Source organism: Streptopelia decaocto (genome assembly GCF_964273445.1).
Source record: "Streptopelia decaocto genome assembly, chromosome: 11".
NCBI lineage: Eukaryota > Metazoa > Chordata > Aves > Columbiformes > Columbidae > Streptopelia > Streptopelia decaocto.
The window spans coordinates 6,049,130-6,330,126 of NC_138666.1; the positions used below are offsets into that span (position 1 = coordinate 6,049,130).

The following is a 280,997-nucleotide window of genomic DNA, read 5'->3' on the forward strand; positions in this document are numbered from 1 at the left end:
AGGCACCCCCACCCACAGCCCTCACCCCAGCCCTGCGGTGCTGTCAGCTCAGCTTTATGAAAGATGATGTAATTAGCCCATCTTTGGAGGGATTAAAATGCAGATAGGGCTAATGAGCGTGAGGGCACTGCAATGCCCTGGGCTTTGGGAGCTAATCCCCAGCCTGTGCCGCAGAAATAGGCCACCCTCCTGCCCATGTGCGGGGCTGCAGGAGCAGGAAGGATCCACGGGGGGACACAGGGTCTGGCAGTTGGTTTGGGCAGCAGGGACAAGTGGGCAGCCCCACATCAGCAGCGCTTCCCACTCTGAGCATCCCCAGGTTCATCCAGCTGTGCCACGGCCAGAGCTTCGTTGCATCTGAGCCCCAAGTTTCTGTCACCCACCTGCTAATGAATACAAACGACGCAATTATCCCAGAACTGGTGATTCGCAGCAGGGCTGGGCTGCAGAACGGCCCCAGAACTGATGAGCCAGCGAAGGGGCTCAGCCGAGCGCTCCCCAGAGTGGGACAGAGCTGCCAGCACTGCCCAGTCACCCATTGCACCCGGTGCCACAGCAGCCCCTGCCCTGGGGCAGGCAGAGCCCCCCCAGCAGCCATGAGCATGGGCCAGAGCCCCCACACCTTTCCCCAGGTCAGGGTTGGGCTCCTCTCTGAGGCCACCAAGTTATTTCTCTGTAGAAAGGTCCAAAAAACAGCAGCAGGGACTAAACCGAAGCCAGGTGACCCCAAGGGCAGCTCTTGGGGACAGGGTGGGACTCTGCTCCACAGGGCAGGTGCTGGGGACACCCCTCACTCCCCTCCAAACCCCCACACCTGAGCTGGAACCCCAGCCAGGGAGAGCAGGTCACTTCCCCACTGGAGACCCAAACCACACCGAGCACCCATGGGTGACACCCACCAACACTCCACCTTCGGCAGCACGGCCACCTGCTCTGCCTCGCACAGAACCGCAGGCAAACGGGTGGAAATCATCACATCTCAAAGACTGGCCCAGAAGAACAGGGTGGGAAGCAGACAAAGCTCATCAGGGAGGGGCAGCACAAAACCACCTGGACCAGCAGCTCTGGCCGCCCCTCCCACAGTGGGATGGGGCGCAGGAGCCCGGGCTGCATGAGGCCCCCGAGGGAGCTGCGCCAGGCTGACGTCTCATTTCACTTGCTTTCAGGGAATTTTGCAGTCCTTAACCACGGCAAATGAGGTTTCCCACGTCCGAGCAGCAGCTCCCCTGGACCACATCCCTCCACGCACGGCAGCCCACGATCCGCACCAGCACCTGCCCTAAAAAGACGGCACACTCTTATTTCTACATATTTTTATTGACAGTTCTAGGGAGAAGAGCTCATTTCTTCTTCTCCACGTCCTGCTCTGCTGCTTCTTTGGCACGTTTCGCACGAATCCCAAAGAGCCGGGCGTTGGCCCGGGCCATGCGCAGGCTGACAAAGGCCTTGAACTTCTTCTCATCTTCTGAAATAACCCGAGCCTTCTCGCGTTTGAAAACCTGGTGGGAGAGAGCGCCAGACAGTCAGACTGCACATCAGAGGCTCCCGGAGAAGGCTGCATTGAAGGCTTAACACAATTAATCTCGTTACATTTCTCCCAGCAGCTCGGGGATGCTGAGGGATGGAGCATTTGTGCCATCTGCAGGGCCATGCCCTTATCACCGCTCACCAGGCACCTCGGTGCAGCCGGTTCCTCATTTGCTGGCGCATCAGCGCAAAACCAGAATGTACCAGGGAAAAAAACAAGCGCAAGATGAAAGCCGTCAGGTTTGTGGTGTGCTGCCAGCAATGCCGTTTGGAAATAGGGAAGGTTTTGGGATAAACGGTAACCACATAATGTGGCTGGGCTGTGGTGTTGCCAGTGCACTCCGTGCACCCCAACCAGCACCTTCGGTGACCCGAATTTCACAGGGGGGCAAGCTCCCTCAGTGGAACAAGTGAACGAACACGCTCAACTCCAACCCCCAGAGCTCTCCTCTGGAGCCAGGAACACAGCCCGTGGTGTAAGAACTTCCTCAGCTGATAAAAAGTTTAGCGGAGCTGCAAGTAATTAGTTCTTTGCTCTGCGACACTGAGGAACCAGTCAGATCATGGTGCTCTTGGCAAAAGGACAAGCTTGACCCGTTCCTGCTTTTCTCTGAACCCTCTCTGTGAAGTTTAAGTCTCAAGTACGTCACACAGAGAACACGGTTTAGTCACACTTACGTTCTTGATCGGCATAACTGGTCCTGTCAGCTGAGTCGCCATCTTCAGTTCCTCAGCCTGCGAGACAAGAGAACAGAAAATAGATTAAAAAAACCCCACAGTATTTAGAACTTCTGAGGCTAGTACCTCGGTTAAAAACACGCCCTGTATGCAGGTAGCCAGATTAAACACAGTGGTAAGAATTCTGACTGGAGTTTTAACATGAATTCAGCATTTCAGCCCTGCGGCTGAGGATTATTTGGCACGGCCGTGCTGCATCGACACCCCGCGTTCTGCCCATCGATCAGCCCGGATGCGGCCACAGGAGCAGCGGCCGGTCAGGAGTTCTGCCAGCTGGAAATGCGTTGACATCTACTGCACCATTTTTAGTTTGATACCCAGTGCATTCCTCAGCAATTCCTTCTAGGGCTAATTCCAGTTTCTTGTAAGAGTACAGCATTAAACAAAAGTGATGCAGTTTTATTTTAGATAGCTGATTTCAAGTAAACAAATACGACACGCTTGAGTATCTGCACCCCCTGGAACAGAAGCTCGAGACCTCCCTGCCCTGTCCTGAAAAGCAGCCCCCAGGTGGCAGCTTCACAAGAGCTCGGAGCAAACAGACTCTCCAGGAGAGCGAGCACAGCTGAGCACACGCCTCGCCACCCGCACACCTCGCTACTGCCACAGGCAGAGTCAGGGAGAGCCAACAACACTCAGGATCTCCGTGAGATTTCAATTAAAAGCATTTTTTAATGTCAACAGCAACAACCTTCTCGAGACTGCTTGAGGCATGGCTTTCACTTTGCGCCTGCCTCACCCCTTCCACGAACAACAGACACTCCAGACGGATGTTTCAGTCTCTTTGACAATTCAGCTTCGCAAACTAAAATTCAGCTGCTTAGGTAGCGATCGAAGCTCCGGTAAACAGACCACCGAGAGTCCAACCCTGGTCCGAGCAGCACTGCTGCAGCAGCACAGCAGGCCCGAGCCCAAAGTCTGTCCCACACACGACTGTGACCCAGGAGACCTCCCACAAAAGTCACCCCTGGGCTCAGCCACCCCCTGTGTGTGCGCGGGAGCCGGGCTGTGCCCCCAGAGCTGCCTGCTCCCCCTGGGGAGTTACGTCACGAAAAGCACGCAGGAGCACTGCCTGCCCATGCACCGCAGCACCAAACCTCTGAGAACATCAGCCAAAACAGACCCTGTGGAACGTTTCTAGCAGCCAAGCACTTACCGAGCTGTCTCCCTTCTTGGGCATTGCCGGCTTCCTAGGGAAGAGGATGAGCTTGGAGCGGTACTCCTTCAGCCGCTGCACATTGGCCTGCAGAGACTCCGTGGACTTGTTGCGGCGCCGGGGATCCACAGAGATGCCAATAGTTCGGGCAAACTTCTTGTTAATGCCGGCGAGCTGAGGAGAGAGTACACAGCTTCAGCATCCATGTGGCATGTGCACATTCCCCCTGAGATCTAGAGCCTACGATGGGCAGTTAATGGCTCTTTTAGCACCTTGATGGGACCCTGAGTCAGCTGACAGGGTCGTTAGCAGACCAGGTGCCCAGAGTAGCTGAGAAGCTTCTGGACTATGTTGTAATGCCCACAGCCAGATCTGACCAGACTATAAACAGGGCTCCCGCCAAGGGCCTCCTTTGAAGTGGTCTTCTTGGAGCAGTGGGTCTGTGAACTGGAGCCCTCCCCTTAGACTGGGATGCTGTCTAAGAAGACTTCCCGGGATTGAGAGCGCCTCACCTCCTCGTTTGGGTGAGTGGTAATTTACTGGATATATCCTTGAATAAGTCCTTGCCCAACCCAGGTGAGTGATCATTTCTTGTGAGTACCCTGGAGTCAGAGGGCTCTGGTTTGTTTCTTGTGAGTGTGTGCATGCATGCTGTGGATCCTCATTATTCTTATTTTGCTGCATCCCAATAATCTCCTCAACTGACATCCAAACCTGTATTTTATGTTGTCAGAGTGCTAATTGTATAAACCCTGTTCTGGTCAGTTTATTGGCTGCACTTTTCTGGCCAGAATAAAGTCTGGTTTGGAACTTGTTGTCTGCCTGAAACTGACTTTGGGGTGCCTCTGTGACAACCCCGCAGCGCCTGACACCATCGCACCGCGGCTGGGAGCTGGCAAGAGAGAACCAGCTCTGCCGCAAAGCAAGGGCTGCTGTCTGTTTTAACACTCAAAACGTTCCAAAGACTGTACAGTGCATAATTTTCACAGATGGATTTCTTCAGGAGAGGAAAGTGCTATCCCTGAGTAATTCTGAAGGGTACATTTAAACTCCGATCAGAGGAGATAGAAGTTTACGAAGTCAGCACACCGATAACTCTGGTTCACAGAATACTGGAAGCTCTGATCAAGAAGCATTTTTTGCAATTATTGTACAAAAAGAAATAATCTCATTTTCTGTTTAAAGACAAACATCTGCATATGATTTTGTACTCCAACATTATCAAGAATTAAAGAAAAACAGAAGTAATGAAGCATTTGGCATCCAGAAGAACAATTTTACTGCTTCAATGCTCTAATTTCACTGTTATAGATGTTTTAATTAATACTAAACAACGCGCAAGAGGCGGCTGCGAACGCCGGCTGCCAGCAAGCACGGATGTTTGTTCCCTCCCACTGTGGAGGTTTCTGCAGAGCCTCAGACCCAGCTCAGCATGCCTGGGGAGGTCACCGAGCGGGTTCCCAAAGCGGGACGAGGGCACGGAACACCGAACACTTTCCACAGACCCTGAGTGTCCCTAAACCAGCTCAGGAACAGCCACAGCTGCTCCTTGAGGCTGAACAGTTTCCTTTCCTGGCACAACAGCCCCGCTGCTAGAAATAACTGAGCTTGGTTTACTCAGTCCACATTGGCTAAAACTTTTAAGGTTAGCAGAAATGTGGTTCGCTAAGAATCGCAGAAGCATTTTAGTTGGAAAAGACCCTCAAGATCACGAAGTCCAACCATAATCCACGTCCCTGAGAACCTCATCTCTGCATCTGTTCAACCCCTCCAGGGATGGTGCCTCTACCACTGCCCTGGGCAGCCTGTTCCAGTGCCCATCAGCCCTTTGGGAAAGAAATTGTTCCCAAGATCCAACCTCAACCTCCCCTGGTGCAACTTGAGGTAGTTTCCTCTGGTCCTGGCGCTTGTTCCTGGGGAGCAGAGCCCAACCACCCCCCCCTCCCTCCCCGCTCCTTTCAGGCAGTTGTAGAGGGTGATAAAGAAACAAAAGAACTGAATGGAGAAGCTATCAGTCTTTTTCCACAAAAGATTATGAAGAAACTCAATTAAGACTCTTCCAGAATCTGATTTTAATAGAACTCTGTTTTTCCGCCAGTCTGACCAAACAGATATTTACTTTTCAACACCACCTTTCCCTCTGATGCACACTATTCCATCACATCCCATCGTTACACAGAAAAGGCAAAACTGTTTTTTCTACACTCCCAGCAACACCAGACAACGTCTCCCTGGCTCAGCCAGTACCAGCATATACCAGCACCTTAGTGAGTCGCTAGCATGTTTTCTATGTGCAGAACAGCACAAGACAAGAGATCCAAGACTCAGTTTTATCAGGCTGGGATTAGCGCTCTGTACTTACCTTAAGCTCTTCTAGGCTAAAGCCTCTGCCAGCACGGACTTTTTTGTGGTATCGGATGGTTGGACACCTCACGATCGGCCGGATGGGCCCAGCTACGGGCCGGGGAGCGATGCGGCGAGCCTTGGCCTGGCGGGCCTTCCTCCTGAACAGCCAAGGGGACAGTCATCAGAACACAGTACTTCTGCCAAACATGCCACTCAGGCGCTGGCCGGTGACCTCCCCTGCATGGGAGCATCTGCCGCATGGACATCTTTCAGGAACAAACCCAGCATCCGCCTGGCAGCTCAGGCTGAGGTGTGATCCTACACAACAGCCGCAGTCATCAGAGATACAAGGGTTCAAGGGAATCATCAAGGTGGTACAGCGATTCCGGAGAATTCTCATCATTTGACTGCAGCTCGGACACCCTGAGCAGAGTCCCCGAGCCCCCACCCCAAACCAGCACCCTCAGCAGAGTCTCTGAGCCCCCACCCTAAACCAGCACTCTGAGCAGAACCCCCACCCCAAACCAGCACCCTGAACAGAGCCCCTGCACCAAATCAGCACCTGCTGCAACCCCAGAGCCTGCTGCAGCGTTCAGCAGGCTTGAAATACAGCCGTGGTGCTTCAGCTCCCCAAGCAGCCCGATGCCAGACACAACCTCCCCCGGGGACAGGGGGTAAAGCAGGAGCGGCCCCGGGCACTCACCTGCGGATCTTGCGGGCGGGCTGGTTGAACCATGTGGCTACTCGCCGCTGCCAGTCCTTGTGGAAATGGGGCTTCAGGATCATGCCATTGCGGCTGGGCGCCATGGCTGCTGCGGCCTGCGGACACGGACAGGGCTACAGGCACCCTCCGCGGCACCGGGGCATTCGCCAACGGCCTGAACACCCGGTGCCCGCGACACCCAGGCCAGGTCCTGACCGCCCCCGGGCCCACTGCTCCCAGCCCCGCACAGGCCGGGCCCCGTCAGCGCCCCCTCGGTGCCCGGGCCCCGCCATCCGCGCAGCCCGCAGCCCCCGCGCAGGGCTCCGAGCGGCCCCGGGGCCCGACCCGGATGGCGGCACGTCCCCGGCGGGCGGATGGCGACGGATGGAGCCCCCGGCCACGGCAGCGCCCCAACTCACCTCCCGCCAAGGCTAATGGCCGACCGGAAAAGGAAGCAGAGGCTCCGAGCACGCCGGAAGTACGGCGGCGCCAGCCAATGGGCAGCACCGCGAGAACGGCCCAATGGGAAGGACGACGCCGGAAGCGCCCGGCGGCAGCTTCACATCGCCCGTAGTAAAGATGGCGCCAGCTTAAAGGGCCCGCATACGCCACACGCGCGAGGCCCCGGCAGGGATGCGAGGGGCCAGCGGAGCCCCGAGCCCGCACCCAGGCTCGGCCGCGCTGCCGGGCACGCTGGCAGAGCTACAGCCGCTGCAGTGGCCTCTCCTGCACCCGGCGCCACCAGCCCGGGCTGGACTCACCCCCGGGACAGGGGTCACACTGTCCCCAGGGGGCCCTGCGAGGCTGTGGGGGACCCTGCTCCCCTCCACATCACACCCCACAGCCGTCCCTGAATCCCCCTGCCAAAGGGTTATTCGGGCAGCCTAGAACACAGCTACAACTTTAAAAAAAATGAGAAAATGCTTGAAAATTTCACCTGCTGCTGAAAAAATGAATTCAGAGAACAAACGTGAAGAAACAAACAGGCACAGTAGCATCCCACATGTACAAAACCACTCCAGCCCCTAAAAAAGACAAGGAAATCACCCCCACGCCGGGGATGACAAAGGCCAGGGACACCACAGGGGACACAAGAGGCTCTTGGCTCCCGCCTGACCAAGCAGGAGCATGGGCTGGGTCTTTCAGGTCACATACAGTCCTATGGAATAACTCAAGACAATAATTGTTCCTACAAGATGGACCCAACCAGAGCACATGCAGCACCAGGGATCCTTTTAATTCTTTCCCCAATGACTGGCAGACAACTACACCATCACAGCTTGCTCTGCAAGACCCAAGACAGAGATAGAGGAGCCACCAGCTTTGTTATGAGGTTTCCCCATGGACACACCTGCTTCTGCTTGAGCTCCTGGGAGCAGCTCCCTCTGAAGCAGCAGCAATGCTGATCTGCCAGCGTGTAACTGGGAGCCACTCTCCGCAGCACTGGTATCTGACATTGCACTGTGGGGTGACACTGGGCCCTGCACACAGGTTTTCCTCAACCTCAGCTGGCAAGACACTTGCTATAAAACCCAAATATAAGTTATTGGCCAAGGAGAAGAAAGCACTTGTCCTGTATGACTCCATAGCTCTAATAAGCTTTATACATGCCAAAACACAGATCCGCATCTTGACATACTCTACAAACACAGCAGCATGTTATGGACAGTTTATTCTAGTAAAGTCTGGTTTTCAGTTTTTATTTTATGTTCAGCAGCAGAGATGATCAAAGGCTACAGCAGAGTCACACAAGAACTGCAGCACCTCAGCCAGCTCGGAGCCTCCCAGGGGTTTTACTGCACGGACCATTCGGGCAGAGGGGACAGCCCTGCGCTCCTGCCACGTCACACACCACGGTGAGAGGCGGCTCGTGAGGACTCTGTGGGGTATCTCACCCTTAAGAACACGTACACTGCTCCTGTGTGCAAGAAATCTTTCCAGTGGATCAGACTTACCCAGCTCCTAATCATTATCACCCTGCCGAGAAACAATTTAAAAATCCTAAGGAGCTCTCCTTCCTGCAGGGAAAAGATTGTTAAAAGACCCAACGTAGCCATCCCTTAATTTTTGGCTAACAGCAGCACAAGATTCCCTGCCCAGTATCTTCGATTCTTGGAGCTGTAAAGAGTTGGTGTCCAGAAGAAGCCTCTGGAGTCGCCCCATTCCACATCAGGAGTGGGCTTCACACTGGTCTCAGGCGTGGTTCCTCCTCCTCCTCATGGTTTGGTGGCTGCTGGGGCATTTCTTCATCTCTTGTGTCTTGCTTGTCCCTCTCTGCTTGAAGCCAGCTCTGAGGAGCTATCATTTTCTTTGGCCCGTAGGGCGGAGGCCCAATCAAAGCTTCAATGTCATCGTAATTTATCACTTCTTTCTCCAGGAGGGCATGAGACAGCTAGAAAGAGTAAAACAAGGCATGATGAGGCAGAGGGGTTTGAAAACAGCCTCTCTGAGCTGATCTGATCCCTGCCTGCAGCTCAGCTCAACATGTGGCCACAGCCCATGCTGAGGAGCAGACCCAGGGCTGTCACACCACGGCGGGGTGATCCCAAGGCCTGCTGGAGACAGGACAAAGCTCTCAGGGCTACTGGTGCCTTTTCACAAGAGTGTTTTTGGCTGGGAATATGCAGGAGCAACTAGAGCACTGCCCTTTCTGCCACTGCCACCGCACCTGCGGCCCTGCCCGTCTCAGGTGTCAGAGCAACAGCAAACCAGAGCAGAGCCAGAGCCCTCCCTGCACAGTGAGAGGCGGCAGCACTGGCTGCTCCTGCGCACAGGGGCTGAAGCTCAGCAGAAGCTCCTCTCCACAAAAGCCAAATTCTCTGGCCCCTCTACCAGCAGAAGGACCACGCTTGAGCAGCAGATGGGTGTCAACCACAGAACAGCCCAGTTCTGCTGACAAGATGTGACATGCTGGCCTGGAAACCGAAACATTGATTCTGGAGATACTTTGGCTTCACTTAAAAGTTTCTTTGTGCTGAGCCTCTAGCAAACATCTGACTGGTGTTAAATGACAGCATGAAAACAGAAGAGGCCTGCAGAGAGGAGAGCCCCCGGCAACGCCGGCCTTCGGAGCATCCCAGGGCACCGTCCCGGGGACAGGCTGTGACATGGCCAACAGCAGCGTGTCCCAGCAAGAGAGCTCTAGCCACCTTACCGTGCACAGGAGGCCTGCGGTTGTGTAGCTGAAGGGGGTCTTGTTGTTGCCCTTATTGGTTTAAAAATAAGATTTAAGGAAAGAGGATTGTTTTCTTTGCAAAACATGCAACACTAAGTTGACTCCTGGTTATTTTGGACATTACGGACCGACTTCTGAAGGAAAGCTCAAGCAGATACAGAGGGTGCTGCAACTCCAGTGTGGCTCAGCCCAGAGTGATGGGCACAGAGCTCCTGGCAGAAGTGGGGACACACTAGGGGACTGGCTGGGGACTGCCAGGACACAAAGAGGAGGAGGCAAAGCTCAACCGTGCAACAAGGACTCCTTGGTATATCAGGTATCAAGGAGCTGGCAGGTGAAAACTGCCTGGAGTGTCCAGAAGATATGAACCAGCAGCAGGCAGCCAAGGTGACAGGTCCCATATGCCCTCACCAAAGCCAGAACTGTCCTGGACGTCTACAGGACCCCGAAAGCTGAGCTGTTCCTGCCTCTGCAGGTGTCACAAAAACAGTCACTCTCTGCTTTCTGGGAAATTATGCTGCCAAGAGGCTGGCAGAGAAGTGCAGGTGAGGGACACAAATCCCAGCGCTATCGCTTCCACAGAGCACTCCTGCTCCTCCGCCCTGCAAACACCAGCTGGTGTCAGGAGGCAGACTAGTCCCTGTTGGAAAAGAACACACACTCCTCCTGTGCCTGCCCCTGACCTGATGGATAAGCAGTCAACAGTCACTTGCTCACAACATGAGCCCCAGCACTCCCACTACAAAACTTTCTAGAGACACTGCAATGGCCGAGCTACAGAGCACACAAAGCAGCAAGGCAAAAACACTGGTTAAAATAAGACAAAACCAAAACCAATGAATAAAAAAACCCCTCACAACTCCAACTTACTGTTTGCAGCTTGTCCCGGTTCTCCAACAGGAGTTTTTCTGTGCGCCTGTAAGCCTGAGCCACCAGGACTTTTGCTTCCTAGAAGACAGGAACAAGAAGAGAGATTTGGAGCACAGGTGGCAACACAACGTGGATAAACAAGGAGAGCACCAAGGGAGGGAAGCTGCAAACTGAGCCAGGCAGAAAGTGGTTCCCATCAAGAGAAAATACAGATAAATCATTTGGAAAAAAGCCAAAGGAGTACTCGTGATAAGGAACAGTAAACGCCTGCACAAGCACAACTCTTCAGCAGATCCCAGCTGATGCAGCCTAATTACAGAGGCTGTCCAGCAGCAAAAGATGCATCTCAGCACAAATCCCAGGGAAACACTGAACCAGAGCCTTTTAGTTTCTAGCTATTTGACTTTTCAACTCGGGCAATGCTTTTTGCAGCCATGAAGCCAAATTTCCTGTTAAAACAGGCTAACGTTTCTCAGTCAGCCTGAATCATTGTAAGTAACGTAAGTGCTCAGTTGTTGAAATTCATTACTTAATGGCTGACAGAAAAATGCAAATTGTTTGGGTGCAAGTTACTTGCATTTTTTCACTGAACTGCAGAAAGCAAAGAATAAATGAGAAGGCGTAACTAAGGGAGGTCTTACGTGGTCCATCATCTGCTGGAGTCCCTGGCTGAAAGGGCGCCGACCTACACCAGCTGCGCTCTCCAGCTCCGGGAAGGAGACCTGCCCGATGCTGGGCACCATCCCATACTGCTTCACCATGGAGTAGGCGATCTTGGTCACCTTCTTCAGGTCATCCTGGGCTCCTGCGCAAGAGAGACAGATGCAAAGCTTGCCAGAGGCATGAGAGGAGCACATCCTGCACAAACACACGTTCCACCAGCCGAGAGAGCAGAGGAACCACAGGAGGCCACGGAGGTGTACACTCCACCTGCTGATGGACCTTTCTGCAGGACACACACACGACAGCGAGTGCATCTGCTGGCAGCTAGACCTCGTGGAGTGCTTACCTGCCACCCCATTTGGATGTAACTGGTTGGAAACACAGCACAGAAAGCTCTAGGCCCTCCCACAAGTCAAGAGTCTCTCTGGGTAACTGCATCTGTGGCCTCAGGCTTTGGGACATGTTTAAGACAATGAAGTGATGACCAACAGTAAGAGACCTCCACGCTCAAAAGTGCAAGCCCAAGATCAAAACATGCAATTTGACATTTCTTCTTCCTTTGTTGCTCAGATCACCCTCAGACAGAGCAAGTGCAGAAATTGAGGGTCTCTTGGCACAATCTCCACCTGGCTGTGCCGGGGTCTGGCTCCTCACCTGTGGTGACTTTGTTAAAGGTGATGGACTCGGCCACTCTGCCCCCCAGCGCCATGCACATCCTCTCCAGCAGCTGCTCCTTGGTGAAGAGGTGCTGCTCCCTTGGGAGGATCTGCGCGAATCCAAGAGCTGCATTTGTTCGAGGGGCTATGGAAACCTGCAACACAGAGCAGCTCCCTCAGCTCAGAGAACAAAAGAGCTCCCAGCAGCAGGGGAAGGACAGGGAGAGGCTTTGCGTTCCCTGTAAAATCTGTTGAACGCCATGGGGCAGGCTGACCTACAGAGACTCTGGCCACAGCCAGTGTCACCATTCCTGTACTGAAGGCTCTGCCTTCACAGCTACAGACATACACTTTCTCCCACTTTCTGCTCAAGAAATGAAAAGGAAATTGTCCTTAACAGCAAGTCAGTGAAATCCTGAGATTTCGGAGTTGCTTTGGAGGGTATAATGCAAACAGAGTTCACTTTACTGTGTTCCAGAATCACTGAGAGTACCTGGAGAAAGACAGGATGCCTTCAGAAAAATAAGAGCTACTTCCCTCACCCTCTAAATGAGAGTAATTAACAAGACAGCAGCTCATACAATAGGTCATTCAGAGTGAATTTGCTGCTGGTGACCAGCCAAGGAGCTGTCACCCTTGTCATTTTCCCTCCCCACCTCCCCCCAGGGTTAAGGCTTTTTGGGGAGGTGTGTATGGAAGAGAACACACCCCATGGTGCAGAGAGGGGCATTTCCCTACCCAAAAGGGCTTCAGACAGATGAACTCCCAAGCAATCTGAAAAACACATCTCCTTCCATCAGTGCCAGGGCAGTTCCTGCAATGTAGCTTTGCTGGCTGCCGCACGCAGGCAGTGTGGCAGAGAAAGAGATCATATCTGCACACATGAAGCAGTGCTCTGCACAGGAACCGAGCATCAGGAGACTCAGTTGCTGCTAACAGCTTTACAGTCAGCTTTTAACTGCACAGCTTCTCCTAGAGCTGGTTAATCAGCTTTACACCATCACCCTCATCAATGGGGCCTAATAATGGATTTCTCCATGTTTTAGGGACGTGGTTTAGTGGTGGACTTGGCAATGTTTGGTTTACAGTTGGACTTGTAAAGGTCCCTTCCAACCAAAATGATTCTATGATTCTCTACTTGCCATTTATCTTGCAGCAGTATTCACAGTCCCCAGCTCCCGGAGTCCAGGGTAACGCAGCAGAACTCAACACTAGTACCGCAAACCCAACAGTGCACCCTGGATGGGGGACCCCAAGGGACTCCCCCCGCCCAGCACTGGGCTGCATTACCTTCATCACGGCCTCGGTGTGCTCCAACAGCCAGCCCACCAACGCGTGACCCGACTCGTGGAATGCCACAACCTTCCTCTCTTCTGGTGACAAGATCTGACTTCTTTTGGCAGTGCCTGTAGGAACAGAGACAAGGATTCGGTAAGGTGGATGGCAACCAGTGTAACGAGGAGGACAATCTTGTACGGCAAAGCGCACAAGCGAGCAGAGCCTGTGGCTGAACAGCCAGCGAGCTCCATCCTGCACTGTCTAGGGAAAGGCAGTAAAAAGCATTTCAATTACACGCTGCGGAAGAGATGCTCCCGGTCCCTGTAGCAGAAAGCAATCCATGCTCAGATTGCTTGGAAACACTGGTAGAAACTTCTCCCGCTCTCCTCCTTACAACAGACTTAATAATTACACAAATAATTAAACACTTGATTAGATCAAAGCTCTAGAACACAAAGCTCTGTTCTGTTCACAGCGCCACCAAAGGCACGTTATGCTGTATTTCTGCCCAGGGACAAGTCAGGCTACCATTTGAGGAAAAAAAAAAAAAACAGAAAAAACACAAAATCCAAAGCAGGGTCTAGCTAGAATATTACACTGATTTTGCTGTATGGCCTTTCAGTCCCTTAGGCAGGAGAGAAGATGCTGCATTATATATGAGAGGTCCCAGTTGAGATTCTTGTGCATTAGGAGGGTTCAAATCAGCAAAACACCAAGAGCATACACAAAAATGTTTCTCCAGACCCTGCAAATGTCTCTGATTACACATGGCACGCTCTGTATGAGCTTATTCCCAGGCTCATGAGAACTAGCAAATTAAGCCATAGCTCACTCTTAAGACTTCTTCCAAAAAGGTGATTTTTGAAAGCGTCTATTTTCCAACTCAGTAGTCTGTAACACACAGTAAGTCCAATTAAGATTAAAATAAAAAAATATGCTGAATGGGAGTAAAACTTCAAGGACACAGAAAATAAGTTAACTACAGAATACACGGCATATCAGGCACTCATTATAGCTCTGCATGCCGAATGCAAAAAGGTAGCAGTACATTAAAGCGATGTCTCCACAGTGCCAGGACAGCAGGGGGGAGAGCGGGCAGGAGCAGCGTTACACAAAGCTTGCTTCGTGTCTCGGAAAACAACATTCTATTAACATTAATTTTTAAATAAAGTCAAGAGCTTTATTGAACAAGGAAACAGCAAAATTAGTGTGGCAGATCTTGTAAAATTACAGCTCAGGGACGCTGGAAACCACTGTGCCCTGCAAGGCATGATGGTGATGGAATAGCAGATTAATTGCAACAGCCTGGATTTTCATCAGTCAGTCCCTCACGCTGCCTTCAGCAGTGCGTGCACACGAGCCTGTATGTCTCTTTCTGTAGAAAGATGCGTGTGTGTGTGTGTATATATATACACACACTATATATATATATATATATATATATATATACACGCACATATACACTTAAATTCTGGAAGCATTTCTTTGTCAGCCCACCAAGGAGGGAGGGACCACACTCTTCCCAACAGCACACACTGTGCCTACAGAGATTCTTTTCCTACATAATCTCCAGGCAGAAAAGTTCCTTCGAGGCCTGTACTTATCCCATTTACAAGAAAAACAACGCAGTAAACAGCTCAGGTGCATCTTTGCTGGCTTTACACGGCATACACAAACCCCACCAAGAAAACGGGCTCTGCTGCATCTTCTACAGATGACCCCAAAATGCCTCTGTGTGCTCAGCAGGTTTCCTCCCTCGCTCCCTGGAGACCTGACTTACTGACTGCTTTCTGTTCCCAAACTCCAAACACAATGGGGACACCACACAGTTCTTACTCCTCCCTTGCAGCAACACAAAGCTTTAAGGCTGACAGGGCCTCTGGACTTACAAAGTTCTCTTTTGATTCCAACACCATTCTTATTAAAACCAGAAGCTTATAATGGAAAGCACAGTAATATCTTCTTTCTTTCAATAAAAGCTTTTATAGCAACTGAAATGCACTCTGGATTGCGAAACCCAGAAGTGTTCCTGTTACATGGCAAGGGTACATTTAATAGATGGGTCTGGAGGGTTGTTTGGGGCCTTTTAGACTTAATCTAAAAGAAAAATAGCCAGGTCCTGCTAACATGAAAGAACCTGATCATGCAACAGAAAGGCTTTATGGCCTCCTACCCGCCACAGAGCCCCAGTGAAGCCAGTCAGCTTGTCAGCAGCAAAGTTCTGAAGTCCATGCCCCGCGACGCCCCACCGCATTAATCCCAGATTTCCCTCTGGTTACACACCCTGTGTGGCCTCACTTGCTTTCTGCCTCGTCTGCCAAGTCTGGGGAACTAAGGCGAGGGTGGAATTCAGGAAGAAAAGCCAAGCGAATCCCTACAAGTTTGGTGCTTTCTCTCCTGCAGATGGGAAAGTAAAGCACATGTTTGCTCTGGATGATGAGGACTTCAGTGTTACAACCAGAGTCACCTCCCTGTCCACTCCTGGGAGCTGCAAGTGCAGCTTGTCTGAGCTTTGTGCAAGTGTGGCCACAATCACCCAAAACACTCCAAGGGTTTTGTTTTTAAGAGGCAGGTGAAATGGTCAGGAACTGTTGCAAATATCTTCTCTTAAATGAGGAATTGTTAAGGCATTTTCTGACAAAGCAAACACTCCAGACTGAATTCCAGGCTCAGGAAACAACTGACCCAGTACAAACATCCTGTTCCACACGCTCTAGTGAGAAAAGCGCAGCGTGCCAGCCCATTTGCCCAGGCTCACCCTCGGGAACAGCACCACAGCCTGGAAGCAGTTCAGTGTCTGATTACCACAACCAAGGCTTGGCTACAGGGCAGTTCAGACCAAAACCCACCACATTCAAATCCCTCAGTGAAGTAAAGAGTTCTGTGAACTCTTCTACCCCCTCCCTACGATATACAGCTACAGGGTAATCTCCAGAGGTTCCTCTGCTGGCAATCGCAGGAGGGACAGGGAAAGGCCGACAGGATGTTCTCAGAGGGAGAACAGTACTCTACTGTCTTCCAGTTTGCTCTGCCAACTCAAAGCCTGGGCTTTGAGACCAAAAAGAAAAATCTCCAATTTCTTGCTGTTGAGGATGTGTAGCCTATTTCATGTTTATGTAGCAGGTGTCCAGAGCAGCAAGAAAAACCCAGAGACACTTCCAATATTTTTTTTTTTCTTAAACTAAAAAAGCCGTACAGATTTGAATCACCCTCTTTACTGCTTTGCAACTGGCCAGTTTCCCTGAACTATGGGTTCAGGCTGCCTGCAGATTCAGGAAGATAGATCCGTTCGGGGCTTGCTCAGAGAACTTTCTGTGCCTATGGCATGTAAGACCTTCAGGTCAGCACTACAGAAGGGAGCAGTCAGGACCTGTCTGTCTTCCTTGAGTGGAACCTGCTCACTTGCACATTCTCACAAGCAGCGTGGTACAGATTGGTCAGACAGCCACAGAAACGGACGGGTCACTCACCTGCAATGACTCTTTCCACAGCATACTCGAAGTTGGAAGTATCGATGGATTTGTGACCTTCCCTAGCAGCATGAAGAGCAGCTTCATTACATATATTTGCTATGTCAGCTCCTGTAGACAAGAGTTTACAAGAATTACATTGGATTTGTTGCGTGACAAAGACATTCTTTATAAGAAAAAGTCTGGAGAAGGACCTAAGGAAGTCAAACAGCCTGCACTTTTTCATTCCTTGGGAACAGGGAGCAAGCCCAGTTCGTGGTGTTTGCGTTGGATATGAACAATACAACTGCCTTGGCAACAAACGCTGCGTTGCCACACAGAGGACAGAGTTCAGCGATCAATTCGCAGGCCAAAGCCAGGCTGGCTCTCGGCAGCCGGGGAGCGGTGTGAGCAGCCTGGGTTGGCACGGGCCACCGTGCTCCTCACACAGCGACCGCACAACCTCTGCGCGTAAGAGAAACAACATCTGTTCCGAGTTTGCGTGTGGGGGTGATGGTGGCGGGGGGCTGCTGAGAGAAGTCACGAAGAGGCAGTGCGCTGGGGCCTGTTAGAGGGGAAACCCAGAAAGGATATTCCAGGAACTCCACATAAACAGGAACTCTGGAGCCCCTTGCTCAGCACTGTTTTGAACTCCCAGGGACCCACCCTGGAAACAGGCTCAATGCAGGAGCCAGAGTTGTCCAATTTCTACTCTGACAGACAAAGTAATTGCTATTCATTCCTCCTTTTGCTTTCCTGGTAACATTTATCAACGTAAGAGTCTCAGCGTAAAGTCAACTAAAGTGCAACAGCCCATCCAGAACAACAGCTTGGACAGGAGTATGAGCAGAGGTTCCTTCCCTTAGGAATTAGAAACCCAGGGATTACAAAAGTGTATTTTCCCCACACTCTGCTAGTCTCAGAAGTTTCCAAAGATACAAAACAGCCATGAACAATTGCTCATCACAGCTCCATCCACCAGGGAGCTGGTTGGTTCCCACTACTTCCACAGAGATGGAAAAGGCTTGAAGAAAAAAAGCCCTTTAGACCAAAATACCCTGTTAAAACTAAAGAACCAAGAAGCTGCGGGTTGAAGGGCAGCACTGGTGCAGCAGTGGGCAGAGCAGCCCCCGAGGACGCAGCAGTCGTACCACTGAAGCCCGGAGTCAGTTCAGCGAGGCGCTGTGAGTAGAAGCTGGCATCTTGGATGAGTTTGAGCCCCTTCAGGTGCTGTTCAAAGATCTCTCTTCTCTCCTGGAAAGAAGACAGAACAGCTGAGCCTGGCAGCGCTCACAGCTGTGTGGACACAGGGCAGGAAGCACAGGGGGAGCAGATGGGTGGCAGTGGGGACAGTGACATTGCCACCAGAGGGCAGGGCTGTCCTTACAGCCTCTCGGTGCTACAGGAGCCCTGACAAACACTCAGCGCTCAAACTCAGAACAGATGCACAGAGGCTCACCGTGAGTCACCGCTTTCTCTCGCAGGGCTACTCTCCCCTCCTAAACTTTCACTCTGATCTGTCTTAACTTTCCTTTTACCATAAAAGCACTCGCAGGAAGGAGCTCCGGCTGCTTCTACCTGCTCCCTCACACAAATCCCCTACCTGCCAGCTACTGTGCCTACGACCTGACGGCTTCCCAGACGGAGGTGGGGGTGAGACCAGCGCTGGCAAGGAACCAAGGAGTAACTCATTCCACCAGTCCAGGAGATCCTGATTAAAACAATGCGCTCCCTTGCCAGGGTTTTCCCCCTTCCTCTGTCAGGGCAGCTGCACAGTTCGTGCTTCCGGTGCCAGATTGTATCAGGCATTTAAGGTATTTTAACTGAAAACTCTGTGCACGCCAGCAAAGCACAGATGGGAGGAGAAGAGCTTGTGCTGGCAGAGCAGACAGATCTTTACTGCAGCTGAGCCTATTCCCAGAACTCTGCTACAAATGTCAACACAGCAGACATGTAAGACTCCTAGTAAATGGCTTTAAAAAGCATTCAGAAGGAGAAAGTTACTTAACAGGCTGCCTAAAGGAAAATGAGGACCCTTACAAGGATAGTGAGGACAATAAACCTAAAGAACAAATGGTGCTTAAGGCACATGGCAATTTAAGCTCCCACACAAGGCAGCTTGACAATGAGGTGATTCCCAATTTCCTGGAGAGAAGACACAAACAGTTCTGAATCTGCATGGCAAAGAGAACCTCACAGAATAACTCGCTGCCAAAGCTCATACCAGAGCAGAGACACTTAAAAACAGCCAGTTGTCATTTCAGAGAAACAAGCAACTGCATTAGCATGTCAAATCCTTGATTTAGGGCACATAAATAAGAATAAAGGCAAACAGAAGCTTACCAGCTCTATCTGCTCCAAGCTCAGCCTTTCCCAGACCAGTGAATCACCAGCAGGGACCAAGACACCTTGGCCATTAGCATTAGGTAAGGACGGGGCAGTAGGTGGAATATACCTGGAGTGTTGGAAGATCAATAAAGATGTGCCTGTCGAGCCTCCCAGGTCTCATCAAGGCATTATCCAAGACATCGGCACGGTTGGTGGAAGCCAGCACTATGACATGATCGGTGGTTCCCATTCCTGTAGAAAAACAAAGAAAACCAAAGATGAAGGTTTTCACCATCACATGCTGCTCTGCAGGGCAGGACACAGAGCGTCTCACACAGCTGTTTCCCAAAGCCAGAGGGTGTTTGTTCACCACATCCCCTGGGGCAGCTGAGGCTGAGCAAGTGTCCTCTGCAGCTGGGAGCACAGGACAGCAAAGAGCCTCCCAAGTCACTCAGGCCAGTCTCTGCTCACCACAGATACTCCAAAATTCCCTTTTCATTTACTTAACAAGCCTTCACTTAACAGTTTTGTTGTTGTTTTTTTTTTTTTACCCTTCCTTTTGCTACATTTGGAAATTGCTGAACCAGAAACCAGAAAAGAATCTCCCTGCTCTGATCAGTTAGGAGATGCCTTCTCACCCCCAGGCTGAAGTCAGTTCCTTCTCCTTTAGCTCCAGTTGTACAACATTTGCTAGCTCAAACAGCCTTCCCCTCCCAAATATTTCTGTGGATAGCCTTTTAAGGTTTCATTTCTTTTAGCATTCAGTCACAGGATCACCAGGGAAGGGACAGGCTTTCTTCTGACCGGCTCAGCTTAATGCAGAAAGATGTAGCTTTGCCAACCAGCAAGGGGCATGTTACAGCACGATTTGAGCTTTGCCTTCACTCATCCTGTAGCACTCAGAAGGCATCCAGGCATGTTGCAGAGCAGTGCAAAGACCAACCCTGCAGAACTTACACCGCAGACACGTAGGCAGATGCAAAATGCAACCAAACAGCTCTGCAGTGATGATTAGCACAGACCAGCTCAAACCAGACTCAGAGAACGTTTTGTCTCTGGGTCTCACAGAAGAAGGGAGCTCAGGTTTTACAGGCCTCGCCAGAGCAGCAAAGGCAGACGGGGCTTCCAGGGGATGCAGAGCACTGGCAGCTGGAGGGCAGTGAGGGGCAGCGCCTGTGGGAGCAGGGATCATGTTGAATCACCGAACCACACTGCTTATTTATCGCGTTCCGCCAGGTGCCCGCAGGCCCCCGGGGATGAGTCACCTGCTTACAGCAGATTCAGCAGCCCTGGCACGCCGGAGCCTTCCCAGGGAACGGACGCGCTGGTCCCATGTGCTGCCTCCACTGCCAAGTCACACGCTGTGGAGAGGCAGCTTTCCGCACGTCAGCCGGGCCAGTTTCAGCTCCCTCCAGCAGAGCTGCCAAATGTGTCAGTGGTCAGGAGCTCAGCAGAGGGATCACAGTTACAGGTAAGTTGGAGGCCTGGCTCTGTCAGCGTGGGGTCCAGCAAACCTCGGCTCTCCCTGCTCGCAGGACGCTGCCTGAAGCTCCTGGAGAGGATGGAGCTCGCCATTCTTCAGGCAGCTGTTACACTGCACTCTGGGGTGGGATAAACCGGCAGAGACTGGCAGGCACTTGGGGATAGCAAGCTTAACTTGCACGGCAGGATTAGATGGGACAGTATGTTATCTGCTTTGCAGCTGGGAAGACTCTCTCAAAATAGGTCTGACTATTAGAACAAATATAAAAAAAAACACCACTGAGAGCATCCTCCTCACATCAGCTTCTGCCCCACTTGCTCTCAAGCCTGTATCCCAGCAGTACAAAACACTGCTCCAAGAAATCTGCAACTGCAGCCTCAGATTCACATCACTGTTCCCCATGCAACATCACCTGGAATGTCACACAGGTTTGGCTTCCACAGGCAAAGATCAGCCAAAGGAATAATCTACAAAACAACCACCTCAGTCACATCAACAAATGAAAAGCAGCTCTGAAAATTCAGTCCAGAGAGAGCCTTCATATCTATGATGTTTACAACTGAAGCCACTTCAGAAAGGAAAGGAAAAAAAGGGTCCAATTGAACCAGCAAGTGCTCTGCTCCCCATGGGCATCTCATCTGCATTATTACACTGTGTAATTCTCTGGCCACTTGTTCAAAAGCTGTTTGGACATCACGTGTGAACAGCATCACTGAAACCGTGCCACCTTCGTAAGGGAAGCCTTGGGGTCAGAACCTCGTACACAGCTCAGATCAGGGGAGAGGTCGCGTCTGAGGACTCTGGGGCAGAGCTGCCCCTGAAGCCGTCCTGCGTTTTCATTCACAAAACACACATCAGCGCGGGACTGCCAAGCTCCTCTCAAACGCACTCAGAACAGAGGAGATATTTGGGTCACATTCCTCTTCTGCCTGTTTGCAGTTTGTGAGGGAAGATTCACTATTCAAACCAGGCACCTGTTTTGACAAAGACTGCAGTAACACGTGTCACTCTGCTTTTAAAAACAGCTTTTGTACATAACAGGCTCCCCCCAGTCCCTCCTCTGCTCCCACCAGGCTCCTAGTGCTTCCAGAACACAAAGAAAGCTGTTGGTGGAGGAAACCAAACGCTGCTTGCAGGAAGAGCACCACAATTACTCTAAAATCTGCCTACCAGAATTACCTCGCATCAAACTGCGCATTTATCCCATACATCTTCACATAATGGCTTTTTTCTTGGTGTCCTCATCCTTCCTCCAGCCCGCAGAGTGGGTTCCATACAGCTCCGACCATCCTTTTCTTCCTCTTCCTCACCCCTGAGTAATCTCATTCAAACACACAAATTCAACAATCACTGCTAAGCTGATGACTCACAGATCTACTTTTGCACATGATTTTTTTTTTCCAAATTAATAGCTAACTCAGTTCTATGGCGTTGCCTTGCAGAACTTCAACCATCAATTTAAGCTGAAGAGAGCTGAAACCGAGCTCTCGACCTTCTGTTCCAAGGCCTCCTTGTTACAGACACAAACTGCTCCTCCGCTTGTGCTTGGGCAGAACTGTCAAACTCCTAAAAACCTTCTTCACTACCATCCTGAAAACTATTTTGCCATGATGCACATCACACTTCGGTGTTTGTTTCGTAACACACTCAGTTAGATAACGTTTCAGTAACATGCACAAGATCACTGCTCCTGAGTCCAAGCCAACAGCAAGTCCATGTTTCCTGGACCCGCCTGCCCGTCCTTGCCACCTGTCTCCCATCTGACATTGTAAACTCCCTGGGCTATTTTTTTTAGTGTGTGCTTGATGAAGTACATAGGAAAATGAAGGACCAAGTGCGTGATCTGCATGAGACGCGAATAAATAATTATACTATATAGATTTAAAAATAAACTAGGCAGCACACAGTAAACAAAGGACTATTAACGTACATATTGAGGATAATATTTACCTTTTAAACTCACTTTTTGATAGAGTTGTACCCTATTTTCTGAATTGATACCAAGAATATACTCTAAAAACAATGTCTAATTTCTACAGACTGGAAGAAACAGACATTTTCATTTTTAGTATAGAGATGTGGATTGTACTGACTGCACACTCCTGTACAGACAGATGGATCTCCATTTAATTCAGTGTTAACTTGTTGCCAGCTCATCCTACAACTGTCAGGGGGAAAAAAAACCCAACCAAGCCAGGATCCCTGCTCTGTGTGTTACTACTGGCCTTTTCTGTCAAGACCATCTACAATACTATACAGATACAGCTGTAAATAGTTATATTCACTCCAAGTGTATTCATGTGCTTGGCCAAGTTGCCTGAGTTAGTGCATGTGCAAACTCCCAGGGAACTGCACGCATGTATTTCAGGTGATTTCTGGTATCACGCAGCGTTGTGTGTTTCAAGCAGATTTTTGTCTGGTTGTTTAGGATCCAGAGCTCATTAGGCCCCTGCACTGAAGCAGAGGGATATTTGGAGGGTCCCTGTATCGCAGGACCACTCCACCCTGTGTGTGCCGTGCTGTCGTTCTGCTTACAACATCTCCTCCTTCTGCAATGAGGGCAGAGATCCAGAATCACAGATCATCTTGCATGCAGCATGGAAGAACACCTACCCGCTGCTGAAAACATTTTTACAAGTCCCAGCTTCTCTCCCAGCAAAGGCAGGGCTGACCCCAGGCAATGTGCGGAAGGCAGCCTTGCTGCTGCGCTGCAGGCCGTGCTCTGCTTCCGCGGGGCTGCGCCCTCGCTTCACTGCAAACATGCCGTAAAAAAAACGAGCAGGAGAAAGGGAGATGCTTTTAGCGCGTGATAGCTTTTAACTTTTCATATGAAGAGTGTGATGAGACAACAAGTGTCACAGTTACAGCTAAGGGGAAAGGCAGCTCTGTCCCATGGAACAGCAGACGGATACAGACACTCCCTGGCAGGCAGGTTGTTAGTTTTCCCTTCCCCTGCTCTGCAATAAGATTTAGCAACAGAAACATTGCAAGTTGAGTCAGTGCTGCAGGCTCCGACAGAGTTATGACTAAGAATAGCCAAAGGATGATTCTTTTTGGCACTTGGGTGAAAGTGTCTGAGAAACAGGCTGATTCCAGGTATAGCACAGCCAGAAACCATCCAGAACGCGGTATCAAACAACAGCCTGTTTGCAAAGCTCCTCTCTCTCAGTTTAGATAGGGATCCTGTGCTCAGGCAGAGTGTGAGAGTAAGTCAAAGGATGGGAGCATTGATATAGCACATTGCTTATGTCCCTCTGGGACAACTAAACTTTAAACTTTAACAGGCTTTAAAACCACTACCTGTCTTAGATGTAATACAGCAAATATCCAACAACATTTAACAGCCAGCTAGATCTGAAGGTTACCCTCTACCGACAGCAGTGCCCTCGTCACCAATTCATTTTCTTTTGTTTCCTTAGTACAGTAAATAATTCTTCTCCAACTGCCAGTGGGAAAACACACTCCTGCACTGAAGCCATTTACTACGCTAAGAGTCTTTGGGGTTGCTGCCCTCTGCCAGCCACGATCTCTAATGCACATTTTCTGTTTATTTGATTAGCAGGTGGATGCTCACATGCCTGTTGGTGCAAATTCACTCTCTTCTGACTCAGGGTCTTCAGTAGTAACAACACCAGTTGGCTCCAGGGTTTTAAAATGTACTAGATTTAGCCCCAAACCCTTAAAAGCCTATTTAAATATCTAAATTTCAATGCAATGGTAATTACTTCAGCAAGAATAGAACACTAAAGAGGCACAGGGAGTTCAAGCAGGAAAAAGATGTATAACAGCTTGGATCTCAAAGACAACAAGGGCCCAGCTGCTGAAAGGCAGAGAAATACTGACCATCCATTTCTACCAGCAGCTGGTTTAAGGTCTGCTCCTCCTCAGCATTGGCAAAACCAGATATATTGGTTGAGCGCTTCTTGCCCACAGCATCGATTTCGTCGATGTACACGATGCAGGGAGCGCGAGCCTGGGCTTCTCTGAAGAGGCTCCGCACTCGGGCAGCTCCAAGACCTGTAGGGAAGAGAAGATTAAATAAGCCTCATAGCTAAAATTGTCAGTACAGTGTAGAACAGCCCCCAGCATGACACCGGACACCAAGGCAAACCCTCAGTTTGTGACAGTCCCTCTCTCAAAGGGGCACAAAGAAATTGCCAGAGAACTCCTAATTTAGTCCCTAGGTGTGCTGGCTTTGCACTGGGTTCCCAAAACTGCAGGGACTTCTCCAGCTGCTGAAAGAGGAGCTCGGCTCCCGGCTTCTAACACTAACTCTTGCTCCTTCCACAGGTCGAAAGCCGAAATACTCAGCATTTTCCTGCACAATGACCCTTGTTGGGTCTCAAGAGATCTAGGAGAAAGGAAGAAAGGGAGGAAGATGGAAATCCCAAGGCACAAAGGAGCCATACTTTCCCCATCAGCAGGGATTCGTAGAAAATCCAGCAGCATTCTCATGTAAGGAAGGAATCCTCAGGCAGTGGCTTTCACAAGAGGCACAGGGAAGTCAGAGACAGTGGTTTGAGGTGAAACACCATGGCTGCATGCTGTCAGAAAGAAACTATCAACTTGGAGGGCATGCATTTTAGGTACCACGGAATTAAGTACTCTCCACCCCTGAAAACCTTCTATATTTTTGTTAGAAAGAACCAACTCATCCTTCCCACACAGAGACAGGCTTAAACTCTATGCTTTGCAAGGGGCCTGGCCAGCACCCTCCAGCTCCACAGCACACCAGGTAACCCCCACACTCCTCCTGCGCTTACCTCCTATCACCTCCACAAACTCTGAGCCTGCCATGGCCAAGAACGGCACTTGTGCTTCTGTAGCCACGGCTTTCGCCAACAACGTCTTTCCGCAGCCCGGCGGTCCCAGTAACAAGGCACCCTTGGGCACTTTAGCCCCGAGCTGAAGGTAGCGATCAGGGCTCTGCAAGAACACCATGCTCTGTCAGATCCCCAGCTCACATGAAGCATCTGCACAAGAATACGACCTCCCAGAGCTTCCCAATACTGTTTGTAGCCTGAGCAACTCGGAGCTGCTAATGGCAGCAGCTACACCTGCATTCCAGTTAAGGAACTGGAAATACAGAGATTGAGTCACACTGATCACTGTCAGCTTATCTAAACAGAGGCTGCTCAGTATCATGAAGGATGAAGAACAGAACATACCCTCCTCCCCAGAACAGCCACCTATCCCAGAAAATGGATAGCAAGCACTTATTTTGTTCGACTTCTAAATACCTTCAAATAGTCCACAAATTCTTTGACTTCCATTTTCGCCTCATGCATTCCTGCTACGTCCTTGAAGCTGATCCCTTTGCCAGATTTCCCATCCACGATGGTGAAACGAGCCATTTTCAGCTGGTTCTGTGGAAGACAGCACAAGTACTGAAGACATGCTCTGACTCCAGACAAGGCGACAGGCTGGAAAGGCTGTTTGCTCTACTTTGGGAGATAGCACAGCACAGGTATAAGCTGCCCCTAACGAAAACCACTGGAATGCCCACTGATGCATTGGTGTTTTACTAACTTTTGCTTTGGAAACACTTCACAGCTGGATCGTTGACTCAAAACTTTATCCACATGTTGCTGGGAAGAGATGGAATAAACCTGCAGCAACAGTCTCAACACAATCCAGCTCACACTCCATGTGGACCAGGCAGGGATATTTATTAAAAATGTGTAGAATGGCCCAAACCTTATTTGGGATCTTCTCCCCAATTTTTAAATGCTCTGATTCTTAAAACACATGGAATAAGTATAATTTTGAGGAATATGTATGGATGGTAAATAATTGTCCGTGGTAAATAATTACCAATATTGTCTTGTAAACGCACATAAACACACACTTTGCACCACTGTCTGATGCTGCCACTGGTTTCTACTGCAACACAACCCAGGACAGAAATACAGGTTCCCAAATTTAACAGCCACCACATTTCGGTCTCCTGGTGTGTGTTAAGCCACAGTGACAGTGCAAACAAGAATTTATTTAAATGCCTTACTTGTAACTCCTCATTACGTTCTGCTGCAAAAAGCTACTTGGGATTTTTTTTGTCCTTTGAGAAGAAAATTTGTAACTTAGGCCTCAGAAACATCAGCTTATCCAACTGAAGAGTTAAACATGCAGGGCCTGGCTGTCCTCACTTACGCAAGGACAGAATTGAGTCCTCAAGGCCCTCATTACTCAACACTTTAAAATATTTTTCTCCTCTGAGCAGCTGCATCCCTTTGTGTAAAGAGAATCCCAAGGCCAGAAGAGAATCACAGAGGAGACTGAATGGGAAATCTGACAAGGGACCGAATTCACCGTATTTTCATCCCCAAATCCCTGCGGTCAATGGCAGCGCACCCCGGGCTGATTTCTGCAGAGTTCCATCAGCTGATCCACGCAAGGGTGGAATTGGGGAGGCGGAGATTTGACTGATGTTGCAAGTGAGGCATGTGGCATGAGCAGAACAGGCCAACACATAATGAAATCCAGAATCTGAACATATTTTATAAATTGAGAACTCATTTTGCAGAAAGCAGCAATTCCTACTTCTGGCTGTATGGGAGGCATAGTGGCAGGAGCCAGTGAAAAACACCATCTGCAGCTGCAACTCATTAGCAAGCTTTGAAAATAGCAGAGCAAACAGGACTGCAAATTCACCCAGCTCAGCCCTTCCTGCCACCGGGGAGAGCAGGAGCCTCCGCCACGGCCGGGTACTGCACAATCCACAGATGCAAGATGTGTCAAGACTGAAGAGTCCTTGGCACCAATTAGTTCTCATTCTGCATTGATTTTGCTGGGGAAAAGGGAGGAGATGAGGCCAGCAGAACACAGGACTACCCACAGGCTGCAAAACAACCTCAAGATCCAGGATACTCACAAAGGCGTTGAATCCTCCCACCCGGCTCGCAACCCTGATGAGGCGGAAGATGCTCCACAACATGGACACAGCCACAAGCGTCACTATCAGGGAAATGATGTCACTGAAAGGACAAAAGCAAGACAGGTACAAATTGAAATGCTTGGCCATAACTTGGCAAATACAACTCAAGATAACTTATTCAGTATTTTAAAGATCCCAACATTTGTACTGTGGAGCCCATAAATCCTGTTTTGCAGAAACAAGCTGCTGGTCTTAACAAAAGGGCAAATAAGCCACCTCAGCAGCAAATGACCACAGAACACTCGTACATCACATGAAAGCACAGAATAAAGCCCAGCCAGTGATCTGCAGTCTTTTGGCAGATCTTCCCTCTTCTCATTCATAATAACTCATTTCGGAATTAAAAGCTCTGAGCTTTTTTTTTTTTTTTAAGCAAACGATCTTGGTTTCAGGTAACAGAACAGGGCTGGAAGTCTGACACAAGCACTCCTCTCACGGGGATTTTGTACACGAGCATCAAAGCGGCTCGGGTCGGTATGTGGCGCAGTGGGAGCACGCGGGCTGCCCTCTGATCCGCAGCGGCTGGAGACACGGCCAGGACGAGGTGTTTATTTCTACAGACTGAACCAGCACCACAGACCTTCCTCAGAGCGTTTTGACGGGTGAGGCTCACGCAGCACCCGGCTGGAGCAGCACTTGTTGAGTCAGGGTTTCTACCCCACTCTGCACTTGAATAATTGATTATAAGGACAAAAAGTGCTCAGTTCTGCAAGAACGCAGATTTTCCTCAGACTTGCTGACACTGACCCAAAACACTTCAGTCTGCTGCATGCTGCAGTTCCACATACCTTCTTGGGACCCTCACTTTTCAAACATTAAGGCACATCTAGAGCATGTCTATTTCTGAAAAATAGGGTAAGTGCTCCAAAACCGAGACCACTTTTTTGTTCTATATTTATAATAACATCTAGTTGAAATGGACTTTCCAAGTGAGGGATGTTGTCACCGATATAAGATCAACAATCAGCATAAATTTCTATCATACTTTCCATAAAAGCCAGGATGTTTGTAGGAAACAGGGATTCTCTCTCTCTCATCAATATTCAGCTCATCCTCCACAGCTCTCAGCTTCTCTTCAAATTTGTCAATGTTTGCCACCCGCATTGTGTACAACAGGGTAACGTTCTGGGGACATGAAATCAAAAGCAGCATTTAAGTACCGTAGTGTGAGAATACAGCAACAAGTGCACAGCATGGACACATCAGATAAAAATTAGCTTTACGTTACACCCCTTGATGCTGCACCCATGAACTCAGGAACAGGGAACTGGTACTAGGGCTCCAAAGGAACCTGGGGACACCCCCAGGCTTTTCAGCATCTTACAAAAGCAGAAAAGCCAAAAACTATGTCTCAGCTCTTTAGAGAAAAGGAGATGCAACATACAAGACTGAGCTGGCAGGAAAAACTACTGAGTTTTTCCAGCTTTTTAGACATACATATGATTTTCTTCCAGGCCATTATTAATTACTGTTACAACTTAAAGTAAAGGTCTTAGTTTACAGACTGATACAAGTAACAGAAGTCCCCAGAACTTCAAATACAAGAAAGAGAAAAATTAATGAAGAGCAAATTTACCAGCTATAGTTTTACCAAACATATATATTCGTTAATTCAGTTCCTCTCAACAGTATAATCTAAGATCATCTGCTGCAATCGTAGAAAGTCACTCACAACTTGTCCATGTGGAGATCCCCCCGGGTGCAGATAAATTTCCACAATGTCGCTCTCCGGCACCACTTCGATCCTCTGCACCTCCCCCTTGGCCAGCATCTCGTTCACAAAGTAGTTCCAGGAAATGTTGGTCCCTTCTCTGTTCTCACCGACCATGAAGCGAAACATGAGCACGATGAAGGTGATGATGAGGAGAGCCCGTAAGCGCTCAAGATGCATTTGATTTTCCCTTTTCCTGCGCTTCTCTTCCTCTTTAAAAAAATAGAGGGGGGAAAAAAAAAAGATACGAACATGTAATTGCAGAGCTTTCTGACCCAAAGAAGGGACAATTTAATGACAAACAGACACATAACAGAATTGTTAAAGTTTGTGGGGGTTTGTTTGTTGCATGTTTGGTACTCTCGAAGGTGCAGGCGTGGTGCCCAACCTGTGCTGCATGGGCAATTTTCTGGTGTGGCTCACAAAGGAGGTTGTGGGACTTGCCCAAGGTTACACAAGCGAGTCAGTTTTTTTACATCGCATGAGATTCCCAGACCTTTCCAGGCTGTCAGACCACAGGCCCTGAGCTGTACAGGCAAACAGGCCCAAAGTCCAGCTATGGAAGTACAAGCGCTCAGATCTACCCTTAAATTTGCCTTCTTTCAGGCAACTGTTTGCATCCTGCTGGCCAACAGAAAACCGGCGTGCATCACACAGCTGCGGCTCTTTGCAGCTGCTCCCCAGTGCCCCAAAGCCAGGCGGTGAGGCACTGAGCACACAGAAGACGATGCAGGATCGTCACCTCTTTCGCTCTAATTGCTGCACCAGTAAAAAAGAAGAATTGAAGCACCAGCGGGCCCAAGAAAGCCCCTCGCTTCCACGAGTTACTGATTGCATACAAAGGCAGACAGCGATCTCAGACGTATTTCGAAAAGCCCTGATCGGTAGTTCCTGTTTTAAGGCAGTTTAATCCTGGTCCAGGAGACTTCAGATGTGCACAGTCCACTAGACCCACCACAATCCCACCAAATGTCACTCTGTGCTAAAACAAGAGAATCTCACTTGCCTAATATGGATACAGACCAAATAAAGCCATCGGACCCTTGTTGTTAAAAATCGGATTCAAGACTGACTATAGCCCATTTGTGTATAACATGCTTCTACGCTGCTGAGTCCTCAGGCTGTTGCTGACACACCCACTGGAAAATATGAGTAAAACTAGTCCGAGCGTCACTGGCAAATCGCACAGCACAGTGTTATGAGAGAGAATTGCTTCCTGGGGAGCTCCCGACCCGCTGGCACCCTGGGATCACAAGGCCAACAACGTTTCTGCTGCCTCAGAAAACATCTGCATTTGCAGTGAATCCGAAACAGCACAGGAGACAAGATCTGCAACTCACCTATGCGTATGAATACACTGCAAATCAATCCCACTGTCTCAACAAAATTGCACAGATTTTCTGCCATGCTACACAACCAACCTCCCGTTTGCAAAGGTTTGCTAAGTTGTCCACATTAAGGATGTGCCTCAAAGAGGGATTCCATGCCAGATGTGCCTTCCCCGCCTTTGCTGACATACTGGAATGATGACATGAGAAGAAGGGATGGTTTACTTCAAGTATTTGGTACCAAACCTTTTTTGTCTTTCCAGACTCCCAACATTTTTGCACTGCACAGGCAAATTTAAAATTCTGTGGTCTGCAAAGGGCTGTCACAGCACAGTTCAACGGCAACCGCTAGAGTTTTGGTTGTTACGATGACAACAAATGTCTCCTTCTCTTTCCAGTCATATGTGGATGTTCTTGATATATAATTTAGCATTTGTTCCTGATATACAATTTAACATCAATGGCGGCATGGCATACATAAATACTATTCTACACCCAGAAATAAATTAATTCTGTGCCCCTGGACTGCTGGCGCATCTGCTTCCTGCAGCCCAGATTAGATTTATTTGCAAATTCCTAACAAATGTTCTGACACCAGCATTTATCACCGGCCATCAATTAGACTCTACGCACACTGCCACAAAACCAGGGGACAAACATATGACCCAGTCAGATGCTAAAAAAAGTGCTCTGTCCTTCAGCTACACAGCATCATTTGTCACTCCTTTCCTCACTCTGCTCCACATTTAACAGGAAAGGCTTGTTCCTAAATAGAAACAATGCAGCTTTTCAGATAAGATCATAATTCCAAAGGACAGTGACAAGCTCAGACGCTGCGTCCAGCCCATTGATGCCATCGCCTCACTTCTGTTATCTGCTAGATCCAGCTTCATTAGAACAAAGCAATTCATCAAAGTTGCAGGATGACACCCACTATAGTCTTAGTAAAGAAAATTAGAATATAGTATGATAGAGGCTTTAGTCTGGGCAATATCCTGAAAAGCTGAACAAGTTGTAAAAGAAAGATGCTGTGGGGAAAATAAACTACTCTGGCAAAGCAAATACTGACAGAAAGTCCATCTATCGCTACACAAGTTCCTTGGAGACATCAGAGTCAACTCTTGCTAAAGCACTTTCCTGTGTTCAATTTCAGACAAAGTGAGGATGCATATAATATGTTCTACAGCACACAACTGAGGATATGGTCACAACAAGATCACTGCAGGGTAAGCACTGGCCATTAGATATCCAGGCACAACCAGCCTCTCCAGTTTCCAGGAATTAGATTTGCCTAGGACCTTTAACCTACAGCTGAATAATTTCAGCAAAAATAGAAAAATTCTAGAAGGCAACACAAAACTTTACTCTGCATTTAATTAAGGAAAAAATCAATCTATTTCTAAGCTTATGTAAAGTATGACTGTCTTTACAGTGTAACATTCACATTGCACCAGAAGCTACCCCACAATATTTGGTAAATTAGAACCAGTAACTGGATGCGACACTCACAGGCAACAGCTGTGGGAACATTTCCAGCTTTTTCGTCTCAAAAAGCCTCCGTGAAGCAATGATTTGCCATTAACCCCACGTCTGAACTCTCTGATTAAAACCTTGCAAGGGCTGCAGTGACAGTTTGAAGAGTTCTTTTTAATAATTACTGCAGAGACAAGGATTCCCCTGGAGATGGGGGGTAGCGTTCCACCTCCCAAAGCCAAGCTGCCCATTAATCACGGGAGAGCAGCGGCCGCCGCACACGGCGCGTTGCTGCTGGCTGGTTTAACAGCTGCACCGCTGCTCCGCGGCGCTGCCTCGTCACCCCGCGCGGCCTCGCGGACGCCGACAGCCCAACCTCTCTGCTCCCACCTCCTCAGCAAGGACCCCACGATACCTGCACTCGCATCCCATTTAACAAGGGGACATTCAACGACGACTTCAACCCATTTAAATGGATCAAACCGGCCAAGCTCTTCCCTCAAATAACTGCAATGACTTGAGCCAGGCTAAAAGTCAGTGGCAGCTGACAGCTTTTACTTCCAAAGTCAGTCAGTCCAAGACGATTCAACCACTGTGTTTAAGCGCAGCAAAGGAAAAGCCAAGCTATTGTATCACTTGATGATACCTAGGTAGAAGTTTAACATGCAATTTATAAAATTATATCATAACCTGTGTGACTTAAGCATGATGTTAAGTGCTTCCCAAGGCCTGGAGCCCTTCATCCCCAGGTTTATTCCTGACTCAAAGGGCCAGGAAACGAGCAGCAGAGCAGACAGACACAAACTCGCTCAAGGCATCACCAGTCCCTGCAAGCACCAACTAATGTCACAAAATGAAGAAAACGCTCCGGTCTGCTACGCTTCTGCAAGCACTACTGCCAAGACACAAGAATGAGACCCTCACCTGGGCCATTTCTGACACCCTTTCTTAATTCGCTCCACCAGGCCAGCAGATCCAGGCCAAGCCATCAACTCTGGGACCTCACAGCTCAAAATCCACACCGGAGTCTGAAAACTGCCTTATCCAGAGCCCAGATCTTTGCACGCACTTCAGTTCTTGGGAGGCATGTACTCACAAACAAGCACGGGATTTTCTTCACAGAAGAGTCAAGTTACAATTTTTAAATGGAATGCAGCTGTTGTCAATCTACAAACAGCAGAAAGCTGATGACAATACCAAGGACCGACTACAAATCTGCTCGTATTTGAAAGATGTTTGGTGAAAAATCTACCAGTAGAAGATAATGGTGCCTCCCACAGGGACCAGAACACTGCCTGGCAGAAGTTGCACAAGGGTTTTGTCTAATACACTGAAGTTATTCCCCTGCAGCCCCCTCCATTAGTTTCATTAAATTTCCAACCCAGTTAAGCTTAAGGTACTTCTCAACATCACGTGGCACACCACGCATATCCCTGGTTCCAGAACACATTTAGTGAGAGAAAACTCATTTTCAGAATGTCCTGTACAGCAGGATGCCTGGGGCTTAGGTGGTACAAGACACGTAAAAAACAGAAGCTAGAGAGACTGACTTAAAAACAGAAAAATTCTGAGCAAGTGCCATTAGTAAGACAGCTAAGAACTCTATTTTTAACTTTAAGTTCTGAAAATCTCTAGGAGTAGAGAGACATCCAGAGTGAAGGTAAATGAAATATAAGGAAAAAACAGAATCCATCTTAAGCTGAATTTATTTAATACAAGTTTACTGAGTCAAAACAGTCTGCAACAAAACGTCCACAGCAAAACTCAATTAATACTTTTCCCCTTTGTAAGGCTGCAAAACTAAGGCAAACACCAACAAAATTATTTGCACAGGATGAAAAGTGGCACAGAAAGAGAATCAGCTTCATGATCTGTCTTAAACCTTAATATTCCATCATCTAAACCAAAACTAACCCTTTCAACTTGTTCTCAGCCACAGGCTCGCAGAGGTGGGAAGGTGCATGGACAAGTTTGCAACACCCACCATAGACAGAAGCATTAAGGTGGCTCTTCCAGGCTGAACACCCTCACCCCCCACAGACAGTTTCATTAAACACCTTTTTGGCTCGTACATACCCTCGTCCTCTTGCGGAGATTTTCTTTTGGATCGTCCATTCTTCTGGTTACTCCTCCAAGAACCTGAAGTACTAAACCAGTAAGTGCTACCTGCAGGTAAGCGGAGTTCAAGAGTTATTACCAGCAGACGATGGTAAGGATGGCAAAAACACACAGGAGCTCCAAATCACAGAATGTCAGGGATTGGAGGGGACCTTGAAAGATCATCCAGTCCAATCCCCCTGTCAGAGCAGGAGCACCTAGATGAGGTTACACAGCAGAGCAAGCGAAGCTCCACAGGCACCTGAGCACAGCGTCGTTCTGTGCCAGGGAACGGGACAGCACCGGGGGAGCAGTGGTGGGACAGGCTCCTTCCAGAATATTTTTTTGACAATCCAATCAAAATATGGCTTTTTTTCAGAGATTATTTTAATGGAGCAAATAAAATAATTTGGAGAAGTTTCTTCAGTGCTGAAACATACATGTTTCCCAAGGCATAACCATAGCTAACACTGGTGTGGTCAGGTAAGAGCAGCCTCCCAACAGGAACTGTAAATGCTTATTAAAAGCAATATATGTACTGAGTTAAATGCTGATTTCTCAGTAAATGCTGTTAGGATACTCTAATAAGAACCAAGAAAGTAAGGCTACAACCAGCAAGACTCATAGCTGCTGCTACAAAACAATAAGCAAAGGCTTTTTCCACCAGGAAAATGCAGAAAGCTCAGAAAACAAGTGACCTGACAGCAGCAGCTTCCATCTCCCATGGTCTTTCATGGGGCTCCAGAAAGAGGAGTGAGCCCAGAAACTGGGCTGCTTGTCCACTGCGAGTTCTACTAGAGCGTTTGCTGCCTTTTGAAAGATTATGCATATATTTTTAACTTAAAAAAGAAACTTCTTAAAAGTAAAGCAGCCCAAGCTCCCCAGGCCCACACTGGCCAGAACAGCCATGACCAGTTTTGTTCAAACCTCAAAGACATTGGCAAATTCATCTTCCCAATCTGAAGGCAGCAGCAACAAGAATAATTGCCTTTGTTTTACCCTTCTGTGCTTCTGCTCTAATTCAGAATAGATTCTCTAACACACGCGTTTAACTTTCTCCAACGCAAAGCTTTCAGCAAGGTCAGATGGTGTGATTTCTCACGAAGGTGCACAACATTTTCATCTCAGGGTTTGGTAATGAGGCAGAGAAAGATTCTCCACTTTCAAATTGCAGTTTTTCAATTAGCTTGCAGGTCTAATGACTTGCTAATGTGCTTACTTAATCATGCTGAGCTCCTTGTGGAAAGGTGCCATTGTTCACCCCTGTCACCAAACCAAAACTTAGAACCCCTGCAAAATGCACACAGCTTCCAAAGCCAAGAACAGAACAGCTTGATTTCAGTTAGAGGAACGCAGGCAGTGAGGGTAGGGAAGAATCAGTACTCTTCATAAGACCTTTTCCTTTCCTCTGCGTGTTTCAGGACTCACCTAAGAGATTCCAAAGCCGGAGTGGATCTCGAATTACATGTTGTTTCACCAGGACTCCACTGAGACCCTGACGTGTGGGGGAAAGTGTTTGTGACAGAAGGCTCTGAGGAAGAAAATAAAGAAAAAAAAATGACAACTATGGGAAAAATACTGTGACTATTTAACCTTTCTGTAGGCCAAAAAACTCACATTTCTAAATGTGAAAACATTATGGGTAAGTTGAAGGACCAGCAGTTGGGAAACCTGAATATTACGCCTTGATGTGCTGTGGACTTGCCATGTGACTTTGAAGATGTTGTTTATAACCCAGTTTAAAGAAAACACATGCATAAATAGAAACATATTCTCAAAACACTTGAAAATGGTATCTTTTTTTTTTCCCTCCCTGTTCTTCATTATAAAGATATGTTACAAATCTGCTTAAAATGTACAGATACCCTCCCACAAAAGGAAATCTTCAGGACTTCTGCTCTGTAACAGCTGCAGGGCAGTAAGGACAACAGGGCTCTTTCCCCAGGGAGTCATCCTGCAGCTGATATTCCCATTTAAAGGCAACTTCACAACACGTGAACCAACATTTACTTACTAATTCATATTCTCACTGAATGCAAGTCTTGCCCATTCTCCAACACGTGGTTCTGACTCGCCAACCCTCTACAAATCCCTGTGCCGCAAACCAGACGGGCACTGTCAGGGCTGAAATCCCTCACCCTTCCTTCTGGGTTTGCAGAGCAGCAACACAACTGCTGGGGCTGGCTCAGGGTCACCCCTTGGGATCAAGACTTGCTAGAACAGAACAGCTCAGACTGGTTTAAATGGATCACAGAAAAACCTGGCACAATTCACAGATGAGCCTCATAATTGTTCTTCCTCCTCCACCTACTTGGATGGCCAGTGCTTTTACACTGCACTGAAGAGAAATACAAAAAAAAGTCTTAAACCATATTGGAGGCCTTGTTTAAACAAAGCGTTGCCTGGACTTGATGATCTTGAGGGTCTTTTCCAACCACAATGATTCTATGACTCTGCAAAAGGGGCATGTTGGCGAGCCCTGCGACACCATCAGCACAGCAAGATGAGAACATCTTGGCGCACACCTCCATGGTGGGTGCATGTAACACAGGCAAGGCAGAAAAAAACCCAGCCTTTAATCAATGTTTTCTGGCTTATGCCAGCCTAGTTATTCTCTTCATATATTTCTCTTCATATATATTTCATTCTCTTCATATTCTCTTCAGTGCTGTCACACAGCACTGAAGTGACCAACCTGCGGGCTGGTCTCACCTGAGCCACCTTAGAACCACAGGGCAGTTTGTGTTGAAGGGACGTTCCCAGCTCCCCCAGTGCCCCCCCTGCCATGAGCAGGGACATCTTCACCAGCTCAGGTTGCTCAGAGCCCGTCCAGCCTGGCCTGGGATGTCTCCAGGGATGGTTCATCCACCACCTCTCTGGGAACCTGGGCCAGGCTCTCACCACCCTCAGGGGCAACAATTTCTTCCTTCCCATGTCCAGCCTGAATGTCCCCTCTTCTAGTTTAAAACCGTCACTAGTTGGCCTGTTATAACACACCCTGCTAAAATTACGCTGTGTCAGGGAATTTAATCGCTGTTTTCTATGTGTTTCTCTCCCCTTCTCGAAGCAAGAGCCCAGGCGATCGCGATGCTCTGAGCGCTGACCCGCCCCCCCGCCCTCCGTCTCCTGCGGGCGCTCCCGGGGCCCGCTGCCCGCTCGGGGACGCTGCAGAGGGGCCGGGGAGAGGCCCCGGCAGCCGTTACCTGCAGGCCGCGTCCTGCGCCGAGGGAACCGCCGCCGGGCCACGGGCGGGCCCAGGCCGGGACTGGCCGCAGGCCGGGCCTCCGCCAGCAGCTGCAGCGTCCCCGGAGCAGCAGCAGCTGCTGCAGCGCCATGACCCGCTCCGCCTGGAGGCCTCTGAGGGGCGGCGACAGCTACCGACCGCCGAGGGGCCGCGGAGGGGCCCGCGCCAACGGGCCGCCGCGTTCGCCGCCGCGCCGGGAGCTGGAGGCCTCAGCGAGGACGGAAGTGTCCGGTGAAGAGCGAGCGGCCATCTTGGAAAGGGGCCGGCAGCCGCGGGACTGCCATGCCTCAAGATGGCGGGCGCAACCGTCGGGGGCGGGGCGGGGCCAACGGCCGCGCGGGGGCTGCTGGGCCGGCCGCGCGGTTACCGTGGCAACGGGGAATCCCGGCACCCGCGGCCCCGAGACCCGGCCCAGCCAGGGGCCACAGCCCGGCCAGGCCCTGCCAGCACCGCACAGCCCAGGCCCGGCCCGGCCCGGCCCTGCACCGCGCCGCCAGCACCGCACAGCCCGGGCCCGGCCCGGCCCTGCACCGCGCCGCCAACACCGCACAGCCCGGGCCCGGCCCGGCCCTGCACCGCGCCGCCAACACCGCACAGCCCGGGCCCGGCCAGGCACGTCCCACGGCTCTGCCTTGGCCCAGGCCCAGGATCCTGCGGCCTGGCCTTGGCAGGGGCCCCCACAGCCCAGCCCGGCCGCCCCCACAAGGCCGCCTGTCCTCCACAGAGGAGCCTCAGGCCAAGCTCTGCCTGGCTGAATTCCCTGGAGCAGGCGGTTCCCACAGCCCAGCCAGGCCTAGTGCAGGCAGGTCCTGCAGCCCGGTCTTGGCCGGGCCTCTCCCAGGAGATTTAGGCAGGAGAAGAGCAAACAGCTGGGAGGAGCAATCAGGTTCCTGCAGGTGCGGGAGAGAGGCCGCGGCCACCCACGACCACCCACCTTCAGGGTGACAGCTCAGCTGGCAGGGAGAGCAGTCCCAAGCACACAAAAAGCCTGGCTTTATCACTTTTAGTGTGACCCACATGATTGTAACAGCTGGGAGAAGAAAGAAAACACCTCTGCAATCTCAGATTCAACAGAGACCAGCTCCTTCCCTTTGCAGCCAGTGCTGAGGAAGACTCCTGTTCTGATAGCTTAAGGTATGAATTAGCTCTGATAGAAAACAGAATTTAGTGTCGGCAGCTGAGCATGATGGATTAACAAGTATGCTTGGAAGTAAAACGAGTCAACAAATAAAAATATGTTTACATGTTTGCTCTTGGGTGGGCAGGTTAGCTGGCTCCCATGATCTATCTTATGTGGAGAGCCGTTACATTGTGTTTGACAACTCCCAGTAGCGAAGGAACAATGCGACTGACGCCGTGGGCATTTACAAGCGTTCTGGTTGTGCAGGGGCGCAGTTGTAGCAGTGGTGGAACCCCCCAGCGTTGCAGCAGAGCGTGGCAAGGTTAGGCGTGGTGTTAAGTTCCCTACGTACAGATATCACAAAGGTCATTGTATTTTAAGTCTCTGATCCTAAATCTTGTGTAATCTCTTTCTGTTTTGCACTAGCTGTGCACAGCAGAGTGGGTGGGCTCTGTGTCCTCTGCTGAATGTTTCTTTGGGGCAGGAAGGCATTTCAGAGCCAACGTCACCCCCTCCTGCCACAGTTACAGCCTTCTTGCTCTTCTGAAATGAACATTCTATTCACCAGGCCTGCAAGGCCGATCTTTCCTGCCCAATTCCTTCAATGTGCCTTCAAAAATTCATGTTTCTTTTTCTTCTCCTGTCTTGCTGCCCCAGATGGTTTGTGCAGATTTTTCTCCCTCCTTCCTGCCCACGTGTCTCCTCTCAGGTGGCTCCAGGGCAACCTTTAGGTACCATCACTGTTGGTACTTCTCCCAGCTCACCTGTCCTGAAGTATCTTGGGCATTCTTGAATGGGAGGTTGCAGGGCTACATAAAATAATAATAAATAATTATCTCCCTTCCCAGCAGGTCTGAATTAGCATCCTCTTTCTAGAAGAGTCTCTTAGGATGTTAATTGTCATCTGCCCCCTGGGATGTGTCTCAGTAAACCTTCTCCCAGCAAGGTCTATTAGCATGTTAATGTCCTCCTCACTCCTGGAAGTCTCTTTGTATCACTGGCTTAATCGTCAAACAGCTTAATTTACAGACACAAAATTAAACTGGTTGCAATTAATCCACACTGGCTGGCCGTAGCTGGCAGTGTCGCGGTGGGGAGGTGACAGTGGCTGTGCAGACACCAGTGGCTCATCTGCCCCGCAGATCCCGCCTGGTGCGGCCGAGCTGCCCAGGAGATGCTGTGTGGCCGCATTGCCACTCGTCTCTGCCCCACGGTGGCTCTCCTGCCACGAGGCTGGAGGCTGCGAAACCCACGTTTGTCCCCTTGGAGGATGTGAGGAGCCTGGTCTGACCCGGGCACACACAAAAGCAGAGGTGAGACAGGTGCTGCAGAGCTGTGGTGGGGACTGACAGCAGAAAAAGCTCTGGCTCGGCACTAGCAAGGGCAGAGCACAAGCCTCTGTTCTGTGCCAGCCCTGTTCAGGCAGGTGGCTGTCACAGAGCGTCACATCTTCATCCACCCTGAGGAGGGATCCATGGTGGGGGGTTATTGACACTCCAGCTGTTTGGAGGAGGAAACAGCTCCTTTGGAAATACCGACTGATGGGGAGGCTCCCTCCAGCATTGGCAGAGCTGAGACGCATGGGATCTCCAGTGCGGAACCATGGGATGGAGCAACCGCGGCACAGTGCGTTGGGAACCAAGGGGCTGTGGGACCCCCAGAGCCCCCAGCTGCTGCAGGACACCAACGCCACATGCATCCCACCTCCCCTTCGCTCAAGGCACGTCACACATCCATCGATTTTGTGATTAGACCTGTTGCTAATTAGGCGTGATCTATTTTTAAAGAGTTGCATCATTGAAATGGAATTACAGGCCGATGAGAAGTGAAGCATGCAGTGCAGACAGGACTTCACTGACTCCAGCCAGCCAGTCGGGTTTAACCATGCCTGCCTTTCAGCTTCACTACAGCTTCAGTGAAGACAAATCTGCACCCATTTAATGATGGAGGGCAACAAAAGCTGAACAGGTCCCAACTCCAGCACAGACCACCCAGCTGAGTCCGGGTGGGCTCACTGACTGCAAAAGCAGCGTTTCAGGTCTGTAGGGCAGCTGGGCTTTTGCTGTGACACTCCCAGCCAGCAGATGCAACCCTTGATGTGACAAAACCATCCTGAACTGGGAGGACTGGTTATCTACAGACACACTGGAGCTGATTCCTCCTCTCACACGGGCCTCAGAGGCAACCAGGTGGTGGAACACCAGGCAGGAGAGCTGGGGGGTCCTCGCTGGTGCCAGCACAAAGTGACACCAGGAATCAAGAGGTTTTGCCCTGTGTGCAGCCAGTGACTGCCACAGCCATGCTGCAACTTCAGCGTGGGCAGCTTGGGCTGCGCTGCGTATGCGGAAGTGAGCGCTGTCCCCTCTGCGTGAGCGAGAGGTGACCTTGGGAAAGGTGGCTTCGGTGGCTGCCCTCAGCCTGGCAACGTGCTCCTCTGGGAGTCAGCCAGCACGCTGAGAAAACAGATAGAACCTGATCCAGGCTTGGCCTCGCTGGGCTGTGCTCCAGCCATGACATCACTCAGTAATGCCACGTGTATTTACTACAGGGGAAAGGTGCGGGATTGGAGGCTGAAATCTCTGGTTTATCGCTGAGCAGGTCAGGAGCAGACAGCAGCATTAGCAGCCCCAGCCCTGGAATTTTCAGGCCAAGAGAAATCAGTTTCTACAGCCAACTCCTATATCCTGCTTTCGTGCTCCCTGTAAGACAATCTTGCCCCTGTTGCTCTTGCCCCCTGAGTCACAGGAAGCTCCTTGCAGATGCCACCAGCCCCTCAGCTGAGCTCAGGCTCATTCCAACCCAGCACTGTGCAAACTGAGCGAATGGATACCTGGAATCAGGTGGCCACTGCACTATCCACAGACTTCACATCAATAATGAATCAAAGGATTAAATGTAGAGCTGAAGCTGCTAGGAGGTAAAGTCAGACTTTTATTTAACAGATGAAGGCTCGCTGTGTTACCCACCAGGCCAGGACTCCTCTGGGCAGGACAAAACCGCACAGCTCGGCGCTGGACAGGAGGCCCCTGCGTGTTCCAGCAGCCCTCAGCAGTATGCATCTCTGTCACGTACCAGATGGGTTTTTTAGATTACTTCTTTGCAGATGACAAGTCAAGGTTAAGGGAAAGATGCTCCCCTTCAGCACAGCAAGGCCAAGTATCCAGGAAAGCCTTAGGCTCAGCAACAAAGGACACGCTTAAAAGACCACAGGCCTGTCCCTCCAGCACAGCAAAACTCCTCAGCAGGGCGAGCTCTGCTCAGCAGAGAGCCTTTTTGTACCAGCCAGCCCCAAACCATCACACTGTTCCTCCAGGAACAGCTTGGGATTGCTGCAAGATCCAGAGCTTCCCACTGCTGTGGCCAGAGCCACTTCCCTCCCTGCTCCTTGGCGCACACAGGGCAGCGCAGCAACCAAACGGCTCCTCCCGAGGGGCAGGGAGGGCCCCCAGCCCCACGGTGAGGCAAACTAAGGGGCACTGCGCCGGCGTACAAACTCTTATCTTTGAGTCATCTCTGAAGACCAGAGAGTTTCAGACAGGTAGGTGACAGATGGCGATAGGTAGGGGATCCCAGGGACTCAGCCAGTGCCTGAACTGCCTGCCAGTCACGGCTTATGTGTCACTAGAAAAGCAAAGGAAATGCAGGCATGAAGGAGCAACGCTCGACACGGGCACTGCCTGGCTCAGCTTGCAGGGACAGAGCAGGAGGAGGGAAACTCAAAGGCCACGAATGAGCAGATTTTTCCGCGGGAGTGCACTCCCCAGAGAGCTGCTGACGTGCGTGGAGCTCGGGAGAAGCCCTGGAACCCATCTGTGTGCGGGAGGAGGCTGAAGTCATCTCCAAACCCTGCAGACTGGAGGAGACCAGTAAGCTCCGAGCAACTGTCGCTCCACACCCCTGAAATCCAGAAGCAGGCTAGAAACCTAAAGCCTGTCATTAGGAATCATAAAAACAGTAATTAGAGCAGGACAGTCACGAGTTCACGCCTAGAACATCAATACAAGGCATTTACCCAGCAGCAGGGGCCCACTGCCCTCGGAAAGCATCCTCCTCCAGGGATGCAGAAGGCCTAAACCTCCACAGACTTACTGTCCGCACAGGCGTAACATCCTTTGGGAACCACATAAATAGATTTACTATCTACAGGAGCAGCTCAGAGCTTTGAGAGGCCCAAAAATGCTGCTGCTGTGCAGGCCAAGCGTGTGGTGTAGCATGGGAGTTAAATCAGGCCTTGGTGCTTCCCTGGGCTGGTACTGGACTCAGCTGATGACACTGCAAGCTGCACTGAGGAGTTAAACCTTCAGAAGAATGCTGATTTTGATACGAGTGAGCTGTTGCATTAGTTCAGCCTTATTATTTAATCACATCTCCTAGATCTGTGAGCAACCACCTCATTATCAAGCAGGGGAAAGCCCTGTCTTCTGTTTCTTAATGGCATCACAGGCAGGAGGGCTTGTCTTAAGTTGCAGTTGTCCTTTAACAACAAGAAAAAAATACAAGGATGGCTTAAGAGTAGTTTTATTTAAGAAAAATGAGATAGTGTGCAGAGTTAGGGAGGTTTCTGCTGCAGTATGCAGAGCACCAGCTCTGCTCCTTGCTGGCTTTCCAAATGGCTGATTTGTTTGCCAAAACCATCTCTCTTCATAATGTTCATAATGACATTACCTAAAACATAAGCCAAGCTTCAAGTAAAGGTTCTTCTCATAAAGATCTTCTAAAGTTTTATTCTCCTGGCCTCTCTGATGTTGGCACTGAGTGGTCACACAGGATTTACCCTGACATCTGACCGCAGCTGTCGTAAATCACACATTGTCTAATCTATTAAAAATAGTTTCCCATCTTCACGTTCTGATAGGAGCCGAAGCGGCAGAGAACGGCCCCCACAGTAACACACGGCGTATTTTTGCCCATATAATTGAAATGACGGGAGCTCAGCTGAAGTGGTGAGATATGAACATGGTTACCCATGGGCTGCAAAAGCCGATGAGCACCTGACACAGGTGCCAGTGCCAGAGATAGACAAGGAAAAGAGTAACAGAACAAGGACCAAAGCTCACAGAGCTCTGTGCCCAACATTAGTGTCCTTCTAGTTTGCTGTGACAGACAGAAATAGGCCTGAAAGCACATTCCCCAAGTGGCCTAATTTCTCTGCCCTCACACAATGTTCTCTTTCCTCCTCAGCACCAGAATATTTGTTTTATTTTAGGATTTGAGAGCTCACAACCTTTAGTGAAGGATAAAGGTGCTCAACAAACAACTCTAAGGTTGTTTGTTTTTTTTTTTTTTTTCTTTTCCCCTCTTAAGTATTACAATGAAGTTGCAAGGAGCAAAAGCCATCCCAGGATAACAAAACCAAGCAGGTTAAACATTCTCATCACAGAATTCTCACCTAGAAAAAACACGGAACAGCCCAAATTGAAATCATCCCCCCCTACTCCCACTGTTCACTTTCTTTCACCAAGTACTTTTAATGTCCCTCCCTGAAATAGGTTGATAATCCACGCTGTTGCATTCAAACAAAAAAAAGGTCAGGATGACAAAGCAAGCATCTAACTTCCACCTCAGCTCTGGATCTTTGACCTGGATGACATTCATGGTTGTCAATGAAGCCGTTACAGCTAACTATATTTAGGAAATGAAAAAACGTGTTTCCCCTCTCATCTACTAGCTCAGAGGCACCAGAGAGGCAAACACTTATTTTCAGCGAAGTATGACAAGAAGGCTAATGAAAGGAAGGACAAAACCACCCCAACAACCTTACTTTTGACTGGTTTAGTAGGTCTTATGGAGGAGGAAGATGAGTAGAGATAAAGACTAAGCCTAAGTAGAACACAGGACCAGCTTAACAGGCTCAGAATAAAACTCTCTCATGCTGTTATTTAACAGCAAAGTCGGACACGTGCTCCTGAGCTGCTCCTGCATCGCTGCCCAGCCCAGCAGAGAGATTTTTCTTCCCAGGGGACTCTTGGCATCCTCAGCACATGAGAACAATCCTTAAGGCTGCCAAATGTGCAACTGGACGTGGAATTGCAAATGCAGTTATGGGCCACACTCTTGGAAGAAGGGGAGTTAAAAACCCAGAATGATTACTGATGAGGTCACTGGCAGAAATAGTTTGAGAGCTGCTGCCCCAAGGGTTCCCCATCCCCAGCAACCAAAACAAACCCCAGTGACGCAGCTGCACAGGCAGCTGCCACCCACACCAGGGCACCTCAGCCACCCGCTCCGGGTGTGGAGCCGCGCACGTGTCCCCATTTGGTACCCGCTGTGACAATCCGCTCTGTAAACAGGATTCGACCCTGGGGATTGCACAGAACGTGCTTTACCCTGAGGAAATAAAGGGGCTCTGGCACTAGGTGTTTGGTATGAAACGCAGATACACAATGAACATTCCAGTCCTGCAGAAGGGTCACCCTGAGCTCAGGGCAGCTGCGTTTGAGTATCAGGATCTCCCAGCACTTCTGGAGTTACCGTAGTGCTGGAGACCACAAACGTAACCTGCAGGAACAGCGTGGCTGTCCGGAGACACGATGGCCTCGCTGTGGCTCGAGGCCCAGCGGCAGCCGGACAGGACAGGCACCGGCAGCATTTGCTCCGGTGCAGGAACTGCGGCGTCATGTGTCTGCTGGTCTGCATGGCACTGGCAAGCATGACCACGCTTACTTCTGCCACTTCCACGAGCCCAGTTGGACAAAGGCAGGCACCTAATCCAGCAAAAGCAACTATCCTTGTCTGCAGAGCCACGAGTTTTGTGGTTTAGAAGAGACCCTGTAAATAAAAACAGCACAAAGGACTCTTGGTGTTATGCAATCAGTGTTTGGAACCACAGGAAAAGGATCAGAGAAAAAAAAACAGGCACAACAAACACTGTCTGGTCAGAAATAAGTGACCTGTCCCAGGGCGAGAATGAGCAGAGCTGCTGTGACGCACCCGCGGTGTTCGGCGGACACCACCCGGGGGGCTGGCGGAGAGACCAGCGTGGCAGCTGGTGCCAAGGGACGGCATGAGGGCTGCACCCTGCGCTGCTGCACCACCCCTGCGCTGCTGCAGCGACACAGAAACGACGGTTTGTATCAGTAACTTCCAAGGAGTTTCACCTCAATATGGCCCCTTTTAAAAGCCAAAGCAAACATTTGGCATCAAGAACATTTGATGACCGAGGACCGGAGCCCCTAGCCCGCGACCCGCAGCGCGGTGTCCGTGGCAGCAGGCGGGCCCGAGATGCCGGTCGTTGCCGGTGCCGCCAGCCCCGCCGCACCGGAACGTGTGATCGACCGGCCCCCGCGCCCACCGGCGGCCTCTCCCCGCCCAGCCTGGCACCCGCCGTTCCAGGGCACGTCGGTGGCAAACGCGGCAACCGCGGGACCGGCCACGTAAAAACGGGGAGTGCCCGTTCGCGGTGCCTGGCACAAACAAGGGGCAGCGCCCGGTGCCGCGGCGGGGACACCCGTGAGGCGACGGGACTTCTCGGCTACGCGGGGGCCGCGGGCACAAGGGTGGGTTTGAACAACCGGCGGGGGTCCCGGAGCTCTAGGGAGAGCCCGGTCGAGACGGACGCGGGCCTGACCCTGCACCGCCCGCCGCCGCCGTCCCGTGCGGAGCCTCTGCTGGGCGCGCGGGCGCCGCGCAGCCGGGGCGGGTCGGACCCATCACGCCCCGCACGTACTGCGGGGCCGCGCAGCGGCGAGACCGACCCGCGCCCCGCCCCGGAAACGCCGTCACGCTCATGACCTCTGCAGAACCGCCAATGGGCGGCCGCGCCGTTAAGACACGTCAGCCAATGGCGGCCCGTCCCTCTCCGCCTTGCCCCGCCTCCCCGCTCCCGTCGGCCCCCGCGCGCGGCGCGGTGTTGGGGGGGGCTGCGCCGCCGCGTTTCACCTGCCTCCGTTCCCTCCACCCTGCACTGACGTCACGGCGGCGCTATCCATCCTTCCACCAATGGGGCGCGCCGACGCGGCGGGCCAATCAGCGGTGGCGTCTCAGCGGTGTCCGATCGGGCGGCAGCGCTGCGAGCCGAGGCCGAGCGCGGCGGGGCCATGGAGCGCGCGGCAGGCACGCGCCGCCGCCACTGCCCGCGCGCCCGCCGCTAGTCCCGCGCGCCCGCCGCGCAGCGTCGCCACTCACCCCCCCGCCGCCCCTCTATGCGGCGGGGCCGGCGGAGCCGCAGGCCGCGCTCCCCCGCCACGCTGCCCTCGGCCTACTAAGCGCCCAGCGCCGGTAAGGGGCGGCGGGGGGGTGAGGCCCAGGCGGGGGAGGAGGCTGCGGCGGCCTGGTGGGGGAGGGAGCGCGGCCTTGGTGGGGCCGGGGGTGCCGAGGGGGTGAGAGCAGCGAGGCCGGGGGGGCCACACGGGGCGGGGGGCGGACACCGGGGCCGGGCCGCGGGAGAGCGACGCGTTGAAGGGTGGAAGAGGACGGAGCGTTTTGGGGGTGGCGGAGGAGATTCGGGGCTGTTGAAGGCGAGAAAGGGCTGGGGGGGGGGGACTGTGCCGTGGGGAGGGTTTGGGGGGCTCACAGCTCAGGGGCTGGTAAATATCTGGGGTGCGGGTGTCTGTGGGAGCCGTGGGGTGTGTTGGGGGTGGAGGGACCACGGGGCTCTGGGGGTGCCCGTCCTCCTCCCCGCCGGTGTTTCTGGGGGGACATGGCAGCGCGGGGGGGGGCGTGGGGGAAAGCGCATTTTGGGGTGAGCGCTGTGCGGGGAGGAACAATACCAAAAGTTGTCTGAAATGGTAATTTCCGTTTCCCATTTCATCATCCCTGGGTAGGCGTTAGCTCTGCTGGGAGTGCGCAGAGGATGGAGCTGAACCCAGCTGCCCCAGCCGCGCTTATTTATTTATTTTCCAGTTTAATCTTTAAATTGCTCGGTATTTTTCTCCTCGGAGAAGCCTTTGTGTGTGGGGAGGGGCCGCTGGACACCTTTGCCCCTTAGCAAAGAGACAAAAAAAAAAAGATTGAACCCAAAACAGCTGCACTTCTGCAGTCCAGAATGAACCTCCCCCAGGCCAGTGGATTGATGGCGTGTTTAGAAAGGCAAATCGCCGCTCTCCCCCAAAGGAGCCCTCCGTGCCCTCTGCCCTTTCCCAGAGAGAGCAGCTGTCCGGCGAGGGGCTGTGCGTGCGGTGGAAAATCGGCCCCTTCATTGAGGCACAAGAGCCGGTGTGTTTACGGGTTGGCTTCTACTCCAAGCTTAGGGATGTGTTTTGATATCCAGTTGCAGGAAAGGGTTCCTCCCCCCTCCTGGTTTTGTACACAAAGTGCTCTCTTACCGCTGGGGACATGGCCCTATAGGCAGAGAACAAATTCCAGGCAGCTCTTGAAGCAAAATTCCCTCCTGAGATGGCTTCTGAAATTGGGTATAGACTGCCTGTGTGTTTTTTTTTTTCTTTCTTTCCTGTGTAGGCAAAGACATTTAGCTGAAAACATCATGCGGATGTAATGCTTTGTAGTGGCTGTATGCTTTCTTGAAATGCAGGAATTTGTATAAATGTAAGGAACTTGGAGTTGAATGAATTTTTCCCTTTTTTCTGGTTTGTTCATAAAATGGAACATTTTTATATAATCACTCTAATTATTTCCTTTTTTCTGGGAGAAAAAAAACTCTTCATGGAGTCACGGAGAGGGAAAAGGAGATTAACTGTCGTGTGTTTTCAAATGGCATTGGTACGTTCTTTTGTGTTTGCGCTACGAGGAACTAAATATTTGACTTGATTAACTTAAAAAGTTGGCGTTTATACAAAATGGATTTACTGACAGATTGAAGGCGCGTATTGGAGCGCTTTGAGATGGTTGTGGTGGGAGGGTTTGAAGTGCTGCGTGGGGCCAGAGCTGCACTGGCCCCTCGGGTCTCCACAGGGAAACTCGGCCCCTTGTGCCCGTCAGGCGTCTCCCTGCAGCTGCCTGACCTGTTTTCTCGCCCTGGGAAGCGCTGAGGCCGTGGAAGATCTTGCTGCAAGGAAGGAGGGTGGGTCTGTGCACGGTCCTGCCACCTTCTCACGTCCGTCCCCAAATCAAAGCCTTGCCTGCGCTCCTGTGTCCGTCTTGGCGTCTGCTCTCGGTGCCTGCGCCTTGCAGAGCTCAGCTTTTCTTTGTGCTGAGCCGCTCCAGGTGTCTGTGGCTCCGGGAGGTGGTGCGGGAAGGTGTGAGACGTGCTGGGGCACATCTGTGTGTCCTCCCTGGCTCGGGGAGTCTGGGGCTGTGTGGCGGGCGAGCTGGGACTCGCGGCCCCTCCGGACTCCGAGTAAGAGCCGAGGGTTTGCTTGCAAACCCCACAGCAGACAGAGCTGCCCATGCAGTGAGTAGTATGGTGGAGTCAGGAGCACGTACGAGTTTCTGCCCCCCAACTTGAGCAGTTCCCAGCTATTTTCATTGCTTATTTCTGCTCTAAACAGCCGTTCCAGGAGCCCTGGTCATGTAGGCGTTAGCGGCTTTGACAGGCTGGAAACTGGAGATGTTACGTTTAGTGTTTCACAATTGTTTTTACCGTTCAGTTCTGCTTCTGCTTTTAAAAATGAACTCTTGTCCGTATCTCCATTTCATCAAAAACATTGCGCAGGGTGAATTGATTATTAGTGTTATTCTTTTTTTACATGCTGCTTTTTGTTGTAATGTTGTAATACCGTTTTCTCAGACTGAAAACGTAGAGGTGAATGTTGTTTTAGAATGGGGGAAGAAAACTCAAAAAAAAAACCAAAACCAAAACCCAACAAAGCACAACAGCCCCAACAAAACAAAAAAACCTCCAGTGAAGCCCTGGGCTCCATTTCTTCCTTCGTGTGTGGCAGCCAACCTGTTAAGATTATTTTATTTTCTACTTATATTTAGATTGACTAAGTCTCCAAAAATGCTCCAAAGCAAAGCGGAGCGCATGGCGGTGTCGTGCCGCGTTCTGTGCTGCTCAGCAGAGCAGACAAATGTATTTCTCTGGGGTCAGCGAAGACTCGTCGTGTTAATCAATACTGAACCAGCAGCGTTCCCTTTGCAGTAACCCAGATGCAGAACCTACAACTGGTGGTGATTATTTTAACTGTGTAATTGTAACATGGCTGCGTGATGACAGTGTTTCCTGCAGATACTTCAAAGGAGGGTTCCTGACAAGTATATCTTTACAGCGTTTAATCTGTACTCTTTGTCTTTATGTTGTGGCTTTTGGACATGTGTTTGAAGTACTAAGTTTTTTATTTTTTTTTTCCACTCCTGTTTTTCTGTACATTAGAAGGTGGCAATACTCTGTAATAATGAAGTGTCTCAAGTGTGGGAATAGACCCAGGATTTAGGGGACTCCCACGGTGGCTTGTTGCTTTTGGTTAGTTCTGGATCCATGCAGTGACTAAGGTAAAAACTAGGAAGAGCTTCAAGTTACTGTGAGGAAATGCCAGTATGTTGTTTTTTTTTTTTTTTTTTTTAAAAAAGTGCTTGAATCTTCTCTAAGCCTGTGTGTGGCTTTGTTTGGGGAAAAATAGGTTCTGTGGTGACCTGAGTCTTAACTGGGACAGTCTAATTACTCAGTGAAGAAATCCTTCTCGGAGGAAAGGAAATGCCCAGGACCAGCGCTGGTTAATTACATTTGGTAAAATTACCCGGTGATGACTTAGTGAGGAGGTTGGCCCCTCTCCCTCCCTCTGTGCCGAGTACCTGAATTTCAGGCTCAACAGTCTGCCTGCTGGATTGAAATTCTTCCTCGGTATTAAGATTTAATGGTGGTAGATACCTAGCAAGTAGTGGCAGGTATGGCTGCTTTTCAGTACAGCAAAGCAAATAATACTTGGAAATATTTACATGGTGGTTGTTATTCTAATCGTATTTCCTTGATGAGGCTCTAGTAAAGGTGGTTTGTCTGCTGCCTCCATCGCGAGTGCGAACTGTGTGTATTGTGGTTGTAAAAGGCTGTGGAGAGAAACTGGTGTCTCCATAGCAAAGATTTTAGTATTTCGTGATAAACTCATATATATTTTTACCCCATCTAATTTAAAACTGTCTGCACGATGCTTTACAGGAATGATTTGTATGCAGCTTTTAAATATTTTCTCTTTCCTGCAGGAGAGATGAGAGGCACAGAGCTGCTGTTGGAGGGTGCAGAGCGCTGGGATTCTCAGCAAAGTGTCGGGTCATTTGTATGCCACTGGCGCACGGTCATAAAACATCCTCGCATAAATGTTAAAGGGAAGCTTGTGTAGTCAATTATTGGAAATCACCAGCATCCTAAACAGTGCGGATTTGTGCAGCCAGAGCCTTGTGGGATGTGGGTGGGCAAACACTGTGGAGGGACAGGGACCATCAGCCTGGCTTGGAGTGGGTTCCACTGTACCTGGGATTTTCAAGCTTTCCTGTGTGAGAACTGGTGTTTTCTGGTGTATTTTCTCATGCAGCTGTTGGGTATTTAAAGATCTTAATGGGAGTCTGGGTGGCGGTGCCAGCTTCATCTGTGGCCGGTCACAGGTGATGCCAATTTGTAATCCTTTACAAGAATATAAAAATAAAAAAAATAAGAAGCAGCTTAAATGCTAATAGTGAAAAATCTGTTCAGCATGCAGTGTGTGTGTGTAGAAAGCGGGCGCGGCGTTGGGCTGGGGAGTCTGTCAGCTGAGGGCTTTTAAAAATCAGTTCTAATTTTTATGCTGTATATGGAATGGCTAATCCCATAAAAGCCTCGCACCTTTTGACAGATGAAACGCTGTTGCTCTTAACTTATTTGAGCAAAATATTTTTATAGACGGTATTAGCTCTGTGGCTCCGAGGGTAATGCGGTCCTTACACGAGAAAGATCTTGCTTTGATCTGACAGCTTTCAAGATCCATTTCCAATCACTGAGTTCCATTAACTCTGTTTATAATGGTGCCCTCAGACTTTTTTTTTTTCCGTTTATGTGACTCTTTAGGGTGTTAACATTTCTGCATATATGAGTTCTGTTTAATAAACCGAAAGAGTAATTGGGGTCAGAAAAAGAAATAATCCTGTTAGAAGGTGCGGTTAATTCTGTCAGGTGTTTTGGGCTCCAAAATTCCTCCCCTTGATTCTTCAGTGTTTTCCCCCAAATTGTAGGATGTAGAAAAATGATCAAATCGCCACCAAAAGAGGCCAGTGGGGCAGGGTGGTCCCGTCTCTCTCAGCACCGCTGGCTCTGCCAGACTGCGCTGTGAGGACCCATCCTGGCCCTTCCTGCCGCTCGCACTTTTTGGTAGTGAAAGGACACGAGCTCCCCAAAAGGACTTGCGAAACCCGTGTCTCTTCCACTTAATTTTCATTTTCTTCCGTGCGTGGTGTGAATAAGTTGTTCTGCTTGTTGTGAACAGAGGCTGGAATTGTGTTTTGTGAAGGCCAGGGAGTTGGGGATGCTGCCCCAAATCATCGCGAAGCCTGGGCAGTCCTGGTGGAGCGGGGTGAAGCAGCTGCTGTAGCAGCAGAAAGTGCTGCTTTTTCTAGGTCAGGGTTGAAGGGCTGTCAGGGCGGTGATGTGGAGCATATATTACTGTCTGCATTGTCCCTGCCATATGGATGTGTGCAGCGCTGCCCTTGGCATTCATGCATTGAATTATTTATCCTCTAAAAATCCATAGGCAGCCTTGCTTCTCCTGCCTCAAAGAAAACCAAACTTATCCCATTAGTGTTTTTAAAATAAACCTTCCACTGTAAGTCATTGCAGTGGCAGGTGCAAACTATTGATTGTATATTGTGTTTATATTAGTAAACCAAAGGTTACAACATTCGACATTGCGTGGAAACGTTGAAAGATTAATTCTGCTGTTCAGTGCAAGAGTGTTAGTGCTTGTGCTGGGTTCATATGTGAGTGAAGTCCATGCCTGTTTCTTCTTTGGCAACAACATTTACAGGCTTTGAAAATGGAAATGGGAGAGAACTTTTTAGCATGTGTAAAAGCAGCTTTGTCTAAGCTCTGTATTTTTTCAAGAGACTGACAGCTTTGCAGTATAGAAGAGGTCTAAAATAATTTACCTTTACAGCAGCATAATGCAGCTAAAACTGTATCACAGGCATGGCAAAGAAGGGAGATGTTACCCTGTAAAACGTGCACCGTGGTCCACAGGCAGCCTGGGCCAGATTCTGGAAATAAATACTGTGCTGTGCTGAGTATCTTGATAGGAAATAAAAGTATGTGTAATTAGGAACTCCTAAAAAAAATTACATTAAATAGCTTTAAAGGAAAATAAGGTGAATGGAGACTTCATTATTAAGTATAAAATTCGTAACTGCAGCTCCTGGTGCATCTTAGTTTTCAATAAAGCAGCCGTGCAAGTGCTCCCCTCCCCCTGTGCACAGTGTTATCAGCTTATCTGGGCAGGAGTTCAGAGCCGTAAAAACTATATCCTGCTTACACCTTCCTGCCTATCCTATGACCTGCTCTGTGTAAACAAGTTGTACCAGGAGCTCCACATTACTAGTGAGTAGCTGGATTTTCCGCAGGCCGGTTGGGGCTGGGAGCAGCCAGGCTGAAGTTCCACCAAGTTCTCATTGGGAATGGTGTCCTGAGAGCCGTGACAGAGCTGGTGTCGTGCTGGCTGTGGTGGTGCTGGGACCCTGGGAAAAGCCATCATCTTTGGGGTAGACTTCACACTTTGGGTGTTTTCCACATTGCACGGCGTGATGGCTGTTGCAGATTGTTGTAAGGACACAGGCCGCTCGCTGCACCGACTGTCCTTCTGCCGCGGCATCGCGCCTCGGATGGACTGAAGATGTAAGCCTATTTATAACGCACTGCTACAGTGATATCTTTAGATAGCTGGATAAGATTAGCCATGCCGATGCTGGGAAGAGATATAGGTAGATGCGGGGAAGGGGGGTGTGTGTGGGGGAAACAAACATCCTGCCCATGGCTGGTGGTTTAAATAGCACCGGCTGAGCTGGTGCTCTAGTTACAGGCTTTGGCTGCTTCCCACAGCGAGCTGTCTCCTTGGTTTCATCTTGCAGCGAGGCACAGGCAGACACGCTTACCCAACGAGATCGTGGGTCTGCGACAAGCAAGCCTGTGTGTTTCCATGTGTAAAACTACCTTTCTGAGCAGTCCCAGAGTTGAATGCACTAGCCGGGTTTGACGAGGAAATTTGCGCTCCTTGAACATTGACCTTTGACTCCAACTCTTTGTCTTACCAGCTCAGAACGGACATGTGAGAGTATGCAAATTTTGAAAATGAGGAGAGCTGCTACCTGCAGTATCTCCTCTGGGTTCCTTCCTGGCTGTAGCTGCCCCTTGTCCCCACAGGGTGCAGGTGGTGGCCGTCCCGCTCGTGCTGGGGACGCTCTGGCTTTGCCAACAGCCTAGGAGTCTCCTGGGTTTGTGACCCTTGTCTGAGGTGCCCGGCATGACTCAGAGCTGCTCTGTTGTGGCGAATTAAATCACCTTCCCATGTGATCAGCGCTGGTACTGGGATGTTAAACTTGTTTTGTGGGGAGAGCTGGATTGCCTTTGAGTTAGCCCTAAGAGATCAGATGAGAAGTCAACTTTGTGGCTTTTTCCTGGTGTGCTGAGTAGTGCTTCTTAATGAGAAAGCTACAGGTTGTAGTCTTAAAATGCTGAATTTCCTTCAGCAGTCTGCTCGGTCTGCTGACTTCCTCTGCCTCACCCACCATCGTGTTTCTTCCCCCTTCAGTCTGTCCCTTCCCTCCTGTGGTAGAGGTTCTGCTCGGCTCTGCTCTCGCCTTGGTCCTCCTCATCCAGGCTTCTTGTCTCTAATTTTAGCCTGTCTGCCTTTTGACGTTCCCTCCCGTCTGTTCCTGCCTTTCTGCTTTTCTCTGAATCATCCTCTCCAGATCTGGGCCTTGTTTTCGCATGGTGGGAGGAAACTGCTTGAGAATGGAGTGAAGCTGCAGGAGGTGAAGGATCTGGGGGTGCGGAGACTTCTGCCAGGGATGAGATTTTGGGGTGCTGGCAGTGTCAGGTCTGTTGTTGTATGCCTGTTGTGTGGCTTGTCACTGTCACCACCTATTGTCTGTGGTTAGACCGGCTCTTTGAATCTTTGTCATATGGATTTGTCGTGTGTTTAAACAATAGGACTCTTTTCCACCATGTTACCAGTGATAGTTGTAGGCAGAATTTACTCTTAGGGAGCAGTGAAGGGGATGGCAATCTGCAAGAATCCTTCTGATGGTGTATGCACAGAGCTGTTACCTTGACCGTCTGATGCTAATTCACTCCATGCAGGCTGCAATAGAGCCGGGTGCACGGCAGGTCTGGCAGTCCCCGATCCCCTGTACTGGGGCACGAAAGCTGCAAGCCCTGTGTTGCTTCCCTGGAACTGTATTTCACGTTAGCATGTGTTTGCTTACATTTACAGAGAAAATGGCTTTTCCGATGCAGATGTGTTTTTGACACAGTAAGCCGGTTCTCTGCAAAAGGCTGAGGGTACCCGACCCCCAAGCTTGGCATCCCAAAAGGTGCCTTGACCCGGTGGGATCCACCTGCGTGAGGATGGTGCTGCGGGCATGATCTCATTTGTGCCCAGAATATAAATACTTGCTGCTGCAGACATGCAGCCTGTGGTTTTAGAAGCACATTTGTGAAAACAACATTCAGCCCCTCCACTGCTGCAGCAAAGAGCTTCAGCAGAAACCCAATCCTGGCAATTAGGGAAGGTTTTAAAAGGAACCTAGCAACTGCTACTGTAGTTCCATTTGCAGATTTGTTTTTTTTTTAGCCTAAGGTTTGTAGCTGTTTTCTTTGCGTTGTGTGGAGACAGTCTGCGTATCTCTGTAGAAAGGTGGAGGGAGTCGTGGTTGTGCTGAGATCAGTGACTAAATGAGCTGAAATGCTGGTGGTGCCGCCATGGGCTCTGCAGCGAGCGCGGCGCAGGGACTGGGGTGGACCTGCCAGGGTGTGTTGGGTGTTTGTGGGGAACCCGAGCTCACCTCTGCGGAGTTTTGTTACTTTCTGACCTGACTTGCTTGTGTCAACAGTCACAGCAAGTGATTAACGAATGGTGCTTTCCCCGAGCGTGGTTATGTAAAATGTTAATATGCCGCGTTTTTTTCAGATTGGCTGTATAACGTGTGCAGGGCTTTAAGCCGAACTTCAAAGAAGGTAGTTTGCTTTATGGCTGAACCTATGAGCAGTTTTATGTGCAGGGTGGAGTGAACTTGTGGAGAATATTGCAGTTTTCCCACTGTCATAAAAACTTATGATCCTCATGATTCGAGTATTGTTCTGTAGGTGGAGGCACGAGGCAGATGCAGAGGTCGGGGAGCACGTACGGAGCAAGTTCAGATGTGCCAGCGGAGTCAATGGCGCCTTCTGTGTTCCCAGCTTGCTGAAATGGGTTCAAAAAGCGCCTTGTGCTCTTTCTGAGTCTTCCTCAGAAGCTGCACCTGTGTTACCCGCGAACACACAGCCCATTTCCATGGGAAAGGAACTTGGCAGGGGACGTGAGCCGTGGCTCAGAGGGGGCTTTTTTCCAATGCACTATTTTAAAGCGTTCTTAAACGTGGCGTTTCAGAGGGGAAAAGAGACTGATAGTCAGTTTATAACCTACTTTCTTTCTTTGGGCTTTTCTTTGGGGTACGAGCCAAATGAATTAAAAAAAAAAAACAAATAAGTGGCTACCTCTTGAATGAACCTCATTGCAATTTACTGAATTCCTGCTTCAGAAGACATTTAAAAACTGAGTTATTCCCTAAAAAAAGGACTGCTGAGGCTAAGTGTTTGTGGTAGGAGAGTAAGATAACCTTTTAAAGCCTCAGTTGTGGGCTTTTCTAAAAGTATCTGGTGGAGGATTCTCATTGACCTGTGCTGCTTTTGAACCTGGGGAGGTACAAGACTCTCCGAGCTGTAGAGTCAACGCTGCAAATTCTGAGCTATAAACCAGTTTTCAATAAATAAGTTATAGCTGATTAAAATAAGTCACTATTCCAGTTTCAGTCAGATCTCTATAAATATTCTGAGTGCCTTAGTCTCTTGTTTAAAACATTTTCTCCTGGGATGAGGAGGTACAAATATGCTCTTTGTTTGCAGCCAGGAAAATTAAAGGATCACAACATTCAAAAATGTACATGCTAGATCTTCTGAAAAACTGTTCCTTAAAGGATGTATACTAGATCTAAATGTGCAAATACCTTTGTTAAGGTGGTTTGTTTTCCATTCTGTTAGCTTGGAGAATTCTGAATACATTAAAACTTGAAGAAATAAAAAAAGACTACGATCCTTATCTTTGGCTGATCCATTAGCTGTTCCAGCCTTTTATTTATTTTTGTAAACACATGTGTGAATGTAAACATTCTATCCAGAATGGCCTTGCAAATGTTTCTGCATTAACATATATTGTCATGGAGAATAATTTTCATTTAACTGTAATTTGCTTTATATTTTCCTCCACGGTTGCCCTGGCAACGCGGTCCGATGTGGCGGCTGCTCAGAGCTGGGTGATGCTTTGCTCTCTAATGGACCTCTGTTAATCACCGCCCTGCTCACCCGAGGAACTGGGATTATTTGCAGCAGGCACTTTATTTATATAAACTTGTAAGATGCCTGTGGTACCTCAGCTTAATATTCACAGTTATCAAGGGTGCTTTTCTGTTTTGCAGAAGTTTTAGGAACTGTCTATGGTGATTGTGGAATTGATATATATTTACTTAAATTTAATGTCTCTTAGACTTCATTTTCAATTAATTTGCTGTAATAGCCTGACTAGCAGTGCTCTTTGCTGTGGCTCGACTTAAGACATTAAATGTCTGAAACACGGCGATGAAACATTTTTGTCCTTTTCTATGCATAAAAAGTTGAGTTGCTTTTCCTAATGATGTGTCTGTGCCTTCCTGGGGGTGGTTGCAGCTGGGTGAACACCTTTCGATCTCAAATGTGGCACCTGAGAGCAGCTTTGGCCAGCACTGGTACCAGAGCACTTAGTCACACTTAGAAGGAAAAAACTCAAAACCAAAACAAAACGCCAAATATTTCCATTTGGCCAAGAGCAGGTAGAAGCAGGGGGAAGATGGATTTTAGTCCCATTTGTTGCCCATCTCTGGATTTGGGGTCTATTTTGCACGTCTCCTTTTTGGCCACCGTGTCCACCTTGTGCTGTGGCTGCTGTTCTTACCTGTGCCCATGTTTCCCTCGGATTTCCTGCTGCCCGTGCTCGGATGCCTGATGTTCTAGGGTACGCTGAGGAAACAGAAGGTCTCTGGATGGCTTGTTGAAGCCTTGGAAGGACCTGCTACCGAGATCTGAGTCGTGGTGGCATTGGTTCAAGCTGAACTTGTCAATTAGCAAGTGATTCATTTTTGCTTAATAGATTGAGCTAAAGGAGAGAAAAATCAACCACATGGGATTCTCTTTTGTCTGTGTACTTTCATGGCAGAAACCTTAAATTGCAACTTAGAGGCTTGAATTCCACTTGCCTCCCCAGAATCCTCAAACTGAATTTTTAGGTTGGTTTTAGGTCTTAGAGGAAATGTGTGTGTTGGCCCTTTGCTGCTCTTCGGGGTGAGACGCCCAGTGTTGGTTACGCAAGCCCGGGTGACTCCGGCACGTGGACGCGTTTGGGTACATATGGTCTCACAGCTATTTCTCGGTACTTTACAGAAGGAATTGAGTAACATTTGGTTCTATAATGCTGCATTAAGAAACCAGGCGTTTTTTCCTGCAATGCCGTATAAACAAGTGCTGATGACATCCTATTTAAAGCATTTGGAGGGGGAAGGGCTGACTCCAGCTTTATTTTTCTTATACCTACACACCATATTTTAGTAGAGTTTTGCTTGCCGTCCGTGAAAGCTGTGCGCTGGTATAAATTGGCTATTTTTTTTAAGGCGTATATGCACAGTGGTGTGTGTACTTTGTTCCTCAGCGCTGCTGCCCTGTGCCCATCACTGCGTGGCTCATGCTGGTGCGTTTTTGCCGATGTGAGTTGTAGTCCGAGGCTGATCTCATTTTAATAAAAGTCTGAGAAGTGGCTGGGCTGTAGTCAGGAGTTTTGGGTCTCCTGTAGACACCTTGCATCCCTCCCCTTTTTTTAATGTCACATAAATGCGCAGAATTGACCATTAATTTGTGGTCTTAAGCGACATGTTTGGGATACTCAAATATGCCTCTTCAAACAGGGTAGGGAATGTGTTCTGACAATGCTGGCATCTCTAAGCTATCAGATGGGACAATTTATGGAACAACTAACACTTTCTCCCTGTACTTCATAGGTTTATCTGAGTTCTATTCCATTTTTGCTTGACTTCAGCTACCCAAAAAATCAAGTGTTCCATACTAGGTGCTTTGTAACTTGGAAGTATTTTGTTTGAGAATTTAGTGTTATGTAACAGCATAAGAAAATACTAGGAAGCATTTTTTTGAGCTGGTGTTGAGTTGCTATTTCCAGTATCATAGGAACAGCTTCACGTGGGACTGAAGGTGGAGGTGCACGATGGGTGTTTAGCCTGTGGTTTGGGTCAAGGAGATGTCATTATATCGATGGAACATGGCTGGGCAGCCTGCTTAACATTTTTAGAACAAGTGGAAAACCCACATGACCCTGCGGTCTGTATGTTAATGGGTGCAGATGACGGGTAACATGGGGACAGCATTTGGTTTTTGACTTTTTCCCAGTCTGAGGCAGCTGTCTCAGCAAAGCTTTGAGGTATGTTTTCCTGAGGGTTGCTTGATGAATTGTATTGTGAGCATAGTTGTAGGTATAAACTATGTGGTGACTAAGTGACCTTCCGTGGACTCATTGACTAGACTCCTGCACCTGATAATTGGGTTAAACATTCGTTAGCACTGCAAGAGCAGAGTGGCTTTGGTGGCAGAGAGCGTATTTGACTCATTCTGGAGCTTTGCTTTGAGAATGTTTTAAGGTTCTCTTATTTGCCCTTGGGTTTGGTCTGACAGCTAATACCTTATCAGAAGTCATGAAAAAGTGTTACTTAGAGATAAAACACTGTAAAGTTAAACTGTCATTCTGCTCCCTCCTTTTCTTGGCCACCCAGGCTGCGTTTGAGGCACTTTTCTCCCATGCGGTACCTGGCGGATGGTGCTGAACGCGGCTCTGTTGGTTGGTTGGGGCTGTGGGAAGGAGGGCAGTTTCTGACACAGACAAACAGTGCGAATGGGGCTGAGCTGTGGGGCAGTGACGAGTTCAGAGGAGCTGCCGCGTGTGGGGTTTCCGCAGGAGCGGGTGAGTTGTTTCCCTGTGCTCCGAGTGGCCTCTTCCCAACCAGCCTCTCGGGGCACAGGGAGATTGACCTCCCACATTCACTGCAACCTGGAGACCCACACCGTACTGCTGCCTGCCAGCCTTTGTACCTAAAAATACATTTGTGCTGCTGCACAACGGGCTCAAGGCACGTTAATCCTTTTTTCTTTAAGAAGGAGACTTGTGTTACTGGCTGAATTATGGGGTAAATCATATTTTTGCTGCACAGCATCACCGTTTTTCTTCTTTCAATAGAGAAATGTGGTGGGAATAATTGTTCTGGTTGGAATTCCCTCTCTGACAACAATAGCAGAAATGGGGTGGGGCTGTTTGCAAATGTTTAATGATGAGAAGTTTTGGAGGAGCGAGCTCTCCCGGGCTGCTCAGCCTTCCACGTGATTCCCGTCGCTGTTTAGTCTCCGGCAGAAGCGGCGCCGTTCTCGCAACTGGCTGCTTGAATAGTTTTGGCCACTTCTATCTCTTCTGAGCACAACTGCTTGAGAATGCTTTGTCTGCGGCGGGTCTCCCTTGCTCTACTGCATTATCTCATTCAGCCACGTTAATTTGGTTGTAATTCAGCACTTTTTCCCTGGATGAGGAGGAATGAAAGCCTACCAGGCGAACACCCCTGAGTTTGGAGTTGTTGCCGCCTCCATGCAGTGATCCATCCGGCGGGCAGACAGCTCGCTGCCCTCCACACCTCCCTGGAGTTCAGACAAATTCAGACATTGTGCTTTGGCATTTCTGCCTTACGGAGTCTCAGTGGTGAAGCTTCTGTTTATTGTAAGGCTTCGTTTCTAGGTAACTTTGGAGGATATTTTCTGGTAGCGGCAGGAGAAGGGCTGGTTTAGACCCAGCGCCGATAGCCGTAGGTGAGTTTCCTGCCTCTCATTGAACAGCTCAGCAGCTGATGTTCTCGTGGCGAGTTGTAACTTGCAATCCTGCTGCTCATTCCCTGGGGAAGCGCAATGGGCGTCTGAGATCGGGGAGAGAGAACGACTTGCACCAAACCTTGCGTGTGTGTAGCTCTGGTCTCTGTGCTGTTTTCTCTGTGTTTCTAAGAGAGATGAGACATGGTTTTTACCTGTCAAGATATTTGAGATTCAGAGTGTATCTTCCTCCTGCTGTGTTTGGCTGATCTGGACTCATGTGCATACGGGAGCTTATCTACTGGACTTGCACCGGCTGCACCTGCCGTGGTTCTCGGACCTGCTGCTGGTGCTGGTTGGCAACAGGGCTCAGACAACAGAAAACATTTGTAAGGAAACTTTCTGTGGAATATGGATGGCATTAGAGGGACTCGGGCTTAAAATTAGAAGCTGTTTATGATGCACAGTTGTAGTTGTTTACCTTGAACCATAATTATCTTATTTCCTGAGTTAAAAACGTCACGTCAGCTTGCTGGAGCAAGATTTGATGACAAAGGAATTGTTTTTAGCCACCAGCAGAGCAAAGAACACTTCAAATGTGTGTCTAAATATGATTTTATAACCTAAAGTATAGCGCACTCAGGGTTTTAAATTGGCTCTGGAAGTTGCGTGGGCTTATGGGTAGGCCATTTGGCCAGGGATCAAGGGACCGGGTTTAATCCGAACTCCCTGTCCTTTTGTCCTCTGAGCGCTTTCCTTGCCACCCCCTGCGCTGTTTGTTTGCAGGAAGGGCTCTGCCCTTTCGCCGCTGTGTGCAGGGTTTCTTGGGGTGTGGTTTCGCGCACGGCGGGTTCGCTGTGTGCCCCCGCGTCCTGTTCACCCCTCCTGCGCTGGGTGGCCGGGGGCAGAGGAAGATGAGCGGGTTTTCTGCTGGGCTGGCGGGTTAAGCTGATTTATGGCCACATGGCGGTGGGAGAGGCTGGGGATCCGGGGCAGATCTCCCCGCTCCGTGTCACCGGGAACGTCACCTCCAGCCCTCCTGAGGCGCCGGGTACCACTGCCGCACACAGACACACATTGGACTTATTCTATTATTTGATCTTCGTGCCCTCCTCCTGCCGTTCCCCAGACCCGCTGCTGCCAGAGGGTTCGTTTTTCAGGAGAATGGAACACGCGAGGGGAGCGAATTCTTTAATGAGGGCAACTGCTGCTTAAACCCGTTCAGGGCTTATAATAGAAGGGGAAAAAATAATCAGTGGAAGCTGTAGGTGCTTTCCATTTATGTGATATTTTTAAAGATTTTCGTTTTATTCTGACCTTAACTTGCCAGGACCTAGACAATGAGGGGAGATGCCATGTGTGAGTCACGGAAGCGCGTCCGTGATGGTTTCTCCTTGCGATGTAATTTGAGGTGATTGTAAAGCCCTTGTCCTGACTCTGGAAACTGAAAACGTGAGCACGTTTTAACAGTGGCATTTTTCACATTGCTTTCTGGGGACCTCCTGGGCCATCAAGCTGTGTCTGCTGCGGTGGCAGGTGATGGTGTCTGGTCCTTGAGGGGGCTGCACGTATCTGGTGTGAGCCCTGGAGCAAGACCTGCATGTTGACGAGAGAAGAAACCCGGATCTGAGTTGCTGAAGTCTCCAGTTGGAACATTCATGTGGCTACACAGCATTTTCCTGGCCGAGGCGGCTGCAAACCGCTGCTTGGAGTGGGTGGTTGTGCGCTCCTTGGGTACGCCTGCTCTGGTTTTTTCCTCTGAGAGACACTGTGTATGTTCTCAAAGGCTGAACGGTGACTTCCTGGACTCCTCCTTGGCTAATTAGTGTGTTTTAAATGGGATGCCTGCATCCTTCTCACAAATCAGCTTTCAGAGAGGACAGGAAATAGTTCAGTTATTAATAGTAACCTATATCCAATTTGCCACTGAATTGCATGGTTGCAAATATCTGAGACTGTAAAGGTGACAAATGTGTCTGTCGCTCTTTTTTTCTTCCCAAGAATGGTCTGTATTTTCTCAATGTGTTAAAATTGAGTGTGGAGTAAGAAATTGCCGACTCATATTTTTAAATAAAGCGATGCTCTTCCCAGGCGAGTAGCATCGTTAACCCTCCTTCCTTCCCGGAGAAGAACTTACAAAGGGAATTGGAGTGGAACGGATGAGGAAAGGGCTCTTAGTCAAGCTCCGGGGAAGGTATTTGGTCTAATGATGGGCAGTGTGTCCTGTTTCAGACTTGTATTTAGGAGGAATGAAAAGGAGAAGGTGCCTGAGATATGACAACAGCGATGATCTAACTTTAAATTACTGGTTTGATTCCAGAGAACATGTTTGTTTCTGTTGGGTTGTGGAAGGCCAGCACCGTGGAGCTGAATTAGGACAAGTTGGAGCTTCATGATTTTTCAGCTTGGCCCCATTTGGTTCAGCACAGTGGGTTGTTCTGAGCTCTCAAAGATGGACAGTGCTTCTGTCTCTTCAAATTCACCTTTGAGTGTCCCTTTTGATGGCGTATCAGCATGTTCTTCACCGTGCATCTTTTCGATCCCCAGTGGTGGGCATTCCACTGGTCCTGGGGGTTGTTTGTGTTACAAGTGCAGGTGGTGGGTTTTTGGGCAGCTGTGACTGCCTGAGCCGGAGAACCTGGCAGCCCAGTTTGCCAGATGAATCTGTGGTGATTCTGGCTGTTTGTTGTTAAAAACCTCAATTCTGTAGCTTTTGAATATAAACTAAGTTTTCTAGTACTTGATTAATTAATTTCAGTTTTCCCATAAGTGTTTCTAATGGTCACCATCTGGGGATGTTACCATTTGTGCTGTTGACTTCAGCGGTGCTGGTTTTCCTTTATTACTTCTTGTTTGTATGCTCGAGAAGAACGTTTGTTGTCTTTGCCTCCTACCTTTTACTTGAACTTATTATGTGTTAGTTTCTGTGTTGGCCCAAAAGTCTTTTCCTGCACCATGCTTCCTAAAACATTTGGTTTTCAGCTGCATTATGCCCTTCATTGTACATGTCTACATGTATGCTGCTGTACTTAAGCTTTCAAAAAAAGTGCTGTTCATACTGTTGTTGTATTATCTGACTATAGAATAATTGGGTTGGACATGTATTACTTTTCAGGTGGGGCTCAGCAGATGTTTGGGATATGGAGGTTACAATTTCTTCTCATTTTCATGTGAACTAAAAATAATCACAGAACTGTTCTGCTTTGAGTATTCACACTGTTGTGCATCCTCTGTCTCTTCCAAATGGCTTAGGAATTAACTGCTAACCATACCTGACAATAACCAGCTTGAGGGTTCTGTACCCGTTGATGCTGAGTTTGCTGGCTGGATGGCCAACCAGCTCTGCTGGTTTGAGAGCAGATACGGTGCTGCTGTTCTGTGCTGATGGTTTTCTTGGAAACACATTCTCAGGGGCTTAACACGTACGTTGGGTTTTGCTGTGTACCAGGAACACTGACGTGTTCTTCCCAGGCAAGACAGTGTCTTTGCTTTGCACGTGCACTTCACTTAATGAAGAAATGAACCTGTTTATGTGTCTCTTGAAAGAGGTTCAACCAGGCTGGAAAGACCCAGCAATCTTAGGTAATTACATTTCATATTGGAGCTCTAAAGAAGAAAAATAGTGTCTGGAGGATTATTTGGAAGCATTGGGGCTGACAAACAAGGATGGCTGTAGCTCCCAAGGCTGCCGAAGTGGCAGTGGATACCAACTATTTTTGGGTGCATAACCATTTTTTTATTTCTATCCATGACAAACATAACCACTTGCTCTAAGTGAATGCCATTAGAAGGCAAGCATTGTTCATGTACTTAAGACTTCTGTATCCATTTGCTGATAGAAGTGCATAATCTTTAACGTATTTAACATTTTTAAAACCAGGGGAGGGTTTTTTTTTAAGTTACGCAGACTAAATCATAGGCTGGAAAGCAGCTTGTCCTCCAGCCCCAGTCTTGTCTCCGCTTGCCAGGACAGAAGGACGAGCTGCAGCCTTGAGCTTCGCTCCAAGGCTGGGTAAGGAAATTGCAGAAACTGTATTTTGACTTAATACTTTCCACTCATCAGAGAAGCCACAGAAGGGTGGTAATGGTGAAGGGGGAGAGCTGAGGGAACATGCTTGTGTGTTTCCAGAGCTCTTAATTGTCTGCGCAGAATTGAAAAATCTGCTCCAGTGGAAACTGTTGAGGCTTGTTGGGCTCCTCTGCCACCCCACGCGAAGGGAGAACCGGTTACCCAGAGAACCAGTTACCGCAGGGATCGCGGCTCTTGGGTTGTGCTTGGGCTCCCACAGCCCCGGTTTTTTACCCTTTCACAGATCTTTCCGAGAGAAATTCTGTGTAATTTTAGGAGTTGGCAATTTTGACATATTCTCGAGGGACAGAGAACTTGAAATATCTGTTGTGAACAGATAACCAGTAATGAAGTTGGAACATCCAGTAACTTCAGGGTTGTGCTCAACTGCCTGTTGTGTGTTTGTGAGGGTTAAACTCAGGGAAATGTTGGGCTTCTGCTGATAATTAGGGTTTTAATTTAATGTAGTTCAAACGCTAGGGTTAGTTAAGCACTTTTATGCTGTCTTTTGACCTACTGAAATGAACTGCAGAATTTTTATTTGAACTTCTCAAGTCTTATTTCTATAAAACAAGACATAGAAAGGTACCGTCCACAAGTGCTGTTTCCCATTCCCCGTTGTAGAGTGGACAGCAGTGGTGTCAGCAGCTCCTCAGGGCCAGCCCGGAATATTGTGGGAGCTGATCAGTGTGTAAATATTGTGATCAGTGTCATTTAATTGGTTGAAAAAAGCAGAAATCTTGAGGAATACTTGGAAGACATTGAAACCAGGTGTTGGATGTCACAGACCCTGGATTCTTTTTGTTTACTGGAGGTCTCTGAACAGCCCGGTTGTTCCTGGATTTAGAGGACTGTCAACCTGCAGTTTTTGTGGCCCTTTGTCTGTGTTAGACTTTCAATTAAAACACTTAAAGGACAATTTGGTTCCACAGGAACCACATCTTTCCCTTCATGCTTGTTTTGATGGGATAAATTGAGCCTTAGGCTCTTCAGCTCATGTATAAGTATCTTGATCTGTGTTTTTCAGGACAGTATCAGGTTATTTTGTATTTTTATCGAGTGGCAAAGATGACAGGAGCTTTAAAAAATGTAGATCTCAGCACACATATTGTCTGCAGGGCAAAATAAAGGAACTTTGAGACCAAGAATACATTACGTGCTTAGTTTCTGAAAGCTATCAAATTAAATTTTACTTGATGTTACATTGTGGTCACAATCAAACATACTGAAAGGGTTTTTTTCTTTTTATTTTAAGCACTAGTGGAATTCTCTCTGTGCTTTGGCGTTTTGGTACTGGCCGTGTCCTCTGGAAGCGCCAGAGTGGTCATGATTGGGTCTGGTCCCCCCAACACAGCATGGATGTGTCAGGGATGCTCGGTCTGGAACCTGCTGATAGGATGCAGGGCATTTCAGTTGAAGGTTATTTATCTCTAATTTCTGCGTGTTTCTTGGAAACAGCCCCTTCTCCCCCATTCAGATCTCCAGTGCAACACCTCTCCTGTTCCCCTGTCTTCCTGACGGCTGTGTGGAGCGCTCTGGATGTTCTTGTCCAGGCTCTGCACTGAAATTACCTCAAGTGTGGTGATTTTTATTTGCCGTGCGTCCCCTGGAGGGCCAGAGGAAAGGACTGTTGGATCTCAGGGGTGTAAGCAAAACCTACAGAAAGGAGCAGAGCCAGTAATTTCTGTACATGAAGCACTTTGATTTCTTCCCCAAACTCCAGCACTTGTTATTTTGGTTTTACCAGACTTTGGTGCTATAACCAGGCAGGAAAACAATCCCTGTTGTTGCAGAAGGTACCTACAGATATTTGTGGAAGATAACAAGTACATGGCAGTCTGTAGTACTGGTTGCTCATGGATTCTCCCCCCAGCTCCGTTTCCTCAGACAGGTGAATTGCAGTGTGTTTTTCCGGTTTCAGAGGTTTCAGCAGGGTGGAAGGTGGTCTGGGTGCTCTGTGAAGCTGTGCAGACACCCCCCGTGCCCATGGATAGCGTTGGAAACGTTTCTCTGTTTCCCTCCCTCCGCATGTGTTGTACCTGCTGGAGTGTGTGTCAGGTGCTGGAGCTGATCCGGCAGCCTGAGCTCCCTGCGCTGTGTGTTCTCCACTGGGTGTTTGTGTTGGAGCCCTCAGATGCCTCATTGAAATGTTGTCTCTTGCTGAAATTATTTTGGGAGAGGCAGCTGAGCACTGTGGCAAATGCTGTCCTGCTCCCTAGAGACCTTTTCTGTTCCAAGTTGGTCTAAACCAGAATCTATGCTCCTGCTGGGATCCTGTTACACTCCTTAGCTCTGGATCACCGTAAAATCTGAACTGATGCAAGTCTCTCTTTAAATCTAAACACAACTTTGTACGTTTTGCTTCAAAGAAGCACTAATAAGAAAAAAAATGTACTTGCTTGTGGAGAGGTTGGTCTCTTGATTCTTTCATATCTGACTTCAGCAGATGGGTTCTTTCCTGCTCCCTGGAACGTGGAACCCTTGTTGCATTCAATTGATCACATTCAGAAATAGCTGGATATATAACGTTGAATCTCAAGCACATTCTTCATAGAGACGGAGCTGGTCAAGTTTTATTCTTTCATGGCTGAGATCGGTCTATGAATCCGCCTCTTGCCTTGCTACTGCGACCAGTTGGTGTTTCCCTGCCAGCCCCAAAATGCTTTGATGGAAATAGTCTATAGTTAATGCAAGTATAGTTTGTTTGTGGTTTGTTGTTTTTTTTTTTTAGGTCACATTTTGTGAGTGTAAAGCATTTTCCATCTACAAATACTGATTTCTCTAAAGTTACAAGATACCCTTTTATTCAAGAAGTTTGATTTACTTAATTCCTAATTTTTTCGGTGAGCGCTGGGAAAAGTTGCACCGTGTGCTCTAAATCTGAAGTTCACTGATCTGTCTGTGAGTGCAGCAACATGAATCAATAACTAATCAGTGGGAACTGCTGAGGACAACGTGTTAAAGAGCAGAAGTTTGGTGCAAGAACTTAGAGGTTGAAACACTTTTTTTAATGGAACTGTCTGCTTACGCATAGTTTCCAAATTACTTGATGTTAATATAAAATAAAGCGTCGCAGATCTTGAAAGCTTGAGCCTGAATCTGGTCGCCTTGAACGCTTAATTATTTGGTCCTTTTCCTGCCATTTGAGCGCGCAGGGAGGATGAACGGTTTGTGGTGCGGAGCGGGTCGTGCAGCTGCACTGAGCTTGGCCACCGGTCACCGGAGGGAGAACAAGGGCGATGACGTTAGTTTGTGCAGTGATACCTTTTATCAGACTAGAGCTAAGAAAATTGGATGGACAAATGTGTCTGTTCATTATAATTTAAGGTTTTGGAAGTGAAGTTGGTTTTAAATTGAAGTGTTGGATTCTGCAGAAGAGCAACATGGTGTGAGCGGCCAGAACACGTGTAGCCAGTAAGGTTCTGCCCATCATCTCCGGGTCGGCATCTTCTGCTGAAGTATTTGCTGTACTTCATAAATGATGTGACAACCATTTCATAAAAATGCTGTAGCATTTGTTGTGGAAGTTACTTGGCTCAGAGCTGATCACTGTTGCAAAGTTACAACACTGATGTATATTTTATATGTGAGCTAAGTGATGAATAAAATTGCTGTATGTAGGCCAGGAAGCAGATATAAATAGATCCTCAAAATTGTGTATCAGTATGTCATGGGACAGGATTCCTGTAGAGTTTTAGGATAGTTTTGTTCAGAATTGATCATGATCACTACTGTCAGCAAGTAGCACTACTGATTTTCCAAGTAATGTAGTTGGAAGTTCAGATTTTTTTCTTTTCCCCCAGTTTATTTTTTGTCTCTGTTTAAGTGGGTATCTCTAATTAGAGTTGTGACTTATTATGGAGGAGAAGAGTGTTAAGAGGAGTAGGACAGTGATGGCGTTAGAGCTGCGGTGCAGGTGTCACCATCACATCTCATCTGGGGGGGATCCCTCAAGGCCTTGCAACTCGCCTTGGAAAAATCCATGAGGTAGCCGTATGTCTCCATCTCCTTTGCTCTCTTGAAAGAAAACTGTCAGAAAACTTTCATTTGCTTCCCTTTTACTTGTCTGGAAAAGTCTGTGTGCTGCAGGGTTTCCTTTGAGCAAGGACCACATGCCCTTGCGTGTTCCTTTGGGTTTTTGGGTTTATTTTGTCCTGTTCCTTTTCACTGTGGTTCCCCAGACTCAACTGGTAGCAGCTCTGCCCTGGATGCAGCTGTGTTGCTCATCTCGACATCTTCCCTTTGACTTTTCATCAGGAAGTAGAAACTTTTCCAAACAAAGGAGGCTCTCCCAGGTTCTGTGTGTGTTCATCCTGGGGACTCTCCTTGATGGTTCTTCAAACCCATCCCGCTGGAAGGCAAGTGTTGCACATCCAGCAGTGGTTTGTAAGCAATAGAGCATAAAATTGGAGTCTGTGTCACGAGCTCTGCATAGGCCAGTCTTGTTGACTGCGAAGTTGTGAAATGGTTATGGGAAACTAAATCTGTTGCTGTTTAAAGCAGTGTGGTATGAGCAGGCTGGGCCTTAAAGTGGTGCAGGCAGAATTTGGGAGAATGATAATAGGTTAAAACAAGGTTTAAATAGTGGCGGTTGGCTGCCCCAAAGGACTTCCATGGTAAAAGCGTCAGTATGAGGTGTTGGGAAAAGAACACGAGCAGCAGGGGGTAGGTGGGAGGAGGAGCAGAGTGTGAAGGTCCTTGGGATGGAGCTGGTCGGTGTGAGTTCCGGAACCTTTAGCAGTTTTTAAGGGGCAACTGCAAATGGAGCAAGCGAGTAAAATGTTCTGAAAAGAACACAGTTTGTACTTTGTAGCTCCCCACTTGTGACTTTCTATATGTACGTTTTTGAGTATAAAATCAGGTTTTAGAATTTCTCCTTTTAGAAGAAAAGCTAATTTCGAAGAAATCCAGATTTTCCATTGTCAGCTGGAACAGGGGTTGGTTGCTGTGTCCCTCAGTGTGGTTTACATGGTCTGGAGGTCGGATGGGACATGGGGTTTTGGGTGGGGAGTTTGGCAGGAGCAGATGTGGAGCCCCCAGTGAACCCTGTGGCCAGGGCCTGCGCTGCCGTCGCTGCTGCTTGCCCGGCACAGCTCATTTCTGGTTAAATAGATCCTTTATTGAGCTGCTTTGCTGTGGAAGTACAACCGGAGCTCAGGTATTGCTGTTGGGTGTCTAATGCACGTTTTGAATAAATTTTGCGGTTTTGCTTAGAGCGTATGCTGACTCCTTCCATATGTGCAGGTCCCTTACAGCTGCAAGTGAGAACCTGCTAATGCTGAGCAGGTATCTGGAGGTGGTTTGATTCTTTGTGGACATAAAAAATCCGTCATAAGACAGTGTTTTACACATGGCTCTGCCCAAGCGCTCTGGTCTTGCGCATTGCAAACCCTCAAACATGCTTATGAGCAGTTCAGGCTCGCCCTTGCTGGTGTGACTTGCGTGGCTCCTGCCGAGCCCTGCAGTCCCAGACGTGTCCCCTCTGCAGCCAGGGAGCCGGCCGGATCACCTGGAAACCCACAGTGACGTTTGTGGAGATCTCGTCTGGAACAGACTAGTTTGCTCTGGCTGGGAGATGAATTTCTTGTGGAGTGAAGGTGCTGGTCAGGCAGAGAGCAGCAGGTCCAGCAGCAGCACCGAGGCTGCGGGGATGGTCCCCCCGAGCCTTCCCAGGCCCCAGAGGGGCACAGGGCTCAGGAACCGGGTTTGGGGCTGGAAGTCGTCTGCCAAGCCTCCTATGTACCAGTTCCTGAATGTAATTCTGCTTTGCCTTGTGTGCTGAGAGCTGCTGGTTCCTGCCCAGCACCAGAAATTTCACTTTGGGAATTTGTAGCTGGAAAAATATCCGTGAGAGGTGGAGCAAGAGCTGTTTAAAAAATAACGGAAATGTAGAGATTTGTAACAGATTAACTGCTTTTCAGAGCAAGGATCCAAGGTGTGCTTGAAAAGAAAGTGCTTATGTCCCGGGTAGTTCCACAGAAGGTGTTTAAAAGGTGAATCAGCGGCACGGGGCACCCGGGACGGCGGCCTGGGCACTTCGCTCGTCCCCACGCGCTCTGTCGGGTCACGAGTGTCTCACCACTGGGGACATGACTTACCTTTTTTCATTAAAAAAATGCCTGTAAAAGCACACAGATTGTTACTGAAACCTTGAGACAAGTACATTTTTTTTTTTTTTTTTGTTTAGTCTACTGTCAGAAAGTTACAGAACTTGGTTGATACTCTGCTAAGCTTTCCACAGTTCTTTGTTCCTCTGTTTGTACAGACTTGCTATCAGAAGGTTTATTTATCAGAAGGTTTATTTCTGGATTAGGCAAGGGGTTTTATTTGGTAGCCTTCGCATACTCAAATATAGCATGCTTGTCGTGAATAAAAGTAAATTGTGTGTTTTAGTTTTCTAATGAAATAATTCCTGTGTTTTTCAGATTACACAGCATTTTTGGGACACACCTCTGTTGGATTTTAATATATGTCCTGCTAAAGACAGCTTTCAACTATGGAATCGGTAAATATTTACCTTGTTTCTGTCCACATCTTTTATTACCCAGCAAGTGCTTGTGTCCATGGCAATGTTTTTGTTGGTGTGTGGATATTTTTTTTGATGTTTTCTTTATTTTCTGAGATTTGAAGGTAAAAATTGCAAAGTTCCGTGGAATGACTTAAAGGTGCTAACTGTAATACCTTAGGACGTGTCTTTAGTTCTAAGGTGCCCTTTCAATTTTGTGTTATTTCCCATGTAACAGGCTTTTCCCTGAGTTCAGTGAGAGCCCCAGTGAACTTTGTGGTGGGGGCAGTTCCAGCGCCGCTTTGTCCACTGGATTGTGGAGTTTGTTGGGGCTGTTGCGTGCTGGGTATTCAATATCCTCTAGTGTATCATGGGCTTCTTTTTTTCTCTTCACTTCAAAAAAAAAAAAAAGTCTATTAAAAAGTGTCAGTTTCTCAATATAATATCTCCTTGTGATTAGTATAATTGAAACAGATGGCACCTGTGTTTCATTTTGGGCAGAGAAACCTCCCAATATGCTGAGACTGCAGTTTGGTGCAGCATTAGGATTCAGCTTTTCGGTAGCATTATCAGATGTAGGAATGACAGGCTATCCTGGAGTGGAATTTTGGGTGGGAGGAAGAGATTTTTGCTCAGACATTTTGGAGAGGGTGAGATGAGCGGGGCGGTGCTGTCAGCTGCAGGTGTGGCCGGGAGGAGGGAGCTGGTTCGTGCTGGTTTTCTGTGCATTGCTGGCAGTTTGGTGTTTTTTCGAGCTGAATAAAAGCCGTTGTTTGCCGTGCTCAGTGTTGCCGTGTGTGTCGTGGCCATGGCGTGAAGTTCAAGGTCATCTCAGTGTTGCCAGAAATGCCATGGAGAGTCTCCCATGGGGAACCTGCAGCGTTGGGTGCTTGGCTGACCCCTGGGCTCGTGCTGCAGTGGGATCATGTGTTGAAATGGTCGTTGTGATAAAGGCTGTGGGTTACTCTGTGTGGAAATGTAGATCTGCTTTATCAGGTGGCTTTGCAAGCCGGTAGGTTTCTTTTGTCCTGGGTTTTGAGAAAAAAAAACCAAACCCACACAATCTTTGCATTTAGTTTGTCCATAATAATTCCAGTTTAGTTTGTCTGTAATAATTCCAAGGTATTCAGATGGAGACAAGGCATTATTTCAATTTCCCTTGATGAATATTAATAGCAGTAGAGGCCTTTAAAGGTGAAGCAAAGCAGGCGAGGCATCGGTGACTCCCCTGCTGCAGCGGAGCGATGAGAGCGGCTGGAGCGGGAGCCCTTTTGCTGGCTGTGCAGTAACTCCTGCCTTGAGACTGCTCTGCAGTCCCTGCAAAAACCGAGCTGAATCCTGATGTCAATTAGAAAACAGGCTGTTTACCACCTATTGTATTTCACGACTCGGTGCAAAGATTTTCTTTATTCCAAGTTTTGAAGTAAATGGTGTTTTGCATTTTTGAATGCAAGATGTACTTTTAAACCAGGATAGTATAAATTGCAGTACCTTTCACTTAAACTTACTAAACATTCAAACAGATTTGCATAGTAGACTTGCCCACTGGGCAAAATTACTTGCTTCCTGACAGATTATGGAGCTTTATGGCAGACTGCGTCTCTCCAGGGCCTTCTGTCTGCATCACTTGCCTTTTGGCCACTAATATCTTCTAGGATTATTCCTGAGAGCTTATATTATGTACCACATCGCTGTGGCAGCTGCCCTTTTCCAAAGTTTGCCACATATGCTTTTTTTATCTATCTTTTTAGCCCTTTTCTCTCTGGATGTTTTGTACTTTGTGTATATGTTGATTATGGCTCTAGCTGAAACCGTGGATGGAAAAACTTGACAGATGAAGGTTGAGGATGTGTGATGTGACAAAATATTCATGCTGTGTAGAAAGAAATAATTAGTATCAAGTCAGATGTTTCCCTGACTCGTGAAACAAACAAACAAAAAAAAAAAAAAAAAAGGAAAGAAGAGTGATTTTGCTTTGTGGGTCTTGTGCTGGGAAGGGACTCAGGGGTGTGCACTGCGCCATTCCCGTCGCTTGCAGACCTGGTGTGGGTGTTTCTGTTCCTGGGAGGTGGTTTATTCCCATCTCACGTGCCCGTCCCGCTGCTGGTGATGCTGTGCTGCTAGCCTGGTCACCGAGATATTCTGTGTTTAAATAAAATGGAAATATGTAGAGGTTTTAGCGGCTGGTTTGCGGTATGACGCGCTGCCCGGTTGAGCTGGCGCTGCAGTGGGTGCTGGAGGCTGTGCCGGTGCAGGAAGGGTTGGGAAACTCCGAGATTTCTCCATTTTGGTAGATTGCTCCTTCATTGCGAAATACGGGAGTTGTTGCAAACATTGTGACCCTCAGTTCTCTACAACAGACTTGAGGTTTTTATGTTTTGTTGTTTGTTTTTTTTTTTTTTTTTTTTCCTGCAGTTTGTGTAGCAATAACAGCAGAGGTTCCATGCAAATGGGTGGGGGAAAAAGGGAGTCCAGTTGACTATGTAAGATGGCAGCTTCACGTAGCCTGGGTGGCTGCAACACGGCAGCTCTCGCACCATGAGTAGGACAGGTATTTTCTCACTGAATTGTTTTGAAAGGTTTGCCCAAAACCAGCAGGTTTGTTGCTGTAGCTGCTTTTTCCTTGTCGGCAGCGAGAAGCGGCCGCTGCCCTGGGCTCGCTCGGGACTTGCCGGGTTTGCAGCTCCGGACCCAGTGCTGGTGGGATTCGTGGTTCCCAACAGCTTCGTTGGGCAGCACGGGGGTCAAGGCTTTATCCACACAGAGATTACAGCGGCTTTTGATGACGGCTTTGGCACTGGTATGTTACAGAGTTCATCATGCATATGTAGGTGTAAGATTAAAAGAATGAATAAGGTAGTGCTGCTGAACAGAATTGCTTTTCAGAGCCGCAGCCAAGCCGTGTTCTGACCTCCCGAGAAGGAGACAATTGTAAAGCTGAGGCCCGTCGTGGAAAAGCAATTACAGTACATGCTGCCAGGATTGAATTGTCCTCTGAAAGTCAGATGCTGCAATAATGGTCGTGTTGTTTAGGTGGAACGTGATTTTACTTAACTGCTTGTTATTTTTCTATTAATGTTCTTAAATGTGTTCATGAACAGTTTTCAATTTTTACTGCTTTGGGGGAAATAGAGCTTAGTATTCCACAAGGAAGACGCTTCTTTGCATAGAAGTGTTCTTCTGAGCTTCCAGCCTTTTTTTCCACGTTTCAATTCTTATCCCTTCCAAACGAGAGGGGCTGGAGGATCACACACCAGCAGCACCGCGCGTGTTCTTTCTTTAGCAGGTCGGTCACAGCTGAGCTGAGCGGTGAGGCTCTGGGTGCTACAGTAGGAAATGTTGGCTTTGGGGCGAGCATCTGAGGTGTTGTGAGGCAGGGCCTGGAGCTGCATGCAGGTGGATTTAATAGTCGCATGTAGCATTGAAGAGGGAACTGTGTGGCTTGGGTTCAACGGTCCTGCTGTGGGCCTCACCCACCCCTGCAATGCTGGAGCCCTTTCTCACAGAAAAAAACAGGTTTTGGAGGTGCTTTAGAGCAGCTGGGTCGTTTTCCCGGTGTAGGTTTGCCTGGGGTGTTCAGAGGAGGCGATTTGGGTTTGTGCCAGAGGTGGGTTGTGCCTTTGGCTCAGCTCGGCTGCTGTCCTGTGGGAACCTCGGGTGGGTTTCCACGGCCCTCGGGAGCCGGGAGCTTTTCTGTCTGTCCATTTTCTAGATAATCTACATTTAATTTTTAAAGCCACATCTTCACCGCAGGCAGAGGTGGCTTTATTGTGAACCCGGGTGTCTTCATTGCTCAAAGGAACTCACGTTTTTGGACACCAAACGCCTCTGACACCTGCAGAAAAGATCTTTCAAATCCTTCCCTCTACCCCAATGAAAAAGCTGTAATCTCAGTGTAAGCATCTGATTTGAGTGTTTGAATTGCTGCTTTTACAGTTCTCTGTATTTTATCAGAATTTGTTAAATTGCCAATGTTATTCACATGCCACTTTTGGCAGATGCCACCTACGTGCCCTCAATTTGAAGGCACCTTTCAGGAGAAGTGTGGGGAGGGAGGTTCCTTTCTCGCATGTCAAATGTTAGAGAGCAAAGCGCTCGCATTAATTCACTTTCACCAGCCTTTCTGCTGCTAATAAGCCAACTCGGTCCGTGTGCACAATGCAGTGCCCTTAATGAACAGATCTGAGCTAAGCAGGAACTTCTTTGAAAAACGTCTTGCTTGACTTATTCTCTGGGTGTAGCTCAGTTCTGCGTGTTCAGCACGACACCAAAGGAAGTTCTTGGTAAGAGCAGTTCACAACCTCATGGAACACTGGGCCTCCTTCCTCTCGTGTCCTGCTTAGAACTAGACAAAGCCATGGCAATAATTACCAAATAATTTTTGTTTGGTTCATTTTTTTTGACTTGTTTTTGAATAATTTTATTCTCTGAAAGGACTACATTATGACTACAAAAATCCTATTTAAAAAAGTATACTTTTGAATTAAGATTTTTGCAGATTTGTATCACCTAATGTATTCTACACTTAAAAATCACAGCTGAGTTTAGGAATAAGTTCATTAAAACAAGCTTGTTATGTAGATGGTGCACAGGATCATCGTTTCCAGTAACTGGCAGAGTGTTATTAATATTTGATGGGAGAAGGTTCCCGTGAGGCACGTGGCCGGGGTGACACATGGAGGCGATTTCAGGAGGGAGTTGGAGGTTGGTTGGTGCGTAACGACCCGCTCCCGCTGCCGTGGTTGTGCGACCTTCTGTGGGTGACGCGGTGCCCGGCGGGTCCCGTGTGTCCCTTGCGGGAGGGACCGGCCCCGCAGAGGTGAGGGGCAGGCTTTGGGTTTTTACTGATTTCTGGGTGTTTTGTGTTCTTGACAGAGGCTGCAGTCGTGGTCTATGCCGGAGGCCGCGGGCTGACGGGCTTTGGAGGGAAGGGGCGGGATGACACAAGTATGGCTGGAGCGGTTTGTTTTCGGAGATCTCCATCGTGCCGTGATGCGGTGCAGCTGATGCATTTGGCAGCAAGAGGTGTGCAATCTGTTCTACCCGAGGAGCCTGCAGACCAACGGGCTGCGGATAGACCAGGCTCACTGTTGTGCTCCTTGAATGAGTAATAGTGTAGAATGTTCCTATTCCTTTATCTTTTCCTCTTTTAAATAATAGTATAGAGCATTGTGAGCCTGATGATTTTGGCACTCAAATCCCAGAGTTCTTTAAGGGGGAAAAGTAGTTTTTGGTGTTTGGGAGAATGTGTTCCTGTTGTACGGATACCAAGGGAGGCGGATCGGTGACTCGGGCATCTCCGGTGGAACAGTCGGTGTCCGAGAGGTCCCGGTCACCTGCCCGACAGCCCGAGATGGGGATCAGTGCTGGGTGGTGTAAAGCGGCAGGAAAAATTGAGTGTGAGTTACATGGAAACCTTGCATAGAAAATCGTTTGGCTGAACCACCGAAGTGTCTGACTGTGACTGGCAGGTGCTGCTTGTTTCTTTAATATGTACCTGTGAAAGGGGAAAATTGCATTTCCTTACAAAAATAACAAAATTGATGGATAGACTTTATAGGTATTCTTTGGAAGGGGACTTCTGATAAAAACAGGAAATGCTCCTGAGAAGTCAGTCTTGGCTGTCGAGTCTGAAGATGGGGACTCGGCATTATTGTTATTTCTGTTCCCTTGGTTAAATTCTTGGCAGAGCTTTAATTTTAGAAGAGCAAGGCAACAAGGGCTGAGATTTGCAGGCTCAGTCTCATTCATTACTGACTTAATTAGATGCTTGAGAACTGAGGTATTCTGACAAATTTTACGACGCCCCGTGTTATCCCTGTGTTATAGTAGTTTGCTGGACTTCTCCAGCAGAAATTCAGAGAGAACTTCACTGAAATGTCTTTAACAAGTTAATGTTTTAATTAGTATTTTGATTTGGGATTGAGACTGGATGAGGTGGATTGTTTCCCGTTTCTGGGGATGGGCGGGAGCCAGAAGAAGGGATTTCGGGGTGTTTTTCAGGACTCCGGCCCCGCTCCGTGTGTGGGTTTTTGGAAGGGGCTGTGCTGGGTGCAGCAGTGAGGCCGATCTCTGCAGCACTGGGGGAATGGCTGAAACTCCCTGTTTCCCCCAAGAGTGGTCTCAGCTGTAATGCTTTTAACTCTTGAATTTGGAACAGAGTTAGCAGCTCACCTTTGGGGGTGGCAGCTTGTGAAGCTGTCAATACTATTGCCTGTAACCATCTGCTCCTACCACTTAAGTAGCTGCAAAAATCAGTAATTCATTTTTTTTTTTTTAGGAGCTTGGGTGTAAATCTTCTCCCTTGTTATTTTTATGAGCTCCCTCGTTACACAAGATAAGCATCTCCTCAGTGCTGGAAAGGCAAAACAACATCTTTAATCTTTCATCTAAATTTATTTGAAATTTAAATTCAAACGGTTACCAATATCAGAGGTTACTCGGGATCACAGTAGCTGTTTCAGGCACGTGGGTCTCCCCGTCAGAAACGTGTAACTTCACCCGCGGAACCGCTCCTGGGGGAGAAGGACATGGTGTGTGTGCACGAGGGGTTTAGGAAATAGATGTTCTGTTTGGTTTTCGTGGATTTGTTGTGGATTCTTAATCTTTATTTAGTTATTTTTGTCTAGGTGAGTTAATAATCCAGGTGGGCTGGCTTTGGTAGTTCTGATTTGAAGTTGTTGGTAATTAGGGTCACGGAGGGAGAGATGGTTGTGGTGTGGGAGTCACTGGAACACTGAAACAGCATTGATGGTAGGACAGACAGATGGTTATCCAGGGCTGGAGTTTCACTTGTATGTTTAAATTGCAGAATGGAAATGGATTGATGTCTAGTAATGATGTTGGTGTTTTGGGACACGTGATGCTGGTTACTGGGTTGTCTCCAGCATTGTCACGGGGGGGACAGCGGTGACATTTTTTACTACAGAAGGACTTTGCAGCCTGAGGATGGGCACTCTCCAAAGGTTTTGCTCCCTTTCCATCACCAGAGTCCAGGTTTCATAGCATTTATTCTGGTGGTTATCTGATCTACACAACAACTGTAGGATGTTGAGGGAGTTTGTGTGTTGCATGTATCCAGACTCATCCTATGATACAATAATGTAAAAATACAGTATTATTTTGCAATAATATACAAGCTGCAATGACCAGAGCAGCTCTGCCCTTGGGTTGGGTGCATCCCAGGGCCTGTTGTATCCGCATGGGCTTTGCTGGAGATGGAGCAGGACCAGGGTCCTGTGCCCTCGGTGTCACGGCAGGTCCTGTGTGCGATGGGAACAGCCCCGGTACGATGAACAAATGGGGAAGCTCTTGAAGGACTTAGGCCTGGCTGTAATGAATATTTTGGAGGATTTGCAGCATAGGAGGGTCTCTGAGGACTGAGAAGCCCAGAACAGCGCATCTGTTGTTCCTGGCAGCCACAGAGAAGGACCTGGCATTCCACTGCCGGTTCCTTGTGTACCCTTAGAAAATTTTAATACTTGCAGGCGTTGGTGGTTTTTAGGAAAAGTCATTAGCCTAAAAGTTGTTGTGCATCTTACAGGGAGGCTTGGACTCTGCCAGGCAGAGCTCAGGTGTTTCTGAGAGTCCATTATCTGTGACTTTCCTTGGCTTCAGGTGATAACATTTGACATTAATTCAGAATTTCCCTGGCAGTCCTGAACCCCAGTTTGTCCCCAGGCTGGTGGGAGGCAGGACTGGGGGTGTTTGTGCTCCCGGTCACCTCCAGCTTGGCCCAGGCCTGACTCCCAGCCCGGCGTAGCTGAGCTCAAGTGCTCAGCCCAGTGCTAACCACGAACTAACACGGGGAAAAATACCTGGAGGAGCTGGGAGAAGGAGAGGAGCTGGTCAGTGTGGGCATGGGGAGGTGCAGCAGGAGCAGTTCTTTCATTTTGTGCATTTTCATCCTTTTGTAGGACTTTTCAGCTGTTTAAACTAACAGTCTAAGGATGAAAAGGTTAATGTTGAATAGCTCTGATTGCTGTTTGCGGGATCTAGACTTACTGCTGGTGTCATATAAGAAATAGACTTCCTTTTCATGTTACGCAGTCAGAAGAAAATTATTTTTTTGTCTTCAGTAGTTTTTACCTCATTCTTGTAGTCTTGCCAGTATCCTGTGTTTGTTTTTTACAGGAAGCCTTTCAACATTTTCTTAATTGGAATTAAGTGTTGTATTAGAAATACACATTTTTGTGGAAGATAATGTAGGAAAGAAATATTCACAGAAATGTATTTTAAGTTAGTAGAAAAACATTTGCTGGAGAGCTTTGCTTTGGAACTTTAACTTGTGAGAGGTTTAATGAAAGGTTTCTGTGCTCTTGGTTAATAATAAAGGAATAAACCAGCTGTAGTGCTCCTGAATTCTCTTGAGCAACTAAGCTTGGAGACTGATAGTAGGTCTATTTGTTGTCATCTTCTCCTTTCTCCTGCTTATTTTAGTGCTTTAATGTAAGGAGCACCTGAATGTGAATGATGTACTCAAAGGTTTGGTTAAAGATACAGAGACTTTCCTCATTCCCTTGACCTCAATCTTGCTGAAGGTAGGAAAGCTTTTAAAAAAATACACATAGAGCTGCACACATGCAGCCAGTGCTATGTGTACGTGCATATGGATTTTTAAATGTCCCCTCTTTCAAGGTCATATGCAAAGTGCAGGTTAGATTTGCTGTAGAAATCTCTGTTATCGGGGGTTATTCCCGTGGTCTGAGAGGCACCAAGGAGACGTTTTCCTCCATCCAGCCGCCGCAGAGCCTGGACCTGGGGGAGCAGAACGTGGGGTCACACTCTCTTCCCACCGCGGTCCTCACAGCTGCTTCATCTAGTTCTTTTTTATGTCATACTTGCAGAACAGCACCAAGCTTTGAGATGCTCCTGTGTAAGCTTCGGTGGTGATGAGCAAGAGGATTAATTAGATGTTCAAGGCAGACAACTGGAGCGGGAGCTGTGCGCGACAGCCGTGTGCGATGCTGGCACCCTGGCTCGGCGCGGGCCCTTCCCAGCCCCGTGCGCACAAACGCTGCTGGGCACTGGAGCAAAATTTAGTAAGCAAATTATGTGAACAAAAAAGCTCCACTTTGATGGTTTTGCACACGCCGGAATAGTTGTCAGTGAGGCGATTAATGCCGGTTTGATCACCTGGTGGTGTCTTCCTCATACATGAGGCTGAGATGTGGGTTCCTCCAAGATGCTGCTGTAGACTTAGACTTACTGGTTTGTAATGCTAAATTAAGAAAAAAAAAAAATAAAGGATTCAAATCAGATTGCAAGTGTGGGGCTTTTCTGTGTTCTGTCCCATACGATTTGTGTACATTTGAGCAGGTCTTGCTGCTTCCAGAAGCTCCTGTCCCAGGAGGAGGTGGTGGCTGTGTCGGGTGTCACTGAAGTGGGTGCTTTGTTTAGGGAAAATTCAGCTTAAAAAAACACCTCTTCCCCATGCAGAGCTTTCCTTTGCTCACAGAAATAAGTTTCTGTATTCGTATTTAATTTACAGTGCCTCAGAGGAATGAAGACAAAACTAGACTCTATTTTTCTGCTTAGTCCTTGTTAAATTTCTTTGGAACAACTCTTGGATACAAACAAGGAGGACAGAGTGTACTGGGCAAAGCTGTGAGACATTTTTTGTTAAAACCGGAAGTGTTCATGGCTTTAACATTTGAAGGTAAAAACCAGTGAAGTCCATCAGATACCTCAGAATAGTTCCAGTTACCACTTGCACTTTTCCAGTTCCTTTGCCTCTGTGATTTTGTGTAGCTTTACCTCTTGACACAGATTTAGATTTTTTTTTTTTTTTTTCCCCCCCATTATTGAAAACCTTGCATTTCTGATAATGGCAGTAAAGAGCTGTGCTCTGTAGCTTAGGAGAAAGTTGGGTCATAATTCAAGTCGTGGTCCTGGGGAGGCTTCAATGAAACAGCGTTGAGAGGCTGTATTTTGCAGTTTTGCAAAGTTGGATTTTTTTCCTGTTAAAACCTTGGGGATCCCTGGGAAAGGAGGTTGATCCTGTGTTTTTTTTTTTTTCTGCTGGGTGAGTAGGAATTTAAAACTTCACCCCCCTGCTTTGACCTAGTTATGAAACCCTTGCCTGTAAAGCATTAATTTACTTTTCTGTAGAGCCACCTTGAGTTTAGACATTAAAGGATGGTGATAAATCTGATAAGCTTAGAATATTTATTCCAGTGGGCTATAAACTATCTTCATTACTCTGGAATTAATCAATGACTTTGACTTCTTTTTTCCCCTGCTCAGCTTTACTTTCACAAGGTATAATTAAAAAAAAAAAAAAAAAAGGCTATAGTTTTCCTTTTTGTTCGACTCCGCTGTTGTTGAACTATGTGTGGTTTGGACTGGAGCCCTCCAGAATGTTGGCAGAAGTTCTTGTCTGGAAAGAAGTGGTAATTCTTTTGGGGTTGAAAAATGGGGAAGGAAAGATCGGTGTAGCAGAGATGATTTAAAGCAGAATATATGCGTCAATATGCGTCTATCTGAATGAAGGTTTGTGTGATTTTATGCAGGGCACACAGTGATGTTCATTCTGTGTCATGCAGCCCCTTGAGATGTTTGTGCCGCTGCTCTGGGGCTGTGCGGGGACTTCTGCTTGTGACTCAAAAACAAGCAAGCGTATGGAAGTATATACGTGTATATCTAGACAAACTGAAAGGGGAAATGTGTGCTTCTTTCAGCTGAGAGGATTGTCATCTTCCCTTTCCTGCACACAGTAAGAATACTTCTCTAAGAGCAGCAAGATTATTGCGTTGGCAATACTGGAGCTCAGAATAAATTAACAAACTCTTCAGGCTGGGTTTGCCAGCAGGAACGCGGGCAGCAGCTGCCCCAGCTGTTCATCTCAAAAGCATCATCTTCTTGCAGAAATCTCTGTCCAAAGTCAGGATCAAGCTTAGAGTTGTTCTTAGTCTAGCAATGCTAACTCCTACGTAGTTTATTTATATTTATTTAGCTTTGTTATGCCGTGCAGGTGATGCAGATGCTTTGGCTGGAGGGACAGCCGTGTCCCTGTGTCCGTACAGTGTCCGTATGGTGTTAGTGGCCTTGGTACTGGGGTCCAGGGCCTTTCCTGGCTCCACGTGTGAAGCTGGGCTGGGATTTGCAGCAAGGTCTGAGCTGGGATCACTTTCACAATGGTGTGTTGTGAGGACCTGTGCACTTTGAAGAAAGCAGGTATGAAACCTGCGTGAAGCGCGGATGAGCGGCAGATAATCCTGCATCACGCTTAAAATCCAAAAATGGGAAAACTCACTACATGATTTCACTGTAGGGGCATAATGTTGATGACTCCGGTTTAGAGCTGTTTTAACAATCTCTGTGACGAGTTGGAGATGCAGAGGTCATGGTGGGTTTACCTCTAGGAGCCTCCTTTGTACCTTTGTGATGAAGCAACTTAGTATTGAAGTACTTGAAGAAAGAATGTATCTGGAAGTGGCTACTGGTCACTCTGGCAGATACTTAAGACCAAAGCTGCTATTGTTTTTCTCTTAGTTAAATAACAGTCAAACTCATGCTGTGGCTTTTTTCTTTTCAATGGCGGTATAATGTGAGTTTCACACATCCCTGGGCGCAGGGTGTGCTGGGCAGCACACAGATGCGTTGTTGGGGTCCCACATTCCAGGGAGATCAAATGCTCCGTGCACCACATCAGCTGCACATCTGCAACTGCTCAATCCTCCCTGGCCCTTCCGGACCCAGGTGCTGTGCAATTACTGGGTTAAAGGCACCGAGAGCTGCTGCTTCTAGGTCCTTTCTGTTGAATTCTGCCTGCTTTGATTCCCTACAGCTGGTGAAACAGTTAGACTTGGTTCAGGCATGTGTGGAAGAGAGCTCATTTCATGCTTGGAATTGTAATTATGTTCTTTTCTTTCAAGCTGCCAGCAGTAAAAGATGTCTTCCAGTGTGTATTATCTAAATAAGCTGTAGCATTTAAATGTTTTCTTATTTCATTTTAAGAATGTAGCAAAATAAATTGTGCTTACTCTTGTAGTTTTTGTTGCGGAGCAGTCGATTCCCGGTAGCTCTGTCCCGAGCTCTGGGCACGCTCGGTGTGGCTGTGAAGCTGCTTTTTGGAAGCTGCACAAGGAGCTGAGTGAGGGTGACAGAGCTGCCCTGACCTGCCCAGCGTGCTTTGGGTATCTGCTGGTGACAATCCATTCCATCCCCGTCATCTTCTACGCTTACAATAGCAGCTGCTTACTTCTAGTGAATTATCATCTGTTTAATAGAGATGAGCAAGAGACAGACTACAGTGCAGACATTAGTTCTCTCTTTAAAACAGCCTTTTTTTTCCTGAGTTTTGCCCCGTGAGGGGATGTGTGTCTGAGTTTTCTCCCGTGAGAGGATGTGTGTCAGCGTGCCAGTCAGCAGTGATGCTCCACGTTCACTGCTGGAGGCTGCACGTCTGGGAGTTGGGGCATTTCCATGTTGCGCTCTTGGTGCCATCAGCTGGATTGGGGGAGGAAAGAGCCTGACAAGAACACAGCTGGTTTTAACTCACCGTCCTGGGTGTATCTGCAGCTTGGATCTGAGTACCCTTGCAGTTAGCACCTAATGTCTCTCTCTTCTCATCTTCATTTTCCATGTCATGCTAACTGTACAGGTCAGTTCCTTCTCTTGGAGGAGAAATACCCTTCTGTGAGAGCCTGTCTTTCAGTGGCCTGATCTTTGGGAGGAATGTGTCCTCTCATCCCCTGGCTCGTGGATGTGCCGTCTCACCTTGGTTAGGGAATGCACTTATCCACATCTCATCCCAGCACACAGTTCTTCCTCGAACTGACCTGATCTTCTGGAGCGGTCCCTGCACGCGCTGTGACTGGCGAGTTTCTTCGGAGCTGAATTTGTCCCCTGGTCCTGGGCTTTTGGCTCCCTTATAGAGATAAACATGGGTTTTAGATGCCGCTGCTGCAGCTTTTCTCTGATTTTTGGGTGTTTGGAGTCAGCACTCGCTCCGCTTCCCCACGTCTCTGGGGTCTGTCTGCTCATCCCGCGGTCTTGAGCCATTTCGCTGTCTCGGTGATTGACTGGAAGTCACAGTGGATAAATCTTTCATGATTGGAAACCACTTAAGCCACGAGGTGGCTGATGATCACTGGTTATTAGTGGAGAGGTTCTACCAAACAATCAGGGAAAATGGAGTGGCAGAACATATAATTTATGACTTCATCCCAGCACTGTGGGGGCAAGTCCGTGAGAATCGACACAGTGAAAGAATTATATTTGACAGATGTTTTAAAGAATGACTCCAGTTAGTGTCATTTATGGATGGAATGTGTGGACAGATCCCAAGCCCAAGCCCTCTTAGGGGTGGTGCCAAAACCAGATATGAAAGAGGGTGCAAGAAAATGAAGATGGGCTATATGGCCGAGGGCTTGACTTTTCTGATATCGGGCAAAATAATGTTCTAAGGGTTTTTTCAGTAATTTTCCTGTGATAATAAAGTCTACAGATCCTACTTGGTGTTGTTTGAAACTCCTGCCTGAGGGGGATCTGTTGGAGCTTGTAAATGGAGCAGTACCTCTGCATTAAAGGCATTACCAACACATGGAGAAGACCAGTTAGAGAAAGTTCTGGAACATTCTGGAAATTTCTTGCATTTAATGAGTGCTTGCAAAAAATGCCTGTAAAATTATCTCTGGGATATCTTAACTTATGCCTAGCAATTATATATGGCATTGGAGAAATCTGTTGTCCTTTGAAATGTGTATTAAAGATATGCGGGCAAAAGCCTCAGTGCTCCTCTATGCAGTCCGATCTTCCTCCTCGTGCAAGTGACAGATAAGTACCGTTAACTCCAAAGGAGGAAAAACTCTAGAAAAACGTTATTTCTTCAGATGTTTTGTAGTGGTTATGCCTCTGAAAGTATTAATCTCTCTCTTGTCACAATTTGGCACTCGCTCTCATTCCCAGCAGGAGTTTCTCTGCTAATCCCCATCTGGAAGGTTTTGCTGTACCTTACGTTAATTTCTGATCTGCTCCACGACCCAACATGGTGTGAGGGTTTGTGTTCACCTCGAAGGACATCGCAGACCTTCCTATCAGACCCTGGCTTAAAACATCGGGGCAGTTTAAGTACCTGTAAGAGTTCCCACAGCGCTGGCCTGTGCCGCTCGCCTCTGCAGTGACTGTGTCAGTATTATTCCCTTGTGGCCCTGAAGAAATTATTTGAGAAATTTGGTTTCAGATGCGGGGTTACCTTAATGTGAGTAGCTCGCCTTGAAAGTGGCAGATATTGTCCCTTGAGCCTGTGAATGGCAGCTGCCGAGTCAAACATCTGCCCGCTCTGGAGGCGGGTTTGGGTTTGGTGCCTTTGTCCCTGTGTACGTGGAAAGTTGCTGTTGTGTTGGTGAGGATCATCTCAAAGTGTTGTCCCACTTCCTTCTGTGTAAGTGCACAAAAACATTGAGGAAAAAGGGAAGAATCCCAAGTTTAACCTTTTAAAGTGCAGCATTTCTGCTGTTGCTGAACTTTTGGCCCAACACGTGAGTCCATCCTGTGCCTACAAGGATGTGAAGCTGTAGGCCTGGGTGGGGCTCCTTGTACCAGAAATGCACCCCAGTGCGGACAGGCCAGGGGATGAGTCTGCTGGGTTTAATCTCAGGTTTTGTAACTTAAATTCTCATGAGCTGAAGCTTCTGCCAAGTCTCTGCTATAGACCAAAGGTAGGGAGAGAAACCCTTTAGCTAACAGAACATTTATTACCTTTTGGGGTTTAGATTTGTAAAAACAGTTCAAAACGAAGCTTTCAAAGCAGCCATCCTTTTTTAAAACTTTCCAGGCTTAGCCTACAGAGAGACCCAGCCTTGCTTGGTTTGTGTGTGATTTTTCCATCGTGATGCAGTGAAGCTGCTAACGAAGCAGCTCCTGAGGCTCGTGCTCCCTTTGGGATTCATTGTTGGGTCCTGCCGGGCTGGGAGCTCTGCCTTGTGCCCAGAGTACTAAAGCTCAGTCTGGAGTTCAGACCTAGTCTACTGCTTGTCTTAGCAAAAGTAATCCTGCGATTCCCTGCCGTGCCTGGGTGAGGTTCTGCCGGCTTTGGAGAATGTCTGTGGTGTCCAAAGAGCCTGCAGAAGGGAGCTGGCAGTCACACTGTGGAGCGGGAGTGTGTAAACTTAGCCTAAAGATAATTTATGGTTTCTAAAGCTGCTGCTGAGTAAAACTTTCCAAGGCTGGCTTCTGACCTAGCTCTCCTCAGTGCTAAAACTGAGAACAGTCATCTGAAAGTAGCATTTTTAGTTGTGTTGAGGGGAAGGAGGAAATTAGGCTACCTCGCTTCTCAAGCAGCTCATCCGCCGTAGTTCTGTAGCACATGTGAAATTGTTTCTTTCAAACTCAAACCACGGGGTAACTTTTCCGTTACCTGAGCCTATACTGGGCTTGTCAGTTAAGACTGATTTAACCTTGGCTTATCGCTTAGTGCATCCCGGTTTTTTGCTGGGTTGATTCAAGCAGCAGGCGCGGTGCCGGGGTGGTACCAGACCCGTTCTCGCTGTCCCTGCTCACATGGGCCGTGTCTCGCTCCTCCGCAGCAGCTCCGGGGGAACTCGGGGTCACGCCGGGCTGAGCTGTTGGCAGCAACACCCCCGTGTTGGCACGAGCTTTCCCAACGAGGAGCTGGAGAGCAGAGGAAGATTTCTCCTTGTTTTTGCAAATTAGCAAATGAAGCACTAAATAAGTGTCTAAACTCAGTTTCCTTCTGTTGGTTTGAGTGGTGGTGTGCTTGGAAACCTTCAATTTTCATTGGCCCCAGCACGCTAAAAACACCTTCTTTCCAGCCCAGACGCTGCTTCTATCTTACCAATACATTTGACTCACTTGCTAGCGAATCATTTTTGTAACACTTGAGAAACTGTATAGCTTCAGAAGAACGGGCTGTGTGCTCTGCCTTTTATTGGGGATTCTCTTCCGAAGTATTCTGAGCTGCTAAAAGAAAACCCCCCCTTTGGGGAGCCAGAACTCTGCCTGACCGTTGGGCGCTGGCAGGACAGATAGCGGCACTTGGGTTCATCAAATGATTGATACTGGGTTAACAACAGTGTGTTTTTATTTGGCGACCCATTGGGACAGGCTCAACAGCCCTTCCCTCTTCCGTGGTAACTGAGTTCCCTTCAGCAAAGGCCGAGTCTCTATCAGTTCCCAACCAGGAGGTCATGATGTTCAGATACTGTCCCCCTTACCCACCCAGGCTGGGGACAAGAAGTTTCTCATCTCTCCTTGGGCTGATACAGTGATTCCTTCTTCCCACAGAAGCTTCAGGAATTTTTTTTTAGCAAGTACAGTATTGATACTAATGGTTTTCCAGGGTTTTCTGTATGAGATGGTTGGTTTCTGTTCTTTGTCCACTGAATTTTGTATCTGATTTGGCATTTTAAAAAGGTCTTTTTTTTTTTTTTTACATTGAAGTTTCTCAGGAGCTGCAGTAGCAGGAGAACCACAGCTTGTGGTCGAAGTCGCATTCATATGTCAGTTTGGGCCAGAAGCAGGGATTATAAACCAGCTCTGCAGTGCTCAGAAACCCGGGAGGTGATGTGCGAGGGTCTGTTGGGCACCCAGTGGGGCAGACAAGGGAAACCAAGAAGGAAGATGGAACGTTTCACTCTAACAGTCAGTTTGAGACGGAGTTTATCTGACAAGACTGGCCAGCCAGAGCTGGAAATGTCAGCCTGTTTCTCTGATTACCGAAATACTTGTTTGTAAGTAATTTTGAGAGTGAAGGGCCCAGGTTTGAGTATCTTGTAGAAGGGTGAGGATTTTCCCTTCCTGCCACTAACTGAACACACATGTCCTTATTTAATCAACACATGAATCTGGAGGTAAGAAAACCTTTTCAGAAGGACTTATTTTCAGTTATGGCAGAGGAATTTTTACTAGTAGTTGCCAGTGAGCAGCGGGCTGGCCAGGGCGGGTGCTCCTGTCCCTCCTGTGTTTTGCTGCTTTTGACCATAACCACATTACAGAATGTTTCATCTCAAATAACGTGTCTGAGCTGTGGTGAAGGTGAGTGACCCTGTGAGTGAACGTCTCTATCTTGGGGACAATGCTGATGCATTTCTTTGTCCATTTTTGTTTCTTGAATTGTTCTGGCTTTCTCCTGTCCACTGTTTTACAGGGTAGGCACTGACAGGTTATTAGAGATCTTGCTGTGTGTTGTGATTTCTCGCTTTTAGGGTTTCGTGTAGAGAGCACTTCAGTTTTTACAGTTCCCCAAGGAAGCGATGCGCCGTTATTAAAAATAAAACATTGACTTATCACATTTGAGGCCTGGCCTTGTGATTGCAGGAAGCTTTCAAGTGGCAGTGAATTACTTGTTGGCACCTCCAGCTGCGGTGCCATCAATGGGGGGATGAGAAGAGCCTGGTGAGCCCTGGTTCTTGGTTAAACCTGGTCTCAGGGTGGGTGTTGGTCACCCGGCGCTCGTACAAGCGTCTGCAGGTTGTGAGCGTGTAGAACTTTCTGGGTGGGGGACACAAGGAGCTGGAGAGATGGTCCCTGCACAGGGACTGTGTGTCTGCTCGAGTGTTCCCGACAGCTGCTGTAGTGGCTCAGGTGGTTTGGTTTCAGAGCAGCCCTTGTTCTGGAAAATCAAGCCCCCTTTGCAGCGCTTCTTCCCTTTTCCCAAAAGCCTCCTGTGTTTGGCAGGATGGGGGTGGCCGGGCTGTCACCTCCCCATGGGACAAGGGTCCTCTCAGCTACCCGAACCCCATGTTCCTCCAGACCTGGCTGTGCTGGGGGGCCCTGGGCCTCATTTCCTCAGGAAACTGGGCTAAAAATACACTTGAAACACTACGGAAAAGGTTATACATGGTTGCGTGTCCCAAGCAGCCTCTGCTCCGCATGTCCCTGTGTTACGAACATCCTTGAAGCCTTGTGTTCAATGTGGGCACTCGCTGGCTGTTCCTCATTCTCTACATTCACTGTACATGTGGTGTTAACAAGTCTGTCTCTTAAAAACAGCTCCCTCCACATCCTTACTCCTGATTTTGGTTTCCTTTTTGATGATAAGAGAACATCTGTATTGACTGGAGCTTTCTCTGGTGAAAATAAAGCTGCAATTGGAGTCAGAGTGGACATAGAGGCCATTAAGAGCTTATCTTGTAATGAGAATATTCTTTGATCTGAGCATCAGAGATAGAAAAGGACTTGTGGCTGTGGAGGGCTGGAGGGCCATTGGGCTCTGCCAGGTTTTGTGGGCCCCATGTTTGATGTCCACCTGGCCATTCTGTAGGAGCAAAGCTGCGTGTGGGTGCTCACACTTGGAGCTTTTCACCGCTGGGGGGGTTTGGTGAGGCCGGAGGGTCCAGCCCCGCTCACAGAGGTGGATGAGGATGATGAGGAGCATACTTGGGAAACATCTCCTGCTCCTCATCCCTGGTGCTCCACTCTGGTGCCTGTGGATGCTCAGGATGAAGTAAAGGGGTTTGAGCCTGTCTAGTGTTGGGCAATCACATTTACATACACTTATAGTCTTAAAATATCCCATTTTAACAAAATTGGGCAGTGTAGCCCTTGTGTTCCTGGTGTGCTGCTGTTGGGCACAAGTTTTGTGATCTGTGTGCAGTGGCCACCTGTGGGTGGGATGTGAGGCCCTTCATGTGGGCAGAAACACCAGCGCATCTGGCAAAATTTTTATTCTAAGACTTTATTTTGTCTCCTCCGGCTGTTTAGTGTGACCTGACAGGGAAGAGTCCTGGGCTTTAGGTATAATTTTTTTTATTTACAAAAAAACCCAGCCTGAAGTGGTTGTGCTCACTCAGGAAGCCGGATCTTGCCTGGGGCCACCCATCCTTGTCCTGTGTCACCTGGCGTGTCACCGCTGGGGCTGCGGGAACCTGCGCTGGGGTCACATTGAGGCGGGAGCTTACCTCAGTGCAGAGGTTTGTGCAAAGAACGGTGACTTCCACGGCTATTAAGAGTCCCTGTTTAAATGGATTGATTTCTTTTAAATATTAATTGAAACAATGACTTGAAATATGAATGTGTTCTCTTAAAGAGCTTTAAAACATCACGCTGAAATAATAGACAAATTGAAGCTGAAACATTACATTTTTTCCACAAATATGGACAGGTTCCAGGACCATAAAAAGAGTTTGGAAAGGCTGTAAAACACATGTTAAACAATTTTTTACTTGAGGCACCTTTAGAAATGTTTCTTTTCAAATAAATTAAATATTTAACTTGAAAAAATAATCTTTTTTAAAAAGGGCTCTGGTAATTAGAAACAGAATGCTTCTTGCTTAGCAGATGCATATTTAGAACGCGACACAGTGGCACAGTAGAATAAAATTCCAACCATGTGAAACAGCAACTGTACTTATGGGTGTTCTTTCAAAAAGCAAATGTTTGATTTCACTGGCATAAGGAGATCCCGTATTTGTTTGTTTTTTTGATATTTACTATGGTATATATCCTAAATCAGAATTAGAAAAATAAATTAGTTTAAGATTTATAATCTGTGGAAAGACCAGACAGCATATAGGCCATGTTGCTTTAGGGTCTTCAACTCCTCGTCTGATCAAAGAACCTTAATGTTTGATGCTGAAATTAGTTTATGAATAGAGCACCACTGTGGTTTTCTACAGGAGGTAAAACTGGCATAACTGATACGTATAAATTGTATGGATAATATATTTAAAATTAAATGTATTTAAGCTTAGCATTATTTGGAAAGGAGGACAGACTTTAGATCTCAGCATAGAATGTATTAATACAACTCGAATGTTGAAGCCATGGGCACTTCACGAATTTTTGGAGCCTAGACACATGTTTTTAAATTACGGAGGGTTTTGAAGACGGTGCCTCCTAACTAGAGATTGATTCGAGCTGTATAAATGCCAGTGATATGTCATGTGTTAAGTATGTATTATTTCCAGTTTTTACAGAGGAGTAAATTTTGATATTTAAACTTTTCCAAATGTCAGCTGCTTTTGCACACGATCATCTTGCCGTGAGCGCTCTGGGTGCCACGGAACCGCTTCACGTGTTACCCCGTTCACACAAACTGCTTCAAATGCCGCCCCCCAGCCTGGGGGGGTCAGGAGTGTCGGTGCTGGAACACAGATGTCACCAAAATGGGTCAAATTCAGTGGTAAATCAGTAACAACGTCAATACATGCCAGTTTTGTTATTGATTGGTGCAATAAACATTCCCAGGGGAAACAAATACAATGTGCAGTTGATTCAGCAAGCAGATTGAAAATATTTTTGCCATCATCATCAAGTTTCCCTGAAGCAGAGGCTGCTCTTGTTAGACCAGCGTCTGTCTTCAAAGCTGCTCCGAGGACCTCGTGGTGAGGAGGGAGCAGAATATTAATTTAATCTGTTCTGTAGCTGCAAACCTGACTGTTTTTCCCTCTGAGGCTTTATTGAACGGAACATAGTTATGTTTTATTTCAAAAACAAACAAACAAAAAGAACAGCTCAAGTGTTTGAGGAGGGCAGGGCCGGGATTTATTAGTCTCCTGAACGTGTCCACGGCCGTGGGAGCGTGTGTTTATCACCAGAACAACCTCGGAGCCTTTGTGGAAATCCTCACTGGTGTTTTGCAAGCGAGATGTCAAAAATGCCTCAGAACTTGTGGCTGAATGAGAGTGCTGTTGGCCACAGGGCCCGTCTGTGTGGCTGGACCAGCCTGCACAGCAGGACTGGGAGCACTGGTCTCATCGGGGCCCCCTCCCAGCAGAGAAATCCCCAGGCCTGATGCTCTTGGGGAGAGCTCCCTGCTCCTCCTGTAGCCACTTCCCACTGCTAAAGAATCACCAGAGTTACGTCCTTTTTTTTTTCAAGAAGTTTTCTGCACGTTATAAAAAATCTCTTGTAATTAAGAGGGTGATTTCCTTCCTTCTCGGAGGCGGTGTCTCTGCAGTAAAGCAGCCAGTGTTACATGGGGTCATTACATGACCAGCACGGCAGATTTCTCTGCAAAAGCAGCTTGGAGCTGTGTTCTCTGTGCAAAATGCCTCCATGAGTCCCATGGGAATACTTGCCAGACTGGGAATTTCTGTGCATGTTAGTCCCATACTAGACAAGATTTTCGGTTCCTACTGAGTAATCGTGAAGGCTGATGACTTTCAGTATTTTTCCTAAGCCTCAGCAGAACTCAGCTGACTTAATCTTTAATGGAAATGTAGGAAAAGGCATAGTTGAGACTTTATATAGTAACCAGTTCAACAAGTTCTGTCATCCCACCTCCCTTGGAGGGATTGCTAAGGAGCTTGTTGGTCTAGATGCTTTTAAGGATGGTATTTAAGGTGTAAATGTGGTTAACCTTTTACATATGAAAGCTTGCTTTTCAGCCAGGAGATACTCTGAATGCAGCAGCAAGGCCGGCTTCAAAGCTGCTCGGAGAATTGTTCGTAAACACACTATTTCTTAGCGAAAAAGAGTTAACTTTTCTGACCGCTTGTTTCTGAGCTGTCTGGTCTTTGGATCCAGTGCCAGAAAAAAAACCCACCATCCATTTTCTTAGGGATGAGGAGGGTTATGTGCTTGCAGTTTAACAGCAAGTACTTCTATTCCAAGTGGCAGCTTCTCTGTTAGAAAGGGGGGAGCTGAAGGTCTCTGGAAGCAGGGGCGGTGGGTTCCGGGTCTCTGGAAGCAGGGGCGGTGGGTTCCGGGTCTCTGGAAGCAGGGGCGGTGGGTTCCAGGTCTCTGGAAGCAGGGGCGGTGGGTTCCAGGTCTCTGGAAGCAGGGGCGGTGGGTTCCAGGTCTCTGGAAGCAGGGGCGGTGGGTTCCAGGTCTCTGGAAGCAGGGGCGGTGGGTTCCAGGTCTCTGGAAGCAGGGGCGGTGGGTTCCAGGATTGTCTGAGCTGCCCACAAGCTGCTGAGGGGCAGAGCTGCGTTTGTAGGGACAGATTTGGTTAAAAAACCCAAAGCCCTCATACAAAACTTCGTTTCAGAGTTGCAGATGAAAAGGCACCAAATTAGCTTATGGCTTTGGCTTCTCATTATTTTTAAAAGCAGCGCTGTCTTCCAGCCTTGATGTGGTGTGTGTTCCAACACCAAGCGCTGTTCTCTTGTTGACGGAACCTGTTCTTGGTGGGCGTCACCTTTGCTGTGGCTCCAGGTTGCCGTAGCTTTCAGTAACTGGGTACAAATTTACGCAGCTATTAAAGAAATTTCCCCAAATGGCTTGGTTTCTCAGCTGCACTGAAAGTATGTGACTGTTGGAGGGGAAAGGTACCGCTGGTTCAAAAGGAAACAGCTTTTAAAGATAAGTTTCTGAAGAGCTGCCTGTAAATGTTGGATGGTTAGAGTTCTGAAAATTGTCTAGAAATCCATAATAGTCACTAGATGCTTCAGAGGTGTTGGAGAAGAACTACTTGGAGAACAGAATTATGGATTTTAGCGGAATTGCTTGGGGAATATAATCATGTATTGTAGCAAAATTACTTGGGGAGCACAGTCGTGTATCTGCACGTTTAGAGCACCGAAACACAGCGGAGCAGTTCTGTGATACAGCTTCTGCAGGGTGTGGATGCAATTTGAGTTAACTTCTCAGTTTCGTGTGAGCTGGTATGTGTGGTCACGTCGTGAAGCACCTTTTTTCACTCTCTGGGTAGAGGGAGGGGGTTACGGGCTCAGACCCCCCGGCTCAGGACTCATCTTTGAGCAGGAAGCCCTGGAGAGCAGGTGGCTGCTTTGCTCGCCGGAGGACGCGGTCCTGGCTGGGGCGTCTTCTTGGTGCGGGACGCGGCCCTGGCCGGAGCGTCTCCTCGCTGCGGGACACGGTCCTGGCCAGCTCCCTGTGGAGGAGCTGAAGAGGCTCCAAGAAAGGCACATGAGCGGGGCAGGCTGCCAGTGGAGCCGCCGCTGTGCTGGAGCACGTCGGCCGCGCTGGGCACGATGAGAGCCGCTGCTCTTCTCAGGGTGCAGGGGCACCCGGGTCTTTTCTTGGTGCCGTTTAAGTTCGGTTTGGGGCGCGGCGGGGCTGTCCTGGCTGGGTTCCTTGGGCAGAGCTGATGTCCAAGCTGAAGCTTTGACGTCCGAGACATTCCCGTCTCGCATGGAGTGGGACTGACCCGGGCGTGGGATGAAGTGGCCACTGCCCCCGCTCCCCCCAGGAAACCAGACCAGAGGAATTCTTCACATTTGACCATAGCCAGACTTTTTTTTTTTTTTTAAAGGCAGAGCAGCTTTTCAGTGATTTTAACTGAAGAGGACCCGACTCCGTTCTTGGTCCGGCGGGCTGCGTGCTGTGCCGGGGCCTGGCTGCGGCGCGGGCCAGGTTGCTGGGGTCACCATCCTTCCCCGGGCACGTCCCCCCCGCTGTGCCTGCTCTGCTCTGAGTCATTTCAGCTGCTCCAACGCGTTTCGAGGCCGGGGCAGCAGCCGTTTCAGTGCTTTTCTCCAGGTCGCTGCAGCGATCATGCGGTGCTGTTGCCGTATGGCTTTAACAAAAAATGCCTGGTTTTAATCTGGTTTTTTGATCTGGCTCTTGCTTAAATGTTAAGTATAGAAATATATTTATTAGGATGGAGGACATATTGTAATTCCTGTTTCTACTCTTAGTTTTTTCTAAAACCATTAAAAATTATATTCCACGTGGGCTCTTCCTGCTACAGAGCAGGTTTCAATACTTCTCATCAATTGTGCCAGCACAGCTGCTTGTGGGCTCGTCAGAATTGGATTAGAGATAGCAGATTTTATTTTTATTTTTTTAAAAAAGGAACTTTTTTGTCTGGTTGTGTTTCTTTCCAGCTGAGTAAGTTCCTGGATCTGGTTTGCAAGCATGGCAGGTTAGTGAAGAGGATGGAATAATTTGACATGGTGCTTTTGAGCGAAACCTTGGGTGTGCTGGGACACGCTGGCACCCTATACGTTGTTTGAAAGGGGTCGTAAAGATGGCGTTGTTACCAAACGCCGGCTGCGGTTTGCCTGGGTCTTGGCTGTGTGCTTTCTGGTGGATGATCCGCTCAGTGCGTATTTAAAACTAAAGCTAAAAACCTTAAGATGCTTGAACACGTCGGTGCGTGTGAAGGCACCAGAGATGCCTGGTGGTCTCGCCGTGCTGCTGTGGGGTGACCGTGGGGAGCCGGCTGCTGTGGGTTGCGCGGGACCCGCTGGGACACGTCCTGGCAATTACTTGGGCTTTTTCCTTCTATACTTAAAAATACCTTATAGGGAAAATGAATCAAATTGAGCCTGAGCTTCTGGAGATGCAGTGACAGAAATAGCAAACGGTTTTATTGTGAACTTGCTGGCAAGCGCGAGACATCTCTGCGTTCAGTTTAAAGGGTTTTTCCCCCCTCCCCCCTACGAATACTTTTCAAATTCTGTTGTCCTATTTGGGCAATGAGGTTTCTCGAGCTGAGCGGCAGGTTCTGACGGCGTGCCCGTGTTTCGCGGTTCCTCGGACGAGCTGGGGTAGCAGTGCAGCCAGGGTTTGATGGGAAGATGGAGCCGGAGCCCATGTGCAGTGGGAGAGCCGGGCGAGAGGAGCCGAGCACGGAGCACCCCCAGGCCCCCCCGCCTGCCCCCTTCCTCCCAGACCATTGTCCCCTTTCCCTCTACAGTCTCCCAAGGAATTAACTTGTCCCCGAATCGCGGAGACGCGTACACACCAATTTGGTAAGCTTCCTTGCACCTGTCTGATGCACTTTACAGCCTCGGCGTCACAAAACTGTTTGTCATTCAGGCGGGACAATGTCCTCTTGTCTGCCGGGCTGCCAGCGGGGGGGACACGGCTCGGCGGGCGGATGGGCTTCCCATGTGAAATCAGATGGGAAAACAAATTGCTTCCAGACCGTCGTTTCGCAGGCGGGAGCAGCGATCCTGCTCGAGCTGCCTGGTTGTCATTTACGTTTTCCGTATCTAGGTTAAATATCAAAGGGTATAAATGTGGGTGAAGAAAACACAGGTAAAAAAACAAAAGAGCTTTTTGAGAGCTCCGAAGGGTCGGTTGGTGTTCTGCGTCCTGGAGAGACCAGCTGGCGGTTCTGATGGCACTGAAATGCAGGCCTGGAGAGATCCAAGGCGGACGATGCACAGAGATTGCTGTTAGTGCCGGGGAACTTTCTGGTCACATTTGCAGAAATAGCTTGGTTCTTGTTCAAGGTTTCTTTTCTGGGGAAACTTTCTGCGTAGTGTTGTTCTCACAAGGACGACTCATGCCTGTAAATATCATGAAACCTTGCGTGTGACTCGTCTTGTAAGAATAGCTTTGTGATGTGTGTGTGCCTGGAAAATGTTGGACTGGAGGAGAATCCAGCATTTTTTCCATGTTGGGTAGGTGTATCTTAAAGAAGACTCAGCAATGTGACAGTAACTGTCTTTTGGCAATTAAATAGAAATACAGTTCAGGATTTTAAGTAAACATGAGAATTAAAGTTGAGTAGAGATAATCTAGAAGGTAAAGCCCAGACTCACCTGTCGGTACCTTTGCAAAGCACAGGTGTGCTTATAAGCTGTTTAAAAGCTCAATAAACCAAAATGCTTTATATTATATAACACAAACTTGTACATTTTGCCATTATGCGTGGATGATCTGTAAGGGGGGTGGTAGTTCCAGGGGCTCCCGTGGTGCTTTGCAGGAATTCTCAGGTCAAAGTCTCCTGTTTTGGGTCCGGTAGCCACTCGGCACAGGGTCATCGTGCTCCGAACCCTTGAGCACCCCTGGCACCATGTTCGCTGGGCCTCTAAAAGGACCTGGTAACCATAGTGCAACCTGATTGCTGAGTGTCCTTTTTACCTTTCCCTGTTCCCACATGTGCCCAGAAAGCTGTTATTGAGTCTGAGTAGCGTGCCCTGCACCAAGCTGAACGAACCCTCATCTGTGGGTTGGAGTAGCAGAGAGACACGACAACCTTGGCTGCAGATGTGATTGTGTGAGGGGCCAGGGAAACTGTAGTGCCACCTCCTTTTCCCTATAGTGTCACCTCCTGTTCCTCATAGTGCCACGTCCTTCTCACCATCTCTGCTCCTCTGACAGTGTTGGCTATGGGGCAGTTCCAGACTGTTTTGTTACAACCCAACATTTTGGCCACCTGAGTATTCAGCCAGGGAAGTTACCTAGTAAATGAATTGTTCTATTGCAATAAGAGCTCTGCTGGGCGCATGGGGACAAGCGGGGGTGGTGACAGGAGTCCCAGGCAGCACCATCTCTGGGGCAGAGGTCCTGAATGTCTGGTTGGTTTGTCATTGACTGATATATTCCACCTGTAAAGAGAGCTGAGCAAAGGCCTTGAGTAGTGGTCCCTGCTGGCAGGTGATGATGTTGAGGTCCCGCTGATGTCTGTCACCGCTGTGTAGGTTTGGTGGGATTTGAATCATAGAATCATTTTGGTTGGAAGAGACCCTCAGGATCATTCAGTCCAGCCATAACCTCACTCTAGCACTAAACCATGTCCCTAAGAACCTCATCTAAATGAAAAATGGTAGAGGTTAAAATGCTCATTGGGTAGTCCTTTTTGAAGAGGAGCTGTAGTGTTTGGCAGCTCATCTCTGGTGTCTGTGTCTGGCAGGGCTCCTGTTGGGTTCAGCCATCGGGAGCTGTGACATGTTCCCGTCCCTGCTCCCCCCGAGGCTGCCCGAGCGCATTATGACTTCGGTTACTTTTACCAAAGTTTTACAGTTCCAGAGCAGCTTTCCTGCCTAGACGTCTTCTCGCCCATCTTTAGTGTGGGCTTGAGGCTTTAGGCAAAACATCAGTCAGCAGATTCCACCCAAGTACTGAGACAAATCAACAGTCTGTGTGAATCTGGGGTGAAGGAGAGGGGGTGCAGGTATTTGATGGGAGCACCTGGTGAGGCTCTGCTTTCCACTGCACACACAGGTGACACTGTGCACATGGCTGACCACAAACCATTCAGGATATCTTGCAGAAAGGCTGAAAAATGTGTATTGCTCAGGCTGCTTTGGGATCTCCTCTAGATGAGCGTTGTTTTGACAGCGGTTTTGCCTGTGGCCATAGCGAGGGGAGCAGCGTGCCCCGCTCAGAGCTGAGGGACCAGTGCTGGGATGCTGCTGTGAGTGATGCTACCGAGACGGGGATGTGTGAAAAACAATCCCGGTGCTTGTCAAACACCCGGAGTCCCTCTCCGAGCTTGGAGATGCTTTGACGCTGACGGGACTCTGCAGCGTTTATGGTATCGAGTGAATACGGGGAGCGGGTGGGTGGTGATGAGATGGCTCTGAGCTGGTTCCAGCGCCCTGATGGCCGATGTCTTGGGCATCATCTCTTTGCATGGGGTAAAACAGCTCTGCAGCCTGCCTGAGTGTGCAATAGCACTGACGGAGGCTGCAGGCCAGGCTCAGCTGTGTGTCAGAGGCCATAGTCTGAGTGCCAAAAAGGGGAGAAAACTTTAACACCTCCCCAGAAGAGGTGAGAATGGTCATTTTCTACCTGTTAGTTTTTGGCTCAGTTCGTAGCACAGTGGAGGGTGTGGAACCGCTGCTGCTGGTGACCACGGTGGCTCGAGTTTTGTGTGGTTTCTCAAGTGACAGTGTTCACAGGCTGGTGATCACAAACCCCAGCGCGCCCCGTGAGCTCACCAGAGCTGCTGGTGCTGCCGCGGGGCTGTAACCGGGAACCCACACCACAAACTGCAGCTCCTCGGCCCTGCCATGGCAGGCAGGCGGCCTCTCCGAGTCAAAGGACATTTGGGGCTGATTATATCACTATTCTGTTAGTAATATATTTGGTACTTTTTAGAATTGGGATTATTGTGCTGAATGCAGTGCCTGATATTGAAACTTGGAGGCTGGGGATGTGGATCTGCTTTCAGCGGGGCCGCAGAAGCTCTGGGGTGTGTGTGGCTGGAGGAAGGGAAGGAGGAACAAGCAAGGGCTCAGCTCACTGCTCGTTTACTCTTCTCAGCAATTTTCTGGCCACCCGGACAGAGCAGGGTCTGTAAGGACTGGCTGCTGAGGGAGAACTTCTCAAACATCGAGATGCTCAAGGGAGAAACCGCATGTCCGTGTGCTCGGGGGCGGTTGGGGTTTGGGGTGTGGGCTGGGAAGACACTTTGGACCTGGGTGTCGAGATGTTTGTGCGGGTGAGCACGTCTCCTGCCCCGGCCCTGGCCCCGGAGCTCAGACCCGGCTGGTGCTGCAGGGGTTTGCTGGGCGGCACCGGGGGGGAGAGGATGCAGCAAATACAATATGGGGAAAGATGAAAAAATGAGTGGGTGGCAAGGAGAAGGAAGAGGAGGAGACAACCCAGACGATGAAGGAAAACAGGATCTTCTGTAAGAGATGGGAATATTGGAAGGAAGCCAGGAAGGAAGCCTGAGAAAATGGAGAGAGCACTAGGAAGCCGGCGTTGCTCTGATAATTTCAGCAGGTATTCCTGGCATGTGGCTTCAAGAAACTGTGAAGCGTCTGAAAGCCCGGTGAAAACTGGTGACGTGCAGCAAATAATCTGAATATGTTTGAGTTAAACTTTCACTGTCTTGACATTTTTTCCAGCGGGGTTTGGTGTGTGCTGTTTGCCGGTGCGGGGACCTGCCCTTGGGGTGCGGGGACCTGCCCTTGGGGTGCGGGTGGATGTTGTCGTGGCTGGGAGGAACGGTCAGCTATGGGGGCTTCTCTGTTCTGTGCGATTTAATCGATTTTTCTGTGGATTCTGCTGGGGATCCCTCCCTGCCAAAAAAAAAATAAAATCACTTCTGGAGTTGGTGCTTGTCTATGTGGGCAGAGCAGCCCTGGGCTCTGCGGACAGTGCCTGGATCCAGGCGGTGCTGGGCTCCCACCCTGGCCCCAGAGCTGCCGGGTCTCCGGTGCGGCTCAGTGCGGTGAGATCTGCTCAGGGAGGAGAAGCAGCTCCTGCTCCAGCACTGCAACCCATTGGTTGGTAAAAATAACTCTGCTGCTGCCGTCAGCGCCAGGCTCGCATCTGGCTTCCCCGAGTGAGCCGCTCCAGTACCGGCTGCCGGAGGACACGTGGTGGGTTACGGCTGCGGCGCCGTCCTCTCCTCTGCTGCCTCTGCACGGCATGGTCGTGGCAGCCCTGTCGTGACAGCCCTGCCAGCTTCAGCCTGTGCATTTAGGAAATGCCTTTGTGTTGGTGGCTTCCTGCAAACCACGGTTTAATAACAGAACCGCTGCTGCTTGGTAGCCCCATCTTAATAAAATGGGAAACAATCCCTGAGTTAAAGCAAAGCCGTCTCTGGGATGGCCCTACCCTGCAGCTGGAGGTTTTGCTCAGGGGTTTTTGGGTGTTTAGGGAGAAGGTGAACAGCTGAACAAGTGTGCAAACCGTGTCTTGCTCCCTGATTGCGCAGTTTGGGCTGAGTAGGTGTTTAAAAACAGTTTTTATGAACACGGCCACTTCCAGCGTCGTGATTTCTTTTTTTAGTCTTGCTTTTTTTCAGCGTTTAAGCTACTGAAAACAGGGGCATACCTAATGGAGGCAGGAATGCTCTGTAGACAGAGAAAGAAAATGAAGCAGCCTTGCAAATTTATTGGAACGTCTGCATCTGCTCACCTGGATGACTGAGAGTGGACACTGAACGTTCTACATTCTTTAAAAAAAATTAATTACTGGGCTCCAAAGAGTGTTGCAAACCTGTTAAATAAGCCAGCTAGGCGGGTGCCCTGCGGACCGAGCTCCATTCCTGAGCGGGGCTGCTGCCCTAAACCCGGACTAACTGCCTCTGCCACCAACCGGGGTCCCGCCACTGGCTCACACGTGCCAGGAAGAAGAATTGACACACAAAACTGCTGTGGATGTTTTGTGCTGTCAGTCTGTGCTGAGCGCTGGCTCACCCACTGGAGCTGCTGAGCCCGGGCTGCCTGTGCCACACCAGATGTCTTTTCCATTTGCAGCCTGTAATTCCTAATCCTTCTTATGAGAAACGTCTCAAATGGAGCTGCAGGACCTGGTGAGCTGCTCCTCGCTCTGTCCCGGCGCCTCCTGAGCGCAGTACCTCCGGAGACATCCATCATCCGGCCCCACAGCAGATCCAGCCCTATGGAGCCCTTGGTCAACAGCCCCGGCTTGGTTTGCATCGGTGTGCCGTTCGAGTTGATGAAATTTTTAGTTTTAGAAGTTATGAACTGGCTTAGTAGATATGTGGGATTTTGCCACTGAAGTAGTAGTGGCATTGCTTCTAAGCTGAAAGCGTTTGGGAAAGGCAGAGGGTGATACAAACCTACCCTGTTTCCAAAATTAAGCCCGGAGAGGTGGTGGATGCCCCATCCCTGGAGACATCCCAGGCCAGGCTGGACGGGGCTCTGAGCAACCTGAGCTGGTGAAGATGTCCCTGCTCATGGCAGGGGTGGCACTGGGGGAACTGGGAAGGTCCCTTCAACCCAAACCATCCTGTGATTCTGTTGAGGTTTGTACGTGTGTTAGAAGGAGGGAAGCAAAACCACCCCACAGCCACGTGCGGCTCCATGGGTTTGGGGCCAGCACAGGCGTTCGGGGCCACCAGCAGCCCTGGAAACCTGGCAGCAAAGCGCACTGCTGCAATCTGGGAATTCCCCTTGCTGCTGTTTAAAGTACGAGATACACAGAAGCATTTTTGTTGTAGTAACTAGAAAAATATTTTCAAGTTATCAACAGTTTTGTTTTCAAATTACTCAGATTGAAGTGTGTAACTTTTTTTTTTTTGGGAATTCAAAACAAGTAGGGTCATATCTTGTATAATTACTGCTCTGTGGAAGTAGTGTTTTTCACATACATGCACAGTGCATGTCCCTGTGCTTTGATTTGGGAATGCTAGCCTGTTGTTTCTCTTGTTTCTAATGCAAGTGCCATCGTTATATTTTTGTCAGAAAAACTGTTTAAAGTATTGACTGAGCAGGGAACAAGTGAGATCGTCTGGTGAATGTGCAACTTGGGAGTTTTCAGAGGTGCAGATGGGCTGAAGGAGGAGTATGAGTATGGGACCAGTCTCCATCTCCTCTTTAAGAATTTAGACCGAATACTGGAATTAGGGGAGCAAAGTCCAAACTGGTCATTAGTCTGATGTCATCTGGGCCTTCAGCTCCGAACTCCTGGGGACAAGGGCAGGGGATGAAAAGCAGCCGCCTGACGATTATGTGTTGCAGGTTTTTAAGGCTGCTTTTTCTTAACTGAGGAAACTTGGCAAATACCTGATCTACAGAGTCATTTCTTGCTGGGCTCTGAGATTTTTTTAAGCACTTAAATGATGTGATTTTTTGCTTTAATTTCTCCCTTACCCTTAACTAAGCGAGGCCTAAGCAGCCAAGCCCAGGCCAGGCAGTTCTGGCTTCTGCCCTGGGAGCCTCCAGACACTGTCATTGCCCCCTGCCCATGTTCTTTACAGTGGGCTGGCTCCAGCTGCAGTGTTTGCAGGTCGATTTTATTTTTAAAGCAGATTTTATTCCATAAAAATAAAAGTTCTCTGCTTAAAATTGTGCTCTGTTGTTGGTTTAGTATTGCCTTTATTTAAGGTGTAGTGATGGCAAGGAAATAAACTCGTGTGGTTGAGGGCTGTGATGTACAGAGTTAATCTCTCTTCCCTCTGAGGAAGCTCTGTGCATCATGTAAAGCATTAGCTTTCATTTCAGTCATTGATTAACAGCTCCCAAACCTACTCTATAGCCTGCAAATCTTGAATTTTGAATAACAGAGATTATAGCGTGTAGTCAGAGTGGCATAATTTAGCCTCAACTATTTTATGCTTTCTTTGTTTGGTCAGTCAGCTTGAAAATTTACCTGTCTGTGATGAAAAAAAAATAATTGTACGTTTTGCCTGAGCTGAGGTTTAATTTATTTTAATTCCCTGTTAAGCATGCAGGAGTCTGTTCTGTCCCCAGGAGCTGGCAGGGAGCAGCTCCCGGCTCTCTTGGCGCCTGTTTGTAGTCACTGGGTTCCTGGGGTTCTTGGGGGCCCTGAGGTGCTGCCCCTCTCCTGGAGATCGCTCTGGTTGTGATGGTTGTGACTTTTTTGATGTGCAGACCTTACAGGCTTCTCTTGGCCTTTTCCTTTCTGCTGGTTTAACGTGTTCTCCTGCCCAGGTAGAATCACAGGATGTTTGTGTTGAAGGGACGTTCCCAGCTCCCCCAGTTCCCCCCCTGCCATGAGCAGGGACATCTTCACCAGCTCAGGTTGCTCAGACCCCGTCCAGCCTGGCCTGGGATGTCTCCAGGGATGGTTCATCCACCACCTCTCTGGGCAGTCAGTCATTAAACATCCCGGCTGACGGAGGCGGTTGCTGACTAAAGCAGCTCGTGAATCAGCGACGGATTTGGGGTGTTTTGCGTCTCCCATCTGCAGCCCAGGTGGGCACTTCACCCCAGGCCTGTGCTGGTCTCTGCCGTGGTGAGGGGCAGAGCTGGGGCTCGGGGGGCTCTGGCATCCAGCTGCATGTAATCCCGGGGGCAACGCTGCACTGAGCAGCACAGAGAACTCAAATCTTATCTCTACATGGGATTTTGCTTTTTATATCCCTTCCTGCCTTTTAATTGATAGAGAGTATTACCCAGCGCAGGGATGGGCTCTGTGAGATGCTGCCACCGGGGAGTCTCAGAGCAGAGCTCTGGCTTTGGGGCTGCCTGTCCTGCCCAGACGGTTGCATTTTGTCACTTGCTGTAGGCTTCCCAGCTTGAGGAGTTTCAACATTTAAATTGAAAGCTCCCGTGTGAATTGAAGTAGCGCCTTGGAGTCCCCGGGACTGGGTGGGAAGGCAGCTCTTTGGGCCACGTTCCTGTTGAGGCTCGAAGGAAAGGGGCTTGTGCAGGATCCACGGCCCCGCGTGCTGGCTCCGGGCTCTCGGGAGCTGCTGAGCTGTGACCCGTCCTTGCAGCGGCACAGGCTTCACTGCTGGATTCCAGAATAATTTCTCCTGGAAACTGGACTGTTGGGAGGTGCAGCTGTCTGGGTTTTTTTTTTTTTTTTCTTTCTTTTAAAGTGACTATACTCTTGCGTTCCTCATCCTGTTTTTATGCATTTAACATGCCACCAGCTTTTTATAATTGCTTCCAACTGAAAATAAACAGCAAGAGCTTTAGTGGAGGTAAAACTACTATTTTATTTCAGTAGGAGATTGGGGAATCTATCGGTAAACAACACAATTCAGCTTCAAAGCCCTTTTCAGCTAAAGTGCATTGTTCATCCTTTGAGCCCTTCTGCCTCGCACCCTAATAAAAGTGGAAATCAGGCGTGGGGGGTGGGGAGCAGCAGCAAACACAAGCTGAGAACTGGAGATCAAAAAGACAAACAGAAGCAGAAGGCAGCGAAAGGGAGGCACAAAGAGTCACAGCTGAGCATGCGAAGGCTCCAAGTGATGGAGGAGCGAAAACAGCTATTAGAAAAGGCAAAGGAACAATGGGGTGAACATAGCACGTTTTTAGCTTTCATTTCGGTTTAACAAAGCCGCCTTCCACCAGCGTCGCTGCACGGAAGCCGTGGCCTTAATTCATCTTGAAAGTCACTGGCTGCAAACACGCTTCGCGCCCTGGCCGAGTAGCGAATCTCTGAGGGATGGATCCGTCCAAGGGCTGTGGCGATGGTTATTTTCTCTTAGTTTATACCGTGGCAACACGTTTCCCAGTTTGAGTTGTTTCTGGTTGGTGAGAGCTGGAGTCAAGAGGACTGTGGGAAAGAGGAGACGCTGCCGCCAGCGGCTCTTTTTGCTTAAATTGCCTCTTTCAAAGCCCGAACCTGCTCCCTGAGCACAGCAACAGCTTCTCCAGCCGATTGAACCCGCTCTCAAAACCTGGCAGCCTGCGTGCAAACCCAGCTTTGTTCGTAAAGCCTCGAGGCTTTCAGTACAAGTATTTATTGTAACAAATAATTTATACTGGATTAAGAATGAGGAATATTATTTCTGTAGCGCCAGCAGCAGGTGTTGCTCAGGCCAGCGCTGGCCGAGGAGGCCGGCCCGTGGAGTGGCCCCCGGCATCGCGGCGGCACAGGCTCTGTCTTGCCTTCCCTGGTTTAGCGCTGGAAGCTGCTTATTCCCTCTGCCTGTCTGCCTTGGAGCTGCATGTTTGTGGGGGCTCATCTATGGCAGCCCCTCCTCCCGGGGTGCAGGGAGGGGAAAGAGGGGGGTTCATCTGGCAGCCCCCACCAGAGAACTGCCACCAAGCCAGGCTTTGCGAGGTTTGTGAGGGCTGTGGCCGGGGAGGTGGCTGCCAGCCGTTCTCAGCTGGGCCAGGCCTTCGCTTTGGCCGTAGGAGTTTCTAGACCTTGGTTTGATTGCGAAAAATAATAGCTGGGCAGGTCAGTGCAGTCGTATCCTGCTCGTCCTGCACAGCCCGTGTTTGCTTTCCTTTGTCTGGGGCTTGTCCTGCTCTGACTTGCCCCATCAGCCTGGCTGGATGCGGCTTTGCAGAGCAAAGGCTTCTCTGGGAGCTGCTCTCTACCTGGGCGCTTAATTAAAAGGAAGAAAGATGTGTTCCAAAAATTCTTGGCTTTCTCATCTGACACGGAGTGTGCTGCGAGGCTTGCTGAGCTGGGCTTTGGGAGAGGAAGGAACACAGCGTTGGGCTGACGTAGCATCTGAATAGCCGTGTGGGGCCCAGGGAGCGAGAGTTCAGGAGGGGGCAGGGAGAGTGAAATGGATGCTGAAATCCTGAATCTGCTGCTTAAATTTCCTGCGTCCCTGGAGAGGGAGGGAGCGAAGTTCAGCGGTGCGTGTTTGGCTCGGCTCCCTCTTACCTGCTGTCTCCTCTTGAGCCGGGCGCTTGGGGCAGAGGTAAAGGATGGGGATTTTTTTTTTATGCTGCGAGAAAGCACTTTTCCCTTCAGCAGCATTTTCTTGTTTGTGGTTGGATTGCATTAAAAAAAATAATCCAGCATTATTGAAGAACGAGTGGGCGAATAGCTGCATCAACTACCATGGTAACTTTTAAAGGGCTTCACCCGCAACTGTCAGAGCTAGATTTTTAGTGTTGTAGTGACTTCTAATGTGGAATAGCTTCTAGGCCATTTAATTAATTATTTTGCCTCCTCATTTAAAAATAACACCAAAATCCCCTCTTTTCTGGGCTGCCTTCCTGTTGATGGTGTTCCTGTGGCTCAGTCTCCGGGTCACCATGCAAACCTGCTCTGCTCCGCTGTCCTATTGCTGCTGCATCCTGTGCCAGCAGGAGGAAACACAGAATAAGGGTGTTTGGTGCTCAGACATCGCTGGTGGGGTGGCTGATGTCACATCTCCGAGTGTGATGTGGTGCCCATAGAGCTTTGTGTCCGGTCATCTCGGAGGGTTTTGTGGCATCGGGTTTGAGGGAGACTTGGCTGTAATTGCACTTGTAGCCTCTGCGTGAGGCAGACCTGCTTTCTGGTTGTGTCCCTGGCAGCTTCCTCTGCAGCACCACCCATCTTAGCTTTGCTCAGCATCCCAGCAGAGTTTAAAATGGTTTCATTCTGAATAATTGATCTCCCGGAGAGAGAGCTGGTGAAGGGAAGCGCGGGGAGCGCTGCAGCAGGAGCCGCAGCACGGGCTGGGGACGGGACCCCTGGGGCCGCCCCGTGGCCCCGCAGACCTTTGTTTCTCTGGCTTTTTTGCCGAACAAAAGCTCTGGGTCCCGGGAAGAGGCTCTGGTGGGATCCCCCGGACCCACTGCCCCACTCCGGCACCTCTCTGTCCCCCATTCCAGTGTGTCCTCTCTGCCTGCGCAGGCAGCGGGTGCCACGGCGCGGGCAGATGGCCGAGCGGTGGCGTGGCCGGTTTGCCGGGGTGCGACGCTTCTTAATTAATAGTTCTGAGCTTTAGTAACGAGTTTCAAGATGGAGGCAGCTCCGCCGGCCTCCCTGTGGCACAGTGTGGGTATGTGCTGCCCTACTTCTCTGCATCAGACAGCCCTTTCTGAAGCCCTACAAAGAGGTCTGAATGCATTAGTTTACATGGAATTAATCTCCAGATTCCAAACATGCTTTCAAGCTGGTTTGGCCTTATTTTCCTGCAAAAGGAGGCCAGCTTCGCGTTGTAGGCAGCGACTGTTGTAAGCGAGAGTTGAGCTGGAGCGGTGAGAGACTCGCACAGGCACTATATTCAGCCCATTAAAAGGAATTTTTGGCTCATGGACAAAACAAATTGAAAAATCTCATTCTTTGTGTACCACATCAGCAGCGACAGAAAAACAGAGCAAGGTTGTGGGGTGATCCTCTTGGTGACAGCCGTGCCTTTTGTAAGGGGCTTGAGGTCCAAGTTTCGATAGGGGAATAATAAAGATTTAAAACATGCCACAAAGCATTGTATAGAAAATCTGGGGTGAGGGGAGCACTGGAAAAATGTCGTAATAGGAGGTGAGTAGCTGGGAGCAGTGACTGAGGTGCAGTGCTGGGTCCGAAATTCCCGGTGCTCCTCGGTCTGTGCCGGAGCGACGGGCCCAGGAGGCAGCAGGAGCTTGGGCTCCTGGGGTTTTTTGGGGTAACCTGTCAGCCCTCAGCAAGTAACAGCGGTGTGGGGGTGGGGAGCGTTGTATTCAGAAGTGGGTGAAATGGAAACGAGCCAAAATTCTGCAAATTTATAAGGAGCAGCAAACACTGATTTCTTTGAGAAGAGGTTGGTGCGTTTGCTTTCAAGCACAGCCCTGGTAGGAGTATGCGAGGAAATGGAAACTCTGCTCCACTGTGCAGGGTTTTTCATAATTTAACCAGGCAAAGATACACAAAGATGCTTATTTTGGGAGATGGTGGAATGTTTCTGTGATTTCAGCAAATTTTGGTTCGCATAGAGCATCTGTAAGAGGAGCACACCCACAGTTTCATGTAGCATGTTCTATTTGTTGGAAAAAAAATGCTTTCCCTTGAATTTGGAAGTGGTTTAACCCAGAGGAATCTTTGCTGCGTTTATTTTTCCTCCCTGTTTAGTGTCCTAGAGCTGCCAGGTCTTGAGTGCTCATCTCACAGACCAACGTAAGTCGTTTCTGTCCGAATGATACCCGCCCTGGTTGCAGACGCCGTGGACGCCAGCGCCGGATTGCGGTGGGCAGAACTGAGCTCTCAGCTGCAGGAAAATAATTAGAAAAGGAATTGAGATTGTTCTCAAAAGGAAAGGGTTGAAATGATGGCAGGAATACTCCTGCGGGGGCTTCGCGGTGCACCTGGTAGCCTGCTGTAAAGCTAATAACTCACATTAGGAAGACTTCGTTTTGGACCGGCAGGTTTTTTCCCCTTGTTGACGTTGAACATGTAGAAGCACGTAGTGTTTGAAACCTGATATGCAAAACACTGTATTAGTAACCGACTACATAACATTCCTGCGCTGCAGCTCGGCTGCCTCCAGCGTTGTGCTGATTTTATAAGCTCGTTTGAGCTGGCGAGGGGGGGACGTGGAAGGTGAGCGCGGTGAGCTGGAGTCACGGGCACGGCCGCTCGCCTTTAACCATTGACACGGCGGCTGCTGAGCCGGGGCCTGTTTGCTCTGGCCAAAGGGAGGAGATCCCGACCTCACCTGGTGTCTGTGCAGCCCCGAGAGCGTGTGGGTGCCCTGGTGCGGCTGCTCCGCTCCGAGACAGGAGGGTTTGGTCATGCGAGGTTGTACCGGGAGGTATCAGCTGGTGAGCGTTTGGCCCCTTGCCTGTGCAGAAAGCAGATTTATCTTCAGCAGATAAGCAATAGCAAGAAAACATGATGGTGTGCTTTACTGCATGCTGGTTTTACTCTAAACAAGTTCTTTTGCAAAAGTGTCTGCTTTCAGACAACCGGCAAGGAAACTCAGAAGCCAGGTAGCGTGACAGTGTTTGGCTAGTGAGCAGGTTCTTACTTGGCCATCTTGGCATGAAAAAGAGATGCTGCCACAAATTGCTCTGCCACTTTAAAATGTATTAAAAAAAAAGTTGAGATCAACAGCAATGCTGGACTGGAGCGCAGCCTGCTTGCTACAAATATATGAAGAAAAAGCCACCAAAATAGAAAATGTCATCATTGCTCGTTGCTGAGAGCGATGGCGGAGCAGGAAGTTTCCCTCCTCCTCCCCGGGCTCTGCCGCAGCCCCGATCAAAAGGATGGAAAGCTTGTTTACAAGATGTATGCAAAATACATTTGGGAAGAAATATAAGGGCTTTACAGACTGGGAAGTGCTAAGAACATTTGACATCATGTTAATATAGGTTGCAGTCTGAGGCTGTGGAGTGTGTGACCCGAAGTCATCGTACCGTTGAGGAGCAGACCAAGAAGGCGCGTTTCTCTGTGGGGTTGCGTCTGCTAAGCTGCTCGAAATACCCACTGAGAAGCTTCCTTTGTGAATGCAAGCTCATTGTTATCACGAAATCTGAACAGCAGGCCAAGAAAAGCGTTGCATCTGCAGCACCAGGACCAGTGGTGCTGCCGTCCGTGGGGTGGGTTGTGGGGCCGAGCACTTTGAGCAGCCATCCCGGTGCTCCCAGGTTGGACAGAAAGTGTTTGGAAGGTGGACAGTTGTTTTGAAGCTGCTTCAGAGTCTGTAGTGAATTGATAAAGGTCTTGCTAGACTGATGGTGGATCCACAATAGACTCACTGATGTTTATGTGTGTAGAAACAGCCTTCAGCCTTGCTCACCTTCCTCTGCCTCTGGGAGAGAGGCGCTTTCCTGCCTCACAGGGAGTCTTAAGGCTTAATCCATTGTTTGTAAAGCTCTTTAAGATCTTTGTTTGGGAGCACTAGAATCTGGAGGATTAAAACCAATTTATTTTTGTGTATCTTGTATAATGTGCATCTCAAAGACTTTCCAAAGAAAGGGGAATTGTGAGCTGGAGGGAGATGGCAGGTCCGTAAGGTAAACGCCAGGGAGGAAGCGGCTTGCAAGAACAAAGAGGGTAAAAGCAAAAGGCCGTTGTGGAGACTTGGCTGTAGGGAGGAAAGGGCTGGGTGAGGAGGAACTGTCTTCCTCTTAATCCCACTTGAAGACCCATCTGGGCAGTGCTGCTGGGAAGGGCAGCGTGCGGGTTTTCCCTCTGCTCTGTCTGTGCCTTTCGATTGTCCGTACTGGGAAGCAGAAATCTCCCCTGTTCTCGCCCGGGCTGATTTCCCAGCTCTAAACCACCGAATAAGCTCACAAGAATTAACGTCAGTGATCTGGACAAGGGTGATTTTTTAAAACCGAGTCTAGAACAGTCAGCGAATGGCCCAGCTCCCCTCTCACCGTGCTCTGCTCCAACATCTGTGGCCTGCCCTGGACCCACTGGGGACATCAGTGAAGGTCCATCCTCCAGGGGGACCCTGGGTGGACCGAGACCTTTGCTGTTGGGCTCCTCACACCTCCCAGAAAACTGTCACTGGCTGGGTGTCCCTGTGGGGACATCCTTCCTGCTGCTGTGCACCTCCCGGTGCTGCTGTTCTACGGGCAGACATGGGTGCTCCTGTCCTTGGACAGGGCTGCGCCACCGTCCCCGTGTCCCTGGTGCAGCATTGGTACCATTGTCCACAGCTTCTCTTCATCCCCAGAGCCTCATGTGCCAGGTCTGAAGCCCTGGGGAGGAGGTGACCCGGAGCTCTGGACACGGTGCCTTGGCTCCTGTGGGGAAGCAGAAACGAGTGATGAGATTCTCTGCCTGGGTGCAGGCCTGAGCGCTTTGTGTAGGTGCGTTGCCATCAGGTGACTCTCAGCATTTTAAACACGATGTTTTCCCATGTGAACTTGTTTGGGGTCACAGAACATGTTTCTGTTATTCTCTGTTGTAGCTGAACATAAGATGGGGCTGAACTAAAGGCTGTGCTGGTTGGGATTTCTGGTTTGGGTTCCCACCAAAAGGTGTCCAAAATACCTGTGGTACAAGGAAGCGTCAGGGCTTCCAAATGATGTCCAAGCACACTGGAGACCCTCAGTATTTTGTTATCTGAGCCCTGTGATTTGACAGAAACGGAGAGCTCAGCAAAGCAACCACCGGCTGGTATTTGCTGGTGTTTGCATGCCGGACAGGCTGGTGTGGGGCTGGGCTGGCCAAGGCTGCTGTTGGCGAGTGGGTGTAGGTGCGGGCAGGGAAGTTCTCGGCATGTGAGTTCTGGAACCGGCGAGGCCGAGTGCCGAGGGCTTCTCACCTGGAAACCACAATTGGAGAGTTGGGACGGGACACAAGAGACCCTCTGCATCCCTCAGCTGCTGCTGCTTTCCTTGGCCTGGCACCCTAAGGTCGGGTTTATCCTAAAACTAGGAATATTTCTGGTTCCTCAGCACCCCTGGGGTTGGAGCACTCGCTGTGTTATGGGAGCCACTGACAATTATTTGGGTAGTAGGTGGGACCAGCTCACAGACTGGCTTTGCAATGCCATAGCTAATGAGATTAACGTCGTATTCACTTAAAAAACAAAAGGAGCTGGTTGGTTGAATGGGACTCAGAAGACTCATTTCATGTGTTCGGGTTGGAAACACAAGCTGTTTAGCTCAGCGAGGAGAAGGTTGAGAGGATGTGATGGGTGGGAAGCGCGTCCGTCCCTGGGGGCAGAGCCTGGGCAGGGTCCGGGGGTACATCCACCTCCGGAACATCTGCTGCCCCCGGGCTGCGCGCCCACCTTGCCTGACACCCGTCCCGCTTGCTTGCTTCTGGGATGTTCTTTAAAAATAGAGAAATCCCTGCCCATTGGATGTTGAAGCTAAAGAAAATCAGCTGAAAAATAAAGCACCAGATTTGTTAGGAAGGTTGCTGGTGTGAGAACAGCTTATCTTGTGGCTGTAGCAGACCTCACACCCCTTAAACGTGAGGGTGTTAGGCTTGCCTTTAAATACTGTCTTGGTTTTAAAATATCTGCTGTGGTTGTCCATGTCTGTAGGAAATGAAAGGAGAATTAACTCAGGGAAGCTCCTGTTCGCTGATACAACTGCAGCAAGTCCAAGGATTTCATTAATTTGAACTATTTGCTTATTTTTACTGTTCTTTCTTCACTTCTTTATGTCTGTAACTCTCTTGCCTGCTCCGCTAATTATTTCTGAAAAACCAGTTGCTTCACAAGGGCACTCCAGCATACCCATTAGCAATGCAGCTGTGCTAAATTCCTGTAGTTCTGGGACACCTTTGCTTTACCCCCCGTGATCTGAAAATCTCATCGGTGCTGGTTTCCCCGCTTCCTCCTGCTTCTGTGCAACCTCAGTTCAAAGTTATTTGATGGGGACTTGAAATGCCGTTTGAGCTCTAGAAGTATCATTTCCCTCAGAATATATTTTTTCCTTTTGTTCCGCTTGATCTTGCGACTATTAAGTAGTTTTGAATAAAGATTATTTTTAGTCTTTTGCACCCTCTGCAACAAAGCACGGTAGCTTTGAGCAGGCACCAAAATTTTCTCTATCACAGTAGAGAAATTATTGCAAACTTGACGTAAACTTTCTCTTCCCGGTGACCTTGTTCAGTGTACGCAGAGCTAGCGTGCGATCCCCGGCCCCAAACCATCACATCAAATCGTCGTAATGTTAAGAAACCCAACGCACATAAAGCAGAGGGGCATGAGAACAGGTTTCCTTAGACCCCTGTGGGGTGGGAGTTGAGCATTTCAGGAGAATTTTTCATTCCTGGGGGTTAATCCATGGCACATGAAAAGCTGTGCCGGATCTGCTGTCGGAGATTTCATGAAACTCCGCAGCTGCTGGCAGATCTTCAGGTTCTTACTTGGGTCAGATGTAACCTCAGCCGATGTAAAGCTGTGATGCAAAGCATGTGTTGCAGTGGGAAGAATCGCTGGGGTTGCTGCAGCGATGGCTGGAGTTGAAATGAGCCCCGCGTGCTGTGAACAAGGGCTCTGCCCGCCGCGGCGTGAGGTGCTTGTGCCGGGTGGAGGTGGCGTTGGCACGAGGGCTTGCGCAGGGGAGCGGGGTGGGGAGCTGTGCTGGACGAAAAGGAGAAGCTGGAGACACCAGTTGCATTCAGAAATCAGCTACTGGTTTTTCGTGAGTGAGCAATAGCCTGTTATTCCTGGTGCCTGAGCCCCCTTCTTTGCTGCATCAGACCAACGTGCTGGAGATATCACTCATGGTGACATCCCAGTCACACGTTTATTGTCCTCTCCTCCTTTACTTCATTACGTCTTGATCTCTGTAACCTCTTTAACGTGTAAATGCTGAAATGAGATTATCTTTAAAAGAGCCCTTTATTAAAAATGTACTGACCTTCCTAATCAGAAGAAATGTTCCTGTAGCTGCTTTTCTCCTTTCCCGCACTTCAACAAGTAGCGAGAGCAGAATGGTGAATCATCTCACCGGGGTGACAGTTTGGGCTGAAAACCGGGCGGATTTATCCAGGTGCGTCATCGCTGTGATGGACCCAGCACCCACGCCCCTGCCCACTCTGCTCCCACGGGGGGGCCCGGGGACACCTTCCTCAGGCTGGGCTTGCAGTTCAGAGCAGCTCCAAACCTCACTAACCTTCAGCCTGATGGTGAGCGCGGTGCTGAGCTCCTGCTCTGCTCTGCTGACTTGTGGCCAAACTTTTTGGACAAGCGTTTGTGGCAGCTGCTGGGGGATTTGTGCGTGGTGGGCATGACTGGTGGCTCTCTGGTGGATCAGAAGACCCTGATTAATGTCCTCACCGCTTCCCAGCCCAAACTGGCCCCAGGTCTGAGCTGACATGGGACCTGCACCCGCTCTGGTGTCAGCAGCCCCAGCTCGGAGCGGCCGCCCAGCCGTCCCTGCCACAGGACACTGCCGGGCGCCTTGCAGAGGGATGAGCACGCTGTAAAAGGGCATGCGAGGGGCTAAATTACAAATGATTTGAAGCGTCCTTTCAGTGCCTGCTTTTACTGAGAGCTTTACAGCCATTTGAATCCAGTAGCAGGAAAGCAGGCGGTTTCCCGAGCCAGGCAGCCAAACGCTGGTGGCACCCGCAGAGCAGATGGGTGTCGTGTCCCTGCCCAGCCCGGCAGCAGAGCCCTTCCCTGAGCTGTGTGTACTTGTGCCTGGGATCCTGGTTTCCTTCGGGGATTGCTGGAAACTCCCCACATCTGTGTGCTGTTTATTGCTTTGGAGCTGATGGCTGGAGGAGCAGGGTGGTCTTACTGCTTTACCATTGGTAATTATTGCCGGAGCTGACGAGCCTTTCCTGTACGGTTCTGGTGGAGCCCTTGGCGTGCAAGGATGATCAGAGAGGAGGTTTTTTTTTCCCCTTGTAAAATATATTCCAGCTCCAGTTTGTAATGTGGTGAGAGGGGGAGCGAGAGAAGGGAACAACAGCATTAGCGGATGTAGAAGTAGCTGGAATGAGAAGCTTTTGTGCCATTAATAACAGCCCTGGCTGGCAGCCAAGGCTGGGAGTGTGGGATTAGCCTGAACAATCAAGACTGCGGGATCAAAACAAGGAGGCAGGAACAGCGAGGTCACGCTGCTGCCATCTGCGCTGCCGCAGTGGTGGGAGGCGGCGGAAGGGGAGCCGTGCCGGCAGCTCCCAACGGCCCTGCGCCGCGGCCGGGCCTCGGGCTCCCAGCTCTGCCGGCACCTTCCCGGCGTTTTTGGGAAATGGCTTCTGAAAAACAGGAGCGGCTCGGTGGGGCACTTGGCTCCAGGGTGAAGGGCTGAATGGTGGTTGTGGCGGAGGGTTTGGGGTGGGTGTTGGTGTGCCAAGGCCTATTAGCCGCGCGGTGCTGGCTGCGAACCCATTGGTGACCCGGGGCAGGTGTGCTGCGGCTTTGCCGGGGACGCAGCAGCGTTGCCTGCACTGACCCTTGCAGGGCTCCATGTGCCCTTTACATGGTTTCCAAAGGACCAACAGGAGATTCCTGCTGAAAGATGAATTTCAAAGCAGATGGAGGCAAATCTTGTTCAGCTTCACCCTGGTCTCCATCAGCTTCTGCTGAAATACCTTCTGAGAGTATCAGAAAGCAAAATGATCCGCATCATTTACGCTGCTTCTCCTCTGTTTCCCCCCTCTGACCTAGTAAATCTTTCTGTCCTGCAAATGTAAATACAAAAGCTGAAATGCAGTAGAAGCAAAGCAGCGTCCCACAAACAGCCTCCCAGCTCTTGCTAAAAATATCTCTGCGCGGTGCAGTAACTCCCAGGCATTCTTTTGTCTGACTGCTTTTGAATTCCCTAATTGAAGTTGGTTGGAGGGCAGTGCACCAGTTTCCTGAATAGCTCAGATGTTGATTGTGAGTTAAAAAACAAGAGCAAAATTGTTTTTCCTTTGTGCAGCCATGCTTTTATTTACCTCCCCCCCTCCCCGCCCCTACCTTTTTAATCTCTGTATTTTTACTTGCAATTTTATTTTGTAAGACAACTGCATTAAATATATGTGCGGAGAAGGGGCCCAGGAGGCAGCGAGCGGGCAGGCGCAGTTTTCGGTACGTGATGCCACGTGCGCGGTGGAGCCGGAATGCCGGAATGGTCCAGCCTGGAGCAGAGATGCGCTGCAAATGGAGCTTAACGTAGTAGGAAGTGTTAATAATGGTTCCTAATTGCCTACTAATAACTAAATCTGTGGAATTTGGCAGCAATTGGGGTATAGTTTTCTCCTGCAATCTGTCCGTTCCCTCCAGAAAGAACAAAGTTGCTTCACTGATGTACAGCAGCGCGTCTTAAATTCACCGAAGGTAATGGGGGAAAGTTTTCCAGATCCTGTGTGGCGTCCCCCCACAAGGGTCCTTCCCTGGGTAAAAACTGCCGCATCTTGGTCTTGCAGGATTTAGCAGAGGAAGAAGAACAAAATCAGGCTTTTTTTCTCCCTTTTTTCTTTTCTTTTGAACTTGGAAATACAGCAGCCCAGGCGGTTGTCGAGTGCTGGGAGCACCATGTGCGTGGGTGGCTCGTCCAGCTCTCAGGGACGGGTCCCTGGGATATTGTGGGGACGGGTGGAAAAGTTTGTGACCAGTAATTTGTGATAAGTCACAGTTGGTCTGAGAAGCTCCCCAGAATATATCTGTTGGGTAAACGTGATAAACCGCGAGTGCTCAGAGCTCCTCTGTGGCTGGTAAACAAACACAAATGTTGCTTTCACTCAAGCCTCAGTAAATTAAAGGTTTGAAATTGTGATGGAGATTGGAGAGCAGCTGATTTCAGATACTGCTTCAGGAGCCGGGGTTTATTCAGGCTCTTGGTGATGAGCAGCGTTTTGTAGCTGCTCAGCAGCAGCAGAAAAACAAGCACATTTTTTTCTGTTTTCAGGGATAACTGCAGTGAAGCGTGGGGGGCCAGGGCTGTGCTGGTACTGAAGTACCTCCCCATCCCTGTGCACCTCGGCAGGCCCCAAAACTTCCATGGTGCACGGGGTGGGTGCTGGTGCTGCCCCCTGAAGCGGGCGCAGGGACCAGTGCCACAGCCCCTGGCCTGGGGACACAGGGAGCCGGGCTCCTCCAGCGTTTCCTTGGAAATGGAGCATCTTCGTAGTTCGACACACACAAAAATAGGATGCCGAACGGGTGAGCTGGCAGCCTGCGTGCTGGGTTTGCTGCTGCTCGCCCTGCCACGGTGAAAAAAACAGCGAGATGGGTCTGGGGGAGCCTGTGGCAGCGGGCACCCCGCTGCCCTGCCCCGGGCACCCCGCTGTTGGGCACGGCCATGGGGGCCCAGCTGCCGCCTCCACCTGGCTCTCCTCACCCCCCTTCCCGCAGCAGATGGACTCTGGAGGTGAGAAACACTCTCATTGCCCAGAACCTCCCTTCTTCTCCGACCCCGCGGCTCCTGCTGGCGGAGAGGCCGGTGGCGCCGCGGAGGGCTGTGCCGGAGCTGGGCAGGATGGCTGCGGTTCTGTGCCCTCCTCTTAGCTCCTGGGTTAACGTTTAACCTGTTGGCGTTTCAGTACCTTGGGTTGTTTGATGTTATGGGGCACTTTGTTCAGCTCTCGCCTACAACTGGGTACAGCTTATCTGCTGCGAAGGAATGTGAAGAATTTCATGGGGAGGAAGATGAGACTTTTCACTTTCCCAGTGGGGGAAACCACGTCTGGGCAGGTGACATTGTCATGTTTTCTATACGCAGGCAGCTCCCTGCTTTGGGAGCCTGTACGTTAAGTTTCCACCTGGCCAAAACATTTTCCTTCGGACTGTAAACTTTAGAGTGGAGAGCGCTCAAATGGAAAAGTTGACGCAGCCTTATCTGCGGCGCAGCCTCGCGCCGATAGAGGAATCTGAGCCCTGGCTTATGTCAGGCTTGAAGCTTTCCCCTTTCCTTCCAGCAAACCGCATACCGCTGCCTTGGAGCCGTTCCTTCATTGGGGGCACATCTTTCAAGGAGCATAGTTTGGTCAAGAATGGGGTCTGGGTTCATTTAAAATATATTTTGAGTTCCCCACCGGCTGACTCTGCTCCCTCCTTGCCCGATGCTGTTTGAATGGTCCCTCTTGGAGGGCCGGGCAAACAGCAGCACCCCTTCTCCAGAAACTTTAGCCCTTGTCTTCTGTAGGCAATTATTCTTGCAGGAGACATTCAGGTCATCCGTTCCTCTCGCGTAGAAAGTGATGCTTCTATGAATGACTGATGCTTAACATAGTCAAGGGTCACCTTACCCAGCTCAGGGTGCCCATGGCTTTCATTGCAGCGTGTGGGAACAGCCTCTCAAACTCCTGCCGGCTCTGCCGCCAGCACTTCATTAGCAAGAAAAAAAGCCTGGAAATAAATGTGCCAGCTGTGCCCAGGCCCCACGGCCAGCGCGGCGGAGCCGTCCCGGCACTGCCTGGTGAGGTGGGAACCGCAGCTCCCCCATGCACCGTCACCCTGATAACTGACCCGAAACAGCGGCTGCGGGTCAGGCTGACATCTGGCACAGCACCGGCACCGCTGCTGGGAGGGAAGCGCCAGCGGGGCTGGAAGGAGCCGGGGGAGGACAGGAGGGAGGGGAAGGACGGGCTGGAGCTGCTGGAGCTGCAGGGCAAGACGTGAAACTGGAGAAGGGGCAGAATGTAATGCTCGGTGATTTTTGCAGGCGGCCGACTGCTTCCACAGGATGTCTCGGGGCTAAGGGCACTGCTTGTTTTCTAGCAAGACGCTACGCAGAATAAAAATAATGGTTGCAGTTAATTGCCACGTATCCATCATGCCTCGGTTTTCATTTGTCTCAAGGCAGGATGTGCTTGCAGATGAGTTTGGAAAATAGCTGAGGATCAAATGCTGGGTTTTGTTCATCAGCACTGAATATTTTGCTTGCTGTTTTTGTTCAGTGATGCAGATCTGCGTGTGTATTCAAAGTCTGTAGCTAATATTACAGTTTCCTTCCTGCTATGGGCTTCTGTTTTCTGTGCTCACACCTTTCTGGAAGCCTCCTTTTGGGCTGTGGTACTCCCTGCTTGGTTTTGTATTAAAGGAGTCTTTTCTGTAAGGATTGAGAAAAATCTTTTTGCTTTAGGTGTGTAAAGGGATAATACTCTTTAACAGCATTTCAGAATGCTGAGCCTGCTACAGTGCATTTTGTTTAGCAATACCCGTTTCCCGAAGTGGAGAAGCTTTTGCAGCTGAAGCAGAGGTTGAGGGTTGATGGTGCGTTGTCCTGCTGGAAATCCCTGTGTGCTCCCGCTCCGTCCGGAGCGCCCACGGGCGGTTTTGGGCACGGGCGTGTTGTGGCCGTGCAGGGCTGAGACGGGGCCGTCCTGCTCGGGACACGGCACGAGCGCAGCTGCGGCACCCGAGTTTACAAAATCACCCATTTCTGCGCCGAGGTTGCCCCAAACCAGATTCCTTTTCTCGGATGCTCCGAGCACGTTGCGTCTGCAAACAGGGACTGATGCTCGTGCACCCTCCTAAAGACCTGAATTCTCTCAGATGGGAATTTACTCTTTTAAAACGGCTTTGATGGTCACACGGAAGGGTTGTTTACTGGCTGTACACACGCTTTGCTGTCTTGGTCCCGTGCCTGGCTAAGAATAGAACCCAGAGCATCACTCTGCGCCCTGTACAGCTGCGGCTCTTGGAAAACCAACTTGCCCGAGTGTTTTGTACGTTTGCGGCTGAGTCGGCAGCGGAGCTGAGGCTCCAAACTGCCACTTCTCTGCTCAACCCCCTCATCAGCATTGCTTCTGAAAGGACTATAGATAGCGTGTGCAAGCTGATATTACAAAAATAAACTTTTCATAACCTCCCTTTGTTTTCTGTAAATCCTCAGACTTGCAGGTCCGCACCATTATCCATGGGCACTCACAGGGCCATCCTCACCACCACGTTCTCCCCACTCTGTTTAATTGCAAAGGAGCCTTTTGGAGCAGCCCTTAAAAACCCCTTTCGCCGCTGCACTATCCACATTAAATGAATGAGGCTGTTGTACATCTGACAGCTGCCATTTTAATGCTCGGTGTTGTATTTCCTTGCAGGAAGCTCAACCTCACGAGGCAGATTAGGACTGCAAAATCCAGGTTCCATTAGAAACCATTGGAAATGAGTTCCCAGGTTGTTCTAAGGTAAATCAATAATGCACGTAATCTCCCTGGCTGGACTTAGTGACTGAGCCAACAGTTCATTTAACCACTTTTTTTTTTTTTTAAAAAAAAAACCACTTTCAAAATCATTCCTGTTGAGACTTATTTCTCACTCCGAATTGCTGTTACGAAAGTTTTGGGCAGCGTCTGTTTTTGAGCGCTGCTGAAACTTTGGTAATTTCCTCATCCCGGTGCTGAGGAGGAGCCGCGGTCAGGGTGGCAGTGCCGAGCCTGGCGCCGGTACTGGCGCGTTCGGTACTGGCGCGTTCGGTACCGGAGGATGATGCTCCAGGTCCCTCTGCTCCCGGACCTGCATGTGGGTCCTGGGGGAGCCCTTGGCCTGTCCCTGTCCCCCGCCCTGGCCTCTTGCCATCCGGGGGCAGGAACACGTTCCTTTGTTCGTGACCATTCCCAAGCGCTCTGTTTTGCCGCCTCTGCTGTTTTACACACCGATCCTGGACGGAAACAGGAATTTAGTTACAGAATAATCAAATCAAGAAAGATGAAGCCTTTCAGTGTTGCAATAACAGGTTTTGCTAATTTTTAATTTGTTTGAAATGAGCTTTAATAAGTGGACTGTGCTTTCTCTGAGCAGGTATTCCAAATTCCTGAATCTTTCAAGCTAAATATGATAAGGGACCACTGTTTTTTTTCCTCTTCTGTTAGTGAAGTGAGGAAGATGATGAGCCTGTGAGCTCTGGTGCTTTCCCGGCCAGCACCGCTCGGTTCTGCGCCCTGCTTGGGATCAGCCTGTTCTGTGTCTTCTGAATTCAGTGAATTTTTGTATGAGATAACTGCTGGTGTCATGTGATAGTAATCTTTTTGATTTTGTAGTAGGTACCTTGCTATTAAGTTTATCGTCTCTTGGAAATTCAGCCTTATTTAACAGTACATGAACTGTCGGATGTTAAAATCATGTCTCTTGAACCACTAGGATGGGATAAGACTTGGCTTGACATAGGACTGTGGTCTTAGAAACCCTGTATTCCCCCTTCTCCCCCTGCACTGATATTACTATCAGCTTTTTCTTTTTGGCTGTGGCAGAGAGAAGATGGAGTTGCTAGAACATGATCTATTTTGATTACTAAAAATCTTAGCGCTGCTGATTTAGTCAGCTGGTACGTTACGAATGTGGGTTCTGTGTGTTCAAACTGTTCTTGGTTTTTTGTTGTGTTGTGTTTTTTTTTTTTTTTTACTGAATAAGTTCTCCCGATGGTTGCCATGGAAATAATCCCGGGTTGGGAGGATGCGCAGGTCCGGTCCTGCTCCCCGCCTGCTGCCCGTCGGCTGCTCCGCGGGCCCTTCGGAGCTTGGGGCACAATCCTCCTGGTTTTCAGGGTGCAGAACACTTGCACAAACCACTCACTGCTGCTTTTCGCTGATTGAAGGTTAATTGTGCTTTTCTGTCTCACATTTGCCTGAATCCCGCTCATGTGAAATGCTTTGGCTGTTGCTTTGCCAGAGTTTCTGTGGGGTCTGTGCCGAATTAGAGGGAATTTCCCCCGCTCAGCTCCCGGTGCTGCCGGTGCCACCGGAGCCTCTCCTGACCCCGTTTGTGCCACGGAACAACGAACCTGCTTCCTCTGGGCCCGTGTTTTCAACAGCTTCCTTTTTGTGCAAATGTTGTGTTTTTCATGAAATTGCTGCGCGTTGTTTTCAGCCTTGATTATTGGAATTGTTTTGTGTGTCTAAAACCTGGGTAGTTCTCGTTGCTTGAAATAAGACAACCAGTCCTAACTGCAGGAAAATTCACATTGTTTTCCTGGCTTCTTACTACTGAAGCTTTTATTTACAGTGGATTTGACTCGTTTGTTTGTTTGAGGTGTGGGGTATGTATTTAATGCAGCATTCAGGATATGTGAATCCTGGTGGGCAGGGGCTGCAGGAGCAGCAGCTCATCTCCCTGCACCTCAGTTTTGCTGGAGCAGTTTGCTGGGGCAGCATCTCTTGCAGAGACCCTGAAATGGCTCAAGTTAAAATCAAATTGCTTCAATTTAGATCTTGGACCAAACCAACCGCATGGTTAAAAACGCTTTGCAAGGGTCCAAAAAGTGGTCGTGGTAAATTTAATTTTGGGGCAAGCACTGAAAGAGGTGGGTGATGAGTTGTGGGGACAAAGCCTTGGGAGCCATGTTGGGCCGGGCCAGCAGGACATTGTCCCTTCTTTCCCATTGTGGGGTTGAAATACGGGTGAATCAGAGCTTGGCTCTGCATGCTCAGCTTGTACCTGAAACAAACACCTGTGGGAGATATTATATATATATATATATATATATTTAATTTTTATTTTTTCTTTCCTGGCATGCTGAAGTGAGCTTTCTACTTCCCCCCTCCTATTTCCATACATTATTGAATAGCTCTTGCTGTGACAGGTAGGAAAACGTGTGGTGCAGCCCTTTGCGCAGCACGGTGACAGACCCGGAGAACCTCCCAGCATCACCCACGTCCCCAATTCCACCCTGGAGCCCTGAAACACTCCGTGTTTGGGTCGTCCCACTGACCATGGAGTCTCTAATGCAGATTTTAAACAGCCCAGGCAAGCACCTTAATGCAAATTATGGAGCCCACAGCTTGCAGCCAGCGCCCACCGTCCTGGTGCAGCTGGGGAGGGACAAACCAACTGCGAGTCCCGCGTCCCCTGACACAGCTCGGGGTGTATTAAATTAGCGAGCGGGGTGACAGCTGGGCAGGAGGCTGGGAACAATGAAGATAAAGTTGGCTTTCAGCGATGTGACCCTCTGCAGGCTGCGCGCCAGAGGACTATAAATAATGGATGGGAGCAGGGCCCCTGGCCAGCTCGGTAATGCACAGCGGGTCCGCGGCCGCAGCGCCCGGCGCATCACCCGCCTCTCACCCGGGCGCTCCCGTCACCGGCGTAATTTCGCTGCTTTTAAATAATAAATCGCGCTGGGAGTTGAAATACTCCTTTGCCCCATTCAGGCCTACTAGGGTGTGCAGCTACACAAATGAATTTTACATATGGCAAGATAAATTTTGTATCGAGCTAAAGGAAATATCTTGCAGGGGGAGTTTAGCCCCCCTGATATCGGTGACGGGGGTTTAGGGTATCAAAGGCGGGTGGTTCCATCGAGTGGCTTTTGATCTGGCTCCGTGTCTGGAATGATTTTGAAGCTTGGCTTGGGGTCACTGGCCTGAGTTCACGGGTAGTTTGAGGGGTGAAGTTCTCCGGTGTTGCAAGTCAGAAAAATCCCCTGGGCTGTGGCCGTTTCCACCAGTGGGTGCACGAGCTCCCCAGCCACAGGAGCTTTTGCTTCCAACGGCTGAAGTTTTTAAGCGGTGAAAAAAGCTTGATGTAACCCCAAACCTGATTTCTTCTGCCTAAGTCTTTACATAAAGTCCTGTAACCTCTGCTTATCTACATATGGGTGTGGAAAAGCTAAAATGCGCTTTGACTGTTCCAGGCTCTGGGACGGGGAGGGATTGGGGTCTCACGCACATGGAAACACTTTTTTTGATGGACTTTTGCAGCTTTTATGCCCATTTGTGTGCGTCTCCAAAGATTCTGAAAATGGGATTTTTTTTTAAAAAACATATAACTGCTACACTAGAATCTGTGAAATACAAAGTACAGAGGTGTTGAGCGTGGTGCAGCAGGACGGTGCTGCCGGAGCTGTGCCAGCTGGCGGGTCTCGGACACGGTGATCTGGGGACAACCAGCCTTGTCTGCAGGAGGAATAGAATGCCAGAACGGTGTCACAGGAGATGGCTTATTTGAAAGAAGATAAGGAACAGATTTTGGTTAAGGGTGTGATTCAAGGTAAGATTAGAAACACGTTTTGACATTACAGGACACTGGCACCAAGGGCTTACATCTAGGTGTAAGATTTCTTTTGTGATCCTGCACGAAAAATCCTGTGCTGTGCTCAACACTGAGGATGAAGTAGATGTTTGGGACCCTCTCCCAGGACACGCCTGTCCTGTGTGTGCCTCTCACGGGTCTCAAAATCTATGCAGTGTCACTGAAAACAGCGGTTTTCACACCTGCTAGGGCAAGACTTAAAGAATTATTATTTCCGAATCAGGAAGTGAGTGATGTCGCAGAGCTACATAAGAAAGCGTAAGCTGCTTACAGTGGATTAAAATGACTGACCGTTTAGCTATGCAATTAGATGGGAGATGGTGTGATAAATCATGAGTAACTAGCTTACCTGTCCCGTGATGTTGTTTATCTCCGGGCACATGTGCACCAGTTTCCGTAGGATGTTGGAGCATTTGCATTTAAAGGCGCAGGGCCATGAGAAGTGGGTGAATGTCTGTGCTTTTTGTCGTTTTCTGACGTTCAAGGATAGCTAAGAAACCTCAGGTTTGCCCTACACGTCAGCACCTGAGCATTGCGCCTGCTTCTGGCAGGACTTGTGTGTTCCAGGTGAGGCTTCAGCGGGCACGGTGACACCTGTTCCCTCCAGCTGCCAAGCGTGTGTCCCCACGGAGGTTTGAGGTGTTACCAACCTGGATTTGCAAATGCTTTGGGCATCGGGAGGCTTTCATAGGGCACTAACGTGTAAGGTATTTTAAACCGTCCATTGGTCCTACCAGATGGCCGGGTTCTGGGGTGATTTGGGCACCTGCAGCTCTGCCGTCCGTCTGTCCGGAGCATCGGTGCTGTGAGGCCCCAGGACCAGTGGTTCAGTGATGCCGGGTTTGCTTCTTCCCATCCCAAGAACTTCTGCCTTACCTTCCCCCAGCTCATCAGCGTATCCTTCACCTCCCACACGTGTACAGCTTGGCAAACGCCCTCAAAATCCTTGTGGTTTTTGGCCAGCTCCAGTTTGGAGAGTTGGCTGGTCGGAGAAGCGGTGCTTGTGTGGGAAAGCAGCTCAGCCCATGCGAGATGCTGTTGAGCGTCTCCTCCATAACGACGTGGCTGTTTGAACGGGTTGTTTTCTCGGGTGATGGTGACAGGTCACGGTGTGCCCAGACAGGAGCCCGGCCCTGCAGATGTGCTGCCTGTGCAGTTCTCACACTGAACGAGTCATCCAGAATTTCAGGCTCTTACTGAAGCTTTGACTCCAAAAGCTCTGAGACACACAAACTGTGATACAAGGTACAGAGAGGGACTTCCAAAAGAAAAAAATGAAATAGATGAGAAAGATGCCAAACAGACATCGCAGAGGTGTGCTGCGGGATGGGCAGGAGGTGGGAGCTGCTGCACCGTCCATCAGCCGTGTCCCCCCCACCGTCCCCAGCACCATCGTCCGTCCTTCCCCAGCACCATCGTCCATCCTTCCCCAGCACCGTCGTCCGTCCTTCCCCAGCACCTTCATCCATCCTTCCTAGCACCGTCACCCTTTCCCGTGCTTGGGAAGGGGCCTGTGCTATTCTTAGCCTCGGCAGAAGTGCTGCCGCTCCAGCGAGACGCACACAGCAGCCTTTGATAAAAGGAGCAGGGAGTAACCATGGCAGTCTGGTAACCATGGATTACAGAAATTAAAGGCATAAAGCAAATAGCAGGATTATCTGTGGCATGGTGGTTTTCTGGTGAACAGAAGGCCCTACCTGACTTCCACATTTAGGTGAGGCACTATAAATTACCTGTAGTTAAAAAATAATGCTAATTAAATTCAAACTCAATAACGATTAACACTGCTGATCTCAATTCACTGAATTTCCTTGCGACTAATTGACAGAGGAAAAAAACCTCAACCCTATAGAGAAGAAAGGAGGGGGAGTTTCTTGCTTCTGGCTCCGTGCTGCCTCCCTCTTCTGATGCACCTGTCAAGTTTGCATTTTCCGTTTCCCTAGCCTTGTTATTTTTTATTTTTAATGCAAGGCGCTTCACAAATAAGCCGGGCTTGCCTTGCCCATCCCTTTGTGGGCCGGTGCCCGGGGAGGTGGGCCCAAGCTCTGCCCATGCTGCACCCCCAGGACCGCGCGGCAAACACATGGGGAGCGCCGACACCGACCCCCCAGCACTGTCCTGGCCCTGCTGTCCTGTCCCGTTCCTGCTCTGGGGCAGCGGGTGGCAGCCGGTGGCTCTGTGCTGCCGGAGCAGCATCCTCAGCACCGCTTGCCATGCACCCCGCGTTCTTTGCACAGCACATATTGCTTTCAAGTTCAGCGAGTGCTGAGACTCTGCATAAATGGGCCTGCTAAAGATATTTTTTGACATTTGCAAATCCCGTTAAGCTTGTTTCTCCCTTCTCCTCCCTCTCCCTCCCAGCTTCATGCGGGGCACTGCAAAGGTTTGTGTAGTTGGCCGGGTCACCCCCTGCACCGCAGAGCCCAGAAATATGGGTCACAATGAAATGAGGAAAACAAAAAGTACATTGTCCTGATGTGGGACGCTGATGGCAGATTGAGGGACTCCGTAAATGGACAGTTTGAGATCTTAATGAGGTACCAAACATGAGGTAATTCGGAATATGCCCCTTTCGCGCTGTCTGCTCGCCGGCACAGCCTTCCAGCGATGGGATCCTCAGCGTATTCCTGCACGATGCTGTTTGAACTGCTCTGTAGCGCAGGCAGGGGCTGGCAGCATCAGTTCCTGCGTGAGTCAGTGATAAAGCCCATGAGCACATTGTTTATTTTCTTATTTACAAATAATTCTCCTAAGTTGAGGTTATTCCTCACGGCTCTAAGCGCAGGGTTGGGTGTTGGAGCAGATCTTTACCCTTCGTGCTGTCTGGGGTTATCTGCAGATTTTTCTCCAGGCTTTTCAAAATCAAATTTGAGAAAGGATTTCTATTAAATCTTTGTTTCTGGGAAATTTCTGAGCCAGAGTAGCCTGCGGTGGGACAATCAGCCAGCGGTGCTGTAGGTGTGTAATTACACAGGTTTTGGGGAGCGGGGATGCAAACAAGTTTGCATACATTGAATTACAGGCGGTGTTTTAATAGTACGTTTTTTAGGTCTTGGCTCGAATCCAGAATTTTTTCGTGCTATTATCCTCTATTTACAGCTTTCAGAAATCAGCTGATGTCACTGCACATATGTTTAGAGCCGTTGCTAAGGTGATTAGCTCCAGAATTCAACGCCTACGCAGTTCTGATGAAAGGCTGAGAAACTGCTCGGCAGCGTCTGTTCAGCTCTGTGCATTGTCGGTTTGAACCATCAAGAACCATAAAACAATATTACCTGATTTTAGGGTGAATACGTTGGCCTTGACTGATAATCATGCATCAGGTGTTACAGGAACAGAGCCTTTATGTGCCGCGTTTAACCAAGTCAGAGAACATTGTTCACTGGGAAAATGTTTAAAATTGCCAGGTTCTCCATTCCCAAGAGCCTGTGCAGTGCTGGTGCATTCGGGGTCTCCTCTGCCGGCAGAACTGCCGGCTATAGTTGTGTGTCCTCTCAAATAGAAATTAAATTTACCTTCCTCTCCTCTTGTAGAGAACAGGATGGAGTTGCCTGTACCAGCAGGGCTGGGACCCCGTTACCTGCCAGGCTCCTGCCAGTACAGCACAAGAACAGCTTTTGTTCATGGCCCAGAAACCATGAAATACAATAAAGTTGCCCACAGCCTGCACCAAGAAAGGGCTGCCGGATTACATTTTAAGAGCATTATAGATGAAAACTGCTTCTGGGTTTAAGTCAGTGCATGAAATGTATATGAAATATCTACTTTCCAGTCCAGGGTACTTTGGTGTCCGTAAAAAATTAAACTATTTTTTAAAATTGCAATTTAAACTTTGAAAAGATGTGGATATGTACATGTATTTTTCGCCCAGTCATCCAGTGCACACAAAGTATCTTGAATGGTAACAAACGTTTTCTTCCCTGGGCTCTCACTGTTCTCCCACTGTTTTGTTTTCTTGCCCATTTTTGAAAGGATACTGGCTAAGGCTTGGCCTAGTTTGCCCATCATCACACTGTGAAACAGCGCAAACATTCGCCTAATGCAGCTGCCTATATTTTTGTGCTATGGGCTGTGCCAAAATAGCCCTGCCCAGCGAACAGCTGAGTGTCAGTAGTTGTGCAGCATGTGGTTTTGCACAGACCAGGACTGAAAAGATGATTTTGCTCATTCCCTCCCCTGCTCTCTGTGTCGGGGGCTCAGTGCAGGTGCAGGTGGGGACCTGGCCTGGGTGTCCCCATCGCTGGGCCGTGTTTCCAAGGAAGAAGAGCAAACAGGTTGATGCATTGTCCTTCCACCCAGCCTGGCTCACAAACCTTCTCAGGCCCCTTCCCTGCCCTCCTCCCCCCCAGATTGTCTGTCCGGGGCTCCAACGCTGTTCCCAGGGCCCGGGCAGGGTGAATAGAGGTTGCACAACCCCATGGGGCTCCACGGGGAACAAAACCCAGATTACGGCCTCTCTGCACGGAGCCGGAGGGGCCGGTGGACATTGATATGCAGATCTGCGTGTCGGGGGCCGCGGCCGCATTGTGTTCACATGTCCACATGTGGGGTTCATGGAGCCACGTAGAAAAGAAACTAAGTGAAATATTCTGTGCTGGAGCGTGGTACGGGAAACGCGGCAGTGATGGAGCAATTTTCCAATACAGCTCTAATTCCAGGAGGCCGTTGTGACTAAATTGCACTGTTTATATAAAATGTTCACACTTTCCCAACCTTCTAATTTTATAGGGTTCATTTCAAGTGGATTTTTTTTTTTTCTTGCTAGGCTCTCCTTTTGCAAGAATGACATTAAAAAAATGTGAAAGTTGATGTTTGAGTGAGTTTTGTTCTGTCCTGGGGCCAGGCTGCCATGCACAAAAGCAGTGGGAGGTTTGGTCATTATCTGATGTCTTTTACAAGAGATGCTGGTGCTTTGCCCCCTCTGGAGAGCAGCACAAGACCCTGAGAGTGTCCCCCGGTCTGGCTCACCTTGGGGCAGGTGGCTTCCCCAGGGGCTGCCCGTGTTGAGCAGCTCGGATGTGTCTGTTCATGACTTGCTGGTCCCATAATGGTGTAGAACGTAGAGGTGAAGCCTTTGTTGACAGGTAGGAATGGCAGCATGTGGATGGTGAACTTCAGGAGAACACTTCTGAGACCAAAATTTGGTGTGAGCTGCAGGAGCTGGAGCCCATCGCGTAATTCTCCAGAAGAAAAAACGTTCTAAAGCAGAAGGAAAGTTGATGGGCTGGGTTGGGCTGGCTTGGGGAGCGAGGAGCCTGGGCCAGGAGAGCCCTGTCAAAGAACCATCATTGGGTTGCTCTGGTTGGAAAAGATCTTTAAGATCATTGAGTCCAACCATTAACCCAACCCTGGCAAGTCCACCTGTAACTCATGTGCCTGAGAACCTCACCTCTACCACTGTTCAACCCTCCAGGGACGGTGACCCCCACCAGTGCTGTCCCTGTGCTCTGTGGAGCGTGGGGCCCTGGGGGGACGGAGCTGTAGGGCAGGGTCAGGATGCTGCAGGGACCACAGGAAAACTAAAGAAACAAGATATAGCTGAAGTTTTATTTCAGTATATAAACATTTTAGGAATTGTACCTTAAAAAAATGAACTAGCAAACAAACTCATAACTCTAAAATGGCATTGTGTATTCTGCTCGGTGCAGGAATCTGTGATGACGTTCCTGGGAGAGAGACCTGCCCTTGTTAGCGCTGCTGGGCCAGTCATGTTCCCAACATCTGCAGAGAGAGGGAAACATTGCATTTATTTCACCATTTCTAGAAAAGTCTTCTGCCTTGCTTTCAGCCCAGCTTCTCTGAAGAGTGCTGGGCTTCCTCCTGTCCTCGTCTTGCACCTGCTCCAGTGTTGGGGCGTTTTCTGGCTCCTGCAGCTCCCATCTTGGTGCTGCGGGTGCGAGGGGATCGGGGGGTGCAGAGCCACCCATTCTGGGAATCCAAATATAGCTCCATGTGATCAAGTGCTCACAAAGAAATCAAGTAATCCATACTTGGGACAAGTCCAGGGCTTAAAATTCTTAATAGCCTTGTTCCCGGGCTCTGCAGCATGTGCTGCGCTGAATACGTTTTGGGAGTCAAGGTCTTTGCTTCTGATGGTTTAATTTGGACAATGAGTATCACTTAATAGTAGCATTTTATTACATTCGTTTCACTCTTACTTTTCAAAGAATCCTTCTGATGCATTCAGGCTCCTGCCCTTTGGATGCTAATGGGTTTCTGCTGAGATTTTGTTTTTGTTATTACGTAGCACCAGGGCTCCCATTTGCAGGGGCTGGGTATGGAGAATGCTGGGCCTGAGACAATGCGGCCATTCACCCGCCCTGATACAATGGGCTGGAACGTTCATCATGGCAATTAGCATGCAGAGCCCCGTCCTAATCAATGCGTTGTGCTGGCCGTCTGGGCTGCGCACGGCTCGTACGGCTCCTGCAAAGCGCTGAGCTGTTCTGCACAGCCAGACCATCCTGCGCGTTTCGGCACTAAAATAAACGTGTTCCTGGATCACTTTGTACAGAGCAAGAAAAAATTTCCCAGTTTGCATCGTAGCACAAGTGGAGCATCTGCAAAAATCACAGTAGATGGAGTCCAGCGCTGTGTCGTGTCCAAAGGTATTTTTGCAATAAAAACCACTACAGATATGGTTGATCCTTGTCCCCTGTGTCCGTGTGGGCTGCTGGAGCCGAGGGACAGCGCGGTGCCGGCTGACGGGGCAGCAAAAGGGGCTCTCTGGGACAAGCCCGGCTCAGCGCCCCCAGACAAGCCTGGCTCAGCTCCCACAGACGGACAAGCCCAGCTCACCATCCCCAGACAGGCCTGGCTCAGCACCCCTGGACAAGCCCGGCTCAGCACCCGGCACTGCACTATCCCGGTGCCTCTGTGTGCAATACTGCTCATCTTCCCAAGAGCTGCAGGGAAACATTAACTCAGAGCAGATTATTTTTGCAGCCTTTCATGTATTCTTTTAGTTAGTGCATGTTGTCCCTCCTTACTGACCATCACAAGCACCTGAGCAGCTCCACATGAGACTATGTGTTTGATGGAGCAGCAGCAGCATCTCTGTTTTGTCCCAGCCTGAAGTTCAGAATGACTTTTAAATGCACTTTCTGGTAGTAGAGTTGTGTTGTGTAAAATGTAAAAAGAATCAGTGTTTCTTTGGCCTGCCCTGTACCGGCCCAGCAGGCTGAAACGCTGGCTTTCCTATTCTATAAGCAACAGAGTAATTGAGCCTGAGCAGGGGAAACCTGGGGGAGGATCTGGCGAGTGCTGGGGAGAGGGAATCACCCCATGGTCCAGACAGGTGGGTTGGGGAGAAGCAGAAGTATTAAGGCCCTTCAGCTTCCCCATCGTGTGCGCTCCCGCTGTTTGCTGAGTGTGGTGCTGCTCTGGTTGCACCAAACCCGCTCACAAACCTGCCCGTGTAACAAACCGTTGCTGTTCAGCAACAGCCGGGCCTTGAGACCATGTTCTGACCAGTGTTTCTGCCTTGCTGTAGCAGGACAGCGTTGCAGGTTAAAGGAATTTGTTGAAGTTTGTGTCAGAGGAGCCGTAAGTAGAGGCTGTGCGTGCAGTAAGCGTAAAATCCCAGAATTTATAGCAACATATGCAAAGTATCATCACCAAGAGCCTGGAACAAAGCTCTGATGCACTGGGAAATACCTGTATCTTCCTGAAAGCAGTGTACGGTTCTCCATTTGTTCACTTGATAACACCTTTTGATCTAATGCTGGAGTAAATTAATCCATCACAAAGTGGGGAACAGAGACTCAGATAAATCCTTGCAGAAACAGGGAAAACTGGCTAATGGGGGAGCGTGTCCTGCGTGGCTCTAGCGGGTTTGTTCTTCCAAAGGTCAAGCCTGCGATCTGGGGGAGGATACGAGACCCATTTAATTCTCTGTGATCCGTGGGCCAATGCAGCCACGTTTTGCTGTGGTTCTTCTGCTTCTGTGTCAGAACCGGTGCTGGAGCAGCCGGATAATCTCAGCCTGGATAATGTGAGCACGGAGAGCCGGCAGCGTTAGTGAACCTTTGGGCCCAGAAAAGCCTGGACGTTGTGGGAATGAGCTGGTGGTGCCCAGAGCATCTGCTGGGGGGGTCGGGGGAGAAGCCAGAGGTGCCAGAGGTGGATGAGATGTGTACCATCACTTCAAGAAAATACAGAGATGGGGAAACGTGTGGTTTGTCCGTACACCCTCTGGTTTGTACCTTGAGTAGCCAATTATGCTTTGTGTTGCAAAAGCCGTTTTTAATCTCTCTCAATCTCAGTCACGAGGCTCTAAACTGAAGGAGTTTATAGGGACCAAAATGAATCCGGCCAGTTCCCCTGGGCACCAGGAGGCGGCCGCCGAGCGACACAGCCCTGGAACAGCTGCACCGCGTGATGAGACATGCCAGCAGGTGCCAGGGGCTGCTGGACCACCCGGGGTGGCCAAAACATGACGTGACCCATGGCTGGGACAGGAGGCTCCTGGGCTCCGTCCCCGGTGGCTTCTGGTTCAGGGCAGCGGGGATCGATGCTGCGTCCGATCCACGCCTTGGAAAGGGACAAACGCAAAGATGGGTTGGTTCACAAACTGCAAACTAGAAAATATTTTTTCTGTTCAGTAGCATGGCACTGTCGGGCACTGTTCACAAACCCTTGTCCTCCTCTGGACACGTAACTTCGGCACCTTCCTGCTGGAGATCCCACAGCAGCGCAGGCTCCTCGTGTGCCACCTCTCCCTGTCCGTGGGGCTCCCTGTGCCGGACCCTCGTGCTGTCACCGCCATGCCCAGCCCTGCCCGCACTCCTGCCACTCACTGCTGTTGCCCAGCGAGTGCCAGTGTGGGGAAGGAGAAGAGGACTCGTTGCACGCACGCTCGACCCTGGTTGCTCCATGTGCCGTGTTCTGGTTCCACGTGCTCCTGGTGTTGGGGCTGCGGCGCAGCAGCCGGCGCTGGGGTGGCACCAGTGGGTTTGTCAGCGAGTGGTGTTTAAGCCAGTTGTAGCTGATGTCTGGCTGTAAGGAGTCTCATTAGTTGTGCCATTTTCTGTGAAGGTTTGTTTGACCTCTGTCAAGTGACAAATTGGCTGGGCAGTGTGGGTTGGAGACCTTGCCCTCGAGTCCCACCGTGCTGAGCTGCCTGTCTGAGCTGCAGCTCTTGCCAGCAGCAGCACCTGACGGTGTCGGGCGCTGGATGAGGATGCAGGAGGGTTCTCAGCACTGTCGGGTGCTGCTGGCACCTGCCATGGCCATCCCGCCTCCCTCTCCCTGTTCAGTGCGACTGCCATCAAGAACAACAAGCCCGGGAGGTGATGCAGTTCAGAGGAACTCCCTCGGCAGAGGGATGGTCAACCCCGGCAGGCTCTGCGATTCAGGGCACAGCCCCGAAAGTGATTGTGTTTGGTGCAATGGGATGGAAAGTGGGAGCAAAAGTGGCTTCAGGCAGCGGCTGTTGACAAAAGTGACGCTGGGCGAGTGGAGCCTCGAGTCCTCGCGAGGCTGAGCCCGTCAGATGGGCAGCGCGGTGATTTCAGTCACCCAAACGCCCCTTGATCTGGAGTTAATTCGGGACGCGGTTTAGGGAACTTAGCGGTGGATTTTCTGGCTGTGACACTGGTGGCCGCCCCTCCTCACTGCCCGGTGTGCAGCACGTCAGAGGGAAACCGGCTGGGAGCAGAACTGCATGTAAAAAATGACAGAACGTGTTTTAAAGCCAGATAAATTCCTTCATTTACTTGGTAGTGAGTGGTTACATTGGAACAGCCAATGGAAAGGGGAAAGAAGCCATAAAGATGTTTCACAAAAAATGGTGTAAACCACTTTTTCAGTAGGCGGTTGTTAAGCAGTTAGGATAGGAGGTGGTTACGAAGGCTGAAAAACGTGTTGAAAACTTGCAGCGGTGCTGTAGGAATTGGGTGTCACAGTGAGGTCCCCGGCAGAGACTCGAATCAGAACACGAAGCTGGAGGAGCCACATGCCGTTTAAAGGAGATGAATGAGAGATGGCTGATGTCCTCATCTCAAATAAACACATAACATAGGTGTGACCTTTCCTCGGTGTTCTGATACTGTTTGCAGCCTGTGCTCTTGTGTAATGCCCCACTCACCATGACCAGCAAACCTGACTCTGCAGCAAGATGATTTTTTTAAAGTTTTTAAGGCTTCCTAATGGCCATAGATTTACAGCGTAGCAGTCACGTGTGAGTGGTATTGAAAGCATGGCAAAATTTTGTTTTCCTCTTGTTGTATGAGAGAATTTAGCACTGAAAAAAAATGTGAAGCCTGTGGAACTCAGAACCAGGGAATTTCAGAGTAGCAAAGAGCTTCAGGGTTTGTTCCCCAGTCTCCAATGGCTCCATGTGCACCAACCACAGCGATTCCCTACGATAGACTTTACCCGTACAGCACTGAGGCGTCAGCGCTTTCCATTGAATTCTAAATAAATGGCTTCATTTGCAGGCTTGGTTGTGACTCACACCCTTAGGCTGATGGCAGCAGCAGCGTGTTTAACTTGCGCTAAAATGAGGACGAAACTCAGATTAAGGCTTGAGTCATGGGCTAAAGATGCAAAGGAATAAGGATGGGAGAGAGAAAAGCAGCGGGTGAAGTGCCCAGACGCCGCGATTCCCATCCGTCCGGTGCGGCTGTGGCGAAAGTAACAGGAAATCTGGTTTGGGAGGTCTGAGAGGAGAGGGGCACAGGAGAAAATAAAACACAGACCCAACAAGCTAATGCCGAAGGAATGGGTGACTTGACTTCAAATCCTTGTGCTTTTACTTAACGTTGTGAAAATAGGTTGTGGCAACATGTGGGTCATGTAGAGTAGGGAGTAGAGGTGGACATGAAAATACCTTTGGATTTGGTCAGTTGGAGACCTCTGCATGTATAGATGGGAGTGAGATATGGTGGTGTGATACGAATGGAGCGTATAGATTCCAAATGAACGGTGCACATGGTCCCCATACAAACGGAGCACGCAGGTCCCATACGAATGGAGTGTACGGGTCCCGTGCAGAGCTGCGGTTTCCCCGGCCACCGGGGTGTGCAGTGGGGCAGGAGGAGGAGCAGGGCTGGGCTGCCCAAGCTGCTCAGGCTCATCGGCCTCGCAGAGCAGCACCCCAAGCCCTTAGCCTTTAGAAGAACATGAAAGAATTTCTGTCCGGATCTATTTATATTGATATTCTCAAAAACACGGCGAGTAAAATGCTTTTGGAACTGCTGGGGAGTTCATTTCATGTACGAGAGATATGCAGCCTGCACTTTCCTTCCAAAAATAAAGCAAGGGGAGGCAGGCCCGGCGCGTATGGACTGCGGTGCTTTGGGAAGGGTCTCCGGAGGACCGAGGAGGCTGTGCGGGGACGGGAGAGCCCGGCTCGGCGCGCAGTGTGGATCTGTACGGCACCGGCTGCGTGGGGAGCTGAGCAGGTTTTGCAGGAGCCGCGTCCAAGCCGGGTCCGTGCGGCACCACGAGCTGCGAGGTCTCTTATAAAACAATGCTCATACAACAGTCTTTGTAAAGTGAAAATTGAGCTGCTGCAGCAACCGGTGCATCCTGAAATCCCTGACAACTGCCTTGTAAAGTCATCTTAAAGCCTATCTGTCTTGACAGTGCCTCTTAATGGCTTACTAATAATGCTTTCAGATTTGCTGGAGCTGTGCCACAGCCCTGCTGCAGGTTCGTGGTGATCTGCTGTGCTCTCCTCCAAGCTGAGGTCTCATCAGTTTTCCACGGTGAAGCTAAAAATCCCCCCAAACTGGCCACCTCGGGAGGTGTTTCCCAGGGCATGGGCTGATGTTCAGCAGCACTTTGTGTTGTGGTGGAGCCCTGGGTTCCTCATCACCTGTAGCAGTTTTGTTGAGGGTGACATAGGAGCTACTGGGATTTCTAAAAATTAAAGTAATTGCCTGAATTCCACAAGCAAAAATTTCAGCTCCATGAACACGTATTTTGCTACGACGTGGGTTTTGTGCCTGTCGGTGTGGGGATAGGGTTGTGTAATCCAGACATACAGCGCTGGATTAAATTATTGTGTGCTGCAGGGTATTAAATCTCAGTGTTTTCTCTGCGGTGGGGGTGGGAGGGGGATTACTGGTACAGACCAGCATCGCTGCTAAGCTGAAGGATGTTTTTAATCTAAAGAAAAATAGCAACCAGAACGCTTAACGCATACCTGGGCTTTAGTCATCGCCAAAGAAGGTTTCATGTGCAATCCTGACAGCTCTGCTCAAGAGGTGGGGGCCGCGGGGGGAGACACGTCAAAGCAAGAGCAAATGGAAGCAAAGAGCTTTGCTGGGGAAATATTTGAATGGTTAGTTTTACTTGGTAAACGTTTGGGAAAATGTGCGGGTTCAGCCAAGCAAATGAAGAATCCTTGGGCTAAAAAGGGAACAAAATGCAGCATAAGGCTGGGTTTTATATTTAAAAAGTCCTGACGTGCTGCGTGCTCCAGCAAACACGCTGGTGCCAGGCGCTCCTCTCCGGCCAGTCTTTCCTTCCGCTCCCCTGGGGTTCACTTGCGCCGTGTTAATAATTACTAGAATGTACTTTCAGGCAGGTTATTTGTTTTCCCTCCTCATGATGTGCAAGAGCAGATAATGAAATTAATTTGCACACTTTGTGAGTTTGCAAAGCCGGCTGCGGCCACGTTGCCGTGACACCGCGCGGGCGCCGGCGGCTCCAGGGCTGGTGTTTGCACAGCCGGGACGCTGGCCTGCGAGGGAGGGAGGCAGCTTGGAGGGACACGGGGGTGCTGTATAACCCCTTCCCAGTGCACTGATGCCCATCAGCAGAACAGGTAAACAGCCAAACGAAGCCCTGAAATTCCAGCGTTGCTCCTGCAGGTTGCGGAGCTGATGTTACCACCACCCAGGGGCCTGCTGGTGAATTCAGATGTCACGTTATACCCTTGTCTTTGAGCAATGAGTCCTGTATCCTCCAGCTCACGGTGTGCAGATCACGGTGTTTCCTGGCAGCACTGGGCATGATCCTCGGGGCTGGCGGGGTGTGCGGGGTGGTGGTTTTGGTTGGGACCTGGCTGCGTGTCCATGGGGAGCCCTGGGGACGTGGCGGAACTTCACTGTGCGGGGGGACCTGCAGCTCCTACTGTTTTCCATCCCCCATGCCATTGTGCTTTGCTGGGGAGCACGAAGCACCAAGACTGTCAAGCCCCGACACTCCTGTCCTGCTCTGGAGACCCCGGGGCCGAGCCCGTCACCGGTGTCCCCACGGGCACCCTCCTGTCTGCGTGGCCGTGTGCTGGGCCGGGGTTGTGTCCCAGCTCGTGAGAAGGTTCAGCCCTCGGATCCCGAGGCAGAGCCGGTTGTGCTTGGGGCTGCAGCTCGCAGGTGCGGCGGGACCGCGAGGACCAAACCCGTCCCTTTTCCGGCTGCAACGCTGCTCAGAGCACGTGCACTGTGTGCCGGGTGCCAGCCACGTCAGCCTGCGCAGACCTGCGGGACCGGGTATAAATAGCACCGCTCCGGTTGTACCGTTCTTGCCTGTATCCTGATGATTTACGCTGCGGGGCTTGGCTCTGCGTGTCCCTTAGTGTGTTATTTTGATCCATCTGCAGACTGGCTGTGGGCTGCTCTTAGGGCACAGGCTGGCTTTCACTTGTGGCTTATGTTGAATCCCCCCGGGGTCAGCGAGCCTTGCTTAGATCCCTCTCTTCTCCAAATTTCGCTGCTGAGCACCGCGTTGTCACGTTGGGCTCCTGAGCCCGGGGGAGGCAGGCGGATCCAGCACGCCGCTGGGAGACAGACCTTGCTTTTTTAAGGAAGACGAGGCGGCAAAGAATCTGGGTTTTTTCTTTCCCTCAACTTGCCACACGTATGTTTTGTCTGAACGTTGCCTTTTGGAAGCTGCGGGGGCTCCTGGGCGAGTGGCGCTGGGGACGTGCCGTGGGACAGGGACATCTGCAGAGCCTCACGCTTCCCGCGCGGCACGTGGCTGCTCAGCTGCCCAAACGCCGCTCCAGATATTCTTAACTTGGCTCCGTTTTCAGCAAGTGTTTAAGCAGTAGCTTTATAACAAATTGTCTTACAAGAGGCCTCCTGTACGTGTAACTGAATTATGTTCAAAGTTGGGAAAGGCTCTCAGTTCTTTTTGAAGAGTGGGGGCCCATGTCCTTACAGAAACGATCTGTTAAAGCAGGCACATTTTTACAGCTTTCCATCACTCCTGTTCTGATGACCCACTCAACAATAGCTTTGTAGAGAAAATTGAATTTCTCCTATACAAGAATATACCCTTTTTGGTAAATGCATTCTTGTGTCTTTATATACAGTAGATCACCTTCAACAGCATTGTCATTTGAGCGATGAAAATGGAGGAAGAAGAGAGGGGGGCTGCAGATTTGCGGAGAATTAACCTTGATTTGATTCTTGGCAAACCAGCAGCAGGACTCTCATTGTGCCCAAACCTTTCCTGCCATCCCTGGGATGGACACTCGGTTCTTACGTGCGCATGGCCGGGGTCGCTGGCAGCGAGCAGAGCCAGGGACAGCCGAGCCAGCCCCTGCTGCTCCGGGAACGGGGAAACCAGGTGGGGAATTTGGCTTCTGAAACAAAACGAGCAGGACTGACGAAGTTAACGGGCAAGGTGCTTCTTGCCGTACACCTGGCAGCCTGTGCACAGGCGTGTGGTTTGCTGGGAGAAACTCACATTTGTTCCGCGGAGCCTGGCGGGAGCCACAGCGAGTTCTGATCCTGTCGTGCAGCATGTTGAGCAGCGGCGTGGCCGTGGCTGTGGGCAGCAGACACGGCTGCAGACGGAGCTGCGCTTCCAGCTCCGGCTGAAATGAGCTGTGAAATCCGCTGTTCTTATCAGCATGGCGGGGCTCGGGGAGTAGTGTGGAAAGTGTGGTGACAGTTTTGCTAGGACAGGGAGCAACGGTGCTCAGGAGGAAGAATTAACAGAGAAAAACTGTGCGGGGGCAGCTCCAAGAGCAGAGCGGTGTGCGCGGCTGCCTGGGAGCCCCAAAATCTGCCCAGCAGCTCCAAAATCTGCCCGGTAGCTCCAGTACCTGCCTGATGACCCGAAATCTGCCCGGCAGCCCCATTATCTGCCCGGCAGCCCCTCCACAGCATCACTCCTCATCCCTCCCTGCCAGCACCGCTGCACAGACCTGGGAACCATTAGGAGCCTTTCCCTTGCCCAGCCCGGCTGTTGCCCAGCGCTGGCTTCGGGCCGGGCTGGCTCCGCAATGCACAGTGTGTTGTGAGAAAGGGAAAGGCTTCCCTGCCTGAGCGCTGCGTTGACACAAAACCCAAACTTTACATGGCCAAGACTTATTCCCCAAGTTCCTTCCACACTTACAGACTTCCCCGTTTCATGGGAGCTATGAATCAATCTTTTCCATATCTGGAACATTGTGTCCAGTTCTGGGCCCCTCAGTTCCAGAAGGACAGGGAACTGCTGGAGAGAGTCCAGCGCAGGGCAACAAAGATGATGGAATGGAGCATCTCCCGTGTGAGGAAAGGCTGAGGGAGCTGGGGCCCTTGAACTTGGAGAAGAGGAGACTGAGGGGTGACTTTATTAATGTTTACAGATATATAAAGGGTGAGTGTCAGGAGGATGGAGCCAGGCTCTTCTCGGTGACAATCAATGGTAGGACAAGGTGTAATGGGTTCAAACTGGAACACAGGAGGTTCCACTTAAATATGAGAAGAAACTTCTTCCCAGTGAGGGTGGCAGAGCCTGGCCCAGGCTGCCCAGGGGGGTTGTGGAGTCTCCTCTGCAGACATTCCAACCCGCCTGGACACCTTCCTGTGTAACCTCATCTGGGTGTTCCTGCTCCGGCGGGGATTGCACGGGATGGGCTTTCAAGGTCCCTTCCGATCCCTGACATTCTGGGATTCTGTGATTCTGTGGAGGAAGAATATCACATGAGTTTGGTATGTTGCTGGGAGTACAGTGGGTTTGCAGCCTTGATGCCTTGTCCCACGCTGGGTTTTGGTGCTGGCGGGGGGTTTGGCTGCTGCACATCGTGCCGGAGGGTGATACCCGTAAGGGCTGGAGGTGGGAGATCAGCCTGCCTATGGTCCTGGGCTTGGTACTGGAGAAGGAACCTCCTTCAGAGCAAAAGCCAGCTCAGGTGCCTTGGATATTCTCAGGTGCGGATCTCCTGCCAGGGTGTTTTGGGGTTTAGGAGCCTGGTTTTCTGAAGCCAGTGTGGTGTTCTGGTGCTGTCGGCTGGTGATGGCCTCCGAGTCACCTGCTCCAAGGCAGGTTCTTGCCAGCACCCAGGGGAAATTATCCTTCCTGTGCCTTTCCAGTATTGGAGGGTGAATAAAACTTTGAGGAATGTGTTAACAGAAGCTTTGGGAGGCTAATGTGGCACTTCTGATAGTGCCCTCTGTTACTGAAATCTTCTGGTCTGGAAAATCAGAGCATCCCAGCTTTCCCTGTCTTCCCTTCTCTGCTGGAATGATATTTAAAGGTTCAGGGTTATTTCTGGATTTGTGTTTTGTTTTGGTTTTGGTTTTTTTGTAGCGTCCATCTCTATTCAGTTGTTGCCCTGTCATTTAAAAGCTGCCAGTAGGATAGCAAACAAATACCAGTTTTGCTGCAAAGTGTTTTGTATATGGATACAACCTCCGTCTAGAATGCACTGGCCTCAGTTGAAAAGGAGAAAGAGGCAGAGAGCCAGAGCGAAACTCCTGGGTTTGCAGGTGCCAAACAGGAGTAAATCACTGAAGTTCTGTGTTTGCTGTTTCCCCAAAGCTTGATGCCTTCAAGGCCTCTGCCTGAAAAGTGGCAATGTGTGAGATTTTTTTCTGTCGCCTGGTACTTGCTCCTAAATCCACCAAAATACGCTGAGGTTCCCAGGCCTGGGGGAAGCTTTGCATGTTTGCAGCGGGCACGAGGCTGCTGCGGCGGGAGAGGGAAACCGCCAGGAATTGTGCAAGAGCGGGGAGGAAGATGAATGTTTTGCTGAGATTACCCTGGGCTTTTCATGCTCACAGCTGGGAGAAGATATTATGTGGCTGTTGCAACACCATGGATTGAACATGAGTTTAAACGTGGACATCCTGCAGGATTTGTTCCCCAGGGCTGGAGGAGGCTTTTTGTTGGGGTGTATACGGTGTCTTGTCCTGGCTGGAAAGGTCCCATTGCAATGATCGTGACACCTTTGGCAGAAGATTTTTGGGGTTTCTTTCTTCCTCGTGTAATTAACATGCTTGGTCATCATCTCCTCTGGGTTCAAGGGCTTGTTTAAGTCGTGGAGGTTTCTTTGTAGTCAAAGCTGGTCTTTGTCTTTGACTTTAACGGAATGAAGCATGTAATTGGACAGGACTGGGGCAAGAGTCTTGTTTGGGATTTTACTGCAGCGTGTATGTACATTGTATATGTGGATATCTTTGTCCACATATGTGTGTGCATGCACAGAGAAACACACTAGGAATATGCAGCGCTTATTGAATTAAAGCAGCTGAACTCGCAGGGCCAGCTCTCAGTTTGCTGGTGAATTCTGCCCCTGCATGCCGGCCCAGCTGTGCCACGGCAGCGCAGACACCGACTTCCCAGGGCAAACACGGCACAAAGTTATTGGTGATTTAGCCACATAACGGAGACACCTCTGCTAATTTAGGCGGATGAAAATAAGCTCATTCTGCTTTCTGTTCCCTTCCCGAGCCTTCCCTTTCTGCGGCAGATGGGGCTTGCAGGAGCTTTCTGTAGGGATGGCGTTTGCCCCGCAGCCTCCCCTCGGGACACAGCACCAGTGCCAGGACTGGGAGGGTGGAAGATGTGCAGGTGGGGACAGAGCTGAGCATGCCAGCAGACCCTGCCAGCCCCGGCGCCCGTGTCCCCGCGCTGCCACCGGCACAGCTCACTGCCAGCACCCGCAGGCACCGCCGCTCCGTCCGCTGCCCTCGCCCTCCCTGAGAGCCAGTCAGCATCGCATCAAGGACAGCAACGGTCAGGAATTGTCTGTGCTAACATGTTTCTCCATCTTGCAAATCGGGCCCAGCTTGTTTTTGGTTCTTGGCTGATGTTCACAAAGCCCTTGAGCTGCGCTTCAGCAGAGCAAACCACAGCCACAGTCGCTTGCTGGCACGGGGGGACCCAGAACCCAAATGCCCCAGTTCCCAAACCGGCCTGGGAACGCGGCAGATCATGCAGATTCGTGTTGGTTGGTAAATTTTGCCAGAATAAAGCAGCCCTGGGGAATCCCCGTCTGTCCCACTGCCGGGACCGGGCAGGCTCGCAGCAGGGCTGGACCGTGCGTGCCGGGGCGGCTCGTCCCACTCACATCTCCGTGAGCTGTGAGTCGAGGCTTCGCACTCACAGCACATCAGGGTTGCATTTCTCTCCTCTTTTCTGTGTGCAGCGTGGTTGAACTGACTTTTTTCCTCTTAAGTGCATGTGACATGCGATACACTGCGCAGTCTGCTGAAAGTCAGCATTGCCAATCACTCTGTAGGTGCACGGCTTGGCTTTGTATGGCTCCTTGGGATGTGCCTAATTAGAGCAATACTTTTCCCCCATATGCAGCAGCAGTGCGAATAACTGAGTGGAGTTTATCACTGTTTTAAGGAGGTTGATGTGCAAGAAGTCCGGCAGATGGTTGCATTGGCAGACGTGGTTACAGCTCTCCCCTGGTTGAAGCCTGATGGGTTTCTGTGCAAAGCAGAGGGGAGATGGACAAAACAAGGAGGCCAAACGGGTGATCTGGACCATGCCGAGGATACCGGTGCTGTAATGGCAGTTCCGCTCTGAGCGATGGTGTGGCAGCGCCCTGCTCCGCTCCAGCCTTCCTGTCACACGCTGCCCACTCCACAGGTTTCCTCATCGCAGCTGATCCCAGACCGCTGCTTGGAGAACCGACTGAAACAACAATTTTTAACCTTGGCCAGAAACCAGAGAGTCAGCAGCATCCAGAAGTGGAGCAATATCAAGAGGCAGCTGCATATAGATAATTGAGGGAAGAGTTTGTGGGAAAAACTGCTCCCGGAGAAACCACACAGGCAGAGAGGTTGCTCATGGGTTCAGGGTGCTGTCAGGGCTCGCTTGTGTTTCGGACTGCGTGTATCCTGAGAACGGTCCCAGCTGGAGTATTCTGACTCACAGGGCAGAAATTTCCAAATATAATCTCGTTAAATAGCAGCACTTTGTGTAGTAGAAAATCTTAAGAGTTGTCATAATTAGAGACCATTGCCTGGTCTTCAGATGCTGGGGTGGGAAATGACGCTTGTGAGTGACATGTGGAGGGATTGTGGTTTGAATTTCACCCCTTACAGGGATGGTTTTGTGTAGCGAGTCATCACCCGTTGAGGATATGGACTTTGACGGTGCTTGGTGAGGTCTTGAGCATCATCTTGGCCGTGGTCCTTGGAGACGTGGGTGCACGTCCATGTGCGCAAACCACTCGTCAGGCTGAGCTTCTCCGTTGCTTTATTTTCTGCAGGTCCTAATAAACACTGGGAAGGTGCATCTGTTTCACAAATGATTGAAATACTAACAGCTGCCTTCATTTGCTTGGCTGGCTTGTGTTTGAGAAAGCAAGCAAGCCTGGTCCGAGCCCCACGCAAACCCATCCCGCAGCGTCAGGAGGTCAGGAAGCACTGTGGGTTAAGGCGAAATAAATATTTGAGAAAGGTGGAAGAAAGGACTGTTGTGGGGACCAGGCGTCGATTCTGAGAACAGGAAAGAAGGAGCCGTGCAAAGAGCTGAAGGAGGATGTTTCATCTGTAGGAACTCCTGATGAGCAGCAACATCCCCCTTTAAAAAACAGGAGCAAAAAGATAGCAAGTTCCCCAGGGGAAAGAAAGATGTTGGGTTGAAGGTGAGGATGTGACAGAGCTGTGAAAGTGGAGTGACCCCCCATGTCCCCGCAGGCAAGTGCACTTTTCAACTGCTGCATTTGAGCAGGGAAACACAGAGATCCCTCCATCTCCCTTGTTTTGGTAACAGCTGCAAGAATTAGCACCTCGCGCTGCGCTATCTTATTAATAGCTAATGGTTGTGATTACTCGGTTGTAGGGCCGGTGCCTGGAACACGCCGTGTTTGCTGTGCCGGCTCCCGCCGCCCCGCGCTGTGTACTGTGCTGGGGAAAATGGACTTTGCTCTTCCGGAGCCGAGCTGGAGCACAACGAACAATGGTCCCTTGTTCCCCAAACTGCACGTCCTGCTGGTGCTCACAGCCAGGTTTAGGTACTTACCCTGAGCTGTGTAGGCCTGACAGGTAAAGGAAAAACTGGTGAGGAGCTGGGCTTTGGTGCTGGGAACAGCACGGAATGGGGTGTGCGTGGGCAGCGCTGGGCTGAGGATGTGACGTGGCTTTTTTGAACACACAGCCTGTTAGTGACGGACACGGGGACTTTAGTGCAGGTGCCACTGTTGGGCACAGCTCAGGGACGGGCTGTGCTGGGGGACAAATATCTCAGTGATGGAGAAGGGCACGGTTCAGCATGTTGAAAGACCTCAACTTACTGTTTTTCTCCCCACGCTTTCTAGTGCTAAGGGCAGGGGAATAAAGTTTTGCATGTGATCTATGTGAATTGGTATTTTAAGGCAATTTTCAAAGATTCAAGGGCACCCGTTTTTCTGGGACGGGGCCCTCAAAAGGAGCCTGAGGTTTTAAAATTCTCATGTTTCAGCAGGCCTTGTTCATATTCCAACCTTTTCAGACCAAACAAATGTGTCGAATTTGTGCAAATAACGTCTGTGCCTCTAACTGCCATCCTCGCACTGGAGTTTTTTGTAATGGCCAAGAGCCTCCAGCCAGCTTTCTTCTTATTGTCTGGCATTTCAAGAAGCCTGCACAAGCTCTTTTTTGCTCCAAGCTGGCAGGGTATGGGCAGGATGCACCGCACGGGTCCCGGGCATGAGCTGATTTGTTGTGTCTTCAGCTGGAGATGGCAGGAGCCTGTGGGGCCGGTCCCACGGGGGTGCGAGGGCAGGGGGGCCGGGACGGGCAGGACCGGGCAAAGCTGTTGCTCTGCCTTGGCTATAAATCTGGAAGCACTGGAGGACTTCAGCGCTGTTTGCTTTTTCTCCTGTCAAATATGGATGCTGCTTGCTGTGCCCGTGAGGGCAGGAGGGGTAGGGGTGGGGGACTTAATGTACAGCAAGTCCGCTGGGTTCGTTAACGAGGAATCTCTCCTGCGAGTGGGGTCCGGCCGTGTATGTCTCGGTCTGTCCCGATTTGTTCATCGCCTTTACTGGCAGCCCAGTCCCGGCTACTGGATGTGCCTGGTCCCCACAGCCTCCCAGCCAGCCCGACGGGACACATCACCCTCCTTTCTCTTCCCATCCCTTCTGGGACCATTGCCTTTTGACATCCTCCTCAGAAATGCTTGGTCTCTGTGTGTGGCTTTGGCTTGGCATGCCCTGGGCAAAATAAAAAAAAATAATAATGAAAAGAAAAAATTCTGCTGGTTCCTCACTCCAGCAAGGACAGAGGACAGGATGGGGGGGGTGTGTGCAAGGGGTGATCGTGGCTCGAGCGGTCCCGTGGTTCGAGGGCTGCTGGTGGCTCAGGGGGGTCTCATGGTTCGAGGGGTGCTGATGGTGAAGGGGTGTTGATGGCTCAAGGGGTTCCATGCCAGTGAGCACAGCCCCCATAGCTGGGCCGGCTGCTCACTGGGGAAAACATCTCCTTTTGTTTTCCCAAAGAGATGTGAGGGAGTATATTCTGTTGCACTCACTCCATCTCCCACTTCTTATTGTGCAGCAGACATATAATAATCCAGTTCAGGGGGCTTAGTTAATTGTTTCCCAAATAGGAAGGGTGCTGATTGTTTCCTGGTGGGGGGGTGAGATGCAGAGGGGTGTCGTGGAAAGGGGGCGGCTCCTCCAGCTCCCAGATTAAGGAGGGATTGAAGCCAAAGTGTAATTGTGCAGCCCTAGATTTGTGACTTTGAAGCGCTCGGCTGTCAGTCCACCGAGCTGGGGATCGCTCTTCCAACCTGGGAGTTTGTAGCTCCCCTCTGACTCTTATTAAACGTGCTTAAAAATGAAATGAAGACTGCGAGCCTTGTTGGTAATTGTTGTGCAAATGTAATACTCCCTCCAAGCTGTTAAACAGGCCAGTGCTCTGTTTACACGCGAGGCAGCCAGCTTTCCAAGTGTAATGAGTCAGCGAGATGAACAGAAGGGGTGCAGAATTAATCTGGCATCCGTCTGGCCTTTTCTCAGTTAAACAGGTTTTGGAAGCTCCACGTGAATAGGTACCTACCCTGGTTACAAACAGCCGCAAAGACGTCGGGAGTGGGGAGAATTTATTTGAGAATAAGTTGACAGTGTGCAGGCCATGGAGGAGTTTTACTGAGGCACTGGAAATGACGTGGTTTTAATTTTTGGCTGTTCGTGGTCCGGAGCAGAGCGTGTCCTGGTCCAGCTGTGCTGGCCCCTGTGCTCGTGACCAGCGCAAGTGAAGCTGCTTGTTTTCAATATCCTCTGCAAAGTGCAAATAAATTTCCATTGCCTAGCACGTCATCTGAATTTCCACTTCTTAGATTTGCAGTGAATATTGAAGTGAATCTGTGCGGGTGGGCGACTCCGTGTCCTCCGCACTGACCTGGTGCTCCTGCCGGCTCCTGCCTCCTCCCCGGCACGTGCTCCGGCACCTTAATGAGCACCAGGAGGTGAGACCGAGGGGAAAAACATTCTTAAACTTTACAAATCGGTTAGTGATGGCTGACAGAGCGAGTTCTCAAGGCTGTCAACGTCTGAAGCCACTTCTAGAAGAAGCAATTGCAGCGCCTGGGACCATCGATGTGCACCGTGGAGGGGACGTCTCGAGCTCCAGGGCGTTCAGTGGAGCTGGTGACACCTCGGTGCCGCTGGGCCCCTGGCTGGGAGTGTGGGGACCCCGCAGCTGGAGCTGCTGGCTCTTGGCTGCAGGTTCTGTGAGCTCCAGGCTCTCTCCACCGGGCCGAGCGTGCCCGAGCACGGCCCGGCTGCCTTTTTAAGGTGCTGTTTTCAGTCAGCCCTTGTGGTGCTTGAACTCTGGCAGCGGTGCTGGGCTGCGGGCCCTTCAGATGATGAAGAGCAGGAATTTGGACGCGCGGATTTCTGCAGCCATTCCCTCGCTCTAACAGAAGATTTTTCTTTTTAAGTTTTCTGTTTATGGACGTGTCGGGTGCGTATACTGAATTTTATGCACTCTCCCCAGCTGCAGCGATGAAGAGGGCTGATCAGCCTGCTCGTGTCTTTGCCAGTTTGGATCCTTTCCTGCTCTTGGATCCAGAAGGAAAGGGCTGGGGTCCCAAAACTCAGCACGACAGCTTGTCCCCGCAGGGAGCAGGGGGACATGAAGAGGCCTCAGTCCCCAAAAGCCTCTGTTCCTCAACACGGGTATCTGTCCTCCCGTGGCGCAGGCAGAGGAGTCAGGGCGGAGGATGAGCTGCCTTGGAAAGCAGAGTCTCTGCTGAAAATGCCAGCGCCGGGTGTCTTAGCACTGTCTGTGCCTGGTGCTTTGGTCTGGGAATTTGTGCTGCTGCAGGGCTGGGATGGGGCTTCTGAATGACTGAAAAAAAAAAACAAACCCACAAACCAAACCAAAGGGCCCTAAAGCCTCTGAAGCGTAAATCAAGCACTTAAATTATGAAGGGATTTCCAGGGAACTTGTAAAATACAAGGCCGATGAAAGAGCCATGCTAGTGTCCGTCCAGCCTGTGTCACCTCGTCCTGCCGCTGCGGCTGCGGTGCTGGGACCGGCACCCGGTGAGAGGCGCTGGGCTCTGCTGGTGCTGCTGCGACACGGGTCACAGTCCCCAGAGCTTTGTCCCTTGGCCTGAGCACACCAGAGGGTTTGGCTCCTCTCCTCTCCTCTCCCCACCCACAGAATTCCCATCTTGTGATGGAGCACTGCATGACTCTGTTCCTGGACAATTTCCTGCAATTGTAGCTCTGCAGAAACCCAGCCGCTATTATAAGAAGTTAATGGGTGCAATGTGTAGTGTTGTCAGGTGGCAATTAGCTGGGGAAAGAGTTTTCAAATGGTGCCTGTTTATGCCGTTTCAGCGTAAGTACGAGACCTTTGCTGTAGGGCTTGATGTGGGTCACTTCTCGGAGATATACTGTTGCACTGATGCTTTTTAGCCTCTGGTCTCCAGAGAGGAGATATTTTTATTCACCTAAAAAGGCCTTGCCTGCCTTGGCTTCAGACAGTGTTTCTGATCCCTGTTGTAGCTCATGCTTTGCTGTATTTCGGATGTCAGTTGTCTTTTCAGCCCTGTAACCAGGCAACACATGGCAGGAGCAGGCGGCGCTTTGTTATTCCCCAAATTGTCTCACCTGGGCCACGTCTGCGGTGCAGGGTGAGGAGTCCGTGGCGAAGCGTCCGCAACGCTGGGCCCCTTTGCCTGTTTCCGGTCTCCTCTCATAATGGCAGCATGTTCAAGAAGCGCGTTTTATAAGTAGGTTTTGTAATTTAGCGATGCATGTGTTGTTGCTGCGAGTGTCTGGGAATTTGGGGTGACAGACGGGGTGTCCCTGCCCCAGACACCCACCCGGGGGCTCCATCCCCACACCCCAGATGGAGCTGTAGCCACAAGAAGCTCTATGCAGCTTTGCAGTGATGCTGTAGATGAAGAACAGGAGGGATGTTGCTCTCTGTTAGGGCACGACCCGTTTTAGGCCCTGCCTTGCACAAGAAACAAGCCGTGTTTGCAACTGCAGGTCCCGGCTTGCTCCCCGTGCGGAAGGTGCAGGAGCCAGCAGCGGGTTTGCCCGCTCTGGTCTGTGGTGCACGGCACTTGGAGCTGCTCTGCCATCCTGGGGTGGCCATTGGAGAGCTCGGTAGGGATCCATCCCCACAGGAAGCATTTTGCCTTATTTCCCCAGTGGGAAGATCATTTTGAGATGTCTAACTTCTCTTTTCCTCTCTCTAAACAGACGGTTGATGATGAGGCGATGGCAGCATAAATGAAGATCAAGTAAGGAAGGCAGAACGATGCCCAAGGGTGGGTGTTCTAAAACACCACAGCCAGAAGATTTCTCTCTCAGCAACGACATGGTGGAGAAACAAACGGGGAAAAAGGTACCGTGTTTGGTTCACTTGCCATCTTCTTTTAGGGCTGCTGCCCCTTATGCCTGATGTCTTCAAGCTGTGGCCGTATTTCCTGTGGCCAGAGGTTGCCGTGGGTTTTCATCAGCAGAACCAGGTCTGTGTGTTGGCACTGCCACCGCCGGGCTCTGCGTCATTTCTCAGTGGCTGCAATTCCTGGGAAGTGTTGTGGAGACCCGACCAGTCCGAGCCGCGGGGGGATGCTTTGGTAGGTTCCCCCTGCAAGTACTGCACATTTTTAAGGCTTTCTGCAGTACACTGGGGAAGGACCGAGTAAGGCAGGATGGCGCAGGCGCGTGCTGTGCCAGGGAGGAGTTTCTCCTCCTCCCTCTCTGGCTGGAAATGCTGCGTCTGTGTCAGACTCGGCTGCTCTTGCCTCACCCAGAGTCTGGGCTCTGAGTGTGGCCTGACCAGCCCCAGCGTGTGAGCTGCTCTGCTGGAACCTCCGCTGCTGGGGCTTCATTGCAAGTGTTCAGGTTTTGACTGGGTTTGAGGTGAGGTTATCCAGATGAAATCTGAGTTTGAAAATAAATAAGTTCACACTTCTCCCCTTCATTGCCAGATTTCTTGTTTTGCTTCAGACTCAAGCTCTGCCTCCTCTTGTTCAGCTTTTTTCATCCTTAGTTTCCCATAACTAGTTGTGCCAAAAGCTGGGTATGGATACCTTTAAATAAAAATTAAAACCTACATCTACTGCATTCTGCTATGGAAAAAAATACCATCCGCTTTCCTGTCACCTCCTTGCCGCAGTTCCTCAGCATCCCCCAGGAGCTCCTGCCAGGCCCCGCCAGCTCAGGCTGAGCTTTGTGAGCACCAGCGATGCCATGTCGCTCACTCTGTCGCTTCCCCTATTGATGACACTAACTCCTCTTATGACTGAAGTCATATTATTGCCAAACAAGGAAAATGACAAATAACCATTAGGAAAATCCCAGGCGGAAATTTGGTTATTGTGTGTGCTGGGAGCACCTGCCCCGTTCCCTTTTCTGCATTGCCGAGTGTGTGGGTCGGGCGCGGGAGCCGCCCCGAGAGCAGCAGCATCGCTTCTGCAGGGACGCTCTGCTGGGGGGACAGCAACTGGTGACCCAGCTGCGCTGCTGCAGCGGGGACACACCAGCGTTTGCCACGGCAAACGAGGCTGAGTGCAGCAGCACGGGGTATGCAGATACGGGGTTTTGTCTGCGCCGCGTAAGAAGCTTACTGTTGGCACAGGTGCTTTGGGAGGGAGAGGATCAGTTATAATATGAATCAGTTCCCCTTTTATTTCATCCACTCGTGGCAGCTTAAAGGCTGCATGTTATTTACAGAGCAGGTTTGTTGAGCAGCGCTAGGGATGCCGGGAGCTGGAGTTATCTCCCGCTGGCTAAATAACTAGGACACAAATAATTTTATGCTTCCCATTCAGAGGCGTCATCCTCGGAGAGTGGTATCGAGTGAGGATGGGGAAGAGCCTTTCTGCTCACTTAATTCTGGTCATCTCAACAGAGAAAAAACTTGAAGGCTCTTGTCCTCCAGGGACCGAGCTGAAATCCAGCCTAAGCGGCCAAAGCACAGTGTACAGCAAATCACCCTGTTTCTGGTTAACTCTGAAGCGTGAGCTGGAGCGGTGACTCAGGGTAAAAGCACTCGGTTGTTAGACCTCCACCTTCCAGACTAACAACCTACTCCTTCCAGACTGCTCTGCCTGCCTGTCGAGCAAGCCACTGCTTTTGATTTTGGGCAGAGCCTGAGCGGCACGCAGGGACGCGCAGGGACCTGCACCCCCGGGGCTGCCTGCCATGGCGCGTGGGGCGAGCGGAGCAAAGCAATATCTGCATTGCCACTTAAGTGTTTTCCTCTCAACGCAACCTTCCTGTCAACAGCTGACATTAAACAGGCTTTATGTTGGGGCTGTGAAGCCCCAGCTCCGGAGGCGCGGAACGGCGCAGGATGCTCGGTGGTCCCGGTGTCCGGGCGGGCTGAGCGCTGCAGGAAACACGCGGGTTCTGCGCTCGGACACGTCGCAGCCGCCTCCCCGGGAGGCCGCCCTTGCTGCAGAGGGCTCCTGCTCTGTGGGAGAGGATGTGAGCTTCTGCCTTTCAGCTCTAGAGCTAATTACAAGAGGGAACTCCTAGCTCTGCTCCCTGCCCTCTCATGTGAAGGACGCGGTAACTAGTGAGATGTCGTTTGCACTGGCGCAGCCACGAGCGCAGAGTGGTTTAAAGACCGTGTCTGTGTTGCCCTCCAGGGCCGACGGCGTCAGATGCTTCATGTGCGTGGCTGCTGCTGAGCAAGGAGCTGTTTCTGCCCGGGTTGGCGGGGTGGCTGGTCGGGCTCTACCAGCCTTATAAGGCTGCTCACAGCCTGCCCAGGGCAGGTGCTGGGCGGCCCCGGGGGCTCCTTCTGCTTGAGTTCAGCCTGAAGGGGTTTATAAAAATATGTATGCCATATATGAATAATACTTCTTTCTGGTGTAGATGCACAGATGTACCAGACGCAGATTACTCATGACTTAGGCTGAGCAGAGCATCGCAGCAAGAGTGATATCAGTCGTCGAAACCATTTCCTGATGTGCCGGGACCGCTGGCTGTGCGGTCACACTGGCTGCTCGGGGGCTGCAGCAGAGGAGTTGTCTCTATGGCAAAGCGCTCCCGCTTGCATAGTCCAAATTGCATTTTTGCTGCAGCGGTTGAACACCGAGCAGAACAGCACTTGGCCCTCAGTTCTGGATGTGCTCGTAGTAACTGAGCAAACCGGGCAGGCAGTGTTGGGGAAATGCTGACGGTGCTGCCGTCCCCTGCGCCCCCATGATGGGTGGTGGGTCCTCAGTGAGGAAGCCTCATTGGGGGTCATGGTACCTCACTGTGGGACACGGTACCTCGCTGGGGGTCACGGTACCTCACTGGTACCCGTTCTGGATCAAACTCAGTTTGCTTCCGCAGGAGTGAAGGGGAAAAACTACTACACCTTTTATCCCTAATAATTTTAGTTGTATGAATACATTTGGGTCCCATTTCATTATTTTTCCTGTCGTTCAAAAAAGTTTTTGCTTTTGCTCCTCCCTCTTCTCCCAATTCCAGAAAAGGGAACATAGTCTTTATTTCTCGTTTCTTCTTGAAGCGCTTTGGGCTGTCGGGTGTTCCCTGTGCCAGGCTGTGTGTGCAGCACCCTCCAGGCGCGACACTCCGGAGCTCAGGGTGACAGACACCGCAGAGCGATGTTCTGGGGAGACCAGCAGCCCGTGGGCATCGCAGGGTATTTCTTACACACCTGGAGCCGGAGGCACGTGGAAACGGGGCTTCAGTTCCAGGTGGCTCCATACTCTGGGTAAAAATGCTGTCCATCCCTGTTTGTAACGCGGGGTGCAAACCGTTCTGCCCAGTTTCTCCCCCCACGACAGAGCCCTGTTCAGGACACGACTGACTCCTGTCTGCGTTAGTGCAGGGAAGCTCCTGCTCTCCCAGCGTTTTGTTTTTTTGCAGCATGGGTTGTTTTGCCCAAGGCAGCAGTTTGGTGTGTAAGGTCGGCGCGGGCATCGCCCAGGGGCACCGCGCTGGAGCCCTCGGTCCTTCTGGGCTTCTCCCAGGCGACCGGCGCCGCTTTGGTTCCTTGCTGCTTATTTTTTTACTAGCGCTGCAACTTCAAATACTTTCATTTTGGAGAACAAAGGGCTGTGGGGATTTCCATTGCTGGTAATGCAAGTCTTTGCAGAAGAGGCTGGGCTGTGAGTCAGGTTTTGTTGGTGTGAGCGCGGGCTCCAGCGGGGCTGCGGTGCAGGTCTGTGCGGTGCAGGTCTGTGTGGTTCAGGTCTGTGTGGTTCAGGTCTGTGTGGTTCAGGTCTGTGTGGTTCAGGTCTGTGCGGTGCAGGTCTGTGCGGTGCTGATCTGTGTGGTTCAGGTCTGTGCAGTGCAGGTCTGTGCGGTTCAGGTCTGTGCGGTTCAGGTCTGTGCGGTGCAGGTTTGTGTGGTTCAGGTCTGTGCGGTGCAGGTCTGTGTGGTTCAGGTCTGTGTGGTGCAGGTCTGTGCGGTGCAGGTCTGTGTGGTTCAGGTCTGTGTGGTTCAGATCTGTGCGGTGCTGATCTCTGCGGTTCAGGTCTGTGCGGTTCAGGTTTGTGTGGTTCAGGTCTGTGCGGTGCAGATCTGTGCGGTGCTGATCTGTGTGGTTCAGGTCTGTGTGGTTCAGGTCTGTGTGGTTCAGGTCTGTGCGGTGTAGGTCTGTGCGGTGCAGGTCTGTGCGGTGCAGGTCTGTGTGGTTCAGGTCTGTGCGGTGCAGGTCTGTGCGGTGCAGGTCTGTGCGGTGCAGGTCTGTGTGGTTCAGGTCTGTGCGGTGCAGGTCTGTGCGGTTCAGGTCTGTGCGGTGTAGGTCTGTGCGGTGCAGGTCTGTGCGGTGCAGGTCTGTGTGGTTCAGGTCTGTGTGGTGCAGGTCTGTGCGGTGCAGGTCTGTGTGGTTCAGGTCTGTGTGGTTCAGATCTGTGCGGTGCTGATCTCTGCGGTTCAGGTCTGTGCGGTTCAGGTCTGTGCGGTTCAGGTCTGTGTGGTTCAGGTCTGTGCAGTGCTGATCTGTGTGGTTCAGGTCTGTGTGGTTCAGGTCTGTGTGGTTCAGGTCTGTGTGGTTCAGATCTGTGCGGTGCTGATCTCTGCGGTTCAGGTCTGTGTGGTTCAGATCTGTGCGGTTCAGGTCTGTGCGGTTCAGGTCTGTGTGGTTCAGGTCTGTGTGGTTCAGGTCTGTGTGGTTCAGGTCTGTGCGGTTCAGGTCTGTGTGGTTCAGGTCTGTGCGGTTCAGGTCTGTGCGGTGCAGGTCTGTGCGGTGCAGGTCTGTGTGGGCGCTGGCGGCACAGCCCCGGTCAGCCCTGCTGCCTGCAGCTGCAAAACGGCCACACATAGCTCAGCTGCTCTGCTGGAAACACATGTTTCTTTGCATGTGTTTCTATGTGGCAGATATCTGCGTCTAAAGGAAACTGCGTGTTTGGTTTTGCTTTGCAAACCAATGTTTGGACAATAAGCTGAAGTGGCTTTTATTCAAATGTGTCGTTAGTGACCTGAGCAGGTTGGTATCAGGTCTCTCTTGCTGATGAGCAATCGTTGCAGTCAGCACAGACACAGTTAAGCATCATTGGAGCCTCGCGGCTTGGGCAGCTGCTGGGGCCGGTTCCTGATCGGTTCATGCTCCAAACCCTGACAGTGGCTTCTGATGCATCTTTTACCTGCAGCAAGTGCAACTCAAGGTGGGTTTGGTTATTCCTATAGTAAATCTTACAAATAACATAATGTGACAGCAGAGGTTTTCTTGAAGTCGTGGTCTTCTCTCTGCCCTTTGCCAAAGCAGCTTTTGTCAACACCGACAGAGGGAACTTGTTTCTGTTGCTGAGCTACCCAGCACCCCCGTTCCCCAAACTTAACCTGTCCCGGCCTTCAAGAGCCCCGGGCCTGTCTTACACACAGATGTTCATACAAGCTTCTCTCCAACATTGACAAATTTGGGTTTACTCTTTTTGTGAAACCTGATTCTTGTGCCTTTCAGATGAGTCTGAGCTTAACTTCGAACAGGAGATGACCTAAAAGTGAAGACAGGTTTTACTCAAGAAAAATACTACATTCTTCATTACAAAATCAGAAATGACTAGAGAAGTAAAACTTAAAATAAGAAAATTAAAATGCACTATGTTTTCAGGAATATGGGTCTCCAGGCTGCCTTAGTTTCTCTGTGGTGGTTTCACTGCAACAGCTGCACGTCGCTGCTTTCCAGGGGGAGCAACGTTTGGGTCTTCTTGGCTCCCATTAGTATAAAAGGTTATCATTCTGCTACTGTACAAATTAATCTTCAAAGCATCGCTGGGACTGCCGCCACTTCCTTCGTTCCTTGGTGTTAATCTTGCTGGAGGTGCTTGCCGGGCAGCTCGCAGCTGGGTGCACATGGCATTTCCACGGGGGGCTCCCCGGCTGACCGGGAATGGCTTTTGCCTGATTCCTGTCTTCTTTGTCTTGACACCAACATGGAGCTTTGAACAACATTGCGATAACTTTGTACAGTAAGTTGCATTTTTACCTGTACTGCGCTTTATCCTGTTCCTGGGTGTGCAGAGATCCCGTATGGCATTGACACAGCAGATGAGCGATCTGGCTGTGGGCTCCACAGCCCACCCGTGCCCACAGGTTCAAGGCTCCACAGCAGCCAGATTCAAAGATGAGGGGAGTTTTAGAGAAGCTGTGTCGTAAACAAGCCGTCCCCAGTTGTTGTTTGCTTTTAAGTGGGGTACAGGAGCAGCAGCGCTGCTGGCTGGTGCCCCAGCTGGGTCTGCATGAGACAGAGGGTGTTCTGGGCAGCAGAGGACACGATGAGATGGGTTTGCTCCTGCTGAAATCTGTTTTAAAGTAACAGACAATGAAAAAAATGTATTTTTTTGCATTGAGCGCAGTTGATCTCTTGTTGGAGTGCTCAACGTGAAACTGGTGTGTGGAAGAAATGCTGTGGTGTAGGAAACCCCACTGGGGGGCTGGGGCTCAACCATGTCCTGCCCGCTGCTGCCAGAGCAGGCAGAGTGTCACAGAGTCAATCACAGATGGTTTGGGTTGAAGGGACCTTCCCAGCTCCCCCAGTGCCACCCCTGCCATGAGCAGGGACATCTTCACCAGCTCAGGTTGCTCAGAGCCCCGTCCAGCCTGGCCTGGGATGTCTCCAGGGATGGGTCATCCACCACCTCTCTGGCCAACCTGGGCCAGGCTCTCACCACCCTCAGGGGCAACAATTTCTTCCTCATGTCCAGCCTGAATCTCCCTCCTTTAGTTTAAAACCATCACCCCCACTGACACAGGGGTGGAACAGCCTGCTCGAAGGGTCAGGGTGAGGAAATTCCTGTCCAGACAGCGAGCATGGCTGAGGCAGGGACGTGTCACTTGTGAACTGTCGGCTGGGACTGATCCACCTCGGGGTCTTGCAGAAGGGCCTCTCTCCCCCGGGGCTGTCACTGCGTGGTGCTGGCAATCCCGAGCCGCAGGTCGGGTGTGAGAGGTGCAAACACACCTCCAGAGTGGGAATCGTTGCCGGGTTTCACCAGCGCTTTGTGGCCGATGCCGCGGCTCACGACGGCGGAGCAGCTCAGGTGGTGCTGGTGCCCTTGGTGTGGGCAGCAGAGGAAGAGACGAGCACATGGGCTTCTCTGGCTTTATGTTCTTTGTCCCAGACCCTGACTTTTAAGGGTAAAAATTGTTGGGCTGATGGTTGTCTTGAAGCGCAGTTGAAGTTTTTGAGGGGGATGCTGGGGCCACGTCCCTGCAGTCGTTACACCCTGGGAAGATGGTGCTTTACCCACATCGACACAGCCTCGGGGTGCTCAGCACTGATGCAGTTAGTGGGATTTGAGCGTTAAACTTGTACTAAACTGGGGAAGGAAAGGCCAGACCAAGTGACCTGCTTGCAACAGGGGGTCCCGGGTGATGCTCCGTGGTCCCTGGCACCGGTTACTCCTCGAGCTGCTCCGAGCAGCACCTGGTGATGGAATTGAATGAGTTTTGTTCGCGTCAGAAAAAAAAAAAAGACAACAGCATTTAAATCCGGAGCGTTTAAACGAAATGCCGGGGTGTTTATTTTGGCTGCTGTGACTTTGTCCCGTTGCTCCACTGACTCCCGTGCCAGGATGGGCTCTCGAGCGGGGCTGCCCTTCATCGGGCTCCGAAAGACAATTCTGTGCGCCTGAAGCTAAACATGCCTTGGCCACGAGAGCCGCTGTCAGACAGGTTTGTTTAGCTTGTTTTACCAAAAAAGGGATTCCCCAGCCCATTTTTTCATGCTCACTGGGGCGAGTGAGGGGGGCCGAGCAGGGGCGCAGCCGGGGGTGTCACACTGCCCATTGCACCAGGGACGCGCGAGAAGAACCTGTTGGTCTGAGTGAACCATTTCTCTTTAATCTACGGGCACAGTCTGGTCGCCAGAGAGAAGCTGGGGAAGGGGAAGGAGCAGCGTGTGCGGTGACACCGTGATCCTGTGACCGCTGGCACTGGAGCCACCCAGGACCTGGGGCTGCGCACACAGCGTGACCCAGCCGCTCTAAACACGGGAATTTCAGTCACATTTGCTTGTCTGATTTTCCAGAGGTGGTCTGGCATGATTTAATGTATTGAGATTCTTTTACTTAATCTAACTTTAAAGCTTAAGTTCTGGGTTTTGCTGGGTTATTGAAATCAGATCTGTCACAAAGCTGCTCGTTCTGCCCTTGTTTCCAGAGCAGTGGCACAGTTTTCAAACCAGCAGCTCTTGCTCAAAATAATTCTATGTCTCCAACAGCAGAAACACAAGTGCGTGACTTCAGTCTGTATATATTCTCAGCATGCTGAATTCTTGAAGTTTGAGTTGTGTACCAGCTCTCACTGTTGCTGTCTCAATACTTGGGGATGTTGTGTCGCTCAGGGTGTTTCTTCATAATTTCTTCCAGCTGCTCATCCTGAGCAGCCCCAGCATCACCTGCTGCACCTCAGTGCACATTCAAATCCAAAGCCACACGAATAAACGAGACTTTGGGAAAGGGGTTAGGTGGACACGGTCTGGGAAGGCGCTTGTTAATCTGGTCTCTTCTCTTTCTAGGATAAAGATAAAGTTTCTCTAACCAAGACTCCGAAGTTGGACCGGAGCGATGGCGGCAAAGAGGTGAAAGAGCGAGCGACCAAACGGAAGTTGCCTTTCACTGTTGGAACAAATGGAGATCAAAAAGACTCGGATACAGGTACAGAAATGACATATTATGCCTATAAAATGACATATTCCACCCTCGAAATGTGAGTGTTGGGGAGCACCCGGTGTCCCATGTACAAGCGATCCATACTGAAGTGTTCTATTGAATTTCCTGTATTTTTTAATTGAAGGAAGAGGCGTGTGGACACGAGGATGACTAAATGCAGTATGCACAAACACATCTGGAGCTCAGTGCATTAAGGCCCTTATGTTCTTAATAAAATATTTAGCAGAGAGATGGCTCTGCGAGGAGACAGCCCTTCCTTTGGCTGGTGATCTGTTCTCCTCCGTTTCTAACTGGTCTGGTTCGTGAACAAGCCGAGAAGCAGTGCTGGGCCTGCTAGTAAGAACTTGGAAAATGAGAGAATAAAACTGACAACTTTTTAAAAGAAAAAAAAAAGGGGGGGGCAGGAAAAAAAATATTGCATGAATCTGCCTAAAGTAAACCTGATACATACATGTATGTCTATATAAATATATCTATGTATACCTCTCTAGCCATGCTTTGTTGTTTCGGGGTTTTAAACTTTTAGTACTTCACTGTCTTAAAGGTGAACAATTAATTCCAGTTGATGTGTGCACAGGGTGATGTCAAACACCCGCAAACCTGTCTGGAGGTGCCAGCGATGGCTGGAACTGTGAGTTCGGTGACGTGGCCGCCTGGGCCCAAAGGGGTGTTCAGGTCGGCGTTTTGGGGCCCGTGCGGGTGGTCCTCGGGACCGTGGGGATGTTAAGGTGACCATTTGGCCCTGGTTTTGGGGGCTGCTGAGGCTGCTTTGGCGGTTGCAGCAGCACTGGCAACACGGCCGCGATACACTCCTGGTTTTGGGGAGCACGGTGCTGCTGTGGGTGTCCAGCCCGGCCGTGTCGCGGTTGGGCAAGTCACTTCTTGTGGCAGAAGAGTGGCCAGTACACGTGGGTCTTGCCCACCGTGGCCCCACATAGCTACAGAGATGTTCGAAGGGCTGTTTGATTTGTAAAACAATTGGGGAGAGCTGCAGGAAAGCTCTGATGTGGAGAAAATAATGGTATTTGGTTGTGAGGGGCTTAGCTATGGCTTTACATCCAGAGGCTGACGTAGGCTCTTTCTGTACATTTCTGGGAAATCTGCACTTGGAAATAGTTCTGGTAAGGATCACAAATGGTGCAAAGAGATAAACTGGGCTGCAGGTTGGGAATGTGCTTAGAAATGGTCAAAATGCTGCGTTTGCTCCGCTCTGGGACAGTCGGACGTGTTGTGTCAGCCCACATGAGCTGCCGCCGCTCTCCTCCGGTTCAGAATTGGGGAGGGCGGATTTTCAGAGCTGTGAGTGCTGCCCGTGTCCCGCAGCCGCCGTGGGGCTGTTCAGGGTGGCTCGTCCTGAGGCTGTCCCCGCAGTTCTGGGAGTTTCCATGCGCCGGGTGGTGTTTTTCTCAATGGTTGAACTCCCTGTCAGGAGAGAAATCACAACGCTAATTCATTTCATTAAACAGCTCACACCGATGGCGGTTTGAGTGGTGAGGGGTCAGTTTTGCATTTGTGGCATGTGGATGGACAAGTGCATCGCAGAGTGAATAAACGGGGGTTTGCAGGTGTGGGAGAAGGGGTGACCCAGCCATGGGGAGCAGACGGGGTTACAGACACGGGTGATCCTGCCCCTCTCCAAACACGCGGGGTGGAGAGGCCTTCAGCACTGTTATCCCGCACTGGCATAAATTCAGGGGAGAAAAGTGCGGTCAGGGCAAGGCAGAGCTGATCAGCCAGAGCCCATAGCTGCTGCTTTTTGTCAAGGGTGTTTCTGCCACGTTCAATACTTGGTTGAGAATTTAAACCCAAACTTGCTTCAGGGCTGTCTGACCCTTGTGGCAGCTCAGATGCCACGCAGGGCTCCCCCAGCAGCACTTACCGCTGCTCACAGGGCTCTGCTCTCTCTCCGCAGTGGACGTGTTGGAAATGTTGGTGCCAGGGGCAGCGGGAAGGAGCCGAATTCCAGGGCGAACAGCAGGGTGGGGGTAGGTGCTGCTGGGGCGGCCACAGGGTGCAGCCCCAGATGTCCCTGCAGTCACTCCCGTGTTACCCCTTGCCTTAACAGTTGTGTCGCTCTCCATCCTCAGACACATCTTCCTCTTCCTCGTCCATGCTCCCTGCAGGGGCCTTTGCACTCAAAGACACATTTAAAGATGACCTGGGCTGGACAAATGCTGGAAAGGTGGAGGCGAGTCTGTAGCGACCTGTTCGGTGGGGAGGAGGGAGCAGCAGGGGAGACTTTGTCTCTTCTCTGAGATCTTTCACTCCAGGAATCAGATGCTTGAGGTGGGAGAAACCTTAACTGGCACCTCGCTCCCCTCTTGCACCACCCCATTGCAACCATGGGGCGTTACAGGTCCTTCTGTTGCTTGCTTGGGCTCCAGCCTGGCTTTCCTTTAATAGGATTTGTATTTGTGGGTGCACAGAAGTTGCCCTGCGTCAAACGGGGACGGAGGGGATCTCCTGAGCCTGTGCATTGTGATGAGAGTGGCCCTGGTCTAACAACACCCGTCTGGCAGCGCACACTCAAGCAGGCTCTGCAGGATGGGCTTCTGTCCCCACCGAAGGGGCTGCAGCCCCCAGTCCCTCCCATTCCCAGGCGGAAGCTGCTTTTTCTCCTTCTGTTCCTGAACTTTGATTTCGGCTCCTGTGAGAAGTGGGATTGCAACATCAATATTCACTGTGCCGGTTGCAGAGTTGACCTTCGATGGTTTACGTAACGCGGTCACTGCTTCCTGGGCTGCTGCACACAGGCTGTTGTGTGCGTTTGAGGGTCATTTTGCTTGGTTGTTCCACAGCCACTTGGAATTTAGCCATAAGGATGTGGGAGCTAGGAGAGCTCTCTTTTTGCCTGTAGTGCGATATTTTTTCCCCTCTTTAAATGTTTAAACAATAGCGTGAGTCTTTCATCCTGATTTGTTGCAGTGACTGCTCTTCCTTAGCACAGCATCTCTGTTCCTTTTTCCCCGGTAGCCCTGGCTCAGCGGTGACCCGTGCACACTGTGTGGCACATGAGAGCTCTGTGCTGGGTTTCCCTTGCCATGACAGGCCCCCAAGCCCTCCCAGGGGTGTCTGTGGGAGCCCTGGTGTGTTTGCCAGCCATGGAATGGGCAAAGCAGGAGGGTTGTTGGTGTGGGAGATCCCACCTCCCTCATGGCCCCATTTGCCTCCCCCGTGGCTGCAAACCTTCACCCACAGGATTTATCCTGAGCACCAGTGCCACCCGTCACCAGGACGGCTTTTCCAGTTGCACCGCCATGTCCCCAGGAGAGGGATGTGTTTGGGGACGGGTCTGTCCCTCTGCTTTGCTCTCGGCCTTTCCTTTCCCCCGCCCTTGCAGCCCACCCCTTGCATTGGCTCAGTGTGCGCTGCTGGCAGAGTGCTGATGTGTTCAGAAAGCGAGCGAGCACGTGATTTTATTCTTGATATTTTTGTTTGCAGCACCCGCCCCCAGCACAGCATGCTTTTCCTGCACCCTGAGCCCAACCCAGTGCTCCTAGTGCCACCCCAGTATGTTGGCGCAGGGAGGGGGTTTGGCGTGGGCTGCGGGAGGTGCTGCTGCCCGGCGCTGCTCTCAAGTGTGTGGTTTGGGTACAAAGGTTCAGTGAAAAATCTTTTAAAATTATCTCCTTCAAAATGGTTTCTAGAGCAACAATTCTGGCTCTTGGATTCCTCAGAGTTAACTAAACAGTCTGTAGGAAAAAAAAATGCATAAAGCTGTGAACCTCCTTCTGTGCCTGGGACTTCTCCTCCCTCTCCTCTCGCTCCCGCGGCATCTCCCCACATCCACAGACCCATCTCCCCACATCCACAGACCCATCTCCCCCCATCCACAGACCCATCTCCCCACATGCACAGACCGTGCCGAGAGCCAACGTGCTGCCTGGCAGCCGCTGAACCAGCAAAGCAGCTTTTTCCAGCAATTCCAGCCATTTGTGAGGCCTCATCCAAACTACCCCATATCCCCAGCCCTCGGGTGTCCCCAGCCCCTTGCCTTCTCTTGCCCCCCACTCCCAGCTGTCTGTTGTGCTCCACAGTGTTTGGAGGGGGTGCTGGTGCCCCCTAGTTGTCGCTGGCACCACCACAGGGCTGGGGCAACGTCCGTCTGTCCATCCATCCATCCATCCATCCATCCATCCATCCATCCATCCATCCATCCATCCATCCATCAGCTCCTCTCTGCCTCGGGGTGTCCAGCAGCTTCCTCACTCCCAGCCGCAGGTTTCTGAGGTTTTGTGTTGCAGTCACCACAGTTTATTTAGACCCCGTGCTATATTTATTCAGCGAACAGCCGAACCTCTGGAGCAGCTTCCGCTGAAGGTGCCGCGGGTGCTGCCATCCCTCTGCAGAGCACCTGAGTGCTCGCTCCATGGCTCTGCCGGTGCACAGGAGGGTTTTGCTCTTTGGGGAAGAGGGGAGAAGCAAAAGCCCAGCCAGGCCTCGGAGCTGACGGGCACACACTGGAGGGCTCTCGGGAGCCCTGGGGCTCGTAGCCGGCTGGGGAGACGCTGCCGCTGGACCAGGGTTCGCGTGAGTCCGGTCAGCAGTAGCTTAAAACTGCTGCTGCTTTGCAGCCTCCTTCTTGCTAATCCCGCGGGTATGTTATGTGACGCTAATTACTAGGTTAGCAAATGCTTGATGAATCAGATGACCTAAACCATCCTCCTCTCCTGGAGCCGGCTCTCGGGTTGCCTAATGCCCGCGAGTGTTTGGAGCGGCATCGCATGGGAACGGGCTCGTTAGTCACAAGTTGCGAGGCTGGCGAGGGAATCCGTGAGAAGCAAATTGCTGGCTTATTAAAAAATGCATCTGCGTACCAAACCGCGCTCGTTTTCTGTCGCTGGCTCGCTCTGATGTGTGCTGCTGGGGAACTCGAATGGGCTGCGCTGCATTGGGTCTTTCTTTGGTTGGATAATTTCAGTCCTTTTACTAAAATAGTCAAGAATCTGTTCTCACCTAGCAACCGGGGAGAGAGTGAATGTCAGAGCTTCTCCGTTTCTAACCGGGCTCCATAATGCCGGTACAGTGTGGATAGACTGGCAAACACCAGCCTTCAGATCACCCTTAGAAACTCCCCGTGTGCACCAGCCATCTGGGAAGGGCTGTGCGGAAAAGCAGGTCGTTTTATGACGGGAGCTGCCATAAATCTCCCTCCTCCCCCTGCAATCACCTCCTTAACATGCAGAGTGAGAGGTTGCAGTGTGCTGTGTCTCTGTGAACCAAAAATCTATCAATGATGGCTTTTTCCTTAATACAAGAGCTTTTATCAGCGTTGTCTGCAGTGTCCTGCTCCCGGAGGGGAGGGCTGGCTGGGCTGTGCAGAGCCTTCCTCCCCATCCTCCCTCCTCTGCCTCTTTCTTTTTCATGGGAAATGAAAGGTCTGGACCTGAAAATTGGTCTTTTTCTGAATTATTTGTGCTTAACATGGAGATGGTTGTTTCTGATATAAGCCTCTGGGTTCCTCTTACAGCAGTTTGTTAGCCAGTGGCCACGCTGGCAAGAAGATGCATGTACACATTTCTGCACAACCCTGATGTCTGTCCTACAAGTCTAGGGAAAAAGCAAACAAACCCTCTGGCTGTTGCACAGCATTAAACCTCTCTAGCTGAATTATGCTTCTGAAAATTCCTGCAGCTGCTGGGTTTGGGGCCTGGGGACACTCTGTCCCCGGGGAGCTGGGGTGAGTGGTGAGGACGGTGGGCTCAGCCCCACGCACAGTGACCTGGCGTGTTACCAGTGGGCCTGTTCCTCCCACCAGCGTCTCTTCTCGGCTCATGTCAAAGCCGATGTCACCACCATCCTTTCAGCTTAGCCGTGCAGGGCGAGTCTCTGGCTCCAGACCGTCTCCATCCGTCAGATGAGGAGCATCACTGCTGCACGGGCCCGGCTCAGGGCACATGCCTTGCTGTTCTGCCAAAGCACACCCCACTACAGCTTTTCCTCTCATCTTCCTCCTCAGTTTCCTTTTAGGCACCTACTTTTGTTGTCTCTGCCCCCTGGTTTGTTTGCACCGCAGGCCCCACGGCATGTCCATGCACTCCTGGTGCGAAGTGTCACCTCCTCCTGCATCCTCCCCCAGCCCAAATACCAGTTTCTCTGCTTTGCGGTGGCTCCGTGCAGCCATGCCAGCCCTGGCTGCCCTTCTCCCTGCGCTCTTTGCGTTTCGCGTTCACCCGGCTTCTCCCCTGCTCCCCTCTCTTCTTCTGCATCTGCCCGTGCCAGGTGCTGCCCTTACCCTGCCGCTGTCCGCCCCGCACCCCAGCATCACCGCCCGCTCGGAGCCTTCCTCAAACCCGGGCTGTCCGTGGAGCCCTGGGTCGTGTTTAGCCGTGCTGCTGTAAACCTTCCAGCTCCTCCTCAGCCCTCAGCACGCGGTGCCCCACGTCCGCAGCCCTGCGAGCGTGTGAGCGCCCGCACGCCGGGGCTGCCCGCGCAGGTTAAACCTGCTCTTCCCCTGCCTTGAGCTGACGTGCTCCAAAATGGTTTATGCCCTACAATTCTGCAGTAAAAATGAGTCACTCTTACGTACGCTAGGCTGTGGATGGGAAAGCAGAGGCTTGTCGGTCTCTCAGGGGTGCAATGCAGTCTCTACTGCTGTCTGTGCCAGTCTAATTTATTCTTATTGATCTTTTGTTTGTGTGCTTGCTCGGCAAATACACTGTTGAAAATCCCGACTCATCGGCGAGCCAGTTTCTCTGTGCAGCGCTGCGATGTTCAGTGTGAGCTGCTTATTTGGAAATGGTATTTTTCCTGAGGGTACCACCTTCTATGCATGTGTTATCATGTCAGGGCAGTTTAAACAGATGCTTTTTGCATTACAGGGCACAAGGCGTTTGTGGGGAGCGAGGAGCTGTGCCGCTCGGGGTTGGAGCTCCCATCCCCACAACCTGCCAGCATCACAGGGTGTGCTTGAGAAATCTCAGAAGATTTCCTGTCGCTGCCCTTCTCTTGCTGCTTCCCCGCCTCTCTTCTCTGTCCCGCTCCGGCGAGGGCACACGGAGCACAGCACCCAGGGCTGCTGTGAGAAGCAGCACCTGCGCTGGGACCTCCACGGAGCTGCTGACGGGCTCCCAGCAGCCCCAGATCTGTGCTCCCCATTGCAGCTGCACGAGCATCGCGTGACCCGGAGTCAAATTCAGGCAGGAAACCACCCGCGGACTGATGCTCAAACCCCTTTGTCCTGGGAACCTCCTCCTGTTCTGCCTTTCGCGAGACTCTCAGCTTTAGCGCAATTAAAGAGAGCAGAAGTGGTTCCCCGGCTGCGTTCGAGCTCCGCTTGGCTCCTGCTTCTTTCCCCTTTAAGCTGGTGCAGGCGGCTCCTGCTGGCGTCAGCGCGAGGGAAGAGCCGAGCAGGATCCCTGAATTAAACCGCAGCAGCGCCAGGTTGAGGCTTTGCTCCGGAGGTTTGCACAAGGCTGAAGCAAGCAGCACATGAGCTGCTTTAAAAATAGCTAAATAGAGCTGTGGCTCTTCCCCGGGCGCGGCGCTGGGTCTCCTTCCCGCTGGGATCCATGTGCACTCCAGCCACCATCTCTGGTCATCAGCCGTGAGGCTCCTTCCCCCCGCACCCCCTGTACCGCGGGTTTTGCGTTTCCACGCAGGGACTGCCATGCGTACAACCCTGCTAAAGGGGTTTTAGTGTAAAATAACCTTGATTCTCGTTTGCTGAGCTATTTACCCACTGTGAGTGTTTCTCTTAATTTGCCTGTGTTGCTGCAAGGTGTTACAGAAAAGCCTTTAATCAGAGGAGTGGCCTGCGGGAGCCAGTGACACTCAGTGCCATTGAGCAGAGATCTTTGTGCAGCTACCCCTTTTAAATCTGCTGAAAATCAGATTCTGAGTCAAGTCTTCCAGGTTGAAATAAAACACATTTGCAGCTCTTAGCCTGGGACCAGCCAGCCCAGAGCCTTCCTGGTGCTTTGTTCACGTGAGGCCGAGCAGAGGGTTCCAGGGAGACCTTATTGTGGCCTTTCTGTACTTAAAGGGGCCTGTAAGAAGGATGGGGACAGACTTGAGCAGGGCCTGTTGCGACAGGACAAGGGGTGATGGTTTTAAACTAAAGGAGGGAGATTCAGGCTGGACATGAGGAAGAAATCGTTGCCCCTGAGGGTGGTGAGAGCCTGGCCCAGGTTGGCCAGAGAGGTGGTGGATGAACCATCCCTGGAGACATCCCAGGCCAGGCTGGACGGGGCTCTGAGCAACCTGAGCTGGTGAAGATGTCCCTGCTCATGGCAGGGGTGGCACTGGGGGAGCTGGGAACATCCCTTCAACACAAACCATCTGTGATTCCGTGACTCTGCCTGGCGCTTCTACTGATGGTGAGGACGAGACGATGCCGCCTTCGCCCTGGGACACACACGAGCCCGAGTCCTTGGCTGCTTCACCACAGCGAGCGAGAACGCAGCAGTCGCTTTCCGATTTATTTTTATCTTGTTGATCACATGCTTTTTAATGTTAAATGTTCCGTGGAGGAGGAGATTTCTGCAACTGCAGGATTAATAGGAGTTATGGGGGGTTCAGTTGAACTTGGTAATCAATTTTTGCAAACAGAGGCTCATGCTGACAACCTGCTGCAGCCAAGTAATATTAATGAAAGTGTTCCCGTTTAATTGTGGCTCTGTATGCACAGAGCAGCCCTCCACCACGTACAGCGCTTGTGCATTACTTGTACTTCCATGATGCTGCTGGGTGTGTGACCCCCTTGAGCATCTTTGTCCCTGGCTTTGCAGCACGGGACGGCGACGGAGCTGCCTGCAGAGCCGAGGCATACGGCAAAGCCAGGCTTTCCCCAGCGGGGATTTAACAAACCTGCTTCGAGCGGCGGCTCAGGAGCCCAGCGAGGAGTAGGAAGGTGCAGCCTCTGTGGCTCAGCTGTCCCTGTGCCCGGTGGGACGCACTGCTCAGGCTGCTTGTTTCCTTACTGTAAGCACATTGAGTTTAATTTTATTTTAAGCCATTAAAAAACTTTCACTTTCCTGTGATCTGATTTAATCTTACAGCTTCCAGGGCGACCAAAATGTGGCTTTGGAAAATTAGACTGAGGTTCTCCTTCAGTGCACAGATGTGTTTCCCAGGCTTGTATTTGAAGAGGGGTGGCCTGTGCTGTCTGGTCGGAGAGATTCCCTGGCACAGAGTTGCTATTTTTTAAATGTACAGGCTCCCAGGTGCAGGGGTTCGATGGAAATCCTCTGCTCTGGGTGAGACGTTTGCAGCGGGAGAGCAGCAGACAGTGGCACCTTTGTGCAGGGACAAGGTTTTCAGAGCCACCCGCTCGGCAGCCGAGGGAGCGCAGGGGATGCGAGCAGCACGAATGGAGCTGAGCGGTGCAGACGTCCCCACGCGCTGCTGCCCTCGTCTGCCGGAGACTTTCACTCTGCTGGTGGTTTGGTGAATGAACGAGGAAATCCGCACTTCAGCACAAAGTCCAGCAGTTGAGTTTGAGCCCGTCTCTTGGTGGTTTTGCCTGAGCTGCTGGACTTTGCACAGAGGCAAAGGAGGTTCTGTCCTGCTGGTGGCCACGTGGGGTGACCTGTGTCGCCTTGTACAAAACGGCGAAGGGCTGGGTGAGCAGAGCGGGTTAGAGCTGGCGGGCTGCAGGATTTGCTGTTCCCCAGGCACAGGCTGGGTGGTGGGGAAGCGACTGGATGCCGCTAGTCCATCAAGCATCTGTGTGTTCTGTTCCAAATCCTCTTGGACCTCCACATGTCCACACACACTTTTGCCTCTCAGTTTCAGAGCTGGGATCTGGTGATACAATTTGGGGGTTTCCCCTCCCTGGCTGCTGGGAGCCTGAGCCGTGCTTCTTGGAGAGCATTAGCAGACACTGACCTGTTTGCAAACCTCCTTGTATCATCCCTCTTAACGCTTTCTGGGATTCTCAAAATACCTTCAGCAAAATAATAAGCATGTTTGGAGTCAGATGTTTGTGTAGAAGGGTGCCCTTGCCTGTGCTCCGTCACTGGAGGCGCTGCCGTGCTGCACGGGCAGGGGCAGCAGGCCAGGTCGCAGCGCTTCTCGTTGGGGGAGCATGAACGTGCGGCCTTGATGTGATAGGTAAATAACCCCCTGGATCCCTCCATGGCTCCTGGCAGCGTCCTGGCCAGAACCAGCCCCTGCTGCGGCCGAGCCCGCAGGACCGGGGGGCTGCACGAGTCAAAACTCCTTTTCGTTAAAAAGATTTTTACTTTGTGCTTCAAAGTCACGGGCAGGATTTGCTCTCTTGAAAAGCAAGCGCGGTCAGTTTGAGAACAGAGCTGCTGTTTATGCGGGAGGTTTTGAACAGCTTGGCTGTCGGGTGTGTTCGTTACATCAAGGATGCAGCAATGTGTTTTGCTGCTCGGGTTCTTCAAGCAGCATCAGACTGGCCTTGATTCAAATGGGTGTTGGGGTGCGCGATATGAGAGCGAGGAGCCGCTCACCTGCCTTTGGGAACTTTGATGGCTGCTAAGAATATCGGCAGCAGCACTCTCCACACAGCAGGAGCCCTGCAGTTAGTCTGGTTATAAACAAACTGTGTCGGTGCTTAGAAATAGATGTGAGGGAAGACGGATTTTCCACTCACACGCACCATATCTTCCTTCTGCTGCTTTGTGGGTTTAGGACAGTTGCTGGGTAGGAGGGATGCAGCTTGGCTGCTGGCAAAGAATTGCTGTGCTGCTCTGCAGATACGTATCCTGCCTCTTCTCCACGAAAGGAAACTTAATTTTTGTTTCCTGAACTGGCATCTCGAAACTCTGTTCACCAGCACATCCCTGCAGTGGGACCGCAGCTCTGCAGCCCCGTGGTTTGTGCTCCCGCTGGGCAGCGTGCACAAGCAAGCAAACCAGGAGCGCAGAGGAGGGCCTGCTGACCCCCCTCGCGTGCGAAAAGGATCAGTACTTGCATAAAGAAAACTGGAAAAGTGCTCAAGAAAAGCTGTAGGGTCAGGGTTGTGGCAGAGGTCGGTGTGTGAGCCGGGCTGAGCTGGGCAGGGAGGGAGGCAGCGAGTTGCACCGTGCTCAGCAGGGACCAGTTCCCAGCAGCTGGAAGCAGGGCTGCTGTGGGAGCCACTGGGGGCACAGCTGGCGGCGCAGGGAGGGCTGGGGTTTGGCCGGCCCTGTGCCCATGGCCTGGCAGCAGCTAATCCCAGCTGGATGATTGAGGGGACCGAGTGTCAGGCTGGGATTAGTGGGATGACAAGCCAGGCACAGGGCTTTCTTCCTCCCCTCTCGTTTTTTTGGGGGTTTTTCAGATGCAGGAGGGGATGTGGCTGAATAGTCATCACCCTGACTGCGGGCGGGTGCTCTCTGCTGGGCTAGAATCCCCACTTTGGGAGGAGAGGACCAGCCCAGTGCTCCCCAGGCCAGCAGAGCCCTTGGTTTGGTGATGATGAGAGCATGAGATGGCAACGTCTCCAATCTGTCAGCCCGTATCTTGTTAGCACTCATTGCTGGTGCTTTTAGATGCCTCCAGTCCATGCTGTGGGGGTGCAAGGCTGCGTCTGCTCCTTGAAGCACCATCGGCATGAGATGGAGGCTCCTAAGAGCAAGATGGAAGGTATGATGCTGACAGCAGCCCTGCAAAGGACCCGCTCCCTCCCTCTCCCACTGCTGTGTGACGGTTTGGGGAGAACCGGCCGTGCGGTGCATGTCCCGGCTGCAACCACAGCAGCTGCCATGAGTACCAGTGCCCCCAGCGCAGGGATGCAGCTGCTACAGGTGCCCCCAGTGCAGGGATGTGTCCATCACCACAGGCCATTGTACTTGTGAGATGCAGAAGCAGAGCTGGAGAGCTGTTAACGCTTTGCTCAGAAACGAGTGGGTTTTTCGGTTACAGCGGCATTCACAGGTTGTGTTTCTGTGTCTCCTCGCACCACAGAAAAGCAGGGTCCCGAGCGGAAGAGAATTAAAAAGGAACCCGCCACCAGAAAGCCTGGCTTGCTCTTCGGAATGGGCCTTTCGGGGATCCGGGCAGGCTACCCGCTCTCCGAGCGCCAGCAAGTCGCTCTCCTTATGCAGATGACAGCAGAAGAGTCTGCAAACAGCCCAGGTGAGATCCCAAGGGGGGTTTGCTCAGAGATTTTGCTTGTACGCTGCTCCGTGGGGTCTCCCCGCTCTCAGTGCTGCGGGCGGGATGCTAGAGAGGGGACACGGGCACCCCCGGGCTGTGCCGTGGCTCCGGGCACAGGCCGTGGCTGCCGTTCCTTCCTCCAGACCACGGTGGTGGCAGGAGATGTCCCCCGGGCCACGCTGAGCCTGCCCTGGCCACTTAACCAGAGCTTTGGTTCCGCGGGAGCCTCCTCCACGGCACAGCTCCGCGTTTCCACTGGCCTCTCAGCCTGACTCAGTGAAGGAGCATTGTGAAAAAAAGTTAAAATACCATCCGCTGTGGGTTTTTTAATGTTTCTTGTTGTGGAGAGGGATAGGACCCGTAACCAGTGCAGCTGTAACTTGAGATGCGGAGCAGCTGGAATGTGTTTACCACGGATTTTGTGTTTTAGTAATTTTTATCTGTTGCATACATGACCCCGCGGAGTTTTTAGAGGCACTGTGCTGTCTGTCTGTGCACATCTGCAGCCTACACACAAACATTGCAGCTTTTAGCCACATAGTTTGTTCTTGACACCAATCTAGCAGCTTATGTTGCTGTTACTGGGGGAAAAAAAGTGAAAAAAAAAGACAAAAAGCTGTGTTGTCCTCAGAGGGATGAGCTGCTCTCCCAGGAAATGTCCAGCCTCATCCCAGGGCTGCCAGACCTCACATGGACTTGGGAAAAGCCACTTCCCTTAGGAAATGAGGTTTTAGGGTAGGGAGCTGCATTGTTTGCCCCTAAATCATGGGATCGCCTGCAGCCCCTGCAAGGGCCGCAGCTCTCTCTGGTGAGCTTTGGCAGCCTGCAATTAATATCTGCATTCGACACACACAGGCTGTTCTCTGTCTGCACTGTTGCCTTACGGGGAGCGTTCTGGGGAGAGGCGACATGAAACGTGTTGCAAGAGCTCCCTCTAAGGGCTTCAGCCTTGCTTGGAATTCTGACTCTGTTTCTCTCCTCCCTGCAGTTGACACAACACCAAAGCATCCCTCTCAGTCCACAGTTTGTCAGAAGGGAACTCCTAACTCTGCCTCCAAAACCAAAGATAAAGTAAATAAGAGAAACGAGCGGGGAGAGACTCGGCTGCACCGAGCTGCCATCCGAGGAGATGCCCGGCGCATCAAGGAGCTCATCATCGAGGGTGCGGATGTCAATGTGAAGGACTTTGCAGGTAAGCAGCCCGCAGGGCAGCACACCCATCTGGGCCTTTTCCCAACCACTTGAACATTCCAAGAATTGCTCCTGCCAGGGAAAGCAGTTGCTTTTTAACATAGGTTTGCTATTTGTAAAGAAGGGAATTAACCAATAATAAGGATGTAGCCCTTTTGGAGGAGTCTTGCCATCCTTTAAAAAAATACCCTAGTGCAGATTTGTTGAACTAATAAATCCCTGAGCAGGATTGGTTCCCTTGGTGCAGTTTGGCAGCTGAGTTGCCAGGCTGCCCGGTCTGCCCTGACCACGCTCCTGCTGGGCGGTGATGCTGGGCTGGATCTGTAGTGGTCCTGGGGGCTGTCGTGGCTCCGCACTCTCTATCTGTGACCTTCTGGTCCCTTTTCTCCTGCCCTTCCACATGCGTGCTGTCTTGGAAGTCTGGAGGGGGGTTTGCAAGGGGAAATGGGCTGGTTTAGCTCCTTTTTTTACTTAAAATATGGGAAATTATGTGCACAAAAATACTGAGAAGAGTGGGTTTGTAAAGCCATCGCTCCAGCATTGAGTGGCTGATGCCTGCCCCGTTCTGGGCACTGTTTCTGAGCACCGAACGTGGGGGTGCCGCTGGTGGGAGCGGTGCCAAGGACAAGGTCAGGCTCCAGCTGTGCCAGCCGGGCAGCTGAGTTAGAGGAGATGATGGTAACACTTGCTCCTCGTCATCCTCCTCCCTATCGGTGCTGCCAAACTGCCAGTGCTGGGAGCGGGGAAAGGCGCCTGGGACGGGCACGGACACGAGTCCCGGGCGAGATGTGAGCAGTGCCGCTCGCACACCCGCACCGGCAGCGGGATGGATCAGCATGGGGCACCTTTTCTTCCAGCACGTCCGAGAGCCTGACTTTGCTCTTCACTGTTCTCTTCACACAATTTTGGGGCTATAAATAGCTATGCGTGTTCCTCTGCCTGTATGATTAATATCAGCACTAGACTAAAGTATCTGTTGTGATTAATTCTGGTCACAGGTGCCCCTTTTTAATGCTCCAAGTGAAGGTAACGGAACAAGCTCCCACGACGCTATCAGCAAAATACCGAAGGAGCCAGGCACATTCGCTGCGAAACTTCAAAACAGCCTCTGCTTAAAAATAGTCTGTTTGAACATGATAAAATATTTCATTCTGTGTTCTTCAGAGGTTTGTTTGAGAACCAGAGCTGCCGTTACTGTGGAGACCTGCTGTTTGGTTTCTCCCTGCGCCGGGGCCTGTTTTGCAGTGCGCGGCCGCTTGTTTGGAGAGCACAGAAATACTTGTGAGGTCTGTGTGGGGGATGTTCCAGAGCCGTGTCTGCAGTTTGGAGCTCAGTCCGGATCTGGGCAGCAGAAGTTGGAAGGGGAAGGGATTTTAAACCTGCCTTCCACACGGCATCAGCAATTCTCTTAATTTCCCCTGCAAAATTTTGCCTTTCCATTTCCCGGGGCTGTGCAGATGATCTGTTTGTAATGCATTGGTGGGCCAGAAAGAAACAAGGGGTTGATGTAACTGCCGCTGTGGTTGGCAGAGCTGCAGGCTCCTGGTGTGCCAGGGTGAACTGGGCAAACAAGACCAGCTTCTTGGCCACCAGAGCCACAAGCCCCTTGGTGTACCAGCACCGGTCTGTGGATGGAGGGCTCTTCTCACCGTCTGTAACCCCCGAGGGTGACGTCCCTGCTCTGTGTCCCTGTGCTCGCAGGCTGGACGGCGCTGCACGAGGCGTGCAACCGCGGTTACTACGATGTCGCGAAGCAGCTGCTCGCTGCGGGCGCTGAAGTCAACACCAAGGGCTTGGATGATGACACCCCGCTGCACGACGCAGCCAATAACGGGCACTTCAAGGTTGGTTTTTGCTGGATTTCATGGCTTTGTTTTTAATATTTTTTTTTACTTGCGCCTCAAACAGCCAACTACGCAAACATAGAGATTCTAGTTATTTTATTATGGTTTGCTGCTGATAGCCGTGTAGCGAGTGAGAATTTCCCTGCCCCAGTGCTGTTGAGAGCTTTACTTGATGTTCCCCTGCCTAGGGGACAGTTCTTTCTTCTTCTGAACTGGGGGAGGGAGTGTGGCTTTGTGTCTTGTTTTTCCTCCTTTCTTTCCTGCCCAAGTTGGTTCATGTTGCTGGTTTTTGACTCTTATTGCCAACTGTTGGTACCGTAAGGTGTGTGCTGAGCACAGGCTGCTTGAGGACATCCCCCTTTAAGTTATCTATGAAAGCTGTACAAAAAACCTGGAATCGAAACATCGTGAGCATCAAGTCTCAATTTCTGTTCTCAGGTGGTGAAATTATTGTTACATTATGGAGGGAACCCTCATCAAAGCAACAGGAAGGGTGAGACACCTTTAAAAGTAGCTAATTCTCCCACCATGGTGAATCTGCTCCTGGGAAAGACCACGTACCCCTCTAGCGAAGAGAGCTCAACAGGTGAGATTGACCTTTGTGTGAACGTGGGAGTGATGTTCGTGGCCTGCAGCTGTCTGTTAATACAGAGACGTTAAGAGGACAGTGAAGTTAGACCCTTGTCAGAATATCCGCACGCTGCTGCCACGGTCAGGAGTCCGTCCGTAGCTGTAACCCAAATTCTGAGAACATAAGTGGCAGCCGTAGCTCCGGGAGCTCTAGCTGCTTGCCCTGGCAGCCTACGCTGAGATCACTGCCCTGGTGCAATGGAGATGTAGGATTGGAAGCCAATCGCAGGTAAATGGATGTCTTACCTTTGAAATGTGGGTCTTATTTCCTTGTTTGCCCCACCAGTGCCACCACTGTGGCTGTGCCAGAACCGCTGCAGGTCCTAATTAGTGTTAATTGGAGTTCCAGTCTTATGGGGAATCTCGACCTACGCTGTTTGCAGTCGTAACCCTGTTAACGTGTTTTTCTCTTGGTTAAAACCCTGGACGTTGTTTTGAGGAACACCCCGTGTGGGTCTGGATCTCCCAGCCTGGCACTTGGAGCTTTCAGCTGCAGACGTGGCAGGGGCTGGGGGGCAAAGGGGCGAGAGGGCCCTTGGCAGGGGTCACATCTGCAGCAGATTGCTGATATTTCCTCCTCAAAACCCCTCGCAACCCTTAACACGTTGTTCTCCTCTCTCTGCAGAGACCTCAGAAGAGGAGGACGCCCCTTCCTTCGCTCCCTCCAGCTCTGTCGATGGCAATAACACAGACTCAGAGTTTGAGAAGGGTTTGAAGCACAAGCCCAAGGCTCAGGAGCCGCCCAAAACCATCACCCCGGTGAAGGATGAGTATGAATTTGATGAGGACGATGAGCAGGACCGGGTCCCGCCAGTCGACGACAAACATTTGCTGAAAAAGGATTACAGAAAAGAGACTAAAGCAAACAGTTTCATTTCCATACCCAAAATGGAAGTGAAAACTTATGGTAAAAATAACACAATTACACCAAAGAAAGCTGCCCACCGCATCCTGTCGGACAGCTCGGACGAGGAGGAGACCAGTGTGGCTGTGGGGACAGGGGAGAAGCTGCGGCTTTCGACCCACTCGATATTGCCCAGCAGCAAGATTCGGGAGCCCACCAGCACAAAGCCACAGAAGGAGAAAAGCAAAGTAAAAAAGAAGCGGAAGAAGGAGACGAAAAGCAAAGAGGTTCGGTTTGGCAAAAAAAATGACAAATTTTGTTCCTCTGAATCAGAGAGTGAAAACGTGGAGAGTGAGGAGGATGATAGAGACTCTCTGCAGAGCTCTAGCTGTGTAAAGGACTCCAGGCTAGTGCTAAAGGAATCCTCCTTGTTTAACTCTCTGTCTGCCTCGTCGACCTCTTCTCATGGGAGCTTAGCATCCCAGAAACATAACCCCAGTCTTACAGAGCAGCACTCCAAGCACTGGAGGACGGACAATTGGAAAACCATTTCTTCTCCAGCTTGGTCAGACGTCAGTTCCTTATCGGACTCCACCCGGACGAGGCTGACGAGTGAGTCAGACTATTCGTCCGAGGACTCGAGCTTAGAGTCGCTAAAGCCAGTCAGGAAGAAACCAGAGCACAAAAAGAAAAACACCTCACACAACACTGTTTCTGAGAAAAAGAATTCATTCCATAGCAATGTGGATGGAGCAATTCCAAAGCTGGACAAGGAGGGGAAGGTGGTTAAAAAGCATAAAACAAAACACAAACATAAAAACAAGGAGAAGGGGCAGTGTCCCATCAGCCAAGACATTAAAATAATCAAAACCTTTTCTTTTGAGTTTGAGGACTCTAAACAAAAGCCTGAGAAAGGCTTGATAGTAGAGACAGAAAATCCAGTCGAAAACAAATTGAAAGTGTTAAAGCATGAGCGAGAACATAGCAAGAAGGAGGAAAAGCTCCCCAAAGGTAAAGCGGAGGAGAAGGAATGGTTGTTTAAAGATGAGACTGGAAAATCCTCGAAAGAGGAGAAATCATTAAGAAAAGTCAAAGATGGTAGTAAAGACATGAGCAAATCCTTCAGAGAAGGATTGAGTAAATCAGAAAAAGAGAAACCTGTAAAGGAGAAATCTCCCAAAGAGGAGAAGCCGAGAATACACAAGGAGGAGAGGAAGAAGAAGTCAAAGGACAAGCAGTCAAAATCTGAAAAGAAGAATGAGCTGAAGGAGGAGAAGGTTTCTAAACTAGAGAAAGAAAAATCCTTCAAGGAGGAGAAAGAAAAATGCAAAAAAGAAAAACTTTACAGGGATGAGTCTGGGTTTGACGAGTTCAATAACAAAACCCAATTTCCCGAAAGCGAGGACACAAAGTTCAGCCTTTCGGATGATCAGCAAGAGAGGTGGTTTTCAGACTTGTCTTCTGATTCATCCTTCGATTTCAAAGGCGAGGACAGCTGGGATTCTCCGGTAACAGATTTCAGGGAGATTAAAAATGACACCGTGGCAAAACTAATAATAGAACCTGTGAAAGAGGAAATTAAAGACAAGAAAAAGGAAAATAAAACAAAAGAGAAGAAGGAATACAATGAGAAACGTAATGAAAAGGACATTTTCTTAAAGAAGAAAGAGAGGGACTATGTGGACAAAAGCTCCGAGAAGAAAAAGGACCAAACGGACAGACACAAAGTTCCTCCTAGTTATTTGCCTGAAAAAGATAAGAAAAGGAAGGATTCTGCAGAGGGTGTCAAGGAGAGGAAAGAAAAAGATACAGGTGAAACCATCAAAGACAGAAAAGATTCCTCGGATGGCTCTAAAGACCGAAAAGATACCAAAACGAAGCAGGAGGAGCCCTATCGAGATGACTTTAAAGAATACGGCTGCGAAACATTCTTCAAGGATAAGTCTGACCCTGAGTTCGGTGGGAAAGCTCTGGAGAGTTGGGAGAGGCACCATTCTGGGAAGGAAAAGGAGAAGAAAGATGCTCCTGATAAAGAAAAAAAAGAAAAGGTAAAGCCAGAAAAATACAAGGAAAAATCCAAAGAAGGTGACAAGGAGAAAACTGAAAAAGTTGCTCCTGAGAAAATCCTGAAAGACAAAGAACTAGACAAGAGTTTCAAAGAGAAAAAAGAAACTAAAGAGAAGTACAAAGACTTGCACAGCAAAGACAAGGAAAGGAAGAGCTCTTTCGACCAGGTTAAAGAGAAGAAAGAGAAAAACTTCTCGGTGGATCGAGAGGACTTCTCCGAGAAAAAGGATGAGAAGAAAGGCAAGGAGAAGAGCTGGTACAGCATCGCGGACATCTTCACGGATGAGAGTGAAGACGAGAGGGACGATTACAGCCTGAGCGGGTTCAAAGTCGGCGACTCCGCCGGGAGCGAGATGCACCGGCTGGACAGTCTGCAGGACAAGGACGACGGCGCGGCCGCCGAGAAGGAGTCGTACCCCGACAAACACCGCAAGTACTCCGAGCGGCAGCATTCCGGGGAGAAGCAGAAAGATAAGGACTCCAAGGAGAAGAAAAAGGACAAAGGAACATCGGAAGGGGGAAAAGAGAAGAAGGACAAAGGTTCCTTTGAAAAACACAAAGAGAAGAAAGATAAAGACTCCACCGAGAAGTACAAGGACAGGAAAGACAGAACGTCCATAGACTCCACTCAAGAGAAGAAAAACAAGCAAAAGCTCCCAGAAAAGGTTGAAAAGAAACACGCCAGTGATGACAAAGTAAAAAGCAAGCATAAGGAGAAGCTGGATAAAGAGCATTCCAAAGAGAGAAAGTCTTTGAAAGGCGGGGAGTCGGAGAAGAGCCTGCTGGAGAAGCTGGAGGAGGAGGCTCTGAATGACTATCGAGATGACTCCAACGACAAGATCAGCGAGATCTCTTCTGACAGCTTTACAGACCGAGGGCAAGACCCAGGACTCACCAGCCTCTTTGAGTCTTCTAACCTCTCTCTTAATGATGCTGAAGAAAAGTTTAAGGACTCTCTCCCTTTACCCTGCTTGCAGGACAAACTCAAGGAGAAGGAGAGGCACAGGCATTCCTCATCTTCATCAAAGAAAAGTCACGAGAAGGAAAAAGCAAAGAAGGAGAAGACAGAGAAAAAGGAAAAAACAGAAGAATTCAAAGACTCCAGCAGCAGGAAGGATTCCACTCATTACGAAAAAGATTTCTCTGTGGATGGGGAGCCTTTTAGCTCTTCCTACAACATGAAGGCAGAGCCTGATGAGGAACCAGAGAAAAGCATTGATTACTTATTTTCTGAAAAGAAGGACAAAAATGATTCTGAAAGAGAGCTGTCAAAGAAGGCGGAAAAAGAAAAGGCTTATGGTTCCAGTGCCATCAGCACAGTTAAAGAGAAAAAGAAGCGAGATAAACACAAGGAAAAATGGAAGGAGGAAAAGGAAAAGCATCGAGACAAACACGCAGATGGTTTCTTTAAACATCACAAAGACGAGCCAAAGTCAACGCTCAGAGACAAGGACAGTCCTCAAGTTACTGCCTTCAAAGATAAATCAAAGGAGGACAACCTCAAATTCGGTGAGACTAAACTGAAGGAGAAGCTCAAGGAGAACCAAGAGAAAGACAAATCAGAGTCCATCAAAATAAGCAACGGGAATGAAAAAATAACACTTTCCAAAGACAGCGGCAAGAAAGATGCCAGGCCAAGGGAGAAGCTCCTGGGAGACGGTGATTTGATGATGACCAGCTTTGAGAGGATGCTTAGCCAGAAAGACCTGGAAATTGAGGAGCGCCACAAAAGGCACAAGGAGAGAATGAAGCAAATGGAGAAAATGAGGCACCGGTCCGGAGACCCCAAATTAAAGGACAAACTTAAAAGCTCGGAAGAGGCGCGCAAGAGGAGTCTGGATCTGGCGACGAAGAAGCCCTTAACGCTGGATACTCAGCTCAAGGACAAGAAACTGAAAGAACTGGGTCCGCTGACTCCTATACTGTCACCAGAAAACAAGGCTCAGCCCGCGGCTGGGCCAGACTCCAAGGACTGGATCGCGGGTCCCCAGCTGAAGGAGATCCTCCCGGCGTCCCCCCGGCCCGACCAGAACCGGCCCACAGGCGTCCCCACCCCGGCGTCCGTTGTCTCCTGCCCCAGCTACGAGGAGGTGATGCAGACGCCCCGGACGCCATCATGCAGCAACGAGGACTACACGGACCTGATGTTCGAGTGTGCGGACTCGCAGCATGCGCTGCCCATCTCCACCATGTCCATGAACGCCTGTTCCCCCTCCTTCTTTGACAGATATGCCAATGTTTCCAGCGGGCTCCCCGAGAACCCGAGCCAGACCCCAACTCGCACCATACCCTCCACCAACCTCTACCGTTCCATCTCAGTTGACATCAGAAGGGCACCTGAAGAAGAATTCAGCGTCGGAGATAAATTTTTCAGACAACAAAGTGTCCCGGCAACATCAAATTATGACTCTCCAGTGCAGCATTTAATAGAGGAGAAAGTTCCCCTTCCCTCTGTTCCCACGGAGAAGTTCCAGTGTTTATCTCCTGGGTATTACTCCCCAGATTATGGGGTTTCGTCACCCAAAGTGGAAGCTCTGCACTGTGCGCCGGGACCTGTCAGCACAGTCGCTCAGTCGCCTGAAAGTGTCTTTTCTGGTTTACAAGCAAAATCCTCCCCTTCGCACAGGGATGAGTTGCTGGCTCCTTCAGTAGAAAGTGCTCTGCCCCCTGACCTTGGCATGCCCTTGGACACCACGGAGGAGCAGCAAGCGACGGCCTCCATTATGCCACCAGAATCCACCTACTTACCGCCAATTGAAGAAAACCATTTTAGTTCGGGGATGCCGGAACAAAACAATATAGACTGGGACAACCCTTCTGCCAGGAACCCTGACCCCGCCATTCCTCCCAGCCTGATGGGGAACCCAGCAGAGCACCCTGTCAGCTGGTCCATGGGCTCGGAGCTCCTCATGAAATCTCCCCAGAGGTTTTCCGAGTCCCCTAAACCTCCGCTCTGCTCCCTGGAGCCGATTCACCCTCCACCAGTAGCCTTCATTCCCACAGATTCTTCCTACCCTGTTTCTCCCATCTCTTACCCTCTGTCCGTGTCTGAACCAGGGCTGGATGAAGTCAAGGAGGATGCGGAGGAAGCAGTTCCAGGAGAAATAGCGAATGCGGAGGAGCAAGCTCCGTACATGTCCCCTACTAGGTTAGACACGTTCTTCAATAACTGCAAGCCTCTCCCAGAAGAAGCACCTGAGATACCTCCAGAGCCACCCTGTGTGCCAGCAGAACCTCAGGCAGAAGCTGTCAGCGTGCCAGAAAGCAACTATTTGGAAAACAATAACGCTGCGCCTGCAAATACAGAAGAGCCGGTAACGTGGCCTGATCCCTTCACCAATACAGAAGATGACTTGGACCTTGGCCCCTTCTCGCTGCCAGAGCTGCCGCTCCAGCCCAAGGACGTTGCAGAGACAGAGATGACGGAGGCAGAAGCGGTAGAAGAAAGTTCAGCAGCAGCTTCAGAAACGAGCGCTGGGATCATCAAAGCGAGCGCGTCCATCATAGGGACCGGAGAGCCGGAGGAGCCGCCGGCCGGCCAGGCGACCGCTGTCCTGCCCGTGGAGACGGAGCCGCAAGCAGAGGAGCAGAAACCAGAAGCGGCTGCGCAAGAAGCCACCTCGGAAGCACTGAACGGAGCTGAGGAAAAAGGAGCAGAGGACTCAGAAACGCAGATTTTCCAGCAGACCCCGTCTGAGTCCGCTCAGGCGGAGGGCAAAGAGGTGGAGGCCGCGCATGAAGAGCTGTCCTCGTCTGGCGGGGTGGCAGAGAGCGGCCCCCAGGCCTGTCCCCTGGCCGAGGGCAGCGTGTCACAGGAGGGGGCTGCGGCCCGCAGCGCCAGCCAGGTCCCCCCTTCCCAGGCAGACGCACCTGCGGGCAACGCTCAAGCAGAAATCGTTGAACCGGTACAAAAACCAGTAGCAGAAGCTCCCAAACCACCCAAAATAGAAGAGATTCCTCAGCGGATAACCAGGAACCGGGCTCAGATGCTCGCCAACCAAAACAAGCAGAACGCTGCCTCTGCGGAGAAGGAATTTCCTCCAGTGTCTGCGCCCGCCACACGTGCCAAAGGCCGCATCTCGGAGGAGGACGATTCCCAGGCTCAGCACCCGCGCAAGCGCCGGTTCCAGCGCTCCAACCAGCAGCTGCAGCAGCAGATCAACACGTCCACCCAGCAGACGAGGGAGATGATACAGCAAACCCTGGCAGCTATCGTAGACGCTATAAAACTGGATGACATTGAACCTTACCACAGTGACAGGTCCAACCCCTACTTTGAGTACCTCCAGATCAGGAAAAAGATTGAAGAGAAGCGGAAAATCCTCTGCTATATTACTCCCCAAGCTCCACAGTGCTATGCCGAATATGTCACCTACACGGGCTCCTACCTGTTGGATGGGAAGCCCCTGAGCAAGCTCCATATCCCAGTGGTGAGTCACCTTCTCTCTTCAAACCGCAGCATTGGGGACTGTCCCCTCCCTTGCTGCTACAAGCACCATGAGCACCCTTGCAATGCCGCTGGCACCTCAGCCATGGCTTTAGCCTGCTTTTAGATCAGGCGTATGACAACAAATCTAAGCCTCAGTAGGTGGATGGCTGCATGATAAATGCATCTTCTGAGGTGCTGTGTTTTTGCAGAGAAGACCTTAGGCTGGGCTTAGGAACCTGAAATTTGTTCAGGCTTTAGAACTAGTTTCTATGAATCCAGTGGATTTGAGGCTGGAAGGCAGAAATGCTTTTACAAGTGGTACAATAATTGGATAATGAACCTAGAAGACTGTAGGAAAAAATGTTTCTTAACCCCTTTTCTGTTTTCCCAAGCACTGATATTTGCCGTGCTGGTAGCAGATGTTCCTTGGCAGCAGGGTCTGCGTTTCCCTGCTGTGCTCGTGAGCAGACTGGCTCGTACAAATGCATCCGTAAACGTAAAGCTGCAGGCACTAAATCCGGGATCCAGCCTGGAGGAGGAGGGTCGGTCCCCTGGCCACCTCAGGCTTCGTTCCCGGGTGAAATGCTCCACTCTGCGCGTGTTTCTGTTGCAGTGCGCTCCACGCAGGAGTTCCCTTTTGCAGGTGTTCCTTTTTGCAGGAATCACTACATGCCTTTGTCCCCACGCCACGGTGCTTGCAGCCTGCGTTCTCATCTGCTTGTTCCCTCCCAGACTGACCTGGAGCCACCTGCTCCTCTCTTCTGCACCTCGGGCTGTGCTTGGGGAGCACTTTGCTCCCCAGGACAGTGCAGCACAGATCAGGACACAGGCCCCTTCCCACACTGCTCCGGCGGTATTTCTCCAGCAGCATCATCCCCTTCCCCAGACATGCTCAGGCCCCTTTACAAGCTGCCCTTGCAGCGCGTGGGGTGATTTAGGCTCTGGTTCTGCGGGCTGAGCTCATCTCTTGGCACTGGACACCTCTTGCCCAGTTGTCTTGCCCCTCACTGTGGTCTGAGCACTGGCAGGACGTTGTCCTTTGCTACCAGCCTGCTGAGGACATGGCCAGTGAGCTCTGGTGGGGTGGCACCAATGCCCCCACCGAGCCCTTGGCACCCAGTGTTGTGGCTGTGCCGAGGATCGGGCAGCCCTGACTGACCGTGCTGTCCTGTGCTGCAGATTGCGCCGCCGCCGTCGCTGGCAGAGCCGCTGAAGGAGCTGTTCAAGCAGCAGGAGGCCGTCCGGGGAAAATTGCGGCTCCAGCACAGCATAGAGCGGGTAAGGAGGGATCTGGGGAAATCCCTGCTGGGGAAGAGGCCCTGAATTTCCTCTGCTGGCGATACCAAGGCTGCCACGCTCAACGACTTCGTTTGCTCTTCCCCAGGAGAAGCTCATCGTCTCCTGTGAGCAGGAGATTCTGCGAGTTCATTGTCGGGCAGCAAGGACTATTGCCAACCAGGCTGTGCCCTTCAGTGCCTGCACCATGCTGCTGGACTCCGAGGTCTACAACATGCCTCTAGAAAATCAGGTCAGTGCCTGTCCCGGTGGAGAAGGGGTGTCTCAGAGGTGCTGTGCAACACCCCGAGGGAGACAATGCTTTTCTGGAGGGAGAGAGGGAATTACTGGTGCTCTCCCTGCTCAGGTGCCTGTCACCCATTATGGCTCAGAGGTGCAGGACATCCCACGGGAACCCTCCCCAGCACCTGCCCAAGTTGCCTAATCCAATTCAGTTTCTGGTGTCGCATGTTCTGGGATACCCCATGTGCGTGAAATACATCTGGGAACACGGGGCTACAGGGAGCATTGTGTCTCTTTGGGAGCAGAGCTGACTCACGTTTATTAGTGAGTCTCAGGACCCTCTGCCCTTCTTCCTTCATCAGGTTCATCTGCACACTCAAAAGGTTTGTTTTACTACACTGTGGGATGTCTTTTCCTGTTGAAGGAAGGGGAGAGAGCCATTAAATTGATTTGTGCCTAACAGTGGCTTTGGAAGAGCTGGCCTGTCGCACAGCCCACAAAAAGTAGTCGTTTCTTCCTTTGGTTTCACATAGTTCAGTGCTGGAGAAGGAGGAATCATGTCTGGTTTCTGCAGCCAGTGCCGTGCAGCTGTGGGGGTCCCCAGCCAACCAACCAGCGCCGTCTGCAGCCCCAACCCCGCAGCTGCCACCCACCCTGCATGGCAGGAGGGTCCTGAACTCATTAGTGACCCGGTGTATTGATCCAGGAGCCTCGACATTTCCCAAACAACTGCTGGTGCTTCTCCAGTGACGACGTTATGATGTAGGGTGTGAGCTGAAGGAGGCAGAGAGGTGTGGGTGCTGTGACAGGCTGGCACGGACAGATTCTCTGCAAAGTGAAAACAGGGAGTGCATGTGTGTGTGTCTCTGGGGCTGGAGCCCCTGGCAAAGGGCTGCAAGAGCAACTGGGAACAGCGTGTTCTGTTCTCCCTCCCCCTAGGCCCCTTTCTTGTTTCTGATGCTTGTGTGCCCTAAGAGGAGTTTGAGTATGGCCTGTTAGACCTGTGACTGCTTAAAGTAAGAAAAAAAAAATCACCGCCTAATCCCCTTTTGTTGTCTTTCGCTTAGGGAGACGAAAACAAATCGGTCAGAGACCGTTTCAACGCGCGACAGTTCATCTCCTGGTTGCAGGACGTGGATGACAAGTACGATCGGATGAAGGTGAGAGGGGTGGGGGGAGCATCCGTGGGGGCTGCGGGGGCGCAGCTGCCTCTGCTGGGTCCCAAAAGGGGGAAGGGAGACGGGTTCTGCTCTGAGTTGGCTGGCTGGCTGTTCACTCTGCTTCGCGCCATATGGTCTGGAGCTTTCTCAGTCAGCTGAACCCTTGGGGCTCACTCTTTGCCAGCGACACATGCTGCAGCGAGCTCCAAACCTATGGCCAGCATCAAGACGGCAGGAGCCCACGCTGGGCGCTCTGCAGAGCTCTGGGTGACAAACCCTGGCAGAGCAGGCAAGTGGGGACAATTGTCCTTTCAGGTGGTGACACAGAGGGGGTTGGCAGCTCCCGCAAAGGGATCAGGACCCTGCTTTGGGCAGCCACCAGGGACTGTCACTGCTCGGAGCACCTACGAGCCTTTAAAAGCTGCCCCACGGGCCCTTTCGGGTTTGCCCCTGCTCCTGCTGGAACTGGGCTTGGCAAACGTACCAAGTTCAGGTTTCCTTCTGCGAGGATGCGTGTGCCACCCCTCGCTCCGCTCGCTGCTCTGCCCACCGCGACGGCCGCGGGTCCCCAGGCTGCGCCGGCTGGGACGGGCAGCAGGAGCCGTTCCAGCCCTCTCCCGCTCACCCCTCACCTCCTCCTGGTTTTTGTCCCCACTCCAGACGTGCCTGCTCATGCGACAGCAACACGAAGCTGCCGCCTTGAACGCGGTGCAAAGGATGGAGTGGCAGCTGAAGGTGCAGGAGCTGGACCCCGCGGGGCACAAATCCCTCTGTGTGAACGAGGTGCCCTCCTTCTACGTGCCAATGGTCGACGTGAACGATGACTTTGTGCTCTTGCCGGCATGACAGTTCCAAACCAGGAGACATCACTGAACACTGGCAAGGACGGGAGCCCTCCGAGGTCGGGCGGTCGAGCTCACATTCACCCTTACCGCTTGCTGATGAATCCCTGGTCAGAGGAGGAGGAAGCAGCTATCGGCAGAAAAACAAAACAATAAGAAAAATAATTGCACTTTCTTCACAACGCGTCCCTCGCTTCCGGACTGACGGCAGCTCCGCCGGGCAGCGGGCCGGGGCGCGTCTCCCGGCGCAGGGAGGCAGCCGGTCTGCGCGGCAGCGAGCGCCCAGCGGGCGAGACTGGCGGGGGCGCGGAGGGAGGAGGCCAAGGACACCCTTTGCGTGGTGCAGAAGCTGCTGAGCGGGGCCAGCGACCACGCGATTCATGTACTTGTGAACACCGTGATTTCCAGCTCTCTGTTTTCCACCGGTCGCGGATCTCCGCTTGGAGAAGCTGCAGTAGGAAACCATGGGGGGGAGGGGGGGTGTTTGAGTTTCTTGTTCCATCCTGGGTATGTCTAAAAACACAAAAAAATCAAAAAAAAAAAAAGACACAAACAATTGGAAACAAAAAGACAGCGTCCAAGTTGGGCAGAGGCGGCTCTGAAGGGGCGGACGGCTCCGGGTCCGCTCGCCGCCGTGGGGAGGAGCAGAGGAGCCGCCTGCGCACCGTGCGCCGGGGCGGCACGGCCGGCGGGGAGACGGTGACGCAGAGAAAGGACTTTGCCAACTGTGTTTTTAATGGAGTAAAATCCATGTGGTTTATATATTTTTTTTTCCTTTAATCTTGGGCATTTCGTTTCTCTTTCTGAGAACATAACTTGAAAACACTACAGAGCCAATACTCATATAAAGAAAAATTGTATCCCATAAATGCTGTACAGTTTTTATATACATTAACAATGTACTTTTGCTGCCTTCTAGATAATTTATTTTGCAACACATTACTGCACAGTTGTAAATAACTTATGTACTGTAACATCACTTTCAGTTATGTGTAAAGAAATAAATAAATTAATTAAAATTATCTTTGTATGTATAGTTCACCCTAGGCAGCACTTTCCCTATCAAGGACAAAATAAGTGCTGGGACGGCGTGCGGTGTCACGTGGAAGCCCGTCTGATGCTCTCAGGTACGCGCGGGTCCAGCTGTGGTCCATGGTGTGGGGATGCTGACCTGATTTTTAACGCCGTGTTGGTTTTTTCCTCTTTTGTGTCGGGTGGTACCAGAAGCGCGGCGGTGCAGCTGGTTGTGGCGGGGTGGACCACGCGCCAGCTGGGGGTGCAGAGTGATGTGACGGGTGACGTTTGGGCTGGGCTGGTGGGTTTTACGGACCCTGTGTAGCCGTAGCGGCTGCAAGTTGAGGAGCTGCTGTTTTGGGGCTGCAAAGCTTGGAGAAGGACGGGGGAGCCCAGCGTTGCCTGGGGTGCAGGTTGTGGTGCTGGGGCACCGGTGCTCAGTGCTTTCTGGATCAAGAGGCCAGTTGCTCTTCTTTCCTTCTTTTTAATATTGTTTACAGCCATGTGGAGACAGAGGAGTCTGTAATCCCACAGAAAGGTGTGCCTGGGTCTGGCAGGAGCAGTCACACAGTGCTGTGCTTGGCCCCCAGTGTGTCCCAGTCCTCGGCAGCCTGGGAGGGACAGGGGAGGCTTGGGAATGTTCTGGGCACACACGTTGTGTAGGTTTGTGGCAGGTGACACACAGCATGGGTTTGCGGGGCTGGGGACACACTGAGGGGGTTTAAGGCAGGGACATGCTGCAGGGCTTGGGACAGGGACACACTGCAGGGTTTGGGGCAGGGACACGCTGTGGGGTTTGGGGCAGGGGACACACTGTGGGGTTTGGGACAGGGACACACTGCAGGGTTTGGAACAGGGACACACTGCAGGGTTTGCAGATCACTGCTGGGGCTGCTCCATGGTGGGAAGGAGCCACCAGCTCGGCGTTGCCCGACTCGCTCCTGGGTTGGGTGCCATCTGTTCCTGCGGCCATCCTGCTGCCGTGTGCCGGCACCGCGGCCTCTTCTGCAGGAGATGGTGCTGGACGTGTGGCTCTCGACAGAGCCATGACCCAGCTCAGGCTTAATGCCATTGGCAAAGTCGACCCTCAAGCACAAACTTGCAAGAACATGGCTGGAGACAGATTCAAGTACCTTTTCCAAGACTCTATGCCTTGCTCACACCTGCTGCTCAGCCCTCCCTGGCTGCCCCCTGAACACCCACTGCCGGTGCCTGGTTCTCCTGCTTTCTCTGTTGGGCTTTGCTGGATGCACGTGCTGGGTGAATGTCTCAGTTGCTGCTTTTGGAAGCAGAAATGTTAGAAATGTGGTTGGGCTCCTCATCCTGTGCTCAGCTGGAGGGACAGAGGGGACACACCGAATTCTCAACCACTTTCCAGCCCCGTTCGCCTCTTTCTGCAGTGCAGGCTCTCGCTCAGCCCAGGCAGCCCCGCTCCTGCGGCGGGAGGTCGGGGAGCACCGAGCCCTCCCCAGGGCACAGGCAGCACAGGCCAGCGCTGCCAGTATCGGGACAACACGCAGGTCCCTGGCAGGACCCACTGTGCTGGGATGGCTCCGCACCCAGTCCCCCACCCAGCCCCCCCTGTTCAGCCACCAGCTTTGCAGCTGGTTGAGGAATTTTCCACCGTCCTTGGGCCGGGGAGCTCAAGGGTTTCACTCCAGTGCAAGAGCCAGGGGGTCCTGCCTTCCCCTGACCCCTCTCCTGCCTTGGCACCATGGGCTGGTTGCCCAGGGGTTCCAACAGAGCACAAGAAAGCAGCCACAAGTGACATTTATTTCTTGTCTCCAGCCCTGCTCTGTCTTTTGTTAAATCACCGTAAAATAATCTCTGTAAGCACAGAGATACCTTTAATCAACCATGTAGAGCAAGGAAAGTCCTGTATTGTCTTCTCACCCCAGTGCTGGGAGGCTCCAGAGGTTGAGTTTTCCTCCTGGTGCTGCCGGGTCGGTGGGTGCAGGTACCTCCCGGGCCAGGGCAACATGACGCTCCCTGCTCTGTAACGCACCCACGTCACTTTTCCATGCTGAGGTTTTGGACACAGCTCTGGGTACCGGGGGCCTGTGCCACCGTGGCCCCTTCGTCCTGCCAACTGTACAATTTCCCAGGAGGGAGGCAAAAAGCGAACACAGGTGTGGTTTTTCTACCGTTGCGTGTACCGAGCTGAGTGCCAGAGCAATGCTGCTGTCCCAGAGATAATGTTCGTAAATAAATTTTGGAAAGAAGGAAAAAAAAAGGGTGTTTGCAACTCAGCTGCTTCACTGGCTCTTCCCATGGGCTCACCGTGGCACTGGGTGCGAGCAGCTCTCACCAGTTCCCTTCCTGAGGGGGCAGAGCCCACCAGCCTCCTTAGACGTTTAGGGGGACCTGAGTGCATTCGTGGGTGGTTGCAGCGGGGTCCTGGCACCCCTGGCTGCACCCCTGGGACCCCCAGCACCGACTGGACCTGCCGGTCCCCCAGTGCTTGTCTGGAATCCCAGGGAGAGGGGAACAGAACCGGGCTGGGGGGGGTGAACAGGCCTGGGAGGTGAGGGGGAGGGGATCTGTGCAAATCGGGCTTTGGGGGCTTAACCAGGCTGGGAGCACAAACCAGGGCTTGGGGAGTGAACGTCTGGGGGGGGGAACCGGGCAGGGGGGTGAACGGGGGTGGGGAGTAGTTAACAGGGGAAAGGGTTCCGAACCGGTTTGGGGGGGACGAACGGGGCTGAGGGACCTGAACCAGGACTGAGCGGGGCAAACCGGGCTGAGGGGACTGAACTGGGCTGGGGGACTGAACTGGGCTGGGGATGTGAACCAGGGTGAGAAGAGTGAACCGGCCTGTGGGGGGCAGATCAGGCTTGGGGGCTGCACCGGGCTGGGGGGGGGGCAAACCGGGCTGAGGGGACTGAACTGGGCTGGGGGTGAATGGGGCGGGGGGACTGAACTGGGCTGGGGACGCAAACCAGGGTGAGAAGAGTGAACCGGCCTGTGGGGGGCAGATCGGGCTTGGGGGGCTGCACCGGGCTGGGGGGGGGCAAACCGGGCCCGGGGAGAAAGAACCAGGCGGCGCGGTGAACAGGGCTGGGAGGTGCGAACCGGTGCTGGGGGGCTGACCCGATGGGGTTAAGGAGGGCAGAACCGGGGCGGGGGGGGGGGAGTCCAAGCCGGGCGGGGCCGGGGCGGGACCGCTCCGCCCCCACCTGCCGGCGCCGAGCCCGAGCGGTCCTCGGTGGCGGCAGCGGGTGATGGCGGCGGCGGCGGCGGGGGGGTCGCGTCCGCGGGGCCGGCGGGCGGCGGGGGGGTGGCTGCCGTGCGCGGCGCTGGCGCTGGGCTGGGCGCTGGGGTGGGCGCTGGGCGCCGCCCCCCCCCACCGCTGCCGGCCCGACGCGGCGCTGCTGCCCCCCCCGCTGCGGCGGCTGGCGGGGGCCGCGCTGCTCCGCGCCGCCGTCCCGCGGCTCCGCGGCGGCTGGAGCCCGTGTCAGCTCTACCGGTACCGCCCCGCGGGCAGCGGCAGCGCCCGGCCCAACGGCACCGGGCCCTGCACCCGCGGCTGGCACTACGCCCTGCCCGCTGCCGGCCTCCGCTCCAATCTCGTCACCCAGGTTTGGGGGGGTCACAGGCTCGGGGGGGAGCCCCTGGGGCCGGCGTGGTCTGTGCTTTTGGAGAGGGCTGGGGGCGACTCCTGGATACAGAAGGGGTTGTGTTTGTGGGGAGAGGCTTTGGGGATGGATGTCTGGGGAGGGGGAAGAGGAGCCTGGAGGGGGAGCAAGCTGTGGACACCAGCAAGGGTCCTGTGGGAAAGTGCAGGGGTTGGGGAGAGGGACTTTGCATGGGGGGACCAGGGATCCTGGGGAAAGAAGAGAGGTTCGGGGTGGGTAAGGTGGGAGATACCCGTGGAGGGCCTTCAGGGGAGTCTGGGGGGAGCCCTGGGGGAAGTGGTATTGGGGACACAGGGGACAGAGCTCTGAGGGCTCTCAGAACTGTCCCTCCACACTGAGCCCCACGTTTCTGCTTGTGGGATAGGGGCCGGCCAGAAGCCCCCCAGGCAACTCATGGGGTCAGTGACCTCGTCTGTCCCAGCCCTGTGGGGGGGTCTCCCAGGACCCCACTGCTGACATGTCTCCGCCGTGTCCCCCCTCGCCTACAGTGGGACCTGGTGTGCACATCACGCTGGAAGGTGCCCCTGGAGCAGACCACACACCTGCTGGGCTGGACACTGGGCAGCGTCACCGCCGGCCTGGCCTGTGACAGGTAACTGAGGGTCCCTGGGGCAGCTCCCCCCAGGCAGGGGGGCACCATCCCCAGCCCTGCTCACTGTCCGTCCCCCACAGGTTTGGCCGCCGTTCCACCTTCGTGGTGTCCCTGGTGCTGGCGGTGCCCCTGGGCCTCAGTGTGACGCTGGCCGTGAACTTCGTCATGGTCCTGGTCGCTCGGCTGCTCTTCGGGGCAGCACTGGCAGGCGCCTTCCTCTCCCTCTATGTGGCACGTAGGTGTCCGGCAGGGCTTGGCGGTGGCGTGGGGACTGAGGATGCTCCAGGGTTCAGGATGCCCCACGGCCGTGGCACCCATGGTGCCCCCTCGCCCCCCCCTACAGGGCTGGAGCTGTGCGACCCCCCACACCGGCTGGGGGTGACCATGGTGGCCGGGTTCTTCTGGATCGCCGGGGAGCTGCTGCTGCCGGGGCTGGCGGTGCTGTGCCGGGACTGGCGGGTGCTGCAGGGCGCTGTCACCATGATCCTGGCTCTGCTGGCTGCCTGCTGGTGGTAAGGACCCCTCTGGGCTGGGGGGCTGCGTGCACAGGGAGGGGCTGCTGAGCTCTGGGACTGGTGCCAAACTGGTACCGTTCCCGGGGAGCGCCGGGACAGCACCCCAGTCTGGCACACCTTGCCCGGGGCCGCGCTGGGGATCAAAGGCTGGCCAGGGCTCTCCAGGCAGAGCACAAGGACCCCCCCACCCCAAGTAAATGTTTGCTCAGGTTTGAAGTTGAGGGTTTCTGGGCAGCGTCGCTCTGAAGCCGGGAAGGGGAGATCAGCGCTGGAGGGGGGCCAGGCCCCTGGAGAGCCCCGTGACCCCAATGCTTGTACCCCAGGTGCCCGGCGCTGCTGCTGGAGTCGCCACGCTGGCTGCTGGCCACCGGGCAGCTGGAGAGGGCCAGGAAGACCTTGCAGGCGCTGGCTGAAAGCAGCGGCCCCGGTTCCAACAACGGCTCCTGCCACCAGGAAAGCTTCCTCACAGGTGCGTGGTGGGGGCCATGCATCTGCCAGACCCCTCCCCAAACCAGTGGTGCCAGGGGCAGTGGGACAGTGCCGGCTCTAACGCGAGTCCCCCTGTCGTGGCAGAGCTGGAGTCCCTGTCTGAGGGGTCCCCACAACCCCGGTACCATGCCGTCTGCGAGATCTTTGGCACCAGGGTCATCTGGAAGAACAGCGTCATCCTCGGCTTCACAGCGTGAGCAGGTGGAGGGGGGTTGTGGGGGGGTCCTGTTCACAGCCCCCTGACCCTGCTCTTCCCACAGGTTCATCGGCTCCGGCATCCGCCACTGCTTTACCCGCAACCTGAACCCCCACCTGCCCCACTTCTTCTCCTCCTACTTCGTGCTGGTGGGCACTGAGGCGGCCGCTTGCCTCTTCATCTGCCTGACGGCCGAGCGCTTCGGGCGCCGTGCCGTCCTCCTGCTCTGCACTATCCTCACCGGCATCTCCTCCCTCCTGCTGCTGGCCCTCACCCAGTGTAAGGACAGAGGGATGGACAGGGGACCCCAACCCCCTTTAATGGGAACAGGATGCTTTAGGGGGTGGATGTGCAGGCTTTGAGCTCTAATGGTGTTTCCTCCCCCCAGATCTGCTGGACCTCATTGTCCTGACCCTGTCCGTGGTGGGTGTCACTGCCTCTCACGCTGTCACCATGCTCAGCATCTTCTTTGCCAGCGAGGTCCTCCCCACCGTGGTCAGGTAAGGGGGGAGCTGCCACCCTCCCCATGCCACTCTGGGGTGGGGGGCACCCAGGCTTGGTGCCCTGGGTCCCCTCTAAGCATGTTTCTCCCGCAGGGGTGCCGGGCTGGGCCTCATCATGGGGGCCAGTTTCGTGGGCAAAGCGGCCGCCCCCATCACCGCCATCCCCAACAGCCGGGGCTTCTTCCTGCACCACGTGGTGTTCGCCTCCTTCGCCATCCTGGCCGTCCTCAGCATCATGCTGCTGCCCGAGAGCCAGGGCCGCAGCCTGCCCCAGTCCCTGCAGGACGGCGAGAGCCAGCGCCGGCCCCCCCTCTTCCGCCGACCCCCCCGGGAGGACCACCTGCCCCTGCTCGCCCCCCACGGCATCCCCCACGACTACTCCCGCCTCACCGCCTCCACCAAGAGGATGCTGAGTCCCCCAGCAGCCCCCTGTGAGACGTAGCTGTGCCTTCCCAGGGTCTTCCTGCTGCTGGGGGGCTGAGCACGGTGCTGGGACCCCTCCCATGGAGAACAGGGACCCCCACCTGTGGTGCTCATAGGGACGGCGGGGTGCACCTGTGACACGTGCAATGGCTGGGGATCAGCGTACCCACCCCACACTGGGGCTGGATCCTGCCCCGGGAGGAGCTGTGCTGGGAGTCCTGGGGCAGGGGTGATGCCCCCCCAGGGTGTTTGCAGCAGGTGCTTGTGGCTGCCAATAAAAGTGCCTTGTTTCTACAGGTGCCTGGTGTGGTGGGGGCCCCGCATGGCACCCCTGCCACCAGCCCCCTTTTCTGGGGTGTTTATTATGGGGGGAAGCAGGGGACCCCTCACCCCCCTGGTTCTGCAGGGTCTTTCCCCGGGGTGTCCCCTCTGGGGGTGCTCTGCCTTCCTGCGGTTTGCTGGGCAGGTGTGTGCAGGTGTGCGAACCCCCACGCTGAGGCCTCGCTCGGTGCACACGTGTGTGCAAAGCCCCTGCACCTGGGCACCTCGTGCCCACGTGTGTGCAAACCCCCTCTCACCGTCCCCCATCCCCACTACTGCCCATACAGGTCTGCCAGGCGGCGGAAGCGCGGCCCCCACTCGCTCAGGTAGTCGTAGTCCTGGTCCTCATCTGTCAGGCTGGAGACGATGGAGCTGAGGGGGCTGGCGATGGACCCCGAGCCCTCGTAGTCGTAGATGAGGGCGGTGTCATAGGGGGGGACGCTGGGGTCACTGTCGGCCGCCTCCAGCCCCTGCGGGGACAAGGTGACACCGTCAGCCCCGCCGGGGGGCCGGGTGCAAGGGGGGGCCGGGTCCTGTCCTCACCTCGTTGATGAAGTCCTCGATGTCTGAGGGGCTGCTGGGCAACTTGCGGGGGCCCGGGGGCGTGGCGGAGCTGAGCGGGGCGTCCCGGCGCACCGGGGGCTTGGCCCGCGGCGAGAAGAGCTCGGGGTGCCGGAGCTGGTTGATGTCGTAAGCGTCCTGCAGGATGCGAGGGGTTAGGGACAGCCTCCCCACCTTGGACCCTCCCCCGGGTCCCGCTCACCTGGTCCTCCTCGCCCCCGCCCTGCTCGTCGTAGTTGAGGATGTTGTCACGCATGTCGTCCCGCGAGCGCTGTAGCAGCCCCTTGCGCAGGGCCCGGCGGCGGCCACGCACCCCCGCAGCCCCCAGCCCCGCCAGCGCTGCGGGCACAGCGAGGGTGGGCACGGCGGGCACAGGGCGCGGAGAGGGGGGACACGGGGTGGTGGGGGGTGCTGATTGGGTTGGGATGAGGTCGGTGGGGATGCAGGGAGGGATTTGGTGTGGGGGTGCTGGGCGGGGGGGTGATGGGGTGGGATGGGAGGTGATGGAAATGGTCTGGGCGGGTCTTGGTAGGGGTGAGAAGGGGTTGCTGGGGTGGGCTGTTGGGGTCATGGGTAGGGACTGGAGGGGGTGTCCTGGACCAGGATGGGTGATGTGCAGGGGATGAGGTGACAGCATGTGCTTGGGGGGGCGGTTGGCACGGGCGGCCAGAACTGGCACAGGGCTGGGGTGCCGGGGCGGCAGCATGGAGGGCTGGGAAAGGATGGTCAGGGGTCTCACCGAGGAGGAGGATGCTGCTGCCGAGGATGATCATCAGGGCACCGAGGGTGACACCGGCCCCAGCAGTGGCAGCAGCCAGGACACCGTCCTGACAGGTGCCGTCCCGGCCGCAGTGACACACCGAGAGGTTCAGCAGCTGCTGCCGCTCCCGCGGGGGGGACCCCGAGTCCCGCACCAGCAGCGGGAGCGAGTAGAGTCCCTGGGGCAGCTCCGCCAGCACGGCCAACACTGCATGGGTCACTGTGGGGGGACAGGGGTGAGCGGGGTCCCCCCCATGCAGCAGCCCCGCCTCCGCCAGCCCTCACCGTTGAAGCGGGTGATGCTCCAGTTGCGGGCGAGCTGGGGGTGCTGGGGGCTGAGCTGGAAGTGGAAGGGGGCACCGTGGGGGGGTCGGTCGTCGTCTGTGGCCCCCAGCAGCAAGTTCCCCCCTCGGCCCGGCCGTCCGCAGAGCACCCCGGCCAGCGGCTGCAGCAGCGGCGCGTGGTCGTTGACCTCCAGGATCTCGATGGAGAGCGTGCCGGTGGCAGAGAGCGGGGGCTCAGCTGGGGGCACAGAGAGGGGGTTCAGTAGGGGACAGAGGCGGGGACGGACGTGTTGAGGGGGGCTGCTCACCATCATCGCGGGCAAGGACCAGGGCGATGTACCAGCCACCCTGCAGGTAGGCGGAGGGGTGCAGCAGCTCCCGCTTGGTGCGGACGGTGCCGGCATGGGGGTCCAGCTGCAGCCAGTCCGCTGGGTCATACAGCAGCGCATAGCTGTGGGTGCAGGGGGGTGCACACTGTCACCCCCCCCCCCAAAACACCCACCATGGGCTGCATACACAAGAGCCTGAACACAGTGGGCACTGGGAAGCAGTGCGATGGGAGCGGGTGACAAAAGCTGTGTCTGGGACTCACGTGAGGGTCTGGAGCTGGCGGGTGTCGGGGTCGCTGGCGGTGTAGGTGGTGACAGGGGTGCCCGGGGGGGCCCCCTCCAGCACACTAACCCGCCGTGGGTTCTCGCGGAAGATGGGCGCCTCGTTCACGTCCCGCACCCTCACCCGCACGGTGGCCAGTGCCCGGGGGCTGGCGGGGGCCGTGGGCTCCAGCGGCTGCTCATTCTGCACTGACACTGTCAGCTCAAAGCGGTCCCGCACCTCGTGGTCTAGCGGCTACCAAGAGGGGCCACGGGTCAGCCGAGCCATGGGACCCCTCCCTACAGAGCCCCCCAGCTGTTCCGGACCCACCTTGGCCACAGAGAGCACACCGTCGTTGGTGTGGGGGTCAGTGTGGATGATGAAGGCGCCTTCGGGGTCGCCCTCCAAGATGGTGAATTTGGCCAGCCAGTTGGGTGAGCCGGCCAGGTCCTTGTCGTGCACGAAGACCTTGCCCACGTCCACGCCAGCCGCCTGCTCCTCCACCTCCATGGAGAACTGGGGGGGAGCGGTGTGGGGCTGGTAGCTGCCCCCTGGGATGCTGCTGCCCTGGGGGGGATCAGGTCCCACCCGCTGACCCCCACGTGTCCCCACACCCCGCCCCAGCTGCTACCTCCTCCTTGGTGAACTCGGGGGGGTTGTCATTGATGTCCTCCAGGTAGATGACGGCCGTGGCGGTGGTGGTGAGCCCATCCCCAGACATGTCGGCTGCCTGCACCGTCAGGTTGTACACCCCCACAGTCTACGGGGAAAGATGAGGGGCTGGTGCTGAGCCCCTCCAGCTCCCCTGGGAGGCCAGAGGTCCCTCAGCTGATGGTCACCCACCCTGTCCCCACACCTGTGGCTGCTCATGGCTGGAGCTGTGGTTTCACCAGCTGGGGGGTCTATAGTCCCAGTGCTGCCCCGGTGCTGCCCATGCCCCCCCGTGCCCGCTACCTCACGGTCAAGGCCGGGCCGCGCGGTGCAGATCTCGCCGGTTGTGGCGTTGATGCTGAACATGGTGGCAGTGCCCTGCTCCAGGATGGAGTACCGCAGCGCCGCGTTGTCCGTGTCGGGGTCATCAGCATCAGTGGCATCTGCTGTCATCACGCAAGTCCCTGCAGCCACAGGAGCATCCCGGTGGGTGTCAGCACAGGGGCTAGCTTGTCCCCACAGCCACAGCCCCCCCGGCTGGACCCACCTGGCTCAGCCCCCTCCACCACGTGCCCCGTGAAGACGTCCTGCCGGAAGAGCGGCCGGTTGTCGTTCTGGTCCACCACGATGATCTCCAGGTCGGTGGGGTCCTCCAGCGTCATGCCGCCCAGGTCCAGTGCAAAGGCTTTCAGCTGTGGGTGCAAAGTGGGTGGGTTGGGGCCCAGCGGGAGGGTGGAGGCAGCCAGGCAGCATCCTTACCCGAAAACGGTCATTCTCCTCCCGGTCCAGCATGGCGTTGAGGAAGACCTTCCCGCTGAACTTGTCGATGGAGAAGATGCCCAGGGGCTCCTCATCCACCCCCGGCCCCTTGATGCTGTAGATCACCCCCCCAGGCTGTTGCTTGTCCGACTTAATCTGCCCCGGGAAAAGCAGGGCTGGTGGTCCCGAAGCTGGGGTCTGTCCCCAACCTGGGGTCCCCACTCTGCACCGAATCTCCCCCCGTGCCATGTCCCCCTCCTGGGGTGCCCTCATGCAACTCCCCTGACCAGGGTGCCCCACACTCTGCTAGCTGGTGAGGGGGGTCCCTGCCTACCTGCACCAGGAGGTGGGGGATGCGCTTGTGGTTCTCCGAGATGCTGATGGGGGGGATCACCCAGGCCCTCTTCACCCGCCGCAGACCCTCGTGCTGCCACCAGGCCCGGGGGCTGCCCAGGGCTGTGGCACCTGGCTGGGCTGGGCTGGCACCCTGTCAGGGGGACATGGTGCTGCTGTTGACTCCGAAACCACCAGAATGCCATGCAGTGCCGGGGCAGGCGGCAGGATCCTGGTGCACAGTGCAAGGGTTACAGTGCTGAGGTGCACGGTCTGGGGTACACGGTGCCATGGTGCACGGTGCTGGGATACACAGTGCTGGGATACACGGTCTGGGGTGCACGATGCTGGGGTGCACGATGCTGGCACACCCTGGTGGGGTTGGGTCTGGGAGAGCGGAGAGGCTACCCAGCTCCCCCATGGGAGTCCGTGTCAGTCTCCTGACATCCTGATGTGACCGTGACAGGTGTCCTGCCAGGCTGGCTGGGAAGGGGTGCCCCACAAATGACCCCGGTCATTCCCCCGGCACAGCCCCATAACATGGCTGGGCTGTGTCCTGTGGGACCCCTATGGTGGGGGTGAAGGGGTTACCCCAGAAGGGCAGGGTCTGGTGTGGCCCCAGCCCATGTCACCGTCATCACATGGATGAGGCAGCAAGGGTGGGAGGGTCAGGGATCAGTTTAGACTGCACGAGTGGCCTGGCTGGGGCACAGAGCTGGGGTGCTGGGGGGGAATAAGAAGATGGGGGGGGCTGGGATGGAGCTGGACACTGAAGGGGGGGATTAGGAGCAGGGACTGGGGAGGCAGGACTTGGGGGGCCTGCAAGAGGGGCCAGGGAGCTATGTGGGTTAGGATGGGTTTAGGGGCTGTGAGGGACTGGACTGGGGGTCAGGTGTTTGGGGGTGTGGCATGGGGGTCCAGAGCTGTGGGGAGCAGGCGTGTGGCTGGGAGCTGAGGATAGGGAGTGGGGCACGGAGGTGTGCATGCAGCCCAAGACCCCCCAGCTCCATGGCCATAGCACATTGGTCAGGGCTCTGTCCTCAGGGAAGGAGCACATCTGGGCACTGCCAGGCCCTGCACCCACATCTGCACCACCCCCACATCTGCACCCATCCCAGCTGCACCGCTGGGTGCCAGCGAACCCCGGGTCCCTGCATGGGGACCCTGCCCAGGGCTGGGGAGCGGAGCAGCGGGGATGGCTGTGCTGCAGGTCCCTGGGGATGGTGAGGGGCTGTGCGGGGGCTGGGGGGGCTGCGTGCCAGTCCCATGGGATGGACAGGACAAGGATCTTGTTTTCAGGCTGTGATGAGAGCTCTCCTGTGTCTTCCAGCTGTCCCTCTGCCCTCCCCAGGCGAGACCCCCCCCTTTGCAAGGGGCTGCTGAAGCTCTGGGTGGATGGGCAGGGTGGTGGGGGAAAGGGGCATTCTGCTGCTGGGGGAGTCTGCCCCACAGATGCCCTTTCCTTCCCCTGCCCTGAGCACCCGGCTGTGGAGCCCAGGCCAGAACCTCAACAGCCCCATATGGCTCAGGCCTGAAACCACAGTGAGGGGCTCTGGGGGGACATGCATGGACAGGGGGGTGCAGGGGGGTCTGGGAGCACAGCTGGGGTGGGAAACAGGGGAGCAGGGTGTTTCTGAGCAAATAACCCACCCCCAAATCCCATCTCCCGGTTCACAAATGCAGGCCGTGTGCTGGAGCTGCAGGCTGCCCCCCGCCGCTACCATCTGTGGGGTGGGAAATGGCCCAAGAGGGGCACTGAGCCCCGTCACCCCCTGTCCTCATCCTCGACACCCCCAGGTGCATGTTTCTGTGGGGTCTGGGGTCGGCTGCCCACCAGTACCGTGTCCAGGTTTCCCAACCCGGCCGGCCTTTCTGGGGCACAGAGTTGGGGGGGTCCCCATCCCCATCCTCATCCTCATCCTCATCCTCATCCCATCCCCATCTCCCCGCACCCCTTACCCGAGCACAGAGCGGGGCGAGCAGGCAGGCGAGGAGGAGCGGGGGACCCATGGCAGAGCGGGGTGCAGTCCGGCCGCCAGCCCTGAGCCGCTCGCCGGCCCCGAGCTAAAATAACGGCCGGGCTGGCTGAGTGACAGCACATGTGCTGCCGAGCGGGCCGGCCCCCCCCCGGCCCGGCAGCTGTCCCTGCCGCCCCCCCGGCCCGGAGCCTGCAGCCCCTGCCCGGCGGGGCCCAGCGGGGCGGGCGGCGGGGTAGCCGGGGGATGTTAAGGGGCCCGGGGGATGCGGAGGGGGCAGGGGAATGCGGGGGGGCCCGGGGGATGCGGAGGGGCGCGGGGAGGTCCCCGCTGCCCGGCGCGGGGTCGGGGCTGCACGGCCCCCGGGGCAGGGCGGGCGGGAACGCGGCAGCTGTCGCGGGGCGCGCCCCGGGGATGCCGCGACGGGGTGGGCGAGAGACCCGGGCCCGCTGCCCCCGCCACCGCCGGGCCGGGACCGGGATCGGGACTGGGACCAGCACCGGGACCGAGACTGACACCGGGAGCGGGAGCAGGACAGGGACAGGAACCGGGACAGGGACAGGCACCGAGACAGGTTCTGCCCGCCCCACTCCGCCGCGTCTCCCATCGAGGCGAGCCCGCCCCTGGCTCCCCGACCGCTCCCGGGACCGGGGCCAGGACCGGTGCCGTCTGCGCTGTCGGTGGGGCCGAAGCCGGTGGGGACTCGGGAGACAGACAGCAGCGTCCCGCGGTGTCCCGGTCCCGGTGGGTTCCCACGGGGCAGAGCGGCCGTGGGCTGCTCCCGGAGCGCCTGTAAAACCCCCGGCCCCGCTGCTCACCGACCCCCCGGTGCCAGTCTCGGTGCTGCCCCCCGACTCCCGGTGCCGGTTCCGGCGGCTCCGCGAGGCCGCGGCACCAGGTGGCAGCATCGTCCCGGCCACTGGCCCCGACACCGGCGGTCCCCGGGGTGCCGCAGCGGGGAGCGCCCTCCGCCCGCCGGACCCGGCACCCGGGTCACGGCTGCAGCAGGGCTGGAGGGCCGCGCCCCCGGGCAGGGCGGAGGGGCCTGGGGAGGATCTTCGCCCTGCCGGGGAACCAAGCCCGGGCCTGGGAAGAGGTGAGGTGGTGGATTGGTGACACTGGTGGCACCGCCATGTCCCTGCTTGGCTGCAGCGGGGACCCCTGCCCGGCCAGCACTGCTTCCTTTCTTGGGATTAGGTGCCCTTGGTGCCCTCTTGGTGCGGGACATTGTTTTGAGTGTGGTGACAGCATGGGGCACTGACACAGGTAGGGCACCAGGAGCGGGAAAATGACACAGGATGCAGGACATGGGACGCAGGATGTCCTCTGTTCATCCCCAGAAGCTGAGCAGTGGTGGCGGGGCTGTTGGTGTCCTCAGGGACAGCAGGAGGGGACACAGAGCTGTGTCACGAGTGGGCGAGCATCAGGCACCGGTGAGCGGTGGCGTGGCTGGGCCCTGGCACAGGCAGCGGCGCTCACTTGCCCGTCTGTCTGTCCAATCCCATCCGTCCGCCCCGCTTGCCCTGTCACCCTGCATCAGTGTTACTGTGAGGAACTGCCCCGGTGGCACTGGCTGGGGGTCCTGGCAGCTGCCCCTGACCCTAACACGCCGTGGCAGCAGGGCGGCCGAGCAGATGTTCCCTGCCACCGGCACTGTAGCACGAGGGTGGCAGACGTGACGGGCTCTGACAAGGCGCCAGTCCCAGGTCGTGGTGTCGGTGCTGCCAGCCATGGGAGCTGCCTGGTGCCTGTGGTGTGACCCTGGCTGTGGCACAGTGGCAGGACCCCCCATCCCAACCTCATCCCCACACCACAACCCTCTGCCCCTCTCTCCCTGCAAACTGGGGGTCCCACTGAGGTGCAGGGATTCCGGGTCCCACAGAGGCTGGATACAAACAGTACCAGCCCAGGTCTAAAAACCCCCCTTGCCACGCCAGGTCAGAGAAGGGGTGACCCTGTTTTGGGGGAGCCAGGTCCTCCCTTCCCAGTTGTCACCCTCTGATCTGCCCAGACCAGTACAAGAGCTGTGAATGTTGGGAGCAGTTGTGCCCGCACTGTGGGTGATGGGACCAGTCGTCTTCCTAATGTGGGTACAGCAGGACGAGTTGTGCAGGGGCTGGGGAGTCTGGGCAGTGCCCCATCCCCACCGTGCCCAGCGGTGAGGAGAGGGAACAGCCGGGAGCACAGAGCCAAGCAGTAAGGTGCCAAGTGCCCGCACAGCAGCCATAAAGCCACTGGAGCTTCCGCTTTTATATGGCAATAAAAGATAATGTCAGCTATAAAGCGCGAGAGCAGGTCCTGGTGTTCCGAGCTGCCCGTTGAGCCTGGGGCAGCTGGGGGGGACATGGGGGTGTGGGCTGAGGGTAAGCAGGTCCCCAAGTGCCCCAGGGTGGGGCATGGGGACACTGCAGCAGGGAAGGGGACACTGCAGCGGGGAAGGGGACACTGTGGGATGGCCCACAGCAGCAGTGGGGCTGGTGTTATGGCCGATGCATTAAAGATGCTACTTTGGGTTGTTGTTGTTGTTGTTTTAATGGTTTTATTGTGCGATGGCGGGCCGGGCCTGGCAGGGCTTAATGAAGGAGATTGATGGCTTAATAGCCTGGAGCCATTACGGGGTAATTGAATGGTTGTGTACATATGATCAGGCCGTCGATGGGGACGTGGCTTGCAAGCGAAGTGCCTGGAGCTTCGCGGGGAACACGTGCAACCCCCATGCACCCCAGAGGGATGGAGCACAGGACGGCAAAGCCTTGGCCTTGGGGACCACCCATGTGTCCCTGATGTCTGGGCTGTGTTGGTGTCCTGGGGCCACATCCAGTGATGACAGGATGGAGCAGATCTCCAGGTTCATCCAGTGGCACTGGGTCACCAAAACTGGCCAGCCCAGCTCCCAGCCTGGGACCTGGGCACCATAACCAGGTACATTAATGAGGTTTCAATTAACAGATCCCATCTACAGGGATGAACAGCAGTGGGGGAGCAGAGGTGGGAGCCATGGGGGCCAGCATGGGTAGCAACCCCAAAGCGGGGGCTGCAGCCATGGCCACTGGCACCCCAAGGCTGTACCACCGACCACCCTCCCTGCAAAAGCCACCACCAAGGAGAAAACACCGCAGAGCCACAGCCAGGTCCCCATACCAGGGTGTGAGTCAAACTACTCATTTGAGTGTGTGACAACCAGGTGTTTTACAGTATTTGCTACCTGTGATCATCCATCAAAGCAATCGATAGCGTTCCTGCAGAGTTTTATTAATGATCTTGTCACCGGGCTGGTGCTGGGTGCCTGGGGTTGTCGAGAATGATAGATCATTAAGAGCTTTTGCTGCTATTTATTCTCCAGTGACCTTGTCTCTCTCCATTGTTGCTTGCTTAAGAGTTATGAATGTGAGACATGATAATTTGATATTGATCTATTTGGTAAGTTAAAAAATTTACTGCATCGTTGATGTTTTAACAAAGGAGCTGCTCGGTCCCTCCTGCAGACTGGTGAGAGCCGCTGGTGCTGTGGTGCAGGGACAAGCCAGGCGTCGTGCCGGTGCAGCCACTGTGCCCACCAGGCACAGGACAGCAAGGGGTGGCTGCAGGAGCTCTGGGTGTCCCCGGTGTCCCTGGGGAGCTCCGTCCCAACGCCTTCTGAGCCTCAAGTGCCAAAATCCAGGTGCTGGCACTGCCCTGGGAGATGCTGCTGTGGGCAGGGTGCAGGGATGGACAAAGCGGGTACATGGCTGGGAATGGGATGGGGGGGCTGCAGTGGAGGAAGCATGTCCCCATCTCTGTCCCCATCCCTAACCCATCCCTGCTCCCTCTGCCCAGTGCCTCGTGTCTGCCAGGTGGCCCCTCCATGTCACGAATTGTCCTCCCAGATGTCTGGGGCTCCGCTGACCACAACAAAGGTATTTGATTTAATTGCTTGTGCTCCCCATTCCTCTTGCCCACTCTGGTGCCTCCAGGGTCCCATCAGCTGGCGGGGAAATCTGGGGCTCCCTGTCACCCCCTCAGCACCAGCCCCACACCCCACAGCCCCGCTGCCACCACCCAGCCCCTCCTGATACCTGGGGGATGGACCCCCAGGACACGGCCACCGTCCCCTCCTGGCGTTATCGATCCCCATCGCTCGCTGCCGCGTGGCCGGCAGCTCACGCTTGAAGTCAAACAGGGACAAAAATCTGTTTATAAAGGTGGCGTTTATCGACACCGCCTGTCCTCCAGGAAATCAATGACCTTCAGATGCGGGTGCCAGTGTCAGCGCACACACACAGGAGCACATAGGGACCGTAATTCACGCTGCATCTGCTCCCCGGTGCCTCCGACACCCTGCTTGGCCCCCCTCACCCGACCGTGTGCCCCCCATGACTTGCACCCCTCGCCATGCCGTGGCCATGTCCCTTCCTCCCCTAGTCTGTCCCCCTCCGTTGGGGGGGGGTCACAGTGGTCCCCAGCACCAGGGGGGTCTGTCCCGGGGGTGCCAGCACCCCTCCCCTGCCATTGCTTTGTGCGGCGACACAGCTGGCACAGGAATACCTGGGTGCAGAGAGGCACAGGGTGGGTAAGCACAGCTGCTATTTATTTGTGATTTGGTATTTATTCTTCATGCTGTTGGGAAACAGGAGGTGGGGATTGGTAGGGCAGGAGGTAGCAGGTGATGGGGTATCCCATGGAGAGTAGGGGCCCAGGGGTGGGGGGGACACACTCGCACTCTGGGGCTTTCCCTCTCTATAAACCTGACTATGGAGAGAGTTGCTGAGTCCGTGGGAAAGGGCAAAGAGGAGGAAAAATTACCAGGCACCATGGCAGCTGGCTGCAAACAGGAGTTTCAGCTGGCGAGTAATTTAATCTGCTGATGAGCTGCACATGGCCTGAGGCAGAGCTATAAGGGTGCAGAGGTGTTTGTGGTGTCACCTTTTCACCTGCCTCCCAGCACCTACACGGGGGCTACACAGAGCAACTTTGGCCAGCATGTGCTGCTGTCGCCAGCACTGGCACAGGTGGGGTCCTGCCCCCCAGCACTGATCCCCTGCTGCCCTGAGCCTCCTGCAAACAGCTCCTGCGCAAGGTGGCCCTACAGATTGGGCTTAGTTCAGCCAAGGAGGAGACCACACAGGACAAATCTTGCTTTTATTGCACTTTATTCATGGACCAGACTGCAATGAGCCCAGAGCTACTGCTGCTGATCACTGTTGGGGACACGTCAGTGCCGCTGCAGAGTAAGGATGGGTGCGATGGAGGAACCCCCAGGCTCCCCATCCTGGCCTGGGGCTGTGCGCTAGGCTGGGTAAAAGCGCTGCAGAAGCTCCTTCTTGTTGACTTTTCCCATCTGATTGCGCGGGATCTCCTCCACCACGATCAGCTCGGTGGGGATGGCGTATGGCGCCATGCTGTCCCTGCAACGCAGAAGCACAGTCTGTTACGGCTGACAGAGCAGCGCTTGAGGAACAATTTTTTTACACTGAGGGTGGTGAGAGCCTGGCCCAGGTTCCCAGAGAGGTGGTGGATGAACCATCCCTGGAGACATCCCAGGCCAGGCTGGACGGGGCTCTGAGCAACCTGAGCTGGTGAAGACGTCCCTGCTCATGGCAGGGGTGGCACTGGGGGAGCTGGGAACGTCCCTTCAACACAAACCATCTGTGATTCCAGCCCCTTCATCCTCAGAGCCTGATCCAAGACAGACCCACTAGGGATTTGCTCCAGGACCCTGCATTGCAGTGCCCAGCCAAATCGCCCTGGCTCTCCAGGCAGTGGGACCATGGGACAGCACCTTCGGTGGAACTCTGACCATGCCCTGGTTCCATCCAGGCTCAGCGCTGACCCCAGGAGTGCAGCAGGGCTGAGCTGTCGCAGCGTTCGCTGGTCACACATCGCTGTGCTGCAGACCAGGGGGACTGGAGAGCAGTCCCTCTGCAGGATGAGCTGTCCTGGGGGCACCCACAGCGCCAGCAGCCCCTAGGAGCCCACTGATGATCCTATGAGCTCATCTCTGCCACCATTTTGCTCCTGCCTGTGCTGCCTGGCCAGACCCTGGACCCAGCTCATCGCTCACTGTGTTTGGGGCTGCCCACAGACCCCAGTACCCGGCCCTGCTACCACATTCAGCCCCGTTGGTGGGGATGCTGCCTGTGCAGGGTCCCTGGGCTGCCAGCCCTGCCATGCAGCAACCTGTGAGCACAATGCACCCCACCAGCACCCCAAAACACCCACCCTGCTGCAGATTTGTCAATTCTCCTCGTTAGCAATGGGGAGGGAAAACAGCTCAGCAGTGTGACGGCCGCCGGACCCCCTGTGTTCCTGGTGCTGGTCCCCAAGGAAGATACTGCAGGTGGGTCCCCTCCCTGTGTTTTGCCATGTGCTCCAGCCCCCGGGGGGGTCTCCCTGCTGCAGGAGGGAGCCTGAGTGCTGAGCGTTGTCCCCGTGCGCTTTGCTGAGCGCGGAAGGGGGGCTCTCCTGCCTTCTGCTGCCTGTGTGTCACCAACCTGGGGCCATGCCCAGCTCCGGCAGCGTCCTGGCACTGACTCTGATGTGAGGTGCCAAGTCTGCTGAGCCCTTCGACCATTGCCTGCCCTCCTCCCCCCGCCTGCCACCAGCACCCCCGCCATATGGATGCCACTAACTCGGGATGGCGCCTGTCGCCGGGAAGCACGATTGGAGGCGAAAGCCACAAAATGAATCACTCTGAAGAGGGACATGTGTCTCCTGCCAGGGAGTGTGAGAAAAAGGGCCAAACAAATGTAAGTGACATAAAAAATAAACGGGAGAGACAGGGTGAGAGGGAGAGGCGGGGGGGAGCCTGGAGCTGGCACTGGGCAGGGAGCAGCAGCCCCGAGGGCCCTGGGTGGGCGGCTGGACACCCCCAACCCTCTGGGGGTTTCGTTTCAAGGGCTCCTGACCTTGCTCAGCACTGGCAGAACAGCATCGTGTCTGCCTAGAGAGCTGGAGATGGCGATAGGGACAGACACACAGGGATGAGGGGGAGCACAGGGACACCCAGAGCAACACGTGAGTGACCCGCAAAGCACAGCTGTGAGTGGTGGAAGAAGGGATCTGCGGGGGTCACGGTGTCCCTTAGGGATGAGCAGCCACCCCACAGCACGGTGACGATACCCCTCCCCACTCTCCATCGCTCCTGCTGAGGCCGGGGGGGGGTTCCAGGGTGGGGGATCCCAGAGCACCAGACCCCGTACGGACCAGGACAGGCTGAGCCAGGCTGGGAAGGGACATCTCAACTTGCAAGGGGACATCAGCAAACCGAACAGAAGCTGCTGGTGGCTGTGGGTGCCCGGGGAAGAGCAGGAGTCCCAGTGGGTTTCGGTGTGCACAGCACAGAGGTGCTAGTGGGGGTGGGACATCCCAGCAGGGGCTTGGCCCCCTTGCCCCAGCAGCCACCCCCGTGGGTTTGGTTTCTTTGTTTGCTTCTCTTCCCCCACGACGTGACGGTTTAATCAGAGCAGCAGCCGGCCAGCGAGCGTCTTCCTTGCATGTGCTAAATCGCAGTCCCCCAACTGTGATTTTTGCAAATCCAGGGGAAATCTTTAATTGGCTGCTGCGCGGCCCCTGATGAAACAAGTGCTCCTGCCGCTTGCAAAATAGCGCCAGCCTTGCCAAAAATATCCACCGCCTGAAGGAGGGAGCCGCCAGGAAAAGAAAGAATTTGCTATTAAATATTTTGCTAACGGAATATTAGTGATAAACCTGGTGATTCTGCTTCCTGGCTCGTGCCTGCTTATGCTCCCCACGGCCCGTGCCTGAAACCTCAGTGCTGGCCATTCTCTGACCGATTTGAAGCAGAAGGTGCAGGTTTTGATGCTGAAACCTTGCAGGATGCAGGCAGCTGCTCCGTGCCGTGCTCATGGGTACTGCAATGGCTCCGAGCGAGGTTCGTGTGCTCTGGTGTCACCCTGCTCTCCAGACCCCACAGGAGATGTCTGGGATTAACTGGGGCCTGGGCTGGTGTCCAGCGCAGGGGGGAAGGTGAGCAAGGGGTGATTGCAAAACCCAGGGAAGAGCTGAGCAAATGTTCTCACTGCTGAGAAAATGTGGAGCTTCCCCTGCACTGGCACTTGCTGGTGGCTGAGTGCAGGGCTGCGGGGTAAGAGCTGCTTGGTCATTTATCAAAGGCGCTTTTGGGGTGAGAGGCCCATTTATTTCCATTATCTTAGTGGAGCTAAGTTGGAGCTGCGTTTTTTTCTCTATCCCCAGAGCCCGTGGCACTGTGTCACCACCAGGGCCGCTGCAGGCTCGGAGTGCGCTGTCCCTGTGCTGCTCACCCCGTGGTGTCGTACCTGGCCCAGTCCTTCAGGTCCTTCACAGAAAGCATCTCGCCCTTGCGCAACTGCACGACGGCGCTGACCCGCTGGCCCCACACCATGTCCGGGGGCCCGATCACGGCCACGTCTGCAGAGAAAGCAGAGGACCGAGGGCTGAGCACCTCAAGGGATTCCTGGGGCTGGGGGAGAAGAAGAACTCGGCACTGGTAGGTGCCAGCGGCAGGGAAGGGCAGCATGTGGAGGATGCTGTGGGATGTCGGTATAGGAAAACTATGGGATTTTTGTGCTGACACCTTTTCCAAGAAAAGAGCTTTTCATCAAGGAAAAGGCAGGAAGCTCCATGGTTTGAGTGAGTCCAGGGGGAGGAATACGATGTACAGGGTGGTGTGGAGCCGGGGGCAGCGCTTCCACCCCCTCGTACAGGGTCACGCACAAGGGCAGGATAGATTTAATTATAGTCTCATTTCCAAAATCAGATGAGAGCTGCTGCTGACTTGGCACTTGGCCGCAGGCTTCGCGGCTTCGGCCCCGAGAGACAAGTAACGGCAGCTTCAAACGCAGCCTGCTCTTCGCTCGGCCCCAGCCTCGCTAACGGGGGGCTGGGAAACAGCCCCCAGGCACGAGCCCTCGGGCAGCCCTGCGTCTGCACCGGCTGAGCTGGGGCTGGGGCCGCGTCCCTGTCCCCCCCGCCGCGGGACCCAGGGAAGAGCAGCGTACCTGTGATGTGTGGGTGTGCAAGCAGATGCCGTTCCACCTCCAGAGCGCTGATTTTGAACCCCCCGTTTTTGATGATGTCTACCGAGGTGCGGCCCTTGATCCAGTAAACGCCGTCTTTGTATGCTGCCGTGTCCCCTGGAAGGCAAAGTGGGCTGATCAGGGACCATCCCCTTGTTTCTCCTCTGCCTTTCCTGCCACATGGATGTGACAGTCCCAGCTCCCTGTTCTGGCACATGGGGATGGCCATGCTCAGTGTGACACCCATGACCATCTCTGCAGGGACCTCAGGGATGTCAGCCTGCTCCCAGGGACATGCCAAGATGACACAGCCACTATTTTTCTGTGGAGGGACAGGGAAGAATAAGACTGTGCGTCCAGAAGCCCTTTAATACAGAAGCAACGGACGCAGGAGCCATCGCTGCAGGTGGATGTGGTCCCCAGTGACCTCCCAACATGGACCGCAAGACAAGCAGCTCCGGCTCAGCCCCTTCCTTGTCTTATCTGTCACGAAGACCTCAGTTCTCCCATCCTGGGAGGACGTGACTCCTCCTCGACCTCTGCCGCCTCTGCCACTGCTGGGGCTGCTCAGCCCCCATCACATAGTTCCCAACATCCTCTTCCTCCCACCCGCTGGCCCATGCAATGAGACACCCACCTCCAGCTGCCTATGAAAGCCATGGCGGGTGTTTCCCAGCACCATGTGTGTGTCCCGGCCGCAGTGACCAGCCCTGCCACTCCTTTGCCCTGAGGATACCCAGCAGTGAGGGGTTTCCCTCCGATTCCTGTGTGGCTACTGCTAATAACAAAAGCTGGAGGACAATGTTGGGAAGACGAGACTGTCCTGAGCAACACCTTGACTCCGACCTGTCCCTTCTGCGGGGGGACAAGTCGTGTGGCAGGTGTGACACAGTAATTAGCTGCTGGCACCAAGGCCGGGAAGATTGAGAAGCGAGGTCACGTCAGCACAACCTGGCTAAATGCTTAACAAGCTGGTGCGCTTTGATAGCTGCTTAAGATGATTACTCACATCCTGCTAATAGAGCCTTTGCCAACCAAGGGGGGGCAAGGGGGGGCTAGGGACCTCTCATTTCCATTTCAGAGCCTTAATGGCAGCACCGGGGGGGCCCTTAGCATCAGTCTCCATCCTCTCCTTAATTGACAGGTGCTGCCGTTGTGTCCGCACACCCGGCCCGCTCCCCGCTGCGGCTCCGCTCCCAGACCTCATCTCACCACTGGCTGGAAGGCTCAAATGCGGAGATGACACTGAGATTGGCAGAGCAAAAACGCAGCTTCCAACAAAGTGGGGTGAACCTTTGCTGGAGTTCCCATGCTTGCTCGCCTTTCTCCATCTCCAGGTACGCATTGAAAATCCAGGGCAGGAGAACAGCCTGGGGTTCCACAGCCCAGGAGGACCTGCCCAGCCTCGGGTTTGGGGTAAGCTGTGCAGGTGGGCTCGGGATGGGTTGAGAGCTGGGATCTCCATTGGGTGGCCAAGAGAAAAGCGTCCCCAGTGCCAAGGACCATGTGGCCCCTGGTTCTCTCCTACAGAGATGAGGCCCCCACTTCTCCAGGGGACTCAGTGTCACCCAGCAGAGATGAGGACACCCCACCATTCACAGAATTCACAGAACAGTTTGGGTTGAAGGGACGTTCCCAGCTCTCCCAGTGCCACCCCTGCCATGAGCAGGGACACCTTCACCAGCTCAGGTTGCTCAGAGCCCCGTCCAGCCTGGCCTGGGATCTCTCCAGGGATGGTTCATCCACCACCTCTCTGGCCAACCTGGGTCAGGCTCTCACCACCCTCAGTGTAAAAAAAATTGTTCCTCATCTCCAGCCTGAATCTCCCCTAATCTCAAATCGCTGAACTCCACCTCTGTCTCACTCCCCTCCTTCCCAGTGCTCCTTACGGCCCTCCCAGTGCTGCCTTTTCCCCCTGGTGTCCCCCAGTTTTACAAAACACTCTTTCCAGCTGTGGAGTTTGTATGTGGTGTGTGCAAAGGCAGCAAATACCCAGAGATTTCTGGTGTCAAAGCAATGAAATATCAGCATCAGTTGTGAAATTTGGGCTGCTCACCCCAAGAGCTGTGTCCCAGCTCAGCTGGCACATGCCAAAATCCCGACCAGCTCATCCTGCTCAGTTCAGCCCAGGAATGATTAATTGTGCCCGTATTTGCCTGCCTGCCTCTTGGCGCTCTTGCGGATATCGAAGGCTGTGTGGAATATTTTTAAGTTTTGGGGGGAGTTTTAAACTAGAGCTCTCTGAGTGTTTGGCTGCTCAGGGTTGAAAGGAATTCATGACTGCTGTGATAAACTACCTTGTGCGCCTGGTACCGCTGTGGCAGGTGTGACTGACACAGGACTGGAGAGTGAACATTAATTAAAAGGTGGCACTGGGGGAGCAGAGAGACATGAGCTTTGGCAGGGACACCAGGAACTGCTTATTGACACAGAGAAGACAGGGAGAGGAGAGGGAATTCAGCCCTGGTTCAGTGATACACAGTTCCCCTGTTGCTCTGTAGGACTGAAGCACAGGAAAGCTGCCACACTGGCATTTTCCCTGGTGCTGCGATGGGGAGGATGGTCCCAGGGACAGGTCCCGGGTGGGGACAGGAGATACACATCCCTGGGTGCCCTTGGGTCTGCTGGGAGGTGTCAACCACACCTCTGGAGCCTGTTTGAAAAGCAAAGTGCCAGGGCAGAGCCCATCATCAGAGTCTTGTCTCTGCCCCACTCCTGTCCGCCCGTGCACAGTGGGACACACAAGCCCCAGCAGATCCCATTCCCGTGAGGGAATTCTCTAGGATTTGCTATCGGCAGTGGGATTTTGGGGAACAGCTGTACCATAACCAACCACTGAGCTGGCAGCAGCTGGAGGTCCTGGCACCATGTGCCACCAAGGGGACACACCTTAAATCCTGGGTTCAGTTTTGGGCCCCTCATGCCGAGAAAGGCCTTGAGGTGCTGGGGCGAGTTGAGAGAAGGGAACAGAGCTGGTGAGGGGCTGGAGCACAAGTGTGATGGAGCGGCTGAGGGACCTGGGGGGTTCAGCCTGGAGAACAGGAGCTGCGGGGAGACCTTCTGATCTCTGAACTGCCTGAAAGGAGCTTGGAGCCGGGGGGGGTCGGGCTCTGCTCCCAGGAAACAAGCCAGCCCTGCGTGGCATGGCGGGCGGTTGGCATTATTATTGTGATTACTGTGAGCTTCTGGGACGAGCTCTGTAATTTTCCCCCGTCTCTTTCTTTCTGTCTCCTCTCTCCCTGAAGCCGAGCATCAGGCTCTGGCTGTCAGTTCCCGCGCTGACAGGCCGGAGCTCGCTCCGGGGAACCGCCACCGCCGAGGACAGCCACATTACCCTCTGCCCCGCACCATCTGCTACCAGCCCGGCACATCAAGACAGTGTGTGCGCCGGCACATCCAGCGCAGCAAAGGTTTCCTGGGGATTTCCTGGGCCAGCGAGACTAGTTAAAAGGATGCTGTCATTTGCTTAATGACTCTCCCCCACATGCTGCTGTTTAACAGTGCTAAGAGTGTCATTTCCAAACCTGGCACTGCACCAAGGGCCTGGGCCGAAGGTTGTGCCCGACTCCCTGGGGCACCTGACGCGGGTCCCTGTGCACAAGTTCCCCAGCCCTGCAGACTGCCCTGCTGCTGGCAGCGTGCTCTGTTCCCCGTTTTTTCTGCTCCATTATTAAAGCTGCCACCTCCAGCGAGCTGCAGCCCACGGTGCTCTTTGCCCGGCAGCCTCGGAGCACTGTGCCTGTGTGGGTGAACAGAAGTGATGGGGAGGATTTTTGAGCAGAGAACAGGGCTTTTCCCCCGTTAAATGACACCACCTTCCAAGCCACCTTCGTGCTGTTCCTCCTTTCCAGCAGCCGTGCCGTGGGCTCTCAGGGAGCAGCGCAGGGACAGGAGGGATGTGGTAGAAGCAGTTCACCAAACAGTGGCTTCAGCACATGTGTGATCCTGCTCCTGAACCACCAGCTCTTCTTGTCTGAAATGGAAACAACTGCTCTAGCTATCAGCAGGCCCTGCAAACTCCTCAGGGCAGGCCTCCCAGGCTGCAGGATATCTTGTCCTCCTGCCATATCAGCCTTGTCCCCATTCTGCCTCGGGAGCTGCCTGGCACTATGCTGTTGTTTCAGGAGGACTGACGTGAGCTCGCACCAGTGAGACAACCTCATTTTGGCATGGTGAACCCCAGCAGCACCCCATCACCTCTCCATCTTCACTCCCAAGCCCTTCTATCCCGTGGCACGGGGACACAGCAGCAGGTCAGGACAGTCGTGCCCGCTCTCAGATGCTTCCCCAGCATGAAGACAAAACAGTATTTCCTTCCTTGCAGGCAGATGTGCAGGGAAGGAGATTTTGTCCGATGAGAAGGTGAGTGTCTCTGACACCACATTCCCATCTCTGCGTGTCCCGGCCGCCTCCGACTGGGCTCCTTTCATCAGACAAAAAGCAGACAGTGGCAGAAACCGCCACCACACGTGGCTCAGTGCTGGGGCTGCGGCGCAGCTGATGCTGGCAAGGCCGTGGGATTATTGTTTCCCTGACAGCAGCCGTCACCGCTACCTTTGGATTGGTTTCAAGATGCTTCGTGGGCATCTGTTCCGTGAAATGTTAAAGGCTCTGCTGAGCTGCATACTGAACAGGCTCCTGTGCTGGGTGGGCTGCACTTCACTGGAGTTTCAGACTATTATCTATATAGAGATAAATAAATAAATAAATAAATATAATAATAATAATAGAATGGTTTGGGTTGGAACGGAACTTAAGGATCATCTGGTTCCAACTTCCCTGCCATGGGCAGGGACATCTTCTACTAGACCAGGTTGCTCAAAGCCTCATCCAACCTGGCTGGTTATACATACATATGTGTGTGTATATACGTGTATATATATATATAAATAAAACCAGGCATCAGAATGGCTCATTCAACACCTCAAAGTGAACTGTGGACATCTCCATCAGCCTGCAAGCTCAGCGGGTACCACACCACAAGCTGGCATGAATCATGCCATGAACCATCAGGCACTATGTAAAAGGTATAAAAGACCTTTTCCAGGTTACTTTTATTTTAAAAAATGAGGCTTTTTGGTAAGAACTGTTTAGAGGTAAGGGTTGTCTATAGATAGCTACTTGGTAATGGCTGTAGGATTGCAGTTTGGTTGCCCAAACCAACTTTAAGAAGCAGACACATGGCAATGGAAACCCTATTTCCAAACTATTTTCAAACTCAAACCCCAGAGTTTTCTGCAAGAAGGTTCTTCATGTTGCAAAGTACTTCTTGCAAAGATGTAAAAGGCCCTTGTGATTCTGCCACTTGGTTTGTGCCCGTCCTTCACAGGGTGGGAAGATCTCCCAGGGACTACGCCACAAGAGCCTCTTTGCGCCCAAGAGCAGAGTTCCAGGAGCAAACCTGCCCTGGTATGAGCCAACTCCCTCGCCCATGGGTCAGCTTGTTCCGGGCAAACACAGCAACGCTTCTACATCAAAGGTGTCATGAGCAAATATTTGAACCAAATATTGACCAAGAGAACACTTTGGCTGGCAAATGAAATGCTGAGCAGCCTGGAGAAGCTCTGAGATAGCAGAAGTGCATGGGAGAAAAATGAGAATTTTGAGGTAAATCATGAGGAATGATGACTTAAGCCCAGTCTAGATGCAGAGCTAGAACTGTCCTAGGGTCTGCTGGAAAAACCCAGCGAACAGTGACAGTGTTGCCCTCATAAGGGGTCTGCAGACACAATGACCCTGTTTGCCAGGGACAGATGTCACTCAATGCCTAGAAGGACAGCAAGATGAACAATTGTTTGGTAACGTGTCACCAGCTTTGTGACAATGACAGTGTTGGTTGCAATGTGTGAGCTGCAGCTGTGGCTCTGTGAGCTGAAAACTGGCACAGCGAGATGACAGGAGAGCAATGTGGCACCACGCCGACCCACAAATTGTCACCTGGCCTTTCCTGGCTTCTGGGAGGTTTTTCACCATCCCCACATTATTTATATACCTATTCCTTTGCTCTTAATGCTCCCCAGAAGAAATGTGGCAGGCGTTTCCCAAGCAGATGGGAAGCAGGACAGCACAGGCACCTGAGGACGCGCTGCAGGGTTTGCAAACCGAAGCCACGCAGTTCACCAACACCATGAAGAGATCCTGGCCCCAGAGCATCGGAGCCAGCCGATTTTGCTGTTTGCAGCTGCGATATGGAAGATTCGCTCAGGACCTCCCTGGCTGTGTTGTTGGGCAGGGTTGAAGCTGGGCAGATCTGGCACCAGTAACATGTGGCAGGGCAGCAGTGGGGAAAAGCAGGAGGGAAGGGGTGTTGGTGCCTGGGAGTCTGTGGTGTCGGAGGAGAAAGTTTTGTGTGTTATCAAACCTGGTCTGGCTTGAGGACGTGGCCCCTGGAAGGCAGGAGAGTTGGGACACTGGTGACTCTGTCTCAGCACCCTGCTGCGAATGTCCCTGCCACTCGAGGCCACAGTTACCTGATGCTTTTGCACACCAGTTGCTGCACAGCAGAAAATGATGAGAAGTGTCAAAACATCCCTTTGAAAGGGAATCTGTTTGGTTAAGAGAGAAAACTGGATTATTTTTACCTTCCTGCCACGGTGGCAGGTAATGCTCTCATGGGCGCTCCAGAGCCTTGCTCAGATGCTGCGGAGCATCCCCTTGCGCTGGGCACAGCCCTTGCTCTGGGGCAAGGCTGGGTGTCCAGTGCTGTCGTCACCCACCCCACCATCCCAGCAGAGTGACTACAAAGTGCTTGTGGGCCCAGCAGGCTGGACCTGCCGGTTTAATAGCTCCCTGGCTGCTGGAATAGCTTTTCCAGGTTCGGGAAGTGCCTGTGGAATAAAGGCGCGGGTGAGGAGTGCAGGGAAGCAGGTTGGGTCTGCGGGGCTGGCAGGGAGGATGCTGGTGGGCTCTTCCCTGCCTGCAGCACAATGTGGTTCCAGTACTTTCTAATAATAATTAGGCCTGTTGCTGTCAAGGAATCATTCCAGATTTTGCAATTTAAGCCTTGGCTTTCAAATGCTTTGTGCTAAGCCCAGTGCTCCTCAGGGAGCTGGGCTGGAGAGTGGAGATGTCTCACGGCCACTTTTCCAGGAGACATAGAATCAAAGAATCATTTTTGTTGGAAGAGAACCCCAAGTTCATCAAGTCCAACCGTTAACCCAATGCTGGCACTAAAATATGCTCCTAAGAACCTCACTGACCTGCAGAGACATAGAAGAGACCTGTGTGGCTGCCCATCTGGTGACAGTTCCCCAGGATGGGGCAGGATGGCAGGGCCATCTGCAGAGGCCAGCAGACCTCCCTCACATCCCATAATGTGCCCCGGAGACCCCGGACGGTCCATGAGGAAGCATCCTGCTGCAGCACGGACCTTGTCCCATGGCCATGTCCCCAGCCCAGCTCAGGACCAGCTCTGCTGTTTCAGGGGCTGGACCAGCCTCATCACCACCATGAGAAATCAGCACCGGCCGCTCCAGCTGCGCTGAGTGGAAAAACAACTCCCAGCCAGCCCTGTTCCCGGTGCCGGCAGCTGGTGTCGGGCTGTCAGGGGATGCGGGGGGAGCGGGTGCCCCCAGCTCCGTGCCACCAGCAGCAGCGAGCACCAGGCCCTGCTGCCACGCTGCTGACGCTCCTGCCGGGCTCACACCTGCTCTTTTAGGAGACTTTAAGTTTTTTGTGTTTTTTTTTTTTCCCCAAACTCCAGGAGGAATCCCCTGCTGTCAGCTGCTCTCCTGGCACCACAATCCCTCATTTCCAGAGATTTCATCTCAATGAGGCGAGGTGCTCACCCTCCCTCATTCCTCCACTCTGCCTTTACCTGGAGAATCGCTGCTCTCACCAGACGAGTACGTCGTGTTGGGGCTCCCAGCTGGCAGAGCCCCGGGAAGCTCGCAGGGAGGCAGTCGGAATGATCAGTCTTTGCCCTTCTCTGATGCCTTTTAGCCGAGGATCTCAAAGCACGCCGATCCAGAGGCTTAATTAGGCAGAAACGGGAACAGCTGGTGGGATGCAAAGTGGCCTCGCTGGCTGCTCGCACCGCAGAGCAGCGGGCAGGAGGTTGAGCATCCGTCTCTGCTCGGCCCTGGGATTAACTCCTGCCTCTCTCCCGCTTTCCTGTAATGATACTTGATGCTCTTGGTCCATCGCAGGCTGAGGCAGAGCTCACCCTCTGGCAAAGAGACACACATCACTGATGAAGATGATGATTTCTTTTCTAGGTGGGATTGGTCCAACAGTCTGGCAGGTGGTGAAGACCCTGAGCCTCATCCTGATACTCTCACCAGTTCAGAGAGCAGAGCAAAAACCTGGAGACTCGAACCCCTTTTGTCTGAACAGGGTTTTATGGCTCAGTCCCTGTGCCAGGATTTACCAGCATGAACAGCTGAATTGGGACGCAGCTGAGGCTTGTGACGGTCACCCTGACTGCCCAAAGGCAGCTGTGGGACCACTTCTTTTCACAGGTTTTACCCCTTTCAGGGCAGCTCAATGTCTCACTGGTCTCCTAAATCCAGGGAAGTTATTTTTTTGTAGGTAACACAGGCACAGTGGAGCCAGGAGGCTGGAGGTGGAAAAACTATGAAGAGGTGAGTGTGAAAGGTCGTCTATAGGAATTAGCGAATCTGTCCTCCCTGCGGCCAAGTGCCCGCTGTGCTGGGCAGAGGGACGGGAAGCTCTGCGATACGTCTCCGTTACGGACATAGACCTTTCCCTCCCCCCACACAATGAAAACTGCATCAATAGATCCCCCATCTGCTCACATACATCACACACTTCACTCCAGTTTATTAGCTGGAATAAATCATAAATATTTCATTATACATCAACGACGCTCGACTCCGGGAAGGCGCAATCCATCACCTCGACACTCCTTGCGACCTGCCGCCATGCAATAAGCTTTCCAGTCTATTAAACAAGATTGATACAGTGTGCTAGGATGGACTAGGGGAATTTACTTATGGAGCACTGGGAGAGGGAGGGCACCGAACGCAAGGTGCCACTGGGCAAATGGGAGCTGCTCTGGTCAGCCCCTTGGTCCGGGCAGCCCAACCAGAAAGTGATGGAGCAGCAGGAGGCAGAGCCCTCCCCTGAGCACAGAGCAAAGTGAGGAGATGCTGCGGCAAAGCAGTGCCTGCGCTGAACCCCCGTTCAGGTCCTGTGCAAGGAAAGGGAGCTCCAGCTCTGGGCTGGACCACAGGGCTGGATTAGCAAAGCTCCAGCACAAAGCTCCCAGCTCTGCCCTGCTCAGCGGCACAGAGAGCAAAGCCTGGCGCTGCCGGGGCTGCATGGCGGCAGCAGCTGCTGTTACGTGCTGTGTACAGGCTCCTCAGCACTAAAGAAAGAAATATACCTACTCTGGTGCCAGCATTCTTCTACTCTTTGTAGCTCCAGGCTGGTTTTAATGCCACATCTTTTCCTTTCCTTCTCCCTACAGTGGAAGCGAACATGGACTCCAGCTGAGCAGAAGCCAGCAGCAAACAGTGGGAACTCCATACTTGCTCTGGGCAGCCTGTTCCAGGGCTCTGGCACCCCCAAAGTAAAGAATTTTCTACTCATGTTCAGATGGAACCTCCCGTGTTTCAGTCTATGCTCGTTGCCCCTCATCCTGTCGTTGGGCACCACTGAACAGAGTCTGGTCCATCCGCTTTACACCCACCCTGAGATATTGATCAGCATCAATAAGATCCCCCTCAGCTTCTCTTTTCCAGCTGAACAGCCCCAGCTCTCTCAGTGTCTCCTCATCGGAAAGATGCTCTGGACCCCTGAGCATCTCTGTGTCCCTCCACTGGACTCTCCCCAGCAATTCCTTGTCCTTCCTGAAGTGGGGAGCCCAGAACTGGACCCTGGACTCCAACCTGAGACCTCATCCCTCCACATGTCCCTGTAGGAGCAACTGTACCATTGCTGTCAGTAACCTGCTGGTTGAATATTGGGTGTGTAACTGGCCATTCAGTTATCAATGTCTGATGGATGCTCGGTGAGATGCTAACCTGGCACACGGTGAATGTGGAGCATCCCCATGGCTCTGCCGGGATTGATCAAGGCAGCTGAGTTCCTGAGGGGGATTGACACAGCCCCAGCAACGATGATGTATATGCACATATCTATTTAATGAAATGCTAAATGATAGGCTAAATATACAGAAGCAACTTTAGCTTGATTTATTGCATGGAAATGAATAATGTTTGTCACTGCTGTCAGCCATCTTGGCAAAGAACAGAGGTTATGAGCACAAATTGTAGCTAATTAACAGTAATTAGCAGCTCTGAAATTCTGGGGTTTGGCTCCTTTGCAGAGGTTGGTTGTGCAGCAGCGTGTCCCAGCTCACAGGTCACTGCTTGGGCTGCCGAAGGCTCCTCGCCCCCATCCAACCCCAGCACTCCAGCACCCGCGTTCTCTGCTATCAGGCTGCTTTCCCGGGGTTTGCTCTGCTCCTCCTCTGCTCCCTGCGGCTCCTGGCGTCCCTGACCGCTTTGGCAGGGAAACACAGCAGGAAAACCCTGCGCTCCTCTGCAGCCCCCCAGCATCAAAGTCAGCCAGGGCCAAGCCCTGGTCCTGACCCTTCCACAGGCTCTTGGATCATATTTTGAGTTACAACAGGACCTGACAAAGCTCCTGTTAATCCTGATCCAGGGTGTGAAGTTGAAATTTTGAACTTGTGCTTTCGTACTACTTTTCCATCCTGTGCAGACCATGATGGTGAGACCTGCTGAGCTCCCAAGGACCGGCTTGCTGCTGCCTCCGGGGCCATTTTGGTTGGAGAATCATTCTGGTTGGAAAAGGCCTTTAAGATCATCAAGTCCAACCTTTAACCAATGCTGTCATAGCAGTGGAGCAGCTCTTTGTGGCACCTCAAGTCCATCTGCCCTCACCTGGTCACTTGGACCAGCAAAATGCCTTCCCTGGGCTCATGAAACACAATGACCAAAATTAAGTGGGCATTTTCCGCAGGGGTGTGGGGCTGCCCCAGGGCACCACTCCGCTGTGGTGCACTGAGGGTTTGGTGTGTGCCGTGATCATTAATAATGCACCAAAGGCTCCTGAGGGGAAGAGTTTGAAACTTCTTTGAAAAAAACACACACGTTAACAATGCACCAATTATTCATGTGGAAACCATCTCTCCCTTTCCAGCAACTTCCAGAGCTCCTGTTTGCTCAGGTGCTGTCGGAGAGAAGAGAGGATGTCCAAAGACCCTGATATGCTGAGGATGATACAGGTTTCTCCCCTACCTTCCCCTTAAAACAATATCTGGGGGTAATAGGTGTCTGTCACACTTTGCGGGCCACCGTCCACGGAGGCAGAGCAAGATTTCGGCGCTGTTAGAGATTTCTACCTGCATGAAATCTGGAGGTAATTTAATGGCTCACGAGAAAGGAAATAAATCTATTAGAATGGAATTGCTGTTTGTTTACATATCTTGCCATAAACATCACCAGCAGCAGCAGCAGCAGCAGGTGTATGTGCAAGCACCATTTATTTACATAATAAAATTGCCGAGTAGATTTGCAGCTCAGGGGCATCCTCGGCGCTCCCTGCGCGTGCCTGACTCCCATTAGCACTAATGGCAGGCGCTGCGTGCTCAGCGGGCAGGGAACAGGCCCTCCGACTGCCCTGATGGCTGCGACTAAGAGCTGGAGGGACACAGACGTCTCCACGGGTTGGTTCCTCTCCCTGACTTGGTCAGGGTGGCAATTGCATCGCAACCTCAAGCTGCTTTGCGGTCCCCCTGATCTGCCTGCTCCCATGAGGGAGGGGGTTAACCAACCCACTCCCCACTCTCCAAACTTCTCCAGAGACCCCTGGAGCGGTCAGCACAAGGGAAAAAGAAAAGCAGAAAAAAATAAAAACCCAGCCTGGAATGAATTCTCGTCATGCTCTGCAGCAGAGAAGTTTGTTTGTATTCTGCAGGCAGCAGCACTGAGCCTGCTGTCAGAGCCACGCTGGGAGAAAGGGCAAAACCCTGCCGAGATGAAAGAATGTGAAGCACCAGTACAGCCTCCCCTGGCATTTACACCTGGAAAAAAAAAAAAGCATCACTCAAGGGCATCTCACAAAGAGCTGTGCTAATAAGGCACTCCTGCTCACGCCGTGCGCTGCGCCAGCGGAGCGGGAGACGGAGCGGTGCCGGGAATGTCGGCAGCATCTCCCAGTACCTGGGAGGTGGAAGCTGCAGATAAGACAAGTCTGATTTCAACCCAGTAATTCCAAGCAGCGCTCTCCCTGACTCTGCTTCCAGCCAGGGGACAAGGGGACTCGGGGACCTGCAGCTGGTCAGACAAGGAGAGCAGCCACCCCTTGTGTAGGCTGATAGATCTGTGATACCTTCCTCTCACAGCTGTATTTTTTCAAGGTTCCTTGAGTTTATTAAACCTCAGGTGAGAAGCCGGGACGATGCTCACATGTCTCGCCCACACGTCCCATGTCCTTCACCTTCCTGAAGCCTGTTTGGTGTGAGTCCCCCTGGCCGTGCACTGCTCCACAACCCCGACCCGACCGCAGCAAGTGGCTCATGACCCCATGCAGCCCCGGCTCTGCTCAAGAGCACCTTTCTCACCTTGCTCAATCAGAATGCTCTGCACAGGTGAGAAGGCCAGGCAGGATTTAGGCAGGGCCAGATTAACCCCTTGTGATGCTCAGTCCTGCTGCACCATTCTTCAAGTAGAATTCACCCCGAGGGGCCATCGTCTAGGCAGGCTGGTGTCAAAGAACTGATGTTCCAAAGGGTAAAAAGCACAGGGAACTACAAGATAGGAAAGATGCAGGTTATTTTTAGTCCAAGAGGCTATAAAACCAGCCAGGAGACTGCAGCAGTGAGGTTGTGGTGGATGTATCAGCTGGGTTCTTGGCTGTGTACCGAAGTTTGGAGCTTGGGGTTCTGCACACAAAGTCAAGGCTGAAGGATCTCTGATGTCTGCAGATGTGCACACAACATACACACATCTGGCAGCTTCTTTCTTTGTGAACTGCGAAGCTCACTCATCCTTGGCTTCACATTCCTGCACAGACCAGGGGGCTCCAGGTGAGTTGAAGGGCTGGGTTAAGGCTGGCGGTGGGGTTGGCAGCTCTCTAAACCCTCAGATGAACAGAGACAGCAGCTTCAGCTTCATCTGCAGCCACATCAGGGGAGCTTGGAAAGCACCATCCACCACATCCCCTCCAAACCCCAAAGACAGGCTTCCCCGCGTGCCCGAACGGCCAGTGGGTTTTGGCCAGCAAATACAAAAGCTCATCTCTGTACTAGTGTTTCAGGGCCTCACAGAGTGCTCCAGCCTGGCCTTGGGTTGGTGTCAGAGCCCCCTTACATCAGAGCCCCCCAATACGCCAGCAGACAAAGTCCTGGGCACCATCTTTCGGCCAGGAGAGGACAACACCAAGTAGATTAACAGAAAATCGGAGCTCAGTGGATTCTGGCAGCATCCTGGCTCCGCCCTGCCCCTGGCAGAGCTGCCGCCCCTCATTTCAGGGTTCACTCTGCCCACATAGCTCAGCATGACCAGGAACCCCAAACCCCTCAGCACATCCCAGACCTGAAGGACAAGCAGCAGCTGAACCCCCCAGGCAGCACACCCTGCCCCAAGGGTGCCACGCTCCGCTCACAGGAAAGAGCAGATAAACCTCACATAAAGCTTTGAAGGTTTCTACAAGACTTGGTAGGGTCACCCATCCTCAGCAGGAACTCCGGGATGACTGCTATGAAACAAGGAGGCTGGGCAGAGGGAGCCCCCGCAATGTACAGCCAGAATTACTGCAGATGGGTTTGCCCAGAGGACAAGCCAGAAAAGAAAATGGGTAAGTAAAAATGAAAAACGTTGTCTGTTTGTTTGTTTTTTCACATTAGCATTTAAATATTTATAGAAATCCCTGCAGACAACAAGATGAAAAAGCAAATGCAAAGACTAATAAATAAGTAAATGCTCCAAGGTGTGGCAGCCCAGCTGAACGCGGCTGCCACTCAGCTGCCGAAACTTGGAAGAGCACGGTAACCAGGCGTGCATGGCTAAAAATAATTATTGCAATAATAAAAATCTGAGACTAAACCACTCTGCTTTGGGTTCTGCCCTCTGCAGAACAGCTGAGGGATCAGTTACACCTTAGCTAAAGAGAGCACTACCTCTTGTTTTCCGAGCCATGACTTGTCGCAGTCTCTGGCAAGACAAATTATTAAATAAAGCAGAGATAATGATGCGAGGCTGTTGACTAAGAGAGGCAGTGGTGGGATCTGGGGAAAGTTATCTGCTTGAAATTGTTTGCTTAAATATACAGAAGCCTATACTTTTGCTTACAGCATAATGCCATTAGTCGTAAGTAAATATATTCTCAATTGTCTCGAGCAAAACCTAGAGGGATGAGAATTGTTGGAAGCAAAGAGCCTGGAGCAATCGCATCTCGGCATCTCTGTCCCAGTGCAGGGTGCGTGCCAGAGCCTCCCGAAGCCAGAAGTGTTCTGCTCTTCTCCAAACACCGCCACCAGCCCAACAAAACACCCAACAAAAGCTTCAACACTTAACAGCACCCAGTCTTGGATCACCCCTCCTAAAAGGGACCCCTCGCTTTCCGGGGCTGAGGAAGGACGGAAATCAGGCCACCGGTTCCCCAGCTTGTCCTATGAGCCATAATCAATTTGTGCAATCCCCCGAGCCTGCTCCACTTAGGGCTGCACTGGGTTATGTAAATCAAACACCAAAAACTGTTCAGCAAGTGAAACAGATTGTGTGGGCACCAGCAGAGTGCCTCGAGCAACGGGAAACCCAGCAAACGAGGAGCAAGGGAAAGCTGAGGACACAAAATAAGGCAGAAAAATGACAGGTGGCTAAAGGTGCAAGGAAGGTCTATTTTTCAACAGATTTCCTCTTGAGCTGGGCAGCTCTGGCAACAGGCAAGTGCCAGAACCGAAGATACTCCCCATCACCACCTGAGCTTGTGGAACAGGCATCCTCATGGTCAGTGAAGCCCCGTTCCCACCCTGTGCTGCTTCAGGGGAAACTCCTGGTATGAGATACCAGGCAAAAAGCCTACCAGGACACGATGAGGGTGTGCAGCAGCTGGGAAATGGACCCACAGGACCATTAAATTCAAAACCCACAGCACAATGGCTTCAGCATCCCCCCGAGCGGCTCCAGCTCTCTGCCCCGGCTGCCCCCGGCCTCTGCAAGGTGAAGCTCCTACAAGAGCTCTGAGCAAGCAAACCAGCAGGTCTAGCTCCTGCCAGATTGTTGCTGGAGTGAAATCTCCATCCCAAGGGCTGGGCTTGGTGGTTTGAACAGGATGAGGCTGGGCAGCAGCAGCTGGGCTTGGCAAGGAACAGGAGCAAAGCACAAACCGTCTGTACACAGATCACAGCTCTCGTCTGGAGCAGTGAGTTGCCAGTCTGGCATCTGAGAAGCTGAATGCTGTTTGGATTTGGGGTGATCACTTCAACATTCAATCGTTACCTTTCTCACCCTGATGGTCTCTGCTTGGGCACAGTAAATCCACCCCCGAGTCGCTACTGCATTTATCTCTCCTGCTGAAGGGACCTCCCAATGTCCAGTGGCCACAGGACAGTGACAGTAAAGACACACCAAAAACTCAGCTTCACAGCGCCCAAACCTCTAGCATGGAGCAGTGACAATCCCTGGGGCCCCAACCCAGCCACACTCAAGCCCACACGTGCTCTGACAGCGGCTGCACTGGGACCACGGCCCCGTCCCCCGCCCGACTGCTCAGAGGTCTCACTCTGCTCATTTGACACGACCTTGCCCTATCACGTTTTTAATTTTGCACTGGAAGGAACATGCTACTTATATAGCAGTAAAGAGACACTTAAAAGCAAGTCTTTCCAATGAGCCAACGGGCTCTGCCAAGCTCCACGAGAAACATGATTGTCCAGCCCATTTCTTCACCACATCCTGAGCACAGCACTGCTCTTCTTCTCTTAACTTGCCAGCTTGTGATTCTCCCGCTAGATTTTCTGAGAGTCCTGCAGAGCTCGGCTTGACATCTCTACAACACAACCCAGCTGGAGCTGCGGACGGAACTCCCCGCATGAACCCCTGGGATCAAAAGGGAAGAGTCGGTCGGAGCCCCTGTCCCTCCAGGCTGCAGGAGCAGTGCTGCCAGAAAAACAGCCTCAACAGTCAAAGCAAATACAGACCGAGAGGGAACGGCCTGGATTTTGGAGATATGGGCAGCTGCTGTTCCCACTGATCCGCAGCTGGGCTGCGATCGCTCTGCGCCTCTGAAAACTGGACTCTGCATAGCAGAGGTTCTCGAACAAGTGAAGAGTTGGCATCCAAGGTGTTTGATACTAGAGCAGAGCTTTGTAGAGAAGAAGCAAATTCTGTGCCAAAAGCTGCGCTCATTTACAGCTACCAAAATCCCACGTCACGCCAAACTGCTGAAAACATCCGTCTCATGAGCAGTCAAGGAAATACATGGGTTTCATTTTGCTGTGTCCTGATGACCCTAAGACTTCCAGCTGCAGCAAACCTGATATTATCCCCTTATTGCTCAAGGAGAAAGAATAAACACTGAGGCAGGATGCAGAAAAAGTGAATTCTCACTCCACCATGTTAGAAGCATGTGTGTATAAGGAACATTTTGAGATTATAAAGAAATCTTTACACACGGCTGATACACTAAGCACCACGCCATCTTCACATTTTTACTTCTAGAAACATCTCTTAACTGAGGGCTGGGTGGAAACGTGAGCCCAGCACAGGGCTGGGCTGGTGTCACCAGAGAGGCTGTGCGGTTGTGCCACCGCCCCTGTCCTGGCCCATGCGATCCAGAGGAAAATCAAATCCTTCCTAAAGCAGCACGTGGAGATGTGTTTGGAGCATGCTTGGCATTTTTTTTGGCCTCTCTCCATGTAATTTGCAGGAACGTGGGTGAGTGCTGCCATCCTGTCCAACCCATGAGCTTAAACTAGGAGAGACTCAAAAAGCAGCTCCTCAGCCCAGCCTTGGAGGGAGCCAACGCTTCACCCTGTGGGCTCACCAAACCCTAAGTCACATCATCTGCAATACATTATAATGAAGGAATAATTTTTTTTAAAAAAAGAATTTGCATTAACTGGATGTGTGACTAGGAAAGACACTGCAAACAAACAGAAAACCTGCAGATTAGGATGCTAATGAGATGCATTTCTATTTATAATCTGCCTTGATCAGACTAAAGTACTTTCTGTTTCAGGTGTCGGTGCTACACCCACGGATGTAAGCAATTCCCCTGGCAGGGAAACACCTGCTTGTCTCTGGGGACAAACAAGTGCCAGGGAGGGACGGGCTGCGTGTCACTTGACACTTCTCCTGCCCCTTCTCCTTGGGGACCAGCCCCAGAGCAGGAATGCGCTGTGTCTGGCCAAGGATGACCTGGCCCAGACGCTTCCTACAAACATTTCTTCCCCTGACCGGGCATTCACAGCTGCAGCAAGAGCTGGTCCCGTTTCGGAGCAGCCCAGGGTGCTCCCATGGCTTGTCCTTGGTGCCTGAGTTCATAGATCACCGTGGAAAAGCCTGAGCTGAGAGAGCGGCACGTTCAGCAACCGCAGATGGATGCTCTACCCGAGCCTGGCAGCATCCCACAGCCTGCCAGAACTGACAGCTGCTTCTCATTTCTCCTCATGATGTCTTATTCCATTCAATTTTTTTCTCTTACCCTGGATCTTCCTCTTTCATTGCAGAACATCAAGAGATAGAAGGTCCACTCCGGTCTCCTTTTAAAGCCTTCAACAACAGCATATAGGAAGTCTTTTGGGCCACAGGAATTATTGTTACTGGGAGTCTGGGGGGTTTGTGACCTGAGTAAAAGGATCTAACAAAAAGTCAGTGATAAACCAGGACTTAGCATTGTGAAAAACAGCTACAGGGCTGTTTTTTAAAATGCAGCTTAAGGAAATAAACTTAAAAGATATGAGTCATCATTTTGAAATGTGCATCAAACAAGTTAAATAACTCTTACTTTCTTAACGACATATTAATCAAAGTGCATTGATTCTTGAATCAGATTCTACTACCAACAAGCTTTCTATCTTCTCCATCCTGATGCGTGCATTAAGAGAGTTTTATTCTGACAGATACAATATAGCAATCAATAAAATCTTATTATATGGAGCTGAGATACATGGATTTGTTGCAGGATTTATGCACTACTTTCAAACCCAGTGCTATTTCATGTCTCAGCCTTAACCTGTAATTGAAAATAAATCTCCCTGAATACACCAGATTCTAATTTTCTGGATGTATGGGCAAATGTGAATGGAAGCTGGCCTTCCCTCAGGGAGAAGTCTGCCTTCTGATCGTATCCCTGCCCCGTGCACACCACTGAATTGCCACATTCCCCCAGAGAAGCCCCTGGCCTGGCCCCACGTGCAGCTCCGTCACCCTCCCAGACTCTCCATCCCCTCCCTCATGCCTCCAAAGGTGCTCGGTTGCTCGCTTCTGGGCAGAGATAACGCAACGCAACAGTGGCAGAGCGTGAGTGACACCAGCATCGCATGCCTGGGATGGATGAATACAGCTCAGGGAGTGGGATGCCGGAGAAGCTGGTGTTTGTCTGCTGCTTCCTCCAGCTCCTGGGGTTTACCTGGTGATTGTTCAGGGAATCATAGAATAGTTTAGGTTGGAAGGGACCTTTCAAGGTCAAGTCCAACCCCCTGCCATGAGCAGGGACATCTTCACCAGTGTAGCTGGCTCAGAGCCCTGTCCAGCCTGGCCTGGGATGTCTCCAGGGATGGTTCATCCACCACCTCTCTGGGAACCTGGGCCAGGCTCTCACTACCCTCAGCGCCAAAAATTCCTTCCTTCCTTATTGTTTTCCTTCCCTCCTTCCTGCTCAGCAGCACGTGAGTGTGCTCGGGGGTTGCCTGTCACCTCGCGGGGCTCAGGACAGCTGGGGCGGTACAGCAGGGGACAGGCGGCCGCGGGCGCTTTTCCTTTGGGGTTGTCTCGGCGTCCCAGGGCTTGGTGCCACTTGGATGTGTGACAGCAGGTGGATACCCAGCAGTGTCCCTGGAAAGGCCTGGAGGGGACTTTGATCTAAGCAGCTCTGTCAACAGCGTTAATACAATAAAAATAATCAAATTCACTCAGATGGAAATGAGAGAGACGGGGAAATCAGCAGACAATGGTGCAAATCGGAGGGAATAAAGAGGACGGGAGTAACAGTAAATCACTTACACAACACTATGAGTTCAGACGCTTCACAAAAGAGACATGAGCTTGAATCCATCAAAAAGTCACCACAGCATTGTGCCTTTTTGTCTGCTTATTTTTTCCTATAACACATACACTCGTACTTGTTCCTTCTCTAACTGGAGGTACAAACCGGGCACATTTGCCGAGGGATTTCTGCACAACACACACAGTGCCTGCCTCTTGTCCTGGGGGAGAAAACATGGGTTTGCAGTTGTTGCACTAAGCTCCTGGTTTTTCCAAGATTTCCCCAGAAAGTGAGCAGGGAGCTGGCGGACTGTGCTGTGAGACAGTGCGGGTGGCCAGAGGCTGCATCGCTATTTTTTCCTCTTATCATGGAGGGAACAACCATTCCCCAATGCTCAACATGAGGTTGTTTTCTTGGGGAAGATAGTTTCATGGGAGAAAAGGAGATTTTAATAAAGGGGTTGTCAGTCAGAAAGGAAAATGACTACTGCCATATAAGTGTTGCCTCTTTTTTTTTCGGTTCCTACACTCTCTGGAAAAAACCCCATGATAACTCAATTTACAGGAACAGCAACCAGAAACAGAACTGGCCTGAGGAAGGTACTGGGAAAATAAATCACACTCAGTCAGAAAAGACTTAAAAACGAAAGAATCCTTGGTGAGCTTTGCATTGCACAGCTTGGCGAGTGCCAACCGCGGGACACCCCTCCCCGTGTGCCCTGTCACCCCCGAGCAGTCACCTGCCAGGGACACGTCCCCGACGAGGAGCAGCACCAGCAACATGCCAGGGTTCCCCTTGCAGTAATTATTTTTCATTTGCTGAATTGCCATTAACTATGAGAGCTGAGGAGGCATTTGCACTGTCTCCACCTTCATGCTCTCCAAACCTTGTCCCTGCCGCAGCTGGTGCACATTCCCCATGTCCCTGGGGGATGTGGGGACCTGGCCACCGCCTGCAGTCACACCATCACGGTTTTAGGTGACCTTAGGTCACTTGGTGGGGACACATGAGAGTCCAGAGGAACATTAGCACAGAGGCAGACACACCATTGCCAGGGTTTTGGGAGCACCATACGCACACGGCCTCACCTTTAAGCACTGACCTGTACGACCTGCAAGGGGCTGATACCACGGATTATCACCTGGCAGCATCCAGGATTTGCCTTTTTTGGATTCTGCCAGTGTGGTTTCCACTCCAAAGTCACCCACCACTGCTCAGTGGCAGCAATTCACCCTCCAGATCCCAGTTGCTGTGATGGGACACAGCCTCCCTGGCTCCCTGAAGTGGTTTTTGATCATCACGGGGACATTTGCTGTCTCCGAGTGATCTCGAAAGGCTGTCACCGTGGTGGGGACATGCAGGGTGAGTGAGGGGTGACAGAGCTCGCTCACGGCACTGCTGGCTAAATGAGGCTTGGGAAAAACACAGAAACACAGCCCCATCAACCCGACATCCGCGAGAGACAGAGCAAGCGGTCAGGAGCGGAACGAAAGGAAAGAAAGGCAGAGTGGGGGAATGTGGTTAAAAGCTCTCTCTCCTCCCTCAGCAGCTCAGGGACATCGCGGACACAGCCTGGCCAGGTTTCTGCTGCTGGGGGGGTCGGCCAGGCACCCCCCAATGCAGTCCGAGCCCCCCACGCCTGCCTCCGCTCCCCCCCTTTATTTCCAGCTCTGAGCTTTGCTCAGCTAGCGAAAGGGTTAAGTTTAATTTATACTGATTTCTATTTAATATCATTCTCTCCCCGTAGGAGCCGGCAGCTGTGAGCTGATTGTAGTCTCTCATTATGCAGTCTGTATCACTAATGGCCTGTGACAAAGGCATGCCATCTTCCCGGCCTTACCCCCGAGAGCCAATTAAACACACATACTCCCTTCCTGTTTGCAGCGCATTACAATGAAATTAAACTGAATTTCAAAATCATTTTCTCCTAAAGACATCTCTTTGCAATAATTAATGCATGCTATTCCTTTGCATCTGAAATATTCATCAGGAGTGTTGACGAAAAAAAATCTTTAAAGCTGATTGCCCTGCACCCCGCACATTGCTTGATGATGCTCGAGTCCCAGCCTGCGGTACCCACCCGGGATGGGGACCCGTGGTGACACTGCCAGCAGGGCAGTGCTACGTCTGCTTCAGGATAACAATAATAATAAATCACAGCTTCTTCAACAACCACAAATAAATAAGATTACACAGAAGGTATCAGAAATCCAGCCTGACTGCAGACTCGATGGTGCTGCTGACACACAGTAAAAGAGGGGAATGGAAAACAGAATCACAGAATCGCAGGATGGTTTGGGTTGAAGGGACTTTCCCAGCTCCCCCAGTGCCACCCCTGCCATGAGCAGGGACATCTTCACCAGCTCAGGTTGCTCAGAGCCCCGTCCAGCCTGGCCTGGGATGTCTCCAGGGATGGTTCATCCACCACCTCTCTGGGAACCTGGGCCAGGCTCTCATTGCCCTCGGGCAACAATTTCTTCCTCATGTCCGGCCTGAATCTCCCTCCTTTAGTTTAAAACCATCACCCCTTGTCCTATCACAACAGGCCCTGCTAAAAAGTCTGTCCCCATCTTTCTTATGGGCCCCTTTTAAGTCCGGAAAGGCCACAGTAAGGTCTCCCTGGAGCTTCTCTTCTCCAGTTGAACACCCCAACTCTCTCAGCCTGTCCCACAGCAGAGCTGGTCCAGCCTCCAATCATTTCTGTTGCTCCTCTGTCCCCTCTCCAGCAGGTCCATGTCATGGACATTCATGCCCTGTCGTATCTATTCCATTCAGGAACAGTCTTCAGCCTGGTATCCCCTTCAATTTATTATCCCATATGGTAGGCAGGATTAGACTTAAGAGTTCTCCTCCGAGAACTTGCTGTCTCAGCCACAGCAGCTCCCCTTTCCCCCTTCCCCTGCAGTACCTGTTCTGAACCAGCCGTCAGGCGTGAAGGCGTCCGCAGTTTCTCTGGGGCGGTTCCAGTACTCACGGAAGACTGAGGGTCCCTTCACCAGCAACTCCCCCTCCTGCCCCTCGAGACCCGGGGTCACCTAGGACAAGCAGTGACACGGTGAATGTAAGCAGTTGTCCCTGCAGCCACATTGTCTCCACCATCTGTCTCCAGCACCACAGCTGTGGGGACAAGCAGGACCCAAGTGTGTGCCCTCCAGCCTTTGCCAGCCTGCCCACAGCAGCACCTCCTTCCTTGGGTGGAAGGGCTCACCTCCGTGCCTTTATATCTAAAAGCCCTGAAACTATCCATCCACGTTACATGAAAACAAGAACTGTCATCCTGGAACTACAGTCATAGAATTGTTTTGGTTGAAAATGACCTTTAAGATCATCGAGTCCAACCATTAACCCAACCCTGGCACTACCCCACGTCCCTGAGAACCTCATCTCCATCTGTTCAACCCCTCCAGGGATGGTGACTCCACCCTGAGCAGCCTGTTCCAATGCCTGACAGCCCTTTGGGGAAGAAATTGTTCCTAAGATCCAACCTCAACCTCCCCTGGCACAATGTGAGGCCATTTCATCTCATCCTATTGCTTGTTCCTTGGGAGAAGAGCCCAACACCCTGCTCAGTCCTGGTGGGCTGACACCTCCCAGCCACTGGCAGAGAAGAGGAGAGCTCTTGCATGCAATCATGCAGTAAATATTCTTGGAAAAGGGATGGTCTTCTCTGAGCCCGGGATGGCCTGATGCAGACCAGCTTCACAAGAGCTCTCTGCACCTGCTTCCACCCTAGCACCCACCAGCCTCCGGAAATCATTCGGGAAACCCCCATCCCCACTTGCTGCCCCCGGTGCCTCGGCACAGTCCAAGCAGTGGGATGCTCTGGGGCATCACAGAGCTTCCTTTGCAACCTCCAGGCACCCCCATCGGGGCACCCACCTGCTCAGGGTGCCCGTCTCCCATCTCTCTTTGGCCAGACCACCCTTCCCTGCGGTAAGTGCTCTTGGGGGATGGATGGTCACAGTGGCTGCATCCCCAAAGACCCCCCTCATCCCCGTGTATGTCCCCAGAGTGCTGCTGCCCTCCAGGCCCCTATATCTTGCAGCAACGGTTGTAAGCTGAAAGGGTGAGTGGGTAGCTCACCCACGGAAACAGCCGCAGGGGACAGAAGCCACCAGCTGCCATGCTTGGCACTCGCGGGAACCTATTGCTGGACTGGTAAGGGTGAAGCTCTGTCCTCCACAGAGAAGGGACACGCAGACCCCTGTTTAACACCAGCCAGGAGATCAGGTTCTGCTCTGATGTTGAAGGCACCACTACCGCTCATCCTAGATGTGTCCTCAGGGATGGGACTGTCCTCCTGCCCACCGCAAGGCAGGGGGAGGTGGGGATGATGCGCCTCCATGACTGTGCCATGCTGCTGTCTGCTCTGTTGACAGATAGAAACCTTTGCTTTCCAAAACTGTCAGCGTAACACTTTATTTTTTTTTTCTCCCCAAGGAGGTGGCAGGAAACACCATCTGATTTGTTCTCAGGGACACGCGGCTCCTCTCAGGCTCACGGGAAGGCGACGGTTGTGGTGACAAGTTGGTATCTTGCAAACCTGCACGGGCAGGTTTTCTATGGCAACAAAACAAATATCCTGCTGTTACGGAAACTGGGGAATCGCGGGAAGGTCACAGACGTGCCTGATGTGGCACAATATCTCATCTCCCCTGCACGTACGTGACTCTGTAATTATACATATATAATTATAAGGATGCTGGCTAAGAGACGAGGCATTAGAGAGGCATGAATGTGGCACCGCTTGTGGGAGAGCATTAACCTCAAGTTCTTTGCAGGGAAGACGTGCAAAGCCACAGTGGGGATGGAAGGTTGCTGTGAGATGCACCTGTACACACCACTCCATCCCTTCGCAGAGAACATTCCAGTAACGGGAACATCGAGCCGCTTTGTACCCGAGCCGCTGCAACACGGCCGAAATCCACCTGGGACCCCAAAAGTCAGCAATGCCAGAAACGCAGCCACGAGGGAAAGCAGGAACGGCAGAATCCCCGAGCAGGGCAGACTTTGATGGAAACAAAGCTCCTCTAACAGGAAATGCTTAGAAAGCTGCTTTTAAGGCACAATTTTTGTTTGATGTCATTTCTTCCTGATGTCCTGTCTTGGAGGGTGGGGGTGACACAGTGCTCTGTGCACATACAGCCCAGGCTTTTCTACAGAATCACCTAAATCCCTCACTGTGTCCCAGGCTGGGCTGAGCCCCCAGAGCCCTGCCCAAGCATCATCCCCTCTCCCTGGAAGGTGCTGCAGGAGAAAAAGAGCCTTAAAGCTGATAACAGGAGTTTAGCTGAACAAGGACAAGGTGAGGATGGTGCTGGGGATCTGCAAGAAGGAGCCTGAAGCCCAGACTATCCACAAGCACAGAGAAACTCGGGGTTCAGGGAAGCCCAGCAAGAACCCGCTAACAGCTGCCTGAGCTTCATCTCCACCTCCTGCCAAGATTTTGTCTTATGCTTTTTGGCAGTGAACACAAGAATGGGTGTAAATTGGGCCACTCCAAACGCCTTCAGCCCCAGCCTGCCCCATGGAGACCTGCACAGGTGTCGCACCGTGTCACACCGTGTCCCACCAGCACAATCCCATGCCGTGCCCCGGAGCGGAGCAGCGCAGCTGCCCAGGGATCCATCCTGCACAGCATTCACCTGCACACTGCGACGCCTTGTGCGAACCCAGCCTTGAACTGCCTCCAAACTTCTTGTCATATCAGCTCCAATTTTGGCAGCGGCTCAACCCACATCTTATCTCGAGCAGAGCTCCTTGGCAGCAGGCACCTCCCTGTTGTGTAATTTAATGATGTTATGGCTGGCTTGCAAACAGTAAAACAGAAAGGCCGTGACGTTATCTTAATAGGATTTTGCTTGCTGAACTCCAAGTGTCACTGGCACTGCTCCCCAGTGTAGCAGAGGGGACACAAACCACCCCAGTGCCAGCAGCTTCTGCTGCTTGCAAACAGCATAAATTAAAATTCAAGGTTCAAGGCATTTATCTCCTACAACCTCTTGCATCTGATCCCTGCTGAAATCCCATGTACACCAAGCTCGCTGGCTGCTAACCCACTTGGAAAGCGTTTGTTTTTTGCAGCACCAGCGTGGCTACCGTGTTTTTCCTTTCTCCATCAAATCTCAGTGGCACCCATTGTTGATATAGCAGATCAACGTTGCAAGCAGCTGCTGAAAGCTTCGGATTGCTAATTGCACAGACATCCTCTGCTCCTAGTGCCATATTTTAATGCACATTTCAACTGCTTTAATGCATTCGAGCAACTTTAACACCCTGGCGCAGCGTGGCCCCGAAGGTTGCTGTTTGATAGCTTTCTGCTGTAAAACTGACGCGGCGAGTTGAGCTGGGCCAGCCGGCGTACTAGATAAGATTACATTTTCCACGCCTGAAAATAAAAGGTTGTAATAAATCCTTTGAAGGACTAAATCTGGGTGATTATAGAATGCATATTTTCCCTGCTTCCATTTTACCTCTTTATTAGGAGGAAGCGAGGGTGGTTTGTAAAGAGCTGGGAATCCCCGCTTGGCAAGCGGCCCTGCGATTTGTTCAAAGTGGCCATTTGTTTTCTTGCGGTCTCTGATATTCGCTGCCCCGCGCTCCTCCGGGAGCTGCGGGAGAGGAGCTCGTAATGGACTTTAATGGAATTAGGGGCTTTTACAGAGGAGGTGCGGAGAGCCATCCTTCGCTGGGAAGCAGAGGAGGGACCGTGGATTCTGAAGCAGAAACATGTGGAAGGCACAGAGTGAAAGCTGCAAGGCGAGGCTTGTATGGGGAGGTGATAAACTTGTTATAGGATTGGGAGGAAGGCAGATAAGCTTTTAGGAAAAAAGTCCAAATACAATCAGGTTGCAAACAGTCGGTTTCAGGGGGACACATTTAACTTCTACCGGACCCCTCCTTCCCCCTAAAAATAATAATCTGAACCTCTGCTGTCCTTGCTCCATAAAAAACCAGTTTCCCCGCAGGCAGCTCCCAGCATCCCGGGCCGGGCACCATCACTGACACAACCAAGTAACAGCAAACCCATTTCATTTGGGGGAGGAAGGCGGGGGTTCTGCAGCCCTGCCTCCTCCTGAGCTGCCCCGCTTGGAAGCACTTGGCATTTTTCCCCACCTTGTAAATAAGTGATTACTGTGATCAAAATAATTAAGCAACCTAGCCTTTTAAGTGACTAATAGAAGGCAATAATTGATATGCGTGAGGTTTATGGAAGCGATGGAGCCCTTTTAGCAGTTCTTGCAGAGTAGTTACATTTTTCTGTTGTTTTTTTTTGTTTGTTTTTTAAGCATACCAGACCATGGAAAACAACATAACCGAGCCTGAAGAGCCATCCCAGCTCCCTCCAAGCACCCCGGGGTTGAGCTACACGCTCCCTGCCCCTCACAGAACCACCCACTGACCCCTGCAAGATTTCGGGGGGCCCAGAGAGCACTACGATACAGCAAAGCCTTTCCCCAACATGGTATCTGACAGCTCAGAATCTGCTTTTCCAGCCCAAGGCTCACATTACATCCCGTCCTGGCACGGTGGGTGACAAGAGAGACAAGGACACATTCACCTGCCTCCTAAAAGGAGCCTGGAGCCCAATAATCCACTTGGCAGTGCCTTTTAATCACTGTCTCTCTGTGCCGTATTTGAATGGATGTCCTAGAGGTTCGAGGCTTCTAGAGCATCACCCAATTCCCAGGCAAGCTGAACTCTCACGCACATTCATAATTAAAAATTCCCTGCTACGGTGCGTGTTTCTGTAAAAGCATTATCGTTCCTCCGAGCTCCGTGTCCTGCAGCATCCTGCAGAAGGCAAGCAGGAGGCAATTTAGGCACAGAACAATTTTCCTCCTGCTAGAAAAAGGCAGATTTCTGCTCCTCAGGGACACAGCACAGAGAAAGGAAAAAAAAAAAAACAACCACCAAACCTTGATCAGAAAACCCCAAGCCCAGACTGTAATCTATAAGGCCACATTTCACATCTGTTTTTGCAATGTTAACTTTGATAAAAGGGCTGGGAATAACACAATCAATTTACTTTTCATTTTGGAAGGCTATAAATTTAAAAGCAAGGCTGGTGCACAGTGGAGCTGGAACACTGAAATTTACTTTCAAAAAAGCCAACCCTCTACTTACAGCAAATGTTGCTCCACTGAAAACAAAAGCGAGCATACATATTTTTAGGCAATACTGATTTTTAGAAGTCACCAGGCTGATTACCTCCAGATGATCCCAAAAGAACCACAGAAAACAACCTAAGTTTGGGAAAGGTCAATCCTCCCCACAGTTGCTCCATGGACCCCAAACTTCTTGATCTATATTAGCACCATAAATTAGACACGTCACACTAGTCCTGAAACGCCAACAGCCTTCCACACCGTTGTTCTCATCCCTCTTGTTTGCAGGCTTCAGAAGATAATAAACGAGGTGAGATGTCAGCACATCTTCCCACTCCCTCGGCTCTCCTCATTAGAGCAAAGCTCCTGACATGCCCTCGCAGCGCCCGCCCCAGTTTTGCGCTCGGGGGCAGGCAGAGGACCAGGCAAGGATTCAATTAGTGGCCCACCTTCGGTTCGCTTTTCATAAGCCTTGCTTAAAAGCCGAGGTCAGGGAGGCTGGGATGTGCTCTGACTGCAGACGATCGCGCTGCCGAGAACCTCTAATTGCTTCCTCGTGCTGAACCAGGCTGCAGCAGCCAGTGTCTTCTCCCTCTGGCTGGAAATGCTCTGAGGCAGAGATTGTCCCTTTTTCTTCTGGATTCTGCTTCTGCATCTCCCCCTCCACATCCAGGGCTCTTTGGCAAACATCTCCAAGATGTGCTACAGCAGCAACAGCCTCCAGGACCTGATGGAAGCCCAAGCAGCACATCATAGAATCATGGAATCATTTTGGTTGGAAGAGACCCCCCAAGATCACGGGAGGAGGCAGGTTCTGAGTGCGTGGGCTGAACCCCCAGCTCAGGACTACTCAGATGTGAGGTTGCAAAAATTGAGCAGAAACAAGCACCAGAGACTGCGTGGGGAGAAACCCCGCTTCCATCCCACACCTCACAGCACCAAACACGAACGCTCTGGTGTCCCAGGCTCTCCCGGTACAGGTAAGGAGACAGAGAAGGGCTGAAGACCAAAACCAGCCATGAACAGAGAGGAATTCACCCGCCCCACGTCCCCTGTGTTAGGAGAACCAAGACTGCCAGCCTGGAGAAGGGGACCAAGGACATGTGTCCCAAGTCTTCCTCCTCCTACAAGGGGCAATGAAGGCACAAAATGATAATAAAGAGATTAATAGAGGACATTGAGGGTGCTGTGGCAAAAGTCCACTTGAAGAAAACACTCCGGGAAAGAGGATTCTTCTTGAGAGATAGATTCAGTTTGAGTGTGCAAGGAAACAGTCTTCTGGGATCAAGGCTGTTCCTGTGGTAAGAAAAGTTCTCTGCTGAGAAACATGGGGACATGATGCAAACAATCTCTGCCTTCACTTTTAGTACTGGGAAGAAATAAAATACAGCTATGGCGACAAATTAAAAAAAAATAAAAATCAGAGGACAGACAGAAAGAAGGAAGGAGACAAATACATATGAGAATGCAATTACTGCCCGACTGAGGAACTGGATGTGATCAATGAGAAGCAGCTAAAATGTTTACAAAGTAATGAAAGCAGCCTGGGCAACAAAATGGAGAAACTTGTATTACTTGGGCAGGACACAAAACAAGACACTGAGGAGACGAGAGGAACATGGTGAAACTGAAATTGTAACTGGAATATACACAACTGCGGCGTCCAACGCTGCAAGGGCTTTGGAAGGAGTTTTTGGAAGAAGCAGCAAATGAAAAATGGGAAAAAACACAGCGTGAGTTTTCCAAAGGTGGATTGTGCCAGAAAACCTGAGGATTAATGTTCCAGATCTAATCCAGGCTGCCTTGTACAAAACATTCCCCACGCTGCCTGCCTGGGAGGTGGCTACTGATGGGAGAGATCACAGGGCTGAGGGCAAGAACTGTGAGGTGGATGAAGACCCAGGCAGAGGAGATGAAGCCCAAAGCATCCCATGAGTGCCTCTGGTAGCCAGCCAGTCTTCAGCTCTCCATCACTCACCTTGAATTTTACCCCAAGTAACAGTCTGATCCTGAATCAGTGACTTTCTGTCCCGGTGAAAACATCCTATGAGGCTTCAGCACCATCCAGCACGTCCTGCACATACGGAGTGAGCTGCTGATGGGAGATGGAACTGGGATGCTGGAGGTGGGGGTCACCATCCAGAGACTTGTGGGGTGTACCAGTGCATGAGAATGGGATGCAGCAAGGACAAGACCAAGGAAAATTGGACCACTGGGAGATGTTCTGAAGTGTAGGAGCACTAAGGATGAAGAACAAACTGGTTTAGGCTGAGGGCTGGTTGGGATAGAAAAGCCTCCAAGACAATCTTGGCAGCTCAGTGGTGTTGGCAGCGATGGTGCAGCCCCATCCTCCCACCTGTCACCCAAGAGGAATCATAAAGCCAGGCCTGGGCAGGGACAGGACAAGGGAGAAAGCAGGACACGGACAACAGCCTGACCGCACGGCTCTGTGTCGGCTCCGGAAGCCAGCTCACAGCCCCAGCAGCAACAATTAGCAAGGAAGTGGCATGAGAACCAGCTGGAAAACCTGAAGCACCTTCGCACTGGTTCTCCAGAGATCTGGGGTGAACGTGAGTGGGGTGGAGCCATTCCTAGTCCCCTCCACAGGGACATCAACAGCCAAGACCTCCAGCCTTAACAAAGGGTGACGGATGATCAGAGGGATGATCGGAGGCAGAACCAGCTCTGCTGGGAGGACAGACTGAGAGAGTTGGGGTGTTCAGCTGGAGCAAAGAAGCTCTGGGGAGACCTTAGTGCAGCCTTTCCAGACTTAAAAGAGGCCCATAAGAAAGATGAGGACAGACTTTTCAGCAGGGCCTGTTGTGATAGGACAAGGGGTGAGAAGAAATTGTTGCCCCTGAGGGTGGTGAGAGCCTGGCCCAGGTTCCCAGAGAGGTGGTGGATGAACCATCCCTGGAGACATCCCAGGCCAGGCTGGACGGGGCTCTGAGCAACCTGAGCTGGTGAAGATGTCCCTGCTCATGGCAGGGGTGGCACTGGGGGAGCTGGGAAGATTCCTTCAACACAAACCATCCTGTGACTCTATGGAGGCAGCTGCCCCCACACCCGCGGAGGTGCTGGCACCACCAGCAAGTGCTGGCAGATGGCAGAGACATCGGGGCGGGGGTGGGCATGAGAGGCCAGGAGAGGCTGGTGGCTTTTGGGAGGGATGGCCACAGCCGAACCGGTTCCCATCCAGGACGACAGCTTGCATATGGATAAACAACAAGATAATTACAACCTTTGAGGGGGGAGAAAAGCCCATGGCTGCAGCATCCTCCTGCTGCCAGCTCCTGCATCCCATCCATCCCGCACGGCTCTCTTCGCAGCCTCATCACGAGCAAATTACTCGCCATAAAAGCCCTGGCTAGAGCACGGCATTAGATACAGCTGTGAAACCATTTATCTATTGATAGACCCCTATTGTCACGGACCGGGGTTTGGCTTTCACACGCACAAGCAATTTGGAAACGGAAAAAAAAAAAAAAAAAAATCCAACAAAAATGACAACCCAAAAAAATCTAACAACCAACAAACAAACAAATAAAGAAGGAGAGAGACAATACTCGACAGCTCGCAGGGTTTCCAGGCCTCTGCCAGCTGGGAAGCTGAGCATATGAAATATGCATCGCACCAAACAAAGCAAACTGAAATGTTCGGTGCTGGAGAGCTGTAACCCTTTCCTGTGCACTGGAGCCAGGCACAGGGAGAGTGAGATCCCCGGGCTGCCAAAAGGGGAAAAAAGACCAAGAGAAAAAGCATCCAGGGCTGTGGAGCAGGAGGAGCACTGGCAGCTTCCTCTTGGTAAAAAGCCAGATCCTGTAGAACCAGAGGAGCCCAACAGGCAGCTGATTGATGCAGAGTGATGTTCAGGAGCTGCTCTGGATGCGAGCAGCTCCAGGAGAGATGGCTGGGATGGCCGAAAGCAGGGAAAGCTGCTGCTGTCCCCTGATGTCCCCTTCCACAGCTCTGCTCTGTATGGCAGGAGCAGCACTTCTCCAAGCATGTGAAGGGAGAAGCTGGGGGACACTGCCAGGTACCAGCACTGTGACTATGATGCAGACGGACACCTCCTGCCCCACCACGGGTGGCCCTGTCCCACATCAGGTTGTAGAGCATCCTTGGCTGGAAACAGACTGTGCAGTGAGGGGATCTCATCAGGCTGGAGAATCTTGTTTTGGTGTTGGCAGCGATGGTGCAGCCCCATCCTCCCACCTGTCACCCAAGAGGAATCATAAAGCCAGGCCTGGGCAGGGACAGGACAAGGGAGAAAGCAGGACACGGACAACAGCCTGACCGCACGGCTCTGTGTCGGCTCCGGAAGCCAGCTCACAGCCCCAGCAGCAACAATTAGCAAGGAAGTGGCATGAGAACCAGCTGGAAAACCTGAGCAAACCAACTGCAATGGAGCACAAGGCTCATGAGAGCTTCAAGGAGATGAGAGCATGTGCAGGAAAGGAATCCAGCACTCTCATCAGGGAAGGGAGAAAATGAGGGGAGGAACAGAGCAACAGCAAACTTTCAGCTAAGTAGGTTATTGATCTTCAGGGTGTGCCAGGAACCAGCTTTGCACATTACGGCAGTCCCCTGCCGCCAGCGCGGGCAGTTACCGGATGGCGGAGCAGAAATGCTCCCCACCTCCCGCTCCTGCCACCCACACGCCTTCCTCTGCCACCGCCACGATGCCACTGAGCTCCTGTTTGCATCTTGCTGTGACAGGACGCAAAAATACGCCCAAAAGGTGACAACATGAAAGGAAATGGCGCGATCCCCCAGCACCTACTGGGAGAGACTGTGTTAGCGAGGAAGAAACAGCTTGGAGAAAGTCTGTTGTCTTCTGTTGGCGAGAGGCAGCAGAAGGCAGAACCCCCAGCCCAACACGAGCGGGGAAGGCAGTGACCTTGCGAGGCTTGGTACATCTCAGCAAATAATTTCCTTGGCAAAGGCAGACGCTCTTTCTGCTCGCCGTCAAGAGGGTTTCTGCAGGGTGGAGCTGAGGTGTGAACGCCTCGCAGATTGCCCTGACAACGCGTCTAACCCCAGCATGGGGATCACCCGCTCGCAGGAGCCGAGAGGCTGCAGAGAAGAGACAGCTAGAGCTCAACATCGACCGCGGTGCTCAGCATCCTGCCAGATCTGCCCCATGTGCTTGCCCTGAGCCCTCTGTGCTGCTTGGCACGGCCATCCCACAGCACCATCACCCCATGGCACGGCCCCGTGCCCCCCACCGCAGCTGGGACCAGCTCCGACCCGCAGTTTCATTATTATCTGTGCAGTGGCACAGATGTGCACAGTGTTTTCCATGTACGGAGAGAAGTCCCTGCCCTGCAAGCCGCATAACCGAAGCAGACGGCAGGCGCTCCCTGGCTGCCAGGAGGTGCTTATTTCCAGCAATCCATTATGTGATATTTGATAATTTCTCATAGCGGCAATGCCAAACCAGACAGAAATGCCCGGAGCAGGGATGGGGTCTGGGATGCTCGTATCAAACCTGGGCAGAGCGGACACCGGGCGCTGCGTTCCTCCTGCCATAGTCCCTACTGCCACTGTCCCTGCACTGGGACCCCTCTGCCTTTACCGGGACCACACCACCGACCTCCCAGCCCTTGGCCACTGTGCTGTAAGCCTCAGAGCCCTCCTGCGAGGGAGGCGAGGAAGCATTTGTTTATCCCTTCTCATAAGAGGTAAGGAAAAGGTCAAGCCAGGGTTGTCTGGTGGCACAGGGATGGAGGGTGACACCAACTGGGGGGGTCTTTTCACCCCGGGGACAGCCCCTCCACCACAGAGGAGCAGATTTTAAACAAAGCCAGGCCCGTCTTTGACTGGTGGAGCGTGATAAGCATTCGGACTGTCAGATCCTCCTTGTTTTAAATAAATTCCACTGACATACGCCCTTCTGACATATATTATTAACCAAGCATGATGCGCACAGCGCGCCAGCAGCAGCATCTCGGGGCAGGAGCAGGTGAGGTTTTCCGCCTGTGCCCGCCGGGGTGAAGCCGTGAAATGACACCGTTACAAGAGCTGTGCCACCACGGCTGCCGCCTGCCCTGCTGCCATGTGAAGTCACACTCCCTACCCAGGCCTTACAAACACCAAACTCCTGGCATCTTCACGTGTCCATCTGTGCCAAGACACGACAGGAGCAGGAGCCATTTTTCCCTTGTCACGGCCCTTCTGACAGTCCCAGAGCTCCTGGGAGCACCATGACACATCAAAATGGACCTAAACCCCCTGTGCTGGGGAATGAAGGGTGTTTGTGAGAAATGGCTGGGATAAAAAGGCAATTCCTCTACCTCAAATATAAACTCAAGCAATCTGAAGTCAGAGAAAAAGAGAAGAGTTGTGTGAGTCTCAGCTCTCTGAAGCCCTGGGGCTGGTGGGATTCCAGCACTACACACAGGCCATCTGGGCTCCCCTTCATCTCTACTCACTCAATACACCAGAAGGAAGGGGAGAGAGTATTGAGCAGAAAAAAAAAAAAAAGTTTCTTTTTCTGTCATAATTCAGAAAAACAACATCCACATTTCATCCTGGAAGCAGCAGCACTTTGGGGATTCCTGCGTCTGAGATCTAATTTGTAAAGCGTCTAGGGATCCCTTAGGGTAAAAAAAAGCATTGTAGGATCATTATTAAAATGGACACATAATATTTCATGTCTCAGTTCCACACAAGTGGCAGAAAAAAAAGGCCAAGATCTAACTCTGGGATGATGGGACAAAACCGTGAAACATAACACTCATCCAGTGAAGTGAGGTGATAAAAACGGGATGTGGCTTCCAATGCATTGAGTGGCCACCCTCGGTCTCCTGCTTTGCCCACTGTCACCACACATAATCTAGAGGAAAAAAAAAGCTTTTTCAAGCTTTTCACCAGTCCTTACACCAGCGGTGCCTCTGAGGATTCCCTGCCACAGCCCAGGAAGCTCCTTTCAAACTCCTGGCATGTACATGGCAAGATGAGAAGCTGTTTCCCCAGAGGAACGAGTGAAGCCACCTATTTCAGGCTGGATCTCACGCCTGCCTGTCTCCCAGCCCCCGGCGCACAATTTCTCCCTCACACACAGTATCTATCCGCTCAGCCGAGCCCGTACATCAACTGGCTATCGATCTGCTGCTGGTGACGTGACCTGCACCGCAATGAGGGTGCGAAGGAGACGTGGCAGGAATGCAGACCCTGGGTAGTTGTTTCTGCAAGGACAGAAAGGGACTCAGGCAGGGGACAGCCTGGACCTTGGGCTGGAACACACAGCACCACAACACAGGGCAGCTCAGGGTGAAAGGGGCCCAACCGCTTCACCATCGAGGATATTGGACTTCTAAGAGCAGAACTGCTGCTGCAGACACCGGCTGGGAGCTGGACTTCCATGGAAACCTGATAGGTCTCCCCCTGCACCGTTTCGAAATAAATGCAACCTCCATGAGTTCCAATTCTAACTGCTAAATCCCTAATCAAACCCAGTGGAATATTTACAGATCCCATTTCTAGATTTTTCCAATGCTCATTCTTTCTTCGGCTACTCAGTGACTCTTTAGACCACATCAGGGTCCATCTGAATTCCCTTCAACGCCTCATTCTCACCTCCCACAGTAAACTTCACCTTTTTCTCCTGGCTTTCAAAGGCCAGGTGCTGCTTAAGCCACCACCTTCCTCTGGGGCATCAAAAGCCTCAGCAGACACAATATCATCTTATTGCACAGCCTACAGCCCTACCAGAGTCTTCACCTCCCACCCCCATGTAGGGGGGTGATCTCTCTCAGATTTTGCCCATCTATGCAGCAAGGGACAACACTTGTACAGGCCATAAAGAATATAAGAAAAACTCTACATATAATCACTGAGTTCCTGGGAATAACAGCAGAGCAAGTTATTCCAAGTTATGTTATCAACCCTTAGGGTTTCAAAGGGTTGGGGAGGAGGGAACTTTTCATGGGTCAAGGTGACCACAGCTAAGCGCTACCTGTGTGTTGTCTTCGTCTCCCTGAGCGTGGATGGTGTAGGAGCGACCACCATTCTTCAAGGTCTCGGAAGCAATGCACACCTTCACCCCTGGGAGCGGGGTGCCCACAGAACCTGCAAAGGAAAACAACACTGAACAAGTGGACAGACCTTCTGGGAACCACCAGCATCAAGGATGCGAAAGAGCAGCTGCTCATCTATCAACAGCATCTACAGACTGTGCTGGCACTAAAGAACTTCCTAGCAGGGGGGTTACCCTTCGGAAAGGCTTCGATCACATCGTATGTCTGCATGCAAATGTCATTGCAATGCAATGCGCCACGTTTGCTGAGCAGGCAATGTTGGAAATGCCTCGGAAAACAAATGTGTCTTCAGCCTTGAATAGTCTCTCTTGGCCAGTCTTTGAAGACATCAGCACAGCTTCGTAGCTCAGTAATGAAGCTGTCTTTTATTTAAAAAAAAAAAAAAACCAAACTAACAACACCGTGAAAGCTACAGAGCAATGTGAAAAGAAAGAACACAATGATTACTACAGTGGCTCACTGCTCCTCTATACCCTGGACCTGACAGAGAAGGCAAAGGCTTAACTGCGAGAATTGCAAGGGATTAGCTCAGTTTTATAAGACATCAATAAGCTGTATATAAAACATCACAGGAGAAAAGCAGAGATCAAAACCACACGGTTCTTCCACAGGTTTCAATTTTCAAAGCCAGGGAACCTGACACAGTGTCACCAACAACTGCTATTAAGCTCCAAGATGGTTCTGTGACCCAGAACTCCCCAACCTGCAGCATCCCCACACACTGGCTTAGTGCATGTTCTTGGTGAGCACCTGAGAGCCCAGCAAAAGGGCAGCTGTGTGCTTTGTTCCTGCAGCCTCTGGCTGATGGGGGCTCCAGGCTCAGCAGCAACCAGGAGCTGTTGGCATCTGCTGGCTCAGCAGGTTTCACTCTGCATCTCAACAGCACGAAACGCCTCTCGGTACAAGATGATGCCCGTGACGTTCATCCCCTGAGAGGGACGTGAGCGCAGAGCAACCTGTGGCTCAGGAGGACTGGACAGGTCTGAGCTTACATCAGTAAGCGGACTCTTCATTTAACACACGATCATTTTTCCCCTGAAGAGCCTCCGGCTGGTGATGCTTTTGAGCTCTGCTAGGATCAGCTCAACACTGGAAGTCCTCAGAGCAGGGTGTGCAGGACCTGGAGCTCAACGCTGTCCTTCTCTTGTCTGTATTTCAGGCATTTTCAAGGTTCAAGTGGCATTTTCCCCTCTTCTGGTCTCATTTTCCTGTTCAAACCCTGGAGATCTGAGATCTGTGACATCATGATTTTGTTTGCTACATTGGTCAGTTGCCATGGAAATCGATATGTCGTCCTAGCCCAGATTTATGGCATCCCCGCAGGATCCGCTGAGAGCAGATGGGCTATGAGGGAGTGAGATTTTATTGCAGCAAAACTACCCGAACAATTAGCAAATCTGGAAAGAAACAAACAGAAAGTGACGTGGCGGTTCCATGATGTGTGTCTGTTCAACGTGAAATTGCCTTCGGCTTTCCGGCCAGCCAACACACAGCCAGGTCCTTCTCTACCACAAGCATCTCATCTCATGACTGGTGGGAGTTGGAGAAGAGGACTCAGCAGGGTGAGGAGGGAGAAGTCACCAGAAGTGCCATGTCAAGGTATTTCTGTATTTTAAACAGCCTGGTACCTGCCATGGTAGACTCCGGAACTCAAAAATCAAGTACAAGCCATGGAAAACATGCCAAATGTGTGCTTTCCATGACTTGCAACTTGCTTTTTGAGGTTTTTTTGAGCACATCAAGCTTGCTTGAAGCCACCTTCTCGTCTTCTCTGGGAACATTTTCTCCAGGATGACAAATGCCTCGTGCCTGCAAGTCGGGGCGAGGGACAGAGCAAACACCACACAGTCAGTCTGGCAAAGCTCATGGAGCAAAAGGGACCAGAGCAACGAGCTGCCACAGCCTCTCACAGATTTGCCATTGCTGGAGCCCCTCAAATCAAACCCACATCAGCTGGGTGCCCTCCTAGAAGATGCTTCTCCCCTCTATGCAAGCTGCTGACCACAGTGCAAAAATCTAAGGGACTGATGCACGGGCAGCGAGACTAAATGCTTAGCGCCCACTTCCACTCTCAGTCTTTGAGAATTAAATACCAAAGATCAGCACAGCACTGCCAAACAAATCTGAACACACAGAGCAGGCAATGTGTCCCCCATATAGTGCTCCAGGTCACAGTTACAAACACAGTCCCATCAATTTATCTCCTACTTGGCTAAAGTAAAACCAAAATATAAAGTAAGTCCCTCATGGAGAGCTGTTTCCTTATACTTGGTGTGAAAAAAGCTTTCTGGTATTTTAGGAAAAATGACAAACTCAGAAATCAATATCTGTAAAGGCTGGAAATGCTCACACCACTGATTAGAGCTACACAAACCTGATAGTATTAATACAATTTGTGCAAAGACAATAACTAGAGCTTCTCAGGCCCATCTGCACTGTCAAGACACACACTGTGCCGAGTCCAACAGGTCAGCAGAAGGTTGAGCCCGCTCCCAAAGGAACGACAGCCAAGGTCCTTCACCCAGACCACGATCAGGGTGATCAGAAGGGGGCTGACACTCAGCACTGGTTTCCTTTTGTCCAAAGGGAAACCAGGGAGAAATCCCTGCTCCTTCCCCTCTCACTCCCTCGCAGTTCTCTCCAATTTGCAGACTCCTGAATGTTCAGAAGCGCTGGCGACGTGCCCGCGGTGTCAGCTCCGCCAGCATCAGCCAGGAAGGAGTGACACTGTTATTCTTTCACTGGTTCCCCTCTGTTTAAAAAAGTTGTCAGCTCTTTCCTAGATAAATTTAATTGGCCCCGTGGTCTGTGTCCTTCGGTATCTGGGGACCTGGATGCTGTTATGTGCGGTGGCGTCCTGGGAGAATTGAAACAGGCCAACGATAAGGCACTCAACGATCTCACTGTCAACAATACACGGAGTTCCCGCTGTAGGAGCTATTAGCTGCCTCTGATCTAAACCTCCAATTAAAGTGGTGATTAGGCCCAGTGAGGCATTCTCTGTCCATGAATTATTCATCTCCCTTCACAGTAACAGCACCAGGGGGGATTAGAATGAGAGCTGGTGAAAACAGAGGCATTTTAAGCAGGGTTTTAACCATATACAAGCAAACATTTATCTTTCAAATCTTTCATCTTTTCTTCTTCTGGAAATTAAAGCCCCTCTGTCCCTTCAGGCCCGTGCTGCGGGCGGGGAACAGCGTCATGCTGCCAGGGACACCGGTGGGGACACAGGCAGGATGGGCAGGCTCCGAGGACTTGACACCAAGCAAGGGAAGGCCCAGGACTGGAGAAGGACATGAGCTGCTTCCATTCCAGGAGAAATCCCCTGGCAAGTGTGAGGACCCCTGGACTAACCCACGGGGCAAAGTGCCACGCTTGCAGTGCTTCTTTTTTCAAAGTAAAGCTAATTATTGCTTTGGCCAGCATGCAGGTCTGTGCCCACCACTGCCCGGCATCTGCTCCTGTAACACCAGTGCCATCCGAGATCTTTTCTCTGGATATTCCCTCCTCCAACATCTCTCTCAGCCACGTTATTTTATGTCCTTTGTCCTTTTGGCTCCTGGGAAATTTCTACAGCCTCCACTCATTTCCCATCCTGAAAATGAAGGAAAAGTAAATGTAACCAGGCCTCAGGGACATTCAAACGGCACTGTCACCCTGCAGTGTGGGGCTCACAGGGAGCTCGAGTGGGTGGGAATCTCTTTTCCCTGCCTTTCCCTGCTTTCCCTCTCCTGCTCCCTGGGACAGGATTTCTGGGGAAGGGAACACAGGCTGAGCTGGGATAACCACAGTTCCTCTGCAGAAACTAAACCAGGGTTTGTATTTTGTGCTGCCCCTGAGCTGTTCTTGGGTGGAGGAGCCAGTACAAGGGAAGCTGTGGCTCCTCCTCTCCCTGTGTGATCCCTGTAGGGACACAGCTTCTGTGACCTGTGGGACTGGGGTGCCGGGGGGAGCCACGACACCCAGGACAGCCCCCCCCCGGTAACATCAGCCCCCCGAAACACTGGAGACCAAGATGATGCATCTGGTGCCAAGCACATGCAGATGCACGTGGAGAAGAGAGGGTGGATCAGTGGTGGGCTGGGCTGTTCCGCAGACAGATGGCCATGTTTTTAACCAAAGGGAGGGTGGGGGCATTTTATTTATATTTTTACTGTTTCAAATCAATTTCTTTCTAGGTTACATAAACTACAGATACTGAGAGGAGTTACAAAGCGTAGCTAAGAGAAGTGAGGGAAAACAAGGAGAGAACAGAAACAGAGTGTATAACGAGGTGTGACAATTTCTAATTCCTGAAGAGCCAAAAAAGTTGCACTAAAATAAAAGTGAGCAGACATCCTATTTTAAATATTCAGCACAGATCGGTTGGACATGAACTGCTGGGTGAAGAATCCTGTGCCAACACTAGACACAAACACAACTTCACAGAGCAGGAGCTGAAGACGCAGCCCCATCACCGTGCTTGAACTAAAACTCTGGACATAATAAAGCATCAACACAGACTCTGCCTCCTGGACAGAATGGTGATTAGATGTGTACTCTCTGTGATGAGAAAAAAAAAATTCAGAATACTTCAGAGCCAAACGCATCCAAGCAGCGTCCACGCTTGAGAGACTCCTACCTGGGACACGGACTCCATGCAAAGGGTTAGAAAGCGCCATCCCAATCTCGGTCATCCCATACCTCTCCAGCAATGTGTGCCCTGTGATGCTCTTCCACTTCTCCAGGACAGGCACGGGCAGGGCTGCTGAGCCTGACACCATTAACCTGCACAAGGAAACCCAAGATAAAAAAGTACACAAGATCACCTTCGCTCCAGGTAATTCACAGTTTAACACAGGGTTACATAAAGTCTGCTCCTATGTAAAACCTTAAGACAGAAGCCCCAAAAGCTTTTTAACCAATACCAAGGATGTTCGTGACAGACAGACGATTGTGTGACTGCGGTTTAAGTTAAGATGGCACAGCCTCCTAAAAGAGATCCTGTAGTACACGCTTAGGTTGCAGGACAATGTCCTTAGCCTTGTGTTATATAGGGTGACACCTATAACAAGCACGCAGTCCCCTTCTGGCTTTACCATGTAAGACTGGCTCATAATTAAACAATGTCACCCTGGTTCTGTCAAAGAGACGCTAAAGCACAACCACCAAGAGGCGATGGTGAAAAGAAACCTCAGTAGATCCATGGTGGGGACAGCCAGCTGCCAGCAGCCCCTGCCCACAGGGACATCACTCACCCACCTGATGTTTTCCTGGCAAAAGGCACGCACAAAATCCTGGACTTGCGGCTGAGAGAAATGCTTGTCGTAATACTCGATCAGCTTGGCATAGATGGTGGGCACTGCCATGAAGACACTGATACGGGGAGCCTGGGTGCTTAGGAGCTTCTTCCAAACCTAGAAAGGAAAGGAACAGACACGTATAAAAATACACCTCAATGTGAAGCATAGAGGGAAGCGATCCCCAGCGCTGTCAACACCAACCGCTCAGGTTCACAAACAGGTTCCCAAACAAGGGCCCTGCAAACGCTTCCTGGGGCAGTGACCCCCACAGCTGCTCCTGCGAATGGTGTGAGGGGAACCTGAGGGGCAGGAGTGCAACAGACTGGCCCAAAGCAAAGCCATCCCCGTCATGAACAGCCCAGCCTCTGCTGCCGAAGGTTCCTGGAAAACACAAACTGGAAGCCCGTTATGCGCAGCTCATTCAAACCCAGAACACCAGCTCCCAACCCTCATCATGCCCCTTACTGCCCAAAGAGCAATATTCAGCTCATCCCAGCTGGGGATCACCCACCTGCTTTCACTCTCAATGAGCACAAGATGATGGAAAATGCATTTTTAGTACTGTCATGTTACAGCAAATAACTTGCTCCTGAAGACATAAGCTTGTGGCAGAATCAGTTAATTCCCTTATCATGTACAGCTCTTCAGAGGCTACACAAAGCCTCCAGCTTTTCAAAGCATGGGAGCTCTTCTTTGAAAGAGACTAAGCCACAGCCAAAGATACACAGGTAGGAGCCCACAGACTCCAGCCTTTGAGGGAGAAATGCTTTTAAGCTGGATGGCAGGGCTGGGAAGAGAGATATCACATGCTTGAACTGGGAGTGAGACTCTACCACAATGGAAATGATCATCTTCTGGTGAGTGGGTGCAGACGTGTCCCCAGTGAGCTCACATCAGCCAGCAGAAACCGCAGGTAAAAACACAGATTAAAAAAACCAAACAACCAAACAGGAGGGCAGGTTCACCAACCGCACTCTTCCCAAGAGGAACGGTCCCTGCAGGACAGACATTCTTCAGTTGCAACACCTGCCAACCTGTGGGAACCACAAATGGGGGGAAATTCCAGGAGAACCAGCTCTGCTGCGGGGGGGGATGAAGACCAAGTGACCCCCTGCTGCTGCCCTGGCTGAGCAGCTCCCCTTGGGAGCAGTTAGCAAAGGGTACAAGCCATAAATATTGTGATTGTGCCCACTCCTCCTACACCTTGCCACTCTTCCCTCTAGGTAAACTCTTCCCTAGACAGGAACAATCCAAAGCCATCAATAAAAAAAAGCTACGGTGACGGTCGCCTCTTCCATTCGCTCAGGTCCCTGCCCCGGTGTTGACAAATGTATTTCCTAACAGCTCCTGACACCGCGTGCCGCCTCTCCCCTCCCTGCCCGCGCACGCTCAGCTGCACACAGACACGTGAGACGGCGAGAAAAAGCAGGAATTGATGGCAGGTGAACAAGTGATTCTCCTTCATGCTGTCACTCTGCCCCTTCCCCTCCGTCCTATTTGCTTGGGCTCCATTTCATTACTTTTTACTTCGCTGCACCGGTGCCGCCTCCCCCCACACCTCTCACTCCACTGCTTCAGAACAATCAGCTCCTAAAAATAAAATAAAATGAAAAACAAACAACAAAACCACAACAAACAAACCCACCACCACCATATTGTTATTCTTAATAGAGCAGGACACATCTGACGAAGGCACCATCCCAATGAACAGACGTGAGCTCACGCTGCTTCCCAGCCCAGAGATGGTGCTCGACGGGGTGAGACAAATGCAGGAGGTGGAAACCCCCTGGACACATCAGGAGCTGCAAGATCCCCTTGGTATCAGGAAAAGCAGAGGAGGAACATGACTTGCCTGGACTGACGGGTGACATGCCCAGAGAGGGAACGCTGCCCTTGCAGAAACCCCATCTACCAGCACAATACCCTAAAACAAGGCGGAATAGGCAAAATTGCATTTAGGAGCATCTACCCCCTACCATGCTCCTCCCAGCTCCCCCCAAAGCTCTTTTGCTCTCCAGTCCCCCCAAAATCTTCCCCCTTGGAGCCGCAGGATGGAGAAGGGCCTCTCCAAAGGCAGGGCTGGATGCATGGACCTGCTCTGGCAGCCCAGTGTGAGATGTGATGGCAGCGGGGATCAGGACCATGCTGAAAAAAAACGAAGGGAGGCAGATGCTCAGAGCTGCTGGATCCTTGCTGTGTGATTTTTTGTTAATTTTTTTTTTTCAAATTCTTTTTCCCTTCACAAGTCCAGAGCAGCTGTGGGGAGCACAGGCAGACTTCCAGTCTGGCCACACAGCAGAGTCATTTTCACATGGATTTAGATTTGAAAAACAACAAAACCATCGCTCCAAAACATAGCAGATCTCTCTTGTACTCCAGAGTGCCCTGTCCCTGCAGTCCTGCTCAGCTCCTGCCCCAGATAAAATCCTCCCTATCCCCACACCAGCCACGGGAGCAGCTTTTTTGTGTCAGCCCAACTTGCCCCAGCAACAGCCCCTTTCCTGAGGATAAGCAGCTGCCTTTGGATTTGTGCCACCAGCTGCCAGGGTGACCTGCTGAATAGCCAAACATCTCCACCTGCTCTGCTCCTGCTCGGCCAAGTCTCCATCCTACCGCTGTGTTTTATCGGCACCGAGCCGCGGTACAAAGCTGGCAAACCCAAGCCCTCTGCAGCACCCGAGCTGTCCGGAGGGTTTGTCACCACCCAGCCAGCTGTAACAGCTATTTCTGGTTTGTACCTATAACTTCAGGGTTTAAGAGAAGAATCTGGGAAAGTCTCGTTACCTGGGACTAATTAAAACAATCCTGGGGCTTAGTAAGGCTCGTGGAAAGAGCCCGGCTTCCCCTTCCAGCGCCCGGCATCCTCCATCGCTGCCGTGCTCAGAGCCGCACAATCCATCTCGCCCTCTGTCAGCCCACGTGTCACCGTCACCACATCAATCACGTGTGCACAGAGTATCGGCAGCACGTCATTTCAGTTTATGCTGCTCACCTGACACCTCAGGACTCCAAGTGCTTTTAAAAAAAACAAGGATTCTGGAGGTAAACACAGTGTCAGACACAAGGGAAGCAGCAGCCTTCCCATGGAAGGTGTTCAGGGATGGACCAAGATTCCCTTTAGGATAAACAAGGGTTAGAAATAAAAAGCTTCTAACTGCAAGAAACCAAGAGTGGGAACAGCTTCCTATCAGCAATAACAGCAGCAAAAGCCCAGGGCTGCTGGAGCCAGCAAAGAACCAGGAGACCTCCTGTTCCCAAGAGCCTTCCTGTCAGCCCAACATTCCTGATTTTCTTTCCCTCCCCCTGCACAAAAGCATATCCAGGCAATTCCATGGGCTGGCCAGTGATATTTTGCTACCAGTAAATAAAAAATTAAAAAAAAAAAAAAAAGGAGAAAATTAAACCAGCAAGTACAAAACAACTCAAGTGAGAAATAGCTGTAAGTTTTTCCCCATGTATTTCTTCCAGCATGCAGATGGCAACGGAGGACGGAGGAACATGAGAGCTGCTCATTCCATCCAGCAACCTTCCCAACCTTCAGGTCACCTGAAGGAAGAGGTGCAAGCACAGAGGAGAAAAAGGCAATAAGTTTTTTCCTTTCCAGAAGCCACACCTTCAGTGGGGGATGCACAGTGCCAGAAACTAGACAGAAAACACCAACTCTACCAACATCCGGGCATCTTCTAATGCAACGAAAACAGAAGAGAAGGTGGTAACAACCACTTGCATGCTAAATCTTGCAAGACTTTGCCTGATACAGGACTTCCAAAAGCAGCCAGAAATGATGCAGGCAAAAAAACCCTAAAAGCTGAAAAGAAAGCAAATATTGGCATGGATTTTCCCATCAGACCTCAAAGGGATAACAGACAGCCCATGCCGCTGCTTCTATCGACAGATACAACAGCTCCTCTCTTCTATAAAATTATTGTATCATTTTCAGTTGCTATTGAATTTTTTTAAACCTTTTCAGAGGTAACAATACCCCTAATGCAAGGTTAAATCAGCCCTTTACTCCCCTTCTAATGGGGGAGATGGTTTTGTGTTTCGCATCGATTGCTGCCATGCAGGGAGCAGCACCGGCAAGGAAAAAAGGCCTGCCTGCAATTTTCAGAGCCTGATCCTCATTTGGTGAGACCCTGCACCTAATGCCGAGCACAGAAATCTCCGGTAACTCTACACACACGTTTGACACCGGTTTATCCCCAACAAAGGCAGACGGGCACGACGTGAGAGCATCAAGGGGAGCTCTGCTCTCCCAAGGACTGAGCCGCGGATGCTTCACGAGCAATATGAGAGAGAAACATTCTTCTCTTCAAAGGGAAATTGGGCCCTTGGTGGCTTCATCTCATGTTTGTTATAACCCCAAACTGTTTGCGCTCGGCATGACTCTGGTTTTAATCATTTATTCATCAGCACAGTTTGATGGCCCCTCCGCATTCCAGGCTGAAGCTTTTAAACCCTTCCTACGCTGTAGGCATGCTGAAAGGAGCAAGTGCTTTCCCTGGGACCTGGTAATATAAATAAATATGACAGGCTCTAGTTCCATTTTTTATATTTCCCCACACACATCAAAAGACATTACTCCGTAACAGATGCTGAAGACAGACGGCAGATCTGGGGAGATGGGAAGAAAAACCTCGAACTTTTTAAAGCCAGGTCTGCGAGAAGTGATCAAACATAATCCATTCACTAGTGACCTGCTCCTCCCTCCACCGACTCCTCTTTGAGTCTGAAATAAAATTGCTCCACTGAAGCCTCCCATTAACAGATGAAAAGACAATTGCCTTTCTCCAGCTGAAACCGGATAGGAAATGCAATCCCCAAGCCACATCTTAGCAGTACTTGGTTATTGGAGATCAGACTCCCCGGCTTGGATTTGCTTTTCTTTTAAAAATAAGCTAAAAGAGCTGGGCAGAGTGATGTTTGCAGAAGTGACAGGCCCAGGGGAGAGGCTCACTGCGGTGCACGCTTCTCCTTCCCGGGGGCAACCAGGGCTGCCAAGCCCTGGATCTCTCCACGCAGCCCGGGGAAGGCACAAAGCATCAGCACCCAGCCTGGCTTGCACGGGTAACGGCAGCAACAAGGACAAACCGCTTGCTCGCGGATCAAACTGCTGGGCTTCAGTGCAGGGGAGTAAGCATACGGCACCAGCAACCCCAGAGCAACACCCCACACGTCACCTCAACGAGCATCAGGTCACGGCACCCTCCCAACATGGGAAAAACTGTCACGGGTGACAAAACACTCAAGGCACATTGAGGGAATTAGTCTCAAATCGCATGCTGGCTCCAGGGATTCATTCCCACCAGGACAAAAGCCTAGAAAGACAGGTCCAAATAAAATTAACAATTATGATGGCTTTGCGTGTGACATTGTAAAGCCGGGTATGATTTTTAGAAGGCTTGATCCTTGGAGGCACCTTAAGTCAGACACGCAGGAATGCTGGCACCAAAACAACGGCTCTTTTTGGAACTTTAGGGCAGTAAATCTGCATCTCGGCATATTTATCACGGCAGCCGCTGCAGGGCACAGACAGTGCTGTCATTCTGCAGGCAGCACAGCTCCAAACCCGCCTGGTAGAGCCAAGTGGGCAGCGCATGCCACAACTAGGTTACAAGGAACCCAGATTTCTATAAGTTGCCCCCATCACTCACCAGAGCAAGTTTTTTTTCCTTCAAGTTTCTGAATACTTTTATTTCCCCTCCTGCACTTAAAGCTAAAAGGCCTCCCAGGATCCAATCTCACGTTTATCAACACAGACAGCTCACAGGGAGCCTTCGCTATCTGAACGTATTTCCCTTCAGGTGACATCAGAGGTGGTCCAAGGCAAAGACAAGCAGGTGCCATCATTCAGACTCAAGAGTGAACCCATAGCAGCTGAAATCCCCAGCAGATGATCCTGCCAAACAGCCAGCAACCTCCTGACTCGCTCCAAAAGGCTCCTGTGCACAGGGTGCCAGGTCCTAATCCAGGATGGGGACAACGTGTGACTGTCACAACAAGAGCACAGACACAGAGGACACCTGGCATCCCCAGACCTGTCTTTATTCCTGACATTTCCATCAAACAGTCACAGCCCAGGGTGTGCTCAGCCGTAGTGGCTGTCACCAAATCAATGCGGGGAAGGGAGATGGAGAAAGGGAGTCCCTGGGGAATGGAGGCTCCAGTGTCTGCTCAGTGCAAACCCCAAAGCTCCCAGAGCCCTTCAAAAAGCACCTGGTCGTGGGCTTTCTCAGCTGCCTGGAAAGGAGAGGGCTCACCTCACACTCCTGCCTTAAGTGCAGGCGTTCATCTCCTCTGGCCACCAATTTGCACAAAAACAGTACAAATCCAGCAGCTTTAAAATTTCCAATCCTGCATAAGAAAAAAAAAAAAAAAAAAAGGGCATTTCAAACAGGTTGAGAAGCAGCTGAGAAATGCTGGCTGCCTGCAAACAGGCCCAGTGCAGCTAGAGAAGCACGTTATGAGGGGAGGATCACATGGGGCTGCTTGGGCTCCACTTGCTCTGGCTCCGGAGGAGGTTCCTGCCCTCCCAGTTCTCACCCTTGAAAAAAGAAAAATAAAATGACATCAGAGCCACCCTTGGCACACACAGCTGTTGGGAGGAAGGCACTTCCAGGCTCACTGCTGGTCCCAAGGGCTCCCCATGGAGGCATGCTGCACCCCAGGGACTACACGCGCCCGAGTACTTTGCAGATCACGTACAAGTGGACTGTAATGCGGGAAATTAAGGGTCCATTTATAAACCCTTTATTAATAAATGATTAATAGATGCAGCCATATTTTTTAATAACTTACAATAAAAAGATGCTACAGAAAGCTTCAGCAAGACAGTCTTAACAGATGGTGCTATAAAGTGAATTATAACATGTACAGTAGCTAGTGCAAAGTAATGGATGTCCTCATTTAATAAAAAGAATCTGATTTTTATGCAGCAACTTTCACGCTTGAGGCATCTCAATACACTTTAATGAGCCCTCGTGGCCTCAGCGATAGCTTGCACGCAGTCGCGGACATCGGATGCTGTTTTAGTAAGAGAGTGGATGTTGGTCAGGACACTGGGGTTACTCCAGTCTCGGTTTTTAACCTTTCCTTGGACAGCTACCAAAAGCAGACAGAAGGGTCTGAAAGATGTCACCTCCTAACACTGCACTGCAGGGAATGACAAGCAAGTCTTGGGCTGGGGCTTGAAATGTCTTCTAACTAAGGAGGGAAAAAAAAAAAAAAAGAGAGAATTACTACCACCACCAAAACCAGACTGGCATCTGTATCCATGACTATAAGGCACGCCGCAAATTATGTAATTTAATAAACACTGTAATAATAAAGTATTTATTTTGTATAATGAAGTGTTAGTGATTAGAAACCAAACACACATTGGGCATGCTGCTGCGGTTTCTCTTGAACCCTTGCCAGTATCACTCAAGGCTAAATATGTCTGCAGCAGGTTGAGAGTAAGTTCCTCGCCTTGTTTTGATCAGCCTGTCAAGTGTTTTAGCTGCCGTTCGAGTTTCTTTATATCACACTATAATTGGCTGCTTTCTCAAGGTGCAGCAAAGGAAAAAAAAAACCAACACAAAAAAAACAAACCACACACAGCAAAACTCAGGCTCCTTTTGCGAAATCCTCCACTGAAACTCTGCTGCTTTTCTGAAAGCTGATTTCAGTAGCAAAGGGCATTTTGTAAACAGCTGGTGAAAATAGACTGGAACTGAAAGGCAGCTTGCATTAAACTCCACAAGAAAGCCTTATTTACCCTCATGTGCTTCCTTTGTAGTGTCGATCAAACCACTTCCAGCTCCCAGGGGAGGCTCTTGGAAAAATAAAGGGAATAATACAAAAGAAAAAAAAAAAAAAAAAATTACATCCTTCAGAGCCCGAGCGCACCTGAGAGCCCTCGGCACAGTGTGTGCCATGGCAGGGACACTCGCCACGCCAGGGACACCCCTCGCCACACCGCCCTCCCTCCCCAAGTTCAACCTTCAGGGTCATGGGGACGCCTCCAGCGCTGTCCCTGCTCACCCTTGGTTGTCAAACGGAGGGGACCGCTGTGATGGGAGCAGGCAGGTGGGGTGTCCCGCTCCCTCGCACCCAAATCCATCCTTCAGCCTCAGCTCATTGATTTGCAGATGTCGGGAGAGCGAGCAGAGAAAGACATGGGTTAGAAGGGACAATCAATCACGGGTGGCACAGGACGTGGAGAAACGCGCCCTCCAGAGGGCTCAGCTTCGCTGCCAGCACCATCTTCTGACACCTCAGCAGCGTCACCGGGGCTGGGAGCCCTCTGAGCCCCGGCTTTGGTGGAAAACACATCCCCACCGCACCCTGAACTTTTGGGGTGACACCCCAAACATGGGGGAAGACAATTTGGCAGTGATCATGGAGGAGACAGCACTGGCTACAGCTGCCAGGCGACCTTCCTGCCCCCTTTTACCATAACATCCTACCTATTTACCTGGGAAACGTAACCAGAGAGCTGCCCCTCTGGGATTCGAGGGCTGTGCCCCCATAAAGGACCAGTGCTCACGCGGTAACTGGGGGTTCAGGTGTCAGGGCCATGCTGAAACAGGAAAGGAAGTGTGTGATTTCTGTGGTTGCTTCTCCAAGAAGCAGTTATAAGAACCAAAGAATCGCACAGTGCTGCAGCTGCTCAGATGGGAGCCCAGGCTCACCCTCACCCAGCAGCAGCACAAAGTCACCAGGGTGTATCCCGCACCTTTGCACTTTGTCCTTTCAGTGTGACAAAGCTGCCCAGCACGCGAATAAATATGACTGTGTAAAGCAGCCTGTTTAGGTACAAAGAACAGGCTTGACAGGCTCTTTTTGCTTTCCCAGGGAGTTCTGTACCAACAGCACACATTTCCTTTCTGCTACGAGGTGGCACCAGCACCTGCAAACCCAATTGTCCCTCAGCAGAGACACTGCAGACCACAACATCTCTCACACCCACAACATTGGGAGATGTACATGAATGGTGCTGGATCCCAGGAACCAGTAACTGTACAAACTGTTCCACCTCGCTGTCAGTTGTCCTGTTTCTAGTCCCTTTTCTTCCTCTCTTTAGGTCAGCTGCCTTCTACTGCAGCAAGGAACAAAAGAAGCAGAGCACTGGGACTGGCATTTTCTCTCTCAGCTAGAAAGCAATGTTATAAGCACGTCTTTACCACATTCCAGGTTTCCCTCCTGCTACCTTTACTGCAAGAAGCTCTCTATTTGCAAGCTCGCTCTCATATCGCTGAGTCTAAACTGAGAGATCTGTTCACACTTGTTTCTCCATGGAGGAAGAGCAATGTTTCTGTGCAAGCGATGAGTACCAGTATTTCTTACCTGGACTTCAAGAAACTCTAGAGCTTGTGCCTTGTCATGTAACATAACAAAAAATGCTGGGCATAGGATAGGAAGGGCAAACGCAAGCTACAAAAAATGAAATCTCTGACAAGTAGCATAACATCAAGCAATACATGGCTAACATGCAAGAGAAAAATCCAGTATTTCCACTTTTCCTGGCACTGGAGAATTAACAACCCTTATTCTGGGTGCAGATGCTCTCAGTGGGTGTGTGGAAGGATCCAGCTCCAGTCAGACCCTCAACATCATGAGGAGGGACAGTGTAATGTTACCATTATGTATGTCACACTTAAATAAGCTGTAGCTTCCAGAAGAGCATGTTTACCCCAGACTGAGTGTCCAAACAAACGCTTTTTTTCTTTTTAACAGACACTTTGTGAACCACATGCAGCCAGTGGCTAAAGAGGCTGGAATTCTTTATGAACTTATTTCCAAAGTTGCTCTAATTACAATGCATGGGGTCTCGCTGCTGAATTTCAAAGACAACGCGTGATCCCTCCAGGCTTACCATCTGTGCGCTGAATTCGGGTAACATGATGCATGTCGCTCCCACCCAAAGAGGACAGAGCAGCTTATTGATCACCCCGTGGACATGATGCAAAGGCAGCACATGCAGGATAACATCCTCCTTCTTCCACTCCCATTTCTCAACCAGCCCTGTGGTCTGTAGAAGAAAACATACAACCCAGTGTTAGGACAGGAGGAAAAGACTCTCCCTGCTCAGAAAACCTGAGGTCTCCAGGCTCCAGATCCCCTGGGCACAGCTGGCTGCAGAAATCACAGACCTTGAACAATGCCTGGGCACAAAAATCTTTCCTTTAGGGCATAAAAATCTTTCCTTTAGGGTCAGAAGTAACAAAATTCCCACCACAACAGCAGAAAACAAGAGGAACACCTGCATCTTGTCAGTATGTCTTCATACATAGATCAAAGTCCTTCCTCATTACTAAGAAATAGTCAGCAATGATTTTAAGTAGGACCTACAAAATTATTAGCCTGCCGCTGTACAGGCAGAGTTGGCAGAAACAGGAATCAAAAGCCTAATTTTCCCAGAACTCTGTTGACATAGTTGGGACACTGACATTGGGCTTTTAGCACCTGTAAGGGATAGTCAGGAGGAGAAGAAAAGCCACTGTCTGATAAACAGAAAGGAGGCCGCATGTTAGTAAAAAATATTAGTATATTAAGCCCTTCCTAGCAGAGTATTTTAAAAGCTAATTATCTCAAGCATTAGACCCTAGGCTTCTGGGTGAGCAATGCCCTTCAGAGCCCAACATTAGCAACTGGAAAGCTTATTTCCAGCCATCTAAAAATAAAAAAAAAAAAAAAAAAAGGCACCATAATAACAGCGGAATTCAGTCATGTCATTCCCGACCCTTTTCCACAGGGCAGGGAGCAGGTTTTAGGCTTTCTGAAGACAGCGCAAAAGATGGTGCCTGCTCAGGCCGCCTCCCAAATGATCAGCATATTTGTGAGGGAAGAGATTCTTTGCCCAATATAGCCCAGCCCTGGCTCTACCCATCATCGCTCTGCACCGCTCCCATTGCTGCAGCATCCGAGTGCCCAGAACAACGCAAGCATTCGGAATCATCCGTAAGGCACGATATATTCCCTGCCCTTTTTCCCTAATGGCATGAATCTATCGGTTGCAGGCAGCGATAACCAACTGGGGAGGGAGTCAGCAGGCTCATACAAACTTTTAATTCCTTTTGGCTCAGAGAGCTAATGGATTTTTTGCCTTGGGGACATATAGCTGAATAATGCACAGACTTCACACAGCACTGTATAGGGCTGGGCTAAATTATATTCCAATTAGGGGCAAAGATCCTTTCTTAGTCACAGTGAAGAAAAGCAAACTGCAAAGAAAGCAGTCGCTTTACAACAGGTCTCATCCCTTCTGCTTTCCAGGAAAGCAAAGAGAAGAGTCCAAAAGGACAAGGTTTAGAGCCTCAAACACTCTTCAGAGAATCACAGAATCATGCTGGTTGGACAAGACCCTCAAGATTGAGTCCAACCATAACGCAACTCTAGCACTAAACTATGTCACTAAGAACCTCATCTATGTGCCTTTTAAACCCCTCCAGAGATACACCTTCTGTGAGTTCACCTTAAAAGCATTGAGGACTTTTGAGATACAACCCCCGTGGCTCTGGGCAGAATTTGGTTGTGTGTGTTTGTAACCCCAAAACACCTCCAAAGACCAAGAGCTCTGTAACCTGGCAGGAGCACTGCAGAGAGGAAGCGGCACTCACCACAGCTTGCACGTTCTCATGGGTGCTGAGGACGCCTTTAGGTCTTCCCGTCGTCCCACTAGTGTAGATTATCATGGCTCCTCTGTCTTTCCACGAGGAGCAGGTTGTCAAGGGACCCTCCTCCACTGCTGCAGCACTTGCAGATCCATTGCTATGAGACCTAAGAAGCGGCAAAACCGGGACTCCCAGCTTCTCAGCACTGGGGGTTATTTTCCCCAAGAATTCCTCTGCTGCGATGACGAGAGCACTCTGCGAGTCCTCAACCACATATTCCAGCTCCTGCACTGGGTGTTTCTTGTAGAGGGGCACTGCTATACCCCCACTCATCCAGGAAGCCCACTGGGCCACCACATATGAGGCATCATTGGGACACAAAAATGAGATCCTCTCTTCCTTCAAGTCCCTGCTGGAGCACCCCAGTGTCCTACAGATCTCCTGGGACAAGCGCAGGCTCTGGCTGAGAAGGTCCCTGTAAGTGTGCTCACCGTTTTGGTCAATGATGGCGATTTTATCACCAAAAGCCAAAGCCCTAGTGAAGACGGGGGTAATGTCACCACTGTGGGCTGCCCGAGCAGTTTGCAGAGCCCTGTGGGGACAGCCGGCCCTCTGCCGCCCACACAGCCCCCACCTGCCACGGTGCAAGTCCCTGACGAGGCATCGAAGGGCTCGGCTCGCTTGGGGGAAGAGCAGGGAGACCAGCATCCTGCCAACACCTCTTGTTTTGGAGCGATTCTGCAGAAAGCAATTATAGGAACAGATAAGTACATGCAGCAATTACCCAGGGGGTTATTCCCACAAAGGAGAAGTGGCAGCCTTGAGTTGAATAATGCCCACTGTATTATTAATGTTTATGCTTCAGACTGCTGCATCCCCAGTGCACTAAGCCCTGGTCGGATGGAACAGGAGACAGAGACCCTTCCCTATGTGGCCTCTGTGTCCTCCAAAACTTAAATTATGAAACAGTTTTCATCAATCAGTAATATTAGGACACTAAGTAGTGGCTACTTAAGGTGCCACTCAAACTCAGTGTGACCAGCAGTTGAGGAAATTAAAGACAACAATCCCTAGCTCTCAATTCACAGTTTCCACCACTGTGGTGAAACACCACCTTGCTCTGTGCTTCGAGTTAGGCAGCACAGAGCTAGACATGAAATCCAGGCCTCCTCAGGTTTGGTCCAGTCAAGATTATTTCCTGCGTGAGCTTTCCTTTGAGCAGCAGCACAGCTGAGTACAGGAACATGCCCAAACCCTCCCACCTGATGGATCATCCATCACTAACACTGCTCCGGCTCAGTCGCATTCTTACGTGACACAGCAAGCGATTCACAGCAAACAGCAGCAGGGAAGTGCGGTCCTGCACACCCTGACCTGGGGGTTTGGTACTTCTGAAAGTACCAACCTGGCAGCTGAGCAGAGCATTGGGACAAGCTCAGCTCCACTTGATCTGAGCCCAGTCTAACCATCACCCCAGTCACTCTGCCAGAGCAATGACACAATGCACAGGGACATCGCACCACAGAAAAACCTCCAAAAGGGAACAGGGAGATGTATCAGCGCCAGTAAAGGTTTTACAGGAAGATCGCGGCCGGTACAAACATCCCGCATTCTGCCTTTGTGCTTAGACAGCACGATGACATCAACCTGCTCACTCATGGGAAAAGTCAGCAAAAAGCCTCTTGTGGTGACTGGTAAGAAGTCCCTGAAGCTCTGAAGTTTGCTCTTCACCCCTTTTCATCACCCTCTCCCTTTGAAAGGGAAAGATTTGTGTCATAATATCAGACAGTACGTGAAGCATCTCACAGAAGCATCTGGGAAAATGTTAATGCACAGAGCAAATCCCACCAGAATATAACCGGGAGATGGGAGCCCTGGGGACCACGGGAACACTCTGCAGGGGAGATCGCTGGTACCGCATTGAGAGAACTGAAAATATGCCTCAAAAGAATCCTGATCCCCCTCTGGACAGAGCCTGGAAGCTCAACAAGAACAAGCACCCTTGTTGTACAGAGACCGTCACCGACACCAACAGGGGAGCAGAGAAGACAGAACAGAGCTGTGATAGAAGAAAAAAGGACTTTAGTGCACAGCCTGGCTAACGGTTGCTAGTAAACGTCCCCCCTGAGGCATCCCTGGAGAGATACTGTGACAAGAGGACAGAGCCAAAGGATGACAACTTCTCCCTTGGTAAGAGTGTATGTGACATTTCCTCAATGCTGGCAATAATGACTTGATTTAAAAAAAAACCAAACAAAACAAAACCCAACTTTGTAATCAGTGCCTATTAGTGGAGCTAATATCCTCAACTCAAATATCCTCCCAGCTCAGCTTCCCACCATGGGGAGGAGCTGAAACAAAAAGGATCCCAAGAACTGGCAGCTCAGGGATGAGCTGAACATGGCTCAACCCAGCTCAGGCTGCTCAGACAAGGGGTTATTTTTGCACAGATGTAGCTGACAGCCCTGCAGTCTCTCCCATCCACCTTCAGAGCATTTCTCCAGCCAGACACTGGCTTTGCACGTATTTTCTTTTGCATATCGACCTCAATTTCTGCTTCTGCAAAACAAACTTGTGATTTAGTGCGGAAACATCTGGTAGGGGGAGAGGCTTTAAACCCAGAGCGTGGTAACCAAGTACACTCATGACATACACCATCAGGATGGAAAAAAAACAAAACAGGTCATGACAAAGCTCACATGACAGATTTCCATTTCTCTGTAGGGACTAAAATATAAAAAAAAGTGAGAACACCATCCGTAACATAAACCAACTCACCTCACTCTGACCCGTGCCCAAGGTCAGCTCACTGGTGAGATGTCAACACTCCAGTCATTAAGAGGGGCATTAATTGGAAGCAACCCTTTGCCAGGATCCCGCTACGCTCCGGGCCAGCACAGTTAAGTGCACTTGGCATGCTCACTGTTCCTCGCGCTGCTCTGGAGCAGGTGTTAGCTGCTGCTTCAGAACAGCTGCTTCCAAAAAAAAAAAATTAAAAAAAAAATAAATCACATTATCCCCTTTTCACTACAGCAACAGTCTGGATTTAATGGAACAATAACCAGCAGCACCTTCAGCCAGGCCTGGGTGTTTATGGACTTCATAGAACAAGTGTTGACAGGGTGTGTACAGACTCACAGACACTCAGGACAGGGTGAATTAGCAGCAGGGGCCGTTTTCTTTACCTGCCTGTTGCTCGGGTGTAACTGGGACACACACACACCCCCCGGCACAGCACGCATTTTTCGCTGGGGGCCCTGGGGTGGTGGCAGCAGCACAGCAGATGAGCGTTTGCTGCCTCCACCTTCACCCCCTATGGCTAAAATAAGAAATTAAAGTGGCTGGGGAGCTCACACCAGCTCCTGGCACCACCAAACCACCGCAAGCACGGCGGAGCTGAAGCCACAAGGCCGAGCCGCTGCGGACCCCAGACCCGCCATCTCCCCGAGGTTTCATTGCTCTCGCACCCCGGGCAGGGATTCCAGCCCCCGCTCCCTGCCCCGCACGCCAAACCCAGAGCAGCAGCAGGAAAACCCATCTTCCCCTCATTTCCCAGCTACAGCAGGCAAGGATCGGCCCCACCAGGCCCCTCACACCCGCTGCGAGCCCCCGCCGGGCCCGGACTCACGGGACGGGATGTTTATTACGTTGTAATTAAAGCCACCACTAATCGCGGCACCGGGCGGGGGCACCCTCCTACCCCCCACCCCCCACCCCGGGGTCCGAGCGGGGAGCAGAGCGGGCCGAGGGCACCGGGACACGGTTCGGTTCGCCCCGGCTGACGGGACAGGCCAGGCCGGGCCGGGCCGGGCCCGACCCACCGCCTCGGCGGGGCCTCACCTGGCGGCGACACCGCGCCGGGGACCGGTCCGGCCGCGAACGGGCTCCGGCGGAAACGCGGCACCGCGGCCGAACGTTCCCCCCGCCCCGCACCCGTTTTATGGGGATTTGGCCCCAAACCGCCCACTGGGGGCGGGGCTCGGTGGCTCAGCGTGCCGGTGACGTCACTGCGTCCCCCGGTGGCGTCACCACGGTGTGCTCTGATGTCGTGGCAGTAAATGACGTCATGGAGCTGCAGCCCTGCCCGGTGGTGCCAGGCTCATGTGCCAAACAGCTGGATTTGGGCAGGGCTGAGGAATGGCCTGGGCCCCTCCTGGGCGTGGACAGGCATCCTGGGGACACGCAGACATCCCAGGGACACACAGACATACCAGGGATGCACAGACATGCTGGGGACACACAGATATCCCAGGGACACATAGACATCCAGGGGACACACAGACATCCCAGGGATGCATAGACATCCCATGGACACAGATATCCTGGGGACACACAGACATCTCAGGGACACACAGGCATCCAGGGGACACATATAGAGGTCACCACACTGCCACATGGCAGCTGAGCTGAAGCTCTCTGGCCATGGCAGCACTGCGTTCCCCTCCCATTCCAGCCCTGGCCGTATCCCACTCGCCAGGCCTGGCTGGAGCACAGCCCCACACCAGGGGGCCGTGGCACAGGACATCTGGGTGGCACCGACACTGCCACAGCCCCATGGCACCAAGCAGAAACCCAGCCCAGTTTAGTATTTTCAGCCGGTCCCGCTGCAGATTTGCATTCACCTCTGCAGCAATAGGAGACGTGTGGGATGCACCCAGGGACACGGGGCTGCCAACACTTCCCCTGGCAAGGCCTGACACGTGGCCAGTGACACCCATGGGTGATGGCACAGTGGGGAAGCCATGGTGGGATGGAGCAGGACTCCCCACATGGCACTGCCAGCCTGGTACCAGGATGCTGCCGGTCCAACAGTGGCATGGGCAGCGGGGCTGCCTTTGCGTGGTTGAATGTGGCCCTTGTGCTGTGCAAGCCGCCATGTGTCAGCCTATCTCTGGTGGCACGTGCCCTGGTGCTGTCCCCTCCCGGGCCCCGCAGCCCGCTCCTCCGCTGTTTTTCCACTGTTGCGCAGTGGTGCATGAAGTGGGGCAGCCGGGGTGACCTCCACCCACCTCCCTCAGGTGCGTTTCCACCAGGGCCGGGACCGGCAGCCCAGCCAGGCACAGCGGGGCTGGGAGCGGAAACGGGGACAGGAGCCCAGCTCGGGCAGAGCCCGGCCATGGCAGGGGGGGAGGCACCAGCCCTGTGCCAACCGTGCTGCATGGCGCCCTGTTGCACTCCTCCTTGCAGCACAGCTCCCCACTGCACAGCTCCCTCCCCTTTGCACAGCTCCCTGTTGCACAGCTCCCGATTGCACGGCTCCCTCCCCATTGCACATCTCCTCACTGCACAGCTCCCTCCCCATTGCACAGCTCCCTGTTACACAGCTCCCTCCCCATTGTACATCTCCTCACTGCACAGCTCCCTCTCCATTGCGCAACTCCCTGTTGCGCAACTCCCTGTTGCACAGCTCCCTGTTGCACGGCTCCCTCCCCATTGTACAGCTCCCTGTTGCATGGGTCACCATTACACAGCTCTCTCTCTGTTGCACAGCTCCCCGTTGCACAGTTCCTCATTGCATGGCTCTTTCCCTGTGCAGCACCCTCCCCGTTGCACAACTCCCTGTTGCGCAGCTCCCCAGTGCACAGCTGTTGCATGGCTCCCTGTTACACAGCTGGTCCCCTGTTGTACAACACCTTCCCCATTGCACGACTCCCTATTGCACAGGTCCCCACTGCACAGCTCCCCATTGCCTGACTCCCCAGTGCACAGCTCCATGGTGCACGGCTGTTGCTGTGCTGCCCTGCAGATGTGCCCTGCTCCTGCCACCACTGCTTTCGTTCTCCTTTTTACACTTGCCATCTGTCACCAGCCTCTCCCACTCCCCGCAGACTGCAGGGATTAACCCCCCTGGGTGGGGGGAGCAGGGGTGTGTGCCCACAGGGTGTCTCTGGTGACAGTGGGGTGCCATCATCCCCAGGGGCTGATGGGGACAGGATGCATGGGGTGGGGACCGGGCTACGACAGCCATGGATGCATGCATCAGGCAGGATGCTCCTGTGTGGCCCCTCTGGATTGTGCAGGGACACCCACCCTGGCAGGGTGACAGGATCGTGCTCCCCCCATACCGCAGCGAGCTGCTGGGCCAGCTGGCTGTGTGTGCAGCAGATGTCCGCCCCGAACCACCCTCTGCCGCCCCGTCCCCCGGCACCTAGTGCCCACCGGCCATCTGGAGTCGGCCACATCTCTGGAGACGATGCTCAGCCCTGGCCACGAGCAGCACCCGGCCACCAACAGCCATCCCGGGGGCTGCAGGGCCAGATGCTGCTCCCCAAGGCTGGGGGGACAAAGCTGCTCCCTGACAGTGCTGTCGCCAGAACTAGGGGAGCAGGTTGTGGTTTATTTAGTTTATTTAGCTTATATAGCAGCTGCAATGTCAGCTCACCCTTTGGCTGCATGGGGGGGACACGTGGTATCCAGCCCTGTTCTGTGTGTCGGGGTGGCAGGGACACCCCGTCAGGGAGGGGATCAGTCCAGATGTGCCATCACAGCTGGGAGCAAAACACCCAGTGCCTACAAAAGCTGAGACCGGAGTGCACTGTAGCCCTGCCCGCTCACGGACCCCCTCGCCCTGGGCTGACGGGGCTGCCTCCATGGCCCCCCTGGCAGTGGGATGTCCCCAGGCTGTCACCGCGGTTCCTCACCCTCTCCCAGATGGGTGTGAGTCCCACAGCCTGCGCCGACAGGAAGGTTTTCCACTTGCTCCCCCCCACCCTGCCTTACCCAGCTCGCTGATTAATTATGGATCCAGTAGAAAGCTTTTATTACATTAGCGTTTACTTGTGGCAACATCCGTATTTATTAAAAAAAAAAAAAGGAAAGTAATTATCACAGTGGTGTAAACACCACAAACACCACTGGGTTACAATGAGTGCAATGTTCAGGGAGAGTGCCACGGCTGCTGGTGGCTCCAGCCTGGTGGGATGGGGTGGGATGGGATGGGACGGGATAGGATGGGATGGGATAGGGTAGGATGGGGGCACCAGGGGCTGCCCCCACAGTGCTGCTGGGAGTGAGGATGGAGCATAGTGAGGCAGGAGCCTGTTCATCCTCACTGGGACACAGGTGGCCATGTCTCCAGCTCTTTCCTGTTCCAGCCTAAGTGGGGACAGAGCCAGAGCCTGTGCCGAGGTCCACGACTGCCACCGAGGAGGGAGTAGTAAACAAGGTGGAATGAAACATTTGTTCTCCCTCCATATGCCGACGCCTAATCTCCCATCCGTGGCCCTTGTGCTTTGTTGCCTCCCAGCCCCCCTAATCTGCTCCCCACCAGCTGGCGGAGGGTCAGCACCGCGGCCACCGGCCGCTGCCGCAGCCACGTGCTGCACTGCATCGGCACAACCGGGAGGTTGCCGCCATGCAGGTGGCCAGGCTGGCTCGGCCATATGGTTGGAAAAAACAGATTAACTGTCCCCATTTTGGGGTTTAACCCCTGTGCTGCTCTGCAGTGGCAGGAGAGCATGAACCAGGGGATAGGGTCCTGCTACTGTCCCCTTGTGCCTGCATCTCACCCAGCACGAGCATCCACTGCTGGAGCCGCTTCCCACACCAGGGTAACAGGGGACAGGCCAGTCCCTGGGGGCTCACGGGGGACGCGACTGCCATCGGGACTCCCTGGGGACAGGAGCAGCTCGAAGACGCTCGTTGTGAAGTGGAGCCGTAAGTGCCTCCTGTGTCACGTGGTGAGGATAAGTGCAAAATGGCCCTATTATGATAATTGCACAAAATTATGATTGATGGAGATTAGCTGCTTATTTGAAGAAATGGCAGGCGCACGTGTGACAAGGGCAGGCCAGGGGATGGGGGCATGGGCAGAGGGACACACTGGGATGGCTCCCCGGTCTCTTCCTATGGCATGGACCATCATGGTCACCTTGGGAGCTGCTGCAGCCCTGTCTGGGATGTGCCACCATGTGGGGACACCGAGGGCTGCATGGCCCCATCCTGCCCCATGCAAGGTTCTTGGTGTATCTTGCCAACCCCATTAACTGCAGCTCTGATTAGGGGGTGAACCTGTGAAACGGTGACAGCAGGAGGGTCTGTCTGTGCCATGGCCAGTTCTCCTGGTGCTCTGCCCCACTGGGTTGTGCCATGGGGCTGGTGACAGGGCAGGAGCAGCCCTGTAAATGCAGCTCCCAATGAATGACTTATTTGGGGTGAAGCTGAGCAGAGTATTGGGTGGCTCTGAGCTGACAGCCTGTCCTCTGCCTCCTGCCTGGCTGTCCCCACCCATGTCTGATGGCCTCAGGGACCCTCCCGGCGCGTTGGAGCAACCTGGGCTACAGTGGGTGCTCAAGCCACACTCCTGCTTTTGCCTTCGAAAAAACACCGAGACCAGGAATTTGAGGAAGAAAAGCCAGAGAGGCTGGATGGCTACGACGCCGATGGCTGGTGGGATGGAGCTCTGGCACACTGGCGCTGCCGGGGCCAGGATTCCGCCATGGGGTGAGGACGCCACATTGCACGAGGCTGAGGTGGCTGTGCAGGGTGGCACGTGGATGGAGGGCACCCCAAAACCACCCACCCATCACTAAAAGTCCCTCCTCCACTCTCCCCTTCCCAATTTCCCCAGCCCCCCTGTGTGGCAGACGGATGCTGGGTAAGAGGTGTGTCTGCCGGAGCCGCGCTCGCCACGCAGCATCGCCCAGCCGGGCTGGTCCATGCTTGGCATCCCCGGGATGGGCTTTCCCGGCTGGGCTGGGGGCACCAGCGGAGACAGATGGGGCCGAACCTCTCCATGTGACACTGGCATCATGGCCAGGCTCTGCCAAGGGACAAGGATGTCACCCAGCTGGCTGTGGCGAAGGGAAGGGGCCCCCAGCGCATCCCCCACCACTGGGCACGGCGAAGCCAGCTCCTGTCTCTGCCGCTTTCCGATTTTCCTCCTCCCCATTTGGCTTTTGGCAGCGGAGCCGTGGTGGCGGCTGGGGCACACGGTGCCGGGGAAGGGCTGCCAAGCGTCGGCAGCCCCCCGCCGTCCCCGGCCCCCCGTGCCAAGGCTGGTGGCTGGCAGAAGGGCTGCCTGTGCCTGGCAGGGCTCCGGCAGCTGCGGGAGGATCCCTTTGCCGCGCTTGCTGCCAATTTCCCTGCGAGCTGGCACCACAGGCGGCTCCGGAGGCACCGGCGGAGAAAGCTGTGGAGGACGGATTGTGAAAGGGACAGAGGAAAAAAAAATAATGGACACATGCCATCGCTGGAGCGGCGAGGCTGCCAAAACACCAGCAGGCAGCACAGGGCCAAAACCCGCCAGCAGCAGAGAGGAGGGTCTGGGAGCCCATCCCGGCACGGGTGCATCGAGGACAGGCAGCGCGGCAGAGGCACAGCGCGGCTGAGGCGGGACAGGTAGCAGATGGTGGAGCCGGAGAGGAGAGAGGTATTTGCCGTCGTTTTAAAGGCTGTGTGTGTGCATGTGTCTACTGCTGGGGCTGCCCATGGCCTCCCCGGCCATCCTGCCGCTCTCCTGCCCACGGCCTGCCCACCCTTCGCTGCCTGCAGCCGCTGCCTGCACAGGCAGGCGAGAGCTTTGGTGCCGGTGGCTGCAAAGGTGGCTTTGCCGTACCCTGGCCACACACGGGGAGGCTGCGGCTTTGTCTGGTTGGGCTTTGTCTCCAGCGGCAGTGCCGGGAGCCGCGTGGGGTGGCCGCGGGAGGGTGGGAACCAAAGTCCCGCCAGCGGCAGGGCTGGCATGCGGGAACTGTCCCCTGCTACCAAATGGGGGCTATGGCCAAGCTGAGCTGGGTGGCTGGAGAAGGGGAGCATGGGCAGGGAGACCTCAGCACCCACTGCCATGCTGGGCAGGAGGAGGAGGAAGAGGGAAAGGTTGAAGGGCGCTGGGGAGAGCTGCTGGGAAGCTCATAGTCCTGTGGCCTCACAGGGGTCACGGCCACGGGGTGGTGGCTACAGAGCCTGGGGCTGGCTGAGGGGTTTGGGGGTGCAGGTGGGTGTGAGGAGCCGTGGGGACAGGGCTGCAGGGTGCAGGGCAGAGCCTCTGCCTAGCAGCACCGGTGCTGGCGCAGGTCAGTGACAGTGCTGCCCACCCCGTGGTGCGGGAGCAGAGTCGGAGCCGGCAGCGGACGCTGGTGTGTCAGGTGCACCGTGACTTCACAGCTCCACCAGCACCCGCGCCAAGGCAAAGGGCTCCAGCTGGGCCTCCTGGCTCCAAACCTGGGCACCGGGGGAAGGAAACGGCACGCCTGATTGGAAAGAGATGTTGACGATGCAGAGTCTCTGCAGCACCCCGACTCCTGCCTGCTGCTCTGCACGCCTGAAGGAGCCAGGCTGTGCCAGGGATGTCTTCTCTGCACCAACACCCCCAGGACAAACCTTCCTCAGGGTCCCTGCCCCCCAGCACCCATTGCTTGCAGGAGCCAGGACAGGGGCTCAGACCCAGAGACACTGCTGCATCTAGCTTTGAGGGCATCAGCATCTCCCTAGGAGGGATGTGGGGTGAGGAAAGAGGAGCCATCCTGTCCCACCCTGTCCCCTCCCATCCCACCCTATCCCACCCCACCCCAACCCCTCCCATCCCATCCCCTCCCATCCCACCCTATCCCATCCCGTCCCCTCCCACCCCATCATCGCTGGCCACACTGGTCCATGCCTGCCTGCCCCACAGCCAGCCCGTGCATTGCAGCTCTGAGCTGGAGGAACAGCTCTGCCCACATCAGATATTGGGATTAAACACGGCGCCCTGCTTGGTGATGGGCTGCAGCTGTGTCCCCAAAATGTCCCATGGAGATGGATCAGAAAACGTCCCTCCAGCAGCTGGACAGCACTGCCACAGCCCCCCCATATCATGCAACCCTCCCAGGGCTGCCCTTCCCAGGAGGACAAAGCCCCGCGCCTGCCCCATGCCTCCCATCACAGGGCCGGGGGGGCAGGAACGCTCCCCATGCCACAGGACGCTTCCCCCGTCTCCCCCTCTTCCTCATTTTCCTCCATATTTCACAGTTCCTGCTTCCTGCACAAGGCGGGGGTCTCCTGGGACCCCAGCCAGATGTTCTCCGCAGCACACCACATTGCTCTCCTAATGAAATATTCATGGAGCCTCTCCGCCTTTCGCCACGGAAGCCTTCTGCAGCTCCCAGCCATGGCAACGCCGCGCCGGCAGCATTCCTGCAAAGCCGCCCGCGGCTCCCGGCCCCCAGCTTCCCGCTCAGCACCTTCACACAGCTCCTCCTTCCTCCTCCTCCTCCGGGCAGTGCTGGAGGGGGGACGAGGCATCATCCAGGGCACAACCAGGGCCATGTGCTGGGGACACTGGTGATGCCACATGGCTGTCACCCACCCCAAGGACAGGTTCATCCGTGGCTTAGGGGGCTGGCAGGTGGGTGCACACCCCAGGACAGAAGGGTCTCACCCACCTCCTGCCAAAACCACCCCCAGGGGTGGCAGAACCAGAGGCCTTGTTTGCCAGCATGGCTCTGGTGCTGTCACCGGCTCCCCGCCAGCATTAGCGATGCTGTGCACTATAATCCAATTAGGTTGTTTATGCAAATAATCAGGTTTTATGTTTTGGTAAAAGGCTTAAATAACCTTAATCAAAGTGAAAAACCTGATTTCATCTCCAGCAGGGACTGCAGTTTGTGAGGTGGTGGGCAGAACACTCAGCCCAGCTTGTGACAACCTGTCCAGCTCCTGACACCCTGTCCAGCTCCTGACACCCTTCCTGGCTCACACATGCCCCTGATGACCCCAGGACGTCCCAGGGGCTCAGCACCAAGGACCATGTAGAAGATGCTTTGCCTAAGCCCAATGCTGCCAGAGGGTCTGAGCTGTCATAGGGGGTCCCAGTGTCCTTCGGTGTCATGCCCTGCAAGCCCCAGCTTGCTCCTGTGACTTAGAGGGGGCACTGATGAGGGTTCCTTTGCTCACAGCCACTCACTCAGTAAGTCCGTGGGGGCTTCCTTGCCTGAAGATCATTAACTGAAACTCCAGAGGCATTAATCACCCAGAGCAATAACTCCAGGAGGGAAGGGCAGGTGTGGGGTGGGCATGGGGAGCAGTGGGAGAGTGCTGGGGTGCAGGTTTGCTATGCCAGCTGGGGACAGGGGGACACGTCTTTGCCACAGCCACCTCTGGGGCTCCCTGCTCCAGGCGCTGAGCATCTTACCCTCCAGTTCTGGCCCCCCAGGGCCCCTTGTCACCACAGTCCTGTATGTGTTCATAAACATGGGAGCATCACTCTGCACCAAGGCGTCAGGCTGGGGGGATGCAGGAGACGTCACCCAGAGACTGGGCCAGCACGCTGCCACCATCCGACCCGGTGTCACCCATCTGGCCTGCACTGACAACACCAGAGCATCCCAGTGCAAGGAGGAAATACCAGCAGCTCCAGCTTGGGTCAGGCATGGCAACATGAGGTGGTACAGGGGACAGTGTCACACTGTCCCTGCACCCACTTGGGGACAGGCACGGTGAGGCAGGGAGCAGGGCTGGCTCTGGAGGGCTGTGCCCGCCGGCGCTGCCTCCCTGCACACCCCGAGTTTCTAGCAGAGTAATAAGCTATGCATGTAGTGTAGAAATAAAACATGTTCCGCAGAACAAATGATGTTAATTTGCTGAGAGGCTCTGAAGCTGAGTATTAGCGAAATGCCTTGAGGGAGAGAGCGGCAGCTGTGCTGGAATTAATGGCAACGTGCCGAATTAGCACCGCTATGCATCATAGTCAGAGGGAAAAATTACCGGAGAGAGAGGGAAAAACAACCCCTTCCTTGTGCCAGCCCTGACCCCGTGGCATGCTGCGGAGCGAAGCCGGCCATGGTGGGTCCCAGCACCCATGGGTGCCCTGCCCAGGGACATGGCAAGGGAGGCTGCTTGCTCTGAGCTTGGTGGCCTCCTCTGTGAAGGTGTGTCCTCAGGAGTGCCCACCATTCCTTGGATCCCTCCAGGGTGCATCCCTCCAGGGTGCTCAGCACACCTCTGGGGTGCTCAACACAGTGCCAGGGTGCTCAGCATCCCTCTGCGATGCTCAACACAGCTCCAGGGTGCTCAGCATCCCTCTGGGATGCTCAACATCCTCTGGACCAACCCATGCCATTACATCCCACCCCGCTCCAAGGGACTCTCTCCTCCAGGGTCTGCATCCCTGCTGCTTCCTCATTCCTTCCCCTCCTTTCTGGGGGGTTATTTATCTCCTTGTCTATTTATTTCTTCTGTTTATTTCTGGTGGTTGAGTGTCTAAAGTCTGGAGATCCTCATTGATTCCTAACGATGCATCTGGCTTGGGCTCCACAGCCTCCTCCAGAGCATTCATCTTCCTTCCCACTGCCTTCCGGCCGGCCGCCTGCCACAGCGTGTCCCGGCGAGCGGGAGCACGCTGCAGATTGTGCATTACCTCTTAATGGATGGTTCCAGTAACGTCCACGCCTCTGATGAATATTTAACACCGACATCCATCTCTGCTGCCCAGCAGTGGGGGTCGGTTTGACTGGTCAGAGCTGCAGAGCTGGTTTTGGTGCTGCCAGTTCTCACGAGAAAATGGGCTTAGCCCCTGTGTGGCTGAACCCACGCCTGTGTAGACACTCATGAGCAGTTAACCCAGCAGGGACTGGCTGGCTACATCCTAAGCTGCTTTTCCTGTGGACCCCTCATCATCCCACGTGTCCATTGCAGTCCGCAGCTGCTCACCCCCAGCAGTTCATTCCCGGTGTGAAACATCTCCCTGTTTGTCCTGTCACCCTCAGCCTTTTCTCCTGTTTTTGCCTCTGCAGATCCTCACAGGTGTCACCTTCCTCCAGGGATGAGGCCACACTGGACAGGGCAGCCCTCAGATGCCACCGTGCCACTAAGCCCTGTCACAGGATGGTCCCGGGGCAGCCACTCACAGCTGGCTGTGCTGTGGGACACGTGATGTGGCGGATGCAGATGTGCCACCAATCTGGTCCTTGCTGGGATGTGCCAAGAACTGCTGGTCCCCAAACACACTGGGACATGGTGATGGAGAACGGAACCCCTCTGGGTTTCAGCATCACCAGGAGCACATCCAGGCAAAGGAGGAGGTTTGTCCATCTGGAGGTTTATCCATCCGAACACCGGGACACGTGGAGCTTTACCAAACACGCTCAGGCCCTGCTGTCTGCCTTGCGGGCCAGGATTCAGCCTGGGGAGGAGAAACGTGTTTGCAGCCACGCTCCAGACCACAGGAGCCCAGGAGGCTGATGGTGGCATCGCCCAGCGGGACTTGCACAGACCCACCGCTGGGACCTGCTCTGCTGTCCTGGGACACCATCATTCCTCACCCCACTGCCCCATGCCCTGGGGATACTCCAGGGTCACTGGTCCATCCCCAGCTCAAACTGGGAGCTCTGGGTGCTCAGGGCTCATCTCTGCAGGACGGGGCCATCCCACTTCTCCATCCCCGGGCTGAAAAACCTTCTGACCCGGTGGGTTTTGGAGCAAGAGGGATGAAGCGGGAGGAGGATGTTGTGGGTGCTGAGGGTGCTGCGGGTGTCCAGGCAGGGTGGCGGGGGCTGCCGGTCACTGCCAGGTTACATCTGCCGGGGCACGCAAGAGTGACTCCAGATGCATTAGAAGTGCCGTGCTCCAATTTCAATTTCATCGTCTCACAATCATTTTCAGGCTCCTCTTAGTGCCACATTAACGAAGCCTGCTCGTTTGAATGCATAATTAGCCCAAGCATTCTACCTCGCTAATTTCGAAGCAAGAGCAGGGGGGCGGGGGGGGGAATTTGCATATTAATTTAGCAGAGGGAGAGAAAAATTGTTTACCACTTGCTTCTTGCTGTTGATCACAGCGGACTTAACTCTTTCCCGGGTGCCATCTGGAGTGGCAGATCCGGGTGCTGGGGCGGCACGTGGGACGGGACACAAAGGTTACGAGGCAGCAATTAAATCCTCCCGTGGTGCCAAGACTGGCCAGACCACCCTGCCTGTGCTACTGGGAGCCAACTGGGGGCACTGGGGCTGCAGCCTCTAGGAACACAGGGAAGGTGAAGGGTGGCCAGGGTGGAGGTGCAAGCCTGGGGTGCAAAGTGCCATTGTCACCCCCTACCCAGGGTATCAGGGTCCCATCCTGGGTCTGTCCCTGTCACCCTTAGTGAAGTTGGTGCAGTGCCAGGTGCAGCCCAGGGATGCCCAACAGCGTCATTCCCCCTGGGTCCATGCAAAGTCTACTCTGCCACCCTCACTGACATCCCCCTTGCTTTTTAGCATCCCCCGCATCTCCCTTGCTTTTTAGCATCACTCACCCATAATATTAAGAATGTCAGATGCTCACATGTGCCATCCCCCACAGCCCTTTACAATAGGGTGGCTCATGGCATCGCTGTGCCCGTGGACACGATGCACGCACACAACACCCACAGGCCGGGGCGGGTGGCCTCGCTGAGCACCGACAACTCGCTACAACCCCCTATCGCCATCTCCCTTTGTTTGGGAGGCTGTGGGCGTCTTGAGCTGAGGTTGGAGGTGATTTGTCTGTCTCCTGCAGCGGGCTGTCATCTCGCATCTGTGAACCAGTTCCATTTGTGCTGCCATTAAAAAAATCGCAGGTCTGATAGGTAGTAAAAAAAAATTTTTAGAAAGGAGAAAAACCTCTCAAATCCAGCTCTCATGAGCTCATCGCATCTGCAACCACCCTCAAATCCAGCTACTGCAGATATGACGAGCCATATTTTGGTCTTTGCACCTCCATCCTCATCTCATCTGGACTTCCCAAAAAGACTGAAATCATCCCCAGAGAGTCCCTGCCCCAACCGTCCACCTCGTCTCACTGGCATGGAGCCATTCCAGCACGTCACAGTGATTTGGGGGACAACTTCCATCGCTGGCATCCCCGTCTGGCTCCTGCATCCCAGCAGGCAGATGTATGAGGGGTTCATCCTGCGCCTGTGCGTGCTGCCAGGCCACAGAGCCACACGACCAGGGGACACCCCGCATGTGGCTCTGGGGTCTCCGGTGTGGCTGGAGCGATGCTGGCACTGCCACGGCGCCTGGGGCTGGCTCGCAGAGGGTTAACAGCTGATTACAGCCTTTGTCTCTGCATCAGTGTACATAATGCGCCCCGCATTTGCATACTGCAGTGTGCGCTCAATTAAAATGAACTTTTAATTTCTTCTAAGTAAATTACTTCTTCCCGGTACGTGACGCGCACAAATGTCAGAATAATGGGAGAGCCTTAATGAGCTGAGAAAGAGGGGTGGGATGGGGAGCACCGGGGCCCCCGCCCCCCTGGGATGCTCTGCATCCTGCAGCCTCCCCATGAGGGGAAAGGACGGATCCTGCCACCTTCTGCCTTCCTTGTTGGTGATGGGGACATCCCTGCTGCCACCTGGAGAGCTCTGCAGTCCCCAGCTCCTCCTGACACATCCCAGCAAAAGGCTGAGCTCTCCGGGTACTGCACCCTGTCATCCCCGGATGTGTGGGGTCACAGGGACATCAGAGCACCCCTGCGAGGGGCTGAGCTCTCTGCATCCTGCCCACATCCCAGCACATGTGAACCTGTCACCATCCCAAAACTTCTCACTGGGCCATCTTCTGCCCAGGGTGCTCCATGCGAGCCCAGGGAGCTCCATGCCAGCCCAGGGACCCTGCTCTGCCCTGCCCATGGCAGCTCAGGGATGATGCTCAGCGAGGACATGGAGACCTTCACCCCGACCCTTCTGCCCAGGGCTGGGGACGACTGCGTGTGCATGGGGGCCAGATGGCAGGCGAGATTACTGGAATTTGATTTTCAGATAAATCACCAACCTGGATGAGCGAGTGCTGCTCCAGATGCATTATCCGTAATCCCCTGGAAGGGAACCTTTTGGAGGAGACGGTCCCTGTGCCAGCTTGGCAGCAGCTGGGTAATCCCGGACGGCGGCACGGTCCCGCGCAGCCCGGGGGGATCAGCTGCTCCCCAGCCGCACCGCGCTGTGTCACCCGCCGTGTGTCACCCTCGCTCTCCACGACCCACATTCAGTCCTGCCGAGCCCGGTTGGGAGCAGATGGGACCAGCTGGAGTCACACAAGGAGCACCCAGGCAGCAGGATGAGCCTGTGCCCGTGGTGCCCACACAGGGCTGTGGCTCCCGCTCGGCTCAACGCTGCGGGAGGAGGCCAAGGGGGTGTGGGGGTAGCTGCCGGGCTCCCCCCACCCTGTTGCTCCACAGCACTGATGTCCAGACCAACCCCACTCTGGCCAGTGCTCCCAGTGTGGGGGCCACAGAGAGCCCCACTTCGCTCACCCCAGCAGCCCAGCCTATCAACACCAGCAGAACTGATCAGTTAAGTCCTAATGATGCCCCTCCACTTGTTTCACTGATTAATTGGGATGCGGGAATAGCTCCCAGGCTGTGGGGCCAGTCCTGGGGAAGTGGCTGGGGAACAGGACGGAAGGGACAGGGTAGTCGCAGCCAGAGCCCAGCACTCATGGGGGCTGCCCAGCCCCTCTCAGGGGTCATAGAATCATTACAGTTGGAAGAGACCCTCAAGATCATCAAGTCCAACCATAACCTAAGTCTAGCACTAACCCATGTCCCTAAGAACCTCATCTCCTCATCTATATGCCTTTTAAACACCTCCAGGGATGGTGACTCCACCATTGCCCTGGGCAGCCTGTTCCAGTGCCCAATAGCCCTTTCTGGGAAGAATTTTTTCCTAATATCCAATCTGACCATTCTCTGGCACAACCTGTGTCTGTCTCTTGTCCTGGTGCTTTGGGCTACTCAGGGGAACTGTCGCCCTGGAGCTGGGGGAACACGGGGGTGCAGGCACCGGGCTGTGCTAGGGGCTGAGCTGGCTCTTGGTCTTTGCTCCAGCCTGGGGGTGTGCTTTGGGACACATTGAGCTTTTGGGGCTTCTTGGGCTTCCCCAAGCCCTGGGGCTGGCTCAGCCCCACCTTTGGGAGCATCTCCTGCAGCTCCCCCTCTCCCTCAGAAGCTCAAATTCAGAAGCTCCCCAACTTCTGCAGATAAATGCAAACTGCAAGTGGAAGGGATGCAAGGTCCAGGGCAGAGCCCCCCTGTCTCCCCACGCCACCCAGCCCAGCACAGCCGCAGTGCCTGGGGCTGACCCCAATGTCCCAGGCAGCGGTGACAGATCATGCCTGATGTGAGACAGACCATCCATCATCCACCAGGGATGGCAAAACGGGCAATGGCACATCATGGCACAGGGCAACCATAACCGGGGATGCTGCCGATCAATGGGCACATTAACCTGTGCCTGCGTCCCTCCCCAGGGGCTGGGGATGGCTGGGGGGAGGCGGCAGATATTAATTCTTCTCTTGTTCCCAAAGGAAGAGGAGATGGGAAAAGCCGAGCGGGGAAAGCAGAGCTTGGTCTGGCTGCTCATGGTTCCCTGCTCTAGCACAGCTCTGGGAATGTCACTGTCGTGTACGAGGAGGGTGCTGCCACAGCTCAACTCTGTCCCCACGAAGGGAAGTGTCCCCAAGCCAATTGTGACACAAACGCATATTTGTGCGAGCCAGTAGAAATACCAAACATGGCCATTGCTGGACTCTAGTTTTTACTATTACTCCCCAGATCTTCTCTTTCTGCATCCTCATTTACAGGGACTGCTGGCCCACGTCTCCAAGCCCTGATGCCATGGAGCCAGGAGGCAGAGCTCTCAAACACTGTCACCTCTAAGACTAAGTGTTACCCATCACCTCGTCCCCCTCCCCATGCTCCAGTGCCCCCTGATCCCCCCACAGCACGGTCCCAGCGGCAGCCCCTGTGTGACACTGCACGAGCAAGGGAGCGTGTGCCCGCAGCAGCACACGGGAGGCGAGTGAGACCGCGCTTTCCCCCCAGTGCCAAAATTTACATTGAACCACAAATTAATTTCATAATTTTTTCCTCTCTAATTATGCCAACATCTGCTGCAAGGCCCAAGCTGTGCACATGCATTTTAATACATCCCTCCCCCTCATCTCTCTCAGCACTGAACTTTTCAGTAATTATCGTCAGGAGAAGGGCTCCTTTCTGCGGGAGGGAGGAACGAAGGCTGGCAGCAAGCAGGAGCATGCAGAGTGAAGCGCAGGCAGCGCTAGGCAGGCAGGGACCGTGCCTGGATTGCAGGCAGCTCTCGGGGCCACAGCTGGTTTCTGCACCGTGCTGGGCTCAGGGTACTTGCTCTGGCCCAGGGATGCTCGCTCCCAGGGCAAGGCCAGCCATGGCTGGAGGTACCTTGCTCGCCCCAGGGCCAGGGAAGGTCCCCTGTCCCAGGATACCTTGGTCCTGTTTCCATCCTGGCAGCTCCCACCATACTTCTCCACGCTGTGCAACAGGGTCCGAATTCTTCTCTGCTCCTTCATGTCCTGCCTGCAACAGGACAGGAGAGCTGGGGGCAAACCCAGGGTCTCCATGCTCAGCCTTCAGTGTGCCATCCCCTGGCCTTGTCCCTGTCACCAACGGGTCTGAGCGAAGCAAGTGGTGTGGCATCCCCCTCCTGTCCCCCACTGCATGTCTGCTCCCACTCAGGGAGAAGTTTCACGGCCTCACTGGAAGATGCAAAAGGTCATTCGGCTGCAGAGCAATTAAAACCTGACAATTATCAATTTAGAGCAGCGAGTTCCTGGCCTGGTGAGCGCACCGGTCCCTCTGTGTGAGCTGTGGGATGCAGAAGCAGAGGAGGCACTGGGGAGGGGATAGCGAGATGATGTATGTCCCCCGTGCTGGGACCTCACCTTCAGCCCAGGCAGCTCACTGGAGAGCCTGCAGGGATCCTGTGCTCTCATTAGATAGTTCATCAAGAGATTTAATTAAAAGGCAGCAGGATGAAGGTGTGCTCAGCTGCTACGCTCTGAGGAGGGAAAGTCCAACCCCGGGTTCGGGCCATAGCTCGGAGCTGCCCCTATGATTGGGAGGGGTCCTATCCTGCCAAGGGCTGAGCACCAAACGTTGCCATTGACCATGGCACCCATGGCACAATCAAGGGGGTGCAAACCCTCTTCCCTCTTCCCGCCCCCCAACTGCCACGGGTGCTGCTGCCACCCAACCTGCCCAGCATCACAGTGCGGATGGGAGCCTCATTCCCCATCCCAGGGGGTTCGGAGCTGAGCCCCACCAGCTCCGTGCTCCTGCAATTAGTTACAGCTATAAAATTAGTTACATTGCTGGGGCTCTGCTCCGAGTCAGCTTGCAGCAAAGCAGGATCAGTCCCTGGGGCTGAGGCAGGGGGGATTTGTGCCTTGGGGCTGTACATGAGCTCTAGGGGGGAGGCAAGGACCGAATCCTGCTCCAGCACTGTGAGAACAATCAGTGAACCAGCCTGTGGAGAAGCAGAGTCAGCAGAAACAGGGCTTTGGCCACCATGGGGGACCCTGTCCTGCAGGATGCCCAATGGGACACCATGAGGCACCCACCCACCCCATGGAGCATCGTCCTGTGGGGCAGCAGGGGCATCCCGCACCCATGTGCACTGCCAGCTCTGGTGGCACCCAGATGTGACAGCAGGAGCGGGGCCGTGGCAGCCCCGTTGGGCTGCTGCCGCCCGCAGCCGGGAACAGATGGCAGGCGACAGAAGCTGCCGATGAATAATCCACGTCTAATGAGCGCCGCTCCCCGCCGCCCGCCCGCTTCCCGTGCCGCCCCACACGCGCGCCCGCTCGCTCCATCTGCACCCGACGCCTTGCACAGGGCCCCGCGCCGGGGTGGCCTTGCCACGTGCCTGGCACCCAGGGGTGCTGTCCCATACTGGGGTGCACCCTACCATGAGCCTGGCACCTGTGGGTGCTGTCCCATACTGGGGTGCACCCTACAATGTGCCCGGCACCCATGGGTCCTGCTCCAGATGAGGGTGCACCCTGCCATGCACTTGGCACCTGTGGTTCCTTCCCCATACCAAGGTCCCCCTGCCATGCACATGGCACCCGTGGGTCCTGCTCCTTACCAGGGTGCACCCTGCCACATGCGTGACACCTGTGGGTCTTACTCCATACCAAGGTGACCCAACCATGCACATGGCACCCATGGGTCCTGCCCCAGACCAGGGTGCACCCTGCTGTGTGCTCGGCACCCATAGGTCCATCCCCATGGCAGGGTGTCCCGTGCACCTGGCACCCACCAATCCTGCCCTGTGCTGGGCTGTCCCTACTGCCCTGTGGATGCTGAGGGAACAGGGTGGCCCAGGGAAGGTTCTGGGGACCTGCTGAGCACCCTGGATACCTTGCCTGAAAATGCTGCTGAGAAACCAGCATCACTCAGGGTGGGAGCCCTGAGTTTCTCCTCATGAGGAGCACACAGATGAGTTTTCCATCATCAGGGAAATGAGTCCTGGCTCTCCATGTCTGGGATGCTCCGTTTACCAGCTCTGAGGAATTTGTGCCTCCATGGCCTGATGGCCCCGGGTGATCTCCTGGCCATCACCATCACTCTGCAGCAAAGTTTCCATCCTGGTAGCCCTCACCATGGTCCCCGGTTCCTGCGTGGGGTGCTGGGGGTCAGTGGGCACCTCCAGACAACGCCTTGGGAAGAGGAGGAGGAGGATGGAAATCAAAACTCTGATGGATTGTAAAGCTATTGAAGTCCCAGCGAGTAAACTCCATATTTTTAACGGCATTTAAATGCCTCCAAGCAGATTAATAAGGTCTAGGTAATAGCAGAACCAGTCTATATTTATTCTATCTTAAACGCCAGTTTGTCAGGCTGTATTAATATTGATGGTAAGGCTTGGATTGAGGACAGTAAACGCTGGGACTTCACTTTATCTCTCCCAAACAGGCTGCCTCAGCCCCTTTATCAGGGCTGTGGCTGCGGCAGCAGCTGCCTCTTCAAGGGCTCAGCGCATCCCCCCTCCCCCCCGCTCCCTCTTTTTAATCAGAGGAGGAGAAGTTGCTGGCTTGATCGTTCCATTTTTATCTCTTTTATTTACTCCATTTTCATGTCTTTCAGTGCATATTTTATTCCCATCAAGGCAGGACCATTGATAGCTTAAGCTGTGCCCCCCCTCGGCTCCCCCCACGCAGCGTGACGGGGAAGGACAAGGGGTAATTACAGGGGAAGTGCCCCCCTGCCCTCCCCTCCTGCCCCGCGGCGGCCGCACGCAGCGTGGCCCCCCACGAGGGGATGAGCTGTGATTTGGGGAGCTGGGGGGGGCAAACTGTGCTGCCCTACATGTCCCCAGCTGTGGGGCTGAGCTCAGGGATGGCTCAGCAGCCGATCCCCCCACCAGAACCCACTGTCCCCCAGCCTCATGAGCATCCCTCACTGCTGTCACGGTGCTGCTGCAGAGGGACCCATCCCCACTGCCACCAATGTCCTGGAGCACCTAGGACTGACCCCCACATCCCATCCCATCCCATCCCACAACCCGGTCCCCTCCCCATCCCATCTCATTCTATCCCCATTCCATCCTCCTCCCATCCCCTCCCCATCCCACCCTATCCAACTCCATCCAGTCCCACTGGCACAGCCCCAGCCACATTGCAGAGCAACACCGGGCACACCAGCACCCCAAAAAATGTTTAAATGGGTTTCCTGGGTTTCCTGGGACTGTGCCACGAGCCCACTCAAGTGCCATGGGTTAGGAGTCCCGCACAGGATGGCTCGGGCTGCAGCGGAGGCTGATCATAAATCCATTTTCTTCCTGAATATTCCCCAAAGCCCAGATTCCTGCCTGGCTCTTCCCTGCCAGCATTTGAAATTCAAAGTACGCTCTGCCTTGATTAGTTCTACAAATCATCCAGCTGGGGAGCAGCCGCCGGGCCACGTGGCTGGGGCACAGGACCAGCACGGCTGGCGTCACCTCCCCGGTCCCGAGCTCTGAATATTCACAGCAAACTGTTTGTAGAGCCCTTCCCCTCCACGAGTGGGAAAAACGATGCAAAGACATTTGTAAATGGTTTCAAAAGGTGGGTAGCGCTGGCTCTCAGCTCCACTGGTAGCGAATGTGAAATAATCATAATAAATGCTAATTGCAGGAGGAGGGTTGCAGCCTGCCACAGGTTTTAAAGATAGTCTGTAAAAATCTATGTAGGTAGCAGGACAAGTTCCAGCTTGTGCTGTGGGCATCCTTGTCCCCTCACTGTGGTGGCCTGTGGATCCTGGCCAGCCCCAGGCACCATGGCCGGAGCAGCTTCTGCTCCCCCATCACCCTCGACCAGCAGCAAAGCAAACAAGTTGAATTTAATAGCCATTAGTCCTGGAAACATCAAAGGGCTCCTCCACTGGAAAATGAAAATCCTCATTAACTAATAAAAAGC

General features: G+C 52.2%; 6 protein-coding genes and 1 long non-coding RNA gene across 16 annotated transcripts; 2 read left to right on the plus strand and 5 right to left on the minus strand.

The window, feature by feature from the left end:
* Window positions 1-1,298: 1,298 nt before the first annotated feature.
* RPL13 (ribosomal protein L13) lies at window positions 1,299-6,980 on the minus strand. Its single transcript, XM_082062664.1, has 6 exons — window positions 6,890-6,980; window positions 6,471-6,586; window positions 5,784-5,925; window positions 3,422-3,595; window positions 2,206-2,262; window positions 1,299-1,499 (listed from the first exon to the last, which is right to left on the minus strand). The coding sequence occupies exons 2-6, from the start codon at window positions 6,572-6,574 to the stop codon at window positions 1,341-1,343; spliced, it is 636 nt and encodes a 211-aa protein (XP_081918790.1). The 5' UTR covers window positions 6,575-6,586; window positions 6,890-6,980; the 3' UTR covers window positions 1,299-1,340.
* Window positions 6,981-8,124: 1,144 nt separating this feature from the next.
* On the minus strand, window positions 8,125-37,477 carry SPG7 (SPG7 matrix AAA peptidase subunit, paraplegin). Its single transcript, XM_082062982.1, has 17 exons — window positions 37,119-37,477; window positions 35,344-35,446; window positions 33,895-33,984; window positions 28,979-29,229; window positions 28,292-28,431; window positions 27,244-27,346; window positions 25,613-25,738; window positions 25,136-25,298; window positions 24,216-24,389; window positions 19,017-19,141; window positions 17,713-17,815; window positions 16,583-16,693; window positions 13,125-13,240; window positions 11,833-11,989; window positions 11,157-11,320; window positions 10,516-10,593; window positions 8,125-8,862 (listed from the first exon to the last, which is right to left on the minus strand). Exons 1-17 carry the CDS (start codon window positions 37,248-37,250, stop codon window positions 8,653-8,655), a joined length of 2,346 nt encoding a protein of 781 aa, XP_081919108.1. The 5' UTR covers window positions 37,251-37,477; the 3' UTR covers window positions 8,125-8,652.
* An 8,799-nt stretch (window positions 37,478-46,276) lies between these two features.
* On the plus strand, window positions 46,277-184,111 carry ANKRD11 (ankyrin repeat domain containing 11). Of its 5 annotated transcripts, XM_082062792.1 has the most exons (14): window positions 46,277-46,496; window positions 70,759-70,838; window positions 118,884-118,970; window positions 147,635-147,779; window positions 156,363-156,501; window positions 168,373-168,543; window positions 169,553-169,756; window positions 171,457-171,599; window positions 172,038-172,185; window positions 172,855-179,570; window positions 180,749-180,847; window positions 180,954-181,097; window positions 182,155-182,247; window positions 182,908-184,111. In XM_082062792.1, exons 4-14 carry the CDS (start codon window positions 147,693-147,695, stop codon window positions 183,091-183,093), a joined length of 8,130 nt encoding a protein of 2,709 aa, XP_081918918.1. In that variant the 5' UTR covers window positions 46,277-46,496; window positions 70,759-70,838; window positions 118,884-118,970; window positions 147,635-147,692; the 3' UTR covers window positions 183,094-184,111. The 5 variants fall into 5 exon arrangements, with proteins under 5 accessions (XP_081918918.1, XP_081918917.1, XP_081918919.1 ...); XM_082062791.1 differs by lacking the exon at window positions 118,884-118,970; XM_082062793.1 differs by lacking the exons at window positions 46,277-46,496; window positions 118,884-118,970 and adding an exon at window positions 59,279-59,377.
* Window positions 184,112-188,329: 4,218 nt separating this feature from the next.
* On the plus strand, window positions 188,330-190,666 carry SLC22A31 (solute carrier family 22 member 31). Its single transcript, XM_082062596.1, has 7 exons — window positions 188,330-188,565; window positions 188,674-188,842; window positions 189,169-189,314; window positions 189,419-189,527; window positions 189,595-189,809; window positions 189,919-190,030; window positions 190,127-190,666. The coding sequence occupies exons 1-7, from the start codon at window positions 188,496-188,498 to the stop codon at window positions 190,473-190,475; spliced, it is 1,170 nt and encodes a 389-aa protein (XP_081918722.1). The 5' UTR covers window positions 188,330-188,495; the 3' UTR covers window positions 190,476-190,666.
* Window positions 190,667-190,756: 90 nt separating this feature from the next.
* CDH15 (cadherin 15) lies at window positions 190,757-196,794 on the minus strand. 2 transcript variants are annotated; one of them, XM_082062597.1, is made up of 14 exons: window positions 196,675-196,794; window positions 194,717-194,869; window positions 194,383-194,538; window positions 194,171-194,315; window positions 193,927-194,087; window positions 193,604-193,732; window positions 193,303-193,488; window positions 192,974-193,227; window positions 192,690-192,832; window positions 192,383-192,619; window positions 192,078-192,317; window positions 191,541-191,677; window positions 191,321-191,476; window positions 190,757-191,247 (listed from the first exon to the last, which is right to left on the minus strand). In XM_082062597.1, exons 1-14 carry the CDS (start codon window positions 196,723-196,725, stop codon window positions 191,050-191,052), a joined length of 2,346 nt encoding a protein of 781 aa, XP_081918723.1. In that variant the 5' UTR covers window positions 196,726-196,794; the 3' UTR covers window positions 190,757-191,049. The 2 variants fall into 2 exon arrangements, with proteins under 2 accessions (XP_081918723.1, XP_081918724.1); XM_082062598.1 differs by lacking the exon at window positions 194,383-194,538.
* Window positions 196,795-201,811: 5,017 nt separating this feature from the next.
* Window positions 201,812-261,797, minus strand: ACSF3 (acyl-CoA synthetase family member 3). 5 transcript variants are annotated; one of them, XM_082062388.1, is made up of 11 exons: window positions 261,694-261,797; window positions 260,632-260,825; window positions 257,860-258,591; window positions 256,116-256,271; window positions 246,219-246,373; window positions 245,599-245,744; window positions 240,893-241,005; window positions 227,733-227,859; window positions 205,670-205,804; window positions 204,968-205,079; window positions 201,812-202,075 (listed from the first exon to the last, which is right to left on the minus strand). In XM_082062388.1, exons 3-11 carry the CDS (start codon window positions 258,559-258,561, stop codon window positions 201,958-201,960), a joined length of 1,764 nt encoding a protein of 587 aa, XP_081918514.1. In that variant the 5' UTR covers window positions 258,562-258,591; window positions 260,632-260,825; window positions 261,694-261,797; the 3' UTR covers window positions 201,812-201,957. The 5 variants fall into 5 exon arrangements, with proteins under 5 accessions (XP_081918514.1, XP_081918515.1, XP_081918516.1 ...); XM_082062389.1 differs by having other exon boundaries at window positions 260,632-260,828; window positions 261,694-261,711; XM_082062390.1 differs by lacking the exon at window positions 261,694-261,797 and adding an exon at window positions 261,039-261,445.
* LOC309444518 lies at window positions 253,009-256,100 on the minus strand. Its single transcript, XR_014185061.1, has 3 exons — window positions 254,282-256,100; window positions 254,016-254,072; window positions 253,009-253,462 (listed from the first exon to the last, which is right to left on the minus strand). It is a non-coding gene; the product is annotated as an uncharacterized lncRNA (long non-coding RNA).
* Window positions 261,798-280,997: the final 19,200 nt, after the last annotated feature.

Excerpts from the sequence above, each read along its gene's own strand:
- ANKRD11 (XM_082062792.1), top strand. The coding sequence starts at position 147,693 with ATGCCCAAGGGTGGGTGTTCTAAAACACCACAGCCAGAAGATTTCTCT. Across the intron at positions 168,544-169,552 it reads AGAGTCTGCAAACAGCCCAG|TTGACACAACACCAAAGCAT; the intron begins GTGAGATCCCAA and ends TCCTCCCTGCAG. Across the intron at positions 182,248-182,907 it reads ACAAGTACGATCGGATGAAG|ACGTGCCTGCTCATGCGACA; the intron begins GTGAGAGGGGTG and ends TCCCCACTCCAG.
- SLC22A31 (XM_082062596.1), top strand. The coding sequence starts at position 188,496 with ATGGTCCTGGTCGCTCGGCTGCTCTTCGGGGCAGCACTGGCAGGCGCC. Across the intron at positions 188,843-189,168 it reads CTGCTGGCTGCCTGCTGGTG|GTGCCCGGCGCTGCTGCTGG; the intron begins GTAAGGACCCCT and ends CTTGTACCCCAG. Across the intron at positions 189,315-189,418 it reads CCAGGAAAGCTTCCTCACAG|AGCTGGAGTCCCTGTCTGAG; the intron begins GTGCGTGGTGGG and ends CTGTCGTGGCAG.
- CDH15 (XM_082062597.1), bottom strand. The coding sequence starts at position 196,725 with ATGGGTCCCCCGCTCCTCCTCGCCTGCCTGCTCGCCCCGCTCTGTGCT. Across the intron at positions 193,489-193,603 it reads CCGAGTTCACCAAGGAGGAG|TTCTCCATGGAGGTGGAGGA; the intron begins GTAGCAGCTGGG and ends GCTCCCCCCCAG. Across the intron at positions 193,228-193,302 it reads GTGTGCTCTCTGTGGCCAAG|CCGCTAGACCACGAGGTGCG; the intron begins GTGGGTCCGGAA and ends CCCTCTTGGTAG.
- SPG7 (XM_082062982.1), bottom strand. The coding sequence starts at position 37,250 with ATGGCGCTGCAGCAGCTGCTGCTGCTCCGGGGACGCTGCAGCTGCTGG. Across the intron at positions 25,299-25,612 it reads AATTTGTGGACTATTTGAAG|AGCCCTGATCGCTACCTTCA; the intron begins GTATTTAGAAGT and ends GTGTTCTTGCAG. Across the intron at positions 10,594-11,156 it reads TCCAGCAGATGATGGACCAC|GAAGCAAAAGTCCTGGTGGC; the intron begins GTAAGACCTCCC and ends CCTGTCTTCTAG.
- RPL13 (XM_082062664.1), bottom strand. The coding sequence starts at position 6,574 with ATGGCGCCCAGCCGCAATGGCATGATCCTGAAGCCCCATTTCCACAAG. Across the intron at positions 3,596-5,783 it reads TTAGCCTAGAAGAGCTTAAG|CTCGCCGGCATTAACAAGAA; the intron begins GTAAGTACAGAG and ends CTCTCTCCTCAG. Across the intron at positions 2,263-3,421 it reads CCAAGAAGGGAGACAGCTCG|GCTGAGGAACTGAAGATGGC; the intron begins GTAAGTGCTTGG and ends CTTGTCTCGCAG.
- ACSF3 (XM_082062388.1), bottom strand. The coding sequence starts at position 258,561 with ATGCTGGTCTCCCTGCTCTTCCCCCAAGCGAGCCGAGCCCTTCGATGC. Across the intron at positions 245,745-246,218 it reads TTTTGCCAGGAAAACATCAG|GTTAATGGTGTCAGGCTCAG; the intron begins GTGGGTGAGTGA and ends TTCCTTGTGCAG. Across the intron at positions 227,860-240,892 it reads GAGACGAAGACAACACACAG|GTGACCCCGGGTCTCGAGGG; the intron begins GTAGCGCTTAGC and ends TGCTTGTCCTAG.